Below are 241,851 nucleotides of genomic sequence, written 5' to 3' on the forward strand. Positions count from 1 at the left end.
AATATCTCTTCTGATACAAGAAGAAAGGTAAAATGCCACATATAATTTGAACATTTTGTTTGTTTTATTGTCTTATGTATGCCTTCAAAATTTAAGCAGGAATAATTAAAAATGATAAAGTATAAGTACAAATAATAAGTATTATGGGGCGGTTACCTGGACAGGGTTTAAGACTAGTCCTAGATTAAAATAAAAGAGCGCTAGCACTTTCATACCTTTTTTATGTAATGCATGTTAAAAAAGTCCTAATTTACTAAGGCCTAGTCCTTGCTTAATCTAACCCCTTTCCGGGAAACCACCCCTTAATGTTTAATAAAAAATATAAGCAAAAAATTAACAAATCTGCAAAATGAGGTAACCAAACAATTCTGCGGCACTATCGACCTCTAACGTAGGGAAAAAACTTCTATGCTAGTAAATGGTGACCCAGAACTGTTCAGTTTCCCACATTCTTCAAAATATCTTCTTTTGTGTTCAACAGAACAAAGAATTTTATACAGTACAGTTTTGGAACAATTTGAGGGTAAATGATGAGATGATTTTCATTTTTGGGTGAACTTCCCCTTTAAAATAATTAAATGTTGATCATCAACTTCAGGAGGTTAAAGTAAATATCAAGGTGAGTTGTTTTTGTATTCTTTTATTAAATAAAAATGAAAACTGTCCTGGCTTCATTTCCATTCCTACTTAACAACATGTGTACGTTGTATACTGTTTTTGTTGGCTTATTACTGATAATGCTCCTTCATTTGTAACTAACTTTGAATGAAAGCATCTACTAAACAAATAAATGAAAATGTTACTTCTTACTAATAAATGCTACTGTTCTTGAAATCAGGACCATTTATTTGTTAAAATAAAAACAACTAAAATAGCAATGGGAACCACAGTGTAAACTGATAGTTGAAAGTGTAATGTTTTAATGGGCTTTTATCTCACGGTACTCTGTTGTCTTCTTTATCTTTGCCACAACATTCCTCGAAGAGAACAGAAGAACACGTGCTGAATGCAGATGGTTATTTCTCTCTTAGGAGACAGAGGCTTGATAGGTAAATTACCTGGTGCATTATTACTGCAAACCTATTTGCATTGGATGCTCAAATTGGATTATGCATGAAATACAATAGAAGCAAAGCTAATGTTAAGAAATTACTCAACACAAAAACACCCAGAAATGATCTTTGAATTAGATTCACACCTGTTATTGAAACTATATATCTATGGAAAAGAAAATACGAAACCAATACGAAATATTATTGTTAAACATCAGCAACGTGTGAACATTTGTTTACCACAGTAACAGGATTTGAACAAGTGCATCAGTCTTTTTAATGTGTCAGTTGTCTCCCATGCTTCCTCTCTTCCTGTGTTTACACGTCTCGCAGGACCACACACACAAGAACGCTGAAATCCTTTTATCCATGAGCACATTTTGCACAGTAATGTTATCTCTTTGGATGTCTCAAACACCCACCGCTGTACTAGCGCGTCAGAGTTTCTTTTCTTTTGTGTAGCCGAAATCATGGCAGACTCAATAACAAACGCTCTCTCGCATAGGATTTCAAACATAAAGCTCTTTGGCTTACAAAGCGAAAGAGGGGAAATTGTTTCTCTATTATAATCCAAAGAAAATCGTCACACAAAGGGAAAATAGCAACAGCACAAAGGACGCCTAATATAGCATTGACAAAACTAATAATGTTCAGTAAAAGTACTAGAATGGACAGGAGCAAACAGGACAGACAGATGCTATCACTGTATTGTCGGTCTACAGCAAGAAATGCTATAGGAACAATATGAGAAATGTTATGGTAGGTTTAGTGAGTAGGTGCGGCAAGAAAATAAGAGTGAGTGTGCTTGTGCATGTGGTTGGGAATTGGGCATTACATAATGCACGTACTGTAGGATTCAGAAGGTCAGATCATTGTCTTGAATCTGAAAGCTATGATAAAACAAAGAACAAACACAGGCGAGACATTTTTTTTAGGGGGATTGAAAACAAGCATGCTAGCAAGCACCTTCTCAAGAAGCTGCGAGACAGATCCAGTTAGACCAGCAAGCAAAACTGACGGCTAAAGTCTGATCCAGGAGCTTCTTTGTGTTGAAATTGTAGGGTGAGGAAACTTAGGTCAGTTTGTATTGCAAGACATTTTCTAGGCTTTTATAAACTGAAAGGCAGAGGCGACTAAGTGAAGAATGATACAGGGACTATTGTGTCACGGTTAAACCTGAAGTGATTTGAGACGTAAGATGACAGATTTGGAGGAACAGAAGATCTGCATGAATGCTTGTTGAATAACAAATATTAAAAGTTTTATGTTACCACCAATCAACTATCTTCTTAGGAATATACATCTGGTAACAACTTAAAGATTTGTTCTTTCTTATACTGGCGTGCTTGTTTACGAACGTCCTTCATCACATAACAGCCCATATCACCCTGACTGCCTGTTTCGCTGTCTGTTACTATTGGAAACAGAGGAGAAAAATCCAGACTGAAGCTTGTTATAAAAGAAGAGCACTGGAGTTTAAGGAAGGCACATCAACACTCTGCTGAAGTGACTCAGTCCCATTATCTCTGAAGGGAATGCTTGACATGAGGAGATTGGGAGTCTAATATCCCCCTGCTTTGAGACGGTGATGCTGAATCAAGTTTGGAGAATAACATGAATTCACTAGGACTAGAATTTCTTTGATGTCTTGAGAGGTTGCCTGAGAAGTGTTGTTTTCCTTTGGTCTCTCGTGCGATTTTCTTTTTCTGTTGGATGATTCACTGAGAAAGCAACAGGGATGAAAAATGAAAAGAATACACACTGTAAATAGAGCCGCGGGTGGGCTCAGTTGTAGAACGTTTGATATCTAAACTTAAAAAATTCTGAAATGTGTATTATTCTTATAGCGGACATGGGACGTAATCATTTCGTGCTTTAAAAACAAATGTTCTGTTCCCCTTTTCTCCTCATTTCATCATTTTATGTGAAGGCTGGTGCTGCTTATTCCCTAGTGGAAGTGAGAAATTATGTAACATAGTATCTTCAATAGGCATACTAAATAGTATCTTTATACTAAACACTTTAAATATCTTATGAATATTTAAATGAATATATTCTTCTCACATTCATTCAAAAATATACCGGAGTCAGGCACTTTAATAAAACAATCCACAGGCAGTTTGAGATGACTCTTTGTGACATCATAATTTGACATAAAATATATAGATTTGTTTTCTGTGTGATCACTGTGCTCATTGAAGATGATTAATGATAGACACCTTCAGTGTTTTCTCTGATTATTTGCCTTTAAAACATCTAAACCAGCCATTATTAAATAGATTATGTGTGTGTCCAAACTGCTCACTAATTAAGCTCAAAATGCAGACTAAGCTTATAAAAAGAACCATAAATAACCTTAACTTATTCCTCAAAACAATATGTTTGGCCTCCCACCCTTCATTTGAGAAAATCTATCCTCCTAACCCCCTCCCTCAGCCGTCCTTACCCACCCCATCATTTTCTCTGCGTGCTGAAAGACAATGTCCTTTTGAGATGTCCTTCAACTCTGAAGAAACAGAAAAGCAACATATAACTTCATTGGTCAAGAAAGTTAGCAAAATGCAACACGAATAAAACAAATGTCTATCTATGTGTAATACATATCAATTTAATTAAATATCAACAGGCACAATGTTAATTGGTCCTGAGAAGGAATTATTTGTATTTTCTCATGAAAATGCATCAGAGTAAAGAATAACCCGTTTTTACCCACTGCTGCACTTTCATTTATGATTTAGCAATGACATTTATCACGTGACACATTCGGATTAAAAACTACATAAGTAGCTAGGGGGATTTGGTCGGTGGATGCTTAAAAATGCTACGCATATCGCCTCAAAACATTGTAGTATAAATCATGTTAACAAAAGCTTTCCATAATAAATCATAACATTTACGCTTGAGCAGTGTAGGATAACAGAAAATACCGTTTTAACACATTCAAACCGCATCCTTTCAACGCACACTCTGTCTTTATTACTCTGAGATTTGACTATGCAAAGGGCAAAGCGGGCGGCTCGCACTCCCACAATAACACGTCGTGACGTCAGCCGGGCACCGCTCCCGTTGGATGCAGCGGCGGAGCTGCGAGAGAGACTGAACGGTGATCTGAAGTGCAGAGCGGCGGCGGCAGCCATTTTAGAGCTACCGCACTAATACCAGATATACATCTTCTGGATATTTTTATAACACTTAGCGATATCTGATTTTATCGGACGAGAGGAGACAGAGTTACATTGTTTCAAGCTTTAAGTGTCTCTGTTACAAAGACGGGATGCGGATCGGTGGCGTAAAACCTTTCGCGTCTGCAGTCGGTCTGCTCTTGGGACTATTATGCGCGGTGGAGGCGGCTAAAGGTAAGCGGCGAGACCCAAGCATGAAAAATTGTGAATCTCCACAAAAAGGCAAATAAGAACGTATGTTTATATTTTAAGTTGTCATTCGGTATTCTCTCTCGCTTGGCCTGATAATACCTGGCGTGAGAAAGATCTGGAAATATAGCTGGAAATAATCATTTTAAATGTATTAAAGGTTTGTTAATGTCTCTGTTAATATGTTCGGTTTAGGCTTTTTGACAGTCATCCGAATAAATTGTTCAATCGCAGCCCGTGGATGTTGCGTCCAGCAGTTTCATCACGCGCAATCGTACGCATCGCGCACCTTATTAAAATCAATCTCTGCTGTAATTTTCCGCCTCATACTGAAAATATGTCATTAAATAACAGCAGTGGTTGTCAGCTTTGAAATGTCCGCTTTCCTATACGGTTCCGCTTCACTTGACATCTATTTTAAGTGTCAATCTTACACGACAACAATTTTCTGTGCCCACACCCGTGACCAACAATTCAGTTTACATTCAGCTATAGTATACAAAACATCATCAAGAGATACATGAGATGTTTTAATGTCTGATTTATGTTTGACTTCTCCGTTTCCCGGCATGCTTATTCAGTTTTATCTGATAGGTCCTTGTTTGTGACTGTCGTGATTTGCTGTTATAGGCTTTGTACCTATAAGATTATTAAGGGTAGAGATAAAGGGCCGTGCGCATTGCAGATCCCGCGTGGATTACTGTATGTTGGGTGATTTTGAAGATTCGACTATCATGACACGCACACACACACACACACACACACATGCAGTTAAATATGACTGAAGGACATCGCTGCAGGTGCACGCGCTGCAATGACACACACACACACACACACACACACACACACACACACACACAGAGAGAGAGAGAGAGAGAGAGAGAGAGAGATCCATACCTGTTAGCTACCTTATGCATTACTCAGTCTTGTTACAGTGTGTCTTAAAATATGTGGAATAATGAAGGCATTTTGCAATACTATGTTTCGTTTGTTTGTAAATACAAATCCCAAGATTCCAGCATTAATTAATAGAGTTGATAATAATTGTTATTGTCATAATGTAGTTGCTATGTGCCCTGAGGCTATAAGTAAATACATTTTAAAAAATAAAGAAGAATGTGTTTAATGTTTTTTTCTGTGGTTCTTTATATCCATTTTCAAGGCTTATGTAGTTTTTTTCATCTCAAGTAGAGCATTGACTGACTATTGATGGATATTGTTTTAGCCTGAAATGTTCATATGTGTGTGTTGAATGCTTAGGAACCAAAATTATTCATGTGCATATGAAGGACTTATGACATGCGTTCAAAATGTCCTCTATACACATCTCGGTTTTCACAAGTTTGAAACACAATTGTAAATGTCAACCTCCACAGATGAATATGTGTCACAGATTTTATTACTCTTGGTTAAGTTTATTATTCTTGATGGATTGGACAGAGTTTCTTTGAGTTTGACCTGCTTTGTTTAAACACACCTGCTCACTTCCCTGCTGTTATCAGTCGAGTTGAGTAAAAACTCCACCTTTACACTGGATTGTAGCCCTGCAAACAGTCATGAGAAGTCATAATGTTTCTGTTTATTTTCACAGTTTAATAATTAAATACTTCTAGAGATGGCTGCTGGATTTTATGTTTCCTAAGAATTGTGAGAGGTTTACCAAATTTTGTGTAACAATGAAGGTTCAGTTTGATGAAATCTTTGCAAAGATGAAACAAACAAAAAAACTTCTACAATATGGCTACTGCCATTGACAGATGGTTGTTAGATTGTAAGTTTTAATAGACAAACTTTCCAAGATCCAACCAGATTTTTATTACTGAGAACATACGCATCACTAAAGTGCAGAGCTTGAACTGTCTTGAGCTAGACTCGATCGTGGTTTATGTGTTAAGGGGAAAATCTTTAATTCTGAGAAGAAGATCTTAACTACTTGTAGAGCCCTTAAGCACTGCAACACATTTCAAATTGGATGAGATTTCACACAAACAGCTGCTCATTCGGCTCCCGTGCCTCCCGGTCAAATGTTTTGCTTGTTTCAGCAGTCTGAATCCTGTAGCTGTATGTCTTAACTTACAGATGGCTTGATGGAAAATCTTTCTTCCCAAAGAAACTAGAACACTAAAATCGTTGGTTTTGCAGATAGCTAGACATCCATTAGCGCTTCACCTCTGCGATGTTGGCTTTTGAAGGGCCCATTAATTCTCTGAGGAGAAGGCGGATAAAAAAGCTGAGTAGACTTTGTCTCACGATGAGGTTCTCTTATTGTTCCTTGTTGAGAAACAACACAGTTACTGTTGTTGATGCAAGCTGTCAGAGTACTTTTAAAGTTTTAAGCTTTGTTAAGAATTGTCTGTTCGTTATTTAGGCGCCAATGGTGCAAATGTGGAATACATATTTATTGAAATAAACATACGTTTTTTGTCTTTATAAAGTTTCAGTTGATCTTTTGTGTCCACCATAATGTGTCATATATGTTGTTGTTTGTTCATGGAACTTGAAGAATAGGTCTCTTGGCCAGAACTCAAAGCTATGTGCGCTGCAATAAGCACGTCACAATGCACCCACTGTTGTGCACAACTCAGATATTCGACATATGTATCGAATCTTGAATTTCAAGGACTTTGTAAGCATAACAGATATTAAAGCACTGCATCTATTTTTATTTTTTAATTGCTTTATTTTGCAGTTTTGGTGCAGGCAGTGTGGCAGAAATTCCTCCAGACAATCGGTCTTAGTCATAGCGGCGGCCGGGCAGTCAGTTGTAATTTCATTGGCCCCTTTGCGAGTTGAATTGAGTCAGTCATCTGTCAAGAATGGGTCACTACGTACTGAATTTAGGTCTGTTTAGGTCTATTGTTGATCTTACAGCATCAGTAAACTGCATTTGAGGTAGAAGAGAATTGTATGTTGGGAGCTTTGTTTACTGGGATCTGCTGGGAAACTGACTCAAGACATTTACAGGAATTCATTTGGCTGATGATTTTTCAAGGTGACATGGTGCATTTAGCTATACGGACATCATCAGTGTGTGTGTTTCCTGCGGCTCATTGACTACCATTATAACTAGATGAAAGGTGTATTCATAGAAAAAATCCCTTTCTTGGGCACAGAGGAAGAACAGAACAAAGGTATATGGTTCATTATTCAGTGAGACCTTAATGCAGACCCTTCGATACCTATTTAGGACAGTAGTGTAACCCCAACCCTGACCTCATTACCCGATTACATTTCAGCTCAAGTTAGTACACACGCTGTGGATAGAGCCCATCCATTCTGTATCTGTTTTTGGTCCTTTGTTGGCCGGATAAATACGTCCCTCTGCGATTCCGCACCTCTTGGCGTCATCACGGTGAGCTCCATGGGAACAGGTAACCAGAGAGGAGGTGTTACCTGTGCGTAGAGCTCTGTGCTGCACAGCCTCTGGAGGTTTAAAAAGCAGCTCTGTGTTCCGTGTCTCACTTTCACTCTCACTGGGCCATTGTGTGCCTCATACTAAACTTGGATTGAGCACCATTCACACCGCCCTGCCCCCACCCTCCCTCAAAAAGGCTTTCCCATGTTGATCTGTTGCATTTGCCCTGGTCGACAAACTGACACTTTCTTGAGTACACATTGAAGCTCTGCTTTGGTGTGGCTGAGGGTTCTCTGTGTAACTGGTGGATATTTTAGGCACCTACGTTTGCGTGGAGGGTCTCAAACCTCAATAAACTATCAACTCTCTGTGACTGATTAGGGCCACTTTACCAGGCAGGTTTTAATTCCTGTGCAAACGTTTAAGTGTGGTTGTCAACACAGGACGTTGACAAATTAAAAACTGCTTTTTAAGTCAGCATGCCGCTACGTTTAAATTGCCCGTGTGTGCCTCTGTAAAAATATATATTCTTTTAAAGACATTCAGGCGGTCAGATGCCTGTTCTCCTTTCAGACAACATTCACTTTAAGCTTTAAGGCCTTGACACACCGAGCCGACGATCGGGCGTCTGGCAATCTCAGGTGGTTTTTAAAGGTGGGGTGCCACAGTGTTTTATTCGTTCGGACTTCTTTACAATGTTAAATGTGCCGGCTTCTCATGCTTGACATGGTCAACTTGTCAAAAAACGAGTTGGACGTATGACGTAGTATTTCTGTGATCGATACACTCCTCCAGCATTCGTATAGGTTTTGGAAAGTTTTTTTTCGAACATGAAAATCCGTTTCTTAACAACTTTACTTAGACCCTTATTGGACCATTCTCCCGGAAAAGCATGCCCAAGTGTCAACCCGCCAGAGCAAGAAGAAAGAGCACGCCCACGCATCAACCAGGGAGAGCGGGAGAAGGAGCATGCCCACACGTCAACCAGCTGGAGCAAGAGAGAGAGAGAGCACTGCGTTCACGAAGTTCAGCTGTATTTCGGTGGGGAATGTTATATAAACGGTGGATATAACGCTGGATTTGGAGATCGTTAGACACTGATAGATGGAGCGGTCCCAGCGCTAAAAGATGCCTGACATGAACTGCACGTGGTAAGTGAAACTGAGTCATATGTCTGTGTTCTGTTGGCAATGGGTGCGCACGTGCTTTAGTTCCGCCCCAACACCACAGCCCCCAACCATGCAGGAGGTTGTTTGTTTTTGGAAATAATCGCACAGCTGTATCTGTCTTTTATAAATGTGATCAAACTAAAGACTCTCCAAAGCTACGAAGTATGCAATACTACTCTATAGGTGGGTACTCAAGATCAATATGTGATTGGCAGAAACTGCGTGTGTTACGTGCGCTTTAAGCGTCAGTTAGCTTCAGTTTTGTTGGTGTGTTCTGCACCGTTTCCTTTTCTTTTGACAAGAAAAAGACCAATGCCTGATAATGCCAGTGCCGATTGAAATTTTGTAGCCATGACTGAAAACAACAACACAAATCTCTCTGCAATGAGCGCGGCTTATGTAAACAATGGTGAACGCTGCTTGTTTGTACATTCACAGTTTTTACTTTTCCGTTTTTTCTTTCTGAATGCCGAGTGCAATCTGCTGGTATGGAAAAGTAATGTTCTCAGAGGGTAATCGCTAGTTGATTGTTGACTGTAGTCTGTACGGCGTGTTCAAGTGCTCGCAGGCGATGCGAGGAGACGCCACGGTCAGGTTACCTCAGCGCTAGTTCTTTGCTGTCTGTTGGTGTGTCCCGGCCTTTAAAGGAATAGTTCACCAAAAAAATTCTGTCATAATTTCCATACCCTCAAGCCATCCAGTGTATGTGCAACACAATCTCACAGCAATTCTTAACCATTTTACGAGGTGGCTAATTCGTATAAATTCGTACGATTTGCTTTCGCACCAGTGACATTAGGTTTAGGCATGGGGTTAGGGTAGGGGCTTCAGTATGGCATCTTTCTAATAATCATATGTTGTTTTACAATTCACATTGTACGAACTGATACAAATTAGCCACCTTGTAAAATAGTTACATATTTCTGTGAGATCAGGCTGGTATATGACTTCTTCAGCTGTAGCTCCAAAAAGTACATACGTATATCCATCATAAAAGCCATCATTGAATTAATCCAAACAACTTCATCGGATTAATAAATATTTTCTGAAGCAAAACCGTTGTGTTAGAAAACTATTAATATTCTATACTATATAACTTATTAAGCAAAACTGAAACCAAAACAAAGACATTAGTGGTAAAATCAAATATGGCTGCACATCTTCAAATCTCATTGGTTCTTGTATGTCTCATGACAGTTAGTCACAAAATACGCTTAAACCAATGAGATTTGAAATTAATCGTTAATCATATTTGAATTTAGTGCTTATATACTAAATAAATGTTATAATTTTTTTAAATAGAATGTTCTTTTTTAAATTAGCAAAGTCTGCCTGAAACGGAAGTTGTCATGGCGTTTTCCACTTTCAGGAATGAGGAAAAATTTTGCATGGGACATTAGTTTTTAAGGAATTAATTGGATCATTGGAGGCCTGGCCATTGGACGGTCAATATCTTGCAAATAAGAGATTACGTTTGGAGAGGGAGAGGAGGTTAAAGATGGTGAATTAATAAAAAAATCGATGACCTGTATGGGTAAATCATTTATAATAAACATTGCAATATGAAAAATCTGAGTTTTCAGTTAATTTCATATCGATCTTAATATTGTCATAATGCGTTGTGTTGTATTTATGAAAAATTGTTTTTTTGGTTTGTTCTGAAACATTAATAGCTCATTTGTATCCAGGCAGACCGTTGTAATGGTGGTTTAGATTTGCCATTGTCTTGAGTTAGGTCCACTCAATAAAGACACAGCAACAAAGGCTTCATAATATGCGGTTTCAAAGTCTCTGAGGCACGTTCAAGGCTTTCAAGGTGTAGATCAGTCATTAACTTTTACTCTCTCTGTTAGACATTAAAGTGAAGGAGCTGTAGGAGACGGTCTGTGAGAAATCACAGCTCGCTTACACTGGAGGTGAGAACGGAGGCGTCTGTTGTGTTAATTGACAAGGGCGGTGGTAGATCACACTCTGGGTGTGATCACTGTGACAAAAAAAGGTTTCCGGGCCATACTGACCGCAAATAGCCACCCCCACTAGATTGTAGGGAATAGGGATGTAACAATATTATCTATATCGTGTTATCGCAATAGCAAAATTGTCTCAATATTATCGTGGTCACATGACTGTATGAAACGATAGGTCTTCCGGGCCTAACATGGAGAATGTTAGAAAAAACAATAATATTACCTTTGGCAAGGTCCATCTGTGCAATTATTTTATTTTATAAAAGGGATTTTTAGGTCATTTCTTCTGTGGACTTTCTACCGAGGTATTATCGCACAGTGAGATTTTGATATTGTCACATCCCTACTAAATTGTTTAAACGTGAGCAAGTAAACAGAACATAGGAGGTTTGTCTGCTCAGCTTTACTTTGATTTTTATTCTTCTGGAGACTGCATGTGCATGAGATTTTTGACTGTCCAAATGGCTTTATGGATATTGCAAGTTTGCACAGATTTACATTTATTCAATCATCTGATGTTATTTCTGCCTGTTTGTGGATTTGTTGCTCATGGCAGCGCTACTCATGAAAGTCAGGCTGTCCTCTCTTTATGGTTCTTGAAGGATTCTGGCAGATGGATGGACTCACAGGGTTGACACAATAACCTTTGCTCTACCCTCATCAATCAAACATGATGCAGGGATCGCACACATTCATGCTCTGCTATTGTTTCAGAGGTCTGCTGGTTGAATTTAGACGTTTAAGAATGTCGCTTGGACCCGATCGCTGTTTTTAAAAAAAGGCTATTTACTAGCCCCTGCCATCCCCACCATGTACAATAATGGGCAAAATTAGACTGAACATAAGTGCTTGGCTTAATTGCTTCATGCTTGACTGGAATAGAAACAATTTCCATGGGTTAGTGAGCCAAGAGTAAATGAAATGCTTCCGCTAGGCTGTAATGATGATTGTAGTTCATCCTGTAGAGTAATTTATGACCAAATAATTGCAGGAGTCTCACCACCCCAATGTAATATTCGTGGGTCTGTTAAACAAATTAAAAAAAAACTATAATTTTGACCCTAATAATTATAATTAATATAAATTATTTATTTTTATTATTTGTTTGGATTATTATTATTATTTGCAACTTTATTTTACCCAGTTTTTTTGTTGATATAATGCTATGACATTTGATCATGTTTCAAAAGACATCTATGAAAAAGTCATAATTTTACAGTAATTTTATGCTTCCCTTTTTCAAGTTACCAACATATTCTGCCGTGACCTGAATGAAATGAGAATAACCCTGCAGTGTGTTCTGTTCTCACATCACTCTGTGGCTTTGACCTATGACTCCCTTCAAAGCATATGTGCCACATCACAGCACTTTGTAAAGTTCCACAAGTCCGTGACCTTGTAAGTAAATGAAACAAGAGCATCTCATTATGGGATTAGGTGTCAATGGGTTTACATGTTGGCTAAAAGGATTGCATGCCAGGCATAGCACAACAGTCCGTGACCCAGACCCCTCATCTGCGCTTGGCACATGCCTCCTGCCCAGACTCTACAATAATATTTTTCGAACAGTCAGATACACAGCGGTACAGTAGCTGCACATGGTCTGCATCTCATCCTCGATTTTGATGACGCTATCTGAATGAATTAGCACTGGATAGGCATGTAAAAGACTGACTATGTGATTCTTTGCTTGCCAGCTTCAATATGTGGGTTGGAATGCTGAAATTAGCATTTAGCGTTTGAATATAGGGCTCTTGGCTTGTTCCGGGTGCCTCCAAATGACTGTGGCAGACAGCGTTTGTTTGTCCCCTTTATATACTGTAAATGCACACAAAACACATCCAGGAAATCTTTAAAGTGGAAATGAACCATTCGATCAAATGTAACAGATATACATATATTCGATACATGTGCTCATCAGCTCGTTCTAGTTCGTCTCCATACATTTTAGAACAAGTGCGCATTCAAAAAGTAAGGAAATACTTGTTTTTCTTCACTGCTCAATGTAGGGTATTGCAATCGGATAATATTGCAATGTCGCCACCCAAACCGGTAGGGATGTAACGATTCACCGTGAGCCGGTTGAAAATCGGTTATAATGAGTGACGATTCAAATCGGTTGAGGTGTGAACTGAATCGCAATACATTTTTTGAACAGCAGGGGCCGCTATTTTCACTGCAAATCTAGACGTGGACATGCTGATATTTCTTAAATGCAAAAAAATCCAAGAAAAGCTCAGACAGTATTAGTTTGTTTATATTAAAGAGACTTTTTCTATTATTAATTTGTTATAAAATTGCAGTTTAGTTTTGTTATTTGAAATAAAACATTATTTTATTATACAAAGAAACGTGAAGCATTTAAGAAATAATGCAAGGGAAGTTGTTCATTTCTAATTTGTTTCAACTCATTTTGTAAAAATAAATCGTGAGTAAATCGTGAGTAAATCGTGAATAAATCGCATCGTGAGATCAGAATCGTGACTCGCATCGCATCGTGAGCTGAGTGAATTGTTACATCCCTACAAACCGGTGATGTCACATGCCGTGGCGCTGCAAGATGGCGGCGCCCTTGCTCCAAAAGCGATAACAAAACATAACGTTTTTTCGTAAATGGTTACATGTATCGAATCTGTTATATGTTTTTTTATTTAAGTGAAAATAAGTTTACTAAATAATTTACATTTGATCGAGTGGTTCATTTCCGCTTTAACATTGGACTAAATTTCCCAACCTTGAGTGCTAGGAAGTGGGAGCTCCAAGTCAACCGTGTCTCCAAACTCGACTGCATCATTAGCCACTAATTTCAGTCTGCATGCATTCAAAAGATTGAATTAGGCCTAAATGGCTTAATTGGTGGATATTAGCCAAATCACTGTAATCTGGAGCTTGGATGGCGGTTACGCTTGTCAAATTAAAATATTGTTTTCTGCAACTGTGTAAAGTAGGCAAATTTCCTCTTATGATCATGTTTAATGGCTTCTAACTAAACATAATACACTCACTTCCATGTCTCGATATTCTGTTAATTAGGTATATAAAGTGCACAAATTGAATACTGGGGTTTGTTTAAATCCAACACAGTCTCACAGGAATTTGTGGCAGTGACGAAATTTAATCATGTTCATGCCTCACGGACACGAATTTTCACTTTTTTTGTCACGACTTTCAATCGAATGTATTTTAATAGGAAGTATCTTATCTGATGGAAATTCGTGCATGTTTACGAGGTAGCTTATTCGAATGACTTCGTACGATCTCATTTGTATGAACCGATCAATAGATTCAACATTTTGAGACTATGTCCCGAACTGCCATGAGACTGTGTTGTTAAATCATATTTTTACTGCACGCTGTGTGCTCTTATGAATCAGTTGCGTAACATTGATTTGCATGGCTTTCCCGTATACAACCTTAAACCTCTTCAGACTTCGACAGAATTGAGTGCGTTTAAACATCTGTTTTTCTGACACTCGGCACTCTAGTTTCTTAATGGCTGTTAACATTAAGAAGTGATGTTTTGATGTGGAGTCATCACTCGTGGTCTGTTTATCAAACCGGTCTCACTGCGTCTGTATGAGCCCACTATATGACACTTGCGTTGGTGTTTTGTCGCTGCGCAAGGAGATGTAGTGCTTCTATGTGTAATGGTTGTAAATATCCAGCTGGCCACATGATGTACTAAACCGTCTCCATGTGCCAGAACTGCACAGTGCTAAAAAATATATGTAAACCACATCAGAGCTCTTTTGGTAGTGTGATTCATTTACTGCCAGCCTCATAACCAGGGCTTCCTCTTTGATACCCAGCCAGTCAGACGATAATGCCGGAAACCAGAAATTTGCACCGGGTTTTTCTAGCTTAAGCTGTTTTAATGGCTCATTAAGGGGTTTAAGAAAATTTTAAGAAGTCTGATTGCTGTTTGATTGGATGATGTGTTTCTGGTGAGAGAAGTGATACAGTATGTGTGTACCATATGGTATACAAGTGCTCGCCCGTGGTCGTATGCGTGTGTACCTGGGAGTTCTGCCAGTGTTTAGCAGGTGTTTGGCTGATGTGTTTAGTGGTTCTCTATAACCGGGATCGCTGCCACGGATAAATGCTTTTTAAGAGGTCTCAAGAACCTCCTTATTGAGGTGAACCACATCATCACCAAAGAAAGACACATTGTCACTTAATTGTCCAAATCGTCCATGGAGCATCTTTGGACATTTTAGAATTCACACTCTGTCACCAAGCTTGTGTCTGGTTGTAAACAGATTCTCAGTGATGATCATTTTTGTGTGTGTGTGTGAATATGTGATGATGCAGTGTTATCAGTATGTTTGTGTTATAGCAGGAGTTTGGCCGGAGTGATGAGAAACAGTTCTTAGTAGGTATAAGACCAGTTTAACCTCAAGTGTTTGACCACACAGCTGCAAGTGACCCACGTTCAGTGTTAGTTTACTTTAGAATACTTATCATTAGTGCGTGTTAGGGAAAGGTTCAGTATTGTTATTGATAATACCACAAACTATGTGGTGTTTGGTAGTAGATAATGTCATTCAAAACCTGACTGACCTTCTTTCTTCTGCAGAACACAAAAGAAGATATTTTAAAGAACGTTGGTAACCAAACCACATTAGACCCCATTGACTTCCATTGTATGAACACAAAACCACTGAGACATTTCCCAATGTTTTTCACGAGACATTTCCCAATGTTTTTCACAAGTCATTTAGAGATTTCAAACGACATGAGTTGAAACAAATAATAACAGAACTATTCCTTTCATTTAAAAGTGGCCTTTTAAGCACTTATCGTTTCTAAGTTTGTCTTTAACAGTAAGCCAAACAACATTATGTACTCAAGTTCTGTTGATTATGACTTATGAGTAACATTATGTCCCATCCTGCCTTTTGGCCATGTGCTTAACTGGAGAATTAAAAGCAGATTATCGGGGTAGTCCGGTCTGACAGTCTGTCCTGAGATAACCGGCAGCAGCTTTAGGTCACGTGAGTCTACTTGCTAAGACGATTTATGAGCCAGATCACAAACTTTACAAACAAGAGCCGGTCCTCCTGGCTCTTTCCCAGCATTCACCGTATGGAACACAATAGCTTGGCTTCATGTGTTTAACGGGTTGATAGACAGATATAATAGTTGTATATTAACCATTCACAGATTTAAATTCCAAATGTATTGCATCTGAAAATGAACAAAGTACAGAAACATGAAAATGAAGCGATGGCTTTGCCACGCATGTTATTTTCCTTAAGGTGTGAAATTGGATGTGATGTGTAATGTGAGCGGATGTGAATGTGATGGTATCATTATTGCTTTGGAGGTTATATCATTCAATTAGCGTCGCATCAGGCTTCTGCCTGCGGGGTGAACTGTGAGACTGAGCGCTGAGGTGGAGGGAAATCACAGAAACCAAGAAATCATGCAGAACTGCTCAAGCAGGTGCACAACGCAGGGATGTGTTCAGAATGCAATTTATGGGAAATTGGCGATGGTAGATATAAGCACTGTGAATGTTAAACAATTTACATGTCTTAGGTGTTAGGTGTTTGCCTGAAACAACACAAAAGGGTTGTTTTTAGTGATGCACCAAAATTTCGGCTTAAAGAAAACCGTAGGCCGAAATAAAAAGCCGTGACCGGATTTGTTTCTTTATTGTCGGAGATCACGCACATTGACTCGTGCTCTCGTGTTCTGCCTGTTGTTTTCATTAAAATGATTGTTCACCATATATACACTTTTTGTATTAGCAGGAGCTGCTGAGTTTGACTATAACTTGACTACTGTTATGCACAAATGATTTTATATTTCTTATTATATATTAATATTCCTAGTTTTGCTTCAATGAAAGCATGCAGTCATGCTGGCACAGGCTCCACAAATTTGTGCTGATCCATGTTTTCACTGCATGATTTGGGAATGTTCCAAACATTCCACAAGGTATTCCTAAAGCTTCCTGTTTGCTTCAGTGGAAGCAAGGAAATCTTGTAAGAAGTTTTTTACATTATAGTGACTTACAATTCTGCCCTATTTCGAAATATATATATTTTTAAGTTTTACATGATTTTAATGCTAAATAAAGAATGTTCTTTATCTTATGTTTCTGTTAATTCCAACATTAAATTATTGAATCCCACATTTACTATTTTGGTCCTACATTTATTTATTTAACCCATACTTTTATCTGTAATCATTTGAAGTAGGGCTGTTCAGCGATTCATGAAATATAAAAATGGAATAAATGTTTATATATCATTTAAATGATATATAAATATATACATGTAAATACTTTTAAATATATAGATGTATGTGTATGTGTGAGTTTATATATATACAAAATAAATATGTATAAATATATGTATAATAAATAAAGACTTTTATATTTGATTCTGGATACGATTAATCACGATTTTGGAGCCATAGCTTTAACTTTATTGTGCATATAGCTTGACCACAATGCTGTATTGACCAATCAGAAACCAGGACCAGAACAATCCATTTTTGTAAATGTTGAAGATGTTTAAGAATTAGGCACTCGCACAACACGTGTGTCATCAGTCACGTTTTAAAAGACACCCATGAACACTGTAACGTCTTTTAGGAGGTGCTTTATGTAAATTAAATGATTTAACACGCCTCGGGCTCTGATTCAGTGGACTCTGTGCTGTGATGGACTCTGCTGATGACACCATCAGTCTGATGAGCTCATTTTGTTTCTCACTTCCTGCCGCTGCCTTGCTGTCAGTTCCGCGCACAATGAGCTCACCACTGCAGGAGTATCGCCTTTTGCCCGGCAACTGCTGGTGTGCTCACATTTTGGGTGTAGGCACCGGTTAGTCGGTGAACAGATCTGCCCTTCACATCAACCTCTGCACTCAGACGGTGCTGCTGCAGTCATTCTGCAGTCTACAGCTAAACCACAGCGACTGCATCTGTCCTCTGTGCTTTCAGACACGGCACAGCTCAAAGCCTTCAGTCAACAGTAATGAGCCGCTGAGATTCCACACGCTGTCTGCCTGAACAAACACAGGCGTCAAATGCCACAACACGCTAGTGATGCGATGTGTCACATGCTGAAGGGCTCTTAGTAGATTATGAGCAAAATTGTGTTTTTATAACATGGCAACCGTATTTAGGAAAATATGGTTTATATATTAAATGACTCTGTGGTAATGCCTAATTGTAGATAAGGCAGGGAATTTAAGGAACAGTTCACCCAAAAATGAAAATTTTGTCTTCACTTACTCTGCCTCAAGTTGTTCCAAATCTGTATACATTTCTTTGTTCTGATGAACTCGGAGAAAGATATTTGCCTGTAACCAAACAGTTCATGGCCACCATTGACTACCACAGTAGGAAAATTTGCTTTATTGATATATTTGTTCTGATGAACACAAAATAAGATATTTTGAAGAATGTAGGAAAGCAAACAGTTCTGGGCCACTTTTGACTTCCATTGTAATTGTCAATGGTGGCCAAGATCTGTGTTCTCTTTGTTCTCTGTGTTCATCAGAACAATGAAATATACACATATTTGGAACTTGAGGGTGAGTAAATGATGACCAATTTTTTGGGGTGAACTGTAAATTTGTTACAAATTAAAATAGTTTATTTTGTCCTTTTTGGGGTATTTAATGGATGCTATATCTAAAAAAAAATGCATAGTGAATTTATAGTATTTATGATTATTCTTAAATAAGTCTAAACTTGAATTAAGAAAAAAGTTAAACCTATTATAAATTATAATTTAATATCATTAATAAATAGGGGTGTGCAATTAATCGATTTCAATTTTGCCTTCTAACTATTATGAAAACAAAATAATTGAGGGAAAACAATTATTGTGCCACATTCCGTTTGGCAAGGATTGTCTTATTTCTTTTTACTATTTTTATATTATTTTTTTTAATGTTTGCATTCATGTTTAATTTGAATAATCAATAATCTAAGTGTTAAATTGTGTTAAGTCTTTTATTTATTTGCTTTATGTAATAATTGATCTAATATTCACTTAATTTCCGAAGTCGATTGTGTTAAATAATCATAATCTCCACATTAATCATAATCAAGCAACATTAATTCTGATTGGATGAGCTGTGTTCAAGCTTGTGACATCAGTTAAATTTGATTAATTAAACAGCCTGGTTAAACTATGCTTAACGTTGTACCCCTGTCTTGCTGTATCTTGTTTACTGGAGGCATCCTAACATTTTTAACATTGTTCCACCCCATTTTTCTTTTCTTCACATTTAAACATTGGGTAAAACAGTCCTGCTTGCTAATAGTTACCGCAAGTTCCAGTGAAAACAAAAAAAGTGCCGGCAAAACAAAATCTTTAATGGTCATCTTGTCACATTTATATAATCATACCATCGTTCTGCCCAGCCTGAGCTGCTAGTTTGTGATTTTTCCCCCTCATGCTAGCGTACAGCGTTGAAGTCTGTACTGACACATTGTGAATCCTCTCAGAAAAAGCTAAATAATAGCCAGTTGCCTGCTGTTGTCATGCAGCATGAAATAAACTACTTCTCCTATTTCCACAGTAAATAAGCACAAGCCATGGATTGAGACCACGTATCATGGTATCGTGACAGAGAATGACGACAAGGTTCTCTTGGATCCTCCACTGATAGCCTTGGATAAAGACGCCCCACTGCGCTATGCAGGTAAGACCCTCCATCTTATGGTCTCAGAGTCAAATGTCAGCCATTTTACTTCCTCATGCTTTCGAAACCTTAACATTTGGTCATTCATTTTAATGTATTGATGACTATAGGGGCATATGCACCTGACCGTTATCCAGTTATTGATTATTGATACATAGATCATGCTGTTTTTGTAGTCATGGAAAACATCATGGAATTTCTCTGTGGTTTCGTACATTGCATTTTGTAAAAGGTGATGATGGTGTGACAAAACTTTTCTATAGAGCACACCCATTATTTGTCTTATATTTTTTAAACCTTAAAAATAGCTTTAATACTATCAGCATTCGATTATATTATCTGAATGTCAACTCTTGGTTGTAATTTAGTTTGTAGATGTTCTTGTTCTTGGTTTTATTTCTGTTTTCTGTTCTGTTTTTGTGAGCGGTCATGTGCTTAGATATTGAGCTATAGATTCAGGTATGAATTATTTAAAACAGGCATGAAGTTCTTGTGGAAATTGTGGTGAACCAGTCGGTTGAATATGTAAATGAGGATTTTTTAAAGCTGTAATATGCTCGTATTTAATAAGTAAAAATGAAGACAGGCTGTCCAGAATCCAGTCACTTTTTTAGGTTACTTGTCTCGTTCATTTGGCAGCCTGCCTCCAGACTTTTGGAGCCGTTCTGATATCAAGATCAGTGAAATTTGTTCTTAGTTGGGAGTGTGCAGCTTTAGCATCCGCTCTGTCCTTTTATAATCACATAGAGATTTAGTATGACCTCATTTTCAAGCTCTTCATGCATTGGTTCACGCTGCCTCTCCCAGTTTTAGTGTCGGTCTTAGGTGCTCTTCACCGCACCATAAATATATGGTACACCGCTGAGAATTGTGGGAACTAGCAGCTGACGTTCTGGAAGAATAATTTCTTCATGTGTGCTACTTTGGTTTACCTTGAGTTAATTGTATTGAACAAACCATTACCATTATCCACCAATATGTTAATTTAATTGCATTTAAATTCAGGCATGCTTTGTATGTGAAGTGAGCGTAAAACCCATAAGATACAATAAAAAAACCCATGAGAGATAAATCTAGAATACAATATTATGTATGTATCAAATACAGATAAGAGGTCAAGTTTTAGGCCTTAACATTTCAAACATCCCAAATCCTAATTCCTGACCTGTTTTTGCTTTACGTTTGGTTGTGAAATGTCCCATCGGGGCCACACGTACACCATCATGATGAATGTTCTGCTGGCGTTTTATAAACCAGCTCCAAGCATTGATTTCCGCTGCACACACTGCTCATACTATCGAAAGCTCTTACATCGCTATCAGCAGAGGACTGTGCAGTGCCAGCTCGATGGCAATTTCAATACTTCCTCTGACTCATCATGACCGAGTCCTTATGAACTTTTTCGGATCTGTTAACCTTCGGGACAGTCAAATCCTAAGACGGTCATAAAGCAAAAGATAATCAACTAAAGAATTAAGCCCCTCCACCCAGGGTCTTGTTTCGTACTGCTCGGGCAGCTTTCGTTACATCTTAATCGATCTCCCCTGTGCAGCATAGCAGTCTGAGGGAAGCAATCAATATTCATTGTGTTTTGGCTGATGGGAAATGAAGGACTGGTGGAGTTGGCACTTGGAACCAGTCTGGGGTTGGGGGGGCTTGCGGGTACAGGCAGAAAGATTCAGTCAGCTTGCAGAAAAGCAGATTCTAATGGAAAATCCATCTTTAAAGGTCCAATGTGTAATTTTTTGAGGATCTATTGACAGAAATGCAATATTATATACTGTGCATAACTATGTCTTTAGGATTATAAAGACCTTACATAGTGAAGCGTTATGTTTTTATTACCTTAGAATGAGATATTTCTATCTACATACACTTGCATGGAATTCGCCATGTTGTTTCTACAGTAACCCTAAACGGACAGAACACATTTCGTAAATATGTTATCTCCTTTGGGAAAGAAGCGAAAACGTGACTACATCTTAGTTCTGTGTCAGCCATCGTTGTGCTTCGAAAGGGAGTGAGCCGTTGGTTGCAGTTCGCAGCCTCACCGCTAGATGTCGCTAGATATCATACACAATTGTAGGTGTGAAATTGAGGTGGACAGACCCAGCAGTAGAGATGGGGTCAATCTTTTAGTCAGTTTCTTTGAGTCAGGTGATGATAAATGATAATACATAAGGACATTTTCGGTTTACACTTGTTGTTACATATGGCTGACAAATGTAATGTTTTAACCCCAACAGGGTCTATGAAACAGCTTTCCTCCTACACTCTTCATACTTTGTTTTGTTTTTTTGTAAATGTAAACTCGGTGTATGCTGTTTTGTGCTGTATATCATCATTTTACGGCTCAGAAATACCTCAGGATTAGTATGCTGCACATTGGTACAACAAAGGGATGCACTGGTGTTTCATTCAGACCCCAAATTCTCATATTATGACTATGAACACTATAACAAAGCTTTTTTCCACATAAAATGGCTGATCGTGCAATGAAAAACTACATTTAGTTTTTTTAATGTCGCACAGTAACAATAAATGTCCACAATTGTTTACATGCAGCTTAGTTTAAATTGACAGTTCGCCAAAAAAAAATGAAAGTTTTGTCATCATTTACTCACCCTCGAGTTGTTCCAAATCTGTATACATTTAGTTGTTCTGATGAACACCGAGAAAGATATTTGGAAGAATGCTTGTAACCAAACAGTTCTTGGCCACCATTGACTACCATAGTAGGAAAAATGACAATGGTAGTCAAAAGTGCCCCTGAACTGTTTGCTTTCCTACTTTCTTCAAAATATCTTTTTTTATGTTCAACAGAACAAAGGCATTTATAAAGCTATTTTTCCCTACTATGGTAGTCATTGGTGGTCAAGAACTGTTTGTTTCAAAGCATTATTCCAAATATCTTTCTCTGAGTTTATCAGAACAAAGACATTTATACAGATTTATAACGACTTGAGGGTGAGTAATGGAGACAGAATTTTTATTTTTTGGTGAAGTGTTTCTTTAAAGCTCTGGTGAAAAGGGTTCTTATGAAACCAAATAGGCATTCTTGGAGAGACTATTGAATATTTACGATTATACCATGGTCTTTTTGAATACTCGATTCTGATTGGCTGGAAGGTGTAAAGGTATGCATTTGAAATTTAACTGACAAAATCACTGTAATTTACACCTGTTTGATCTAAAAATTACACTGTAAACATCAATAAAAGATTTAACTTTGCAAATGACCATGGTATAAGCGGGATAATCCACAGCTAGCCGTGCGTTAAAGGATTTTAATGCCGCTTCGCGTTGGGTGGTTCTTGGCCTCCATGTCGTGCATTAAAACCTTTTAACGCACGGCTAGCTGTGGATTATCCCTTACTTATATTTACGAATATATCATGCATTCCTGTCACACTGCCCTTCTTCAGACGCAGTGCAGGTAGTGTCTCACATTTAAAGCGGATCAAACCAATCTGTACCGCTGCAGTCAAGTCATTTGAGGTATTCTGAGCTGCCGACTGCTTCTGTAACATCTGTCTTCATTCTTCTTTCTCTTCCTCTGTGTTTCTGTCAATCTCATTCTTTCTCTGACTGATCTGGGTTTATCTTTTCTCCCTTCTTGTAGAGAGTTTTGAGGTGACCTTCACCAAAGAAGGTGATGATGGGATTTTTCTACTGCCTTGTAACCTTGTTTTATTAACCCACTAACGCAATTATAAGAAACCGGCACTTCACACAGAAGCTCTTGTCATGCTGTTTAGTCTCTTTCCGGTTCTTCTTTTGTTTTGTTTTTTTGTTTTCTCTCACCTTGGAATTCTTTGGAAATGAAAATTTAGCAACTGGATGACAGCGAAACGTGTGATGCGGGGATAACGGAATCTAGAAATATCTATGCATGAGACATCCATTGAAGTTTGCAGATCCTAACAGTGCTTCAGCTACTGTTTAAAACCCAATCAATCTACGTGTTTTCTGAAATAGCAGATTTTTCTTGAACCTTTCTTTCTTCCTCCTGTAACTTTGGAGGTTGAAAGAAACTTGAACGTAACTTGAACCATTTAATATCTTTAATTTTCTGCTCTATTTGTGAAGCAAAGCGAGGTTGCTGAGATTGTTAAATGATGCAAACTCTCCCTGCTGTACGGTTTGTGATGTGGTCCGATTTTTTGTTTGAGCCGTATGATATACAGCATGGCCATTAGTGCTGTTTAATGTGGATGTCAAGCAATGGGATATTTCTAACCCCTGCTCTCATCCAGTCTTTAAGTTCCACTGCCTCCGTTCCTCTGTTTTTTATCGTTTCATTTTTCAGTTTGTTTTGAAGGGCTTGCGAGGGACAACATTGCACAGGAAGACTTCCTTCACTCCAAAATCTAGCTTTAAGGGGAATTTAATGCTCCGTATGAGGGCTTTGCTTGTTTGTTTGTTTGTTTGTTTGTTTGTTTCCTTTCTTTTTTTGTTTTTAAGTGGCATTTACTACTGAATTTCTGATAGGATTCTGGATCTCTGTCATAAATCCTTTTTCATCGCCCCATGATTAACTTCAACATTTTAACCTTTTTTTCTTTTTTAACGTTTTACGTTTAAGAAAAATCAAGTGCTTTGTAACTTTTGAAATATGTTCTAGTATTTTAAGTGGGCAGTTTTAAATGACATTTCACAGATTTTGGCTATATGTTTCTCAGTTTATTTTCTTTCCTGTCCTTGTGTATTAAGTATTCCTGTGAAATGCCTGTCTGCATTCTGGGTTTCTTACTGCATGACTGGATGCGATGTGATCAAATGGCTTGGACCAGGCACTTTATATTCCCTTATTTAACACTCGTCCCCTCACGTCCCTCCACTTCCCGTATACTCACCCATCCCACCAGTGCTTCTGGCTTCCTCCACAGACACCTCCGCCTCCCACCCACCCTCAGTGTTCCAATCCCCTTGGCTGCCAAACCAACTTTGACTGTTATTAGTTGAGTGTGGCGTGTTATTAGTTTTGTTGTGGGTTTTTGGTATCTCATGAACAGCAGTTGCTTTAGCTCAAGGGTGGATTGACTGATGGTGCCGTTTCTCACCATTTTCAGGGGAGATCTGTGGCTTTAGGATTCACGGGCAGAATGTTCCGTTCGAGGCGGTGGTGCTGGATAAGTCCACTGGAGAAGGAGTGATCCGGGCCAAGGACAAACTGGACTGTGAGCTGCAGAAGGAGCACACCTTCACCATTCAGGCGTATGACTGTGGAGAGGGACCAGATGGAGCCAACATGAAGAAGTCTCACAAGTATGTGCATTAGTTCAGGTGCATCTCATGAGTCTGTTCAAATGAATAGAAATAATCCAAGTTTTTGTCTTCAGTCATGGAATTTATTTAATCTTATTTGCAGATATGTACTGGCTGATGTTTCACCACAAATAAAGATCTATATAAAATGTATCTATTTAAAAAATAAAAAATATATATAAAATATATATATATGTATAAAATATAATAATTACTTTTTAGAATATTAGTAATGACTTATTTCACCACAAATAAAGATCTATATAAAATGTATCTATTTAAAAAATAAAATAATAATATAAAAATATATATATATATAAAATATAATAATTACTTTTTATAATATTAGTAGTCTTATTTCACCAAAAATGAAAAACATTGGTACATTTGTTTGAGTATATTTATAAAATGTATAATTTTATATAATATTGAGTCGTATTTCACCATATATAATCACATATTTTATCAGTAAACAAAAGAAATAGTTAAAAATTTTTGTTAAAACTTTTATACATTATTATTGGAAACAAAATAAGGTGTCAATGGACAATGAACACAAAAATCTTCAACACGTTCATTTTAACTTGAAAGTTTTGTTTGTAGAGTTCTAATATATGATTTAAGTGTTTCCTTATTTTTTTGAACAGTGTATATATATATATATATATATATATATATATATATATAAATATATATATATATATATATATATATGTAAGTATATTGTATATACTTTTATATAATTCTTTAATAATATATATTTAAATACTATCAGGCTATGTACAAACCTCAATTCTCATTCCCATTACAATGAGATTTTTATTTTTTTATAATGTAAAAACGTTTTTAAACATGAATTAATTCATTTAAACATGGGTTTCAATTCATGCACATTTAAATACGATTAAAAACGATAAGAATCTAATGAGAATCGGTAATGAGAAAAAGTCTTGTAGCCGTTAAATAATGAGAATTTAATAGAATTTAATTGAACACTTAATTGTCCTTTTAACATGCAAAAACCGTAATGATACTACACAGGCTTCATATATATAACAGAACATGTTTTAACATGCCCTGAGGTTGTCAGTGTACCTCACTTCATGTCCGGATCAATCCGCCAGCTGTTAATGAGCGAGAACTTGCGTCATGGGTCTGCTTTTCCCACTGTGCCGATTTTAGTTTATTAAACACGCTTTCATATCCCCCAGGGCCACCGTTCACATCCAAGTAAATGACGTGAACGAGTACTCTCCAGTGTTTAAAGAGAAGTCCTACAAAGCCACAGTAATCGAGGGCAAAAAGTATGACAGCATCTTGAAGGTGGAGGCCGTGGATGCCGACTGCTCGTTCCAGTTCAGTCAGATCTGCAGCTATGAGATCGTCACCCCCGATGTGCCATTTACTATCGACAAGGATGGTAAGTGAGGAGACGGCTTACAACACCGCCTCTGTCATGATCTATTGTGTCCACCTATCGAATTGAGAGAATAGGATGTTAAATCAGGCATTTCTCCTTGTTAATATGCTAGTTTACACTGTGAGCCTACATGTATTAAACAGGTGCCGTCCATGTGCGGACCAAACTGTTCCTGCCAAATCTACAGTTTATAGATTTTACAGTGATATTGACTTCTAGGTCATTGCGATTCATGCTGCTTATGGCGTGCCTATAAAAATGGATTTGTGCAAACAAGCGGTCGTTTTCGATCCCCCGGCACACCTGATGTTTGATTTCGGCCATATGTTACCTTGAGGTGTGGCTTGAATTGAATCGTGATCAATGATCGTTGCAGCTGTGATCATTTTATAAATACACTGTTTACTTTCACTTTGTCATTATGGCTTAGCCAGCTGCATGTTTGTTTACTGTTTCTTTTGTTGTATTAAAGAATGAAGCGTGAGGTCATTGCTTGTGATTTCTCATTGTAACACAGGCAACATCAAGAACACAGAGAAGTTAAACTACAGCAAAGAGCGCATGTACAAACTGACCGTGACTGCGTATGACTGCGGGAAAAACCGCGCTTCCGAGGACGTCCTTGTCAAAGTCAACATCAAGCCAACCTGCAAACCGAGCTGGCAAGGTATGAAAGACGTTTAAGGACAGCACCCCTGTGTTATGGCTGGATAGCTGGATAGCTCAGCTGTGCAGGGTTATGTTGTATAATATGTTGTATTGTGTTATTATATTATTTTTATTTCTATACTAACATTTTAGTATACAATCTTATTTCAAAGTGTGTCCGTGTACATTGAGTCAAACACACGTTTCTGTCTCTCATGTTGATAGGATTTAATAAAAGGATTGAATATGAGCCTGGCACAGGAAGTCTTGCCCTGTTTCCCAGTATGCACCTGGAGACCTGCGAGGAGCCAATAACCTCCATTCAGGCCACCATTATGTTGGAGACGAATCACATCGGCAAGGGCTGCGACAGAGACACATACTCCGAAAAGTCCCTGCACAAGCTCTGTGGTAAATCACAACAAACATATTAAAATACTGTACAAGACTTAACCATTAACATCAAGATCATTCAAATGTGATTATTTTGTTTTTATCACTGCAACCCAAATGTCATCAACAGAATTTGAAATCCGTTTAGAGTCATTTACATAATTGTATCTCATAGGCCTATAAAAACACATTGCAACAAATAATGTGTGATACTTAAAGCAACTGCAATTTCTGTGCCCATAAAGGTGCCAGCGCTGGCACCGTGGAGCTGCTGCCCGCTCCCAGCAACTCTGCCAACTGGACCATTGGCTTGCCCACTGACAACGGGCATGACAGCGACCAAGTGTTTGAGTTCAACGGCACCCAGGCCACAAAGGTCCCTGAGGGTGTGGTGAGCACCAGCCTGAAGGAGCCCTTCACCATCTCAGTGTGGATGAGACATGGACCTGGAGGCAGGGAGAAAGAAACCATCCTCTGCAATTCTGACAAAACCGGTAACGACATTCTGATAAAACGACAGAATCACAGGAGTGAAAGAGATTATGGTATAAATGTTTGTGAGTCCCTTTATAGGGAAAGTTTGGCCAAATATGATCATCATTTTTCATTTAATGAAAGTGAATGGGGACTGCAGAAAACTGCTTTGAAGGAAGAGCATGTTGAGCATACTGCAGGATAACAATTCACTTTGTTTTTCACAGAAGAAAAAAATGTGAGCGAGTGTACAGTATGTGAAGGATTTTCATTTTTGAGTTAACTATCCTTTTAAACGTGTAATAAGCTGAATTGTGTGCTGAATTAGCACCTCATAACAATATTGAAGTTCATGTATGTTTCCTTGTAATTTTGTGAATCAAGACTATCCCTCTATGATTTCATCGTCCAGTCATTTTTGCTAAATTCCCAGCCTTCGAAAAGACTCATGAACAAGCGCTTATGTAAAGGGGATTACATCACAGTTCTGACCCTGTTTATGGAAACTTGCTTCATTGTTTTCTGTGTGAGCAGGGCTCTAGCAATCCATGCAGACACGTGTACAGTGCAGCACATATTAAATCATCCAAAAAATGCCATGCATACCTTTCAAAGACTGAGATTTATTTCTGTTTGTCTGTACAGAGATGAACAGGCACCACTATTCTCTTTATGTACACAACTGTCGTCTGGTGGTGCTGTTGCGTCAGGAACCCATTGAATCTGAGAACTACAAACCTGCAGAATTCCACTGGAAACTTGACCAAGTAAGGGGCACTCAGCTTTGAAAGACACCTCTGTGTTGAACTTACAACATTAAATGTATTTATGCTAGCAATGAATAGGTCACCTGTGTTGGACCAGGGTGGTGAACATATTTGGGTATGTGAAGGGTGTTGTAGACTTCCATAACAGATCGCTCTTCATCCAAATGGAAAGCAACACAGAGTTTAAAACAAATCCATTTTAGAGGAGCAAACATGACTGTATTTGCATCAAATTGTAATATACTTTGTTATACATCTTTAATGTGTAATATACACATTATACATCTTTCAGTAAAAAGAAATCTGGCTATATCTATCTATAGACTGAACAGAATATTCACGTAAAAGGATAAGATAAAGCTAAGATAAAATATAGACTAACTAAATTATATATTAATTTAAAAAGTAGGTAACACTTTACAATATGGTTGTTTTGTTATCATTAGTAAATGCATTAACTAACAACGAGGAATATAGCTTTTCAGCATTTATTAATCTTTGATAATGTTAGTAATTGTCAATACAATTATTCATGTTAGTTCATGGTGCATGAACTAATCTAAATTGACAATGTTAAAAAAGTATTTTTAATTGTTATGCATGTTTATGTAGGCTAATGTTAACATCAAATACAACCTTATTGTTAAGTGTATACAAAAAGGGTCTATTAAAGAAGTAGTTTACCTTAAAAATGAAAATTCTGTCATCATTTCATCACCCTGTTGTCATTTTAAACCTGTATGACATTCTTTCTTATGCAAAACACAAAAGATATTTTGAAAAATGTTGGTAACCAAAAACTGTTGGTCCCCATTGACTTCTATAGCATGGACACAAAACCAATGCAAGTCAATGGGGACCAATGGTTTTCTGTTACCGACATTTTTCAAAATATCTTCTGTTGTGTTCTGCAGAGGAAAGAAAGTCATACAGGTTTGAAAAGACAAGACGGCATGTAAATAATGACAGAATTTTCATTTTGAACTATTCCTTTAACCAAAAAAACTGAATGTCAACCTAGTACCTGGCCCCTCAAAAAATAAGCCAAATAATAAAAGCATTCACATTGCCTTGCCATAGTAATCAAACATGTGTTCCACAGATAAATGTTTCTTTATTATTTACTCTTTCATTTCTATAAACATGAAATGAACTGTTCTCCCAAAAATACACGAAAAGCTTCGATCTAATGCAGTCTGATCCCTGTCTCTTTTCTTAGGTGTGTGATAAAGAATGGCATCACTACGTGTTGAACATCGAGTTCCCGGCAGTGACTTTGTTTGTGGATGGTGCCACCTTTGAGCCTTTCCTGGTCACGGAGGATTACCCTCTGCATGCTTCCACGATCGAAACCCAGCTCACCATCGGCGCCTGCTGGCAAGGTACACAATGATGCAAGCTCAGCTTTTAACTTGAAACCCTGTTGCTGCATGCTTTTGCTAGAATTGAAACAGGAAGTAGTTATAACCCCTGTCATTGATGCATATTTTTATGATCATAATAGCATACGCTAGATCTTATGAAATGAAAATTGGATTTCTCTCGTGTGTTCATGTGGGTTTCTAATGCATAACGTGTATCAAATGACTTCCTGAACTATATTGAGCTGTGCTGTTCTCCTGCTCTTCTGTCTTACCTCCACAGACCTCTCAGGACATGACAATGATACAGAGCCCTTGACAGGTTGCCCACATCTTTCCCATCACCCCGATATGTCAATTAGCACGTCAATTAACGGCCTGCATGCGTGTGGTTCTTATGCAGCCGAAAGCCACACGGTTGCATAACAGCCGTACGTGCACGCAGCTTAACATGTGTAGCATGATGCAATCCAGACGAGAGATGCCACATCCGCCTGCCACATACCTTATTCATTTCTGTTGTATTAACTCATCAAACCAGCGTTATGTATTTTGAGTTTGCCTGCTGATGTGCCGAGTGAATTGGACGTTACACAAAACCAAGTCTGACCGACCTTGGGGACTGCGTCTTATGACGAATCGTAGCATTTGGCTGCAAGCCTCGCTGCGGTTTGCAGGATTATTTATGCCGCCGGTATCTGCGCAGTTGTGTCTGCGGTTTGAGCCTCTCGTATCTCACCGAGTGACCTCGCTTCCCACGGGAGACGCTTTAGAGCATCGCTCTGTTATATTACAGCGTGAGGTCATTTTGAACCCGTTCTGCATCATTCTGTGTCCTTCAGATGCGGTCATGGCGTGTACAGTAGGACATCAGCTAGAATATCACTGGCTTTCATTTGTTCTAAATGGAAAGTCGTTAAAAAGGAAAACATAAAAAAAGTAACAATTAATAGTTTAGAAACACTATCGCTTTTAATGCGGAACCATATCTATATATACATTTATACATGTCAATTTTTCATTCATTTAAAGGGACAGTTCACGCGTAGATGAAAATTCTGTCATCATGTACTCACCCTCCCATCATTTCAAACCTGTATGACTTTCTTTCTTTCTTTCGCAGAACACAAAAGAATATATTTTGAAGAAAGTTGGTATCCGTACAGTGTCGGCACCCATTCACTTCTGTTGTATGATACAAAACCAACGCAAGTGAATGGGGTGCCAGTTACATTCTTCAAAATATCTTCTTTTGTGTTCTGCGAAAGAATGAAAGTCATACAGGTTTGAAATGACAAGAGGGTCAATAAATGATGACAGAATTTTCATTTTTGGGCGAACTATCACTTGAATTCATTTCTTTGTGCTTTATTCGTGTTCATCCCCATTCATTTGCCATGTCTACTTTCAACCAAGAGGTGCATGTGGCCACAGGCCTGAATCATATCATCCATCATCAAGCGGAGGCCCAAACACTTCGGGCCGGTCCAGCACGACAGAATTAACATGCATGAACATCGGTCACACACGGAGAAAGAGCATGCTTGAGCTAAATGCACAACAAAGCGTAGGTTTGGCGTAAGTCTCACAGTATTCTGTCCCTCTTTGGGTTCGTTCAGGTGGCAGCGCCCGCATGAGTCAGTTCTTCCGTGGCAACCTGGCCGGACTCATGATCCGTTCTGGAAAACTGGAGAACAAGAAGGTCATCGACTGCCTCTACACCTGTAAGGAAGGTCTGGATGTGCAGCTTCCAGAAGAAGTGGCCTCAGCCGTGAAGGTGGGTGAACTTGAAATGATGATGGTTGCAAAACACTCTCTCATTCTCTCTCTCACTCTGTGCTTTGTATTTAAAGCAAACTTGATTTGCAATTGACATGAGCTCCAGGTAATGAGTCTATTGCAGTGTTGCGGTGACTCACGGTGTCCTGCTGGGTGCGTTTGTTCCTGCAGGTGGAGTTTAACCCTAATCAGTCTTCTCTGAGCCTGGAGGGAGATGACATTGAGAGCTTTGAGAAGGTCATGCAGCACATCTCTTACCTAAACTCCCGGCAGTTCCCCACGCCAGGCATCCGCCATCTGCGCGTCGCCACCACAGTCAAGTTAGTATCAGAGTAATAGAGAATCGATTCTGCAGCCATTCAGTGTCGATTAACAGAATGATTGACAGCCACTCATAGCTCAGTCTTAGATTAGACACTGTGTTATAAATACAATTAATACAAAACAAAACTTTATTTCATCTCTAGGTTTCTATTTCTGTAGCGTCATGCTGGATAGCTCCGCCCAAATCTCATTGGTCCAAAATCCCACTTAACATGTATATTAAATAACCCACTTAATCGTATATTAAACATCGAATATCGAGTTCTAATTGACTTGATTGCTTCTGCATTTTTGCTTTCTGTCAAACAGGCAAATTACATGGCTGGTTAGGACATGGTGTTAGTTTAGTGTACACTAATCATCTTAAATGAGTTTTTGTCCAGTCGTAATTCCAAACAGCCCGATGATTCACATCATAAATGTTTCTCCAGGTGCTTCAATGAGGAGACGTGCATCTCCGTGCCCGACGCTGAAGGTTACGTGATGGTTCTCCAGCCAGAGGAGCCAAAGATCAGCCTCAGCGGAATTGACCATTTTGCCCGCGGGGCGGCCGAGTTTGAGAGCACAGAGGGTGTCGCGCTGTTCCCCGAGCTGAGAATCGTCAGCACCATCACCCGCGAGGTCGAGGTGGAAGCTGAGACGGAGGCTGAGGGAGAGGATGATCCTACGGGTAAACCAAATAAAAGAATTCCAAATAATAAATGACAAGAAATAGTAGTAAAAGAAAAACAAACGGAGAAAGAAAGAGTAGATGATTTTTAGTAGCTGGGCAATTGCAGCTTTATGGATGTGACATTTTCAATCAAAACTTGAAATATAAATTCTCATAGAATGTATTTATTACCAGTATATTGAATCTTCTGTTTATATTTGACTAAACCCCAGTCCAGACAGCAGACAAAATATAGTATATGCACAGGTTTTCTATTTTAAAAGAGAGTAAAACTGATGCGTTTTGGATGTGACAAAAAATGGAACGTATTTCTTGTGCCCATTTATGAGGAATATAGACAGTTATGGATATGACATTTCACTTACCATGCTATTGAAAACTATGCTTTAAAAACACAACAAATGCTTGAAAAACTTTGAGAGATTTCACATGGTTATTTAATGTGCATCATATGCGCAAGGAAATTGAAGTCTTTGAGGTTTCAGATTGGCTCTGCAGCCAAGAAGCATTGCAAGTTAACTTTTCTCTTCAAATCAGTTTGGAACTTGAAATTCTATGACTTTTGTTTTTTGCCAGTGCAAGAGACTGTAGTGTCTGAGGAAATCATGCATAACCTGGATACCTGTGAGGTGACTGTGGTTGGAGATGATCTGAACGGAGATCACGAGAGCTTGGAGGTGGATCTGGCCCAGATCCAGCAGAGAGGTCTGGAGATGAGCTCTTCCAACGTGGGCATGATCATCACCGGTACAACATTAACAAAATCACCTGCTATTGGATAGATATGCTTACACAATTACATGTAGTTGAATAATATTGTCACCAACAGTTTAGATTCAGCAAATAATGTCAGCATCAGAGTATTGTAAATAGAAGCCTAACAAAAGATGCTTGGGTCTGTCCGCAGGTGTTAACACTATGGCAAACTATGAACAGGTGCTGCACCTGATTCGCTACAGGAACTGGCACACTGAGGCTCTGTTTGACAGGAAGTTCAAACTGGTCTGCTCGGAGCTCAACGGCCGTTACATCAGCAATGAATTTAAAGTGGAGGTATGGCCGACTACGCGCTACTGAACTGTGTGATGGGATGGAAGTGCGTCAGCTGGTATAGGACATGTTATAATGTTTATTCACCAGTATATACACACAGCATGATCTCAGAAAATTTGACGCCTGTTCATTATAATGGGAGTTTTAATGGGCTTTATATTCAGTGTGGTCCAGGTTAGCACACAATGGATTCAAACCCGGCTCATCAATCAGATTTGTTTTCGTTTCGAGTCTTTTTTGGCTTGAAGGAATAGTTCACCCAAAAATTAAAAATAATTTCCTCACCTTCAAGTTGTTCCGAACCTGTATAAATGTCATTGTTCTGTTGAGCAAAGAAGATGATATTTTGAAGAATGTGGGACACAGAACAGTTCTGGGGGCACCATTGGCTATCACAGTAGTTTATTTTTCTACTATGTTAGTCAATGGTGCCCCCAGAACTTTTGGTTACAAATATTTTTCCAAATGTGTTCAAAAAAGTCAATTTAAGAAGAACAACTTGAGAGTGAGTAAATGATGACAGAATTTTCATATTTGGGTGAACTGTCCCTTGAAGTGTTATATAATGCAAAGCATCTGTTGCCAGATTTTTCATCATTTATTTCTTTTCCATCTAGTTTATATATAATACATATATGCAATATGTACTATACTCTAAATATGCCAGAAGAATGATTGTCTTTTTTTATATAATCAGGTCAACGTGATCCACACAGCAAATCCCATGGATCATGCTAACAACGCTATGGTACAACCTCAGTTCATCAACCAGGTCCAGCATGCTTCAGCGGACCTGTCAGGACACAACCTGGTCAACACCCATCAGGCCTCAGGTATTTGTTCTTTATTCCACCGCTTCCTTTTCCTCTCCACTGACCCATCTGTTCCACTTCTCTTTGAGATAAAGATGTTTTATTGGCCGCTTCGTTCCCGACAGTATCTCCCTCAGATTACTACACTAATCTCTCATTAAACCTAATCCAGATTTTGTAATCAAATGTAATCTGTGTAATGTCAATGTGCACCAAAATGGAACCCAGTTTCTGTTCCATCTGTTGAAAGCTGCCGTTTTAGGGATTAAGTACAAGCGCCGTCATTTGGACTGCTTTTTAGAAACATTGTTTTTATCTCCAAATGCGTGCGTGTGAATGTCTCTCCTCGCTTCGCAGTCGTCCCCAGCGCCGCAACCATTGTTATCGTGGTGTGCGTGAGCTTCCTGGTGTTCATGATAATTCTGGGTGTGTTCCGCATCCGCGCTGCACATCAGAGCACCATGAGGGACCAGGAGAACGGAAAAGAAAATGAGATGGACTGGGATGACTCGGCACTCACCATCACCGTCAACCCCATGGAGGTGTGTCACCCGATCAGATATCCAAATGCTTCTTTGAGACAACGTATTTATGAACCACACTGAGCAGTTTGTCCGTTTAGGGCTACTGTAGAAACAACATGCAAGGGTGTATGTAGGTAGAAATAGCTCATTCTAATGTAATGAAAAAAACATAACGCTTCACTATGCAAGGTCTTTATACACCTCTGAAGACATAGTTATGTATATTATATTGCATTTCTGTCAATAGATCCTTCAAAAAAATGACACTCTGGACCTTTAATAGCAATAGCATCATGTAGTAACCTCATGCATCATCATACAGTCTAAAAATTAACTGTATTGTTCTTTCATCTCTTAGACTTATGAGGACCAGCACAGCAGTGAGGAAGATGCAGATGAGGATGAGGACGAGGACGAGAGCGAGGATGGCGAGGAAGAAGATGACATCACCAGCGCAGAGTCAGGCAGTAGTGAGGATGAGGCCGGAGAGCCTGAAGACCAGCAGAGCTCCAGCAGACAGCAGCAGCTGGAATGGGACGACTCCACCCTCCCCTACTGAAACACGCACACAACACCCGAAACGCACACGAATACACACACAAACACTCTCGCACAGTCACACCCCTCTGTCAATAGGGACGCCCATGTTCCCCTTTCAGCCCCTACCTACAGAGCCATGCGGAACTAAATGAAATACTTATACAATGTATGTACAATATAGATGCGAATATATCTGGTGTCTGTCGTGACAGGTGTTGCAGCTTCTTTTCCACAGGCCGAGGCTTCCCTACTGTCATCTTATCGTGGTGGTATTCTGTGTAGCATAGTTCTCACAAGATATCTCAAGTTTGTAATTTATTTAACCTTCTGTCCTGTCCATGGGAAACCTGGCCTAGATTTGCATTTCTTCAGAGCCGTGTAAGGACACACATCCCCGCACTTTTGTTTTGACGTTCTGCTATATGGAATCGAGAATGATTTGATGTATTATCCTCGCACATGATTTTAATGATCTGCCGGATCTAGAGGAAATCGCATTCTTCTGTCACTTTCGTTCTCCTCTCTTTATATTGCATGGCAAGATTTGCTATCATGGGTATGAAAGAATACAATTGCTTTTTGATATTTTGTAAATACGACCATGTAATTAGTCAATGTGTTAGTGAAAGCCTATCCAGCGGTTTCCGGTATATAAAACCACACTGTAACGTTACCTGCTGTAGAATATTTATGTCCGAGATGCTTTTCGCATGTTTCGAAACATTCAGTGAAACTCTTCCGTCTTGCTCGTATGGGACGTTCGCTTCACAGAGAGAGAAACCCATGACAGGCTGAGGTTTCTGTGACAGATTTTATTCGTCTTTCCTCTCGGAGGTGGATGTGCGTGTTATTTTTGGTTTTTATTTAGCAGCGTGGGATGGGCGTGGAATTGGTTCAGTGCTTGGGCTACATGTACGCTAATTTTAGCTGAGCTTTCAATGGCACAAATGCTGTGCGAGTGATGGCCCACTGGGCACAGACGTTTATGTTTTGGGGACTAATAATCACATTCAGGTGATAAATATACCGTTGTCTATTGCGTGGTACTGTATGTTGTACATTTTAGGCACACTGCGATTATTTAAGCCATTCTGAAGTGATAGTGCTTGTATTTTCTGTAATACATAAAGACCAATTGGAATCACGGAATGCACTCGTACTTTTCGACTGAATTGACATGGGATGTGCTAGCGATGATCAAAAGCATTGTTAGATGTGTGATGTATTTAACAGACCTCTGTTAATACACATTTTAGCTTGGGATGGTCAGATATATGAACTGAAATGGGGGGATTTTTTATTTTTATTTAGGATTTTATTTTTCTATTTTTTGATTTGTAAATTTAGGATTAACCCTGTGTTGTGTTGATGTTTAGCTAGTTGTTATTTCAAAGCCCCTAAAAGTCTTTTAAGCATTTTAAAGGGCTAACCCTTATTCTATCACAGCGAATTGAAGAATTGCATTTCAGCTTACTGGTTGAGCATTACTGTTAAAAAAATAGATCGATTTTATTGTACATGGAACTGTACTGTAGAGTTATGTAAGATATTTGTTTACATTGGTGAACTTTTATTCTATTTTGGTGATGGTATGTTCTCCAGATTTGCATTTCTCTATGTAGTTGTTTCATTCTCTTACTGCGATTGGATTTTTTTGGATGCGCAAACCCCCAGAAAATGGCCATTTTCCCCCCGAAATAGCCAGAAATTTATTGTAAAACCAGAGAGACACTTTTGAATATATGTAGTTCCCAGTGGGCTTAAAAAGAATGTTAAGAATTTAGGAGAATGTTTAGTAAAGAAAGAAGTGAAGCTTTAGGGTTTTTTATTCAGACTGTTTTTTGTTCACATGCATGAATTTTCTCCTAAACTGAAAGGCTTTGTTGTGATTGGTACAAATATAATTTTTATGCTGTCAGAAAAGGTACAATGTGGGGAGTCGTCGAGAAGGTCTGTTTTTGTGACCGATGAAATGGCAGTGGGAGATTTATTCAGAAACGTTGGCCCTTTCTTTTTTTAATCCTATATGAATTCATTTTTGTTACACGTTTAGGTCAACAGGTTCCCCTTCATAAATCCAGGTGGAGTTAGGAGTGCCTTTTGCTACAGAACATGAATAACAGAACTAACATTCATCCATGCCAGTTGTTGCAATTCTCTCATTTTATAATGATTTAATATTAGATTTCTTACATGTACAGGGATGCGATTTTTTTTTCTTTTAATCTAATTTCATGTTATAGGGGTCAACAGCTAGTTTTATCAAAAGTGGACGTTTTAATTGTCCAACATAGATGTCTTGTGTTCATGTTGATGTGTAGCTTGAATAGGTCCATACTGTATCATCGATGAATATTGTACTAAATCATGTTTGACAAAATCCACTTCTAAAAAGATGTACTTTATTGAAATTGTTAGGCAGCATACGTGGGTACGAGTTGAACAGTTTGTGTATAGTGACAGGTGACGTGTATATCCTGATAAAGATGATGAGGGCAGCATGAGATTCTTAAAACATTTCTCACAATTATACTAGTCACACACAATGTTTGTTTTCATACTTTATTCAATCATTTTGTTTAAAAACTATACGATCAATGCAGATCATTCCATGAGACCAAAATTTGGTATAATCAATGTTTGTACTGAAAATCGCACAATTCTTTGTCTACCCCCTTTTCCCCTCCTAATACAAATATTCCATCTGCAGGGGAAACCGTGTTTAATGGATTTCAAACTATGTGATTTTGTCATGGTCATGACAATTTTAAGATGCTGACGCAGAAATGTTCCCAAATAAAATGATCTGCTCAGTCTGAACAGATGTGGTGGGGATTTAAAGGGGCATCGCCTTTGCATGTGTATCAGATATAAATATTTTCTGTAAACGACACATGGAGCTGTGGGTTTGGGTCAGGACCGATTATACTACTGAAGCAAAGATGAGCTGTCACATATTTGCAGCTTTCAATGGTCACATTTTGAATTCTTTCTTTTGCTCTAGAAATGAGAATGACGTAGAATTGTTGGATGCTGCCCTCAAGCTCATTCACTTTTCTGATATTCTGAGGAAAATTATAGTGAAGTCGATGCTTGTTAATGAACAAAATAAAGGATATTGAGATGGGAAAATGTTTTGGAATACAGACTGTTTTTTACACAGTTTACCAGTGCCGTGTTACCGTTATTCTGTTATATGGCATAATATTATAATAAAATAATGAACATGTATACAATATTCATTAGTTTAATGTATGTGCATAATTGTACAATACTGAGTAAATAACAGTTACTTTAATGTTTAGGATTTACCAAGGAATGGTAAATGTTTTCTTACTAGTGAAAGGTTTTTAATCATTAATTCACCTTGATCTTTCCTCAGGAATCTTTTATGATGGCTCAATGATGCATAGTGATAAAGACCACAGCAAAGGTTTCTGGGATTAGAGAGCCACCCAGTGCTTAAGAAGTGAACAACATCTAAATCTGCTATTTACAATATTCTCAATGCTGTCTAATGGTTCAGGTAGAAATACCAGCTAATGTTATAGTAAATGTACTCTGTTATCAGGCTGTTTATTGTATACTTGATACAATCTTTTATGAAATTTTACAATACAAAGCGTTAACAGTAGTTAATGCATTAACTTAAATGCAACAAACATTAACTGATGAATTTAGCCTTATTGTAAAGCGCATTGACACAGTGGTATGTACATTTTAACATTCAAGTGATTCCTGATGATGTCAATTTGGCAGAGATTTCTGACCACTTTTTCAACCAAACACAACCTATACTATTGTTCAGAAATATACATTAAAACTCACGGAATAAACACTCTACGCTGTTCATATGCAGCCATTGAATATATTCAAATACAAAATATTTACAAACAACACACTGGTTAAAAAAATCACAAACACAATTAAAATCATAGTAGTTACAATCAAATACTTGTACCAAAGGGGTTATTGGCTGCAGACAGTATGCTAATTCTAGCTGTCCTAAATGTAAAAGTGTTTAGAACAATGTAAACATTTTTTCATTGTACCCACATAAGTACAATCAGCCATAAAATGTGCAGGAAATTGCAACCATTGTTAAAAACGCTGTACAGACAGTAAAACTCACAGACATCATTTAGGCCACAACTCACAACAACCCAAGTAAACCTTTATGTCTGGGCGTTTCCAACACCAGAACTGGCCAGCGCCATAATTTTATCTTCAGATCCTGGTGAGGCAAAACAAATGATTTGTTAACCATCATTTCTTTCAATTGTAGTAGTAAAAGTAGAGTATTAGCATTGTTGGTTAATTCTAATCTTACCTAAACTAGCTGTGACCTTCTCAAACTGACTCAGTTTAGCACTGGCATTCACAGAAAGGAAAGCTTCGTCTTCTGGTGTAAGCTGTGCATTCAAAGTAATAGACATAGTATCACATAACTCATATCAGTTGAGAAACAGATATCACATCTAACCGATGATACAGACATTTACAGGTTGTCAAAGTACACAAAACAACAGGATACAGTATAATGTAAAGTAACAGGTGTGGCTGTTGCACAGGGTTGCTGTGTCAATAATAAGTTTCTCACCTTCTCGCCAAGTTTTCTCAGAGCTGTGAGGATCTCCACTTTCTGCTGAGTGTACACATCTCGAGGAAGCTTTCCAACCATCACGTCACGGTCCATCTGATGAGTTCACACATTATGATATGATCATTTTATTTGAATATTAGCACAAGTCTACAGTGAGTGCCCAAACATATCGGAAATATAAAAAAACAATTTCACCTTTTAAAAGTTAAATAAACACTTACTTTGGGTATTTTAACTTAAAAAAATATATTATAATGGACAATCTTATAACAAATATTTAAGATTCTGCACTATATTTCTAGGGCTAGGATTTCTATGTCATAAAAAAAAACAAATCTGAGAATTGAATAATCATCAGGTTTGTAAAGTCTACCAGCGTGTTGCACTAGTAGTTTTAGACTTTTGGATCCGTCTGTATAATATCATTGTAAGTACGAAAGATAATGAAAAAGGGTAAAATATATATTTTTTTAATTAATTAAATATAATAACAAATAGTCACCTCAGCCATTCTTGTCCTCAGCTGGCCTGGCTGCTTTTTAGCAAACAGCCGAATAACTTCAGGTGTCTTAAATGCCTGGCTGATGGCAGCTTGGATCGCCTAATGGATAAATATTTACACAGTTAAGAATCTCATCAGAAAGCATTTTTCTACTAGTGGACATTAGTTTAGACATCTCTTAATAGCTCTATAAAACTTTACAACACTGGGACTTTTTAATATAGCTGAATTACAGGAATGTTTACGCAATACATGTTATTTCTCACCAATTGCATTCCCCCGAGTTCATCAACCAAAGTCATGTTTCCAGACATTAACTTCTTCAGTGATTCATTGAACTCGCTCAACTGCTCTAATGTCTCTTTTTTTGTTTCTTCATACTCCTCCTCATCCAGTTCTTCTCTAAAATGAAAACAAAAACGGTTTAAATGAACTGACATTATTGTGTTTATCAGTGGATAAAAGAACTGGTTTGAGAACTGTGAGGGTCTCATCGGCCATGTGAAGGATGTCATTACCTGCACTCCTCTAAGTCCTGCAGTTGTTGCATCAACCGGTCCAGCTGTTCTTCCATGTTTTGTCGCAGTTTACTCGTTTCTGATTTACCCCGAGACGCCATTCTCTATATCCTAAAAGAAAATCACATTTTGTATTTTACTCTTCATCTGTTCGTACAGAACATAACGTTATATAGATCATCTGAGCTTTGATCTGATATCCACCCAGTTACTTCTGTAAACAGTTACAATAAGTACATAGTGTTTGTTTACTACCCTAGCCTGTTCCTACGATGTTTAATAGCATTCGGGCAATATCACATTCGTAAAATGAATCACATTCTCTCGTCAGTCTGTTGTATTCTTTCACTGCGCGGGTTAGCGTAACTTAGCTAGCGCTCAACCAGCAAAGAATAAATAATACAAACTGAGAAGCGCATTGATTTACGCATTGTAACGAAATAATTCCCACCCGTTTTTTTTCCAATAAAAGTCCTCTTTCGAAAATAAAACCTGGAGAAAGTTCCCACGTTCAGTTGCTAAGGTGTGGTTTGCTAGCTAATGTACTTCTGCGTAAATGTTGCGCAGAGTTGAAATTCCTGAAGCAAAGAGACAAACATTTGATTTGCGCAGCTCGGCCGACTGGACTGTGCGCGTTTGTTCCAGAATACTGTTACAGCTGTAAGATCAAAGATCTGATTTTGATTGAAAATAACTTTGTATTTGTCGCACGTTTTGTCATAGAACCACATTTCACTGCGTCTATTGATTACTGTGAGGTCCAATAAGAGGCGGTTTTACTGATAGGCAACTAAAATAGGAAGCACGAGACAAGTGTGTTGGTAAGATGTACGTTAACGTTAAATAGTTCGTATGCGGTTTAACGTAAATCAGTGACATGGTATTTTATGTTATGTCTTTAAATATTTTAGGTTCTTGTATTTTTTTAACTAACATAATAATCTTTAGTACTTAAATAGGGAAAATACCCTGTCTGGTGGAATGTCTCTTTTTCCTGGTTCCTAAATCTATGACAAATTTTCTTGAAAGTTTTAAGTTTTATGTTTATATTTTATTCAAATATTTGGCATTTTCAAGTTATATTTCAGTCTGACTTTCTTTTTTCTGCAGACAACATATTTTATGTGATCAATGGCGTCACAAGAGAAAACCAAAGTTGTGCTACTTGCATGCGGGTCATTCAACCCCATCACAAACATGCACCTGCGCATGTTTGAACTGGCTCGTGACCACCTTGAAGACACTGGTAAATACATGAAATATAAAAATATAATCTCATTAATATGACATCTCATTAATATGAATTATTAGGAATCTCATTTATTGTGCCATATACCTCTTAATATATATACTTTGTTATCTCTTAATATTTTAACTGCATATTGTTATGCATATATTTGTACATTGATGTGTCAGGTAGATACACGGTGGTGAAAGGTATAGTATCTCCAGTTGGGGATCCCTATGGGAAGAAAGGTCTGGTTACAGCCTGTGGTCGAGTGACCATGGCTAGACTAGCCACAGAGAATTCTGATTGGATCACAGTGGATGACTGGGAGTGTCAGCAGATAGAGTGGGTACCTACAGCCAAAGTTTTATGGTGAGAACCTTTTCACATCACATGCTTGTGAAGAAGAGTGAACAATTTAATTTTGGTTGAAGTAAAAGATCAAACGTAAAAAGTTAAACGTCATAAAGAAATAGTAGAAATTAAAGCGAACATTTTTTTTTTATTCAGTTATTGATTCTGCACATATCTAATATTGTCATATTTTTTGGGTAATGACATTTACAACAAAGTGTTTATGCTAACATCCTGTATCATTGCCATCATTTCCATTGGATTCTGGTCTTATAAGGCATTATCATGAAGAACTTATTTCCAATGAAAACATCAATGATGACGTAGACAAAGGGAAAAGAAGGAAAAGACGGAAGCTGGAGCAAAATGAAAACGCCGGTCAAAGCTCTTGTATTAACACAAATGCAGGTACTGCAAATAATCCAGAAAGGCTATCTTAAAATGTCACTCTGTCACACCAAGTAAGAAAATCTAGGAGCCGATGTTCCCTTAGGGGACAATAAAAAAAGCATTGTACAAGCAAGTGTTTATGAGCGTTTACACTGTTCAACACAATTTGCGTGTCTGCGCATAGTCTGACTGCATTCTTCTGTAAATAAACATTCAGAACACTTAGAACAAATGTGAAGCATTTTAATTGTGATTTTATGTAAGTAATGAAGAAAAGCATGTCAGGTGTTTTTAACGCAGTTTCTGATGGTGCATACTGTGTTTAATTTTTATAAATATGCTTTTAGACACTCCCCAGCTGAAACTACTATGTGGCGCTGATGTGCTGGAGTCCTTTGACGTTCCCAGCCTTTGGAAGACTGATGATATTGAGGAGATAGTTAGCCACTATGGTATAGTGTGCATCACCAGATTCGGCTGCGACCCTGAGAAGTTCATAAACCAGTCTGACCTACTGTACAAACACCGTAAGAACATCCACGTGGTTCGAGAATGGGTTATCAACGAGATCTCAGCCACTCATGTGCGCCGGTCCCTGCGCAGGGGACAGAGTGTGCGCTACCTGCTGCCTGACCCTGTAGTGAACTATATTCAGGAGAACAATCTGTACACTGCAGAGAGCGAGCGGAATAATGCAGATCAAGTACTTGCCCCTTTTCAGAGATAAATGAGCCCTAACTAGTCTGGTCTTTTTTGACCTTGCCTCCAGTTCTGCTTTTGGTGGATGGCTGGTGTGTTATCCAAAATATCTAGATTTACAGTCTGTTGTGCACTCTTAACCCATCTTGGTTAAGGATCGATTGCTTTGCCTTATCATGCGTCACTCAAAAGGTGATGAGATTTTATTTGGAAGTATTCTAATTGAAGTCTAAATAAAGACATGAATTGTTTTAAAGATGATCACTTGATGATTTTTGGATTTGAGTAGCTCATGGATTTGCAAAATGTATCAATATCTAGAACGGTACGTGTTTTGCATTTTATAACCCAATAAACCTGCAGCTGGATACTATTGGTTTATTGTAACCATATGTAAAAAAAAGCTTGCGTAACGTAAAGTGTTACCGTTCATTGCATATAAGGTTGCTATAGAATGCAAACTAAGATGCAGTGGAGGAGGGCAAACCTCAGAAGTGCATTTTAAAGGCGTTAATATGAGTAGAAAATACTGCTTTAATGTATCGCAACATTGTTGCCCAATATGAAAATGTAAGAAATCCCCAAAATTGGGAATTTCCAAAACGTTGTTTAATAAGACATAGTAAAGTAGTTAATTTTCTGGGAAGGTCACGCTTAAAACAAACTTATGTCAATCTCTACATCATTCCCCAAGCACTGCCTGAGGAACTGTGACCTGGTAAGATTTTTCTTACTCTTAGATGTATAAAGTCAAAAATATACCTCCCCTGTACATACTAGAGTTCCCCTTTTTACAAATAGCTGATTCACTGAACCTAAAATTTTCAGATGTTTTCATTCATGCATTAAATAATGAACAGGCCTTCGGTTGTTTCTGTCACTTTGATTGTTTTGCATATAATGAGAACAGCTTAGCAGGTGTAATAATCACCTAAAAGTCACATTTGACACTTTCATGTAGTTTTGTTGATTGCTGGTCAGATTTGGCTCATCACCAAGTGATTTGTATAAAAGACCTTAAGATTAAAGATGTTACATTATAATGAAACATTTACAGTAGTTTTATTTACCAGACAATGACATGTGTTGCAATAACATTGTGACCTATTCGACCTGTTTGACTATTACAATTAAGTCTATATTCATCATCCACCTTTGTGGAAATTCATAGTGATTTAATGTGCATAACTGTTTTGACGTGTGGTGTCATGTGATGATGTAATGGGATCTCTTGGCTTGCAGTGGAAAAAATCTTTTCAAAATAAAAACTGATGTCACCCAAGGCAAGAAAACAACAAGTTGATTGAGACATCTGATAAAAGTTAAAAACGTGGGATTAAACATGGATAAATCATTTATTTAGTTGTATTTACTCTACAATATAATTATGAGCATTTATATATTCATGTCTCTATCATCCTCTTTATAAATTACATTTTTATGATATGATTTTAATATATGTATATATACTGCATCTTTCAACCATGAGTGGATGCGGTATACGTGTTTTCCTCATGGGTGTGTTCAGGCAAACTATTTACAACCAAAGACTTGCCAGACACGTTTTTCCCTTACGTAAAACCACACAAAAGGCACAACTTTAAAGCGCTGAGGACAGATGAAAGTTAAAAGGACAGCCCACTGCGCCGGCAGCACATATAAGAATTGGGAATCTTTCTCTCAGTCATAGCCTGCACGTTGTTTTACTTCAGATCACTTTAGAGATTGATACCAGTCTGTTGGAAATATGCCTGTCAGTCTCTGTGGTACATGGGACATGCTCAGCAATGTCAACTTTGAGGGATACATGATTGCTTTAGGTAAAAAAATATTTTTGTTTTCATTTTTTCTGTTAGAATAGACTATTGCTTTGAATGATGAGTTACTTGTATTTTCAAACATCTGATGCATTTTCTTACGAGTTATTTACTAATTATTTACTCCATTGCAAACTTTATGTATTTATATACTGTAGATCCTTGATGTGTGATCATGTTTTTCATGTATCCTAAACTGTGTTATCTTTTAGGAATCAGCTTGTACACCCGTAAGATCGCCCTGAGGCTAAAACATCGTAAAGTGATCGAGCAGGTGGGAGATCAGTGTGTCATCAAGACCCTCAGCACATTCAGAAACTACACGTTTTCATTTAAAGTAAATGAGGAGTTTCAAGAGTTTACCAAGGGACTGGATGACAGACACTGCAAGGTAATAAAACATTTTATATAATTAGAAATTACATATTTGCATTATGGTGGCTGCACCTGAAGGGAGATCATTTAAATCATTCATTTCTGTGACTTTTTTCCAAAAACATGACTTTTTCACTAATGCTATCTTGTTACAATGAAAGTAGATAGGGTCTAGAGATAGAGCCATAGTCTCCATTCATTTTCACTGTATGAAAGAAAAACAGCTTGGATGTTCTTTAGTCAAAAACAAAGTCATATGGGTTTGTAATGACATGAGGATATGTAAATAATAACATTTTTATTTTTGGGTTGAACTATTTCTTTAATGCACACTTTAACTGGTGAAGGACAAGGTTAACACTAAATTCCATCTGTCAACAGTCACTGGTGCAATGGGAGGGGAACAAGATTGAGTGCGTACAAAAGGGCGAGAAAAAAAACAGGATGGGCACACTGGATTGAGGATGATAAACTCTATTTGGTATGAGTGAATTCATACCATTAACCTTTGTATGTAACATTTATGTTTTTTTTTTCTAATTACTCATATAAGGATCAAACTTTTACAGGAGTTGTACTGTGAGGATCAGGTCTGCAAGCAAGTTTTCAAACGGGTTGTCTGAAGCTCTGTGAGGTGGAGCTGACTTGAAAAGACACACTGATGTAAACAAAGTTGTTTACACTTCTCAGTCAGGTGAATATGGGGAAGGACTTGGAGCTCCAGCCTGTGTCTCAAAACGTAATCAATTCCAACCATTGAGGCATGCAAACTGAACCTGGAGTGGTACACTATTGAATGCATTGAGCATGAATTATATTGCCACTAGAGGGTGACATAAGACCATTTGCACACATTGTGTTAATGTATGGTCAACAGACTGAAAACATTGGATACCACTTGGTAGTTCGTATGGAGCAATGTGCTAGGATTATTGGCCTGAATCATCATTTGACTAGAATAAGACATTTAAGGGCCTTGACTTTTTTTTAAATAGATGTTTTACTATTGTATAAGATTGTTATTTTTAGTTGTATCGTTTAATGCAAATTTTGTATTAGTTTCATCACATCTTAGCTGGGCTGTCAATCAATTGTGCAATAAAAGCTTGAAAAGTATTAAGTGTGCTTTTTGTTGCTACTATAATGTTGGAGTTTAATCATAAACTAACCATATAATAATCTTATAAAAACAGATAATTATTATTTTCCCAATAAATTCTACAGCCTGCAGTACGCAGTGTAATTGTATTTATTAGATATATGCATTTATTAGTGAACCTAGTTATAGAGGCCTATAGTGAAAACAATTCTCGCTAAATAATTGTGAATAGAGTTATAAAATGATTAATAACTGATTATTTTATACGATAGCTATATTCGCGTTGCCATTCTTTTAATTTGTGTTGAAGTAAACAAGTCTCTTGAGGTCGCTCCAGCAGTGAAATCAGTTTCCTGAACTGCCGCAGCCTGGAATGTGTCGATCTCATGTCACGTGATTCCAGATCCAAAATGGCCGCGTCGGTGTTTTGACGAATAGTACTTTTGTGTTTGTTTCATTCTCCTCAGAAATCGAAGAAAACGTTTCCCGAACTGGAAAAAAACAACCACGCGTGTTTGATGTTTTAATATAAAGATTTAATTTAGACAATCACATCTTATTAATATTTGTTTTATGGTTCAGACTATGCACTTTTGGTGTTTATAAGGTAGCTAGCTGACTGGCTAGCAACACATTTAAGCTGAAAATTAAAAGAAAATCGATGGAGCAGCTCAGTCCTGAGGAGGTAAGACTATTTATACGTAACTTAGCTTTGTGAGATTCTAGTCGAAACAGCTCAGATCCTTGCATGACTGTTGTGTTAACTGTGTTTTATTATAGGTTTAATGGCTTGTCATTGTCACCTTTTTCAATCGCAGCAATGATTGGATAAGCTAACAGGACACAAGCTAATCAACAGCTCAATGTATTCACATTAAATTCATTTATTTAGCTTGAAAATAAAAGGCAGGGGTTTGGATAATCATTTTGAGCCACTTTAATGCCGATACGGAAGCGATAAAATGTATAAAACGAGCTTTTTATCAGGCAGCTGGTTGGCAAGTTACAAATTGTCAGCCATGTCTCTGCCACAAGCCTCGACCATCTGCTTTTATCCTCGTTTTTTATTTATTCCACAGTTTAAATAACATCTTAATATATAATCGAGTGGGGAATTTGTAACCATTTTTATAGGTTATTATTTCGTTTGGTGGAGGTTTACTTTATTGACCATTCAAAATGGCTGAAGATGATCGCCTAAAGAAATGTAATCGTTCTGAATTTATGATAAATTAAAATAACAGTCACAGTAAAATATCAAGTCATTGACACTAAGGCTAGTAAAAGGTTTATTTTGGTCAATGGGTTGCCATATGGAAAGCGAAATAATGCGCAACAAGCTTTGTCAGTAGTCAGATCAATGTTTGTTAGTGTCTCTGTTATTTTTGCTTTGGACGACAGATTTTAGAACCATGTAGTCATATTATAATACATCAAGTATTTTTTAATCCTTATCTTTGGATTTTTAGAACATTTGGTTGTTTGACACTAGTCTCTACTGTACCTTTGTCTACAGTGGGGCTTTGTGTTTTGTACTGTTGAAAATTAATATCGTTCTTTAAAATGATTTACTAAATTATAAATAAACATACATTATTAAAGGATTACTTAATGGTTTTGAGCATTGTGTAAAAAGAGTCATAAAACCATTGAAAGTATTGTAAAGCAGGGCTGGATGTTTTTAAAATATGTGGTCTTATTGATCATATTTGGGCGATATGAATGTATTTGGTGTATGTACATTTTTCAGCTACCCACCAGTGTTGGGTGTAACTAGTTACTAAGTAATTAGTTACTGTAATTTAATTACTTTTCCCTTGAAAATGTAAAGTAAGGGATTACTCTTATTTTTTCTGTAATTTAATTACAGTTACTTCTGATGGAATTAAACTAAATACTTTGTGTAATATGTGTGTGTGCAGAAGAGGAATTTACATCAAAATTCAAAGTCTAACTTTAAAATCCGTGCTTTAATGTATAATTCTCACATTTGTAATTAATAATAATACTTTATGTAGTTTTATATTATTTATTTGAATGAATTAAAAGAGCCGTTTCATGCTTTCCTTGAATCACTTAACTCATCAAGGTTGATGTAGGATATAGAAAGTAATTAGTAATAAGTAATTAAATACTTTTTGAAGAGAGTAACTTGTACAGTAATCTAATTACATTATCGAATGTGTAATTAGTAACTAGTAATTAATTACTTTTTCAGAGTAACTTATCCAACACTGCTACCCACACATAGGATTAATATTTTGATGTGATGTACAAAACCAGTACGTCGGTGGAGTTGAAGCATCATTTGCAAATTGAAACTTGGTCTTGCCTTTTTGTAATGGTTTATTTTAATAGCATAGTAGACAAGATTGCTCATGAATTTATGTCCTTGGCATTTTACTGACAGCATTTGCCTTTGACGCTAAAGCAATCAGTCTATCTTCTCCAAATAAATGAGTTACTTGACTGTAGCTGTTATCCTTTATTGTGGAAAATAATAATGTTCTTCTATGACTCTAACATATCACCATGTGCATATAAGAATCTCTAATTTAAATAAAAATGTGTTGGAGAAAGTGACAGAATCTCTTACATCTTTATATTACAGATGTCCTTGCTAAAGCATTTGAGGACGGTAAACAATTGCTTATTATTGATGTGTAATTAGATTAATCTGTAGTAATTAATCCGTCTCGTTCAGATTCGAAGGCGGCGACTGGCCCGGTTAGCCGGAGGGCAGACGTCTCAACCAAGCACCCCCCTTAGCACACCTTTGACCTCTCCACAGAGAGAGACCCCCCCAGGACCCTTACCCGGACCCTCTGGGGCCTCGTTGCAGTCTGTCCCACCAGCTCCATCTCACACTCTGGGCCTTAATGCCCAAAATGTCACCCCTGCCACCTCTCCAATGGGGGCATCAGGTAAGAGCTTGGCAGACTGGATTCAATCATTCATTTAAAAATCCATCCTTTTTACTCCATAACAGCGGTGTGAGAAGATTATTTTTTATTTGTGGTTGAGAGAATCTTGTTAAAAGCAATTCAGAAAGTGCTCAGGTTATACATGCCCTCAAAATGAAAAAAAAAAAGTTTTTAATACGGCAAGGCTGTTTACTTTCAAAGCTTTTCAGTGCTGGGTATTTAAAGATGTAAAACATGATTTTATGACCAGATCAATTGATGCAATTTTTTGCTTGCAATGAAATGAGGTGCAGTTGTGCCCGGCACCATCTAAACAATTTTCTTTGCCATCTTGTTTTAAATATTTGTTTGCAATGTGTGATATTGCTAATGTTGTACATTTTCAGACACTATGCTTTTGATCATACACGTGTGAGCTGTACAAGTGTAATAAAATTTTAGTAGGTCATTAATTCTGTTTCGGTGTACAATTTTGTGCTTAAAAGACCCATGCATCTTCATCCGGTGTGAACTGAGATGAATTGTTTAGTTTATAAGGCATTAGCTGCCTGCAGGCTTGTGATTTTAGTTTTAATCAATAGAGTTTAAATGTTTTCATCAGTGTTGACATCAAGGTAGGCGCTTTCTGCCTGCTGTGTGTTGCTGTGAAGAAAAGTGCAGAGTCATACTGAAGGTGGCTCAGTCCTGGCCAAGGTTTAATCCAGGACACACAAGGCTGTTTTCACTCTCAGATTTGCGGAGTTCTCTAATCTCATGTCTTGATAGCACACTCTTTTATTTGGTATTTATTAGGTCAGTGTGCCATGTTAGCTGTGCTTTAGGTTCTCCATGCTTAAATAAGCTTTAGACCTTAATGTTATGGGATTGTATTTAGACAGAGAATATTAGAAACACATTTTTCTCTTGAAACGAACTTTGTGTTTGTATCACTACTTTTCTGCACTTTTCTGTCTTATTGTTCAGTGAAAGTGTTTATTTCATGCGTAATTAACACGGAGCCAGTTTTGCTGAACTAAATTACGGAAAATGTATTTGTGGAGCTCATCTGCGTTGTCATTAGAGACAAGTTGTGTTGCGTGTCCATGTACCACACCTGGCTATTCAGATTTAATTTGGTGTGACATGAAAGAGCAGTTCTAGCAAAAGAACTAGTCTGGGTTTGTTCTTTTACTGAATCACTCAACAAACATACTTCATTGTCTTCTTAGCTATCCATTTTTGTTCTTCTGTAAACGTTGTACTTTAAAATACAAATATTACTGTGTGCTATTAACTTTTAAAGGGATAGTCCACCCAAAAATGAAAATTCTGTCATGAATTACCATGTTCCAAACCTGTATACATTTCTTTGTTCGGTTTAACACAAAGAAGGATATTTGGAAAAATGTTAGCAACCGACATTTCTAGAACATCATTGACTACCATAGTAGGAAAAATTACAAAGGTAGTCAGAGGTGTCCCGGAACTTTTTGCTTTCCTAAATTCTTCAAAATATCTCATTTTGTGTTCAACAGAACAATTTTGTTTTACTTTGGTAGTCAATGATGTCCCAGACATGTCACTTGCTAACATTCTTCCAAATATCTTCTCTGTGTTCAACCAAACAGAGAAATTTTATACAGGGTTGGAACAACTTGAGGGTGATTAAATGATGACAGAGTTTTTATTTTTGGGTGAACTGTTCCTTTAAATCGTTAGCATTCCAAATGTCATCGACATCAATGACATCATTGTAATGTTTGCATTTTAAGTTACGATTGAGATTTTGATAGCAACTCGACCCTTTCTAGTATACGATCAAGATTCTTCCTTCAAATTTCTGTATTTGTTTCTTTACCTTGCGCGGACATTTCAGAAAGCTTTTTTTGAACTCCGTTACTGCTTACCCAATGTTTTCCATGACACAATTTGATCAAAGGGTTTTCACCGACTTATTTTTCCTTTTTTGCTTTCCATTACTGTAGGGGTCGCTTACCGCAGCCAGAGCAGCGAGGGGGTCAGCTCTCTCTCCAGCTCTCCGTCTAACAGCCTGGAGACGCAGTCCCAATCTTTGTCCCGCTCTCAGAGCATGGACATCGACACGGCCTCCTGTGAGAAGAGGTGAGACATCTGTGAACCATTGTCCTCTCGGAACTCCTAATCACAGATAAAAGAGCTTTACAATGAGAGCCTGGGACACATGAGATGCTATTGGAGATGAAGTATTTGTGTTCTTTACTGAATGCCAGATGTCTCTTTGTAAAACGTCTCATTAGCTGAATTTTGTTCTATGTACCCATTTTATTATATGCATTGTTGAAGCTCACGGACAGGTGAAGATTTAAGCTTCTGTTTGAAGTTTTTTTTTTTTTTGGTGATCTTCAGCATGTCCCAGGTTGATGTGGACTCAGGAATAGAGAACATGGAAGTGGACGACAGTGACCGCAGAGAGAAAAGGAACTTGGCTGAAAGGGTAACCAGCGGTCTTGTTTTGCTGGATAAATTAATAAATGACGTTATGCCTGAAAGGACGTTATATAGGAAAAATTGTACTGTTAACTCAATATTATAATGTACATTATTCTGAGTTTGTGCCGTGTATGTAATCATTTTCTGAAACGCAATCCCTTCAGGGTAACACAAAAACCGCTGCTTGTTTAGAGGTGTTTTAGAGGTTTATTGTACGATAATGATATTTCCTGCTTATAATGTAACTACTTAACAAATGCATAAAAATATGAATGTGTAGTGCTGATTTGAGCTTTCATTTCATTATCAAAATTGTAGATTAGCTCCAAGCTTCAATGTGGAACGCAGTCATCCTTGCAACACACTATTTGACTGCTCAATGTTGTGACCGACCAATCAGAATTCAGCATTCCAAAAAACTGTTTATTAAACCGATCTTTCAATTTGCAGGACTCCACGTCTAATCCTGACATCTCTGAAGAGCATGCTCTGCAGCTCATATGTAAGATCTTGCGTGTTTCCTGGAAGGAACAGGACCGTGATGTCATCTTCCTGCCTTCACTTGCTGCTGAGTTTCAGAAGAACCCTAAGGATGGTATGAATCGTTGCGGGGGTGGGTGGGGGGGCTAAGTGTTAATTTGCTGTAACTGAACTGGAATTCTCTTGTAGTTTACTCTGACTTCAAAGACCTGATAGGTCAGATTTTAATGGAGGCTCTCATGATGTCCACCCGTACGCGTGACTGTAACCCATTCGCCAGCTTGACCGCCACATCTCAGCCAATTACTGCTGCCAGATCCCCGGACCATCACCTGACTCTCATCCCGCCCTCCAGCCAGAGCGGCAGTCCCATGATGCCCTCCGCAGGCTCATTTGGTGCCAGCTCTCTGTCTAGGCAAGTGTGATAAATGGTGAAATTTACACTCGAATGTACTTTATTATTGATTATGTACAGCGTTATTTCAGGGCAGCCCTGACATATTCACCTGCACCCTATCACATCACTTTCATTTCGCTTTATTCCTACTGGTGTTTCCTGAAAATGTTTTCTTTGTTTCCATCTTCATTCTCAATGGATGAGTTCTGAATGGAATATTGGCTTACAACTTAGTGCTTCAGTGCTGCAAACATACTATACTGCCTGTTTATTTGTCAAGCAATAGGGGTTAAATGCAGGAAATTAGCATAGTATACATATAGTACATACTACACCAATATTAAGTAGTGTGCTGTTCTGAATATATATATATTTATTCTATCATTATGTCATAATATGTTCAATTCCTGTTGTTTTCAGTCTTTATGGGTGTAGCCCAAACCCTCTAGCACTGAGCTCTGCCAGAATGAGCGCTCCATCTGCCCCACTGGCTTCTCCTGCCCCTTTGGCTTCTCCTGCATCTTTGGTTCCCCCCAGTCCTCCAGTCCCTCGCCCTCCCACCAGCCTCCCATCTCTGTCTCCATCCACCCCTCTGCCCATCTCCCAGAGGTACAGGCCCTACTCCCTTAGCTCCTCTGTTCCCATAAGCCCGAGCCCCAGATCTGTCCCATCTGGTATGCTTACGCCCCCTACGACCTCAGGTGTACCCTCTAGCCCCTCCGCTAGACACCGTACCACCCAAACCTCCTCCATGCCATTCCCCTTCCTACCCAGCTCCCCCAGCACTGTGGCCAGAAGGACTGCGCTTGCTGCTCGGATGCCCTCTAGGTACCTTTTCAGTCTGATAGATGTGAAGTTGTGCCAACCTAAACAAAGTTGAAGTCAATCTAGAAATTAGATTGAATTTGCATGCATCATGACACAATTTCAAAGGCACTGGGTGTATATAGAATGTATCAGAAAATATATTAAAACATTTCTTTCCATTTCGGACAGATAAGCGCTTTCCACCCAATTTTTAAACTGTAATTTGTGGAAAAGATGCTTAATGTCACAAATCTAAAAAAACCTTTTTTATTTTGGAGTGAAATATAATGTGAGAATCACTTATTTGCGAAATTTTCAAGTGAAGCAGTAACTAAAAATCCCTTTAAAGGTCCAGTGTGTAATTGACAGAAATGCAATATAATATACATAACTATGTCTTCAGAGGTGTATAAAGAGCTGACACAATGAAGCGTTATGTTTTTATTACCTTAGAATGAGCTATTCCTACATACACCGCAGGAGGGGTGGAGTGAGCGGTTGGTTGCAATTCGCAACCTTGCCGCTAGATTTCACTGACTGGACCTTTAATATTTTACACTAACCCGTAGTTAAAAATTTCAAGTTTTAACGCAAGTTTTCCAGTTTCTTTTTTCTGTTTCCTTATTCCGTTTTAGTCTTTGTGTTTATACAGTCTGTTTGTATTCTTCCATTCTCAAACACTTCTCTTCTTTCATCACACCCCGGCCACACCAGTCCTTTCTCCCTCCTCTTCTTCGGCCTGTCCGACATGTCTCAGGACAGCAGTGACGAAGAACCGGAGGAAGAGGAGGAGGATTTTTCTGAGGTTCAGTTTGGGTCCAGGTACCTGTGCCAACGTGTGTTGCATGCTTCAGCGTGCCTCCTGGCCACTAACAGTAGCCCGCCGCAGCGCAGGCACAGCAACGCCCAATAGAATGAGCTTAATATATTCTGGATGGGCGGAGTTTGATTTGTTTATCTCTGATGTTGACAAATCAGGAGACAAAATCAGCATTTCTTTTCTTTCCATGGAATCTTGTCAATGCCATAAAGACTTTAAGACCTATTCAGCTTCCAGCAGAAATATATGATCCACTCGACCTCTAAACTCTCTTGCAGGATGTGTGTGCTACTGGATAACTGTTGTTTGAGTGTCAAGCATTCAGATTATGATGGTATTGCTAGCCGACTTTGTAACTGAACTCATGAGAGTTTTAGAAGCCTGCTGTGGTCTGTTTGCTCACACTAATGCATGCCGTCTCATAACCAGAGTCCTGCAGGAGGGATGCTGATAATAGAGGTCTGCTTTTGTTCTTTGCCTCTGACAGATTTGGTTGTGACTCAACGTGAAGGTTTACTTGGTTCCAATTCTTATGGAAAGCTTTTGTGTGTGATAACATGGTAAAAATGGTTTGCGTTTGATTGGTAAACACTGGTTGTGTTGTTGGTGGAGTGTGTTCTAACCGTTACACCGTGTCTACACCGGACATGGCGCATCCAGTGTGGACAACATTTTAAATTATAATGGGTTCTAATGCGTTCTGTTGTCTTTTGTCCGGTGTAGACACGGTGTTACTTGAAATGATGGGTTTTAGAAATATGACCCAGCCCTAACATCCAAATTCGAATAATTTTCAGCCTTTTGATACTATCTAGTTAGATATCTAGTTATTTGTTCTTAAATCGAGTCTTGGGTATTTGTTTTGGTAACCAGACAATATTGCAGCCCCTTGACTCTCAATGTATGGACAAAAAACACTGAGGCATTTCTCAAAATATCTTCATTTGTGTTCCACAGAATAACATCGTTAGAGGTTTTTATACCGAGTACATGACGTTCACATTAAGAAGGGAAACATAATTGAGAAACGCAATATGATATGAGATAATTTAGTTGTGGTTATTTTCATACATTTACATTTATGCATTTGGAAGACGCTTTTATCCAGAGCGAATTACATTGCATGATACATTTGTATTTGAGTATGTGCAATCCCTGGGATCGTCGAACCCATGATCTTGGCGTTGCTAGCGCCACGCTCGAACCACTGAGCTACAGGAAAGCATTTGAAACCCTCAGATTGTAGAAATCGTCTTAACTAACTCTTTCTTTCTCTCTTTCTCTATAGCCTGGGTGCATCTGGAGGGGGAATGGTTGGTGACTCAGGTAGTGACCGCTTTACCATAGAGTCCAGTAAAGAGACCGAGATGTTGAACTACCTCATCGAGCGTTTTGACAGTGTGGGTATGGAGGAGAGGAAAGCACCAAAGGTGATTGCTGATAAGACATTCAAGCTCTCTCTTACGTAGTTCTTCAGCATTCCTTCACTTTAGTGTTGAAGTATCATTTGTAATGTCACTGTATGTAATAGCATGGATTACAAGGAAGTGTTGCATTATTTCAGTTTTTTATCAAGACGATTGCCTGTAGGTCAGAGGAACAGTGCAGATGATCTCGTGACATGTAGGGAAATTCCCCGGTTGTATTGTCATTTTGAGTGTCTCATTGTAAGTGTTATGTTCTGTTTCAGATGTGCAGCCAACCAGTTGTCAGTCAGCTGCTAAGCAACATACGTTCCCAGTGTATTTGCCATGCTGCACTAGTGCTTCAAGGTGCCCTCACCCAGCCCAGGTCAATATCTGTCACCATTATTCAATGCGCTCGGTCATTTAACGGTTTTATCTATAGGATGTTTTCACATTGGTGCAAAAAAATGTGAGTCTGGTTTAGCTTGTTGAATGCACTTGATGAAGTTTGGGTCCTAATTTACGATGCACATCTCATCGCTATTTCCTTTCCTGTCAATCAGAGCCCCTCTACAACCCTCCCTGCTGGTTCCCTACATGCTGTGCCGGAACCTTCCGTACGGCTTTATCCAGGAGCTGGTGCGCATGACTCACCAGGAGGAGGATTTGTTTAAACAGGTGGGAGTTGCAGCGGATTATGGAGACATTCTGCATGCTGTGTCATTTGACTTTAAAAGCTCTTTTTGAATCGATGTCCCACTCCCTGTGATATTAAAAGTGTTTTCAAATGCTTGGTGGGTTTGTAGGTGGTAAAGACAGCTTTGTATGTAAAGAAATCTAACGTTTGAAAGTTTTTGCATTAGATGCATTTAGTTGGATATACGCACATTTTGGGGCAAGTGGTTATTAACACCTACCCTGTTTCATAACATAAGTATACCGGTGATGACGGGTATCTTATGTTAAGAGATTGCCTGCCAGTTACAGGTGTATCCCAAAACCAATTTTCTGTTAAGATCAATGCTGTTGTTCTTTCAGATCTTTGTTCCCATTCTGCAAGGGCTTGCGCAAGCTGTGAAAGAATGTTCCTTTGACTCTGACAACTTCAAGTATCCTCTGATGGTAAGAGATTCCATGCTGTGCTATTAAAAACATACTGAGATGGTTTTAGCAGACATTAGGACCAAATGATGTCTGGATGCTGTTAGATGGGCCATTCCTGTTTATTAGCTTTTGAGCTCTGTAACAAACACTTTCAGAAATGTGCTGTGGTGGCCAAGTTCAGGCACTTTTATATTATGTTGATAATTCACACAATCAGTATAAAATGAACCATCTTTAAAAGTTTAATATTTTATTTAACATTGAAGAGTCATGTGATGAGGGTATTAAAATTTACTCGATAACATTATCTTGACCCAGATATCTGCTCGGCTCTTATTCATGTCTGTGACCGATATTTCATTGTCTTTCAGGCTTTAGCTGAGCTTTGTGAGGTCAAGTATGGGAAGACTCACCCCATATGCAGTTTGGTAGGTTTTTGGTAGATCTTACCAAAAATTCAAGTCATTCAGGTTCATGCTGTTAATAATCTTAAATCGCACCTGTAATCTTTCTTTAGATCACCTCTCTGCCATTGTGGTGTCCTGACCCACTCAGTCCTGGGACAGGAAGAGAAATTCAAAGACTCTCCTTCCTGGGGTCTTTCTTTAGTCTGTCTGTGTTTGCAGAGGATGATGTGAGTAATTGAACTATTATAACAAATGACACTAATGTACAGCGGCGATGAGAACAAAGTAATTTATTTTTGCTCTGCTGTTTTGTAGACTAAAGTGGGAGACAAGTACTTTTCAGGTCCTGCCATAACTATGGAGAACACTCGTGTGGTCAGCCAGTCGCTTCAGCACTATTTGGAGTCTGCCAGGGTGAGCGATCATTACATCACCTGCTTATAGGTTTATAATGTGCAGCACCAATGTAAGGAATATTCTTTTTATAGAGTAAGAGTATTAGTTAAGGATCTTTTTTAGCATTTTTGAAAGCGACGCTTACTAATTCCTGGCACCCAGAACACACCATAGTATAATGCTAAAATACACTTATGGCACCTTAAAAACTGCATTTCAGTGCCCTGGCATGAACCCACACCACCCTAGCAGTATTTTTTTTATCCTGGACAAGCATCACTCACATTTTTAAGACAATGTACCGATTTAGTTTCCCTTTTATAATTTCAGCTAGGTTTCTGAATATCAAGAAATCATGTTCATTGCTGTGTTCAAATGTAAGTTTTTAACACTTGCTGTATGTATTGGTGTTGGTTTGTCAGGGAGATCTATTTAAAATCTTGCACAACATCTTGCTGAATGGAGAAACAAGAGAAGCAGCTCTGAGCTATATGGCAGCTCTGGTGAACCGTAATGTGAAGAAGGCTCAGATGCAGGTATGTTACTCAAGTCTTATCAGTCTGGGTGAATAATAACAGATCTATTTCGTAATGAAAAAACATGGTTATACAAGGTCTAGAGACTCCTGGATTTACAAGGTTTACAGTATCTTTGCTGTCGTCACTATATGTTTGTCTGACATACAGAGTATTTTTAGCAATGTTGCAATACCTTTGCATAATAAATGTACATTTTATCCTCTCTTTAGACCGATGACAAGCTAGTATCCACAGATGGCTTCATGATGAACTTCCTGTGGGTTCTGCAGCAGCTGAGTATGAAGATCAAGCTGGATACAGTGGATCCCCTTTACATCTTCCACCCCAAGTGTCGACTAAACGTCACCCCTGAAGAGACCAGGCTCAAAGCCACGATGGAGGAGCTGAAGAGTTGGACCACAGAGCTGCGTAAGTGTGGGCTGGAACAGATGAATCACGGTGGAGGGTCAGGGGTGGTGTAGTCTAGCAGTTAAAGCTTCTGAAAAAAGGTTACAGGTTCCATGAACAGATCAGCAAGACACTTAACCTAAGACTGCTCGATAGAGGGCTTGGATTTATTGTTTTGCTAAATCTTCCAACAGTGCTTTCATAAACTAATTTCTTCCTGTTCCCCTGCAGATGGTGACTCATCCAAGTTTTCAGAGCCCAAGTTTCCCACCGAGTGCTTCTTCCTCACTCTACATGCACATCACCTGTCCATCCTGCCGTGCTGTCGACGCTACATACGTAGACTGAGGGCCATACGAGATCTGAACAGGCATGAATCTTACGAACATGCTTCACTTTTGTTTTCAAAGCACTATCCCAGTTCCACACTCGCCTCATACCTTATGAACATGCGTAAGCACAAGTGCACTATTTTGAAACGGGCAAGTGTATAAAAAAATTGAAAAGAAATTACTTTAAATTGCATCACTGTGTCATTTCAGTGTAACAGAAGTAATCAGGTTGTATAAACGTTTGATGCAGCTAAGCTAGTGTTTTTATTTTATCCGGCTGGTAATTGTTATTCTCTTGAACATGGATACATCTATCATTCCTCGTGACTGATGTCAGATAGTTTTTTGTAGATAAGATAAAAGATTTTAATCTCTCTTCGATGAGATGGGCTAATCCAGATCTGTCCTGTGCTTTGTGCTGAAGGTGTTTTCTAGGTTATGGCTCCAGAAGAGCAGCTTTAAAGTCGTATCTTTGTTTGGCTCAATGTCAAAATAACAGGTTGTGTGTTTCTGTTAGTGTTGCTTGACTGGCAGTGATTCAGGTCCATCACATTAAAACGGACAGTTTACCTTAATGCACTCAAAATGCCCAGCTAAACATTAGTGACACCTGCTGGTGGTAGGGTTCATAACAATCAAATGAGTCAGAAATGTTCCCATGATGTATTTTAAGGGGACACCCTTCATTTATTTTACATATAAATAAGCATCGGCCTGTTGACAAAGATTTTGGGCACGTTTCACTGTTTTACTCCATCTATCTACCCTGACAGGTGTTGTTTGGGAACAACTGCCATATCTACCAGCAACACAAACTATAGCAAACAAATAAATAAATAGTGAGTGCACCTTTAAAGTTGATCAACGACTACAAAATACTAGATTCAATGAATGTGTTGTATGTGTTACAGAACGGTTGAGGAGTTGAAGAACAGTGAGAACCAGTGGAAGGATTCCCCGTTGGCTAGTCGTCATCGGGAAATGCTGAAGAGATGTAAAACCCAGCTGAAGGTGTGTGCTGTCGTCCCTTTTAAATCAAAACTAAAAATATTCTCTTGAAAGAAAACACTTGAACTGGCCTTAGAAAACAATTGTATCTTTGGTGATGAAGAAATACTAATAAAATATGTATTCAAATAATTGCTTTTGTATTGACAGAAACTGGTGCGCTCTAAAGCCTGTGCAGACGCAGGGCTCCTGGATGAGAACCTGCTGCGCAGATGTCTGCAGTTCTTCAGTATGGTCATCCAGCTTATCCTGCGCATGGTGGAGCCTGCCTATCCACAGTCAGTTAACTTACTGACATCATCTAAGATACGTCAATGTTTTGTTAAGTTGACATTCTCTCCTCATTTTCTGTTTTTTTTCCAATCACCTCACAGTGTTAGCCTGCCTCTGAACCCAGAGATCCCAAAAAGCTTTGCAGCACTCCCTGAGTTTTACATTGAAGATGTGGCCGAGTTCCTGCTTTTTATTGTGCAGTAAGTCTGAGATCATAATACAGCAAATTTTTTATGTCACTATTTAAATTTGTTTATTACATTTTACTTTGCTCCGTCATGTCGGATATAGACAGTAAGAGAATATTTCTTTTCTGATTTGTTTCTCAGGTACTTTCCCCAGGTCCTGTATGAGCCATGCACTGAGGACATCGTGACCTTCCTGGTGGTCTTCATTTGCAGTGAGAACTACATAAAGAACCCGTACTTGATCGCCAAGCTGGTGGAGGTGCTCTTTGTCACCAACCCTGCTGTGCAGCCGCGCACCCAGCGGTTCTTCGAGATGATGGAGAACCACCCGCTGTCTGTCAATCAGCTCGTCCCTGCCCTCATGAAGTTCTACACAGGTAATTCTATTCAATTTATTTATATAACGCTTTTCACAATGTGCATTGTTCCAAAGCAGCTTTACAGGAGCAAATAAGAAAAACAGAAAAACACAGAAAGGTAAAACACAGCTCAGTGCATGGTGTTTATAGACCAAGCAAGATCATTCTAATAAATAATATCTAATAAATAAATGAATGCAGTCTTCTGGTGAGCAAGCCAACACTGCCCTGCTGTGGCGAGGAACCCAAACTCCAATGATGAATAAATGGAGAAAAAAAAACCTCGGGAGAAACCAGGCTCAGCCGAGAGGGCCAGAATCCCCTCTGACGTGTCATAGCTGCACTCAGTGACCCCGACCAAAAGCCACCGAGCAAACGTCCACGAAGAACAGGAAGAGCCTACCAGCCGCAACCCAGGAAGCCCCACCTGCCGAAACCGTGCAGGTCCAACCCAGTCCCATTCTGCGCTCGACACCAGACAACAGAGTGACTTTAACTTTAGTCCGCCGTTGTCCAACATTGTCCACAAAACAAGACCAAACCAGACCCACACAGCCCCAACAAATAAAACCCTCCAAACCACAACCAACAAGCCCCCCCCACAAGGGGGTAAAAGGGGGCGGTTCCGGTTGATGCTTAGAGGGAGGGGCTATAACATGCCCTGCTTTATTTTATGCATTTCAAATTTATACTAATTGATCAAATGTATTTTCTAGATGTGGAGCACACTGGAGCAACTAGTGAGTTTTATGACAAGTTCACCATCCGCTACCACATCAGCACCATATTTAAAAGCCTGTGGCAAAACATTGGCCATCAAGGGACCTTCCTGGAGGAGTTCAAGTGAGTGGAGATCTAGTGTGAATAGACTGAAACTTCAGCATCTGATATATCTTAGCATCTCCAGCATTCATAGACAATACATATATATTTTTTAAGTTTGCTGAATCTAATCTAAGAACATCATTGGTTGCACTTTATTTTACAGTACGTGTACCTGTAGTGTACTTACCTAAGAAAGAACTGGGAAGTACTAGGTAACTACATGGTATAAGTTTAGGTTTAGGGGCAGGTTCAGGGTTAGTACCTAGTTATTACCCATTTATTATATTTACTGTAATAAGTACATGGGAAACATGACTGTAAAATATAGTGCTACCACATCATTTGTGCATGCATTTCATTGATTTGATCAGTATATTTACTTTTAAACCTCTTTTTCTTTCTAAAGCTCTGGAAAGCAGTTTGTGCGCTACATCAACATGCTAATCAACGATACAACTTTTCTGCTGGATGAGAGTCTGGAGTCTCTGAAACGCATTCACGAGATCCAGGAGGAGATGAAGAACAATGAGCAGTGGGACCAGCTGCCCAGGGTCAGCACATATTACAACCGGACCTATTATTTAATTGCCATGTCTTTTAAATGCACAATGTGTAATAGATGAAACATCACTATGTCACCTGACAGCTCACCATGGTGTGAGCATGACCATCAGTGTTGCAAGCAAAAACATGTTTGTTATGAAGAAGGGAGGAGAGAGTATGTATGCCTTGTGTATTGTCATTTTGATTGATTTGATATTAAACATTTTAATCCGTAGGACCAGCAGCAAAGCCGTCAATCCCAGCTGACTCAGGATGAGCGGGTGTCACGTTCCTACCTGGCTTTAGCCACAGAGACAGTAGACATGTTCCACATCCTCACCAAACAGGTCCAGAAGCCCTTCCTGAGGCCTGTAAGTACAGATAACAAACCCCATCTCTCAGAATATTGTAATATTCCAGTTATTCCAATATTCCATTAAAAGCAGGTACAGTATAGTCAAATGTGATTCATGTAGGTTTGAGTGATGGGTAAAAACATGCACTGCTGCATGCATGTAAAAGAATCTCCTGCGCTCTGCTCTCCGCAGGTATTTATAGTCTTCAGGGAAAATTGAGCTGCTGCCAGGGTCAGAACTTTGAGTTTATTCAGAGGTGTGAGAAAGGACTGTTCTGCTGACACCAATAAGCCAATGCTGTGTCTGTGGATATATGTGAGCATAAATGAAGTGAATTCCTGGAATGATTTGCGCTGTTGCATTGAACAGGAATTGGGTCCTCGTCTGGCTGCCATGTTGAACTATAACCTTCAGCAGCTGTGTGGGCCTAAATGTCGAGACTTGAAGGTTGAAAACCCAGAAAAATACGGTTTTGAGCCAAAGAAGCTCCTGGATCAGCTCACTGATATCTACCTGCAGCTGGACTGCGCTCGATTTGCTAAAGCCATCGCAGATGACCAGGTCTGTAGCCACTTACCAAGAATAACTTCTCCAGGGTCTTGGGAAAAAAATGTCCCTGAAATTTAAAATGTAGGGGTTCAAATTTTGATTTGGTTCGACAAAGAAACCCTCATAATGGTTAAAGAAGTTAACTGACACTTCTACTTACTACCTTATACCTTTCCTCCTCCACCTTTCTTGATCCTACTTTTTGTTTTTCCTCATATTCAGCGGTCATACAGCAGGGAGCTCTTTGAGGAGGTCATTTCCAAAATGAGAAAGGCCGGCATAAAATCCACCATTGCTATTGAGAAATTCAAACTCTTGTCTGATAAGGTAGAGGAGATAGTGGCCCGCAATTCACAGTCTGAGATGGATTACAGCGACGCCCCAGATGAGTTTAAAGGTAGGTTAAACATTAGTTTGATTATAAACCAGCCACAAATACGCTAACATGAACCAACATGTCAAATTACTGTAGATTATATAGCTAGCAAAAGTAAATAATGCTGACATATACTTAAATAATAGATCCCCTGATGGACACTCTCATGTCGGACCCCGTGCAACTGCCCTCTGGTAACATCATGGATCGGGCCATCATCCTGAGACACCTTCTGAACTCTCCCACAGATCCATTCAACAGACAGCCTCTCAATGAGAGCATGCTGGAGCCAGGTATCAAACACACACTCTGTACATATGAGATTGAACAGGACAGTGTGACTGGCCATATGTGTGACCTACTTTTTAGTTGGTAGACTATGTACTGTTATTTATATTCTCATCCTTTCTGTAGTCCCAGAGCTGAAAGAGCGAATCCAGGCCTGGATGAGAGAGAAACAGAGTGGCCGTTTTTCTCAGTGAACCAAGCTTACCTTCAGATGAAATGTTTTCACCACGCTGGATGTGAACTGAATCGAACAGGATGTAATACGACAGTACCTAAATTGTTTTGCCTCCCTTTGTCCTCTTATTGAGCCCATGCCTGAAAGGCTTATGGTTCTAAATTGAAACATAATAAAGTTTAGACTTTTGAAAGATTTTGATTTGGAATTTGATTTGATTTTTGAGTTCGTATATCTCTGCATACATACCAAGGTGAAAAAGCACACTTTCACACCACACATTAATCAAAATTGGATATATTCAAAATGCTCCGCTTGTTTTGTTTTATTTGGATTTGTGGATGGTATACGAGAACATTGAGTTAAGGGATCCATTTCATGTTTGTGTGATATTTGGAAGGATATTGTTAATCGATACCAGTATTTCCATTTGAACACTCCGTACTACCACAACACGTTAGCTGTAGACATACTGTAGTTTTCAATCCCTCCTTTTAACACAACACTTGGAAAAGGAAAGAGTATTTAAAAAAAGCTCTATATGTGACCCTGGATCACAAAATCAGTCTTAAGTAGCACGGGAACATTTTTAGTAAAAGACAATAATACATTGTGTGGGTCAAAATTATCGATTTTTCTTTCATGCCAAAAATCATTAGGATATTAAGTAAAGATCATGTTCCATTAAGATATTTTGTAAATTTCCTACCTTAAATATATAAAAACTTTATTTTTGTGAGTGGATGGCCTGCTACAGTGCCCCTGATTAACAACTTCAAAGGCAATTTTCTCAATATTTTGATTTTTCTGCGCTCTCAGATTCCAGAGTTTTAAACGGTTGTATCTCAGCCAGATATTGTCCTATTCGAACAACTCACATATCTATAGAAAGTTTATTTATTCAGCTTTCAGATCATGTAAAAATCTCAATTTCGAAAAATTTACCCATAAGACTTGTTTTGTTGTCCAGGGTCACATATTGTCTTGAATGTAGAACAAATAAAACAGGTGTAAGTTTGAATTGATGCGTGATGGTGGAGCATCAGATGGATTCTGAATATGTGTTGGGAATGTTTTTTCTCTGCTTAGAAGTATCATGTGTGTATGTATGGCCTTTGACACAATATGGCAAACATTTTTCTAATTGGACCCTAAAACAGAAGATCAAACGAGAGAATATTAAGCTGTGTTGTAGCATGATTGTCCTACAAATGCCAGTAAACCGTGTTTTTTTTCTCTGTTCACCAACATTTCATTTGGATTAAAAAGGTTCATCAACTCTTGTTATCAATATTAACCCCAGCTGTTGGAAATTAAATGTTTTCCAGTGACATTTGAAAAGGTTACAATGTACAGGAGTTTGCTTCCTTTGCTACAAGCTTTTTTGGACCCAGGTCTTTGAACTGTAATAAATGGTAATGCACACACAATAGCTGTTGCACTTCTTTTCACACCTACTAGCTTTCTTTCAGTACTAGTCACACAAATATATTATATTTACAATTACACGTGATTCCTAAATTACATGAAATTAAATACCTCGCGTTGCAATATGATTATTCAAGAATTTTTGTAAATATAACTCTAAATAAATTGTCAGTTCTATAAATCTGTCGTTTTAAGATTTAGTCCCATGAGTATCTTCGAATATAAAGAGTATAATTATGTTTTGAGAGAACATTAACGCCAGCGCTTTAATTATGTGTGAGCAATTTAGCATTTCAATTATTTCGTTTAATTTTTAGACATTTAATTATATGTCCACTTACTTGAACATGTTCCTGCTAGGCGGCGCCCTTTAGTTTCGTGTTGGACGGTGCCACGCCACAACGTAATGGGACGGAACGTCAGCGACCCTGCAATGTTACGTCACAGTTAGCCCGCCTACTTTAGTTGTTGCTGTATTCTCATTGGCTACATGACGCATTGCTCATACATTTTTGGAATATTATTGGTCAACCCCGCTGTCATTCACGATGTTGACAGGCCAGTTGACGTAATCATTTCAGTAAATCAAGGCATTCATCCATACCCTAAGCCAGCTAGAGGAACGTTCTAACGATACAACAGCTAGTCTGATAAAATAGGTAACAACCGCGAGCTTTCTAAGCGGTGCGAGACCTCTGGCAGAGAATGAAACGCAGCTATAATGGGTGTATTTAACAAAAACGGAACTATTACGAACTTAGCCGTCAGCCTATTCTGATTTCTTCTGCTGCTGGTGGTAGACGTCATTGGAGAATTCACATCGTGCAGGATTTCTATGGTGTTCTGGTTCTCTCTGCGCGTGCACATATAGAGGTAAGTGCAGTCTTTTTATTATCTTGTGTAAAATAATCCTACGACTTCTACGTTTCTGTTCGAGCTTCCGCGAGTCGCCTTTAAGAATAGATGTTTACAGGAATGTTTTGCAGCTCATCCCTAGCATCATTAACGCAGTTTCCTCGGTTATTAAACTGTAATACTTAATAATAAATTATTATTTATTTACACGTAACATGAATATTAGCAAAACACTATGCGGGTTATGCAAAGCATGTCAGCGAGTTCATAGGAGGAGACGTCCGATCGAGGAGTCGACATCATAAGGTCACAATGTAACGTTTACAGCTGACTGAAACTATTTGCAAGAAATAAACGTTTTTCTTGATTGTTTTATTATTTAATTTAAATGCTTTGTAAAGCATATTCATTATGAGACGCCGGGTTTATTGTTGGTAGTGCACTGATGTCATAACCCATGTTAATAAACATTGAAACAGAAAGCGAAGTCTCGTCTTATCCTTAAACGATAAATGTTCTGGTGTTTTATTGTTTTAGTGCCGTGGGCTTCTAAAGATAGTGGACTGATTAAAAGGAAAAACAAATATCTTCATATGAAGTAGACATACTTGTGTTTTCTTCGGCGATAGTCAGGCAGATTGTATTTCTTGGGCGTATGCTTAATGCTATGAATGACTACAAGGGCAAGGATGTGAACATTACTTTTGGCTATTTTGTGTTTGATCTGTTTTTATTTCTACTTCACTGATAAGATCTGAAGTTTAAAATATCAGGGAATTCGAATTGTGGTTATTTTAATCCCCAATCTGTCGATTAAATCAAGTTAAATACCCAACCGCACGCTCAGAAGTGATACATGCATAGGTAAAGAAAACAGTATGACGTTGTTATGTGTCAGTCCATGTATTTTGATATGTCATCACTGTTAGGTGTCAGTTAGTCAGAGAAATGTGTTTAACGTGGAACAGGCCCACCCCTTCTGCTGCTGCAGGCGAGCGAGCGGCAGCCATGTTTATGAGCCTGTGAAGGATCCATCTAACGGCAGCCAGCCACATATCCCAGATAATCCATATCTGTGCTGTTTAGCTACCTGCTTAGCACTGTTGCTTTTGAAAACTAGCCCTTGTGTTAAATAAGTATATTTCTTACTTGCCATTGGTTTTAGATTAGGTTTTGCGGGTGTGATGACTGCACGTTTATCTTGGGTGCTTCTAAACCAGCTGTCATTTCGTTTTTCATAGTTTTTAATCATTTTAGATGTAAATGAAAGTGCACATATTGCGTGTAGTATCTCAGTTAGGATCAAATAATGTGTAAATACTAGGGCTGTCAAAAGATTAATCGCGATTAATCGCGTCCAGAATAAAAGTTTGTGTTTACATAACATATGTCTATGTACTGTGCATATTAATTTTCTATTAATAAATACAAACACATACACAAGTATACATATTTAGGAAATATTTACATTGAAATTATATATAAATGTTTATTAATATTTAGATTTTTCTTTAATATATGCATGGATGTGTATGTGTTAATAAATACAAAATTATTATGCACAGTAAACAGATAAATATTATGTAAACACAAACTTTTATTCTGAATGCGATTAATCACGATTTATCTTTTGACAGCCCTAGTAAATACATATTGTAATTGTAGAATTAATTATATTGAATACATTTAGTTGATTTTTTTTAGCAGAATAAAACAAAACAATTGTATCTAAGCAATTTCTCTAAAACAGTCATAAAGTGTCATTTCTAAATAATGTTATTGTACGTTCTGATCTTTTGGGGGATTTTTATTTCTCAATGGCGTTTGATGAGCTGTCTCTTGATAATATTTAAATCATGCCTGCAAACCGTTTTGTAATATCTTTAATATTTTTGGCACTAAAAGGAAAAATTTTGTCTCCTTTTTTTTAGGATAACTTTCTGTGGGATTGAAACACAACCGCTTCAACCATGTCTGGCGCCTCGGTGAAAGTGGCTGTCAGAGTTCGGCCCTTCAACTCAAGGGAGATCGGCAAAGAATCAAAATGCATTATACAAATGCAAGGAAACTCCACCAGTAAGTACTTTTTAAGTACACCCTTGGCTTCCATACTTCCTTTGGCATACTGAATTTTAGGCTGCTCATAAACCGTCACATATCTCCATACAAGGTATTCCAGGTATAAATTGACTTTTGGCTTCAGGGTTAAGGAAAACTCAGACATTCTAGTAGATTATATTGCAACCTGAGTGACCGTAAATAAAGAATAGATGTGCAGATGATATTCTGTTTGGAACTGATAAAAAACCTTCTCTGTCTGAAATCCCCCTCTTTTGGAAAAATGAGACGACTTAAAGAATTCCTGCCTGAGGGAATGTAGTGAGTTGACGTGGTGAACTGGTTTTTTGTAAAGATAGTATATGACTTTGGGGCTCAGGCCTCATGATCTTCACTACTGCAGTGGTAGAGAAGAAGAAAGCCAGTGGACTGTTTAGCAGATGTTTTGATGGAGGAGATTCGATTGAGACCCCACACATAAAAAAATGTGGAATCTCTAATAGAAATTGTTGAACTGGCAAAGTTCATACTGGAAATGGCACACGTTTGGTGAAGATAATGTTTCCAAAACAGCCATATTATTCTACACAGACTGCTGAATATGTGATGTGTATATTCAGTGTATATTGGGTGTATCAAATGTTTTTTAGGCAACATTTTTAACATGGACGGTGGTTATTAGTAAGCAGTGAGTCATTGTACCCACTGAGACGTGATTCATCGAGCTGGTCAACATAAGCTGAGTTGATTTACTTTCTATATGGGTCGTAAGGACTGATGTAGGATGGATGTAAATGTAGCATATTAAAGAGATACTTCAGCCAAGAAACAAAATTTCCCCATGTTTTACTCACCCTCAAGGCATCCTAACTGAATATGACTTTCTTCTTGAAGAATAATGCAGTCGGAGTTATAATACCACGTATCCTTTTTCATATAAGCCGTAGAATGGGAGTAAATGGGGGGAAAGTTTTGGAAGCTCCAAAAAATGCATCCATTGAACAAAGAACAGCACAACACTGCTCCGGGGTCTTAACAAAGGTCTTCTAAAGTGAATCGATGCATTTGTTTAAGAGAAATATCCATATTGACAATGCTATTAACGATAATGTATACCTTCCATTATCTCTCGGCTGCGCGTGAACCAGAGGCTTGTTTTTCCTGCAAATGACGGTGACAAAAGCTCCCGCACAGAGGAGACGGTATGCTATTGGAACGAAACACAAAATGCCGGATATTTCTCTTAAACAAACGCATCGATTCGCTTCAGAAGACCTTTGTTAAGACCACGGAGCCGTGTCGAGCAGTTCTTTGAGCAATGGATGCTCTTTTGGGAGCTTCAAAAACTTGCCCCCATTCACTCCCTTTCTTCCGCTTGGAAGAAAAAAGATACGTGGTATTATAACTCCAACTGCATTATTCTTCAAGAAGAAAGTCATATTCAGTCAGGATGCCTTGAGGGTTAGTAAAACATGGGTAAATTTTGTTTCTTGGCTGAAGTATCCCTTTAAGCTTGTGGTTTAAAGTAGGGATGCACGATAAATTATCGGCCATATCGGTATTGGCCAATAAATGGTCATTTCAATGTTATCGGCCGATAATAAAATTTAGGCCGATATATTATAGCCGATAAATTATGAATCATTTCCTCTGGTTGAACCACTTCATCTGCATGCTGCTCACAGTTAAAATCCAGGACCGTATACTAGCGTTCTGTCATGATCATTCACTTACTGCTATTAGAAAAACATTGTTAATGTAGTATGTAGATATTTATGAATGTGTAAATTATAGGAACAAAAGCATGTTGTTAGAAACCTACTGCTGTCTGAATGCTTTCTGTCTTGAGACCTGTTAGACTTGTGGCTATTGAGAGCACCTTTCTGGGTTGTTCTGGAAGAACATCTTTAATTTGTTTATTAAAGGTCCAGTTTGGGATGATCTATTGCTAGAAATACAATATAATATACATAGCTATGCCTTCAGAGGTGTATAAAGGTGTAGCTGACACAGTGATTCGTTATTTTTTATTACCTTAGAATGAGCTATTTCTATCTACATACCCCCTTGCATGTAATACGCCATGTTCTGTCAGCCGTTGTAGTGTTTCGAACGGGAAGGGGAGGGGTGAAGTGAGCGGTTGGTTGCAATTCGCAACCCTGCCGCTAGATTTCACTGACTGGACCTTTAAATAAACATTATACCAGAAAAGTTTAAAAGAAGAATTGAAGAATTAAAGAATCTTTAATTAGTGTTAAGTAGGCTTGGTACATGATTTTCAGGAGAAAAAAAGAATTTTCAGTCTCAGAAAATGTTATATTATTTAGATACGGTATATCGGTTATCGGATTCCAATGTTCAAGAATTATTGGTTATCGTTATCGGCCAAAATTTACATATCGGCGCATAGCTTTTTTGTAAAAATACTCACGTGTAGACTCTTCTGTGTGTCATACGTAGTTTGATTTTTAGGATATTGTAAACACGGTGGCTCTTCTGTGATATTAAAGGAACAGTTCAACCAAAAATTAAAATTCTGTCGTCATTTACTCACCCTCGAGTTGTTCAAAATCTGTATAAATTTCTTTGTTTTGATGAACACAGAGAAAGATATTTACAAGAGCGCTTGTAACCAGACACTTCTTGGCCACCATTGACTACCATAGTTTTTTTTTGTTCTGTTGAACACAAAAGAAGATATTTTGCAGAATGTAGGAAAGCAAACAGTTCTGCAGCACGTTTGACAATAGGTTCTGGTGCTTTGGTATGGTTTATTTAATACGAATGATTTATTTTGGTTTGAACACAGCCAGTCTTGCTGTTCTTGTTGACTGACAAATCACTGCCTTCCTTCCCTGTGTGCTTAAAATACCTATTGTTGATTATTATTTTCATGTTTATAAACTCTTAAGGATCTTTGCTGTATGTCAATATTTATTTATATGTGTATATTATGGATAAATGTTATTGTTATCCTGCCTGACGCTTGAAGCTTTTCCATGCATTTTCATCCTGAAGTAAACACATTTTTCGCAGTTTCATACTCTCTATTTACTCATAACAGTCTGTGAAAAACACAAGTCTATAGGGAGCATGCACAAGGTCACCTGAGAGATAGCCATAGTAGTGATGCTTTACAGTAAATTTCACAGGAAGTAGAGCTCAGAGACTGCAGTCACACAGAAGTGTATAGCACACATGCGCAGACTGTGTACTGAAACCCGAGCGTGAGGTTGGCATTTGGCCCACTGATTAGGACACTAATGCAGAATGTTATACAGTGCCGATGACCCATCAGGGATTCTCGTGAGTCATGACAAATACACACATGGTACATTGTTAAAGGAAAAGGAGAATGACCTTAATGTTTCGTCCTAGAAGAGTTTTGCTTGCTCTGGGATGTGGTAGTCAGGGTGACATTCACTGATCAGACTGCTTAGGCTGCATGTTTAGAATGATGTTTGTCTAGACTGTTTGTTTTTCATTTACAATGATTTGTTCACAGATCAAATGTGTTTGTCAGTTTATAATAAGACTCTCTTTCCATTTTGATGAATCCTGATAGATATAAAAGAAATGCACTTATTTCTTTAACACTACTGTTTTTGAATTAATAGATATTTCAATAAAAAGAAGATAAGAGAAAATCCTTTTTATGTAACTAATACACGAAGGGAATGTTTGGCTTGTAATGACAAAAATGCAAGTTTTGTAACAAGCCTCTGTAACAAACCGTTTCCCACCATAATCCCAAAGTCTTACACTGAAAAAGCAACATATCTAGGGACCAGAATATCATAAGGCGCTTTTCCACTGCATAGTTCTGCACGGTACAGCTCACTTTTGGGGGGGTTTCCACATGGGTACAGTACCTAGTACCTGATACTTTTTTTTAGTACAACCTCGGTTGAGGTTCCAAGCGTACTGTACTGTACCGATACCAAAATGTGATGCGTTTACACGCAGACTACTGATTGGGCAGAGAGAATCATTACCAGCGTCATTGGATTTGCAACACATTGATACGTATTTTTATACGTAATATTAGCATTTCGTTATATACTTCGTGACAGTAAAATAGAGATTGAGACCTTTAACGCAGTGCTAAATGCTACATTAGCTTACCCCCATGCGCCGTCGAGCAAACCAAATGATCGTTGTCTGCTCTTTGCTGTAAGATTTCCCAAACTCTGGTATTTTAGCAGTAACATTATATTGTTTTTGCTGCCGTCCGCCATCGAAATGCTCCATTACGACTGTGTTGTGCGTGTGTTCGTCGCGTTCACAAAGATGCTACGGCAGTAGAGGCAGCGCAACCATGACGATAAGTTTATAATCCCCTCCCACTTTGAAGGGTACTAAACTGCTGTGGAAAAGCAAACTGAGCCGAAGTGAAATGAGCTGTACCGAGCCGAGTTGTACTAAACCTGACGGTACCATGAGTGGAAAAGCGCCGCAATAGACCTATGGGTGGGTTCTTTTATCTTGGGTTCTTTTAACACCCTTAACGCCCTAGCAACCGTTTGAATTGAAAGCATTAATTTGTGCTCTGTGTAATAGTAAAGCGATAGTTCACCCAAAAATGAAAATACTGTCATCATTTACTCTCTTTTGTCATTTCAAACCTGTATGAGTTTCTTTCTTCCACAGAACACAAAAGAAGATATTTTGAAGAATGTTGGTACCCGAACAGCGCCGGCACCCATTCACTTCTATTGTGTGGACACAAAACCAATGCAAGTGAATGGGTGCCAGTTAACAACATTCTTTGAACTATCTTCTTTGTGTTCTGCAGAAGAAAGAAAGTCAAACAGGTTTGAAATGACAAGCGGGTGAGTAAATGATGACAGAATTTTCATTTTTGGGTGAACTATCCTTTTAAGTCTTGTGTTGTATGAAGATTTAAGTTAACTTGTAAAAACTCTCTCTTGAGAGATCTGCGCTTCTTGCCTCATTCGCAGCCCTGTGAATCCATCGTTATTGTGACCTTTTCATTTATGAAGGAATAGTGTTGAGGGAATGGAAATTCATTTCTCCCTTGCTCTCTCTCTCTCTCCGTCTGAAGCAGTAGTGTGGTGAATAAATATTAGCAAGAACTATTGAGTGGGGATGTTTGAAAGCTCTGTTGGTTACAATGACAGGATGGCACATCGTGGATCTTTGTGATCATAAAGAGCAGATTCTGTGGGCAATGTATGAAATCTTTTTTGCGTCTTTTTTACATAACACATCCCAAACTATTTGTGTTATGTACATGAAGGCCACTTTAAAATGGGTGACCTAGAGAACAATAAAACAAACAAAATTCCTGTCGATGTGTACTGAAACATGGCTATATATCGAGGTGGGGTTATTTGACTTGGGCCAACTACACCAGCAATCGCGTAGCTGCATGCGAAACACCTCAGCAACAGCATAGCAATGCCTTGACAACCCCTTAAAACACCCTTGGATTGCATTTCCTTCTGAAAATGTTAGAATATTCCTATTTTTTATATTATTTATACACCTGACTGCACATAGTTGCAGTAAATTTATAAAACAGTCTCTTCTGTCTCTCAGTTAATGCTAGTCTGACCTTATTTTAGACTGTTCTAGCACCGCTGTGCCCAGTACATGGAGTGATCCTGACAGCGGACCCTTGGGGATGGCCGGTACAGGCAGAGGAGGGGAGGAGTTGTCTGTTAAAGCTTTCCACTCTGAAACCGTGAGACAGAAGTGCATTATCGATTGCTAGCAAGCGAGAGAGGGAGGCGATAAGAATTCATATAGGATTTTCACACTAGGAAGGTCATCTCGCCATTGAGCTTTAAGTGCACACAGAAAAATTGACCTGATTAGGAATGTAATCCTGTGAGCTCGCTGAGGTCGGCATGCTACAGCCGTAATCTCGGTGACCCTTGCAGGTGCGCAGTCGTCAACTCAAACTGTCAGTTCTCACCATGCAGATCTACACCTGTCGCTGTACTCTGCAGATGGATAGTCCCACCCCCAAACACATGCCATTGGTTGAGCTAGCTGGTCAAACGAACAAAGCATCAGTCATTTAATTTTTGAGCAATCTCGGCATGAACTACTAATAGTGGAGTAGTTACGTCGAGGAATGGGGCTTTAGGTTTCTCTGGTAGTTCTTCACAGTTCTGTCTCTTCTGTAACGCTTAATTTCTTTCCCTGTCAGCTGCTTGAATGTTCCTGGTTAGCTTTCTTTTTTGGTACCTCTTGGTGTGTGATGCTTGCAACCGAAAATGTTAGATGTAGAACAGCTGTTGCGAACCATCACCCGTGCACCTCAGACTTTTACCACCTGCCATGGCTGTTGTCCTAGAGCCCCGTGTTTGCTTTATCAATCACCATCTCTAAGTCTTCAACGTCAGCTGTGTCTTAAAATCTAAACAGACATGCTGTCTACTTCCTTCGCTGTCTACACAGCATCTTAATTCACAAGGACCTTTACATGCACTATTACTACATGCTATTGCCAAATGCGTCACACTAGAAACTCTGTAAAAGGATAAACCCTAAATAAGTGTCCATTTAGGCTCTAAACAAATATGTTAACACATACTACAAATGCATACTTATTCAACACAGTTTCTTTGCTTTTTATGTCCTGCCAGCAGTTGGTTTATGTAGCATAAACACACAGCCACGGAAAAAGTTAAGAGACTATTTAAAACATATTTTCAGTTTTTTATTAAATTTACTGTTTATAGGTATGTGTTTAGGTAAAATGATCATTTTTGTTTCATTCTGTAAACTACTAAAATATTTCTCCCAAATTTCAAATAAAAATGTCTATTTATTTCCCAAAACTGAAAACTGGAGAAACAGGCCAAAATAACAGAAAAGATGCTCTGTATTTTTTCAGACCTCAAATACTGCAAAGAAAACAAGTTCATATTCACTTTTAAGCAATACAACAGTAATATTTGTACATGTTTTAGGAAAAGTTTAAAATTATTTTTTATGTGATAACCTTGACTTTATCACTCCTGAGGTTTGATTTTGTTTAAATTCAATAGACACTGGACTGCCACAATACGTCTACAAATGCTTCATGAATCAAAATTAGCAATGGTCTCTTATTTTTTTTCTGAGACTATATTTGACTTCACAAAAACTTGTTAAAACGTGTCAAAACATTATTTGACTATTTATCCATGCTGTCCAGCTGTGCGTTCTGGGAAAATTCATTTGCTTTCTCCTTAGGAACCAGGTATTTGACAATCAACATTATTATATCCAGTGTTGTGCCATAACAGTAGCTCTTGTTATTTGCATACCTTTTTTGCAACATACTTCTTTCGAAGATATATTTAACTTCATCTTAGACAATGTGAAACCTATTTTGCCTCTTCCCTTGAAGTTTCTTTCCCAACTATTACAATATTCCATATTTACAGCATCTAATTCAGATTTATTTAGTAAGATGCTTGTCAGAGGTGAACCACCCTCATGTCACAGATAAGAGTGTGACCTGATTCGCAGAGATATTGCTCCCAGCTTGTCTTCGTTAGAAACTCTCTGAAGCACAGAAAGTTTATGATTTACTGCAGGCCAAAAATAAAACCTCACTTATAGCATGTGAAAGGAAAGTTACCGGGGGAAAGTCTCATGTGCGATACTGAGGTTTGGGCTCACTGAGCAGCTGCAGAAACTAGCAGCTAGCAGCATCTGGATACCTAAAAGAATGGCAAGGATACACTCTGAAGTGATAGTTCAGGTTTTATCAAGGCAGAGGAAATGGGAACTGACATGAGTTTTGTTTATTTCTAATGTATTTCATGCAAACTTGTGTTTCTGAAGTACGTTGGTGTGCTTTTAATCTGTTAAAAAACAAAAATTACCTTCATACAGAGTTTCCATCAAAATATCATAGTAATTTTGTATTAGCCACTGCTGTAATAAAAATGATTCAGTGATATAATGATTGTGAATTTTATAGACATCCAAATTTATTGATTTTACCATGTAAACTGTAATCAGAATCAGAAGAGCTTTATTGCCAAGTGTGCAAGGAATTTTCTTTGGTGTTGGAAGCTTCTAGTACAGACATTCAACACAATGACAATACAATATAATATGATTTACAGTCTAAAAGATTCTAAAATATGCATATATAAAATAAGACTTTTGTACAGAAAATGGGGGATAAATAACCTATAAGAGACATTGTACAGGGTAGTATATAGTAGAATATACATATTAACAGATTGTATGTACACTTGTGCAATTGGATAATGTTGTAAGTAGAGGTTAGGGATGCTCATTTCGGTCAATTTCCCTAACCGAGAACCGACACTCGTTATCCGAACATTAACCGTTAACCGATAAGATTTTAACAACAAATACATGCTGCGTTTCATTTTGAAGACTTCGAAAATGACTTCGAAATGAAACACAGGGTCTGTGACACGTTAAAAATACAAACATTTTTTTCACAGATTTATTTTAACTGGCAAACAGCAGCATAACAAATAGATCAACAACAGGACCTGAATTCACATATTATCACATTTTCACGAACCTGCGGCGTTTTGGACAATGGAGAAAATAATATTAATCCAAAGCATAAAATAAACAGGCAAGAAAATAACTGAAATAATTAACAAATTATGACAAAACGAACACACAGAAGATCCGGCAAAGTTTATTTCCGTCAGAAAGTTTTTTCAACAAATAAAAATAGCAGGCCTACCTCAATCCAAAGGCTGGAGTTTTTCAGTGTCCCGGGAATGTAGAGATAACGCCTCGGGACGCGCGTTTCATTTGCTTTCCACCAGCCAGGATTAATATCCAAAGTGGGAATTAATGTGTTTTAACTAAACATATATAAATCCGATCTGCTATACCACCCAAAATACAAACATAATTTTTTACTTATTCATATTTCACATTCATGTTTTTACGTCACGTCTAAAAGAAGGCAGGGAAACCACTGGTCGCGCCGTTTTCTTATCCATTCAAAAGCGCACGGGCAGCCGATGCTAAGCATCCATGAGATAAGTTTATGTAAAGGATAAATTGATTGCTAGCACCGAAATTCCCTTGCAGTAGCTCCGCTATTAGCTTTGCTGAGCCGTAGACACGCCGGGAAGACGAGAATGTCACAGAGCATTGTGAGCCCGATTGTCGCGATTCTACTTTTAAAACAACGAACTTGAGCTTGAGCAAGGCTGCCAGTTGCACTCCATTTGGAGGAGAAAAGCCCTGACAAATGTGGACCCAACAATCAGATGAATTACACTTCAAGTGACTTGCGTGATTGGATTTTAATCTGTCTCGAAAACGTTTCGGAGGGCATTTACACGTGTCTGCACGCTCCGTGAGTTAACGCATGTTTAGCATAGTTTTCTTTCACCATACAGAAAACTAAAAACATGTATGATTTAATAGTTATTTAAAAACGTATTATTAAATTATTTTTATTATTAAAAAATATTATTAATATTATTTAACTTAAAATAAACATACCTTTTAAATCGTTTAACTGATAGTATTAACCGGTCAAATTTTTTACTATCGGTTAAACGGTCAATTTGAGCATCCCTAGTAGAGGTAGTGTTATATACATGTAGAAATAAAATGTATATATAATAAGGCACTATAGTGCACACTATAGGAGTAGTGAAAGTGGAATATTACTCTTAAGGAGCAGTTATCTGTTTAGGAGGGAGATTGCCTGGGGGAAGAAGCTGCTTCTGTGTCTCATGCAATGGTAGCTATTGTATTTTTACTAAAATTGTAGTTATTGCTGATCCATGGAAAGCAGATTCTTGAACGTTCTTTAACACAAGTGCTGATATCTTGTCATTCAAAGATACTGTATATTTACACTGAGGACATTTCCTTGTGTACTGGGAGACTGGTGTTACATTCTTGTCTGGAGACTGTGTTTGCCACACTTGTCTGCTCTGTAATTAAGCAGTGGTTGTGTGGTGATCTCAGAGCGGCTGGGAGATCTTTTGCATGAGTGGAGGAGAGATGAGATGAGCCGGAGTGGGAGGGGGCGTGTGGTGCGAGATGCAGCAGTGATGCTGAGAACATCCTCCGTCACATGTGTGAGAGCGTGAGGAGGCATTATAGGACTTAATTCCTTTCCTCTTTCTGTTAAAGGCACAAAATAGAGCTCCATTCATGACACATGACTGATGAGTCATGTTGTTTTAACTCCTCCCTTTGGTGGCAATGGATGTCCTCTTGCTCAGGAATAGTTTAGCAATTGAGATGAGGTGAGATCCTGTACAATTCCTGCATTACATTTATGCACTGAGGTTGAATGTGATGAATACATTTTTTACAGTTCTGCAGTATTGGTTCTTAATGTTCTTACAGTTGAAAGTGTATGTTGCTTGAAAAATAAACAGCAATACTTACTAAATAATTAATCCAGAGTTATCATTTTATGAGGCTTCTCAGAATTTTTGGGTGATGCTTGTAATTTCTTTCAATGCTAAATGTTAAATAATATATTAAATAACAATTTATTGATGATTAGAGACGTCTGTATGTCATTAAAGCAGCCTCACATAACAAAATGAGCTCAGCCAAAAGCATTAGATTGGGACAGGGTTGATATTTTTGGGAAACCTGTATTGAAGCTCCTTTTGGTGCTGCCAGTTGGGCAGAAATTGCACACCGTACATTTCATTAAGAATGCACAATTAAAGCTGATAAGGAACAGCTAGATGGCAATGATGTTTATCACATTTACCTTTTGTAATTGTGTGTCGTCTTATTTATATATGATTAATTCATGCTTATTTGTCACCTTAGGGTCTTTGGAACCCAGTGCTTGTTTTTCTTCTGATTGATCTTTTTTATTTGTCTTTTCTTAAGTTAAAGTCTCAGTGAAATTAAAAATTACAATGGCTATTTTTTCATGAAATATTGCAGTGTTTATTGTAAATAGTTTATCAATGTGGGTCATTTTCTTTTTAAAATTTGTGTGCCCTCATAATCTTTAGTTAAAATCTGAAAATGAACTTACATCCTGTAATGACTATCCATCTTAAAGATGCCATGAATTAAAACCACAATATTAACCCGAGCTTTTGTTATATAAGAGGGAATCGTATTCACGCGAACATCATGTAAGTGTCAGAACTGAAAACGCCCTTGTTACTGAGATTACATCTGTTATTAACACAAGGCTCAGCGAACGGCAGGTTCTGGAATGCACCTCATTGATAGGTTGAACACCTGCGGAGCCCGTCTGGTCACCCCTCGGAGAAAAAAAAACAAGACCCGCAAATCCGTGGCCACAGTTTTGTAATTCGTTCCCACAGTTTACAAAACCGTGCTCTCGGATTAATAAACTGTACCCACGAGTTTACAATCCGTGCTCTCGGTTTTGTAAACCGTCCCCTCAGTTTTTGAAATCTGTACCCACAAATTCATAATCTGTGCCCACGCTTTCACAATCCGTTCGCACAGTTTTGCAAACTGTAGCCTACTCGCTGAATTGAAGCCTCTGTCTGTCCACAGAACAAGCTCCTTCCTACAGGAACATTAACCAATGTTGTATACTGTTTTATATATAAATTGTCCTAATGTGTTTACACACGAGCGGGTGGCGCATATAAAGCATGCGTTCATTGACGCGTTTCACTGGCATAAAGTTGGTTTGACATTAAACGTTCGTGAATTTAGGGACCATCTCTAAAGTACACATTAAATACCTTTTTCCAACTTCAAAAGCATTTAAAGGGAATGATTTATAGCCACAAAACTAACTGTACAGTGTTCATTTGTGTGTCAGCTATTATGCACAACTTTTAGATTATTGAGTATTACAATAAACCATCAAATCATATGCACATATTCCTATACGTATTGCTATTGAGCTTTAAATAATGGTATATTTGTGTATGAGACCATTATACACATAGGAATGTTTGCATTTGATTTGACGGTTTATTTGAATACATATCAATAATCTAAAAGGTGTGCATTCTGTCTGACACACACATGAACACTTTACAGTTAGTCAGGGATGTCATTCCCTTTAAATGCTATTTAGTTTTAAAATTTGTATATTTATGTATGAGCCCATACAGCAGTGAAACACATAGGAATATTTGCATTTGATTTAACGGTTTATCAGAATCAGAAAGAGCTTTATTGCCAAGTATGTTTGCACATACAAGGAATTTGTTTTGGTGACAGGAGCATCCAGAACACAGAAACAGCAACAACAGTACACAGAGATCATAACACAATAGAATACAGTACACAATGATTTAAATAAGGGCCTATGGGTATACAAAATTAAGAAATACAATACAATAAACATAAGATAAAGATATAGAGAGTTAAGCTATGAATGTATGTAAATATGTACAAGTAAAAAATAAGAATAGACTATTGTAGTACAAGGTATGTGCTATATACAGTAGAATGAATGAAATATAATTTACAGAAAATGTTGTATAAAAATTTTTTTTTTATCTGGAGGATATAATTAATATTGCACTTAATTATTATTGCACAGAGTTATTAATTGCACTGTGTGTAAAAACATTTAACTGTTCAAGAGGTAGATGGCCTGAGGCAAGAAGCTGTTCTTGTGTCTGGTTGTTTTGGTGCTCAGTGCTCTGTATCGCCGACCAGACGGCAGCATTGTGAAGAGATGATGGCTTGGATGTGAGAGGTCCAGGGTGATTTTCTGAGCCCTTTTCCTCTCTCTGGATGTATAGATTTCTTGGAGGGTGGGCAGGGGAGCACCAATGATCTTCTCAGCAGTCCGAACCGTCCTCTGTAGTCTTCTGATGTCTGACTTTGTGGCTGAGCCAAACCAGACAGTGATGGTTGTGCAGAGGACAGACTCTATGACAGCTGAGTAAAACTGTTTTAATAGAGTTTGTGTTAGGTTGAACTTCTTCAGCCGATGTAAGAAGTACAACCTTTGCTGGGCTTTTTTAGCAATGGAGCCAATGTGATTGTCCCACTTCAGGTTCTGAGAGATGGTGGTGCCCAGGAACCTGAATGACTCCACTGCTGCCACAGTGCTGTATTATAATAAATAGAAATAATCTAAAAGGTGTGCATTATATCTGACACACACATGAACACTTAGTGTTCAGTACAGTTAGTCTTGTGGGTATAAGTCATTCCCTTTAAATGCCATTGAAGTTGGAAACGTGTATTATAATGTGTATGTAACTTTAGAGATGGTCCCTAAATTCACGAATATCGAATGTTTAATGTCAAACCAACTTTATGCCAGTGAAACGCGTCAATGAACGCATGCTTTATATGTGCCATGCGCTCGTGTGTAAACACATTAGGACAATTTATATATAAAACAGTATACAACATTGGTTAATGTTCCTGTAGGTAGGAGCTTGTTCTGTGGACAGACAGAGGCTTCAATTCTGCGAGTAGGCTACAGTTTGCAAAACTGTGCGAACGGATTGTGAAAGCGTGGGCACAGATTATGAATTTGTGGGTACAGATTTCAAAAACTGAGGGGACGGTTTACAAAACCGAGAGCACGGATTGTAAACTCGTGGGTACAGTTTATTAATCCGAGAGCACGGTTTTGTAAACTGTGGGAACGAATTACAAAACTGTGGCCACGGATTTGCGGGTCTTGTTTTTTTTTTCTCCGAGGGGTGACCAGACGGTAACACCGCCTCCACAGAAAGAATATCAACGACTACTTCTCTAGCCCCGCCCACTGGTTCGCGCATGACAGAACTGAAGTAACACAAGTGGCGCGGAACCAGATATAGCTAGCAAGCAATAAACAAATATGCAGTTAAAGATAGCTAAATATTGTGCCATCCCTGGTTGTGGAAGAACACAGTCACTGCATAACCTTCCTTCGGATTCCGATATTAGGAATGTGTGGTTAAAGTTGATTTTTAAAGACGTTCCAGCTCACGTGGGAAAAACATGGAGCGTTTGATCGTTTCATTTGTACGAGGATTCCTTCGTGAACAAGGCACAGATCGATGCTGGATTTGTGGAGAGTCTAAAATTAAAAAGCAGTGCTGTGCCGTCAATATTGAATCCAATAGGAATGGTGCAGCAATCTATGCGAGTAAAAAAAGTGTCTGCCAAATGCATAAAAATGTTTAAAAAAATGACGTATGTTAGACGGCTTGGGCGGAGCATCCGTTTACTCATCCCCTTCAACTGTCAGTCTGCTGCCAGTTCCATTTCAAAATGCAACGGCTGTTTTTATACATCCAATCAAATCGCAGAGAAAGATGAAAGCCACGCCCACTATTTTTCTCATTAGAAATTCCATTTAACTCGGAAATGCATCAAAATACCGATGTAAAAACGATCGCAACTTCCGGTTCACGGGGACTTTAAGAATGTTCCAGAGCCTTCCCACCTAGATGACATTGCTGCACAATGTTGCGGCCAAAGGAGTGATCTAGATCATTCACTTATGAGGTTTCGTCAATGTAGACAGTAAACAACAGCCTATGTAGTTGGATCACAGGGCTTCGGAACAGAGCACTAGTCTCTGTGTCTTTTGTGCTTTATTCTTTTCTCTTATTTTCTTCTTAACCCTCAATCTCTCCCTCTCTGCAGCACTGGTTTCTGTATTGAAACCAAAGTGATCTGAATGTGAGAGTGGCATCAGATAAAGCTTGGCAGTCCAGGCACGGCTGGTCATGGCCACTACTCTTATTCATTCTGTATTATTCATGGTAATGAAAGGCAGATTTTAGAAGGGAAAACATTCAGTCTGTTCTGTCCAGCAGTGCTTGGTCTGGTGTACCTGTGGTTTGGAGATCACAGCTAACCTGACTACTGTAGCACTGTATAGGAAGAATGTGGTGCTAACAACAGCAAGGGTTTGATGTTCAGGGAGGATGGGTCTATGTCTTTCCTTAGTGGTAGCAGTAACTCTTGGTTAGACAGATTGGTAGCCAGTTGCCGTCTGGAAGATTTTCGCTCCAGTGAAGCTCTCAAATCAGAAATGGCAACATCTAATGGTGTTGTATATAGTGTGTGGGATGGTGAACATCCCTTTTAAAGTTCTCTATGTCTTGAGTCTTTAGTGGGTGGAGTCTAATGGTCTCTCATCTCATACTAGGCCAATGGCATGATAGTGTGGGTGGAGACACAAAGAAATGAACCGATTCCAGAACTAATGAACAAATATCTTGTGGTCTTATTTTTCATCCATCCCCTTAGTATTCCTGTAAGTTTTTTGCCATGTCAGGTTTTGTTCTTTAGTATGTGTTGTGCTAAAGTCTGAAGTATAGTTATCTTTTTATGCGTACGCGAGGGACAGCGTACAGTGTGCGTGATGCAAATTTCGTCATCAGAATAGTACGCGTGTACAGTTTGTCACTGCCGGAATTTTGTTACCTTGAGTACAAGGTACGCGCATGTCGCGCATTCCATTTCTTGCAGTAATTAGTTTAACCACCAGGTTGCAACCGTGTCCTGGGAGCATCGATTCAAGGTAGTAGATGAAAACCTGACCCCTGTTAACCAGGAGAGTTATTGCAACATGTCATAATACGCATGCGTTCGGCTGTACGCGTACGCTCGCGTACAACAGGCACTAGGGTGTTGATTCAATTCTGAAATAAAGTATTTTACCAGTGTAAATAATGTTTTACAAGTGTAATTTAGTGGGCTAGTATTTTAAATAATATACACCGACCTTTTATACGTTTTATGGAATATTTAAATGCTGCAAAAACCTTTGTCTTTAGTCTTGATCCGTGTAGAAAAACTGTCTGGGTTCGACCCCAGAAACACATATATCGATCAGATGTTTAGGATAAGAGCGTCTGCTAAATGTGTAAATGTAAATGAAAATAGTTTAATGGCCTTCTGGAAATTACCCTTTCCATTGGCACAGATTGTGATTTATAAGGAGTGGAAGAAGTTGGCTTGTCACGGCTGAAATTGAAGAGGTGACAGAGCTTTCTGTCGTTCTACGTATCTGTTTCTATACACACACTCACTTGCACTCACTTGCACTCAAACACACTGGCAGAAAGTATGTTGAAGATTGATGCTGTTTCTCTTTGATGCCGTGTGTATGTTTGCTAATGTTTGGTATTGTCATGCACACGTTGCCCGCCACTCAAGTCCGTCCTAGAGATGCTCGGTCTTTTTACAGCTGACTTCTGTATGCTGTTGACATTCATATTTGGTCTGCTTTGATGATTTAAAATAAAAACTCTTAAAAATTGCACAAATAGTTAATAATCAAACATTTACAGAAGCAACTTTTCAGCATTCTTGAACACGCTAATTGCATGTGCATGTGTGTATCTAGCACGTGTCCCATGACGGTTCTCTGAGTGTAGTGTGTCAAAAAGGTCTGAGTTCAGAAATCAGCCCATTCCTTCCTTTCGTTGAGAAGCTGTCAGTATGTGAGGTAGTGTTGGCCATCTGGTGCTACAGAAATAGATGGGGAACTCTGGATCTCTACTTGGCAGCTGGGCAGGGCTTTGATTTTCTAGTGATTTCTTCCGCTCTCATCTCTCATATATCCAGTGTTGGATGTTCATAGTCTCGGAACACTCACATCTGGTCTTTATTTGTCCACTACGTTTTCTTCTTTGATCAAATGTGATGAAATGTAATAAATCAGATCAGACACAGTGAGATCAGATGGGAGAAGTCATGCTTGGTTTTATAAGGGCCAATAACCATAATTTTAACCCTGTGAACTTTTATTTCTTTATGTCTTGTTGATATACTACCAGACAATTTACCAGACAAACGTAATCATTATTTATTCTAAAATGGATAAGACATAAATAATAAATATGGAGTCATCAATTGAAAAGCATTGGAAGTCTAAACTCTTAAAGGGATAGTTCACCCAAAAATGAAAATTCTGTTATTATTTACTCACCCTCTTGTCATTTCAAACCTGTATGACTGTCTTCTGCAGAACACAATAGAATATATAGAATATGACCCATTGACTTCTATATGGACACAAAACCAATGCAAGTCAATGGGTACTGCCGTAACGAAAGAAAGTCATACAGGTTTGAAATGACAAGATGATAAGAAAAACGATGACAGAATTCAATTTTTTTGGAGGAACTATCCCTTTAAACTTTTGCCTAGATTGCAGTTCTGCACATTCCCAATCCCAACACCCTCATTGAGAATTGCTTATGTTTTTTAATTCTTTTTATTGTATGTGCTGGTCATTTGTTGGCTGCTATTCCTCTAATCAACTGATTTTTGAAAAATAATGTTGAAAAATAAAGCTGTAAAATAAAGTGTAAAACAAATGCAAACATGACACAACATGTTTTTGTTTTACTGATGCCTTTTATTGCTGTCCAAACTTGTGTATGTAACAACAGTTTTTTGTGGTGCTTTTCTAGTACCTAAACAATAGGAAATGTATGAGAGGCTTTTTTAGAGGCATTTTGCTCGAAATAAGGCTGCAGACCTCCATACAGACTTATCAAAACAGATGATGTAATGTGTTGTACAGTGTCCGCCATTCTCTGGCTGCGGTGCTCCAACCTGCAGCATTGTTCTTCAGCCTTCCTGTTTTCGTTCTCCTCTACCAGGCCACTCATAAACTGCATGCTGAGGCTAAACTAAGATTTCTCAGTGTGATGGGGATCATTCAAACACAATATCTGAGTCTTTTTCACAATGCCCTTCAGAAACCGTCCCCTAGTTTCTCTTCATGAGAAGATGAACTGAATGCATATGCCGTATCCTCAGTTGTCCCCTGCTCCATGCCCTTCTCGGATGGTACGGGGTAATGGATGGCAAATGTTATTGTTATGATATCACTCACTGTATTCGCTTTATGAGGAAGCTCGTAATCAAATAATCACGAGAGGTATTGTGGTCGTCATTACTCTGTGCGATCTCGAGCGGATATGCTAATATGCTAATGTGGACTGTTTTGCAGAGTCCTTGGCTGTGTTTCAATTTGAGCTGGCAATGGAAAGTGCATACTTCTAGTATGTATGTAAAAAGTCTAAATTGCAGGAAACTGTGTCATAAAATTGTCACATGCTTATATTATTTCTTAATAAAAGTGTAAATAGGGCTGCCTGTGACTATATATATCGCAATTTGCACTAATTATACCTGTCTAAGTCGATTCTGAAATCGCAAAGTCTTCGATTCTGTGTTTTATGCACAGATCTTCTGTGAACTACGGCTCTTTGATCAGTAGGAAGTACTGCTCGATCTAAAATCACTACAAGATTGAGTCGTTTGTAAGGTGCATTTGAAAAAGCAACACTCGTCCAACATCATCATTATAAATGTACTTTATTATCATGAAAATACCTGAAAAGGTTTGAAGAAAAGCGATATAATATGACCATTGGTGTTTCCTACAACTACGTGTGTAAATTGTTCTTCTTCTGTGTCCCATATTCAGAGTTTCTGCGCAAGAGTGCCCTCTGGCTTTCGGATGTGGGGGCATTTAACCGTAATTCATTGAGAAACCGAGCATAAAGTTTCTCAAGTTCAGGTGTTTGTTTGTTCACTGCATTTGGGTGATGAATGTTATACAGTATAAATGGTGGATATAACTCTGGATTTGGAGATCGTTTGAAACTGATATATGGAGCCGTCCCATGCGGTGAGTGAAACTGATGTCTGTGTTTTGTTGGCAGTGGATGCGCACATGCTACCCCTCCCCCCCGCACGCGCCTGTATGCTTTCGGAAATAATCGTACAGCTGTATCTATCTTTTATAAATGTGATCAAACGAAATACTCTTCGAAGATACGAAGTATGCAATTCTACTCTATAGGTACTCAAGATTAATATGAGATTGGCAGACACCGTGTGTGTTAGGGCCGCTTTAAAAGTTGCATTCCAAATATATAAGCTTGCATACTGTGGCATGCGAATTTGGATGCTATCTTTGTTTTGAATTAGTTTGACATGCTTCTGAATGTCCTTAGCATTTGCTAACTTCAGACTGAGTGATTTGTGGTTACTTGTGATCTTTAGCACCTGTGATGGGAATGTGCAGCCTCTGCTCTATGCTGCCTCTTCAGGCTGATGGATGTAATTGCATGGTGTAGATCATTCCAGATGGGAACACGGCACGCTTTACCCTCTTTAGGCTTTCCTCTTTAAGATCTGACAGGACAGATCTATCTTCACAAATGCCACTGCAGGCATAAATCTTAGCAGGTGGAATTGGTTTTGTGAAGCGTGGCAATGTGCTGGCCCTGCGATGCCTTAAGGAAAATGTGGTATCGGATATTTTAAAATGTTAGAAAATGAACTGATACAGTATATTCCACAGTTGCATGACTGCAACAGGTTTTGTTTGTTTGTTTGTCTTAAGCAAAAACTATTCTTTTTTCTCCTGATTGTGACTGTGAACAGTTGATATTGATTTGCCTGTGGACTAAAGTCTCATGAGATCCTCTGTAAAGACACGCATATTCCACTGCATTAGACTAGGCATGACTGTTATTCTCAAGTCATCCGACGCTATGTGAAATAAGCTCAGGTTTATCATTCATCACCACCTGTAACTTGATTCGCTTTGAACAGGCGGTGGGGTTTTTCTTACTTTCCCCTATGCTGTGTATGTACAGATACTGGTCAGCTGGTAAAATCAGTTTACTCATTTAAAATCCCCCTGACTGAATTTTCTGCAGTTATGAAACTCATTAGTTTTGCATCTGAACATATTACCCATGTTTGTGTCTATACTATGCCAACTTCATTCAGCCCTGTTGTGGGTATGTCAGTTGACTCCAATACTAAAAGGAATATCTTGGGATCCAACCATGTCCAATAAGAATAGCTGTTCATTAATCAGATGATCTAAGTTTGAGAGGTTTTAGGATTGGGGCCATAGCGTTGTCTGGGAGAGCTGAATAGCATGTTTAGTTTTACATTTAAATAATGGCAGCCTCTTCATTTGCTGATGGGTTAAGGGCTGCTTTATCTTGCCTGAACATAATTGGTAATAAAGAGGTTGTTTGAGAGGTCATTGAAAATTTTTGCCCACTTTATGGCACATCATAGCCACATGTCAATATCGACTTGCTATGTTGGTCTGGTAATGTTCTGTATTTATCGTAGATGCACCTAAAATGATTTATTTAGGCTAAAGGCCTGTTCACACCAAGAATGATAACTAAAAAGAAAGTAAAACGATAACTTCATAAGCATCCATACTATTCTAGGCTTGCGTGCCTTCAATAAACCTTTTAAATTTAAATAGATTTTGATTGTATTGCAGTATGTTTTTTCTTCTTCTAAGCTCAACAATTTACCTGCATTTTTTGTTTTCTCTTCACATGTATTCATCTTCACAGAACTTGCTGCCTTTTTAATAAATAACTTACAAATCTTATGACTTTTAATTTGCAGTCTAGTCCTTTTTAAGGGATTTTCATGCATGAATATGACCATGTAACCAGTTTAATGGCATTACACTTGTCACTTAAAGTGGATTTATGTTTCAAGTTCTACAATAAAAGTAAAGCACATGTTTTTGAGGGGAAAGCGCAAAATGAAATTGTCAAACACAAACGACAGCTCTTGCACTGTTCAATGTGGTGGTTGTCATGGTAGCATGTTTTACTTTTGCTATGGTCTGTGAGAGCGAGGTGTCACAAGATTTCTAAGATAAAAATGAAAAATCTGATTATATGAATTGAGTGAGTTTCCATGTTGCGTTTGACGTGTACGCGTTTTTCAACAGGAACAGGAAGTGAATACATGGGCTGAGTATGCTGCATGCATCACCTGCGTCCTTTTCTTGAACCACACTGTTTACTTAAATCAGATTGATCTCCATAGCAAAGTGTGAATGATGAATGAAATGCGTGGATACAGTTATTGCAAGCTTGAACAATCTCTTAAGGAGTAAAATATCTCTATTTACTGTTTACATTGTAAACATCAGAATGAACCTGCCGGCCTCTGATAAGAGAGACATGAGGCTCTATGATGCAGGGACAGGTGTGAGTAAGTGACACATGTTTGTGAGTATGTGTATGTGAGCAAGGCCAGACTTATGTTGCTCTTCCCTTCTCATCAGCGTTCTAATATGTCTGATGAACACAGTGCATGATAGGAGAGGCATTTATAGTCTCTCTGTGTATTTTGTTCCAGGAAAGAGGGGCCGAGGTACCGTGGTAATGTAAATCCCAATGTGTATTACCCACTGCTCCAGTTTCCAGTTGGTCTTAGGTCAGAGGTGTAATCACTCTTTATTTAGCTTCTCTTTCTCCTGAATGACCCAGGCCTGTCCTCCGTCACAAGGATCATGTGAGGACGTAGGGTACGAGAAGAGGACCTGCTCACCGAGCTGTGACTGTATAGCTTGCCTTATCTAATAGACAAAAAGCTTAACAGATCTCTGAGAAAGAAACTCTTTAGAAAATGCTTTTAAGATTCCATCTGTGGATGGATTTGTCTTATCTTTTGTTCTTCTCCTGTATGACTAGGTGATTGTCCTCATTAAATAAAAATCAGTATTTTTTGGTCTTGGCAATGTATTGTGTCATGATTTATCACACTACAAAAAAAACATGTTTTTTAGGATATCGGTTGAATCCTGTTGGTTAAGCTGCCCACATCTTTTAGGGTTTATTCATTTATTTTTTTTCGTTTAACTTGATATTAGAATTTGAGTTATTTTCATGATGCTAGGGTATTGTAAACCTCCAAAATCATGTATTGTGTTGAATCACATTTTAAGTTATTTTATGTAGATTTATGTTCTTTTGTATTCTTTTTAGCGCGAGACCTTGTGAATACTAGTGTACTCCTTGAAATTAATATGAACCTTTCACAGATATTATGTTCTTTCTCTTTTGGGAAAAAGTATCGACGATTCATTCTGCACACAGTTTCAAGCCAATTCGGTTAAATCGACTCGAATGGAACGAATTGATAATACCGACCTGAACGCCATTGTTTGCTAATGAGGTTCAATGCAAAATGCAGTTAAAACATTGAAAGCATCGCAAATTTATTGTAAATATTGCCTAGCCTTACTCTCAATAATTTACTTGTATCTTGCAGAGAGAAGGAAAGCAATACTGTGAGATTAGCCAGTGTCCCAAAGGTGCTACAGAGAGATTTACTCATCGCAGGGTGCTCAAGAGCCATCGACTGCAGAGAGTGCTTAATTAAACTGTTGACTTTCAATACATAATTCACACGCCCTTCTCTTTTCCATCTATAAGCTTTGAAGTTGAAAAGTGGGACCAGGCACGGCTAAAGCGTCTTGTTGCGGTTTTGTTTATATCGTTGCTAGGACATGAGCATGCACATCCTATTTGTCAGTCTCCCTTTCGCTTTTTTCCGCCCACCCGGCCAACTGACCTCGCCACCTCGCGATCTGCCGGTGGAATGTGTTTGTCTGGATCGGATCAGGGCCCGAACACGCTCTTGTGAGTCCGAATCCACATTAGCCCAGAGGACTGCTGCAGCAGCTGGGTTTCTGATCCCTATAAATATCCTACAGTAGATTCCTGCGGTCCCACAGCCTTCTGGGCAGCTCGCTCCCGAGCTTAACGTGTTATGCCAGAGATGAATGTTTGGGACACGCCAAATACCAGAGAAGCCTTTAAATTCTTGTTTATTGAGACTGCAGGGATATGTAGCAACCTGCAGAGAGAGGGATGGACTGTATGCTAGGTGTCTTTCAGAATGTTTGTGTAAATACATTATTATGATTGACAGACAGAGGAGGAAACATATTTCCGCGAACAGAAAGAGTGGTTTTGCAAAACAGAAAAAAATGAAGGTAGTCGCATGAAACAGATACAACCTTGCACATTTTGTGTGTCATCAGTGTCATGATGTCCACTGAGAAAAAATGTTTGCGTCTCAAATGTTGTAAACATTTTTAGTGGTAAAGTGGTAAACCAGCATTTCACATCAGGGATTGGTCAGTATGGTCGACTGGTCATCCCCAAACCAGTTTGAGTTGTGGGTTTATCTAGATTTATTTGTTGAATGTTTGTTCGTTGTCTTATTTAGAAGTCATGAGAATAGTGGTGAATGTTACAGATTATGATGCTTATTTATTACAGTATTTATTTATACAACACTTGAATTCAGACGCTAGGTTATAAAGGGCTTGGATATCTGATGAGTGATGAACTAAATAATTCTAAGTGACTTAATGCTGTTGTTATGTTTAAAATCACAACAGAGTAGGTGATTAATCACATTGAGAATAAAAGTTTGTGTTTACATAATATGTCTTTGCATTGAATATTAATTTTGTATTTATTAACACATACACATAGTGTACAAGTATATAATTAAGAAAAATATAAAAATCAGTTAATATTTATATATAATTTTGATTATATGTAAATATTAATATATACATGCAAATATTTCCTAAATGTATACCTACATGTATGTGTACGTGTAGCCTATGTGTTTAAAATACAAACTAACTATGCACAGTGCACAGACATATTATGTAAACACAAACTTTTATTCTGGATGCAGTTAATCGCGATTAATCGTTGAACAGCCCTAGAAATCTACAGTTTGTTTAATCTATTCTGATGTTCTTCCACACTTTCTTTTCCAGCTATTTTGAACCCCAAGAACCCAAAAGAAGCTCCTAAATCCTTCAGTTTTGACTATTCTTACTGGTCTCATACCTCGGTAAGTCCTCCAATTCTCTCCTTATATTTCTCTCTCCCCTGTGCACAATAAAATGCGCTTGTGCTCAGATTTTCGGCTGTAATTAATCATCCTCCCAAGATTAAGTCCGTATTAATGTTTTTTACCTCCTTTCTCTGGCAGACGGACGACCCCTGCTTTGCGTCACAGTGCCTGGTCTTCAATGACATTGGAAAGGAGATGTTACAGCATGCCTTTGAGGGCTACAACGTCTGCATTTTTGCCTACGGCCAGACCGGAGCTGGCAAGTCTTATACCATGATGGGAAAGCAGGAGGAGGGTCAGGAAGGCATCATTCCTCTGGTACGCCAGGCGGAGTAAAAGACGTGTTTAAGAGCCCAACAATGACTGAGATGTTTCTGATCTAAGACATTGCCAAAAGACATTAAAGCATTAGCGCTCCTCCAGCGCGTCCAGCAAGCTGATATTTGTGCTTTTTATCGATCGCTTTCTCTCTCCTGTCTAATGTGCTCTTTTCATCCCTCTCCCAGCTCTGTGAAGACCTCTTCGAGAAAATCAATGACAATAACAATGAGGAGATTTCGTACTCGGTGGAGGTGAGCAGCACACGCATCAGTCCATTTCATAGGATTCTGAGTCATGTTCCATTGAAATGCTGGTTTTTAATGGGTTACTATTTAGTTTATACATGTCAAATGCAAATGTGTTTGCAGACCTTAGAGTTGGCACCTTGTTTAATTTCAAACTAAACTAAACAAAGCAATGAACAAAAATCAGACTGTAATGGAGGTACAGTATTTTAGTGAACGCATTTTATTCCTAGATTTCCAGATTTTTTTTAAAGCTTCGTCTTTGTTTACATTAAATATGGCGTCTACTATGATAAGGGCTGTTTTAAAAAAGGCAACACAAGAACACAACAGCTCATCTTGTTTTACGAATATATTGGTATGTTTATGTGTAAGTTGATTTTTGTATTCGTATTGTAGGTGGCTTATATGGAAATTTACTGTGAGCGAGTAAGGGATCTTCTTAACCCTAAGAACAAAGGAAACCTACGTGTCAGAGAACATCCCCTGCTCGGGCCCTATGTAGAAGACCTCTCGAAACTGGCCGTCACCTCCTACACAGACATTGCTGACCTCATGGATGCTGGTAACAAAGCCAGGTGAGAGAGAAACGCCTACTGTTAAAAGTTCCTGTAAGGTTTTGTAATACTGTCAGCAATAATTTTTATTTAATAAAGCCATGTCATAATGTTAGAAACGCTTTTTTATATTTTCTCACAAATTTATATCTACAGTATATACTAAAAATTTCAGTGGTTTAAAGGGAGAGTTCACCAAAAAATGAAAATTCTGTCATTGTTTACTTTTCAAACCTCTATGACTTTTTTACATCTTCAGAACACAAAAGAAGATATTTTGAAGAATTTTGGTAACTGAACAACGGCGGTACCCATGCACTTCTATTGTGTGGACACAAAACCAATTCAAGTCAACGGGTCCCGCCGTTGTTCGGTTACCAACATTCTTTGAAATGTTTTTTTTTATTTTGTGTTCTGCAGAATAAAGGAAGTTATACGTGTTTGAAATGACAAGAAGGTTGAGTAAATGATAACAGAATTTTCATTTTTGGGCGAACTGTCCCTTTAAGAATGTAGGTGAATTCCTTTTTTATTGAGGTTTGTATATCTGAGGGTTATAGACCGAGAGATTGGGCTTTTTGTCATGTGGGAAATGGAATCATGTTGTTTTCTTTCTGTGATGCTTTGACTGACAGTCATGTGTAAATGTGACTCTTGGGAAGGAATAACGAGGTTTAATCCTCCCGTGCTGATTCTCAGGGTTTTATTTGTGGATCTGTGATGTGTAAAGCCTGTTTCTCTCGAGTATATTCCACACTGTGCCACATCCGGCACATGGGCTGTGTTGATGCTTATTTCTGCACTTACTAGTACTTTCCTGGATTAATGGTCATTCTCTCTCACTCTGCTGACAAACATTCCAGACCCGTCTATCAATTTCTAAAGTAGAACAGCTGTACGTAGCTGACACATGCAGGATTTTTAAGAAAAGATTGATACTCCATAGTAGAGTAGTTTAAATGAAAATAAAATGAAATGAAGTCAACCTTATTTTCAACACCTGAATATATTTAATTCCATTATTTGAATTAATTAATTTACATTTCATTTCCATTTGTTAAGTGTCTGAGACTATAAGTACAACTACCTCAAGTGTTTATTTGTTAAATGTGCTCTTGCACTCATCCAACACTCATTGCATCTCCTCAGGACTGTGGCCGCCACCAACATGAACGAAACCAGCAGCCGTTCCCACGCCGTCTTCACTATCGTTTTCACCCAGAGGAAATACGACAGCGGGACAGACCTGTCCACAGAGAAGGTTGGATCTTTTACACTCACCCGCGGCCATTATTACATTCTGCAGAGCTCAGAGGAATTCTGTAGCACAAACTCAGCAAAAACTGTACCACTCAGAAACCAAACTGAGAGAGAGAGACCCGGCCTGTGTTTGTGATGCTCATTGTCTAATCTGTGGACACAAAGCCAGCTCTGTGAGGTTCGTGGCCACAGTGGCTATTGTACAGCTCTACTACATTAGATTTCACTACACAGGTCTCGCCTCACGCCTCGGTCCTCTCTTTCTCTCCAATATTACTCATCCAATTTTGCAGCCATGGAATGAAAAAGAACCAGAATAGCATTTAGAGCAGTTGTGTAGGCATGAACCAGTGGTACACACATGCGGTGCCCCAACAAATTGTTGTTTAGTTCAGTGATGATCTGAATATCATAGCTGTCCAGGTCACGTTTCTGTGAGCTGGTTCGAAAAAACATTCACAGAGTCGTCAAAAGAGTGTTAAAAGGAGCATTTTCATTTTGTAAAATACAAATGAGGTGTTGCTGTTGACAAGAAGGTCATTTTAGTTCTAAAATTTCACCCACCTCAAGTTCGGCCTCGAGGATTTTTTTGGAATGTCTTCCTCAATTAGTTTGACTGAATCATTAAAAAAAATAACATTTTAAAAGAATGATTTGCGTGTTGATCCATCTGAATGTATCTGCTGTCTGGTTTCAGGTCAGCAAAATTAGCCTGGTGGATCTGGCAGGAAGTGAGCGTGCTGACTCAACAGGAGCCAAAGGAACCAGACTGAAGGTAAAGACTCATTTTACTGCTTTCCCACGGCTTCATTTGCCATTTGTGGGATGGGAGTTCTCCTTAACTCCACACGTTTTCTAGAAGTGGGACGCACTGAAAATAGGAAACTATTTTTTGGAAAAAGAATCGCCAAGTGATTCTGTGGGACCTTAAAGCTAAACAATAATGTGCAATGGATGAACAATAAATAAAATCATCACTGTTATTCAATTTGGTTGTTTTCTTGTTTGTGCTTCTTAGGAGGGAGCAAACATCAATAAATCTCTAACCACTCTCGGAAAGGTTATTTCAGCACTGGCTGAGGTGGTGAGTTAGTCACAATACCTGTTTTTCTTTTCTGCCTGTTTACCTGCCTGCCTTCAGTGCTAAAACTCGGTGTGCTGTCTGTCTTTTTCTCCTGGCAATGCTTCCCCTACTCAGGATAATTGTACCAGCAAGGTAATCTTTCCCTGTGTACGGTCACTAACCACTAAATCTCCTCCGAATCGAGTTTATTTGATCTCCATGTAATATTTATGTCTTAATTGTGTCTATTCATATTCCTGTACTGATGTCTCATGCATCAAGTGTCTTTCTCCACCACTTTATTTCTATAGCACTGGTACTCGATGCTACTAAAAGCAATGCTAAAAGCTGTTTTCTAAACATGTTTACTTGCTGTTTTGAAACAGAGCAAAAAGAAAAAGAAGACAGACTTCATTCCTTACCGAGACTCAGTGTTGACATGGCTGCTCCGAGAGAATCTAGGTATGATGGTTTTTCATAATAGTTATAAATGACCATATCTGAGTCCCTGTTACATATTACGTATGAGTACGTAATACATACTGTAATATAATCCGAGCCTTAAATATATATGTTTTGTTTTTGTACTGATTACAATTTTCTGTTAAATCAAATGTTCTGCTTACTAAAAGTTATTGCAGAAATATTAATCTTGAGAATTGGATCATCTTAAATTAATACTTATGATCATGTTGATGTTTCTAATCGTTTGTGTGCTTGTTTACCAGGAGGGAACTCCAGGACAGCTATGGTTGCCGCTTTGAGCCCTGCTGACATCAACTATGATGAAACACTCAGCACACTCCGGTAAGAATTTGCTTTCTATGCCCAGTTGCCACTCAACAAGGTCATGGGTTCAAAATGTACTGTATAGCTTGAATGACAGTTGCCTTGCCCTGTCAAATGCACAAATGTAAATGTAGCGTGAGATATTAAATATTTTATTCATGTGTTTGTTTGTTTACACAGATACGCTGACAGGGCCAAGCAGATCAAGTGCAATGCCGTCATCAACGAGGACCCCAACGCCAAGCTGGTGCGAGAGCTTAAAGACGAGGTGCTGCGGCTGAAGGAGCTGCTTCAAGCCCAGGGCCTTGGAGACATCCTGGACAGTAAGTCAAATCACAGCGCCCCCCGATGGCCACAGCTGCAGACCCCAAACAAATTGAAGGTCTCTTACTGTGCTCACAAGATGCAAATTCTTATTCTTATGTTGTCTTAATGTTATTCCCTTTTTGTTATTATGAAGTGTTTAACTGTTTTATATAGTTGCAGTTTCGTTAACGTTTGAATGAGACAAAGGATTTAGCTTGACATAGCATTATTCTTAACTTGCATCCAGTTTATCAACACATGCGCATGTCAGCTTTTGTGTAAAGTCATGTTTCCATCTCACGTTTGTTCTTGCTATATTTGTCTTGTCAAGTGTAATCTAACTCCCTCCCTCAGTCATTCCTCTACTAGTCCTCTCAACTCTCTCGTGTTCTTCCTCCTTCCCTTCAGTCGAGCCATTGGGGGATGATTGCGTTGGAAGTGGAATCAAATGTGTGTATACGTGCAACAGGGCCGCATCCTCTCATTTGCCCTGCTCGCTAACAGTGGCTTGTTTATTGCTTTTGGCCGCCTCTTGGAATACAAACGGCTTTGCATGCTTCATTTTTTTTTATGGCAGAGCTTGAGATGCAAGGAATCCCAGACAACGGATGGATGTGAATGGAATGGAGTGGGCGGGGTTTGGGTAGTTTGTTGTTCGCAGGCTTTGTGCTTGCTCTTCCCCTAATTTGATAGACCATCTGGGATGGCGCGGTTTTAATGGCAGGCTTTCTTCTATGTATACCCCACCCCCATAGCACGACGGACCCGATAGACTGCATCTGGAGGCATTTAAACGGATAGTTCACCTAAAAATGACTAAAATATCTCTCGCGGTGTTTCAAACCCCAAATATTATTTTTCCACAGGGAAACACTAGTATATTAAGAAGCTTTTACTTTTTTTTGCCAGCAATATAGAAAGTCCATATGATAGCTTGTGAGGTCTAGAACAGAATGTGGAAACTTTTTTTGGTAACTTGTTATACTTTTCTGTTTTGGAAAACATGTGAATTTGTTTATTTTTGGGTGAATATTCTCTTTAATATAAATAGCTTTTGCTCTAATCCCGTTCTCTCTTTATTTTCTCCCAGTGATAATTTTGTGTTGTTTAACTATTCATTACAGGTCAGGTTATTCACGATGTTAAAACACTGCTATGTTCACAAACTGAAGCGATGAACTATTGGAGAAAAGGTGCATGTTTTTATCATTTTGCGTTTGCAGAATAGAGGTTGCAGTGGTAGCTAGTTGCCATGTGGTGTAGGTAAACCTAGCGCTATATGTTCTCAGCGTTTCTGTATTGATTTAGTTTCTCTTTGCCCCTCCGAGTGCACTTGCGTCCTCGTCCCCTCCCTGAAATTCTCCATATCCTCTTACACACGCTCCGTGTTCCTCTTTAAAAAGCTGCAGAACCAAAAAAGCATCAGTCAGCTGTTTGTTTTTCGATCTGTCTGGGAGTTCTTGATGCGCACATAGAGATGAATACACAATGTGCTTTGGACCGCTATAACCATCTGGTGCTGAAAATATGAATTTTTTAACTCGTCTGAAATGCTTGACATGGTCTGTGTGCTCGTGTCCTCAGTCGCATCATCTGAACGCATGGAGTTAACAGTAATGTAATGCAGCCCTGCTGTGCCGCCATGCTGGCCTAGTTCCTTCAGAAGAGTTTTTTTTCTTCAGATAAATGAAATGGAAAGAATTCAATATGCCAAATAAAAAATCATGCCAAAGCACGCTGGGAGAGGTTTTCGTGACCTTCAGTCCCCAAATATGTACTGGAGGATATTTCAAGATTTTTTTTGACTGCACTGACAAACATTGAGAACATTTTTACATTATAAATTGTTATGGGTGGCGATGTTGATGCCTTTTAGCCTGGCTGTAACTACAGCATGTTTTTATGCAGCTTTTCCAAACCCCCCTCCAACATATTTTCTCTTTTTCATCTGAGAAGGGATGTCAGATTTCACCCAGGTTCAAAACAATTTGAGAACGAAGTGACACGTTCATTTTTACATTGTAAAATGAACATGAAACTGCATTCACACCCCATTTTATTTCCGTTGTCGGACACATTTAAGAATGAAAGAGGATATTAAGAGATAAAATAGGAATTGCGAGCTGACTGAACAGCTATTTGGTTAGCGAACAGTCCACGTGAGCTAGCTAGATTTAGCGGAAAGGGAAATTTGTTTGTTTGACAGAAAAGCAAATTATTAAAGTACATCTTATTTAAAAATCTGAAAGAGTTATGATTATTGAAGTTAAAGGTTTGTTTTCTTAAATTCTTCAAAATATCTTCTTTTGAACAAAAGTGAATATATACAATATTTTCTTCTACTATGGTAGGTAATGATGCCCCAGAAATCTCAGTTGCTAACTTTTTCCCAAAAATCTTTCTTTGTGTACAACCAAACAAATAAGTCAATACAGGTTTGGAACAACAAACAGAATTTTCATTTTTGCAGATTAATAATAAGAGTGTAGTCGTCTAGCACATGTAAACATGCTTCTTGAACCTGAGGTGAAAACTTTTGCCCTATCTATCTGTCGTACTAGTGTGTTTGTTATAATCCTTTGATGTGAACGGTATGTCTTAAATGGCTCTTTCCTCCTCTTTCTTTTTTCTATCTTTCTCTTTTTCACATTTCTGTCTCCACCATTTTTGCTTCACCTTCCTCGTGTCGTCTGTCTCTCCTCTGTGGCTCAAGACCTGAAAGATATACACAACAATAAGCATAGATACTTGCTTGCCTCAGAGAACCAACGGCCTGGCCATTTCTCCACAGCACCTATGGGCTGCCTGACAGCCTCTCCATCCTCCGGCTCTCTGTGCAGTCAGGCAGGTCTACAGTCCGTTTCCAGCATCCAGGAACGCATCATGTCCACGCCGGGTGGAGAAGAGGCCATCGAGAGGCTGAAGGTACATCCACAAGCATTTTTCAACCTCAGAGAGAAGTCAAGGGCTTCAATGAATAAATATTTCCTGGCGTTACAGACGTTTCCACTCGAATTAATGGAAATGGAGATAATAGAGGTGCTTCAGGCACCCGTTGACCTTTTATGTGCGCAATGTTCTACTGATAACGATTTGCATATTTTTCATACATATGCATGTGCTGTTCTGGATCACCAAGGTAACCTGAGAGGTATTTGGATGGCATCCTGAATAGACACGCTTTCGTTCTGACAACAGATGAAAGCAGATGTCCGTCAAGTAAACAAATTGACATCTGCAGTAAAAGTTGAAGGGATTTGGTAAAGTTCAAAACAAATGTTAGATTAAACATGAAATTAACAAATTTGCATTCAATGGCACACAAAAAACCCCAAAATTGAATCAAAATATGAAAATACATCAAATGAAATAAAATGTGTCTCTCTCTCTCAGTGTATAATCTCTGTCTGTCTGTCTGTCTGTCAATTAATTGTTGTAATTACACAAAGCACAAAAGTACAACACACACTTGATGTCATGGACACTCTCTCAATGCTGTGATAGCAGGAGAGACAGAGAGGGAAAGTATACGTGGCTAGAGCTTCCATCCATTCGTTTCTATGGTTACAGCGAGCGGATCTCAGCAGTGACGTCAACCTCCGACGCAGTTTGGGAGGAAATTGGACAAAAATAGACATGATCGTTGTCTTTAAGCCAGAAATATGACTGTATATTAAAACATGAGTGCATCCTTAACCCCATTCCATAATGAGATGAGGTTTCACACAATCACCTCACGATGCATCCGATTGCTTGATATACTGGCCCTTTCCTTCTCAGGGAACTGATATGTTCATCACTTCAGATTTTTAATGTCTTCCCAATGTTTTCATTGGCCATGTAGCAGAAAATTATACTGTATTTTATACTGTATACTGTATTTAAAAAATACGTTTTTGTGTTATTTTATTTATCTTAAAATCATATGGTTAATTAAAAAATCAGTACAAAAACCCAATGACCCCTTACAATCACTTTTGTAATTGTAAATAATGGCAAAGGTGTAAAACATTGATTCGGTTTGATAAGACCTGATCTATGTTAGCCAACGATACCGTGATCTGTGTGTTTCTCAGAAAAATCAATGCACGTGTTGAAAGAAGAGAGTGTTTCTAGAACAACAGATGGCAAGGGTGTTGACCCTTTTAGGAAGGATTAGGGGGAGCTTCCTGTTCCTCAGGCCAGATAGTTCAGGTTTTCCTCACATCCACGGACAATAAGAGCCAGACACAATAGGGAAACAATATTCCCGTTTTTAACTGTGTTTACTGCCCTTTACCCCACAGTCTGTTATTTTTTGCTCCGAATGCTTATGACCTGATCCCGACTCTTTGGGCCAAACATCAGCGTGTTTGCTATGTGAACTTGAAATTAAAAACCTTCACTATACTTAATATAAATATGATTGAACGTAGAATGATGGGCTTACTGAAAGCAAAATAAGCTTCTTAGCATTATACACATGGCAAGCGGATTACAACGATAAATTTGTGGAAAAGCAAATCTGGTGCGTGTCTGCTAAGGGACTTGCATTATTTGGATCACATTTGTAACTGTTTGGCTTGTTAAGGAGAGACGGAAAAAATCCTTATATTGGTCTTCATCTGTGGTCCTGCAGGAGTCCGAGAAGATCATAGCTGAACTGAACGAAACCTGGGAGGAGAAGCTGAGGAAAACAGAGGCCATCCGTATGGAGAGGTCAGTGAGGGCCTGGGTGCCATCTGGCTCCCTTCCTATTGTCCCTGTGGCCGTGCTCATCATGCCTGTGAGGAGTGTCTGCTATTTGTCCTAATGCCAGCCTGTACCAGTCATAATTCAACTGTGAAATCACACCCTACACGTTAACCTCTCCCCAACCAAACACACATTCATAATACATGAGATCATAACATTCACAGACCACACCGTCTCCTTAAAGGGATACTTCACCCAAAAATGAAAATTCTGTCATCATTTACTCACCCTCAGATTCTTCCAAACCTGTATAAATTCTTTTTTTTTTTGCTGAACATACGGGAAGAAATTTGGAAAAATGTCAGATCTCGCCCCCCATTGACTCCCATAGTAGGGAAAATAAATACTATGGGAGTCAATGGGGGGCGAGATCTAACATTCTTCTAAGTATCTTCCTGTGTATTCAGCAAAACAAAGAAATTTGTACAGGTTTGGAACAATCTGAGGGTGAGTAAATGATGACCGAGTTTTCATTTTTGGGTGAAGTATCCCTTTAAGCCTTGTCATATACGCAGTTTTTGTATTTGTATTCAAAGTATTTGAATACATTATTGTGTCTAAGTAGTCTTTCTAGATTTATCTCTCTCTCATTGCTCGTAAAAGAGTTAGTGAATGGGTTTTGATGAGCTGTGATTCTGCCTCCCTCAGAGAAGCGCTGTTGGCAGAAATGGGCGTGGCCATAAGAGAGGATGGAGGAACCCTGGGTGTCTTCTCTCCTAAAAAGGTACAACCCCTCAGCTCATCGACGGTAATCACTGTCTGTGTCTGTCGCTTCCTTCTCACGTCTCATCCTGAGCTTTTGTCTTTCTTCACATTTCATCATCCATCACTCTTTTTGTTTTTTCGTATTGCTGCCTTTTGCAATGGAACCCTATGTAGATTGGTTCTGATAGACCAGCATCGCTGTCTGTCGATGACTTTAGTGTTTATTTTTCGAATCAGGTTTGTGGACTTGCAACCACATGTTTATTTTAAAACGAATTTTCCTGTAACAAAATTACAGTTAGAAATAGTTCCTGTAGAAAGTCCCTGGGTATAGATTCATTAACACGTGTGTTTCTTTTTGTCACATGAATTCTAGTTTCACCTACTATCTTAGTATATAGGAATGAACATCACAGAAACTAATAGACTAATATTCCGACAGTAAAATAGAGACTGAAACTCTAACATGACAGCAGCTGGATTCTTCAGGAACTGATGCTTGTGTGCGTCATAAAACTGTTATTAGTGCAATTTGCCGGGACCGTTTACAATAATCACATTGTGTTTATAGTGTTCTTCCCTTAAACACATCAACACATTCAACCTGTTTCTGGAACAGCCCTATTCTGAGCTCTCCTCTTCTGTTTGTTTGCATTTGTTTGTCTCCATAATCATATTGTCATTTAATTTCATTTTTATTTCTCTACGGCATCTCTCTATTATTTTGCTGCCTGTCAGCTATTCGTTGAAAGGCCGTGTGAACTCTATACCGACTTTAATGGGGTGTTTTCCCCAAAAAAGGTTGGTGATTTAGTGGTAGATTGTGGCGTGCAGTTGTTTTAAAGTTATGTCCTGATGTTTAGTTAATATCTACTTATTCATAGCACCTTTGTAAATGAAAATGTTCTTGTTTACAATGTTTCTCATTGTTAATGAAAAACTGAACTGTAATACTGTGCGATTTTGGCATTCAACTTCATTATTAAATTGGTCTATTAGTAATAATGACTCTATAAGAATTTTCATCGACCTTGTTTCCCTGCAGACCCCTCACCTGGTGAATCTAAATGAAGATCCTTTGATGTCAGAATGTCTTCTCTATTATATCAAAGATGGAAAAACAAGGTGTGAAAGCGCCTCCGTCAATGTCAGAAGTTTCACATTCTGCATGTTACATCCAGTCCAGAGTTCACACAGTGATGTTTACTGCTTTGATCTTGGCATTTTTTGATCTTGGGAGTTTTTCCCGTAATGTCTTTCCTACTTTGGATGAAACGTTTGCCAAATGCATCATAAATGACACGAAGTGCATTTAAACTGTACATTTGATCTGTATATGCATCCCGTGGGCATTGAACCCATGACCTTTACGTTTCTAATGCCATGCTCGACCATGAGCTCCGTACATCATTTCTTAGGCTCACACACGTCATACAGCTCAGTTCATTGGCTTATGTATGAGTATCCTCTGTAATAATTGAGATGAATGTCTTTTGTTGTGACAGGGTGGGTCAAGCAGATGCAGAGAGGAGACAGGACATTGTTCTAAGTGGAGCGCACATCAAAGAAGAGCACTGTATCTTCCGCAGTGAGAGGAATGCCAACGGAGACGGTTAGAACACTACATTATCCAGACTAGTTTAATTTACATGCAAACTGTTGAATGTTGAATCAATGTTTTCCACTGAATGAATTACAAGTAACATACAAAGCACAGCCTGCTCAGATATTGATTTGATCAGCCTTGCCGCTGAGGCTAACGGCTCCTCTGCTGTTTCTATAGTGATCGTCACGTTGGAGCCATGTGAGGGTTCTGAAACATACGTGAACGGAAAACGCGTGAATTCTTCAGTCCAGCTGCGCTCAGGTGAGTCACCGACAGCTGTAGCGTGGCGAATTATAGTCATTTTAAGATGTATATGTTTGCCATGTGACTCTACACTGTATTTTACAGGATAAATGTGTGTGCTGTTTCCTCAGGTAACCGCATTATCATGGGAAAGAACCACGTGTTCCGCTTTAACCACCCTGAGCAGGCTCGCGCGGAGCGTGAGAAAACCCCGACGGCGGAGACCCCTGTAGAGCCGGTGGACTGGACCTTTGCCCAAAGAGAACTGCTGGAGAAACAGGGTATCGACATGAAGCAAGAGATGGAGAAGAGGTACTAAAGTCATCATAGTCGTAGGATAGTTTAAGGTTCATGGACAGAATTGGTTGGATTGTGTTGATTTATGATCGAATTTGTTTCCGATTTGTTCCTTGACCCTCTGTTTTAGCTAAAAGCTAAAACTCAGGTACATTGGTGGTACATAGGGCTCGTTACTTTAGCTTTACTTGTATCAAACGCAAAATATTTGAAGGGTAGCACAAATCCTAGCTAATGCATAGTTTAGGGACGAACAGCCAACCAAAGCTCAATGCGTCAAAAGTCGCCCACCAGATACAGAGTTTAAGATCTTGCAGGCATGGTAAGTGAGCACATCTGAATTGTGGAATTGTAAGAAGGATTATCTAGTAGAAATACACTGAGCGTAAGAGCGAGCAGCTTTCTGATGCACTGTTATATTCAGGCTAACAGAGATGGAGATCCTGTATAAGAAAGAGAAGGAGGAGGCCGACCAACTGCTCGAACAACAGCGACTGGTAAGGCTGATTCACTTTGCTCTAAATTTAGTTTGATACTTCCTGTTCCTTTGTTTATAGACGTTCTGTTCAATTGGGCCTTAACCGTCCTATCAAAATCTGTCAGCTACGTTCATTAGATTGAGGGGAAAGATGTGCCATTTTCTTTTGATGAGTGAAACGGCCCCTAGTTTTCTCTTTGCTCTGCTGAAGTCCAAGCAGCACTAATTCTGCACTCTTAGCTCTGACACCTTGAGACTTTTGTGTGTGTGTGTGTGTGTGTGTGTGTGTGCGTGTGTGCGTGTGTGTGCGTGCGTGCGTGCGTGCGTGCGTGTGAGAGAGAGAGAGAGAGAGTGAGAAAAACTTCTCCCAGTGCATGGCTGAATCTCTTTGCATGGAAACTGAATCCACTCTTGTCTGGATTGATATACCAGATGGTTGCTGATATGGACTGATATTCAGTTTGATACAGCAAGAGATGTTCACTTTTTTGGTAGATTTGAGAAATTAACTTGCAAAACAGCATCAGCAGAAGAATACCAGTTTTTTTTTTGCGTTAATCTTGTACTAGTGATGGGCAGTACGAGTATGGATTATGAACACACAATCATTGCCTTTAGGGGTGTAACAGTATGATTTATTGCAATATTGCAAATCTTGTTTTACCATATGACATTCGTTTAATCCAATTGGTTGAGCTGACAACATGTGATCTGTGTCAACATACTGTATATAGTTTTAATGTTTTGCATTTTTTGCTTTTACTACTTTAAGAAGTTCTCTCTTCGCATTTAGCTTTGCTTTCTTTAATTTCCTTCTTACATTTAATTTTGTTAAAATTTCAAATTTTATTTTAAACTTTTCTGTGACAGATCTATTCAATTTTTAATGAATCTTTAAATGTTGTCAATTCTTTACCAAAAATAAGACATTATAATGACAATTGTTAAAGGGATACCTAACCCAAAAATGAAAATTCTGTCATCATTTACTCACCTTCGAGTTGTTCCAAATCTGTATAAATTTCTTTGTTCTGATCTTTGGAAAGATATTTGGAAGAATGCTTATAACCAAACAGATCTCGAACCCCATTGACTCCCATAGTAGGAAAAATTACTTTATCATTTTTTTGTTCTGTTGAACACAAATGAAGACATTTTGAAGAATGTAGGAAAGCAAACAGTTCTGGGGCACTTTTATACTGCCATTGTATTTTTTCCTACTATGGTAGCCAATGGGGGCAAAATCTGTCTGGTTATAAGCATTCTTCCAAATATCTTTCTCTGTGTTCATCAGAACAAAGACATTTATACAGAACTCGAAGGTGAGTAAATGATGACAGAATTTTCATTTTTGGGTGAAGTATCCCTTTAATGTTTTAGAAATAAAACCTACTGTATTTAGTTTTTTACATATCGTTTTAAAAATTGTGATGTAGTTGTTAATGTGAACCCAGTATTGCGTATCGTTGCACCCCTAATCGCCTTGAAATAATTTTTATTTATTTCACAATTTTACACACTGATGATCATATTACTGTGTAGACCCCCCAAAAAGTTGACCGCTTGTATATTAGTCAGTAAAGTACTGAAAAAAGTGAACAACATGCCCATCACTATATTAAATCAGTTATTGGTTTGCCATGTAAACTGGCGTCAAACGGGCTCTTTTTTGGTTAATTCTGTTTGCTGCTTCTGCATGGTTTGTTTTTGTAGCATGTTTAACAGATTAATTTACAGGGTACTTAGTACCCCATTAAGCATTTGTTGCTGAGTGGTGTTGATAATCTGATCTAGCGTTTTATTTACCCAAGTAGATTTTGTTCCGTCTGAGTTTGTCCGTTTTCTCAATGCAATTGCTGATATTTCCAATGCATTGTTGCCATAACCCAGATTTCTGCTGTAGTTGATGAAGGCTAGTGACAATGTGGTTTCTCATTGATGTCTGTAGCTTCCTCTTTGAGTTGCAAACGTCTGTGTCCGGCCGGATACAGAGGGCATGCTATAACACAGCTATTCATGCTGGGGGTCTAAAATCAGTGACGACAAGCTCTCCAATGCTCAGATGGTCTCATCCATATAATCTCACGTACAGATCGACAGATATCCCACAATACACCGATTTCACACAAAATCACGATTACATGGTCACCAGCTGTCTCCTGTGTTATTTGACTGTGATTTTTGTACTGTCTTTTGTTTTCTTGACCTGGAAAATGAGAAACTGCATTTTCTCTCTTCTAACCCCTTAACTTTAGTGAATGAAATTGATGCTTTTAACCACTTTCAAGCCTGTCCTCTTTTTCTTTACTGACCTGTATTAAACACGCAAGAGTCTAACCCACTGCTAGAGCTAAACAACTCTAAAACCAAATCTTCTCTGTCAAGGACTTCTGATGAGGGAATGAAGCTAAACTCTTCGGGCTTTGCTGCATGCCACTGAAGCATGCTTGGGGTGCAACTTTCAAGAACTCTAATTGAAGAGGATATGATGAATTTAATAAGTACAAAAAGAAAACATCGCAACAACAAAACATCAGATCAGAGCAACATCTGTCCCCTTTTTGTTGCCGTTATTCTCATAATCATGACAGTCATGCCTTGCATTTACTCTTTATATATTGATATGCAATTTGGGAATTGTCTTAACTTGAATTTGTATCTGCACATTTTCTTCCGTGTACTTGTAAATGGCATTAATAGATGTGCAGTGTTGATCCGAAAGTAACAAAAATCCAACATAAATGCAAGCACACATGATGTTTAAAATAGTTTGAAATATAAAGTTTATCTGATGTACATATTATAGTACAAGGTCATCAGACGGGTACATTTAAAAACTGATTTATAAGAGATTTTTCATTGTAAACAAACTTTGTAACATGTTTTGGTAGTGGTGCTTCTGCTTTCATCATAACTCATTACCACAAAGCTTCATCTCATATTTAGAGGTTCCCATTTTGCATATCACAACACTGTTCATTCTTTAAAGAAAACAGTCCTTTTGATTTGGATTTCCTATTTTAATTTTCCCATTTTGTTTTTCGCACTCTTTTGGTTTGTTTCTTGTTTTGTTCTCTTAAGGACGGCGATTCTGATAGTGGTGACGACTCTGATAAGAGGTCGTGCGAAGAGAGCTGGAGACTCATCACGTCTTTGCGGGAGAAACTCCCTCCCAGCAAGCTTCAAACCATAGTCAAAAAGTGTGGCTTACCCAGCAGCGGTAAAAGACGAGAGCTGGTCAAAATGTACCAAATCCCTCAGCGACGTCGTCTCACGAAAGACTCCAAATGGGTGACCGTCTCTGATCTAAAGATCCAGGCGGTCAAAGAAATTTGCTACGAAGTGGCCCTTAACGATTTCCGTCACACCCGTCAAGAGATTGAAGCTCTGGCTATAGTGAAAATGAAGGAACTGTGCGCTGCATACAACAAGAAAGACCCGAACGAGCGAGACTCCTGGAGAGCCGTCGCACGAGACGTTTGGGACACCGTAGGGGTTGGGGACGAACGAATCGAGGATGTCATAACCAACGGGCGTGGTGTGACAGACATGGACGACCTGAAGGTGCACATAGACAAGTTGGAAGACATCCTGCATGAGGTCAAAAAGCAGAACAACACGAAGGATGAGGAAATCCGAGCTCTCAGGAATAAAATGCTGAAGATGGAACAAGTAATCCCGTTGATCTCCAACGAGGCTCAGGAGAAACCCAGAAATGGTGGACTGATGAGGGCTCGCAGTTCCAGCGAAGGTAAAGTTCCTGAGGAGAAGCCTGATGGTGAACAATCTGATGAGCAGGTGTCCAATATGATGGAGAATGATTCTTCATTTCGACGTGGACGTGTGCAGTGGATGCGCCAAGAACAGATACGCCTGAAGAGCCTCCAGCAACAAGAGATTTCCAAGCAGCTCCGAAGGCAAAACGGCCCCCATCGCTTCATCCCTCCTGAAGATCGTAAGCTCCGCTTCCCCTTCAAGAGTAACCCCAAACATCGCAACTCATGGACCCCCGGCACTCATATCATTATTACAGACGAACAGGTCTTTGAGTTGAAAGTTCCCAAAGAAGCAGTTGAAGAAGAGGAGAACACGGACGAAGTGGTCGAACCGATAGAACGGGTGGTGCCCACCATCCAGACATACCCTACCCTTCCAAGCACCATGGGTCCACGTCGAAGCAAAGACCTAGAGCAGGGCCTTAATAATAGGCAAAACCAAGGCCAAAAACTCCATGAACGAGGCCGAAGTAACTCCTTCAACAACAGCCAGAGATCCTCAGACTCAGAGTCGTTGCATTCTGGGAACCGGAAGCCGCCCCATCCCCAACAAGCTTTTTACCAGCCACGCTACAACCAAAACCAACCTCACCATTATCCACAACATCAGTATCCGCAATCCTTTCATTACAATACTGATGCCAGCAACCACTACCAGCACTACCCACCCAATCAGCACCACAACAACTTTCACACACCACCCCGCATGCGTAGGCAAATGTCCGCCCCCAATTTGAAGGGCGGTCGAGAAACCGCCGTGTGAGGGCGTAGATTCGTGTACAGAACTACATGACACTACAATTCACACTTCATAGACTCACAGAGAATCATCACAGCATTGGACAGCTTGTCCCCATTGAACGTGTTCTTGTTGTTTGCTGATCCAAATTGCATTGATTTGTCATTTCACGGGCACCTTGCATTAACAGTATGATCCCCATCTATGTTAGCTATGCAAATGGGATGTAGCAATAAGTGGGCTGGTTAAGGTGTCCAAGCCACAACAAAGTCTCAGAACAGTTTTCTGGAGACTTGATGAATAAAATAATCATTTAGTTGAAGTATTGTAAATGACAAGTATTGGGAGACACGCATCATTTCTTGGCTGTAGTATTAACTTTAGTTAAACCTTAAATTGTGTATTGTTTTGTTTTTAGAATATTTTGGAGACGCCATCACAGATTTTAAAAGTACCCTACTTTAACACTGTTTTCTCTTAGTTTACCTTGTTTGCTGCTGGTCCGGACAGTCTGAGTTGATCTAAGCAAGGAAACATGCAATAACCACTGTACTGCAACATTTCATAAAGACTGTCCAAGAATGTTAAGATTAAATCATTACTTGAATTATAAGTTGAAGTAGCACTATATTTACAATCCTGTTTGTGCATTTAAAGGTATAGTTCACTCAAGAATAAGAATTCTGTAATTATTTACTCATCCTCATGTTTTCAAAACCTGTATGACTTTCTTCTGCAGAGACACAAAATATTTTGAAGAATGTTGGTAATCAAACAACATTGGCTCCTATTGACTTCCATTTAATGGATACAAAACCACAGAGACATTTCTCAAAATGTCTTCTTTTGTGTTCCACTGATGAAAGAAAGTCATATAGGTTTAGAACGTCATGATGGTGAATAAATTATGATAGAATTTTCTTTTTTGGGTGAATTGTCCCTTTAAAGTGATAGTTCACCCTAAAATGAAAATTCTGTCATCATTTACTCACCCTCAGATTGTTCCAAAACGGTATGAATTTCTTTGTTCTGCCAAACACAAAGGAAGATATTTGGAAGAATGTCAGCAACCGAGCAGATCTCGTCCCCCATTTACTGCCATAGTAGGGAAAGTAATTACTAAGGGAGTCTATGGGGGACGAGATCTGCTCGGTTACTGACATTCTAACAAATATCTTCCTTTGAGTTTAGCAGAACAAAGAACTTTGTACAGGTTTGGAACAATATGAGGGCTAGTAAAGGATGACAGAATTTTTCGGTGAACTATCCCTTTAAGGTGCATAGATAACATATTCAGTAAATGCTGGAATCACAAGGTTAACAGCCAACATTTTATCTTCTTGAATGTTTCTCAATGTATAGATGCAAATGACATTTTTACTGTTGCATTTTATACAAATCGTTTTAATTGGGGTCCTTGGGTTGGTGCTTCCTGTTTAACGGTCGAATATGAAAGTTGACAGCAAAGGCCTTTTTTTGAATGCCTTATGTAGATGAGTAAAGTATTATGAAGATGTGCTTTAGAAAAGTGCCTTTTTGACTCACTAATGTGTCATTAATGAAATCTCTCAAAGTAAAATGCGATGATCTCTGCTTTGCAATCTTCCTAATGTAAATAATAGCAATATATAAACAAAACACTAACATTGAACTGTTCTAAATGTAAATCACTCTTTTAATGCAAAATATTCTTCCCCGCCTGTTTGTTTTTAAACCGAATGAACTGCCACCCTTTTGAAAAGATTAGATCTGCCTTACTTTAAGCACAGACCAATCGACACAAAACATCCATGTCCATAAAGGCATGTTATTGAGCAGGACTATGAAAGATCTGCTTCAGAGCGTGCTTTGCATCTTTTGTTTCTCTGAACTGTCTGCTGGACTCTGATCCTCTGTGTGGGGGGGGCAGTCTGTTCCCACGGGATGGAGTCAGTGTTCTAGAACACTCTGCTGTTCTTCTCGATCACAACATGAGTAGAGTCGCGTTTATTTTCTGATGTGTGCTTTAGCGGGTTCACAGTGAGCTGAAGAGACGTCCAATGGAAAGAGCTTTAACAGGGCTGTTTCCATGGTTTCCAAGTCTCATTTTAAAAACTTGTAGAAGAGTCTGTGCACGGGTTTAGGGACAGAAAAGCCTTGAAGGACAAATCAGATTTGCTAGACGGGTGTATAATGATGCATTTTTTTTGCATTTTCTTGTTTAACTTGAATTCACATCTTACTTATGTAATACCACCTAACGTTTTACTTTTTACTTAAACTTACGAGTGGTTTGATTTTCAGCACCCACAATCACTAGAATTAAATTACATTCTTATACTTAAGGCTTTGTACTATTTTTCTGGTTAAGCCTTCATATTATTATGCAACGGCGTGCCTCAGTGCCCAACTGTGACCCTTTACCAGCTATGTATTACCAAAGCACATGAAGTTGGCCAAATTGGTCAGAAGTCCATTCGTAAACAATTTCATATGAACTCAGAACTTGAATGTTTTTTGTTGCCAGAAATGCTGCCTTGTTTTCTATTTAAAACCCTGGGTTTTGGTTAAGTGAAGCATATTTGTATAAAACACGACTGCTGAAGAAGACCCTCCTGAAGGAAAAAATATACATTTAGATCAAATCTTAAAACTGGATTTGTAAGGAAAGCAGGACTTTGCTTCATGGTAAAATGTTGCAATTCATTGATGTTACAGCATTTTTTTGTTAGACCAGTCATAGCAACATTGGCTCAATAAACGGTGTGGGTGGGACAATTTGTTAAAGTGATAGTTCATCATTTACTCATCCTCATGTCTTTTCAAACCGGTTTGACTTTCTCTTTTCTGCAGAACACAAAAGAAGATATTTTGAAGAATGTTGGTAACTGGCACCGATTGACTTGCATTGGTTTTGTGTCCATACAATAGAATTGAATGGGTGCCGGCGCTGTTCGGTTACCAACTTTCTTCAAAATACCTTTTTTTGTGTACAGTGGAAGAAAGAAAGTCATACAGGTTTGAAATTAAAAGAGGATGTGTAATTGTTGACAGAATTTTCATTTTTCATTCGCTTTAAAGGAGGTTTTTGGAAGCTAATTTGAAAGACAGTCATTTTTTACATTACGTTACACAAGTGACATAGCAATCTTGTCTCCATAGCACAGTTGTAAGTCTGAACTCAGATCTGCCGTAGAAAACTGCTTGATAATCTAGGCATGCTATTTCCCTGCTCCAATAAACAATGTTACCATAACAGCGATGTACGGTAATATATGGTGCTGCCAAGATGATGTATAAAGTCAACTGAACATTGTATTTGTCTCTTTTTAAAGGTATATGTCACAGTGTTTGTTCAGTGTTCGTCTATATGCAGTGGTTATATCACGTGCCCCGTGTTTTGGGGGCAATTTTGTGCAACATATGATCTTTTGTGCTCAAAGATCTGTTGATGGTTTACTAATAACATCGGGTTTCAATGGCTGAAATAAAGTGGAAATATAATGACTGTGTGCGCTCTGAGCCAAATGTTTTAAACTTACAGTGCTTTGTCACTGATTTTAAAATGTTTTTTAGTATATTTGTCATGTTTGTCTCATTATCTGTCTTGATCTCATAATGATATTCATTTTGAGTAAAGTTTTATTCTGCAAACTTTATTTCATTTCAAATTAGAGTAGCTCTAAAAAGACAATATTATTTCATCTGCATGAAGTACATTTACTGTTGTTTACTTTTTGAAACTGTATATTCTAATGTGTTAGACAACTATATGCTGTTAAATGTAATGAAAAATGTTACGCGTAATCCCAAATTGCAAAATGAAGTAAAATGCAAGCTGCATTTAGATAAAAGTATAAACATTTTGATGCTTTGTTACAGGCAGTAGGGAGCCATCCTTGATTTACGAATGTGAAAGCTGATGAAGTTAAATTAAATGAATAATTCATATAAAAAAACAGTAAGTGTGTTGCCTGGCAGTACAGATGTGAGAGAATCAGTCGTATCTAGTAGACAGGGTGTGTGGTTCAGTAAGCGTCTGTTCATCAGTACTAAGGTCTTGCATGTGACATGTGGTTCTCTGGAACCGGTGTCTGATTGGCTGATGTCGGCTGTGCTCTCTCTTCATCACACCTTCTCAAAGGTCTATGAGAGTAAACTGCAAGAGCTGCAGAAACAGGTGGAGACTCGCTCGCTGGCAGCAGAGACACCCGATGAAGAGGAAGAAGAGGAGGAAGAGGATGAAGGTAGAGCATTAGAACAGTGTGCTTCATTACACAACATGAACCCAATTGTCGAAAGATGTGCGTTTGATTTCAATTCAGGTTTATTTATATGGTGTTTTTTCATTCATCTACATACAGCTTCATCAGTCATTTTTTCGGAGCATTTCCTATCAGCCAATCAGATTTTAGCGTGAGGAAAAAGAGGTTGTACATCAACCTATTATGTATTTCTCTTTTAGTGGTAGTTAAAGGTCCAGTGTGTATTTGTTTGGAGGATGTGTTGACAGAAATGCAATATAATATACATAACTATGTCTTCAGAGGTGTATAAAGACCTTTCATAATGAAGCGTTATGTTTTTATTACCTTAGAATGAGCGGTTTCTATCTACATACACATTCTATCTACATGTTGTTTCTACAGTAGCCCTAAACGGACAAACGTGAACATGTTTCGTAAATACGTTATCTCATTCGGCAGACGCGAAAACGCAATGACATCTTAGTTCTGTGTGCTTCGAAAGGGATGGGTGAGCGGTGGAGTGAGCCATTGGTTGCGATTCGCAACCTCACCGCTAGATGCCGCTAAATTTCATACACTGGACTTTTAAGGGTTAGTTTTTAGGATTGGAGTTAAATAGCATAGATGGTCACTTTTATTACTCAAGTCTGATTGGTTGATAGTAATAATATTGTTCTAGGACTAACAAGGATGTCAATCCAAGAACACATCCTAGAGCACTAAATCTAGTCACTTACTGTATATCACTGGCCTGGTGTTTATTTATATTCATACTCATCATTTATCCTGTGCCATGCTGCAGTGCCCTGGACCCAGCACGAGTATGAACTGGCCCAGTGGGCTTTCAGAAAGTGGAGATACCATCAGTTCACCTCGCTCAGAGACCAGCTATGGGGCAATGCTGTGTATCTCAAAGAAGCCAATGCCATCAGCGTGGAGCTCAAGAAGAAGGTAAAGCACTGTAGTGGCATCGAAAAACATGGGTATAAAAATAAGTGATACGTAACAGTATGTGGGTGTGTTTAAAGTCATTCTGCTATATTTGTCCTGGTACCAGACAGACTGCAATTGCTGTTTCACAGGTGTCAAAAAAGAATACACAATTTTATAAATTTCATTTTCTGACTTGCTTAAGTGTTGTTTGTATACGTCTCTTATTCAGTTCCTCTGTGTATAACCTCATAAGACCCCTGCTGCGTATCCCTGAGACACTGCTGTTATGGATTTATCATGCGCTCTCGCTCGTTGGCTAGTATTTATAGCCGCAGCGAGGGCCGGGGGGATTTTTCATGTGTTTTTCATTGGGGGATAAATGAACATGCTCTTTTAGTTCTGTATTTAATTTCATTGTTTTTGCCTAGTCGATGCTCACTTTATCAAGAGCATCTTAAAAGAATGAACTTAACCTAAAAGAGTGTCTTGCTCAAAGCCATCATTTGCTCAAAGCCCCGTCTTCATGTCTCTTATCTTCACAATCTGTTCACAGGTCCAGTTCCAGTTTGTCTTGCTCACTGACACACTGTATTCTCCGCTGCCCCCGGAGCTGCTGCCCCCAGAGTCGGAGAAAGAGCGTGACGCAAGGCCTTTCCCTCGAACCGTGGTGGCTGTAGAGGTCCAAGACCTGAAGAATGGAGCCACTCACTATTGGTCCCTGGAGAAGCTGAAGTCAGCCTAACTTCTTTTAAACACTTTTGGGCCACTTCCTCAATATAAGTTAATGCTTGACTGGACTTTTCTGTCTTGCTTTTGCAGGCAGAGGCTGGATCAGATGAGAGAAATGTACGATCGAGCTGGGGAGATGGCCTCGTCCAATCAGGAAGAGGATGGAGAATGCGCCCTGACTGGCAGTGACCCGTTCTACGACCGTTTCCATTGGTTTAAACTGGTTGGGAGGTACGGTCATGACATCTTTTCCTGTGTCTTGTGTTTTTTATATCATGTCTTTTAAATGCACTGAAGTTTCTTTATTCGCCTTGATTATGAGTTAAGGTGTATGTGTTTATATCTGTATGTTAAATGTTTTGTTTAGTGAAAGGGAAGGCCCATAAATCATTCCTGTGTTTGTTTAGTCATTGTCATGCACTTTTTTGTTTTCTATTCATATTGAAATCCATTTCAATTATTTGGGGTTGTGTGTATTTATTTATTTTCTTAATCATTTAACACTTGTTTGATTTTTCCTCTGTTGAGTAGTGTTTTTTTTCAATAATGCACGTTTTTATCCTTTTTCTTTTTTAATTATTCACATTCATTTCATATGGAATTTTATGTACGAAGTGTTTTTAGTTATTTGTCACTCATACATTTTAAATGTGTTGTTTTTTGTTGACCTTTTTTGTTAAAGGTATTTATTTAATTATTTAGTTATTTATTAATCACATCCAGAATAAAAGTTTGTGTTTACGTAGTTTATGTCTGTGTACTGTGCATAATAATTGTATTATTATATATATATTATATGTACGCACCGCACTGTCAAATTATATATATTATTTATAAACACATACACATACATGCATATATTTAATATATTTATATATATATAAAATAATAAACATATATAAATCATTTAAATTATTGGTAAATATAAATAAATACATGTGAATATTTCTGTTATGGAAACACAAAACTTTTATTTTGGATGCCCTAATTTATTTGTTTACTTATTTTCATATTTTGTTTTTGTGGCTTTCCATAAATTAGATAAGGTTTATAACCTCTTTTTTATATGCATCAAACAAACCAAATATTGAGTTTTCAGGGTTCTCACAGTCATGCAAAACTTGGAGATTTGTAAACAATAACTCTAAAAGATTGCTCTTAAATATTTTGTACGCTAGAAATTGTTCTATGAGTTTACTTTCTTTTAAAAGCATAAATGGTCGAAATCAGAATATGTGGGAACTCTGAAGTACTGTTTCATGTACCTGTTATGTGATATTGTTTTGTATTGTTGCGTCATGTCTATAAACTATCGCTTGTGCTGCATCCTACCCAAACAACTTTTTCAGCTCACCTATTTTTCACGGCTGCGTGAACGAGCATCTGGCGGACCGCACGCCCTCCCCCACCTTCTCCACCAGCGACTCTGAGATCACAGAGCTGGCTGATGAACGGCAGAGCGAGATGGAGGACTTGATAGACGACGAGGCCTTCGTAGATGACACCAGCTCTGATGCTGGAACAGAAGAGGGCTCCGACATCTTCAGTGATGGGCAGGACCCCTTTTATGACCGCTCCCCCTGGTTCATCCTGGTGGGCAGGTTGGTGGCGGCCACTGCTCGGAAAAACCTAAGATGAGAATGAGTGAGAGGTGGTTGAGCTCAGTGTGAAGCTGTTGGTTGTGATCCAGCATCTTTTTGGAAGCATCATAAAAATGTAATTGTAGGTTTGTGATTTCTATCCAATAAAAAAGTAACTTGAAACCAGAATAGAAAAGAAATCACTTATTTACGCAGTTCAATGTGTACTGTTGATCCTTGTGAGAGGTCATAAATGGTCTTTTATTGTTTTAAAGGTCTTTTATAGTTTAAAACCAAATGAATTGCTGACAAGAGAAACAGCTCACAAAGCTACACCAACTACCTCCAACTCTCCAAATCAGAGCTCAACCTACAATAACCTTCATCTGTTTGGTTTTACATTACCCCTCATGCATTGTGTTCGTTTTTTTTATGTTTACTAATTGTGTTTTTTAATTTCATTTTAATTCCATTGTATTCTTTTTCTTTGCTATTCATTGAATATAGTGCACTGTACGAGCTGTTATTTTTCAATCTGTTATACAAGAGAGATGATAAAGGAGGAGAGAGGGGACATGGTCTGAATCGATGCAGAGGCGTAAATGGACCTGCGTCATTGTGACATCACTGATGCGATACACTGATAGCTCTCATCCATCTTGGCCTTGAGGCTGCCTACAGGGGGGAGGAGGAGCTTACAGACTGCAAACCGCTCCTGATATTCATTCCATTAAAAGGCTGTGGGCCCCCTAGCTGCAGAAAACATAAAATCTCAGTCTCTTACTACATACCCATACACACTTTATTTCATATCATGTTTTTTGTTTATCCATGCAACCGTGGTTGGCAAATCATAGATTTAGTATTGGGCACACTTTAGAATTGAATCAATTAGCTTGTTTTCAATTCATATGTTGCGTTTTGAATAGAGTTGGCTACGTCCCACAGGATGTCACATTGGCATTACAGAAGTGTTGAGGACATACTGCACTGTCAAACTACAGATGCATTTTATTCAACAGTTTTTTGATGACAAAAATTAATTTGTTCATTCATTTGAACTAATTATGCCTATTTATATCTTATTTATATTTCATCAGACGCACGCACCTGGCCTGAAGTTAACTTATATATTATTATTAATATTATATATTATATAATGTATTTTAGATTGAATTTATATCAATATTTGATTGCATATTAATTGTATTAAATGACATTAAAACTACTCAAAAGTTAGTGATACTTTGCGAAGGTCTACCGGAAGTTTATATACATAACGTTTGTTTGTTACCGCTTAAACCCGGATAGGTACAGGAATAATAATTTAACTCATAAGACCTTTTTTTTCTTAGTGTTTTGTGCCAACCACAAAAAAATTGAATGCATTGAGTCCAATACGTTTTTTTATATTTATACATTATATATACACTTCAGTGACTCATTATTTTATGCTGTACATGTTAATGCTGAAGGCGATAACTATAAGAAAGTTTTTCTTCACCATTATTTTGTTGGTTAAGTATGTTATATGCAAAATAAATAGTGTAAACGAAAATGCTGCCTACATCTATAGGTGATGAATAAAGTGTTCATTTATAATACAATCAAATGTTTTTACATTAGTGTTTTTATTGTTTGCCTTTTGTTACTTAGTGTTGTTGTTTTATTGCTTAACGTGAGCTCTTGGTAAAAGTGTATGGCACGTCATTTTCATTCATCTCTAGTGGTGTCAATCAGTGCCACTCACGGCCATGTTGTGAGAGGGTTTTAAATCACCTCGTGTTCCCTCCATACTAATACATTCAGTGCTTTGACATGTTCTCCTCTCGTGTGTGCGCGACAGACTCGAGCGGTAAAAAACACTTTTATAACAGCCGTTCCTCTTTCTCCAGAGCCTTCGTGTACCTTAGTAACCTGCTGTACCCTGTGCCCCTGGTGCACCGTGTCGCTATAGTAACAGAGAAGGGAGATGTGCGAGGATTCCTGCGAGTGGGGGTTCAAGCCATCGCCGGTGAGCGCTGCACTGTATTAATGAATTAATTAAGTCTTGACTGAGATTTAATTAAACAGAGTCTCTGATATAAATCGCGTGTTTTTTGCAGTTGTGCATGTGTCTTTATTCTGTGTTTGTTTTGCTGTAGCGGATGAAGAAGCTCCTGATTATGGATCTGGTGTGCGTCAGTCAGGCACTGCTAAGATTTCATTCGATGATGAATATTTTAAAAAGGTATTCAAGCATTTTGATATTTTTTTTTATTGGACTGTAAATTCTCATATAAGCGATACAACCCATTTATGCTCAAATAAAGTATATTGAGAAATAAAAATGTGAAAGTGCAACATTCAATATGGCAGCTGCAAAAAAGGTCCTGGCTTTAAATTTAAAGAGCCAGTCATCTTGTTGGCATTTAATTTCTTCTCTTTCTTTCTCTTTCACTCTTACTCCATCCAGAGTGATTTCTCCTCCGTGGTCATGACCCACTCTGGGCTCTCTTTGGAGGAACTGAGAATTGTAGAAGGCCAAGGTCAGAGTTCAGAGGTCATCACCCCCTCGGAAGAGATGAACAGAATAAATGACATGGGTGAGTGTGAAAGCACAGGCCAGCTGGCAAACCCAGGGCTCTGCTGAATGCTGTTCAGGCCGAGTGAAAAGAATTGCTTATGCATGCGGACGGATGCTGTTGTGTTTTGGTATGTCGCGTTTGATTTACACTCCGAGATTCAGTGACCTGAAAGCTTTTCTAGATTTATTTGAGTGGTTTTTACCCGGCCAATAGAAAGTTATATAAAGGCTGTGGAATCAGATGTACAAAGTGAGGCTGTTTAATATATAGAAGGTATTCTGTATGTTTCCAGTGCTTGCATAAAGGAAAGTGTAATTAAAATAACTTCCGGTACACATCCACAAACAATAGAGTGCCTGTAGATTATTTCTGATAACAATCAAATAAACCCAGAAGAACCGTTACTTGGCTAAACTTGTCTCTCCAATATTTTGAATTTAAACTGCGATACCAAGCTCAACCCATTCAACAAATCGCTTATTTAATACAATTATTATACAGTAAAATAATAATACTAATCCATATTAACATAAATATAATAAAATATAAAAATAAATAGTTATATTATTAGACACTAGGCAAACACAAACTGTAAGTTAACTGGGGGTCAGGCGCGCTTGCGTCCGAAGAAACGGTCTATACATACGCATGTTTATAAATGTGCTTGTTTTTGTCGAAAAGATCTAAAGCTCAACAACATAGACACAAATCTGGGCGACAGTTTGGCAGATCATCTGGAGGTGGGCAGTATCTTCACCTTCCGCGTCACCGTCCTGCAGGCCAGCGGAGTCCCGCACGAGTACGCAGACATCTTCTGCCAGTTCAAGTGAGTAAGCTTGTCTCCATGGCAACCCTTCCCGTCTCATGGGCTTTTATTGAGACGGAGCACACACATCAACGCACGACACACAAATCACGCATACGCACAGTCACGCTTCCATCAGTAATCCCGTCTCGTGCTGCCAACAGTTTCCTCCATCGTCACGATGAGGCGTTCAGCACCGAGCCGCTGAAGAACACAGGAAAAGGCTCCCCGCTGGGTTTCTACCACGTACAGAATGTAAGTGCTTAAAGGAGCGAGAGAGACATTTAAGGAAAAAAGAGAAGGTGAACGTTAAAGTGACTTGACAGACTGTTCTCATTAAAGCATTTTATCAGGTTTGATGATTATTTTAATTCAAAACACATCATTAGTCATATAAATGTGCTCTCAATGTGTCCTGTTGTTGTGTCCTGTGTAGATCTCAGTGGAGGTGACAGAATCCTTTATTGAATACATAAAGACCAAGCCAATCGTGTTTGAGGTGTTCGGCCATTACCAACAGCATCCACTGCACTTTCATGGACAGGAAGTGGTCAGGTAACATACTGTTTTCTGGAAAATCCAGGAATGTGTATTTGGAAATCAAACAAGGTCCATTTTGATTTCATGCTGACTTCAAATCTTCAATAAGAACATGCATGTTGGGTATTGCATTTCTTTATAAGTCGAATTCAATTCTCTGCTTCTCTTCTAGCCCGTCTCAGCCTTCCAGGAAGTACTACCCCCCACCCATGCCTCTGTCTAAACCAGGTACACCAACTGCGCTCCTCAAAAACAGACTCCTCATTTGTCGTCATAAGAACACATGTTCATGAATGTTCAGCTCGAGAGCTTAAATTTGTAGCAGTTGAATAATCCTTGCCCGGAGCATTCATACGTCTCTATCTCCAACTAATTATTATTGTAGTTCATTACATGAGTCATTTAACAAGGAGTTACAGTACCTCACACTTCTAAATGATGCTGTAATCTCAGGCTTACGGTTATCTTCTCTCAAAAGAGCTTCAGATCCCATATATCAACATTTGAAAGATGTTGCTGTCGGGGGGTCTGTTCAGACTGTCTGGTTTTTGATAGGGAGCAAATCTCAACTTGAATCGAAAATAAAACAAAAGGAGCAGCCTTGAATTGTCATCGGTTCTGACGGCGTACATCAAGCTGTCCGTCCTTTATAGAGTCACATGTATCATTGTATGAATTTGGAGGTGCTGCAGTTAGGCTGGAGATAATTGAAAAAGCTGTAGAGCTCTTGTGATTTATAGATCGTAGATGCAGGGGGTATGAAAGCGTCTTTCATCACCTGTCTTATGAAATCTCCTTTAAGGAACAGCATGTTTTCTCATCTTCTATATAAAATGTCTTTCTTATATATTGGCTCTAAAAAGGATTTGGAGGATTTGGAGATTTAAGAAACCTTCAAAAATGTGTGAATTGTTTTTGTATCAAATGTGTCTAAATCACTGATCTATATGGATTGCTCATGACGTCATTACACTGAAGCTACCGCGCCGCCATGTTGGTATGCCCAAACGTTCTGTTAAATTAATATGGAGTTTTCACATATTAATAATAAAACAGTAACTTACCAGTCCGCGTTTTTATATGTAACGTCTCGCAGTACATCGCTATTCAGCCCAAAACAAACATAAACATAGGTAAAAACATCAGAAGTAACAATTTATTTAAACTCACATGTGAACTAAAAACGTAGCGCAAGCCTATTATGCTAAAAACCGGATTATTTTAGATCGTCATTTTGACTGAAAGTCAATGGCGCTCTCCGTCAGTTGGGCATACCAAGATGGCCGCGTGATCGCTTCCTGTGGCTTCACCTCCTGCCGCTGGTTTAGCGTTCAAGGCGCAATCCAGTCGTTTATATACGTAGATCTGTGGTCTAAATAGATTTTGAACCATAGACCACTTTGCAAGATATAAACACTGGTCCAGAGGCACTTCCGGTTTCAGGTGTTATTTATTTATTATTAGTATTTTTTATCTTACATATATACTGTACGTACATCTTAAAGATATTTGTTTTAAATTGGTTATAAATATTCTGTTGGTTGTAATTTTATTCAAATGTTTGTGTAACTGAAACATGAAATTCTTCTCGACCAGCGTTGAACCGCGTTGTTTACGTCATCTGAAGAGGTCTATAAATATTGTTTTATCATTTTAAACATATTTATGTGCATTTTTTTTAAACTATAAATGTTTCAAAGTAGCATTTATTTTTAAGTGTGGCTTAACTGTCTAGTTACTTTTTAGGGCCACTATATTGTCGCTGTCAGGTGGAAACCTCGTATATCCCGTTTTTATGATTCTTATTTATTTTTTATAAATCTTTACTATTGGTCACCCTTTATGTTTGTGGCTTTTGCACATATTTAACCAAAAAATATGGTTGACAGTGACAATATGCTTCACGCTTTCATTTCTCACATACATTTGATTTAATCTCTGTTTTCTTTCATTTCAATCCACACTTGCTGGACTATCTTTCCTGGCGTCAGACCATGCACGTAAGATTGAGTTGATCAAGTACCTGATGAGCGGCTACGTGCATGGCCAGGTGTTGGACACGCTCTCAGAGCACGCCAACGCGCTGGCCTCCACGGCCGCCGCCACTCTGGAGGACGGGGCAGACCAGCTCGCCCACTTCCCCTTTCTCCCTGTACCCAACAGCCCGGTTCTCAAAATGGCCAAACACCACGGTTGGTACAGAGCCTCAAAGGCTTCATGTAGGAGCAGAGTAGATTGTGCTGTATCGGAGCCTCGGAAGCATGTCCACGGGCCGCCCGCAGTCCATCTAGTTAGTTTTAATCTGATTGACTGGGATTGGTTGCTTTATATGTCAATCACCTGGTGTCTTCCTGTTCAAGTGGGCGGGTCTTGGCTAGGATATGCTGCCATGAGGTCGTGACTGTATGCCTTTCCGTGAGACTCTTTTGACCCTTGAGACGCATTTAAATCCCACCCACTGTCTTCACCCTTTCTTCATCCACATCCCTTGAGAATCCCATGGAAGTTAGTTTGTGACTTTAAACGTAGGCATTCCCAGTCCCTCCAGGATTAGAGCTTGTCTTTGAGCTGTTGTTTTTTAGTGTTCCTCCATGGTTGATAGATCTAGATCGTGACGGCAGCTGTTTTGTGTTCCCTCTCCTGTCAGAGTGATGCTTTGAGCGGTAGTGCTAATTGAATACGTTTAAGTGTTTTCCGCTTTGCTACTTCTCAAAGATCGTCGTTCAGGCAGATTTTTCTCTCAGCTCATGCGAGGCGAGGGGTTTTCTTCCATCTGTGATTCTAAGACGTCTCGCAGCTTTTTCCCAATGACATTGTCTGCCACCTCAGGGGGCGTGACTGCAACGGGATGTCCTGCACCACAGCTGCGCTTTTTTAAACATCAGGCTCTATTGATCATCTGATGGAATGAAGTTGCTTGTGGCTGATTTTCCAAGTCTACACAATAGCCCTCCATTAAACCAGTGCTTTGTGTTTCTCCCCATTACATGACTCATGCTTTCAGTGTTTATGTGTCAAGCTCAAAGGTTTTTTACGGATTTGAATAGAAACGGGCTTTTAAGCGCTAAGAAGAGTTGAATGCAGCCTGAGTGCATTTCCTGTTTCTTCCAGCCTTGTTAATATTTCACTTTTCCTGCAGTGCCAGCTACTAAACTCAACACCATCACCAAGTCCAACCTGGGTCAATGTGTGAGCAAGTATGACCTGCTGGCCTGGTTTGAGATCAGCGAACTGGAGCCAACTGGAGAGTAAGTAAACCAATTGTATTGAGTCATTGAGTCAGAATCAGGTAAATGCTCTCATTCATTGGTTGATCGGCATGCTTATTAATTCTGTGTTATGTATTTTAGGTATATTCCTGCAGTGGTGGATCACACAGGGGGGCTTCCTTGTCACGGCACCTACCTACTGCACCAGGTATGTGTATTGAGGTTTATTTTGTGAAAATATCCAGTTGTACATTAAGTCCCCGATTACATGACTGCTTAGGAAATATGAAATATTATTATTTATAATGATATAATAAAGAATTTGCAAGTATTTATTTCTGTATGTGAAGAAAGAGAAATATCATTTTTATTTTAGTGTCATCTACGGCTACGCAACTTCCTTTACACATTAGTTTGTACTTTCATACTGTTTTGCTGTGCACTCAAATTCATATCCTTGCCCATAACAAAAACTGTAAATACTTGTAGGGCATAGTGTAGACCATTTTGCAAGATGGAAACAACACTGTTCCAGAAGCACTTCCTGTTTTTTTTTTAACACTACATGTTACAACACAATACAATCGTGCAAAATGGCCCACAAGTAGGCAAATGGAGACACAGTAAATGTGTGATGCAGTCGTTATATATTTGACCACAGAATACGGCAGCCGTATTCCAAAAAGCTGTTTAAAACATGAAATATTGAATTTCATTATTGTTGTTATGTTGAATGTTCATCCTGCATTGCTGTATTAGGGCATCTCTTTTCGAAAGACTCAATGTTCTTCTGTCTCTCTGCTCTGTTAATATTTAAATATTGCCTGCAGTCTGTATAAATCTGTAGTTTAGCCCGTGTTCACTGTCCTTGGCCAAGGGTGTATAAATCATTGAAATGATCGCTTCTTGTTATTTGTGGTAACCTGGTTTGTCTCTGTTCCCAGGGCATCCAGCGCAGAATTACAGTCACTCTAATTCACGAGAAAGGATGTGAAATGTACTGGAAAGATGTCCGAGAGCTGGTGGTCGGTGAGTTATTTCGCAACTTCAAACGGTTATGCCAGATGCTGACAAAAATGTCAGTTTGTAGGGTATTATAGATGCTGTAGGGTTACAACCGTCTGACAGTGATTTTTCTGTTGTAGGTCGAATCAGGAATAAACCAGAAGTGGACGATTCGGCCGCGGATGCCGTTCTGTCGCTCAACATCATCTCTGCGAAATACCTGAAATCTTCTCACAACTCCAGCAGGTACGTCACGCTTGCTTCCCACATTACAGTCTGTAAACCCGATGTTGCATTCTGTCCCAAACATGCAAGAATACGCACCTGCATTAGCCTGTTAAATGGGTTTATGTCTGCAGTCAATAGCAGGTTGTGTGTTTATACAGCATGCATGAAAGGTCCGCAAACCTCATGCTGTTTAGAATTCAGGAGAGGGTTTGAACGTGAGTCACTGCCGGCAGGTGTCAGTAGGAGGAATAAATCCATTAGTGCAGAACCCTGCAGAGAACAAGAGTGACATCTAGTGGACCAAATGAGAAACAGCAATTCCATAGGCTGCGTTAGTACACAGGGCTGGAGCTAGTGGGGTGAAATGTGGGAACAATTCTAATGGCCCAAGTCTGCTTCTAACACTGTTAGGAAGCCCAGAATTCTAGCTTGGGCTTGCCTGTATATCTAAATGTATTTAGTTATATTTGTTGTATGTATTTATTATTTGCAAATTCTCTTATAATAATGCCAGTTTGCTTGATTTTATTGTTTGCTTGTGTTTATTAACCAGTTTTTATTTTGTGACTGTTTCTGTTGCCTGACTGTTTCTGCTTGTTTTGTCTTTCTCTTTTTGGTCTTGCATATTTCCTGCTGCGGTTGGACTCTTGGTTTTGTTCAGCCTGTGCATTGATAGCGATATTGCTAGGTATCAAATTCAACATATCATAAAGCAATTTTACCATAAACTGCGTTGAGACTTTAGGATTATGAACTGTAGGTGTCACAGTAGTAGGCCTGTGTATCTGTGTTGTTTACCCGCAGCTTCTCTTATGATTCATTTTTCATTATAGAATCAATTGAAGACCTCATAAAATCAATTTGAGTTTTGTGGCTTTTAGCATATAGTCACGGTCCTTCCAAAACCTCGGATGTCCAAATTGGCTGTTTTTCTGGAAATGGAAAAAGTACTTTTTAAATGATCAAATACTGTGTTGTCAAAGTTGACAAGCACTTTTTAATGTTTATTAGCGAGATATTTGCAAAACCAAGTGACAAACATAAAGGGTGACTAATAATAATGATTTATGGCAAAAAAATAAAAATCACAAAATATGGAGATACGAGGTTGCAGAAGGACAGCAGCGATGTGCTAGTGTGTTCTTACAAAATTTCTTTTATCATATCATCTTTTCTCGGAAACTGTTATATGCAGATATATGCATTTAAAATAATATTTTTTATTCTTCTAGGAAGACAGACCAAAATGATTAATAATTGTCCCCTTGCAGTAAGCCTGGCTATTTTAAACAACAATTAGAAGCCTTTTTTCTTTTCAATAAAAAATACGTAAGTAAATGAAAGGAAAACTGCTTGACAAGAGATTTCATGAGGTCTTTAAGTGGAGCATTTTTAGCCACCATGTTTCTTTAAAAATGCTGCATTGTCAGTTTTGGTAAAGATGCAGACAAGCCTTTGTGTGCATCTGTCTGTGCCATTTAAATCATGAAAGAAGAGAGCGGAAGTGAAAAACAATACAAGGGTATATGAAGATGAGTCACATTCAAAGTCACTCCCCATTTCTGCCTTTCACTCTTTCTGTGTTCAGATATTGTGTGCTTTTGCTTGCTGTCTGCTTCAAGCTCACACCAGATCACTAATAATAAAACATAAATGTTTCCGTTAGCTTTATCTTCTTGAGATTCAGGGCTTGTAAGTTAACAGCTTTTCTTAGGTAATGTTACTGAATTCACTCGCTACATAGCACATGCTGTCTTGCGAAAGGCTAAGCAATGATGTACAGATGTTTTCACACTTTTTTAAAATAGAAGAAATAGTACAAGCGCTTCGTGATATCATGGGAATTTGTAACTATTTAAAAATATATATATGATTATTAGGGGAAAAGCAATAATGAAGCCCCACCCCTAAACCTAACATCACCGACACTAAAGCAGATTGTCCTAAAACATAAATGCGATCAAACATTCATATCTAGTCACAAATTGTCATGAGATTGTGTTTTACTGTAGATATCCATCATATACAGTCATACCAGCCCAAACCTGAAGGATCTCTTTCACTCTGTTTAGGACATTCTACCGCTTCGAGGCGGTCTGGGACAGTTCCCTGCACAACTCTCTCCTGCTGAACCGCGTCACTCCATACGGAGAGAAGATCTACATGACTCTGTCTGCTTATCTGGAGGTCAGCATTCACTCTGTTTCTGTGTGCTTGTTCACAGTCTTTTAGCATTTACACGCATGTGACGTGTACTGTGATCTTTGCCCTGCAGCTTGACCACTGCATCCAACCTGCCATCATTACCAAGGACATCTGCATGGTCTTCTACTCTAGAGATGCCAAGATCTCTCCTCCACGCTCCCTGAGGAACCTGTTCGGAAGCGGTTACTCCAAGACCCCTGACTGGTAACAAACAGCATTCTTTTAGTACTTTTACTTCCATAAAATCTTGTAAACGTTGATGTCATGCCGTTTTTGTAAATATGTCAGTATGCTCTATTTTGTCATATTAGCTGTATTTAATATCATTTAATATTTTGTCTGCAACTTAAATCATTTCATATAATTTGAAAAACGACATGTTTGTACCTAAACATTATATGTTATTCACAGTCATTTGAACTTGTAAAAGCAAAAGATTGATTAGAAATGAAAAGCTTTAAAGAACCAAGGCTCAGTCCCATACTTAAAATATACACCTGGCCTTACATTTATACACATTTTAAGCTCAAATCTGATGAAATGTCTTGAAGAATAAAATGTACACCTACAGGTATGTTGCTTTTTTAAAAAGGCTTTAGGTTCTAATAAATGTAGTATAAACTTCGCTAACGCTGTTTTCTGGTGTTTCTATTACAGTAATAAAGTAACTGGCATCTATGAGCTCAGCTTGTGCAAGATAGCCCACACAGGAAGCCCAGGTATGTTTTTTTTCAATAAATATTAATGTTTTCCACAGTTTTCATTCGTTTTAGCACTCACAAAAAAAGTAGTAGTGCTAATTTATTGAACACGACATGTAGCATGAAAACACCATGGTATCTGTAGTATTTTGATTATGTATGTAAATACCATAGAATATGAATATAGTGATCGTTCAGAAGTTACATGCGATATCTTAACTAATAGCATTTTACCGAGAGTACTTTTTATACGTTTAGAAAGATCACAGACCAAATTTCTTTAAGATCTCCGATCTCTTATTCTCCATGCAACCTTTTCAGGCATGCAGCGACGGAGACGGAAGATTCTGGATACGTCAGTGGCATACGTGCGTGGAGAAGAGAACCTGGCTGGCTGGAGGCCCAGAGGAGACAGTCTGATCCTCGAGCATCAGTGGGAACTGGAGAAGCTCGAGCAGTTGCATGAGGTCAGTATGAAGTTGGAGGTGTCTATCTGTATGAGAACATCATGTAGAGAACCGTGTCCCTGATGTCCATGTCTGAACCTGTCAGGTGGAGAAGACGCGTCATCTGCTGCTGCTTCGTGAGAAGCTGGGTGAGACCGCTCCCCCCAAATCCCTGAGCGACTCTCTGTCCCCCAGCCTGAGCAGCGGGACCCTCAGCACCTCCACCAGCATCTCCTCTCAGATCTCTTCTACAACCTACGAGAGCGCCATCACGCCCAGTGAGAGCAGCGGATACGACTCAACGGACGTCGAGAGCTTGGCAGACCGTGAGAAGGAGCTGGCAACTAAGGTACATGAGCTTATATGTTATTTTTATCATTCATGATTTATCCCTCATGTCTTTTAAAATGGACCTGTGTTTTCCGACTTCCCACTATTTGTATACTCTCTTTCAGTGCCTCCGGCTCCTGACACACACCTTCAACAATGAATATAACCAGATGTACAACAGCATCAGTGACTGCAAGGTAACATATAACAGCCAGTTGTAATCCAGCTTCGTGTTAAACATACAACGCGTTAATAAACTTGTCTTTCTCAGTTGTCAGATATCTCTCCTATGGGCCGGGACCCGTCAGTTACTAGTTTCAGCAGTGCCACTCTCACCCCGTCCTCCACCTGCCCGTCTCTGTCAGACTCTCGGTACAGTGTTGTGCATTGGATCTAAAAACACTTATTTATATAAAAAATATGCATACAAGGTTAAGCATGTAAAAACATCTTTTAACAGGACCCCTGAAGCTAACTCTCGCGCCACCAGCCCCTCGTGCTCCGACTACGAGAACTTCCCCATGGTGCCCATCCTGGAAACATCCTACCTGGCGCGCGCCGGCAAACACGAGTTCCTCAACCTTTTGCCTGATATTGAGGAGATGAGACCAGGGTATGTGTTTAGATGCATCTAAAAATTGTTCTCGCACATATGTAATGTGTTTACAAATGTACTGGACTGGTGATGTCGCATAGGTCTGTGGTGTCCAAGAAGGGATTCCTCAGCTTCATGGAGCCCCGTACTAACTCCTGGGTGAAGAACTTTGTGGTGGTCCGTCGACCGTACGTGTTCATCTACAACAACGATAAGGACCCGGTGGAAAGGGGCGTGCTGAATTTGTCCACTGCTCAGGTGGAATACAGTGAAGACCAGGAGGCCATGCTCAAGGTGAAACCTTGCGATTATTTGGTTTTATTGGTTTATTTATTGAGTGTAGTTGTTTAAATCAAAAAACCATAATGTTGGTGTTTAATGGCTTTCAGACACCGAATACGTTTGCCGTGTGCACCAAGCACAGAGGAATTCTGCTCCAGGCTAATAATGACAAAGATATGAATGACTGGCTGTATGCCTTCAACCCGCTGCTAGCAGGAACAATAAGGTAACAAGATATTTACCAGAAAAAAACACCAGGAACATTTATTTGTATGACTTCTTTATGATGTTTTATCCTCTCGTCATTTTCAGGTCAAAGTTGGCGAGGAGACGGTCCGGTCTGATGAAGAACTGAACAAGGGTCACGTCGTGCAAAGATAGTGCTCATTTTTTTCTCTGTCTGCCTTTACAACGTACCAAGTGTGTGAACACTTCTAAATCTTTGTGATTCTTGACGGTTTCTCTTGTATGTAGACCTGTGGCTCTCTTCTCCTCTCCAGCGAATTAACTTTGAGTTCACCAAATCTCTCTATTTCTCTCCTAATCCATTGTGTTATCGGATTTTTTCTGTCTTCAGTTCTTTGTCATAACTGAACCTCCTTCAAGTAGCATGTTGTAATTGTCCGTTTGCGTGTGCACGAATCTTCAGAGCAAGTTCTTCTTTTTCTTGAGTTACTCTCGTCTGTGAAGATCGTCCTTACCAGTGTTGTCTGCCGGGAACTTCTCGCTCACGTGGCGACAGCCACAAACCTTATGAGGAAGTTGATTTGCTAAAAGCCCATAAAAATGCTTTTAGGAAAAAATAAATATTAATATTAATAACTTAATGATCACACTTTCTCAATAGAAGGAAAAAAAACGAAATGGCTTTGCTTCAGGTACTGTTAAGTTTGTTCTTGTTCCGACAAGGGATCTGTTACAAAATAGATGTTTAGATGGACCAAAGCACTGCTTGAAGATTTTCTAATGAAGAAGGAAATTTCCTCTCAAACTGAATGTTATTGCAGTATTGGATTTGCTGAATCTGAGCAAGCTGTGATAGTTCTGTACATACACCAGTTTATTCATAAGCCCTGAACTGTACCATGTCGCAGTGTATTTGCTTGACACGAAAAACATAGCAAAGTATGTAACCATGAGAACTTTACTAGCAGGGAAATACACTGATATATCACGATTATCCGTAGCCTATAAGAGTGTTCTGCTCAGCATACATGATTCCCTACAGTAGATTAGGAACAACAATGGTGCAAAAAGTTACCTTAAACAGAACATCTGAATGAAAGTCCATCTGTGCAAACTTTCAGGGCGCTTCTCGTGAACACACAGTCTTTGCTTTCTGTTCTTATTGTATTACTAAAAGACAACGATAAAGGCCACATATGGTTTGCTCATACAGTAGGTTTCGCCTCTTTTGAAAGACGTATGCTTGAGTAAGATACTGATGCTTACGAAATAATAGATTGAATGTTTTAATGTGGTCTTCTTTGACTCAATATCTCAATTAGGCCACTCAAACCTCATAAAAATCATTAAACCAGCCTTTTTCCCCTTTGAGAATGAGAGGGGTTTAAGTATCAGTTATGGGATTTTAATATTATTGAACGTTCACCATGTATCTTTATACTGCCCTGATTATCTTAATTTATTTTTAATAACATTCCATCAGTTTTTGACATTATCTAAATGACAGATTCGTTCCGGAAGGCTGCGTGCGCTAGGGCACTTTTTATTCAGTTATCTATACAGACCAATTTTGATCACGAAAACATTACCGTTTCATCACTGACTAATGGGTTTTGGAGAAACTGACACTGGACGGTGTATGTCATGTACTGTATGTGCAGTGAAGGGAAAAGGCTGGTATGTGTTTTGTTCTTTGTTATGAAAATCTTTGCTCTGTGTATTTAAAATGATACTCCGTGAGTGCAGAGTTATTGTCTTATCCTGGTGAAATTATTTCGACAAGAGGGATTTGACTGGGCATTGTTGAGTCCTCTGGCCAGACAACCAGCAGGAATTACTGCCCGCCAGATTCTGAAGTGAAGTAGTTTCAATATTATGAAGTCAATATTCTTGCTGCTTATAAACGCACATTCACGTGGATGAAGAGGTTTAGCACTTTTTCACAGAAAAACAAATGAAAGTAGCTCTAGAGAATTGGGCCCTCTGGTTAGCCAGCCTGAGGAGTTCTACTGAGCTGTTGGATTTTTACGCATCTGTGAAAATGTCTACATTTAATATTCAGAGACGGCACATAAAATGAGTGCATAATGAAGAACTTTTATTACCATTATTGTTTCTCTTTGCACTGAAGGTTAGTGAACATTAGCATTTAAATTTATGACAAGTGTGTTATGGATTTTTCGCCAGGGCAAAGATTTTCTTTTTTACCAGCTTTGTTGAGTGGTTTGGTTGACTAATGTAAAGTTATAGATATTCATAATGAATTTCATTATTTCTGTATTTATTGTTTTGCATTGTATATATTAGTTTGCAGCTCTTTGCACATAATATGCGTTTATACGACTAACAGAACAAATAAAGCTTGAACTATGGTTTTGTTGTTTTCTCAAATGGAAAACCAAACGGTTTTTGATTTTTATGTTTTACTCATTGAAGTGGACTTTGAATGTACCTTGAATTTCTCTAAAAATGCATGACTTGTGAATTAAGGGAAACTAAGATTTTCATCTGGGACTGACATGTTGCAATTTATTTTCTTGGTTTATTTTGGTCATTTTAAGGGCATTTAAAATAAACATCATGCCTTCTCATTGTGGTAAAGCAACAGAAAACATTCAACCGTGGCATTAACACTGTACATTATTTGTCAGATTGGCTTCATTTTCATACTTATTTTGTAAATATTACATGTTGAATGGAACTTGGATTAAAATGTAAATATGTCTCCTGTATTTGTAATAATTATAATCCATTCGCTGTATAGCCTAGATGTGTAATGCATATATCTTAATTCTGTGTATGGTAATCTTGCACCATTGACCTGTTTAGTGAATGAGGTAAAAAATAAAATTACAACCAGTGCATTAGACCAAGAAAGAGCTTGTTTTGTTTTTCTTCATAAGCTGGGGAATAACAGAAACATTCATGGGTATTTAACACGAGATGTCCAGTCCTACTGCAGAGTTACGGTGTGAATCTAAAATATTTTAAACTTCATTGATACGTGTATATTTATTATGTATATGCCAGCGGAGAAGCACTGTATAGGCCTATTTGTTACACAACCAGATTATTAAAAAAACAGGAAACAGTGGTGAATAAACTAAAAGGGTAATCAAATTTGAGAAAGTGCAGATTTCACACACTTTCCTGAATGCATATATTTTTTTACTTTTATTAAAATGGTAATATAAAAAATAAATAATATAATTGTTAAGTACTCCGGTGAGAGAGTGCGTTATAGTGTTTTAAAATATTTGGTTTAATTTATTTTAGAGCAAGGTTTAAATAGTTTAAATATTTGCGCAAATTTCATGTGGTTTGTAATAATCTTTTTAATAATAACCTTAAGCCAACATTCAAATACATCACACATCACTCCGATGATGCAACCACAAACTGTGTCAAAAGATTTTTTTAAACTTTTTTTATTGCCACAGATACAATACAACAGTGCTACATCACATTGCCAGAGATAAAGAAAGAAAATTCAATTCAATTCAATTTTATTTTATTTGTATAGCGCTTTTCACGATGTGCATTGTTCCAAAGCAGCTTTACAGGCTGAAAAGAAAGAGAAACAATACAGAAAAGAAAAACGTAAAATAAGTTTAAACTGTTACATGTTTTTAGAGCTTTTTGTTATCCATTTGTTCCAATGTCATGACATATATTTTAAAATCATTTATCAAAAGAAATGAATCTAAACTATGTTTGATCCCCAGATGACTCCACAGCTTCACCTGACACTGTGGGTGGAACCGGGGAGGCGGGACAGAAAAAGTAACCAATGATCAGCCTCCAATCTCTGCTCAGCGAGTTTCCGCCAATCACAAATAGAGAAGAGGATGACGTCAATACGTTCCAAGCGTTTTGATTGGGTGGTTGTGTAGCGCTACTGGTGAGGACGTGAATAAGGAAGTTCACGGACGGTCTGTACAGTGAGAACACTGATCCAAAGTGTCACTTTAAGACGGAATCAACCTTCAAACATGGCTCAGTAAGTACTGATTTTGCTTTTAAAATGTGTGATAACGTTATATCGTATTTCTGGATCGCCTTTTATTGCATTTGTACAGTAATTAAAAAGCAGTCAAATGTGCTTAGTGGGAGCTACAGCACATTGTCAGTATGATTTTGTATAGACTGGTTAGTTTCTGTTAAGTCCTATGATTATAATTAACAAATACTATTAAACATATTTGTTGAAATTGTTTTTAATAAGATTGCACTGATAGATCATTTAAGTAGAGTGAACGATGTCATTCAAACGTTATGTTCTTATGTTAAATGTGTCTTTCTCATTATATCCATACTCTTGACTCCACAGAGCAGATATTGCTCTCATTGGTTTGGCTGTGATGGGCCAGAATCTGATTTTAAACATGAATGATCATGGATTTGTGGTAAGTTACCGTACCAAATTGCATTTCTTCATTTTCAAGGTCCATTTCCTTCTCATTCCATTTCGCTGTTCCTCTTCATGTTATATTCATTGTCATTTCTCAGGTCTGTGCGTACAACAGAACCGTGTCCAAGGTCCACGACTTCTTACAGAACGAAGCCAAAGGCACTAAGGTGATAGGAGCAGAATCTCTTCAGGACATGGTGTCCAAACTCAAGAAACCTCGCCGCATCGTCCTCCTCGTGAAAGCAGGACAGGCTGTCGATGACTTCATTGATAAACTGGTAAATGTCACCGGTCACTATATCAACAGTTTACCAGATCACTTTTCAACATGATCCCATAACCAGCTTTCTTTTTCTATATTGTAGGTTCCTCTTCTTGAACGCGGTGACATCATCATTGATGGTGGAAATTCAGAGTACAGAGATACAACAGTGAGTCGAACTCTCCAAATTGATCAATAAGAGCTTTTATGGAATTTGATATAGATTAGAAAGGCTCATGTCACGCTTGTCACATGCAGAGACGTTGTAAGAGCCTGAAGGAGAAGACTCTTTTGTTTGTGGGAAGTGGAGTGAGTGGAGGAGAAGAGGGGGCTCGATATGGACCCTCACTGATGCCAGGGGGGCATAAAGAGGCCTGGTGAGAACAAACATTTTTATTAATTCGGTAACACTTAAAGTACATATGTATAACGCATTATAAAAGTATTGTATTAATGTATTCATTATGCCTCGTAATGCACCTTATAATGCATTGTAACGATTTATCAATAATTGTAACTACAGTGAATACATTATAACACTAATCAATTCATTGTTAGACTTTGCATTTTTAATTTGGTTATAATTCTTTACAACAACATTTAATGTAGTAGAACACACATTATGAACAATTATAATGCATCATACCCTTTTATAATGCTTTATAATGCATTATAAATAAAGGCTTTGAGTAAAGTGTTACCATTAATTCTTTAGCATGTATAGTGCACACAAGTGAGATCGTAATGAATATAGGGATAAACCTGCATGGATAATAATTGTAAAAATACATCAAAATGCAGTCAAAAATAATATATCAGTCATCTGTTGTTACATTTTTCAATCATTTTATTTCCAAAGGCCACACATTAAGGAGATCTTTCAGAGTATTGCCGCCAAGGTGGGCACAGGAGAGCCTTGCTGTGACTGGGTGAGCATTTGATATCAGTATATATTCATGTACACCGTGAATGCTGTTTTCTGAATGTTCTGATGTTTCTGCAGGTTGGAGATGAAGGAGCTGGACATTTTGTTAAGATGGTCCACAACGGTATTGAATACGGTGACATGCAGCTGATCTGTGAGGCGTATCATCTAATGAAGGATGTGCTGTGTATGGACCATGATGAAATGGCCCAGGTTAGACATCAACTTCCTCCTTCAAGTTACTGATCGAACCCGAAAAATAAAGTACACTAACCCTTGTAAACTGTCCCTTATGATGTAATTCTTTCATTCCCCTCTGTATTGTCTTCATATTCTTTCTTCCTTCCTTCTTCTGTTTCTTTTATATTTTGAAATACGCCTCACCCTGTTCCTTCTAAAGCACTTTTATGATCTACTTCCTCCTGAGACTAAATTTCACTCTGGTTTCCCGTCAGGTCTTTGATCAATGGAATAAAACCGAGCTGGACTCCTTCCTCATTGAGATCACTGCAAACATTCTGAAGTTTAAGGATGCAGATGGCACTCACCTGCTGCCCAAGATCAGAGACAGCGCTGGGCAGAAAGGCACAGGGAAATGGACGGCCATCTCAGCTTTGGAGTACGGCACACCTGTTACATTAATCGGTGAGGCGCAGGGTTGCATATTTATCAAGATATGGGTGTGTTCTGAGAGAGGGTGACTTGGCTTTAGAGGAAGGTGTTGAATGAAAGTCTTCATAAGCAGCTTTTAAGAGGGCTGTTTACCTCTTCAGGTGATGTGACATAAGTGGGATTTTCTGTGCCGTACTGTCCTGTGACTTTTGGTGGATTGTAGTTGTTTTTTCTCTAAATTTTAGTTGACCACAACAGAACAGTAATGGCATTAAAAAAAACACGGAGTGGAGCTAGAGTGAATAAAAAACGGGGGAGAGAATGTGCACAACGTATTTCAGGATCTAAATATTTGAGTTCCTGAAATAATGTTGGGAATTTAGTAGGGCTGCAGCTATCGATTATTTTAGTAATCGAGTATTCTACTGATTTTCCATCGATTAATCGGGTATTCGGATAATAAATACTTTTTCTTTATTATAGAGCAATACTAAATAATCAAGAGAAAATAAGACAGGTCTCTTAACATAAACAACTAATTTGTTTCCTTTTTAGAAAAAAATATTTTTTTTATTGCTGAAATTGCATACATTAATATCTGTGAAAAGTTAACCCATTTAATACATTACATTGCCATATTACATTGAAAATGCAATATAATACAAATGTATAAATAAGAAACATTAATAAAAATAGAAAGAATAATTTCAAAGGTAAACAACTAACTTCAGCTTATGCATGATGCATTTAGTTTATCTAAATTTGTTTTATTTTCTTTTTTGTACTATTAAACAGTAATTTATTTTTCCACATAAAATACAGAGTTAACCGGACTTTTATTTTGCCAGGTTGTCGAGAGACGCTTATTTTTTAGCATGTCTGTTTCTTCACTCAAACAATAAAATGTTCATGAAATAAACTCTCAGAGCAACTCTGGAGATGAAGTTCATATGTTCATGTCCTCATAAAGCGCAGACAAATTCATGAGCATCACGCGTGTAGCACGTTAAACTGTGCAGTTCATTCACTCAGACACGCAGAACAGTCAGATGACATGTGTAAATAACATGATTCGGCATCCACTAGTACGCATCTAGTTTTATGGACTCAATGCAGCCGGAAAACAAGTTTCACTCGCAAAATAGACTAAAACTAAGTAAACTAGCAGTTTACCATTTCAATAAGCTATCACTTATTAGCATGAGAAATACTAAAATGCGTGTGTCTCTCGGTGAATGCTTGAGACTTGAGAGCCCTGTAACATGAATAGAGTTTAGCGGGCTGTGCGTCAGTAATAACGGTCCGTGGGGAAACGCAGTGCTCCGTGTGTACTCTAGTTAAATGGATTAAACAAAGCTTCGAGGCAACACAAATTGCCTCGATGATTTTTTTTGTATTCGAATTACTCGAGGAATCGTTTCAGTCTTGCATATTCAGTCTTAAGCTGAATTCTGTCCTTGATCTGAATGGGTGTTTTTGTGTAACAATAAGCTATTTGTGCTGTTTTGAACCGTGACCGAGAGAGAAAGAGAGAGCAAGCAGATAGGAGTTATACGGTTGGAGAGGGAGGACTCTGTCTCTCAATAGGCTGCATTCCAACATAAGCCCAGTGCTGAGTTCACCATGACTGGCTGTTTTTCACCCCCTCCTGCAGTCGCTCTTTTTTTCCTGCAGCTTTTGGCCTTGAGTTGAGTGATAGGACTATATATGAGAGTCATGCTGAAGTGAGCTTTTTGTTGTTTGTAGATGTGGTAAGCACAATACTCTGACCCATTACTCATTACACCATTGAGAATTGAGACATTACCAGTGTCAACAGTGCCAGACGCCTGATAATACATAAAGTGAATCACTGTGACCGGCTCGTGTGTTTAAAGGCAAAATACATATTGATTTGTTACCTACTGTATATGATCACTGTACTGGTATATATTTACGGAAGATGTTTTAGAGGTGCTGTAATATATCACATGAGATCGCCATGAATGCTCTGGGGGGTCTTGGGTAAATCTCAAAAAGAATTAATTTAAAGAAATTGTACAGTAGTCTACACTTGTTTTATAAGCTTGTTTTACGACCTCTTGTATTTTTATCATTGTAATGTTGTTTTAACAGTAGTGCTCTCCATAATTCTGTCCAGAAACCATTGTTTATTAAAACTAGAGGCTGCATGATATAGCCTACCAGTATTGGTAGACAATAACTGTCCTATTAATTACCAGGGTTATTGATAATGTATTAATAAGACACTCCAACATAGTAGGTCACAGTTTTGCACCGGTCCAGTTTGTGAAATTTAGCGGCCTCTAGTGGTGAGGTTGCGAATTGCATCCAATGACTCAGTCCACCGCTCACCCCTCTTTTCGAAGCACTACGATGGCTGACACAGAACTAAGATGTCGTCACGTTTTCGCTTTTGTTTGCCGAAGGAGATAACGTATTTACGAAACGCGCTCTGTAGAGCTACTGTAGAAACAACGTGGGGAATTCCAAGCAAGGGGAACAGCGGTGTATGTAGATAGAAATAGCTCATTCTAAGGTAATAAAAACATAACGCTTCAATAATATCATTTGGATGATTTTTTTGTGCCACGGTTTTTGTGTAGAATATCTGATATTCTGACAGCCCTACTTAAAACAACATTTATTATTAGTGAACAATATATTTTGTAGTTGTGAGAAAAATAGTCCTGAAAATATATATATAATAGGAATTTATTTCCCGTTTGTTTTGTTGGTGTGTGTCTTTTGGTGGGATTTAAGATCAATAAGATTCATATCCAACAAATACATGTACAATACATGTACGATTGCTTCTAGTTTGTGAATATTACTAGGCTGTTCTACTCTGTTGTTTGTCTGGTTGCTCTTGTTTTAATGCTAATTGTAATGTAATTATCAGAGCAGAGATGCAGACTGTAACTGGATATCATTGTTGTTTCGTGTCATTCACAGGGGAAGCTGTCTTTGCCAGATGTCTCTCTTCTCTAAAGGATGAGAGAGTCCAGGCCAGTAAGAGCCTCACTGGCCCTCAGGGGGTCAAGTTTACTGGAAACAAGACACAGTTTCTTGAAGACATCAGAAAGGTTGGTCAAGCATCTCACATGTTTGTCTGGAAATGTGTATGACACAAATGTTATACTATTACATATGAAAAAACGAATCTAAAATAAATTTCCCTTGATGTGTAATTTGCAATATAAAAATAAGCTGATTCCTATATTCATATTGTTGCCATATTTATACATCAGCCCGCAATTGTGTAATGAGTACTGGCTTAAACTCAGTCCGCTTTTTTTATGACTTCTCACTTTAAATCATTCTGTTTTCCAGGCTTTATATGCATCTAAGATCATCTCATACGCCCAAGGTTTTATGCTGCTTCTGCAGGCTGCGAAAGAGTTCGGCTGGTCTCTCAATTATGGTGCGATTGCTCTGATGTGGAGAGGAGGCTGCATCATCCGCAGGTGCTTTTCTTACATTCATTTCATCTGTTGCATGAGAACACATGCTGTGTTTGCTTTGTACAGCACTTATCAGGATATGCTGTGTTTGCTGTACTGTTCCATTATGAAATCATGAGAAATTATTTCTCCACCCAGTGAATGTTGCAACTCTGTAAAGACTAGGAAGTGGTGATAATGTTTCATATAAAAATCCCTGACGCACAGAAATGAGGAAACATTTTGGTTGTACAATAACAGATGTGTCTGTGAATGATGATTATGATTATGATTCTTGGCAGTGTTTTCTTGGGGAAGATCAAGGAAGCGTTTGACCGGGATTCAGAGCTGCAGAATTTACTGCTGGATAGCTTTTTCAGTAACGCTGTACAGGAGTGCCAGGTACATGCAAATTTAGTATTGTGTTGTTTAAACATGAATATGAACCAGTTTTCTCCTGTATCCCTTTTCTGCTAATGAAAATAGCATATGTATTTGGAATGTTCACAGAATGAAACAAAAATGTTAAAATGTCTTGATATTTCTCTCTAAATCCACTTGTGGGAAATATTTGTTCATCAATTTAACATGGTTTCTGGTCATGTACATAACTTTGTTTTGTAGGACTCATGGCGTAGGGTAGTAAGCACAGGTGTGCAGCAGGGAATTCCCATGCCATCTTTTACCACCGCGCTGTCCTTTTATGACGGCTACAGGCATGAGATGCTCCCGGCCAACATGCTGCAGGTAAATCTCAAAAGTAGTGACTGTTACCATTAGTTAATGCGCTAACATGAACATTGACTAACATTAGGAAAGATTAATTCATACTAAAATACTATATTTTTCACTCTAAAAAATATTGTGTAGACTCAACAACAAAAACTATCGCAATCCCAATTATCGGTTTGCATCAATATTTTGGAGTTGTGACAACTTCTAACAAAATTAAGTTCATCCAACAAACTACATTGGGTCAGACAGATTACTTTTTTCTCTTAGATGTAATGTATTTTTAAGTAACACCAACTTAAAAATTGTTGCTCATTATTGAAATTATTAAATTGTTCCAACTTTTTTTAACACTGATTTAATCAAAGACACTTTTTTTATTTTATATATCAATTTAGAAAATTCTCAATAACAATTAAAAGCAAGAGCTGATGCCTATATCATCTCCAATGAGATGCCTTTTGAGTAAAACAGCATTTGTGGTCATTTTCTTAGAGCCTAACCATATGCTAAGCAAATGCTCTAGCCTTCAGGACAATGGTAACCTCTTAAAACATAACCAAAACCCTTTAAATCCCAAGAGAACAAAATATTAAACATTATTAAGTCTCATGCTGTTCTCATCTTGATAAAAAATCCATAAAATAACTCTGTATTTCTACATTAACTCTCATTATCCAGTACCGTGCAAAGCATGATGGGAAATGGAGATCCTCAGCAATGCTATACTTTGATACAACAAGCGTCAGTCATGTACCCTTAACTGTAATAGATTAAGTTAAATGATTGAACATGAACAAAATTATTTTACACTTTTCAAACACTCGACACATAGAGTTTGAACTTGTTTACGTATGTTACATGGTTTGGGAGGAGTCTTGAAATCCGGAACTCAATTGGTGTTGAAAAATTAAGTTATCTAGCCAATTACTTTGAGTTACTGCAACTTAATTATTGTCGTAAACACATAAACACAGATTTTTAGGTTAAAATTACACTCAATATTAAGCTTAAGTAATTATCAAAATAGAGTTTAAAAGTTTTAATTATACCAAAAATTTCGATTTTTGACTTTCACCAATTCATTAAATTAAGTTGTGCTAACAGATGCCATGAATTATTTTTTAGAGTGTAGTTAATGTATTTACTAATGTTAACAAATACATCCTCATTGCAAATTGTTAGCAAAGAATTAAATGAATTGAATACATTTTAAATCCATCATTATCTTTGTGTCTTCAGGCACAGAGGGACTACTTTGGTGCCCACACGTATGAGCTGCTATCAAACCCTGGGACTTTCATCCACACCAACTGGACGGGCCACGGAGGAAACGTTTCATCCTCTTCCTATAACGCCTGATCGAGGGTCCTGTTTGACTGAACGGCAGAGAACATCATCTCATGGACCAGAGCAGCTGAACACATTCCTCCTGAAGATCTGAGGTTCAACTCACACTGTAGTTTTTACTGAAGAGTATTCAATGCAGATTTCTATTTATATAGTGTGTACACGGTTTGTAATTTGTTTCTTGTAGTTTTCCTGTAGGCCCTCTGTCACAAACACAACACATATTTGTGAGCAAGCCTGTTGACATTATTTCTGTTGTAGACTTGGCTCTCCACTCATGTTCATAGTGTTAACCCTGGATTATGGGTAACCATTGCACTGCATTAGGCTAAATAAAGATTTCAATCCCTTTTTAATGAGATTTTTGTTCTCTTCATTTACCTGCTGTCTGCAACAAACGGGATTTAGTCTTGCTATTTTTGCAAGACTGGAATTACAAACGGTAAACACTAGATATGTTGTTTATTTGTATGGGCATCTAATTTGTCACCAGTAGATGGCAGAGGTTTTCTGAGGTATGAGGTATTTGTTAGCAATGAGCATAAATAGGTTATAATCGTTGTTTTTAATGATTATATTTATACTATATTAACTGTATGTTAGTTTGTAAAAAATCTAAAATTAACATTTCATCATGAAAAGCAAAAATAAAAAATGACTTGCGTCATGTATAACCTTCATGACTTGTATCTGTAAAACAACATGTTCTGTAAATGCTCAAAATAAAACAATATGAATACAAAAAAAACACCATAAATGGTGTCATGTGACTTGTGTGCATGTTCTGAAGCCACGGCTTCACAGCATGTAAATGTTAATTATGTATATTTAACTTGAAATATCAGAATCAGAATCAGAATATGTTTTAAACACAACTGTACTTTTTAAATCCATTTATTAGAGTGCACAATATCCATGTTTAATTTTTAATGAACACAAAAGTTCAGTTCAGTATTCAAGATCTTTATTATAATGTAATTTGATATGAAATTTAGTGTTGACAAGAAGATGGGGTAGAAGAGCAACAAAGCAAAAATTACAAAGACAATGAAACATAAAATAATATGCAATAAAGAAAACAGGAAAATAAAGAATAAAAAACACATACTAATGATAAACAATTCACAATAGCAAAAGTTTACAGTATCAGTAGAGAATACAGTATACTGTAAATGGACAGTTAAATTATTCTGCACTTGTATGTATTTACAATAATTAATCCCCAAATATAATAGGTGAGCAGAGAAAAGGATTCGTATATATGCATAACAAATGAGTTCATCCCTTCATAAAGTTATTTTAACTGACCCAGCATGTGACAGACTTATTCATATTCTTCTAGTTTATATTTACATAGTTCTGCTTGCTTACAAAACTAATTAAACTTAAAAGATGAGTGTGTTACTCGTAAACATCTTTGTTGTTTCTTTAAAATAATTCAAGAATTGCATACTTGAGTGCCTTTCATTGTCTAATTGTTCTACTACTGTACGTATTGTATGTCATAGATGCAGTGTCTAAAGTACTACAACATCTGAGCGATCAATATTTTAAAAGGGGTATTTTATTTTTTTTAAATCTCAACATTTATAAACTCTAGTAAAATGCAAACATCTATGCTCATGGTCCCTGTAGCCGATTAGTCTTTGTCTCATCACAGCATCTATTGTTAATGGATGATGTTTTCAAAGCTGCTTCCTACAGAGTAACTGTTTGAGATAGTGGGTGTAAATACACCCAAGGCTCCATGACTCCTCAGGAAAAGCACATCTCAGTAATTAAAAGCCACTTCACTTCATGTTTTTAATGAGTTTTAATGCAGAATAGAAGATGATTATAATAGCATCCAAGTGGTGCTGAGTCATCATGGCGAACGGGGCGAGTGGACAGGAAGTAGACACCCTCTTTTGATCCGTCTGCTGTTTAATTATGCATAGGCTGTTTTCTGAGGGAGAGGGGAGGAGTCAGGATACTGACGTCCCGTACCGAGCTGCTGCAGTTTACTCTGACAAATACCAACACTGTAAGATCGGCACCTCCTTTAAAGCGGATGTGTGTATGTATATTCTCAAGCATGTTTCGTTTCTATGCATGTCTTATGTCTTATATTACTCAGATTTGAGAGAATTTCTATATGAGGTATATCGTGGGGTGGGGGTTACGGAAGCAATACACTTAATACTGCAATACTTTACTGTTATAATGAATAAGTGGATTGGATAATAAATGTGTATAAGTTTACAAGTGACCTTTTTCAAAACCTTGAAATAATGGTGTCATGCTGTCCTTAGAATTAACAAAATGTTCATTGACAATTAGTTTAGTTTTCCTAATGGCCTTCCTCCTCTCCTGCGTCAGTATCTTATTTTAGGACGCTTCTATAAAACCTGAGAATGGGAGCTGGATGGGATCTTAGTTCGGCTACAGACAGAAGCGTGTTCATCATGCGGGTTCTGCTGGCTCTGTTTCCTCTGCTTCTCATGGTCTGGAACAGCACTGAAGCATTACCTGTACAGGACAAGCTATCACACACCAATGAGGTAAATCTGGATTATGGCCCACTTTGTTATGCATCTATGTGATCATATTTGAAGATATGCTGCGGTGTTGTAATACTGAAAATGCTGTAAAGAATCAATGAGAGTGATCTAATACTCAAGCTTACCGGACTTACGAAGTGTCTCATCATCTAGGTTCTGACTGAAGACCAGAAGGACCTGCTGAAGAAGATGATGACTGATATGGAAGAGCTGAACCTCACTGATAAAGAACTAAAAGATCTTGATCCTGATCTTGTGAATGGTACACTGGAAGAGCGGTCTACTTTTGAAAAGACGGAGCCTAAAGATAAATCACCATGTAAGCTCTTCTTCTGGAAAACCTTTTCCTCATGTTAACATATAAAACAGATGATATAATGTGCCTGTTCAATCTACAATCCTGCCTTAACAGTTAACCGATATCTAATAACTACTCGTAATGAAATGAAGTGTATTCCCAGGCATGTGCAGTTTTTGTGTTGTAATGTGGCAAATCTGTATAACTGTTGAAAGAAATGATGTATCTTTAACCAGTTACTGCTTGAACAAATCCTCAAATATTGTGGCCTTTTTGCATGTACACTTTAATACTGTTTGACATCCAGACAAAGGTAATAAAAGTTCTCTAAATCTCCACATGCCAAATGTGAGTTGGCTAATTCTTTAGACAAAACTTTAACTTTTAATGTGCTTTACATTTTTTTTTAGCTTAATACTATACTGTACTATCATGCGTGAGATTTATCAGAAAAGGAACATTTACATTTACGCATTTGGTAGACGCTTTAATCCAAATAAAGCGATTTACATTGCAGTATACGACACATTTGTTTCGGAGTATGTGCAATCCCTGGGATCGAACCCATGACCTTTGACATTGCTAGCGGCAGTCTCTAACCACTGAGTTACAGGAAAGCTATTTTATGGAATATGCAATTTAGGAATTTCATGTTTGCACAGAGAAAAGTGTTGCAACGCAACTTGAAGGTAGGCTAAGTGCAGATGTCAAGGTTGGGGTTGCTGGAAACTTCTATGAACGGTATTTTTGTCGCAGTTTTTAAATTTACTGCGCATCCGAGCTCAGTAAACTACACCTGCTGGTACTGTTTCCTAACATAAATGCGAAGCATGACAGAGCTCCTGTTTTCTTTAGGATTTCGACCGATATAGTCATACTCCGTTATGATGTGGTGCCCACATCATTTGTTAGACACAAGAAGCAATGACGATTGATGATAATATTTGGTACTCTCCAGGAAGTCATTTGAGAGTCGTTAAGTACGACTGAGATGAAATAGAGTATAGGCCTAATCATTTTTCGCTTTGCGTGAGGTGGCAAGGATTTTGTGACAGAGGTTTTGGCACCACCTAAAGGTCAATAAAAGGATGGCAAAACCTCAGTAAGTACCCAGCCCGGAAAACGGCAGGTGGGAGGAGTTGACGCCACTAACTTCAAGTGGGAGGATCTTAGGCCGCAAGTAGGCTGGCAGGAGGTAGAGACAGTAATGAAAACACTATTAAAAATGACATTTTCATCGTAGTTTAAAGTTTTGTTTTATCACATTTTGTCAAAATGAATCAAATGGATATACAATAAAACGAAACGAAATGTTTTTTTTATGAGCAAAGCACGTTTTAGTCCACCGAAAGTTCAATGCAACGTAAAGTTACGGCCAGCATGGCATAATAAAGTTTCAACAAATAAACATCAGCAACGCAAATGTCTTTACAGTGATATAAAAATAATAATTATGCATATTCTTGTATTTTTCAGAAACAACAATTTCTCTAAACTACCGCGAGCACTGCCGTTTCTATTTATGTTACCAATTATTAAAATGATCATTCACTGCTGTTCTGACATTTTGTGCTATCATCCGATTGTGCTGCCTTTTCACGTGAGTTGGGTTTAGGGTTTGGGGAGGGGTCTTGTATTTTTTATACTTGTAAAACACAAAATAATCCGCCACCAACTGTTGTATGTGGATATTGATATTTGTCCAGCATGGGGCAGTAACGCATGTGTATGGGGCGTTGTAAAAAGTCTGAAGCTGATGGGTCCTAAATAAAGTAACTGTCGAGAATTATGGTCTTCTCTAGGTCTTTTTCTTAGTATCTCAAGATACTACACCAACTGTGGATCATGAACCAATACTACAACACACGACATTAAATAAACCAAAATCAAAATCCTCTGGAGGTTTGTACAGCCCACTTGCTGCTGAAGTCCCACACACTTGCGACAGACCATCAGTAGCCAGTAAGAATTTTGAACAATCCAGTAATGTCATAGAATAAACTTGAAAACATGTAGAGGTTTTGTTTATGACAGACCTTATTTCGTGCAATTTACCAAAAACCTAAAAAAAATCAGACTTTGGAGCGATGGAACCGGAAGTCCCTAAATGCCAACTCGCTTCCGGGTTTTGCATATAAAAATACGTCATCTCTGAGCCTCCCTATTCGTTATATTAAACAAGATATGTAGTTTTTGCTATAACATTTACACAACAAGGTTACAGTTCTTGTCATTACTTATCTACAGTTGTCAGCACTAAGTAGCAATAAACAATAATTTCTACATAATGTTAATCCTAGTTTCGACCTTTACTGATCAAATGACTAATCTGTTTACTTTAGTTATTGCATATGAATTGAAAATAAACAATTGTCTCGCCACAAAGAGTAATAAATGTTGTTGACATGTTTTGCTCATTGTTAGCTAATGCATGAACCAGTGTTAAAAAATAGAACATTAAGGTAAAGTGCTAGATATGTTTAATAACAAACCCTTTGAATTTGCCAGATGTGAAATTAAGATAGGGTTGTGTTGTATTTTCACATAACATGGCACAAATAACAGTGTTCGGAATTATACTAAAGACAGTACGTTTTTTCACATTTTAAAAGACTAGAAAGTTTTGAAAAGTGTTAAGTTTACAATTACAAAACCTCTCATATAAAAATAAAAACAGAGAGATGAAAGTCCTCTGTGTATGTTTATTAAGTATTTTGAAAAATGGAAATCCTGCCAGTGATTCAAGTCACAACAGTGTCGTGAAAAAATATGCATTTTAACTATCAATAAACTATATTTACAGTAAAACCCACAATGGGACACACTTAGAAGCAATAAAGTTGAAAAGCAAGATCACTGCACTTTCGTGCACAAAACAGTTTGGAAAACACAAACATGGAAATGGGACTGAAACAATGCTGATTCATGAACACATTATCTCTGCATTAGATCGCATTGTATACTGTCTGTAGTCATGCACTGCAGCCAATTGGAAATTGTCCATTTTAATTTTAAACAAGGATTCCAGGGAAATCTCTTTACGGTGAAGTGCCGAAGTCCCTTTTCAGGTTTAAGGCATACAGCAGCGTCTCCACAGATGTACCGTGGTGAGTCCACCAACACTACATCAACTTCAGTCTTCAGCTCTCCCATTATTGACTTCACTCAGGGTTCTGAGGTAAACCTGGGCCAGCCGAGTCCAACGTCCCTATACATGCGAATTAAATAAGCGTTTGCAATTCCATTAATATCTTAAAGCAAATAAGCCACTATCAAATAACTAGTCAAATCATTTGTTTTATTTCAGTTCCCTTTGATTCACAAAACATATAAAAAGCATTCGAAACACGTAACAAAAGCAACCTCTTCTGTAGGCATTCATCATCAATACACCACCCCAGTTAAGCCACTCAGAGCTCACGCTCGCCCTCATTCACCACCCACTCCCAGAGCCCCGCCCACAGACAGCATCACATCACCTTCACACGTACAAGTTGAATAACAGCAAGAAACAACACACACCATACACAGCATTCACATCAAATTATATAGCAAGAACACAAATACTTAGATCACTTAAACATTCCACTACGTAGATATTTTGGGGTTATTTTTTATGCACCTCTAAATATGAGAAAAGTTGGAAGAGAGACAGAACAGGAGGGACGGAAGAATGTAAATGAATGTCCTCGTGATGATCCTACAGAAAACACTCGTTGCCTCCGTTCACACTCGTACACACAGGTCCAAGTTCTCACAGTCTCGCAGTTCCAAGTTCTCTCTCTCTCTCTCTCAGCCTGTTCGCTCATTCAGTCTCTCATTCTGGGCCCACCAACAATCCATCACCATCTCACTCAGCTCTCAAAAAGCGGACAGATTTCATCCATGAAAAAGGGGAGGAAAAAAACGACACCCACCGTCAAACACAGTATATGCAGAGTGACGCTGTGCTCTTTGATGGCAAAGCATTTACACATGGGAGGAGGGGAACTGATACTGTGATTGCTCGAACATTGCGGCCAACGAGGGGCTTCTTCCCGGGAAATTGGAAAAGAGGTGATGAACTGTAGAAGAGATTTATGAAGGCTTGACCATCAAAAACTTTGAGGAAAAAAACGGCAGAGAACACAACTCAAATTTCTTTTCAACTGGAGCATCTTTACATGTATGTGAGAGGGCACTGAAATGGTACGAGATGCTCATGCGTGTTTCAGATATGTGGGCATTTTGAAATAATGCTTAACACAAAATAAATTATATCCATGAGGAAAAAAATATCATAGTGTTTTCATCACTTCTAACAATTTCAACCACTCTAAACAAATTTAAGACCAATCGTTACATATATACGAACATTCAGTTTTACAAAAAAAATCAAAGGCAAATATTTTCGGGACATAATATCCGACTAAACTTTCTGATCTCAAAATACTTACCATATTATCTAGATATTGGTGATACCCAACTCAAATCTCTCTCTACATTCCCCAGCTTGACTTTGTCTCCATACTAGATCCAAAACCGGAGTTGAACCCACCGCTCGAGCCCGAATTGGTGCCCGCCCCCCACCCGAGACCAGCTGAGCTGCTGGCGTTGTAGTTATTGCTGCTTGCGTTGTAACTCGGATTCTGATCTCTACTACCACTGTTCTGCGCACTAGGGTTTGTGCCAGGGGCGGCTGTCTGATTCTGTTGACCCGCCAGCATTCCCATCATTCCCCAGCTATTCTGGAGGGCCGCCTGAGCGGCTGCCATCATGGCCGGATTCAGGCTAAGGGTCCCAAAATTCACATTGCTGTTAGGACTGCGATTACTGCCAAAGCCCTGCCCCCCATACCCCGCAAACCGCCCACGATCCATCATTTGCCTACTATTATTGTGCTTTGGCTCAGCGTTGGAGATGTGCACGCTGGTTCCTTTAATGATCAGGTCCTCACCACACAAGGACTGGGCTACCTGGAGGAATATAACAAGCTATTAGTACGTTGAGGAGTGAAGGAAGACATTTAGGTTAAGAAGAAAACCTTGGAAACTAACCTGATCATCGGCAAAGGTAACGAAGGCAAAAGCTCGGAAAGGTTTGGGGATGAATACATCTGTGACTTCGCCGTACTGCATAAAGAACTGTCTGAGCTCATCGGCGCTCATGTCCTCAGTGCAGCGGCCCACAAACACTTTCCGGCTTCTCATAGGCTCATCTGGCCCAGCCTGTTCCAGGAAATACTAGATCATTTAATAGAAAACAGAGTCTACTCATGCAACGTTCACCAGGACAAGGTCATCACAACATATACAAGCTTTGAAATGGAACATGTATATATGTTTATGTTTATATGTAAATTGAAATCGATATGTAAAGTGTACATTAATATGTAAATTGAAATCAAAACCATCAGCTTATTTTTTCTTATTCCTTAGACAAAACACACTGCGATACAATTTACTGTGGCTGTGTTATATGTAACATACCTTTGAATTAGGGAGTTTGCAGTCACACCATCTTCCATCGATCATATGCCGCTGGGTCATGACTTTTACTTGCGTTTCATAGTCTGTAAATCTTACAAAGCCAAATCCTTTGGAATTTCCTGTTTTGGCATCTCTCTTCACCTGAAAGGACAGGTATATCTCAGCACCACAGCTATCAATATAAATGCAAAAGTACAAGTAAATTCAGTTTGTTGATACTAACCTGCACCATGATAACCTCGCCAAAGGTACTGAAGTAATCTTTAAGATCTTGCTCGGATGTTTTCCATGGCAAACCCAGAACGATCAGGTCTGATGTTTTCTGCACACCTCTCTTGATCTTCACAGCAGAAGCGGCATCCATTTCATCCATCTTCCTCTTGTTATCTAAAAATGCATGGATTAAATGATGTTAGTATATATATATATATATATATATATGTGTGTGTGTGTGTGTATGATACAAAGGTCTATTTTGTGTGGAATGTATCACACATTTACCTTTTGGATAGTTGACCACGTATACCAGGTTGCCCCAGTCTGCCTCTGGGGCGTGCAGAATCCCCTCCACTAGTCGGACTCCTCTCATACACTGAGACACCGGGCTTCGGTACCGAAGGCCACATGCACCGGGAAACTGTGCGGCGACCGTGGAAAGCAACACAGTGCCATCCTCCTCTGACGGGATCTCCATTGGTTCCTCATTTTCATCCTCCGCCACGCGAATGTAACACTCCGTCATGATTAAACTGTACACGCGCGAGCTAGGCTAACAGCTAATTCGGCTACAATACAATTAACAGTTACTTTTCGACTATCTGATTCAATCCAAAGTAAACACGAGCTTGGCTTGACCACAAATTGTTCGGTTACTAGTATGTTTTATCTGTTGTTTGCAAGTGACTATTGTCCGATAACGCGAGGTGCCATTAGCTAAACTAGGCTACTTGCTAACCGTGCGCACGCTCGCGTAATGAATGGCAGGTTACGTCGCACGCCGGTTCCCGCCAATTGTTCGTTTATTAAGCAGCCGTTCATCGGCTGTACCGGACGATTTACTGATCTCGATTAATGTGAATAATGTAAAGTAATAAAAACAAAGAAAACGCACACACGAGCTCATCCGATTGTTTTTCACCCCACAAACTTCTGATAAAATGGCCACCCAGATGCGTCACCGAGGGAATGACGTCACCGGGTTGGAAGGTTTCATGTGAGGATAGGCGTACTGTAAATGTAACGTGTTAATGAAAACAAAACAACATAAGATATTTTGGGGTTTGCTATGGAACGTGGTGATATTCTGTCGTGTCAGAATTTTTATAATGACAGGATGAGGGACGTGTATTTGAAATCTTGAGAGGATTAAATCATGTTAAATGTGTAAGGATCCACTGTAATGTTATGCTGAAACCCTGTTATTGTCACACCATACTTTACAGGTTCCTTACATCAGATCCACAAGACAAAAGCAATGTCAAAACAAAATAATTTAAAGACAAAGATCACAAATTTTATGAGTGTCAAAATGAGCTCTTATGGCGGAATGACAAAACTGCAAAATCACATGTAACTAAAGCAACCAAATATTTAGTTATTGTAATTATAATATCTGTAATAATTATATGGGTGTAAAAATGCACTTTTATCCAAAGCAACTTACAAAAATTGTTTTACAGAAAAACAATGAAGCATTTCATCTTAAGGAGACAATAATAGGCTATAAGAAGTGCTACAACAATTTAGAGACCACCATATATAGGAATAGTTCACCCAAAAATGTAAATTCTGTCATCATTTACTTACCGTCATACTTGTTTGACTTTCTTCTCCAGAACACAAAAGAAGATATTTTGAAGAAAGATATTGCATTGGTTTTGTGTCTTTACAATAGAAGTGAATAGTTACCCCCATTGTTCGGTTAACAACAATTTTTTAAATATCTTCTTTTGTGTTCTGCAGAAGAAAGAAAGTCACAAAGGTTTGAAATGACAAGACGGTGAGTAAATGATGACAGAATTTTCATTTTTAGGTGAACTATCACTAATTTTTATAATAGGCTGTCACACAAAGATGCATTTAGTAAGAAGCTCAAGACTGTCTTTGACCTGGCTCTTTAATTTAGTAATGTTATGTTATTACAATTAATAGAAACATACAGTAACAGGAGTTGACATAGTGCTTTGTTTGGTTTCTGTAATTCAGAATGAGTAAATAAACGTTATTGGTGTACAGGTGCAGGTACAGGTGTTGGTTTCCTCGCCTGTCAATGTGTTTTTCTATTACACCTGTCTGTGTCGTTTAATTTTATGGTATGAGGGTAAGCTTTGCTCTCACTCTCAGTTGTGATCCAAGTGACCAAACACAGCTGACTTTACCTGTATAAAAGCATGTGTATCACACTTCTGTCCTTAAACACCTTTGCTTTGAGTCATGGATCTAACAAGGATTTTACTTATTTCAATGTGAGCAGCTGTGTGCTAATAACACAATTTAAATGAAATGTGCATGCTTTGAATGTTATATTATCTAATATTATTAAAATATATCCATCCCTTTTGCTTCACTAGACACTTTATTTTACCTATATGGTGCAATGTTTTGCAACTTCAGAAGAGAGACTGGATTGGAAGTCCATCCGCAAGCATGGCAGGTAATACTTTGGAGAATGTTACTATGTAAGTACGAATAATAAATAGAGCTTATATGAACTAAAGTATTTTCTTTTTTCCTAGAAAGTGATGTGGAATGTTTCTCTGAGTATATGGAACTTTGGATCCATAGGATGAGAATTGAGGAGTTGAGGCTTTGGCTTTCTGGAATATTAAGGATTCAAGGTAAGATGTTTGGATATTATTGAGCTCGTATAAGAGGAGATAATCACTTTGTTTAGATCAGAGTGTCTTTTGGCAGTTAAAAATGCAATTCTATAGCATTAATGAACGGTTTAAACAATTTTATGAGGAACTATATACGTCGGAACCATGCGACAAGGCGGATATAGTAAGTTTTCTATCTGAATTAGGCATACCTACTATTAGTGAACAAGATAGAACGAATCTTGAAGAATCCATCTCAATAGTTGAGGTAGAACAAGCTATTAAATTAATGAAAAGTGGAAAAGCGCCAGGCCCTGACGGGTTTATAATTGAATTCTATAATAAATTTTCAAACCTTTCCTTTCATATTTTGAACAAAGATACACGATAAGTATTAGTGATATGCTCCCCATCTAGAACCCCGCCCTTACCCATATTATTATTATTATTATTTCTTTTCTTTTTTTGCTTGTAACATTTGTCCTTATGTACAAGATTATAATTTAAATTGATGTGATTGTTTTTCTTTTGTTGTTTTTTGGAAAATCAATAAAATAGAATTGTCTAAAAATGCAATTCTATGCGAGTCATATTTCTCCTGTTCTTTTCAGTGGCTCTGGTATCACTTGAAAATGTAAACCATCGGCTCTCTTCATGTGGGTTTAGTCTGCACAGAGATCTGGATAGGAACTATATCTTTAGGGTCATGTACAGCGGTTGTTTTGTCCTGTTAGAGGTTTGTTATTGAATTTGAAACATAATTACAACTTGCAATATTTTATCTTTTTACTGTGGGATGGTGTATACATTTGAATCATTTTGATTTTCAGCATGGTAACTATGTCATTGTACTAAACCTGCTGAAGAGAGTAAATCGTTTTGGAGGCAGGACTCAAACGTTTACGATGAAGTGTCCCGCTGTGCTATCACCTCCCAATAGAGTGTACATAAAGTGTGACACAGAATTCATTCAGGTAGGACGAACGCAGTAAATCCTCTCATTCAATTATTTTTGTAATATTGTTGGTTACCTTTTTTAATGTTTGTCCCTGTGTCCTTCTAGGTCACCAGAGAGATTCCAAAGGATAACTGGAATAATGAGGTAATCTCTAATAAATATGTTAATATGTGAAGTCATGAAGGAAATGAAGGCTAATATAGCTCATGTGATTCTTTTACGTAGCTGGACTGGTCTCTGGCTTTGAGAGGGAGTCTTGTGGTGGCTTTGGGGGACTCCAGTCTGATTCAAGTTAATGTTGAAATGCATAAACCAAATATAACAGTTCAAGGGAGGAGAGACACCATTTTAACTCCTGTGCAGGTATGATGATCGTCTCATGGCTATTGACCAATCAGCCTCCAGGAACAGTCTTGTCATATTTTTTGTGTATTATGTAATGGCAAATAATTCTAAGACATTAATTGTCTGCTGAAGTCTGCCGCCTGATGGTCTGTAAGCAAATAGCAAATTTTGGATGAAATAGAGATTTTTTATCTTGTCCTTTATTGAGCTAAATGGAAACGAGCTAGTTATAGATTTGCCTGAAAACCTTTTATTCAGTACATTATGTGTATCAAACAATGCAACAGCAAGTTTATCTGCTGTATGTAAGTCTATCATAAAAATGTTTTAGGTTTTCGATTCTGAGGTCCAATTCATCCCACTCACACTGGTCAGTGGTCAGTATGCCTACAGCATGGATGCAACCTGTCCAAATGGTTTGTATTAAAGTCTTTTGATAAGTCTTGATCTTTCCTATTCTGCTGTTGTTCAAATCCAACCCTCTTGTATGTGTCTTGCAGTAAATCAGTCCTCATCTAACAACACAGTGCTGCACATCTATAAACGGCACATGGGCCTGACCAAGAGAGGTGGATATGAGACTGAGAGCCTCTCCGTCAGCAGTGTGACTGTGAAACAGACAGACACATTCACCTGGTCAGAGACAACTGCTTTTGTGCAGCTTATCATTCCTACATCTCATATTCAACAGACAAAGGTTGGTACAGTATATAATATTATTGTATTCTATCTATTTAGATACATTTACCTCTGTGTTTTTTATATACACTTACCTTGTTATTTAGCAGTCTCATTTTGATGAGTTACAGCATCCTTTTTTTCTTTTTGTTCGTCTTTTCTTGACTTTCACATTAAAATAAGTAATTTTTTTCTTGTGGTTCTTCTCGGGTTCAGGAATGCATGTCTCAGGAGGGTGAAAAACTTCTGCAATTTTTCTACAAGATAGATGCTGTTCTTACCTTTAAAGAGACAAATCACAAAATGCACTGGACCTTGGAAAACACCTCACCATGCTCTGGTGAGTGTTTGGCTGAAATGGCAAATCAATGATTAAAGTCTTCTGTCTATCAGGTATTCATACAGCTAAAATATATGATTGTTTTTCACACATGTTAGCTACTGCCCTGGTGACAAAATCAAACCCACAAGGAGGTACTAACTTTCAAAGGGCCCAAAACAACACATTCTTCAGCGGACATCACAGACAAGCCGGACATTTCTTCCATTAAAGATTCTATTGCTTCCATACAAACACACACTACATCTATAACACCACAGACTATGTAACCTCTGTACCTATGAAACAAATTTGAATACCTCAGACTCACTGTACATCATATCTTATTTCACCATCAACATATATGAGAAAGAGAAATGTTTACAGTTACACCAAAAGCACAATAGACATGTCAGTTGTGATCTTTATCGGTTTTGCTTTATTAGAAAAGTGCTCTTTACATCTAAGACTGTCATGGTTCTGCCCCACCTTGTCTTGCTTTTCTTGACCTAGTGGCAGAACCATGATAGAACCTCTTGTTTTATGTGGAGAGAGTCATTTTGACCCTGTCGGCCTTCGATACTCTCTCCGGTCCTTGTCTGTGTCCCCGCCCTTTTGTATCCCTCGTTTTGACTGTTCATTAGTTCATGCCCCACACCTGTTCCGCTTTGATTTGTCCCTTTATTTAATGCCCCTGTGTTCTCTGTCTTGTGTCGGTTCATTGTACTCTGTCGTGTTTCATGTGGGTTAGTTCTTGTCCTGTTAAGTGTAGCCTAGTCTTTTGTTGTATGTAATAGATGTTATTTCTAGTTTAGTGTAGTAAGTCCTTGTTCTTGTTATATGTCATGTTTACAGTTTATTTTACCCCCACGTGGGTCTTTGTTTTGTATGTTTTGTTATTTATTAAAAGTCTAGTTTACCCCTTACCCTGTCTGCACTTGGGTCCTCTGTCTGTGATTCGTGACATAAGACTACATCAAAACTGAAATGAATGATTTACAGCATAAACAAACCGGTATGCAGTTTCACTATAGCTGACTCACTATTCATTTCATTACCCTGAAAGACAGAAAAATGCTTTAATTTAAGAGCTGCTTGACAAACAATTGCAGGTTAATACTTGGCTCAGTGTTTTTCTCAAGCATATTGTATAATAGCATCTGTAATCATTAATACTATATTATATCATTATTGTATAGTAAAAAGAAATGTAGAATAGCGGTATATAGATTTATGTAAAAATGATGGTATTTTATAAATATGAATGCCATGGGCTTATCCCTTCTAATAATAGCAATTGATAGATAATCTTACGGTTAAATTAAAATAGCCAGAAGAAATTGAGTTCTCAGTTTTGAAGTATCTAGTTTGTTTCAGATGATTTTCTTGTGAGAAATAAAAATAGACATAAACGACACTCATAATATTAATGAATTGTTTTCCTTTTGATTGATTAAACAATAGGCCTAATTTCATAATGGTGTTCATAGTCTGGTTGATCATAAAGAGGTTTAAATTGTTTAGACAATAAAAGAGGCGTTTATGGTTCGTGGATATAATAAGACTTCAAAATATTGCACACAAATGCATGTAATATAATTCCGTCGCTCTCTCTGTGGCAGTATGAGAAATGACCGAGAGAGGTCGCTGTTGTTCAACGTTTGGCTTTCACACTTCGCCTCAAGTGTCGGCGCCACAGAGCAATGAAGTCTTTAAAACTTGGCAAAATTTTGAGGTCAGTGTCAATTATTCTAAAGCACATATTTTTTCATATGCACATGCATGACTGACGTTTTATAGCCACAATTTATTGACTCATAAGACATAAATACCGGGCACCGATGCTAGTCGCGGAGATTCTGCGGGAAAACAAGCTCCGATGCGAGGTTAGCTAATTTGCCTTTACTACGCAATTTCCCACGCCTGAATGAATTCAATTAGACTTTTGAAAGGGCAGCCCGTTTTAATGCAACTCAGTCAAGATATTCTTCTAAATTCAGAGCATCTGGAAAAAACACCACTGACGCTCGTAAAATGTATTGTGATTACAGTCTCGATATTTAACCCAACCAAAGATCCTTTCTCATCTTAATTGTGTTTCTGTATTAAACGACAAAACAAGAGCACATTTGTATGCGTTGGATAAAGTGTCCTCCAGTGTAATTCTCACTAACAGGGTCAGAGGGGGTGCACGCGCCACCAGGGTTTGCTTTGGCATCTGCTGTATGAACTTGCGAACAGGAAGCGCAATAACTCCACAAAGTACACCGACATCTCGAGTCTTTCATGTGGCTCTTTTGAGCCATTATTCTATTAGCGTAGGCTTCAAAATCTTTTTCATGTCCCTCTGTTTTTTAATACAGATGCACATCTGCGAGATGGTTGAAACCACACACTGGTTACATTCTGCATTGCTTGCAGGGATGTTTTTCATTTTCACAGTTGATGACAATATGAGCCCTGATTCACTGCAAACTGTTGTGCCAGATTATTTATTTGTTTAAGATTTATGAAGGTCATTTTGGCTTATATCACAATGTGTAGTGTTCTTTCAATTAACTTTTAAAACGAAATTATATTTGTGTGTCATGTATATTTATAAGGTCAAAAGGTGTGATGCAACATGGAAAATCTTTCATTTAAATTCATTAAAAAAAGGAAAATATAAACCTATAAGATAAGATAAGAGGTTAACCCTATTAAATAAAGGGATAATTCACCCAAAAATGAAAGTTCTGTCTTCATTTACTCAAACCTGTATTACTTTCTTTCTCCCGCAGATCAAAAGAAGATATTTTGAAGAATGTTGGTAACCGAACGACGGCGGTACCCATTTACTTCTATTGTGTGAACACAAATCTAATGCACGTCAATGGGTACCGCTGTTGTTCAGTTCCCACCATTCTTCATAATTCCTTCTGTTGTTTAACCTCTTTAAATGTGTTTCTCAAATTTGTATGTCTGTAATATAATTTGTAATCAAAACAAACTGCAATAATGAGAAAAGAAATCATTTTCACAAGTGGACTTTGGGAAACCACTATAATTACTATTCAGTATAGCTCTCTCGAATAAAAATGGACCGCTTCAGTTTATAAAAGCAGGCTCAATATTGCGGCTTAGTTTGTTGAGTCATTTCAGCAATGAGCTTTGCACAACAGGCTGGGAGTTGGCGGGGTTCTTGGAGGAGAAGGGAAGGCTTTGGTGGTTACGCTCTGACTCTTCATCCTACTTGCTGGGCAATTACAGAATCACGGCTCAACCATGCATGTAACCGCAGCTTCGTTGCACAGTAGCAGATGTACTCATGGCATTAGCCGGTAGGACCGTGAAGGTAAACATAAACATGCAGCTGGTTGCTAGGGACACTCGCCAACTCGTGTGCCCTAATGGTTCCCATGTGTGGGTACAGAGCTGGTGAGCAGTGCCAAAGTTTCTCAATGGAATATTTGTGAATGAGATTAACTTCAGTGGTTTTTAGGAGGGTGTTCCCTGTTGGCATTGTGTCCTAGTGAGTAAAGGCTGATGAAGCAGTTTTAAAATATATTAACGGTACAGTTCACCTAAAAATGAAAATTATTCTGAATTTGGTAGTCAATGGTGGCCTGTGTATATACTCACTTAGGGGTCCGATTAAATAAACATGTTTTTCCTGAACTTTTGTTTTGAACTCTGTTCATTTCTGGGCATGCTACACGAAGTAACTGCAGAAGAAAATTCTCACTGTCATGTTTGCTCTGAACCCCCTGTAAAATCTCCTTTTTGTTTATAGGTTTTTCATTTTTACTGTCTGCGACAGCTGTGAAACAGTAATCCTGACAGGTAAATCTCGCACATGACTGATGATGCAAAGTCTGCTCACAGTATTACGAAACCGTTAAATAGGGATGTTCTGAACAGTATAAAAAAGACCTCAATATCATGTCTTTACCGGGAGTGTCAAAATATAATAGTATCCGTGATATTTTATAACCGTTACTTTACTCATCATAAATAGAGCCACAATGGTTGCAAACTCTCTTTCTTTCTCTCTCTCTGTCTTCCTATTTTTTTTTGTGATCAACTTTTTATTGTTTCATAGTGAAAATATAGAAATTCTGATACATGAAAAAAGTAACAATATAAAGATACCACTGAACACTCCCCCCCCCCAAAAAAAATGCCCTCCCACATTCCCAAGGCGACTGTCTTCCTATTTTGAGTGTGATTCACTGGCCAACAAAAGTAAAAACTCATAATGATCATTTTGACTGATCGCATTATTAATGTATTCTTTTTTAAATGTCAATACATATCACGATGTATCATCATCTCATTTTTTATAATTGTGTCGTGAAACACTGAAATCATGACAGCCCTACTCTCCATACGTTTCTTGTGTAACTCGGTGAAGCTAAATTGTTTAGTCAGATTGTGTGTCACTTGGTTTGGACACATATTACGCTATAACTTGAACTTTTTCCAGTGCTTCAAACTGTTACAGATCACCAAGACCGATGGTGCTGATGACAGTCACTTTGAACCCGGCTGTGTACGTGTGTGACATTCCGCTGTGTCTGGGAGGTCCCTTTCTGAGCCGTGTCCAGGTCTGTAGTCCAGATGACATATCTAGGGATCTCAGTTTCTGTGATATCCTGTGTGTGGTCACCATCTGATTACACACAAAGGGCCTAGTTCCTCTGTGTGTGTTTGTGTCTTAATGACATCCAGGTTAAGCACTCTTTGGAAATAAAACCAAAGGCTTTTTTGACTGATATTTTGATTAGAAAATTATTTCACATCCACTGCTTCTGTTGAACTGGAATGAGTCGCTCTAGATCTTGGTGTCAAAATCCCCCTCCCAGCATCCTCTCTGCTGTGAAGCCAGCAGCCAGTGCCTCTCTTCTCTCTCTCATTAACCACAACTGTCAGATCATCCAGATGATGAGCAATTAAACCAGATAATAAACGCTTGCCATCAATTCCTGTTTGTTTGTTGTTGTTGTTGTTGGCGGCAGGGGCTTGTCTCATGCCACCTTCGTGCTAACTAGTACTTCTGTAACGCGCCACCGGTAGCGGAATCGCTCTCCGAGAGCCGTTTGCCAACACTAACAAAGCTCTAACTGCTGGATGTAAGGCACCAGATTGATAATAAGGCTCGCTGAATGTTAACAATTAGATCATAATCAGAGCCAGCATGCAGAGGCTGTTCCTTTATCCCCTGCTTCAGAGAATGGCAAACAAAAGCTTCGCTAAAACTGCTAAGATAAAATATTACCTCAGAATAATCATGTCTCTCAGCTACCAAAAGCCACGTAAGCTGTACAGAGCCATGCATACGACACGTCGTAAAGACTCCTCTGTTTGCTCATGTATTAGCCTGATAAGACAGTCTTGCCACATTTTACTAGCCGTCTCCTTTCTAGGAAAAAAAGAGGTCAGGACCATAAAGGGCCAGTATGTCTTAAAAATAAAGTACTTTTTCTGCTAAATGTGAACATCAGTAAAATGGGTTCTTTACCTTAGGATGGCAAAATAAGAAATCTAAGTAATCTGTTCTAACCTAACCATTCTACAGAATTGGTGCAAACTGCTGTCCCACATAAAAAACACATTTAAAAGCATTAGGATGTCCATCAGTAGGAGCTTTCTATTTGGTTTGTAGTTGTTGAACATGTATTTCTTAGAAATGAATTACAATAATTTGGTTAACAGGGTTGAAGGAACAGTTGACCCAAAAATGAAAATTCTGTCATCATTTACTCACCCTGAAGTTTTTCCAGATCTGAATACATTTCTGTATACAAATTTATACAGATTTGGAACAACTCGAGGGTGATTAAATGATGACAGAATTTTTAGTTTTGGGTAAACAGTCCCTTTAATGCATGTAGTTAACTGTCAGGTTTATGAGCGAAAATGGGATGAAATTGTTTGCACATAATATAATATAATATATGATCTAATGTATCTAATCTAATATAATGTAATATGTAATGTTTATTTATTAAATATAATTATTATTTATTTGATTATACTAAATAAAAGTAAAAATTGTGTTTTTGACATGTTAAACAAAAATTTAAAAGCTCAATAAAGTGAATAGTTTTGTGTTAAAAACAGTTACTTTTCATGCAAATATTTGTTAGGTAATAATTTATAATATATATTTTTAATTTTATAATAATTCATTATAATAGTAAATTAATGGCAGTATTATTGCCTCTAATTTGCTAAACAAATATTGTAAGTCCAGATTCTGTACTTGGTTAGAGTTTTTTACCGTCTAAATGTAATGTCTGAAGTACGTCACAGTAATTCTCTGTTTGTTGTGCTGTAGATCACAATCAAAGGACCTTTTTGTTTTCAGATGCAGGCCGTGTGATATTTAAAGCCATTTCAAATGTTTGAAACTTCCCTGACACACATCCCTTAAAACAGGTATGTAAAACTGGAAGTTTCTTAACAGAATAACAAAACTGTGTATATATACCTGTCACAACACACTGTATGCCTGCCAGGAAAAATACAAATAAAGAAAGAAGCCGAGAAACTTCTAAAACATCTGATTTCCCGTTCTGCATGGAAAAATATCTGTGCCTCTTTGTTTTGAAATCGAATTTCCCTCGAAAACACTTTGCAAACAAAACAAAATTGACCATCATTAGATTTATTGTCTTTTCGCCCTTTGTTTCACCAGTCTGTTTATGACTTTGCTATGGAAACGACGGGATTATTTACTCTCGAGTCAGTGTACAATAACCTTCCCTTTCCTGCCCAAACAACAAAGGAAATATTGGCTCAGGCGTCTCCCCGCTAACTTTATCTGGCAGATTCTGTCTCACTTTCTGTGTGTATATACAAACTACGATAATGATGCATTCGAGGGGCTATTTTTGAGCTCGACTTGAAACTCTTGAACCCATCCAAACGGCCATCCTGTTTTGCCAACAATCTAGAGGTCGTGAATATAGATTTGACTAAAACACTTTTTTCCTAAAAGTACAGCGAGCATCCTGGATGTGAAACGTACCTGCGTCACAATGAGTCACAGATTGGGTCTTTTCCATAGAGGTTTGAGAAGAGATTTTTAATCTCTTCAGTATTAATCTGCCCTTAATACACAATAGTTTGGCCAACACAAACGACAACGTGGTCATGGGAGAAAATTATAATGACACGGGCGAGATAAAAAACAGAAAGAGCATTTCATGAATTTACTTAATGGGTGAAAGTCCCCTGATAGGTCACATACAATTTACATCAAGAGTTACTGTAATAAAGAGTTTTTAAAACCTACATTGAAATTCAATTAGAGCGTTGAAAGCATAACCAAAGCCGTGAAAAATGAACTCGTGGGGGGTCCTTCCTCCATTTTGCCCTGAGGCAAAAGAGCCCATTAATTTAATACATTCCATGTTTATTCGCATACTGCATATTTCTGTACTAATGTACTTAAAACAGGAACCTTGTCAGAGGCTGACAAAGATGTTTTTATACAAGCTGGGGGAAGAGAGAGAGAGAGAAGCAGGAAAAGAGATTTTCCTATGAATTCTACACGTTGAAGTCTATTAATAGAGGGGGTTCAATAAATGGCTTTGCTTTGCTTTGGTTGTAAACAGTTAAATGGCGCATCTTAATTAAGAGATTGGATTTTTTTCTGTCCTTGCATCAATGGATATACAGCTCTTATTTGACTTCAGAACAAAACAAAGCGTGAGGTCTTGGATCCTCGTCTTGTAAGAGAGGAGCTAATCAAAGCTTTAGTCATTAACAGCTGCAAAGTAAATACAAGTTTACTTGGAGGTCATTCCTCGACGTGTATTACATTATGTAGCAATTACAGTGGATGAAAAGTTGTTGTTTGCAGGTTACCGTGTGCCCGGTAATGACAAGAGCAGGCCAGGGGTGTCATTGAGGAAGACTTCCATTCCTCATTCATATTTGCAAAGCTAATCATTTGAAGTATGCTTGTTATGTCACTTTTGTTCCGACACTTTAATTTGCATGGGCAACTTATAACACACCAAAGACGCATAAAAACATATTCGCTCCATATGACCCCTTTAAAGGTCCAGTGTATGATAGTTAGTGGCTTCCAGCAGTGAAGGTGTGAATTGCAACCAACGGCTCACTCCACACCTCCCTTTCGAAGCACTACGGTGGCTGACACAGGACTAATATGTCGGCACGTTTTTGCTTCTCTGTTGAAGGAGATTACGTATTTACGAAACGTGCTCTGTAGAGCAGTTTGTCCGTTTAGGGCTACTGTAGAAACAACTTGGTGAATTCCAAGGGGACCCACGGTGTGTGTAGATAGAAATAGTTCATTCTAAGGTAATAAAAACATAACGCTTTATTATGTAAGGTCTTAATACACCTCTGAAGACATGGTTATGTATATTATATTGCATTTCTGTCAATGGATCCTCCAAAAAATGACACACCTTTAATATTACTATTTATAACTTTACATGGATACAGTCAGATGAACAAATATACAACCTATTTTGCCTTGTAAATGTAAAGTAAATGAGAGTAGAGTATTGTTTAAGTCATTTTACACAATAAGTATGCACTTCTATAATGTGCTTCTTTCTCTCTTTGAAAGCCAAATGCCCTTTTTAACAAGTTAAGGCGGCATTTTCTGTATTTTTAATTAAACCAACACTTGCATTTCGACAGATCTCTCAAAAATGTAAAACACAAGGTTGAAAGCATGCACGGCGAGGCAAGAAAACAGGACAGAAGTTGTCGGATGTGAAAGGCATGAATTATGGACAGGAAAACTTGTGTTTGTGGTGCTGCTTTTCCTTGTTTCAGCATGCATTTCTCCATTCGTCTCTTGTTGCTAAATTTTTAAGTTTTCTTCATGTCAGATTCAGGACTCGGTTAGAAATTACAGCTGAAGTCACCTGGGCATTGAAAAGTAACAAGTCATTTAAATATTAAATGCACTTTCTAGGAAAAGTGGCAAAATCATTCGAATTAACAGAAAAGACGGCAGGCCCTAATTGCAAACGTTTTGATTTATTCATTCACGTTTCGAAAGCTCCGTACATTTCCGGCAACTGGATGGGTGCTCTGCTTTTCCCTACTCCATAAAAAGACAGAGGAATCTCTAAGTGCCTGTTTTATTTATTTATCCTAAAACAGAAGGATTCTTCAAGCTTAATGCAGATTTTGCCATTCGGAGACGGAATAATGGATGGTAGCCTCATGTATTTTTAATGGCTGCATGTTGTGTGGCAGATAAACATGTTGTTTTAGATGTTTTCCCTCCACTGAGCTGTGTATTCCCAAGATGTGGCTGTAGTTTATGTGCAGGGAAACCACAGTCACAAAAAGACCATTTATACAACCTGGAATAAAGGACATAAACAACTGCTTGCCTTTTAGTGAATTTTAGTGAGTCTCACCTAGGATGTGCATTTTGCGTAATAACAGGAAAGCTTATATATATCAGTTTCTGTGGAAGACAGCAGACAGAATGTTAGTGAATGAACAGCTTCAGTCCCCATTTAAAGGGATAACTCACCCCAAAATGAAAATTCTGTCATCATTTACTTACCCTCTTGTCATTTCAAACCTGTTTGACTGTCTTTCTTGTGCTGAACCCAAAAGAAGATATTTTGAAAAATGTCTCGGTCCCCATTCACTTGCATTGGTTTTGTGTTCATACAATAGAAGTCAATGGGGACCAGTAGTTTTTGGTTACCAACATTCTTCAAAATATATTCTTTTATGTTTTGCAGAAGAACGGCACAGAGGTTTAGAAATGGATGACAGAAATGTTGTTTTTGGGTGAACTACCCCTTTATTTCATTGTACAAAAAGAGCATTAATAGCCTATAAAAAAATATACATGATAAAAAAGTTATATGGGTTTGGAACGCATGATGGTGAGAAAGTTGTTCTGGACCATATAGTCACATTGCCTTGTTTGTCATCCATTCAAAAAGTATATCAAGTTTGATATTTGATTTACCTGTGCTGTGGTTTGTTTCTCTGAGCTTTACCTGTTGTCATGGGCTTCCGATGAGCTCTTGTCGATTCAGTTTGACTTAAAAATAGAGTCTGTAATATTGAATGAAATAATTTTGACCACTGAGACTAACTATAATCTTACTAATAATGTGTTTAGGCTCATTTTTAATAAGTCATCATAATTACGTGGAGAATTTGATTGGGCATCTGTGCCTGGGAAGATGAAATATGTTGTGTGGGCATGATGGTAAAGGATATTGCTTGCTGTTCATACATAATTGAGAGATCTTGAATGTCAGACCTGCGGGAGCAAATGCCGGAAAAAGCATTGGAGTTCACCAACATCAGACGCACGGCAACCTTTGCGCACTAAATATCTTTGCTGGAGAGACGTACAGTATGTCAGAGATGAATAGAGTTTATAAAGCTAGATTTTGTGTTGTTGAGCCGTGTTATAAATGACGAAGCGCTTGAACTTTTTCCTCTTGACAACTTAAAAAGTCACCGATTTATTTACAGTTATGTCGTTCAAAACCTGTATATGACTTTCTCCTGATGAACACAAAATAAGATATTTTGAGAAATGTGTGTCCATACAATGGAAATCAATGGAGTCCATTGTTGTTTGGTTACCAACATTCTTCAAAATATCTTCTTTTTGTGTACTGCAAAAGAAACTGGTTTGGAATGACACGAGGGTGTTCTGTTGTGTTATGTTAGAAGCCATTGAGATATTAAAGAGATTCTTTTTGTGGTACTTCTCTCCTACTAAACAGGCACGTATACAAACAAAGCTTTGAAACAAATTCCTCTGGCATCACTACTTCAACCCAGCTGTCTTCTGTTTCAGACAGAGCGATTTATGCGCAGGATAGCAGTCAATCATGTTTTAGTTCCAGCCACTCCATTGCGGTCAGTAAGCTACATCTGTCTACCTTACCCACTTTCCTCTAATGCATTATATATGACCATGTGAAATCATAAAAAAGACAAAGACTGTCAGTTTTTTACTGGTATTGGTTTGCCTGATATCAGAGAGATCTCAGCAATCTTTCACCGCGAGCTCAAAACGCTTTGTTCCCCTCAGTTTCTCTCAAATGTCTCATGACGCTGTCTCTTCAGAGGCCTCTTCCACTTACGCGTCTTCCAGGAGGTCTCGGCTATGAGAGTCGTCCATAACACGCAAACCCGGCTGGGTAACTCAATGAAATACGGGGGGTGACAGGATGCTATTTATTTTCCAGTGAGCCACATTCTCCACTAAGATGAATGGAGGCTCCGTCAGGCGGGCGAAGAGCCGGTTTTATTTTTCTGACGTTTTCGCGTTTAATGCGTTATATATTTCACACGAGTCATCTCTCCCCTTTTTGCATTTTCTTTTAAAGCTCAGATGCCGTTATTGATGCGCCGGCTTGAGTGCATTATGCTTTATTTGTCGGTAAGCACCATTTTTACATATTGACAGTAACAAGCAAATGCATGTATGGAAATTCTAATATAAATTGACTGATGTTAGGGGCTTGGTTTCTGCTCAGCAAGCTCTCCAGAGAATTATATTCGGTGCTTTATTGCTAATCCTAGCAGGGCGTTTTAAAGAGTCCAACTTTTGACTTTTATCTTGTATTGCAGTAATGACATATCGCTCCTCTCTCTAACGCTTATGGAGCAAAAGGGGGCAACGTGATGAAAAGCGAGCCAGTTCTATCTTGATATCTTGGATGGGGCGGGTTATCTTTTTATAATAGTGTTTCGTCTAGTTTTATGATGTCAGTATTTCATCGGGTTGGTGCATCTTTTATGGAATTTTTGTTTTCATGAGAAAATAAATACGAAGGTAAACTAACTGGGCTGAATGGAGCCGTCGTGCTGTTGTCATATTTTTCAAACACAGCGGCAACATCATCTCAGTTTTATGTGAAAAGAAAGCGTATTAAAGAGCATATCTTACAAAGTGTATAAAACATGACAGACTGCAAAAATGCCACTTTTAGATAGTAAAGCTTTAGATCAGCGCCCATCTTTAATATGACTGCATGACCATTTCTAACTCTGTGTTTCATATGATCATTATTTCAGGTCAACTAAAGGCAACATGAGGTGAGTAGACAGAGGTGGACTTTGATTTTGTTGTGCTGTCTTTGTCACTTGGATCTGGGGTGTCTATGACCTGTTTTGGTCTTCATCCACTTCACCTTGTGAGTTAGTGTCTGAACTGACAGCGCTGCTCACATCACAGTTCTGACCTCAACATTACTGTACACAAGAGGACAGAAGCAGATCCAGGGAAAGATGGGATTCTTGACAGGCTGTCAGCAGAGGCGATCTGTAACCAAACTGAGGTAAATATGCAGTTCACTGTAGTTTTAACTGCTTTATACAGTTTTAAAGTTAAAAGAGATCATTTTAGCATGGTATTTCACTGCTTTAATACTGTTTATTTTTGGCTTTTGAGTATTCCGGCTTATTCATGTTAGTTTTGAGGCCATATATACAGTCGCACAAAAAACTTAACAAACCATTTCCAAATTATTTTCATTTTTCTGAATTTTCTATTTATAGGTATGTGTTTGGCTCAAATTATCATTTTCGTTTCATTCTGTGAAGTACTAACAATATTTCTCCCAAATTTCAAATAAAAATATAGTTTCTATTTGCATTTATTTGCAGAAAATGAAAACTGGAGAAACAGGTCAAAATTACAGAAAAGATGCTCTGTATTTTTCAGACCTCAAATACTGTAAAGAGAACAAGTTCATATTCACTTTTAAGCAATACAACAAGTAATATTTGTACATGTACTTAGGGAAAGTTAAAAATATATATATTTTTGTGATAACCTCGATTTTTCTCACAGTTTTCATGTGTCTTGGAATGTCTTTTACATTGCTGTTGGATGACTTTGTCACTTCTGAGGTTTGATTTTGTTGAAATTCAACAGACACTGGATGGATTCCAGGCCTATCTAGTAATGCTGCTTAAATGATAAAAACTGGTAATGGTCTCTTATTTTTTCCCCCGCGGCTGTATGTTAGTGTAGTGTGTAGTGCGTGTATTGACTAAGAAAAAGAAAAAAGACCAAAAATATCGATGACTCATCTTGCACTGTGCATATCCAAATTTTAATCTAATAAAATGCTGTTGGAAATAACGCCCCGCCCCCAATCTTTCTCTTTAACAAATAATAGTTTGTGGTTGTGATGTAAACTGTGCTATATATTGGAAATGCTTTCATGTGTCCCACCCAAACTTTCTATTTTAAAGGAAATATGTCAACACGGGAAAGAAAATTGTGCTTGTCAAGCTATTTTATGGGTTTTTAAACTCTCAAAGACCCCCGCATAAATCACTGCAGACTTTCAACAACTACTGCTTGTTTTTTTGTATCTCCACACGCACACAACAGTTCAGTCTGTTTTGAATCCTTTGATTGGGTTATTTTTCTCTTCCACTCCTTGTGTTTTCAATGCATAAAGATTTTTATAAGAGGTGCTTATAGACAGCCTCAGACAGAATCAAGCTCTTTGAATCTGTTTAGATGATTTTGAAAGGAGAGAGGAAGCTGTGACTCAGAGATTTATGGCATTGCTGTCTTTCTCTGGATTGATGCTGAGCTTTTTCTGGCCCTTTTTGTTTTTACAGCATCATGTTGTATCCAGAGACGTGGCTTCGGCCCAGTTAAGACCCGTTTAATGTTCAATATTCAACATCAAGGACCAAAATAAATAAACAAATAAAGGACAGTTGTTGCCATGCACGTGTCATTGCAAAAGTTGACGTGTTATTTGTTCTCCCAGAATATATGCAGGCAGAAGCACTTACAAACAAAGCCGAGAACACAAGCAGGTATGGGACGTAAAAGCAATTCTGCAGTTTGTGTTTGTGCCCGCGTCCGCCCCTCTCGCTCTCTCGGTTCATTTTAATTCATGGTATTGCTATGTAAATGAGAATGCTGGTTGAGAGCAAAGGAAGGTGAGTTATAAGGACAGCTGAAGCAATGGAGGGGCATCTGTTTTGATCAGTTGTTACACCGCATAGCATTAAAGCTCTAATACAAGCGGGCTTAACGCGAGCTTATCATTCGAACAAACAAGACAACTGTATCTTTCCCTCGGTTTCGCATCCGGCGTGATACGGGGCAGTAAAACGCGTGATGTTTGTAAAAAGGGACAGTTGTGCCCGGTAAGCACTTTGACGTGGATGCGCTGGAGTTTTTATGCGGCGCTTCGTGAGCCCGGCCGCCTAATGCACCCTGACACTCTGTTTTGATATCATTACTACATTATACCGGCAATTTTTGAGTGAAAAAATACGCTACTTAGAAAGTCGAAATTCATAAATAAATTCATGTCAAACTGCACTTAATATTGATTTTGTTAGTGTTCAGATTCAGTAATAAGGTAAAGGGTGCATGAATATTTAAATATGATCTTCATTTCTGCATCTCCTAATGGCCTGAGCTTCTCCACACTCAATTTAAACACAATTTAGAAACTATAATGTATTGAAAAATACAGAGATTTGGCAATAAATCACGAAGAGAATATCTCAGGCCTATTATAAGGTAGTTCAATATTGGCCCCCAGAGGGGAAAGCACAATTAGATTCCTGTTTTTAAGCTGTTCAATTATCCTGGTGCTCTCATTTCATGGGACTTCTATACCTTTTAAAGCATTTAGCTTATAGAAACAACACAATGGTATTCGGAAAAAAAACAAAACAAGGGAGTACAGGAGAGTCCAAAGGGCACTTGTGTGTGTACATTTCTGTCGAGACGATGCCATTTTATACAGGCGTTTGAATGATACGGACTGTATGATTAGCGTTGTACTGTATATGAATATTTGTATATTATATGTATCTTTTATGATATATTTGCGGTCCTCAGTGAGAAACAATGTCCTTTTTAATGAGAATTTCTCCCAAGTTGTCTTTAAAATAGTAAGTAATCTCGTCAGTTTTAATGTTTTGAGATATGTTGTGGTGTCTGGAGTGGATGTGGCTGAACTAATGAGTGGTTTGAATGCTTCATTAGAGCCTGTCATTGACACAAAGGACCAACTTGAACATAAACATGTACTTTCTTCAAGTTATGTAGAATCTGAGACGAAAATCTCCTTATTTGTTTCTAATGTCAGTGTGATGTATGTAACCTCTTTGCATCCCGTCAGCACACGTGGCCTTAAAATCGGCAGCTTGTCTGAAAACCAAAAGCTTTCAGTACACATAACATAGGGCTAAACAGTTGAGTGTGTTTGTGTGCCGGCTCCACTCGGACCTCAACTGCTCTATGTTTCACACCATCTCTGTTGAAGCAGCTGATTCTACTTTAGTTTTGGAAAAATGCCTGACCACATGTGGTTTCTATTTACAAAATCACACATTGTCATTCTCAATTGTTGTCCAATAAGAGAATAAAACATAGCACTGTTCAGAGACATAGTTACATTTTCGTTGCCTCTGTCAATATGAAATATTATGATTCCTTATTCTCAAAGGAATACTCAGAAAGTTGGAAATTCTGTCATAATTTATTCACCCTCAAGTTGTTCCAAACCTGTATACATTTCTTTGTTATGTATGACACAAAAGAAGATATTTTAAAGAATGTGGAAAACTAAACAGTTCTGGGGCACGATTGACTACCATAGTAGATTTTTTCCCACTATAGTAGTCAATAGTGCCCCAGAACGGTTTGGTTACAAAAATTCTTCCAACTATCTTTTTTTGGGTTCAACAGATTAACAAAATGTATACAGTTTTGGAACAACTTGAGGGCGAGTGAATGATAACACAATTTTCATTTATGGGTGAACTGTCCCTTTAATGTGAGGGACAGCAATGGCTGTTACATGCAATGTAAAGGTTTACATTTGTGTGACTTTTATTTGTCTTTGAAAACCCATTTGAATATTTTTCTTCCACAGAACAAGCTGTCCAGTCTGTTCTTTTCAGCACAACGAAAGTGAATGGTGACTGTAAGGAACATATATAGTATGCCATCCTAACATATTTATGATACGTCAATATGGACTTCTTTTGGAAAATTCTTTGACCCAGTCCCCTATCCAGGTTCATTATATGGAAAAGGGCACGCTCAAGTTCCCATTTTAAGTTTCGTAATTTTAAAGTTTTGATTTATTTTTAAATTAAGACCATAAACTATCCATTTAACATTTAGTTTTACTACAATTCTGCTACTGTATATGCTTTTACCAAAAATCAAAAGGTATAGGTATTCATGATGCTTCTATTTCAACATCATTCTTCTACACACTTTTTAGGGCCCAAAAAGTTATTGCTTCATATAAAGGCACAATGTACCATATTCATCCCAAAATATATGTTCTGGGCTCTGGATGATCTATTAGCTGTGACTAGGGTGCCCAGTGATTAGTATAGGGTGTATTATGTAAAGGTGGCCCGGCTAGGGTGGCTAATGGCCGAGCTGTCTTCATAAGTTATGGTTGTACCCTTTTGAGCAGAGGGGTCGCACATAAAGGACCACCTTTTTAATTCACAGTCACCCACGGTCATGCTAAATGGCTGATAGTGGAATTGAAATCCTAGTTTATACCCATACACACACTCTTTGTTCCAAATATAGCTATTAACTTTGATGGGAGAAGAGAGGAGCGTTTTCCTCCTGTTCGTTTTTACAAGGTTAAACATTTTCCATGTCAGCTCTCAGTCTGTATGCTTTATTTACCGCTTTTGTATATAGCGTACGTGGTAGGATACAATTTGACAGTGTCTAATGCCAAGCAGGGCTTTTTTTTCGGTTTGACAACCTATCTGCTATTTATCTGCTACTTGTTCAAAATCATTTTCAAACCTCATGTCACACATCTCCTTATATTAGCCAGTCACGCAGTTGCATTCTGGGCCACTTTGTATTTCAAAATGAATGTTTTCAAGCGCATTCTTGTCACCTCCAGTTACGTCCATATGAAAATCTAAAATTCAGTTTCTCTGCTTGTGCTTTTACGCAGTCGATAACACTTTTCATTCTTGCCGTGACACGCCAACACACTTAGCACAGGAGCCTTTCATGTTAATTGTGTCTGTACCAGCAAAGGCCCTTAAAACGCAGACACCTCGTCCCCACCTGCCACATAACACTGATTGCAAATGTAGCGAAATCCTGATTACTGAATATCTGAGCAGCTCCTTTGTGCACGCCACTTCATTTTTCCTCTCTTGAGTAGATTATTAAAAATTGATCATTCTTTGTAATGGCCTCATTTCTGTCAGTTTTCATATTTTAATCCGGTTTTAAGGAAAACAAGATACATTAATCAAATATGACAGAACACCCTCTTAATGTAATCACGCCGGGCGATATGAATTGCAAATGCACGAGCCGCCCCCCCCACCCGTCCGTGTTCTTCCATTAATGTTACAAAATAAAATAATCATGACCATTTTACATAGAGATCGACGACATGGGATGCAATGGAATATTTAAAATTTGCTCAAGTCGAGGCTTTGCATCAAAGGCCGGGTACAGATTGTGAACTCGTAACAAACACGAAACAACATCTGCGTTCTTGGCGGTGGAGAGAAAACGGGGATGTTTTCTGCATTGAAAGCAAAGATTTTCTCTTGCTTGAATTATGATACATCGATTTGAGTTATCAGAGGCTTTGTAGTTCACTTGATAGGTTACAAAACCCTTTACATCCGCAGCAGCTATATAATCGGTGTCAGTACTGAATGAGCTTAATACAATTTCGCATGTTAAACGTCTGTTGTTTAATTTATCGAAGCTCGACTGCAGGCATTTCTTTGCTCTTTGATTTAATTCCTATGCTTAACTCACCGGCAAAGCGAGGCTTTCGCGAAGTTTGACTTTCTCAAAGATCGCAGCCCTTTCAAATTCAAGTCATTTTCCCCCTCAAGACGAGCACCTTCAACCAGAAGTCAATATCTCACCCGGAGAATGGAAAGCCATAATTAGATTCATTTGCAACTCGGATCAATGTTTTCCTGCAGGATGACGGTTATAAAGTAGAAGAGAGCATTAAAAAATCATAACTAAATAATATGTGTTTAGGAAAAAAGCTCGTGCCCAATAGTGCTCATAAACAGAAATCAGCGGACGGAAAAAAACAGAATGAATATTTAAAGACGCTGGGAAGAAAATGGCACTAATGAAGAAAGGCAGTTTTAAAAGGCTGACCTGGGCCTCTGGAGTGAGGGAACTCTTCTGAGGGTACCTCGGCCATACTTAGAGAAAAGCAGATAATTCGTTAATGTCACGCACTTGTTGGAAATGGCAGATAAATGGATTCCAGCCATTATTTGCCGGCCTAAGTGAAGCGAAGGAGGAAGTGTGGCAATGAGGACAAGCCCAGTTATGAGTGATAAGTGTCTAAAAGCTAATGAAGGCTGGATAGGCCAAGGTCAATGGCTGCCGGTGAGGTGTCTGTACGGCTTTGCTGTCCCGGTACTTAAATATAGTGGAATATACGTTGAGCTTTTAACACCTTGAAACATAGGCGAGGCTGGAATATGAAATATGGCCTTGTAATGGCGTTTTAATGACCCTCTCCCCACCCCCTTTCTGGCCTAAGATTGGAAATCAGAGGTGAACCTTGATATCACTGCGCTAAGTGCTTGTAATGTGCCGTAACTTTTTCCTTAGTGTGGACTGGAGCCATTTCACATAGGTGACAAATGTTTGTTTTTTTCTCTGTTACATCACTTCGATGGGCAGCGTTGTGCCAAATGCTCTTTAGCTTTAACACAACAACGTTTTCCCATATTGTGCATTAAATGGTTTTGTTTGCAATAACAGCGTTTCGTTTCATTAATACCCAATAGTGAAAAGACGTGTTGGAGCTGTATTTTGAAATAATCTAATCAATGTCTCAGCGCATGTTCTCCTCCTAATGAAAAAAAAATGTCCGCTTGATAGGAAGTCTTCACTCATAAGGAGCCTTTTGGTTCCCTCGGCTTGAGTGCTTAATGTCCTCTAAAGACCTATATTACACCCCAATTAGATGCCACTCTTGTTTCCTTACATCAAGGGCTTGACTCTGCTGGCTTGTCACCTCCCAGTGCCCAATCAATTTCATTACTCCAGTTACAGCCCGGCTCAGGGAAAGCTGTGCCCTTAAACTTCAGCTTCTGTCCAGATCGATCAATAGTCCACGTTCCTGCCAAGGTTCCATTTAAAGTTCATTTATTTCAAGCCATCATATAAAACAAGACAGAGCATCAATGTGCTCCCACTTTGTTTTATTTGCCTGAGGATTTCCAGTATGGCACGCTACCCTAAGTGCTGGGAGAAGAGCGCTTTGACGGGTGCCTTCCCGAACACAGAGCCGTCTGACAGCTTATCCGGATAGCGGCGCTGTATTTAACACCACGCCGTCCCAAAAAACGCGAATGAGTCTTAATATTCTGTGTAAGACGGATGAGCGTCCAATGATTTGTATGCTTATTAATTTTAAGAGCTATCAATAAAGGATACATTAGGAATTTACAGAGTATGTGCTTATAGACATGGGGTAATGGGGAAGTTAATACTTACACCGTAAAATAATCCTCTAGGAATATTTTCCGTGGTTTGACTCCTGGTTCATGCAGAGCATCTCATTGTTGCCGTCCCATAAACTACACCTTGACATCTTAATGAGTTAGACATCGTCTGAGAAGTTTATATAGAACTAGGTCGTATCGATATAATTGGGGTTTAATTTCGTAATTATTATTATTGCGTTTATGTGTGAGCATTGCATTATGGGGCTGTATTGACAGAAGGTTGTCTGCAGTTCTTCACAATCAATATAGGATTTAAAAAAAGACATTCGGTCGTGCTTTAAGAGATCTGCCAGCACACAGCAAATCCATTCTTTCAGCAAATCTTTATAAATGATTGCACTCTCTGACATGAATTAGTATGTTACGTTACTTTAGAATTGAGAGTGTCAAATTTAGGATTTTGAAGATGTTAATTTATTGTACGGTGTATTCCCAGACTGTTTCATAGCTCAGAAGATTTCTCAGTGGTGTTTCATCGATAGTCTCAGATGTTTCTCCTAAAATTGCTTAGGTGAAATCAAAACAGAAACAAATGAGACACTTGTTGAAATACATGAAGAGTATGTCGGTTTAAAATGATTGTAGTTTCTATTAAGATCTTTAATAATATGGCTTTTGATTGCAGACTTGGCAAGTCTAAGCTCGGTTTGTGACATTGCTGAGATCTTTTCTGAATCTCTAAGGGAGACATTTGTGAGATTTGTGGCTATTTTTTCAGCAGGAGATACACCTCTCCATTTTATCTCATTGACGTGTAGCAGAAATAATTGAGATATTAAAGAGATCTCACCTTTTATTTTTTCTTTCAGATATAGTTCAGATATACATTGCTATTAACATAGAATTTCTAATCTGAGACATTAATTAATTTTAACATATGCAGTGAACAGGATGGATGGATTCCCCATTATGTTAATATTAATGTCCTCAGAGATGCTTTTGCGGTTTGTGGACCCATTTTACATGCACATGGTCTTTTTATCTTCATGTAAGCCTCTTATAAGATGTCTATGGAGTTTCAAAAGCAAAAAATATATATATTTTAAATAAAAGAAGTAAAAGGGATAGGTCATCCAAAAATGAAAATTCTGTCATCATTTACTTACCCTCAGGTTGTCCCAAACCTGTAAACATTTCCATGGAAGATATTTGGAAGAATGTCAGTAACCAAACAGATCTCATCCCCCATTTACTGCCATAATTGGGAAAATAAATACTATGAGAGTGAATGGGGGATGAGATCTGTTTGGTTACTGACATTCTTCCAAATATCTTCCTTTGTGTTTAGCAGAATAAAGAAATGTATACAGGTTTGGAACAACCTGAGGGTGAGTAAATTATGACAGAATTATCATTTTTGGTTGAACTATCCCTTAACGTTCTCCACAGACCTAGGAGGAGTTTTAATTTCTCGGTATAAAAGCACATATCAGACTTTATTTAGTCCCTGGCAGAAACATACTTTTCTAATATTTCACTCATTGTGGATTTTCACATTCAATTTTATAACAACATATTTTCTTTTTTAAAAGGATTATTAATAATAACTCCAGTATTATTTTTAACCAGAGTCAATATTTGTTCAAATTTGAAATGTCACCTCAACTTAAAGCAATACACTCATAAAACACCCACCTCCTTTAAACTGTATTTAACTAAACCAAAGCTGAGCTTTTATCTGGATATGGAATATCACAGTCGTGGAGCGGGGGCGTGCGTTTGCACGTGCATTGAGCTTAACGGGAAGCCAGAAGCCTGTAGTGCTTTAATGTGCTCTGCGCTCACTATACAGTGCCTCACGGTTCTCGCGGTAGTAGATTTGGCAGCGCGCGTCAGATCTGGGAGTGATTCTTTGCAAAGCTGGCCCAGATGAAACCATCTTGTTTTAATCAGGGATTCTGGCTGGAGTACTGGCCGCATGAGCTGTGAAGTCTTGGCAGACTGCACTTCTGTGGCACCCGTACAAAATACACAAATATTTCCTTCGTAATTACGTGTCAAGTTGAACAAGCAATAGAGACGGGGGCCATACGTGTTGGGGAGAGGAAGGGTGCAGTTGGACATCCAGGACTGCGCGAGACCCCCGGACTAAATGAGTCCTTCAGATTTCGAATCCGCTTCCAGCAACGCAATTGACCATATTGTAATTGAGACTTCTCAATGGATTTTGTTACATCATGTGGTCGTGACGCTGTCTAATGAAGTGGAGAGGGCAGAGGGGCCTCCACCAGTTCACGAGATACACTTCAAAGCTTGGCGGGATGGCCGGGTGACTAAGTAATTGTGAAATCATTGACTCTCTTTTTTGTGGTTCGTCAACTTTAATGACACTGTGGTGAACAAGAAATGGCATCAGAGCTGAAATATGATAAGCTCAATATCCCTTTTTGTGCTCTGAATGATGCGCTACCTTTCAAATCGTCGAGTTAGCCTTCGGCTTCAATTTTCAGACATGTAACGTTGTGATATTGCAGTAGTTTATAGGGTTACAAAGCAGTCAGAGGTAACCTGTCTTGGCATCTTTGAGGAAGAATACAGTCCATTTAATTACACTTTCTAAATGCTGAGTGGAAAATGTTCTATTTGAATAAAATATTTTTTAAGTTCTGTAGTCGTAAAGAGAACAGTGCTGAATGCTAGAATATCATTATAAGAAGTGAATGCTGTGTGAATGTGTGCCTCTTGACATTCTTATACTGTAGCTCATCTTACAAGATCAATGCCATGCTTTATTTGCCTTGGATGTTTGTGTGATTGTGAATACATGCGTGTACTTCTATGGTGGAAAAAAAAGTTTTGGTGTTATTTTATGTTAGCCTGAAGTATTGTTTATGACAGTCGGGTTTGTCCTGTCTAGGATCAGCACCCGAGTGCTCGTCACATATGCTGAAGAATTACATTCAAGAATTACAGCTGAAGTGTTTCATGTCTATTGGCCAGATTTTTTTTATTCATAAAATGAATAGATGTAATTTATTAACATGAAAAACACCATTTTTTTATTTTAAATTATTTGGCTAAATAAGATCGACCTATAGATGTGTCATTAAAAATATCAATAGTTCAGTAGCCTATAGTGTCACTGTGACTTTATTCTAAAATAATCAAACAAATTTACAATAAACAGCTTAAAAATAACAGATTTTAAATGATTACTGTCCTGTTGTATTGTAAAAGTTCAAATCCTTTGCCTGTGTATTTTAATCTAAAAAGGGTCTGATAAAATGTGTGGACTCGGAGCAGTTTAGACGTGCCTGACTAAATCGGACCCGCCAGTAGGTGGCGCTTTAGCTATACATAATTCATATCGGATTCAATAGAGGAATGTCCTCTAATTCCAGAAAGGAACTTGTACCAAACGGATCTTGTCCGAGTCATCACAATATTTTGGCTAGTCTACTTTGCGAAACTGGATAGTGGAAAACGCGTTTAATCTTTTCGTGACAAAACCCTTACGTGACAAAAATTAGAATTATTTTAATATGAATAATATTTCACAAAGGTATACATACATTTTCGCGTAATATATAGAGACTAGAGATCGTTTGTGACAGCATTGTGTGTTCAGCCTAATTTGATCAAATTGTTTTAGAAGTAGTAAAGGTTGTCCAAAACAGGATTGGTAAAAGTAATTTATTTCCTTTTTTATTTATTATTAGCCTATAAAACGATAGTCCTACAAATAATTTCAATAACAATAATGATTATATTGATATAATAGTACAACAACAATAATCACTGTTATTTACACTTACAAAAGCTATAACCAAAATAATATATTTTAATGATAATGTAGGCTAATATAAGTTTATTTTTTGACTAAGTGCAAAAACTTCACTGTGGTCCCCCTTTCCTGAAAATTGCGTTTTTGAACAATTTTCTTTCGGTAATCATCTATATTAGGCTACTCTATACCAAATATTACAATTGTTTAAACATAATGAAACATTCTGATGTTTTAATGCGTAAATGTTTTTTAAAATGTGTTTGCTCGACATTTTCTTATTTCATGGTAGTTCAGGTGCAGGTCAAGTTGTGACTCAGATTTCGTTTGATTTGCACCAGGACACAGCGACGCCCTCCCCTAATGATAGTCAATATCATTAATGACTTTTAGGACGCATGGCGTACTCAAACTCGACTGTCTCCGCTTAAACTTGCCAGATGGAGACAGGCTTTATTTTCAAGAACAGTCTCCCGGTTTGCAATTGAAGAGCACCATCAATATAAGCAAAAGGTGAGCTTTCAAGGACTCGGACCGTTTACCTGTGTCATCTAGCGGTGCGCAATTGCTTTTGCCAATGAGATGAAAATGCCTCTTAGTTTCTAATCTGTAGCCTATCATGTACCATGCAGAAAATAAGCCTCTACGAAATAGATGTGTAACTGCGGGAGGTGCATCTCCTCTGTATTAAGCCATTCACATTAAAACAATGTCGAGGTGATATATTTAAATCCGAGTCCTATTATTTTTATTGTTATTTTGCATTTTCTCATTCCCTGCCTCGCATCTTTGGCTGCCAGATGTGTCCCACGCTGAAGAATTATTCCTCATCCCTTGAGTCAAATAAATGCAATCAATATGAGCATTGCTCTCAGGCCTTGAAATATTACATTAATGTTCCATGTGGTGACATTTTAGCTGGAATTTTCAAATACATCACGAAGGCTCAAATTAATATTTATCAGTGTGAGCCTTTTTTATGATTTGCAAAACAGTATTAGCGGTGAACTCGAATTACCGTGTCCTCTGAACACGTGGTGAGATCACAGTTATTGTAGATTACGTTTAAATGAAAGATGTTTATTAAGGATATTTTTAACCTGTATCCCCAGCACCAAAAGTGGATGCACGGCAGGCTGGTGGAGGGAGAATACAAGGGATGTGTTTTAGAAAGTGCACACTTACTCACGCAAAATACAGTAGCCTATCTGTCAACTTTCATATATTAAATTACGCATGAAAGTGAGTTTATTGCATTCGCGGATTGTTCTTATTTGAATGCTTACCTATAACGAATAAATCAAATAAAACTAAATTGTGCTGTTTAATATTTTGCTGGTGTATTATATCCTTGGGGTTATTTAACTTTTTTTGCCGTCGTCGTATAAATACAGAGAAGGACATTTTATTGTTTCGTCTATTATACAAACTTGGTTTCTGTTCGAAGCTTTCTAAACAATAGCGTCAATTTAATAGTATGCATGCTGCACTTCTGGGAATTGCATCTTATCATTTATAGATCTGTTTTAAATTATTCTTGTCATTGAATCCAAATTTATGCCGCCATTGATCTCGAAGGGAAAATATTAAACGATTTGGGGTCGGTGTTTGGTGACCCCCAGGTCAAGGAGAATTTAACATTGGTGTTATTGAACGTCGCGCGCTCTCACCTGCTGCGGCTCTCGCGCTCCCTTTTGTTTCTGCTCATTTGCATTTTGTGTGCGTGCACGACGAACAGATTACCGGAATGCATCGCGGACCTACACGTCTTAAAAACTTTTTAAGTCGAGTTTTGTTCGGCAACTATGATATCATTTACAAACACGCCCTAATGTCCACTCCAATTTTTTTGCTCACTTCTATTTATGTACAAATTCTATGAGAAGAAACTGAACATTTTACAAATATATTGTGGAACAAGCTTCGAAACACAGTGCACATAATATGAATGTATCACTTTGATGTCAAATATCATTGTTCAATATCATGCCCGAACTCAAAATCTTTAAAACCGCCAGACCACAAAGAACGTGTCCTTTTATGGATACATAGAAAGTACTACTGCATTGCCCACACCTGAACTTACTATTTTAGGAAATTAAAGATTTATCTATCCAACAGCAATCCCTCGCCCCCCCCAAAATGCCATCCGCCTCCCCCATCACCACCTACTCAGAATGCAGTTCAGGAGTAAGTAGTGATGTCTGACACTTATCGTGTGATCATATAAACCAATAGATATGCTGGCATGACATTTAGCTGCAGGAACAGCTGTTCTGATGCAGTACACTGAGATTTTTCTGTCATTTGCAGCATTGCTCTGCTTGTATTTGGCCAGGTTGCAGCGGTTCTCGCAGAAGCAGGTGTTGTTGCTCAGTGCGGCTCTCCCACGTGGCCCTGTGATGGAGAACATCTGGAGAGCCTCTGTTCCGCCCCTTCTTTCCTGTTCCTGGTAAGACCAGGCAATGTAGTGAGCAGTATGGTGCATGTCGACACATGGCTCCCAAGTCCCCCCACAGGGTATAGAGCGCCTCCACATCCAAACTCACTTAAAAGCCCCGCTCACATCTTACATTGTCTGTATCAATGTATGAAGGCGCTGTGGGGGCAGCATTAAGTGCTCATTCTTGCTAAAACAACAGAGATAACATCTGTGGTTTAGACTTTTTAAACTTTCTCAAGTCTGTTTCGAAGTCTAAATAGACAGATGGTTCATGTTTTAAATTATGACCTGAACTGTAAATGATGTATTTCTTTATGTTTTGTTGATAACAAAAGCATATATAAATCCAGCTAATTAACTTGATGTATAAAATGACAGAATTGTGATGGTGGGTATTTCATCAGCTGTGCTTCTATCCACTAGGTTCACATTTTGATCTCCCAAAGTTGTAGTTTTAATATCAACAAATATTCTGAAGGTGAATAAAAGAGGCTGGTCGATGAATGAGTAATTAAGTTCCATGTAAAAATGATAGCACTCGTATCCAAGGTCAAATAGCCCTTGAGGCAAATGAGCTGTTTTCTACATGTGCAATATGGAGCAGCACACACCATCATCTAATGTCATCACAGCATCATCATTTCTATGATCCCTGCCATTGAGATTGCACACGGACTGAAATGAAACATTAGAATCTTCTGAGAAATAATTTTCAATCGCACCGCAATCGCTGGTCAGGCCACCGAGAATCAAAGAAAGTCATGACTGCTGAAGGTACGGCTGCATAAAGTGGCAACAGTTTTCCTCCCATAACCCATCAGAAAAAATACAAAACACAGAAATGCGCAGATTTAATTTTCCTACCACTCTCCATTCGAATAATATATGAAATGATCCCCCATATTAATTTGCGGGAAGGTTCTAAAGTAACAATGTAATCTCGGTGTAAGAGCACAGTTGCAAATGGATTTCAGTCTCTTGTAATTGTCTCTTGCATTCTGGGGGTCACCTTAAAAGGTGTCACCATTTTTTAAATATGAAACGATCCTGCCCGCTGTCAGTGGAGAAATCCCGGATATGCAATCTGTTTTGTGCCATAGCATCATGCCTGTCATGTGGCATATCTGTTATATTGAGAGAGTTATTGGCACAGGTGACTAATTTTATACCCTGATGTCCATAATAAAGCTGAGGTGTCTGCTTACTGGTGCTTATAAAATCCTGACTGGTGTGATATTTGGAACTTTCCTAATGTTAAATGAACAACTTTAAATAGTGTAGCAGAACAGATATCTCACACGCTCAGAAGATATAACACGTCCTGCTGCTAAATAACAGATATAGAGTTCATTTGCAAAAACAGATCACTCTTTTTTTATTGTTTTTATAAAATTTCCTTTTTAAGTAATAATAACTAAAAAAATCCATAAAGCTAACCAACACAATAAACAATAACATAATAAAAAACATGATTTTTGTATTTTTCTTAAAAACGAAGTTATCGATTTTGGAAATAAACTCTCATAAACTCTTCAATAAGACATAAGTCTCATTGAATTCTGGCACAAAAGTGTATTCATCATTCATGTTTTAGATTTACAAAAATGTTGCAAATTGAATGTGCTAACATATTGTAAGTCAATTAGACAGTAATCCACTAAAGTCAATCAAGCATGTTAAAAATGGGCTGCACAGGTGCAATCAGATCAGCTCCTACCCAGCTTCATTACACAGTTTCATGTATCAATGTCAGACATCTATGACTCTTTTTCACTCTTATATGGGAAGGAAAAAGAGAAAAAGTTCATGACGACATGTCTGGAAGTTTCCAGCTGTCTTTCTGTCTTTGCAGGTCAGAGCATAAGATCATGGCAGTGAAATCAAATTTAGCATTTTTACTCATTATCGGTTCTGGCGCATAACAAACATGTTACTTGAGTTTTTAAAAAGTCAGCAACTTTCACATTTCTAAATGAGAGGTTCATTTGACACTGTGTTGCCTCATGTAACACCTGTTAGGCTATCTGTCACATGTGAAGATCTTCACCACTACCATAATATTACCCCTTATACTGCAAATCCACTTAGCATTTGCAGAACTTTTCATACGTCAAATGATCCCACCCAAATGCCCCATAGGACATAACTCAGAGCCTAAATTTAGGTAATATATGAGGAGAACCTTCTACCGGCTTCAACTGGCTTTGCTTTTTTGTTTACTGGGATATTTAACACCGGCAAAGAAATTGCCAGATTAGTCACCCTAGAAAATATTCGAATTATGTTTTCAAGAATTGCAACACTTTGTCTCTAAAAGTTATGACATTGACTGCCTTCTGTTGACCGACAGTTATGAGGCATCCCTTGTATGGTCTTTTAAAAAGGTTCATAGTAATCCAATGTCTTAACCAAATTAAAATGAAGTGGGCCTTCTAGTATTTTCTCAGTAGTTCTGTTTTTGAAGACAGACCCAACAGGAAGACTGAAAAGCCCCGCTTCCCCCTCCTCCCGGCTCTTGGAGAAACCCGATCAGATTGCTTGTTAATTTCATCATTTCAAGTTTTATGGATTTTCCAGTTGCTGCACTTTTCATAAACAAGCTTTTCAGCTGACCCCCTCCGTCCCCTGCGTGTATGTCAGCGTTTTCTCTGAAGGAAGCGTATGGAGGGCTGAAAGTTTATAAATAAGCCTTCTATCAAGTTCCACAACAGGTGTGACCTCCCTGTGTCCTAAAACTGTACACTTTCAATGGCAGATATCTGAAAAGAGGGGGTTGGCAGCAGAAGAGGGGGATTTACTGCTATCTAAAATAGAGACCTTCATCAACCTCTGACTATTACCTTCCAAAGCAGTGCATGACTCCTGTTTGTTTTAGACAAAACACGCTTGTCCTTGCTTCTCCTTACTGGCATATGCGAGACATAGTCGGCCCATTAACGTTGGGCCTGGTATTAAGTGTGAATGTCAACTGTAGATTCATAAACAGAATTTGTAGATTCTGAAGACCCTCTATTGTAGCAGTGGAGAACTTTTCACACATACACCTTATTTTCCATGACGATATCCAAACCGCCCCCTACGCTCATACACCTATGGCCTAAAAGAAAATGATTTCTCTTGACAGACTTTTGCACTGTGCAATATAAGTTTAATGCCCATGGCAGATGGACAGTAAGTGCTACGACCAGCTTCTTTAAAGCTCACCACTGACCACACTAAGATCTTTGCATCATTTACAGAATAGCCCGTATGCTTTTATGTGGTAGTGCTTGATTTCTCTCCATTCTGATTTAGAGAGAACATTGTTCCATTTCATCCAGCAGGAAAATGTTCAATATTTCCAGGCGAATGTGTCTTTCAAGAAAGTTTGAAATGGAATTTTGGTTCACAGTGGTTGCTTTGCCACTGTTAAATTACTATTCAACACAGTCTAGTACCCCATCTATCATTGTATTAACAAAGTGGCACGAGTCGAATTAGGGCCCCTGCAGAGGTGTCAAAGTGCTGGTCCCAAGAACGGTGAGGAGCGATTTTTCCCTCCAGGGTAACCTGAAGGGCACCTCCTTTACGCCTCACACCAGATCTGTTGTCAGCTCTGTGCAAACAGGTCAGAGAGAAGACGTTTTGTTGGATTATTTTACATTATTTTAATTAATTATTCAGATGTTTTCTATGTTGTCTGTAATGTGTTGCGAGCGTGGTATGTTGCGTCGTGACCTGCTTAGATGTCATAACTTACCCGCAATGACTGGCGTGAGCACCTACACTCATGATGTTTATAGTGACACATTTACACAAATGTTCTGTAAGCAATTCCAGGATGCTTGTGAACATAACTTGTGAACCAATCAATGAGAACCTCGATGATTTGTTTGCATTTACATACGCTTTGATCCTAAACAACTAACAGTGCATTCAACGTATATTATATCACGACACATGGAGAAAAAACTCATGACCTTGATCACAAACATTTTTCTAATATAACTGTATAAGGGAAAGTTGCATTTAATTAGTTTAAGGGTGCATAATGTTATTTGATTGAAGTGTGTTATGAATTATTACATCGAAAGCTCGATGGGAGTTTGATTGGACAAAACTCTGAATGTGCCTAATTATTCGGCGGAGAGATAAACAGCTGAAATAGCTCCACGTCAAATGAGAGATTAGTATACAGGACCAAATGCGAGGGGCACAGTGCACCCTTTGTCTCACCCCCTATCGGAGAGTGTTAAAAGCATATAAATATTTCAGAAAGAGGTGTGCACACAGGCAAAACTCCCCCATCCGGCATCTGCTCTCCGAGGGAGACAGGTGCAGATGCATGAAAGAGGATTTCATTTCTAAAATAGCATTTAGCATTTTCCTTCTTCTGGAGATCCCTGTCTGTGAGAAATTCTCGTGTAATCATACACCACGCTCTCTGAAAACTTTCAAAGTTGATCCTCAGAGACATATGGTGGCTTATCCAAAAGAGATGATGTTAGGAAAGGGGTGAAGAGGGATTTAAACATTCAGTCGAAGAAACAAACACTCAAAATGTACAGTCTCATAACGTTCATTGTTTGTAAAGTGGGGTCTAAAATGTTATTTTCTATTTGACGATGTTTTAACTATAAATTATGTTATCAAAAATGTCATGATTGCATTTCTTTTTATGATCTCATACTTTGGGTTTTGAAGGGCGTATCTTGTTTTGTTGACTTCATATGCTTTTACCTTTTTTTTGTTTTCCAGTCAACATAAAGTTCTGCTCAGTGGTTTGTCTTCTGAACTTACAGCTTAGTGCGACTTGGTTCAAAGATTTAATTGTGTTTTGCAAAGGATGTGCTAGACAAAATGGCAAAGTTACAAGGTCTCTTACGCTGTTAAGCACCATGAATAAAACCTCTGTGATATTAAGACTAATATCTTTGACATTGTCTTCTGATGCTTGTGTTAAAAGGCCTGTTTATTTTCATCATTAGAGAAATGTGTTGTCTCCTGAACAAGCGGGTCGAGCTTGCACTCCCAGTGAGCCTCTACGTCTTGTTTTTTTGTTTCCTTTTTTTTTAGTTTTCCATTCCAGTCATCAAATGCAGCTTGCAACATAATGAGAGATGTGGCAATTAATTTTCTTTTAATCAAGGTCGAAATGAAGTAAATTGGTACAGCTCGGCAAGCCCTCATTTTCTATTTTTGCAGTGATGCAAAACAAATACGATAAAATTATGGCCCTCCTCACCTTCAGTAATTAGAAAGCGTGAATGATCAGAGAAGATGATATGTGATATACAGAGCCTGCAAGTCTCTCTCCCCCTGAGATCACATTCCATCTCTTTCGAAACAGATGACCATGTTTTCCTCTCCTCGCTCACCCATTCTCCTCTTCCTTGTTTTCCACACTTGAGTTACAGACAGAGAGAGTAGCTCGACGTGACATTGACTGCTGTGTTGTTGTAATGCCTCTCAAATCTTATTAAAGACCACGGCTGCAAAAGACCTCGCTGACTCCACACATTTCCATTAACTATGTTGTTTCAGTATCCCACAAGCTGATTAAGAATTTATTCAAATTAGATTTTAACTCTGTGCTTAGATATCTTATCAGCACCATATGGCTGAATAACCATGCAGCATTGTTGGTAGACAACATTAATATACACTGGCCTAGCTCTATCAGTGCCTACTTTGGTCATTTTTGCACCTGTATTAATACAGTAGCTATCAACTGTTTTTACTGTAGAACCCATGTTTTATTGTGGATTGTTTGACCCATGCAAGTAAATGTAAAAACTTGTATTTTAAAACATCTTCTAGTGGACCAGCCAAACATGATAAACAGGCACATATGACATTCACGTTCATTGCTGATGAATATGAAAACGTTTTAATTTCCTCATACACACTATATACAGTCGTCGCACATTTAAAAACGTAGAATTTACGGACCAAACAATGTAATTTTTCCTCTTAATTATCAGCACATCATTTCCCGTCTTTCTTATAATACGCGCAGCTGGAAACGAAAGCAACTGCCGTGCAGTCGCCGGTGTTCCTGCGGGAGTAGTGGCACACGTCTGCGTGACGTCACCGCCAGTGTTGCCAGATAGAGTTGAAGGTTTCCAGCCCAAAAACGGTCCAAAACCCGCCCAAACGCACACAAAACCGCCCAAAATAATTAATTAATATTTTGTTAAATTTGATCAATATTTAGCTATTTTAAATGCCACCATTAATGTACCATGCTATGGCTAGCGACATACACCAGCAGCAACGGAACCACAGTAACAAAATGACAACATAAGACGTTCACGTCTATGGCCCATGGCCCCGCCCTCACACCACACACAATGAACTTTTACTGTTTAGATTTAGTTTAAAGATCATTCACATACCCATTTCGGTAATAACGAGTTCAACAATGTGTATTGAAATTATATTTTATACTTCAAATATTATTATTTTAACTATTGTTATTACTACATTTTACTCATTATAAACAGGTGTGTAAGCAGTGTTGGGTGTAACTAGTTACTAAGTAATTTGTTACTGTAATTTAATTACTTTTCCCTTGAAAAAGTAAAGTAAGGGATTACTCTTATTTTTTCTGTAATTTAATTACAGTTACTTCTGATGTAATTAAACTAAATACTTTGTGGAATATGTGTGTGTGCAGAAGAGGAATTGACATCAAAATTCAAAGTCTAACTTTAAAATCCGTGCGTTAATGTATAATTCTCACATTTGTAATTAATAATAATACTTTATGTAGTTTTATATTATTTATTTGAATGAATTAAAAGAGCCTTTTCATGTCTATCCTTGAATCACTTAACTCATCAAGGTTGATGTAGGATATAGAAAGTAATTAGTAATTAAATACTTTTTGAAGAGAGTAACTTGTACAGTAATCTAATTACGTTATCGAATATGTAATTAGTAACTAGTAATTAATTACTTTTCAGAGTAACTTACCCAACACTGTGTGTAAGTAAGAGCGAGACAGAGAGAGAGAGGAAGATCTTAAGCCTACCTTTAAATGCAGAACAGTTGTAACTTGACAGGATGCTGAAGAACACAGCTGAACGCAACTTTTCAGAATCACTTCGGCATATTGACTGTTTATATTTCCCGCTGAGTGCTGGCTGCTGCTTCTTTTTTGGCGGTTGCAAAACTGTCTTTGGCGGTGGCAAACTATCACTCCATTGGCTAAAAGACGCGGGCTAGCCCGCGAGCTGCCTGCGACCTCGTCAGTGGGCGTGTTTAGGAACGTCACGATTACTAATTGGATGGAGTACACGCACTCTTGGGTTTTGTTAAATAATAAGCCTATGCAATGTACATGTTTCAAACCCGCCAAACTGATCCCAAATCCGCCCAAATTTTGTCCACCCTCCCAAGCCAATTATTACCCGCACAATCAAATTCAAACCGCCCAATTATGCGAAGTACATGAAGCCATGAAGTTGCACACCCCGGTACAGTAGGTGGCGATATGCACCTGAACAAGTTGGTTGCGACCCGCCAATAAAAAGAGAGAGAGAGAAACCGCACAATTGGGCGGGAGGCGGGAACCGGGAACCCGCCCAATCTGGCAACACTGGTCACCGCAAATCGGGCGTGATCACAGGTGAGTGGTTCCGGCGCGCCGTGTACGGCAGTGGTTCTCGCACTTTTTCGTTGTAAGGCCCCCTTTGTGTAGAGTGCATCGCTTTGCGGCCCCCCAAATAAAGACTTATAATCTTAAATTTAACATTTTTATTTAAACAAAAACATATTCAGTTATACAATGCTGAAACATCAATTCTTTTGCCTGGTGGTCTTATTTTTCTGATGTTTGATTGCATAAAATCTATGATCAATTTCTACAGTATATTTCATAAAATACCACAAAATCTGTGGCCCCCCTGGATCCATCTCGGGTCCCCAGTTTGAGAACTACTGGTGTATGGCATCTTCTCTTCGACACTGTCGCAGATAAGTTTGTTTACCTTGTGCAGTGTTTCTTGGTCTATGTTGGTATTTGTCAAATGTTTAAAATGTTGGGAATAAAGCATAAATTATCGCACATCTGGGCAAATGATCACATTCTGAATCTGAACTTTGTTGACAGCATTGACGTATCACACCAAAACCTCGCTCGTTCCCGTTAAATACAAATGCAGAGTGGAACAGCGACATCTTTCGACTAGTAAAATGCCATTTTAGTAGGTTTCTTCAGAATTGATCTTGTAGCGAACTTGAGGTTTTTGATTTTAGAACGAATTTGCAGTTAAAACAGAAGAACTAAAAAGCGTTCTGGAGAACAAGGAACCGATGGGAAAAGACATAACAACAAGAAACTTGGATTGCAGATTAAACAACGTGTTAATATTGTAATGTTGTAGCAACATTGCCGCTTGTTTACGTTGTTTTGGCCTATTTTCCTCGACGGAAGTTTGAGTAGTATCTACGTAGGCCGATTTGTTTATTGGAATGTATACGTGTAGTAATCGATATAATGTCAGTCAGGAAATACAGTGTAGTATAAAACGTACTATTTGTGTTGTGTGAAGTTAGGTGCATTTTATAATTTACATTCAGAAATTCAGCATTGTTATCCCCTACTGTGTTTTACCCAAGCAAATCACCGATTTATATTAATAGGTGAATGATTAAAAACGCTCATTTTGCTCGAGAATAAATGTGCTGACTTTCTGATACAGGTTGCAAACTCCTAAAATGCATATTTTGAAAGATATTTGCTTTTAAAATGGCTGGCAAACTTGTTTTGTTTTGATTTGGTGATGCTGTAATGTGCAGAGGAGGCTCCACACTTTCATTTCCTGTGTAAGTGATTAAGGAAGTGACCACCTACCTGTTATTGTGTGCATGTGGGAAAATAAATTAATAGTGAGAACACATTGTTACACAGATGGCTTCCCAAACATTACTGACAGATTGCATTTAATAATATTATTAGAGAATTCTTAATAACTACCATGTTTCTCATTCTTCAGGCACGTATGTAAGGTATACGGCAGACTAGTGATATTAATAAAACAACCCAAAGCTAGAAGAGAGCATTAACTCAAGTCAGCAGAGAGGGGATAGAATTATAACAGCTGCCCATTCGGTTACACTTCTCAGTCTCCACCCTGTTTACTCCCTCCCTCTCTATCAACTCACAAAGCTGCTTCTTATTTACTGAGCTTAGGCAGCTGCCAGCACTCCTCACTTCCGGTTGGAAGACAGGCGTCTGCTTCTAGAGGACATTGCTTGTTCATATCTTTATCTAATTAAGGTAAATGCCAGTTGCCTGCCCTTCCACTATATGCCAGTGAGTTTCACAGTCGACCTTAATCATTCTCTAAGAGGGATTTGTTTGAGCACAGGTGGAAAATGGAGGAAAATTAGACTTTCTCTTTGTCAAGGCTACTACATCAAATCATTTTTTTTAAACGGAGGTCGCGGTCACTGTTTATTGTAACTGCATGGAAAAGTGTGGCCTGTCCATAATTCATCTTCTGAAATAACATGAGAGTGAGAAAATATTGGCAGATATTCTATTTTTGTGTAAATTTGTTTCTTTAATTTCTAGTTAAAAAGAGTACCTTATACCCCAGCCATGCCTGTGTCCATCACATACGTCTCACTTATGTCACAACAAACACTTAATATTTCAAAGTAGTCGTTTTGTTTTGGTGTATTATTCATTAGAAGCGATTGAGACGAGGCAACATGTTAAAGCTCATTATGTTGGAGGTGATTATACTCCGTGAATCCAGTGTCAGGGTTTTCTGCTTGCGTAGGGCAAAGGTGTCCTCACATTAAAAATGCTTACATGTCAGCAGGGCCATATGGGCAGTGCTTTATCACTTTGTCAATGCAGACGTTGGGAGTGATATTCATCAGTTTGTCAATTTCTATTGTTCTCCACAGTTTGTGCAGTTGTTTGCGTAGTTGAGTTCACGTGGAATGCACAAAAAATATTTTCTTTGTTCAAATTGTCAGTACACCCATCCCATTCCGGTTAGGCAGCAACCTCCACCTGAGAGAAACGCATTTTACCTGCCCTTATTGATGACAGAATATTCTTGTTTATGTCACGCTGAATATTTCTGAAATTCTCGTTTGTGTACCGGGCCCTTGTTGCATTCTGAACTATATGTAACTTTCATGTTTGCCAGTTAAAGATTTTAACCAGATACGTGGTCAGAAGAAAACTAATAGCTTTAAGTGGTTCCACCTAGCAGTATGGCTCTTCTAACCTTGTCCTACATTGCGATTAGCGTTTAATGTTTCATAATTAGTGATGGCACTGGAGAAGAAGTCAGAAGGCTAAGGGTTTGTTGGGTCTGCCCTTGAGAGCCGCTCTAATGAATCAATGAATGGCAATAATTGTACTAGTCATTACGAAATCAAGCGATCTGCAGAATAATGTATTGATTTTTGGTCTTTCTTACTACATAATTATTCTGTATCACAGTATTGCACCATCAGTAGAATCGACTGAAGGGTGAGCAGAATCACTTTAACGTCTGTCTCGTTCGTTTACAATAAAAAGTATGATTTTTTTAAGGAATTTTGGGGACAAAGTTATAAAAGCTATGCAAAAACACAGTGTATACACAGTGTATACTTATATGAAATTTAATCAATCCAAAAAATATTCTTTTTGTTCCGTGTTTTCAGTGTGCCCTATTAGAGATCCCTCAGAGAAGTTCTTTTGTGAAACATGATGTTCAACCAACCATTTAAAAGTGATGAAGCCAACAGTCTGAACCGCAGAACATGAGCTTTACCTCTGAACATTGTGGGCTTGTGGGGCTTTATCATCATTAAATATGTACCGTTTGTAACCGTATCCCACTGGCAATAATAGGATGGGGATTTGAACTATGAACATGTCTTTCAATATTTATCAACCAGCAGATATGAAATATAATTTTATTCTACTTTAATAGCTACAAATGTGAAAGGTTATTCTTATGATGTCGTTTAAAAAGTGATTTAAAAGTAAGCCACCTCTGAAATATCACTGGGCAACATTAATGAATAGAAGGAACTTTACTGATATAAAAAATCACAATTACTTTAGTAATTTAATGTATTCTACAATTAAGATGTATATTGTACAATTAAATGCTCTGTATTTGCTAATTGGTTTTCAATTGACCAAAATGGGGAACTTTTTTGACTATGAAATGTTTTGCAAGATCAAACCTTGTTAGTTGACTATACTATTGATTAGCCTTTATTCTTGTATGTAGTGCATAGCACATCACAAAACTGCTAATTAGCAATAATCTGTTTGTCAATCATTTGAAAGAGTGCATAATAAGAGGCGTTCAGGTTTAAAATACATTTTTCCAGCCTTTTTGTCCCTTGAGTTTTTCCTTAAAACCATAATACTCTGTAGTAAGAAATCAGGAGCATCTTGTACCTTTTTTTTGAGAGGTCACCTGTTTCAGCCATGGTTTACTTGATGCCCTATATGTCAAAAAACCTACTTTTTTAAGTGTAAAACAGGATATTCTATTACAGTTCTGTTTAGAGTGATTGGCCCAGATTCATATTCTGACTTCATTGAGCTCAGATTAGATTATACAAAACAGATTTACAAACTAAAATATAACCATTTTTAGAAAGTTGCATTTAACGTGAATTTAGTAAGGCACTATTATAATGCAAAATAAGTTAATATAATACAATTCATTTTACCCACAGGAGAGTGTACAGAACAAGAAGCTATTCAGTTTTAAAATTACATTTAGTTTTACAAAAGTTACATTTTAGGAACTACATGCTCCTTTATATTGAGTTTGACCTTCAAGCTTGACATTCAGTGAAATATTTCACTTCTCTAATCCAGTTGCTCATTTAAAAGTAAAACAGCTATATTCTGTGCACCGAAACTGTCTTTCAAAATGACTTGTATTGGTAAAATGGGAAGTTTAAGAGAGCAGGAACCTAGATATTTTAATGAAAACGAATTTAGTCAAATGTGCAATAAATACAGAAAGTGACCACAAGGATAAAGTTCGTAAATAACCGGAATACAATATCTCCATATCATTCACTACTTCAGCTCAGATTATACCACAGTGCAGTTATCCTGACCGGGCGGATGTGTGAAATCTGTTCCATGTTTTCTATCTCACTCGCGGCGCTAACTGAGACATTCAATTAAGGATTCCTCTTCCCACTCTGAAACGAGTCTCCAGGGCAGATCTTCCGAGCGACCCGCCCTATGTTAGAAATAGGAAAATCCAATAATAACAAGACAAGGTTAAAAAATGAAAAAAATGAAGCAACTTTGATCACGCATGCTCTCTTGTCATCCACCTTTTGCACAACATTTCTTCCAAGTTAGAAAGTGACGGAAAAGCAAGGAAGTAGCGCTACAGGTAAGACTTTTGTTTTTGGATGAGCTACCGACGGCAGATCACTAACGTTAGTCATGTAACTATTACGACTATATTGAGTTAAACACGATCAGGTGTTTGTGATCATGTAACGCTTCTGTTTATAAGATGTCGCGTGTCACAGTAATGCAGAACAGCGAGAACACAAACTCCGCGCACCTACATCCATCTACATGCGGGACAGCTACAGCAGGACCGGTTTAAGTAAACCGTGCACCGCTTCCCCGAACCAGTCGCTTTCTGTCTCGCTTGTAGGTGATTTTAGAGTTATGAAAGTCAATGATTACCCAGTTCAACACTGTTTATATCATTTACCCTGTCCTCTAGGCACGGACTGTATGTCGGTTATAGTTTTATACTGTCAACATGAGCGCCGACAAATTACGCGTTGGTCTAAAAGTAATTCATAACTTTTGAAGTGCTTCTAATGACGTGTTACGGTTCGTAACTATCCCTAAAACGCTAGAAACGTACGTTGTTTGTATTTCATTATCATGCCATGATCTGATTCTGAATCCATACTGTAGGCTATGTGTACAGTAAAGACCGGGTATAGGTGATTTTATTTTAGCGTCATTGTAGGCAGTCCCAAATATACATCACATTCCTCATATATACTAGAAAGTTATATGCGAGTATTTATCGAAGCTTTGCTTATACCCACAACACGACCGGGCACGTAACAGGTGACGCCACGACAGTGCAAAGTGAAAGCGAGGATCAAAACTAAAGTAAAATAAGCCGATCTCTGTCGTTTATATTAAACTGTCCCATGCATGCCGTAACGACACGCATGATGGAAAAGAAAGCTTGTTGCAGTGATGCGGAAGTTGCCCGGCCGTTTTTAATATTCCTCTTATCAGTAACGTTACAGCTATAGAAAATATGTTAATTTAGGACTTTAATTACTATTTATATATATTTTCTTCAACGATAAGAAATGTAGACTAATGTTATACCGCACAGTGAAAGATATTGTATATGATTTGAATAGTGGCCAGCTTCATCTTAACGTTATGTTTAATTTTGTATTGAGCATTAGGTTCCGTAGTGTCTTATGAAGTGAAAGGGTCATTAGAGGACAGTAAAGTAGTGTATTGCTTTCTGTTTCAGCTCAAGTTCATTTAGTGTGTCTTTTGGCGAAGTGATCTTATACTGTAGCATGTTACTTTATTGAATTACTGCACAAGTATTAACAATATGTAAATAAAGCCTCTCTCTTCTTTACAGTAACGTAACATTGCAATGTAAAGTAAAACCATCAGGCAACATTATCAGTATACTGTTCCCCTGCCCTGTTTTGCTTTTCTTTGTGAATTTATTTACTGATATAAAATAATATTAAAGTACAAATAGTGTACAACGGACTGTGTTTATCTTCGTAGAATTAGTTGTACGGTGTTTCCTTCATTTGTTTGTTTGTGCTTAATTTATTGTGGTGTGTCTGAACGCAATGGCGTGTAAAAAGATCACTGGCACTTTAAACCCCAGAGTTTGCATATTCTCGCTGGATCTTTCTGCTTTGCTAATTATTGTGTTGTTTTCTGAGCAAATATGTCATATCCATGGCGACCGGGCAGGTTTATTGTCTTTCTCATGCAATGGTTCACATAAGTAATTAATTACTCTCTTTTCTTTCTCCCTCTCTGTCTCTAGTAAGCCAATCAGTTGAGAGGAAGCATCTCGTGTTTAGAATGCCTGTGATATCAACAGAAGGTAAACAGAAACCTTTATGTTTACAATTTAAGTGCTTTTGTGCTCCGAGTGTTTTGTGTGTCATGCACACCTACCATATAGGTTTATCTATTCTGTGCATATGATACCTTTTCTTTTTATGTTTTTACAAGTTATGGCATTGTTTACAAAACAGAACAGCCTGCTTGTGTCTGTTTTTCATGAGCGTCTACAGTATGTAAGATCATTAGAATGATGAACAAATTCAGTCTGTGATAAAATAGAAAAATATTAACGCTGCGTGGACAGTATTGAACATTTTGAGCACATTGATTGTATATTAAACAGAGCACGTTCTGTGCAACCACAGTTATTAAATGCATTTATGACTACGTAAAACACTTAAAGAAGTTTTCATAGGAATTAATGATGATGACACACTAGTAGAAGTAGAATGGGATGAATTGAAATCACGCATGTGCACAGATGAGCAATACACAAATACATTTTTCTGTGTTTTGATACAATATGTTACAATACGTATTTTATGTGCCACTGAAAGCCTGGTACCATCAGGATGTTAAGTATATACGTGTATCAAAAATTAAACGAAGATTGGTTTACCACAATTAGAAACGGATCTTGTTGCTTAAGAAATTAGGGTGGCAGTTGAAAGGGGATAGGCCAAAAAATAAAGAGATAACGTGAAATTACCTGATTGGTATCAGTAAGGAACACCTCTTGAAGTTTGGGTATAACTGTTGATGCAAAGCACTGTATTGTCAGATGATTTTTTCACAAGACTTTGTTGGCTTGAGCAAATAAAGTTGAATTCTTTGACACTTCGACCTTCTTAGTCTCTGAGATTTTTTTTCTGAAGTTAAAGATTGTTTTTCCACAATAATTTAGTAATGTGGAAATCTGTCAGGGACTGATTTTGCTTGGGGTCTAGTTTGCATTGGCAGTGTTGATCCACAGTGTGTCTGTGGAATGTGGCGGTGTGCGTCTCGTTTCCTGAAACACACCTCTTGAACAGCCGACCGGCTTGCACCGTCACAGTAGTTTACAGGTGTCTGTCAGTTTTGGTGTTAAGACACATCCATCTACCTGAAATATTTTATCACATCTTCTAAACCCCCCCCCTGTACTTTTTTGTACTTTAACTTTTATGTACTGTTACAAGTTGCATACAAGTAATTTGAAAGCTCTGAATATAATACTACAGTTACCTGTAACATAAAGATGAGAGTATTTTTGTTGAGGTGGTTTCAGCTCACTAATATTGTATTTTTGGCATAACATCGCAGATTTGTATATATGCACATAAGGTTCATTTTTTAAGGTTTTGTTTTAGCACTTAGTTCGCACAAAAATGAAATCTGTTATCATTTACCTACCCTTGTGTTATTCCAAACCTTTGCGACTTTTTTCAGTTAATGGAAGAAAACTTTAGATTGTTATATTACTGCTCTTTTTCTCTATACAATATACGTAAATGTTGGAGCTTAAAATCTCCTTTCATACTCAGCTAAAAAAGAAAGCCATACAGGTTTGGAACAACACGAAGGTAACTGAATGTTCATGTTTGGGTGAACTTTCCCTTTAAGGCATGTTTTTTTCTCTCTGACCTTGGCTTTGAACCTGTAACCCTTGCGTTAAAATGTACATTCATGGTCCTGCGCTATGTTTGACGGGCCACACGATTTAATGCAATTGCTTTTTTACACTAGCACTTTGTAAATTGCTCGCTGTAATGATTTGGTATCTATATTCGCACTATTGTGATCCTTGTAAAACCTTTCGTTCTAAACACGCAGGCATCCGCAGTCCACATGTTTATTTAATTGTCATTATTATTTTTATTTTAGTGCCGTGGAAATGTCCTCTTTGCATGCTTGATCAACCAGTGGGGAAATCTAATATAATTGAGGTTCAAGGTGAATTGCATCCTGTACATTTCCCCTTGACAGAATGAGCGTGCATACACTTGAGCAAAAAAATAAACAAATCACAGTGACAACATTAATATAGGCTTGATTTTTAAGGCATGGAATAAGTATCGATTTAAGCCTTCACTTCATAGATGAAAATGGCCTTTTTGGTAATTTGTCCTGGGCCCTTTCAATCCAAGAGGAGGGGAGAGCAAGGGGTGGGTGGGTGAGTGAGTGAGTGAGTGAGTGAGTGAGTGAGTGAGTGAGCTAGAGGTGAGAGTGGAGAGAGAGAGAGAGAGAGAGAGAGAGAGAGAGAGAGAGAGAGAGAGAGAGAGGGAGAGAGAGAGAGAGAGAGAGAGAGAGAGAGAGAGAGAGAGAGAGAGAGAGAGAGAGAATAGGACATACTGCCCCTTCGAGCTCATTATCATTCTTAATAAGTCTTAAGGAAAGAAGGAGCAGTGAGTGTAAATGCAAGGTAATCCTAACACTGGCCAAGGTTACTGGGGACAAAGGCACATGCACACCCCTCCCTGCTGGTTACACTGGGACGTACTGTATAATGAGCGGCAGCAGTTATAGCTTTGATAGATGCAGTGAGTTTATGAACTGTTTCTTTAAATATTAATCAGAAATTGTAGGAAAGGTTCTTTTTATGTTTAATCATGTTTAATAAAGCTGCAATCTAGGTTCCTAGTTGAAATCTATATATTTTTATTTCTTTTATTTTTTCACTTGTTACATTTGTATTTAAATCTCTCATTTGCATTTACTTCCACTCAAAACTATTAGTAATTATTTTGTGTATAACTTTTTTGCACAGATGTGTTAATATGGTTAATAGTGCACAAAACAAGTACTTCTGTTTGCAGTGCATACTCATCTGCTGCCAGGTATTTATTACAGTTCAGAGGATTAAATGATTGCATGGGCAAAGCTGTGTTTAGCTTACTAGTGAGTTCAGTGCATCTGCCTGTCTTATTTTAAATGCTTAGTGTTTAGAGCTCTCACTGATTTTTATAAGCCAATTTAAATTCTTATATTTTATAACCTAATATATATACCAAACTTACATATTAAAAGTTAAATACTTGGGGGAAAGTATCATTTATAGCTTTAAGGTAAAATGACAGCAGTCTTTATATTGAAACGTATTGCAGCATCCTGTCTGCAACAATTAAACGAACAAGCATTGTCAGGTGCGTTAACTTGAGCACCCGGCCTTTGTCTGCGTCTTGCTCGGCCCGCCTCTGTCACGTAAAAATGATTTACCCCCAAACACATGTTCCGAGTCCCACCATTTGTTCTCTTTTCTGCCCTTTCAAAGGTTACGAACGAAACGCAAATCCTCAACAGCGTTGGCCTCGCTTGTAATTGCGTGTTTGTGTCGCTGATTTCTGTCTCAGATGTGGAAAATGCAGAGAAAGCACAGAGTCGAACCTCTGGGATCGCTTTTTTGCTGGTTGATAGTATAGTGTGGGTCCGGTCCTGTAGGAGCTTCTTTCCTGTTCCGTAGTTCCCTGTGGTCTCGTCCCCTCCCTGATCCTGGTTGGGGTTTAGATGGCAACCTGCTCCCATCGCCCCCTGGGGCAGCCTGGGAGGCAGAAAGCCATCGCCATGGTGATCGGAGCACTGAACCTCTGCAGAGCGGTCCATTGTGACTGGTGCGCGTTGAGGTGAGAGGAACAAAATGTCACGGTAACAGGTTTTTTTCTTTTTGTTGTTTTTGCCTTTAACGCCCGTAGGGGTTTGTTTAGCCTTTGATTCATCTGTGCTGCCGTCTGCTAAACGAGTTGTTTGTGATATCTGTTAATTGCCTCTTTTAAGTCATCCGTTTTGGCGCTGTGAGCGAGAGAACAGGGGAAAGTGAAAACAAATGAAAACTGAGTTTACATTCAACAGTCTCATTTTCACGAGGTGTTCATAACCCTCTTAGTGTTGTAGGAATAATGTGTTTTTAGAAAACTTTACTTTTTATTTTGAACAAATAGCGAGTCAATTTAAGGATTGTGGGTTATTAGAAAAATACGATTCTGAGATCATAAGTGAATTCTCAGAGCTCACAAGACAAAGTACGAGTGAGATTCTAGCAGAACTACAGGTTGGTTAATTTTACAGGTTGAATAACTTCTACTTTTATATTCTTCTGAATGAATTTTGCAAGCCTTTTTGCCCTGTCTGTAAGCGCAACTGTCGTCCACTAGGGGCAGTAAGAACAAATTAAAACCTGCTTCTGGAGCCCCCTCGCAGCACGAGACCCCAGCCAAGTCTTTCAATTACAGATGGGAACAAAGTAAAGAAACATTTTCCTAACAGCCAACGTACCGCAGAGATCAGGACTGATCTGTCTAAATTGACGTACTGTATGCACATTACTATAAAAATCTATTAAATCTGTTGCAAAAATCTGGCAAAAAGTGCAAGATGACCATTGCAAAATGCAACTACCTAAAAAACAGATGCCTTAGCAAATATATAAAAACAAGAAGTGTCTACTGCAGTGTATGCAAGGATCCACACCTGACGCTTCTGCGATCTTGTTTCAGCTGATATTTCTTCATCCAATCTTTGTGCTGTTGTTTATCATGTGCTGTGCCGCAGGAGCGTTTAGTTTATGTTAATTGATGCACGTGCAGCAGAAGACATACGGTGCGGCGTGACAGGCGGGGCGGGGAGGCCGCGGCCCGGGGACAGGTCAGGGAAACGGGGCCGCGATCAGCGCGTCTGACCGGGAGGATGGCGCCTGTTTCTCCTCTTGTAACCTCTAGGAGAATGTGGGTTGCAGTCTGTGACAGGTTCAGCGTTGAGTTCGGCCTCTGGGGCGGGAAGGGACGCCGGCTCTCTCGTGAGGTGCAGAGGAGGCTGTTGGTGCTTGTTGTCGTTTATCGTCTGTAGCTTCACACTGTTTCTTTGTCCTCCATTTCTTTTTCTATTTTTTCTGTATTTAAGAGTATAGTTCACCTAAAAGTGAAAAGTATGTTTTTGTTCATGTATATCATGTCATTCCAACATTTATTTCAGTATTAACTGTCCCATTTGACTACTAAAGTATTTTATTTATTTTTATATTAATATATATCTGTATACTTTTTACTTGGCTATAGATTTTTTGTAAGCTTCATGTGTCAGAAAGAAGAAAGTGAATCGCACTGACGGCTCTGTTTTTACTCTCACCTTCAGCGATAGGACACTTGCGCTCTTATGTTACGGAACAACCGTATTGACCGCTTATGCGTCTTCTACCCACACACCTCAGTAACTGGTGTCTCCGTAAACCTGCCGCAATAGTTCACTTCTGAATTTCACTTGGCTGTCTCAGTAAATACATTTTTCAACGTTTATTAGTACACAACGTTGCCATTAGGAATTCCTCCCTTCTCCTATAGACGCTCAGTAATTAGCGAATTGAACTTCAGAACACCTCATCGCTTCTTATCTCTCCTCGTCCTAGAACGGTGTTGCCGTGCCGTGGGACGATGTAAATATTTTAGGGGAAAACCCTCAGCAAATCTCATTAATGGCTGTGGGGCTCCGCAGCTGTCTCCTGTCGAAGGTCCTAGCCAATTTTCTAAACTGTGATTAAAGAAAAGTTTTGTATTATTTAAACATGCCAAGTCCTGTGGGTTTGCGGTACCACCAAAGTTCGCCTTGAGCTTTTGTGTGCGTCTGTGTGTGTGTTTTCTCTCAATGTTCTCCCCTCTTCTCCCTTTAGATCGATTAGTTTTGATTCACAGGAGCGCAGGAGCTTTGAACATAGTGGTCATTCCGGGATGCGTTTTACGAAATGTGACAAAGACCTCTCTTTTATGTACAAATCCTAATTAAATTTTTACCCCATCCCTATGCTGCGGAGGCAAAGTCTTGGTAGCAATTTGGCAGCTAATCACATTGAATTTTAAATGGGCCGGGTTGAAGATGGCTTTAGACTGCTCTCAGGATGGCACACGAGCGCAAATTAAGTCAGAATAGCGCTTCGTTTGGAGAGAGGAACAATAAAACAAAATCCACATCACAATTGTCTTATGCACTTACGTCAACAGACATCTTACAGTATTTGCTTTTCTGTTTTAATTAGTTGAAAGGAACGCAGGTAAACAATCAGCCGCTTTTTTTGCTAAATGGAGACGGGAAAACCACTTTTCTTTTAATTATGCCGCCCGTGTTACGTTATTTCATCTTGTCCTTATGATTTATGTAATTGAGGGAAAATGCGCACATCTAACAAACAGTGGGCTGCTTGATTGGTAAAAGGATTTGGCACCCTAGAAGCGATTCATCACTTCTAATTTGAGAGTAAGCCGCCCCGAAATGGCAAACTCTTCTGGAAAAGCTTGTCAACAAATGTGTTTGTTCGTACAGAATAATCTGCGAAGAAGTCCTCACACGTTTAGTACACATCATTAAGTTCCCTGTAGCCAATCATATTGCCCATTCACCCAACATTCCAGAGCATATTAGTGACAACTCGTTAGCAGAAAACGGATAACTGCGGGAAAAATTACCAGGCAGGGTTGAACTGTTTTCTCTGGTCGGAATGACTAGAAAAAGCAATTCTCGTGAAATGGGATTTCCGTGCCAGACTTATGAGGAGAAGCGCTTTTTTCTTTGTGAAATGCTTGTCATTTTTTCTCTTTTTTAACTTGTTTTGACGTAATCGTGAATGGAATGTGTAGAACAAACAATGACGTTTTGAGAGTGTTTTGCAGTTCTCGTCTGTAGTAAGATTGATAGATTTCCTAGAAACCAACAATTAGAGATCTCTTTAAAGGAATAGTTCACCCCAAAATGGAAATTCTGTCATCATTTACTCACCCTCTTGTCATTTCAAACCTGCATGACTTTCTTTCTTCCGCAGAACACAAAAGAAGATATTTTGAAGAATGTTGGTAACCGAAAAAATGCGGTACCCATTGACTTGCATTGGTTTTGTGTCCATACAACAGAAGTGAATGGGCACCGTCAACATTCTTTAAAATATCTTTTTTTGCATTAAATGACAAGAGGGTGAGCAAACGATGACATCATTTTCATTTTTGGGTGAACTATTATCTTCATCTTCGGAACACAAATTAAGACGTTTCAAAGCACAGAATGTCAGTTGCTGTCTATGGGGGAGTCAGAAAGCTCCCGGACCTCTTCAAAACTATCTTAATTTGTATTCCGAAAATGAAAGGATGTCCTAGGGTTGTCGAACGACTTGAGAGTAATTCATGGCAGAATTTTCATTTTTAGGCTGAGTTTCCAGCTCACTTGTTTCTCCTAGGTAGTAATGAGATGGTATAGCAAATTGAGAAATTTTGCTTGTTTTTTTTTGCTTGTCTGAGTTGTGCTCTCCATGACATTAATTTTATAGCTGTGTACCCTTACTGGATTTGTGTCCTTTTTTATTTCTCCCAAGGAATGTTGAGGTTGATACTTCAATGAAACATACCTGAGAACTCCTTTAAATCTGAGCTGTGAAAGTGCAACCTCTGAGCCATAAAATTTTTCCTTTGTGTGTGATAGTTTTGTTTCCTAACAGTCAAATTGCTTTGCTTTCCTTGTAACCTTTAATTTCATAAGCCTTATTTTTTGACGTTACGGCCTCTTGCAGTTAAAGCATTGTCGTTTGCATTAACTTGCATAATGGCACGCTATTTTATCTTTGAAACTGACCCATTTGAGTGCCATAACTTGGAATTGTGGTTCGGCTTCATGCTACGCTATGATACGCCTATGTAAAACAGACCATAAACCGAGCGGTTAAACACCTCTCATGGTATCGGTACGATGTCATCTTAACAATGCCTGCTACTGTTTGACTCTGCTGTGTGATCATTATGGGAAAATAAAAAAAGAATGTACAAACACATTTTTGGTGTTTATTTTCACAACCACGCCTTATTCTACTCTGTTTAACTTGGGTGGAGGAGTCAATTTTGTCAACATAAAAACCTCTTTGACTAATATAGCTAAGGAAAGATACAAGGAAAAATAAGTGTAATTAATTATTACAGTCAGTGGAACTGGCTTTCCGCAAATCTCTTCGAGGCATGCGCCGTGTTGGTTGGGCTTTGGTTTTAGAATGCGCAGTTGGGTTGAAGTTGCAGAAGATAAGTGCTACGTTTGATTGGGGTTTAGAAGTCAGAAACAGCCTCTGCTGTCAGTCTCCTCTAAATCCACATTCCAAACACTCCACGGGTCATCTTGCTCTTTAGCCGATCTATTTTGGGTCCTGTGATAGCGCTATACTGTATGTATGGACGCAGGAAAGACACGTGTTTGGCTGCGCCCGAATATGCGTAGTTCGTTTTCAGCCGGCTGCTCCTCCCACGGTCCTTGAGAATCCATTGGCTGCTTTTTAGACCGCACTCACCTTTATTTGCAGTCTGATTTCTTACCCCACACTTTAAAATGATCACAGTTTTGTTGTAGGACGGTATGAAAAGACGGTAGCCGTTCATGTCCTGGGCTGCATTGCCAACAACTTAAACCATGTGACATCGGTTTGCAAATATTGTTTCAAGGATAATAGTGCAAAGTAAATGAATAAATTGATGAAGTAGATGAGTGGTAGCTGGCTGATAACAGAGAGACACGCCTCATATTAAACATCCTGTCAACCGGAGTGCTATAGACATGTTTAGATTCACATGCCATATACTGTAGTTCTTTCATGTGTTAACTGTCACTCGACTTTAGATGGTTGCTGCATATACTGCCGTGCTGTCATTGTTATTTGTGTAGACATCTCTGAAAGGGATGCATAGAAAGACCAACTTAAAGGGACAGTTCACCCAAAAATAAAATTCTGTCAACATTTACTAATCCTCGAGTTGTTCCAAATCTGTGTACATTTCTTTGTTCTGATGAACACAGAGAAAGATATTTGGAAGAATGCTTATAACCAGACAGATTTTGCCCCCCATTGGCTACCATAGTAGGAAAAAATACAATGGTAGTCAAAAGTGCCCCAGAACTGTTTGCTGTCCTACATTCTTCAAAGTGTCTTCTTTTGTGTTAGAACAAAGAAATTATTAAGTAATTTTTTCTACTATGGGAGTCAATGGTGGGCAAAATCTGTCTGGTTATCAGCATTCTTACAAATATCTTTCTCTGTGTTCATTAGAACAAAGAAATTGATACAGATTTGGACTAACTCGAAGGCGAGTAAATAATGACAGAATTTTCATTTTTGGGTGAAGTCTCCCTTTAAGGATATCTGTTAACGTGTGCTCCAAAATGAATAACATTTTTATGACATCATTGTGCACTTTAGCTTCTCATCAGGTTTTTCTGACCAATCAAAAGCTCTCTAGAACTTAAGGAGTCTTGCGTCCGCCCCTGCTTTTGGCTGGGCAGGAGTCACTCATTGTCCTGCTTTTTAATTTCCTGTTTTAGAGGAAGTTACATCAATGCGTCAAACTTTCAATGCACTTCAGTGGGTCTTTAAAGTGATAGTTCACCCAAAAATGAAGATTCATTTACTTACCTCATGTCTTTTAAATACATTGAATTTGATAGTGACCACAGTGTTTGTGTTTTGTGGTGTTCTTATATAATTTTTAGAGCCATCCATTGTCATTGTGTGATGAGAGAACTGAATTCTTAAAAAAAATTAAAACCCTTCTTGTGTCCGAAATGAGATAATGGTGAGTAAATCATTTTTATTTACGGTTAAACTATTTCTGTAGGTTTCTGATGCGGAAGACCTCATCTTATAAGTGTTTTACAACGTTTCAGTCTGATGATGACAAATGATGCCGTTTAAACTAAAACCTTTTTGGTTTTTCACTCTCTTAAACAATACAAAGGAATTGTTTAAGGGGCAGCAGACTTTATCGTTTTTAATAAAAACCCCTGACGTGGTGAAAGTTTAATTAATAAGGGGCTTAAATCTGTGGGAAGAGGAGGGAATGGGGTCTTTAAGGGGTACTTATTTTTCCATCTGGGCTATCCTCCAAAAAAACTAGTAAATTAGTCTCTTAAGCTGCAGAGACAAAAACGTTATTAGTTCTAGCAAAAAGAATAATGGGTTTAGAAGGTTTTGCTTGAGAGGCAGGCAAAATCCCAAGCTGATTCCTGGGTATTTTGAATTTTTCATTTTCACATATTCGTGAAATACCAAGCAGATTATTATGCATGCAAGTGTTTTTTATTCCTCTGATAAAAGGCAGTTGGAGGAAAGGTCTGTCATGGTTAACAGACAAAAAATAAAAGTTTTACAATAGGTGCTCAATTATTCATTCAGTCGAATATCTTTGCTTTGAAATTTATAGACTTCTGCATTTAGTAGCTTGCAACTGAAGTCCTTAACTGACACGGAGGGTTGACTAACACTCAAAAAAAAAAAATAGTGCTATATAGCACTAAAAGTGGTTCTTGGCTCATAGGGGAACAACTTTTAGTGCTATATAGAACCATATTTTGTTGCTTCAGTGGTTCTTCAGCGCTTCTTTTGATGACTGACGTGCTATATAGAACTGCTGAATCATACAGGGGCTTAACAGGTTCTTTATACGGAAACTGTGCTATATAGCACCTTGGTCACTCCAAAGAACCTCTGAAGAACCACTGAAGCACCAAGATATAGTGCTATATAGCACTAAAAGTGGTTCCCCTATGATTACGAGCCAAGAACCACTTTTAGTGCTATATAGCACCATTTTTTTTAGAGTATGGTACAACCAATTTCTGTCAATGTTTGTACAATATTTTGTTTACCTCACTGGTGAGCTGCCAGGTTTGGGAATCCTACTGAGATGGGACAATATTGAGATGTAATTCTAAAATAATTGTCTTCTTTGCACGATACGCGCATAAATCAACCACACCCTTAGTTGTACTTTCAGGATATTTGCCTTCTTGTCATCAACTGTCCCAATACCAGATGCCAGGTAATCCTGTTGGCTCGGTTCCTCGCCTGAAAAGCTGGAAACAGTAGAAAATGCTTCTTGACAATATTTCAGGTCTTGATTATGATGTATTTCAACAGATTTTTACACTAATAGTTCTTCGCTGCGTCTGCCCGGGGTCTCGCTGGGAATTGAATACGTTTAACCTTCAGGTTGGCGCTGGGAGCTTTAATGATAAAAAGGTAACTGGAGATCACTGTTTGGAGATGGTAACCCACTTGCTTTTGAGCTGCCTGAGTGATATTCCTATCGCCTGGGGTGACAGTATAGATTAGAGATAGATTGCGTAATGATGAATTGCACAAAGCGAGTCTTTGGTGCCCAAATGTGACCAGCTTATTCGGCATATGGCAGTGCGTAGGTTTGATTCTAAAGGAACACATGAAATAATAAATTTTTAGTTACTTTTTACGTTACGTTTACTCTTATGAATCTGGGTATCAAACCCATGACTTTGAAATTTCTAACAATAATTCTACATGAATCCTGTCTGGATTTAAAAGGAAAGTTCACCCTAAAATTACAATTCTGTCATCATTTACTCACGCTCTTGTCATTTCAAACATGTATAACTTTCTTTAGTTCTTTTCAAAGAATAAAAAGAAGATATTTTGAAGAATGTCGGGAACCGAAAAACGGAGGTACCCATTGACTTGCAATGGTTTTTTGACAATACGATATAAATGAATGGGTACCGTCGAAGTATCGAGTGAGTAAATGATGACAGAATTTTCATATTCGGGTAAACTATCCCTTTAAACCATATAAACAACAAATCTAAATTAACTAGTCAACCACTAACCAACTTATCAGTTAGTTGACCATGACATGTCCATAAATGGGATGCAGTTTTTCTCCAGAGCATACAAGGAGGTGATTGGCCACATTGGATCCTCAAAGAAATGAATTGTTTCCCCTCCATGGTAAGAAAGTAGTACTCTCCCAAATCGAGTGCCTGCACTTGGTTATTACACTTTAATAGCTTGCTCGCCAAACTAACCATATATTACTGCGCGTGCAGACTCAGATCAGAGAAGATGAATAGGCTATTAATTAGAGTTGCGCAGAGAGGACACAGGGGAGAGACTACTCATAGCCCTGCAATCAGTGTCAACGGGGCCCTTCTCTCTGCATGCCGGCCGGGCCAATGCCAGGTCAGAAGACTCGATAGCACACTCTCAGAATACAAGCCAACTAAGGCCAGGGATGGGCAGAGTGTCGTAGATGACCGGTTTGTGAAACCGAAATGGACAAATATACATAAGGCAGCCCGCTATGTTTCGGTTACTTGTGACTTCTTAAAGCAATAGTTCACCCAAAAATGATATACTCTTATACTCTCCCTCAATGTTTTCCAAACCTGTGTAAATTGTGTTGTTCTGCTCAACACAAAAAAGATATTTGGAAGAATGTATGTATCCAAATAGTTTTTGGGCACTATTGACTTCCATAGTAAGGAAAACTACTATGGTAGTCAATGGTGCCCCATAACTGTTTAGTTTCCCATATTGTCCAAAATATATTTTTGTGTTCAACAGATTAAAGAATTTTATGCGGTTTTGCAACAACTTGAAGGTGAATAAACGGTGACACAATTTTTGGGTGAACTGTCCCTTTAATTATCTGCCATTTTGTCTTTTCGGATGAGGTCTGTGCACCTCACTTTTTTAAAGCGCTGTGAGTTTTTGGCCATTTTATGGTTGGCAAAAAATAGTTGAAATGGGTCGTCATTGTTTAATATAACAGGGAAAGCTAGGCGAGTTAAAAGGCTTTTCTCACGTACACGTATTAGAAAATTATGGAGAAAGTATTTGGCGTCTGTGGAAGATTTGTGGTAAAAACGATTGTTTGGCTTACTCGTCAAGCCGTGGCGGGAATTAGCTTTTTATCGCGATTAATTAAAACACTCTATAGGAGATGTTCCATCTTGCAGTCATAGACACGGGATAAATAACTCGGAGGGAAGGATATATGTCCCTTTATTAGCTGACACGATCTCTGCAACATCTGCAGCGAGGCGCTGTCCGCTAGCGAGCGACTTTGCGGAGAAGTTGCGCGCCATCACTCACTCTGAGTGTTGTCTTTATGGCTTGTTTTGTTAAAAACCTGTTTTTTTCCGCTCAAGGTATCAGAGTTACAGCCCGTCTATGCAAATGAGGCAGATTTGACAGTTTGTTATTCATGTCATCGCCTTTTTAAACACTTAAGGGACATAAATTCGCAGTTGACGGGCTGCTCTGAAATTGCCACTAAATATTATTAAATATTTTAACAAGTTCCTTGTAAATATGTCTTAAATGTTTGAACGATGGGCTACAAGAAAAATGGCCTTGCATCAACTTATTAGAGGCAATAAACTAGACGTGATTTACGGCTACAGTGGAACAACTTAGGACACCCTTTTTTTCTCTTCGCTTATCCTCTTTCGCTTCTTCATCCCGATGCATTGTTTAAAACCCAGTGATTTTTATAAGTCATGGGACATTGGGGTGGTAGATGAGAGAGGCAGCCCGTCAGTAATACAATCATGCTGATGGCGTACTGTACATTACGGAACGCGCTTTTAACATCTTTTCAAGTGCCCTTTTATCTTTTACTGTGAAATGCTTTAAATTTTGTGGCGCTACCCGACGTGAATGATGAGAGTTGTTGAAGACGGCTTTGTGGGTTTTAACGTGTTTGTTATGACTGTGAGTGTTCTGTTATGATTACCAGTATGAAATCACTTTAATATAATGGAGCACTGTCTGAGATTAGAGGGAAGCGGTTGAGTTATACGTCCTCTGTAACAAAACTTTAAGTCTCGCCATGGAATTTTCATGGCTTTCTCATCAACATGTCTTTTGCCGGACTGTGTGATTTTGGGGTGAGCTTAGTTACAGTAGTTAATATTTACTGTGACTCTCTTCAGGTGTCTGTCACACATGATGGCAGTCAAATAAATAAATAAGAGGTAGTCCATTCACAGTATTTGCAAATACTGTATTAGAAACTCAACAAGAACAATAAAACTGAAATAGAAATCAAATGTAAACTAAAATGTAAACTAAAAATGATTTATTTATTTGAAGGGGAGATCACTAGTAGAGCCAACTGGAATATATTTTTTACATAATACAGTTATTGTTTAATGCATGCAGCTGTGAAGACAAGCAGAAGGTTGCGAGTCTCTTTTTTCTTTTAATTTTGAGATGTTTGGTCTCTTGCACATGTACCCGGGCTGGTCTGTGGCCTTTACTTAATCTTCACATCATGTTACTAGTTTGTTTTATTAAAAAGTTTAAAAAGCTTCCTGGTTCTAAAATAGTTGTGACGATGACATAATAATGGAAAAGGGTGGATGGTTTGTGGTCATTACCAAACGTTACAAGCTGGAAACTGGGATGAATTTACTGTAACACATGTCTGCTATAGTGCTTTAATGTATGTGTTGGCCGATTACATGTTGCGTAAATGCAGTCGCAGATTTGGTCTGTGGGGATGGTGTTTTTTGGAGAATATCAGTTTTCCTTCTCTATAAATTGAATCGGGCATGAAAGAGCTGCTTTAAAATGTAGTTTTATTAATGAAAACAAGTGCGATTTTAGATTTGGCTAATGGAACAATAATTTGTCATAACAATATGTCAATAATTTGATAGTATGATTTGATAGTCCATTTACAATCTTTATTTTTTCACTTAAGTTTACATTTAATACTAAAAAGTGTTTGACATACCATGTATAAAATAAATCAAAATAATTCAGTTTTCATGCATGCTCTCACACCTTTGAACCTCACTGTACCTCATCGCCATCCACTGCAAAATATTACCAACCCTGCACTGCAAAGATCATTTGTTTTGCCAATATTTGCCCTCGTGACATTGATCTAAAGCGGATTCCATGGCATTATCACATCGTGGTTGACTGACTGCTCGGCCCCATAGGGTGTTCGCTGTATGTTTTGATTTGGCCCTCTGGACGCGCGCGACTCTCCGTCGCTGTCCATGCGCATCAGTCTTCACAGCTGCAGCGAGGTGACTGCTGCAGTGTCAGCATATCGCATCTTCTCGTCTCTGAGCCCTCTTCAAGTTTTTCGCCGGCTTGGCGGAATACGAGTGCCTCTCGTCTTTCTGGCCGTAACCTTGCCACCAGCTTGTGTGTGTGTTTTCACCCAGGTCTAAAACACTGGTGATGACTCAAAGCACACCGGGCGCAGCTCAGGGTGGAAAGTAAGGAATCAGGGGGAGGGAGGGTGGATGGGGCTTCAGGACGCGCGACTAAAAGCACAGGCAGCTCTCGCCTTGACTCATTTGATTACACCGTCTCATGCACAGGAAGTGCTGAAAGGCACTGGCGATTGTATCGCTATGAGGAGGGCCGTCCGTAGATCTCAAGACGGTTACCAGTACTTCCCTCAAAACGCCAAAGTGGTCTTCAATTCAGTTAGCACGGAGCTGCCGTCTGTATCTCTCTCCGTCTCTCCGCAAACTCCCCCCGAGGTCCTGATTAGCAGGGTTAAGCATGAGGGGCCTTGTGTTGGTATTTCTGTGATCGCTCGTGTGTTCTGCACACACATTTTTTAAACCATTTATTTTCCTGACACTGCCATATGGTGCTGAAGCTTGTGTCTTCAGTTGCAAATACATTGGAAATATGGGGCCTTGATCTAGTTACAGTCTCACTGTAACTTTGCAAGCACTGTACAGTGAATTTAGAAAAAAATATGTTGTACCTAATGTCAGTGTTTCTGAATGGATGCATTTATTATAAAACCGATACCTGTAGTTTTGACTGAGTCAACAGACTTTAAAGTACTTGTGAAGTCTCCACAAATGCACAACTGGGACTGAACATTTTTTGTCTAAAAGGGATGGTTCCCCCAAAAATAAAAATTCTGTAATTATTTATTCACCCTCATGTTGCACGAAACCTGTATATGACTCTTTCTTCTGTGGAACACAAAAGAAGGTATTTTGAGAAATGTGTAAATACAATGGAAGTTAGTGGGGGTGAATGTTGTTCGGTTACCAACGTTATTCAGAATATCTTTTGTGTTGTGCAGAAAAAAGACGTTTGAAATGCCATGAGGGTGAATAAATAATGAAAGAAATTACATTATTGGGTGAACTGTTCCTTTAAGCTGTTACTTAGCAGCTGTATACAACTTATAGTTACTCGGTGCCAGAATAGTTTATTCTAGATTTTAACTCTAATAAATTGTATGTATTGAAAGTTTTAGCTGATCTTTATCAGTAATTTTAAATCTCAGCCTTCTGTGGCCTGGGACTTTAATATAACGCACAAAAGAGCGGCATAAAACATATACATTTACAAAGAGCGGCATAAATTTTGCACCAGTGGCCAAGCGGGTGCAGAAGATCTCGCCTGATGTGAATCCGATGGGAGGGGGCCGAAGCCGAATGACTCGGTAAGGCCCTGGAAAAATGGGGTCCTGATCTTCTCAGAAATGCCACAATAAATCGCAGCGCCTCCCTATGCACTGATGATTAAATGTGCTCCTAAACTGCCCTGATTTGTGGGGGCACCTTGCCGATTTTATTTGCCACTGTTAACATTTTCATTCTTGCATTATGCATGCCACTCCGGGACCAGGAAGTGCTACAAACAAATGACCTGAGGGGAGAGCATAAACATCAGCCTCCCGAGCAAAAAACTGTGAGAGAGATGGAGAATCAGAGAAAACAAAACATCAGTCTTTTTGTGCTCTCCAATCATACGCTACAGTACAGACCACTGGCCGAGTTCCTCTGCGCGGGGCTTTAGTGTGTAAAGAGGCGCTGCTGTGATATTTTAGCTTGACGTGTATTTGAATATCAATGGGCTGAAATGAAGCAGTTGAGTGTCTGTTTTCAAAAATGAGAGACACGGTTTTCTAATTATACTGAGTATGCAATTAAATTCGACTTAATTCCTTCAACATTTTTATTCTAATAATTGAGTTAATGCAGTGAAATTTCATAGGTTAAATACTATCACAAAACCTCTGACAGGGTTTTTCTGTTCTGTCTGAGACATTCACCTTTTGGAGTCATTTTAGATTTAATTGAACCTTGTGTTTGATATCATTACCTTGTTTAAAGATGGCTTTCTCTCAGACGTGATCATGTACTGTAGTCTCATACAGCACTATATTTACTGTAGGTTTGTACTGTAGATTTTGTAACAAACATTTAAAGGATGAACTCTTCAAACCATCGTCTGGTTTGATTTCGCTTTCACGTCCTAGTAATTCGACAACAGTTCCCACTGGGACATCCAAACACATGAATATTGTTTCGTTCTCCTAATTTATGCACTTGTTGTATTTTTGACATCTTTGGAAGGCACATATTTTTTATTCAGGCGATGTTATTTTATGATGCTTATAAACCTAAAAACATTTGTAATTCAGTACAATGAGAGAATTGGTTTGAGTTTTAAACATTTGAGTTTGTGTGCTTTTTAATTGACTTGGGCCACAAGGACGTTACGTCTCTTTTGTAATCATTTGTTTTTTTTATGATTTTATAGACACAGTGCCCTTATAAATGTAGCTGATAATTAACTAGCGTTTTCACAAGCGCTGCAAACTTCTTCACTCTTTCACAATCTGAGCAGACATCTGTTTACTTGCATAAAAATGTGTAATGCCACTTGTCTCGCTGCTTGAAGAGTCCTGCGTTCTCTCTGAGGCAGCGCTCGGTGTGTGTGTGCACGTGTGTGTGTTCGGGATGGGAATGGGATTGACGTTTAGGAGAGCATGTCAACTCTTTTAGCATCACCGAGCAGTCAGTGGCTTGTCAGCTGCCCCCCCACACTGCATTCTGACAATGCAAATCTATGCAAATGGCGTCTCGCTGTTGGACAGTTCTCCACATGCCCGCGCTACATGAATGGGTTACCCATTTGAAAGAGAGCTAGTCCTAAACGGTGCCCATGATTTGAAAGAAGAAAATGTGAAGTACAGTATTAGCTGATTGCTTCGGTAACCTGTCAGGGGATGTCAATGTTATAAATTTGCTGTTTTAAGTGAGAACTTGCGGTAACTTGTAACGGTCGAGCGGATGCACGCGGTTCAGTAGCGTGCGGATGCACACGCGCACCTTCCACAGTTAGTTTATCTGCTGCCGTTCAGAGAGAGCTCTCTTTTGGTTACTGTAATGTGACTCGTGCACAGAGCATCGAGACAGGGCTGATATTGTTTTTTATGACTTGACCTTTGAGTTATTAGTTTCCCCTTTGATGAATAATTGTTGTCTCAGTCACAACGAACGGGCTGGTTGCACGTTTTTGCATGCAGTTGCCATTTCCGATGCCGTCTCTGCAACCACGTTTAGTGTGCGACGGATCAAGAATATACTGTTTTATTGCGCGGGGCGATGCGTTGTGAAAAGTTGTGGCTTGATTAATTTTATAGGAAAGTTGTGAGAAGGTCAAAACTTTATTGGGAGTCGTTTTGTTTTGTGGAAAATGTTTTATGATTCTTAAACGAATAGTTCACCCCAAAAATGTGTCTGAACATTCTGTCAGCATTTACTGTACTTACCCTCAGGCCTTTCTATATCTGTATGACCTTTTTGTCTTTGGAATAACAAAGTTGATATTTTCAAGTTATTTTTACGTTATAAGTTATTTTTAAGCACAAAGAGCTGTTAATCTTCAAAAATGACCCTCAAAAATTCATAAATGATTAAATAAATCACCATAAAATTAGTTTGTATGACTTGTGTGATACGGTGTGTTTTTTGTCTTTTTCAATTTTTGGAGATTAATATTTCATTATGAAATTGTGTAGAAAGAACTTTTTCTTTTTTCTACCTAAAATAATACATGGCATATGGGTTAGGAATGACATAAAAGTGAATAAATAATAATAAATAATTCACACAATTGTCACTTTGGGTTGAAGTGCGCTTTTATGAGCATAATTCTTGAATGTTTTATACTTATTGGAAGCTGGTGATAATTAGCATCAACTGTGTATTGTCTCCATATGTCCATCCTTCTTGTCAAATTTGACCGTTCTGCTGATTTGTTGTCGATTGATTTGAGCAAATGCCCAGTACAACTTATGCGATGTGATGATTACAAGTTTAATTGTGTTTATTTTCTTATGAAAAAGAAATGGAAAGCACATGCGAGAGTGGCTGTGAATAGGCTTTTCTGTTAAATGTGAGATGCATCGCCGCGAGCTGGGAAGATGTATTGGGTGTGAGAGATATTGGCATTTATGCTGATTTTCGCGGGACAGCCGCGTTCTCAATGTAGGTGGAATATTTTGAAGTGTAGAAGTCATAACCTTTCACTTGATTCCCTTCTGTCATATATTAAGTCATTGACTGTGGCAATGGCTGAGCTGAAATGATGAAATATAGATTTGCTGCTGCGGTTGTTGTTTTTCTAATGGCGCGCTCTGCATAGAAATGCGCCATCCTTCTGCCTGCCGTGTTGAAAAAGCTTTTCTGGTAGAAGGCAGCAAATATTTAAGGTATCTGTGAGTATGATGCACATCTGTCTCGCAGCCCCGGGCCAGACCCTGCACACAACAAGGCAACAAATGCTGATCCCTGGCTTCTCTGCAGAGAAATAAAATATGGCTCAAGTTTTCATTAGGGTGCTATTGATTAGCTTTTCCTTGCAATGAGTTATGTGCGACATTAAATAAAAAGGAAAATATTTTTATGACTTTTCACAGGCCATTCCAGAAACAGTGCGCTTCTCACTCGCCGGCCCGACAGGCGTTTTGTTTTCTATCAAATTGTTGTGGCTATAGGAAAGCCAGGAGTGTGACAGTGAGTGTTGAGAGTTTGCATTTCCTCGGTTTTGTGAGCAATAATAAAAGAGGAATTATATAGTTATCATCAGAGTTTGTGGGCTTCACAGAGGTTATGGGACATGCTTGGTTGGTACGCTTGCTTGCAAAAAGACAGTGACTGTCATTGTCAAAGTGAAGGAAGAAGGAAAGCTTTAAAGTGACGGTTCATCCTGATTTGAAAATGTTGTCATCACTCAAAACCAGTTTCCTGTTTGACTCTTGCACTAAATTCTAAGGTTTCTAAAGTTTTAAGATACCTTTGGAATAAGAAACAAACCAAAATTATTTTTCAAGGTCCAGTGTAGGAAATTTAGCGGCATCTAGCGGTGATGTTGCGAATTGCAACCAATGGCTCACTCCACCCCTCCCTTTCGGAGCACTACGCAGGCTGACGCCCATTTCACACCGCACGGGAGCAGCGCGTAGGGAGAGCGTTGGCAGCGCGTGTCCATTGTCCTTTCACACCGGCAGCGTATGCACCGTGCATCGCGCTGCCTGGGTACCACAGTACAACAATGCAATTTCGCATTACTTTATTTTAGATGCATCAAATTGCAAAATATCTTCCAGATATTCATCAAAGTGCTTTTTAAGTAGATTGCATAACTATGATTTGTTATATCCACGTAGTACAAGTTATAAATAAAAAGCCACCGTGCTTTGAAGGATACAAAGTCACTAAAGGGTTAACTCACCATAGGAGATAGTGACTGACTTGTGATGCGATTGCTTTTCTCTCACACATACGCAATATAAGCATATAACACGATGTTTATGTAGTTTAATCAGTTTTTTTTTCAGAAGTTTATGATGACAGTGGGGTTCAGACAATACACTGAAAGTTTAATGCTATCGTTTTCCACTCATTTTTATGCAATATAAGCATACCATTTAAGATATACTTGTATTATAAATAAAGCACGAGCACGCGCTGCTTACGTGTGCGGTATGAATGCTCTCATCTGTTAACATGTGCGGTGAAAAAAATATGCGCTGCTTACGCACTGCTTGTGCGTGTGGTGTGAAACAGTTGTGACACAGAACAAGGATGTCGTTACGTTTTTGCTTCTTTGCCAAAGGAGATAACGTATTTACGAAACACGCTCTGTAGTTTGTCTGTTTAGGCTACTGTAGAAACAACATGGCGAACTCCAGGTAAGGGAACCCGCGGTGTATATACAGTAGATAGAAATAGCTCATTCTAAGGTAATAAAAACATAACACTTTATTATGTAAGGTCTTTATACACCTCTGAAGACATAGTTATGTATGTTATATTGCATTTCTGTCAATAGATCCTCCAAAAAATGGATAATCTTGCAGTGAGTTTTCAACCGCTTCGGCCAAAGCATTGAATCTGTGAGTCAGTAAAACGGTGAACGATTTATTGCAAAGATCTGATTTAAAAGGAGGACTCGTTCACAATATCACTCACGAACGTGCTAAATTCTTCAAAATATCTTCTTTTGTATTCTACAGAAGACAGTCTTTTTATATTTGTGTGGGTTTGGAAGGCCATGAGGGCAACTAAAAGCTGACAATAATTTTCATTAATGGCTGAACTTTTCCTTTAAAAGGAGATAAAAGAATCATAAAAAGACATGTTGAAGACTGTCAAGTGTGGTAGACTGTCTCGGTGTGGATTTATGCGTTCAGAACATATCCTACAGTCCTTTGTTTTTTTCTTCTGTCATCAAAGGAGCGTGATATTTCTTTCCTTTTAAACTTTAGCCTGGAGTTGACTTTTTTTCTGTAATATTTCTCTCAGTAGGTGTATCAGGTTCCGTGCGGTGCAGTTTGGACCTATAAAGAGATGTTTAAAGAATAAAAGCGTAGGTGCGGCAGCGCAGAGATTTTTGAGAAGATGAAAGCCGTGCGGTTATCGAGGATCTTCATCCTTCCTGCTGCTTGAAATGAGCCTGACAAACAACTGTATTCTAAAATTACATAGTGATAAATGACTGTAGATAGATGTCATATGGATTTCAGATGGCTTTTGCAGAACGAGCGTGAAGTAAAATATTTAAAGTGAATTCTCTGAAACTGCTCGTTGCGTGTCTGGTTTCGGTACCAAATTCAGCGGTCGATATTTCTTTATATATCTTCTGTGCATCTGAAAATGTCTATTGCTCATAAATTGCATGTAATATATTTAACCTCCTTTATAGAAAGTACCAGTTTTTGGAAAAAACTTTCCTGTTCAATCTTAATATGTAAAGACAAGTGTTTCGTTGGCTGATTCTGCCTGAAAGTATAAACACTGTGAGGATGTCCAAACCTTAGTGTGAGTTGACAGATAATGTGTTTGGAAACCATTATTCCTCATTATTTTTGCAATTACACCGAAATTACATTTAAAAGCACGAAACATCACAATTACATTTCTTCACGAATTCAAGTGTATAAACAAAAAGAAGGTGTGAACATGTCCTACTGAAGAAGTGTCTGGCAAGAGAGAGAACAGAGAAAAAACCTGGCACGCATTCTAACTTTGGTTTGTACCCAGGGAATATATCACTGTTTGTCTCAGGCACGGTTTTATTAGAATAATTACATCTTTCATGTCAGACATTCTGTTTAGTTTTGCAAGAAAAAACTCCACCCCTTTAGTGGATTACATGGCCCTTTCCTGGCGTGACCTGAACGGAGTTCATTTATTTAATTCTCTCATCTAGATTGATTGGCCTCAGCGCGTACAAACAAGTGATGAGAATTCAACTGGACATTTGTGAAATTCTGGGACAGAAAGCATTTCTTGCGTGTCCGCGTGCTCGGCAAGGGGAGATGGGCCCTGCAGGCTGTGAAACATGAGGCTTCAGAGATAACGTTTCACGTCCAATAGTGCGCCTAACCATGCAGGCCACATGAAAAAAGCCTTCGGTCTCCATTTTTACTTCAATTTTTGGCAGGCACAAAATTCTCACATTTTCAGAGATGTCTTTATTAATTTTAAAAACGTACTGATTTCTAAGACTGACTGTTTTCCTGCGGAACTTGTTTTTCTAGTTAAATTATCTAAGATCAAAGGCTGAAAAGGTGTGAATAAATGCAGTCAGAGTAGTTACCGTATGTCAAACTCTATTGACATCCGGGATTTCAAATCTTAATTTCAACATGGTAACAGAATGTGTCTTTGAGGAATGTAAGACAAACTCTTTCTATTTTAGACAATAAATATGATTTAGGATTGTGCATTATTTCTATGTTACAAATTCTGACATCAATGATAATGATTAAGGATTCAAAAATGCTGAAAATTGATGAAAAATATTGCATATTTCTTAGGCTATCAAACGATTAATCGCGATTAATTGCATCCAGAATAAAAGTTTGTGTTTACATAATATTTGTCTGTGTACTGTGCATATTAATTTTGTATTTATAAACACAAAAACATGCACATACATGTATATATTTAGGAAATATTTACATGTATTTATTTATATTTACCAATAATTGAAATTACCCATTCACGTTTATACATTTTTATATTTTTCTTAAATATATGTGTGTATGTGCATGTGTTTATAAATACAAAATTAATAGGCACTGTACACAGACATGTTTTATGTAAACACAAAGTTTTATTTTAGTTGCGATTAAAACGTGATTAGTCTGTTGACAGCCCTATTTGGTTCATGTTACAGTAGTTTGTCATTCAATTCTTGTTATTTACAGTTGATTTACAATCAAAGGTACAAAGTACCTTTTATATGTTAGTTTTGTATAAAAACACTTGCAGACTGGCGTCTAATTTTATTACAAATGTTTTATTACTGCAAGCCTTCGATATAACCAGGTGTTTAGTTCAGATTTGTTTTTCCACAGATCAAATGGAAAAAACGCAGTAAGAACCTATAAATACGTCTCACAGTTTTTTTCCCAGATCAAACCTTAAAACATGTTTTTATTGCAGAATCTTGTTATTGTGAGACAGAATCCAGTTTACGTTTCAGTTAATAACAGTTCTGCGCACACAGCTGTGACACAAATTAGCACTTTAGGCAAAAGATCAGTTGGCTCGGTTTCCGCCAGTGTATCGCCGGGACATGAGAGGCAGATTCGCACACACGTGTACAATTTTAAGGCTTGGGCGTGCATGTTTCTGATTGCGTACCAGGAGTTCTCTTGTTCTCACTGGTGTGGGTCACGGGTTAAATAATTGGCAGTAGGTGTTAGGGTGATCGCTGTGAACTCATTTTCTGCAGACGCCACCAGAAGTGGGGAGAGAGAAGAAAGATCCACATTCATCCGGGTCATTACTGTTTCGTTCTCGGGAGGGCCGCACATAAGATATCAATTATCCAATCAGGCACATGCCAGCAGCATTTTGCTCGCAGATTTGTTGGGAGAGTCAAATGGATGTTGACGCTCTGGCTTTGAGGACAACAATTCAATCCAGTTTCTTCTTATTAGAAGAGGAATTTCCACCAAACTGATTGAAGTTTTAGCATATTTCCACCACATTCTTTTAAAGGACAACGAATTTCACTTGATTGATTGATTATTTTCTTGTTAGGATTTATAAAAGGAAAAAGTCCTTAAAAATAAAATTTCCATTATTGAATAATTATTCATATAAATTGTCATCATTTAATCACCTTTGTTTTGTTCCAAACCAAAGTTGTCTTTTTTAGCGTAGCATAAAATGCAGAACGTTAGAAACTGAAAGCCTCAGTCGCCATACACTTTCATTGCATGTTTTTTCATGAAATGAAAGTGTTTCACATCCTTTTTTTGTGTGAAAGAGTCAAACAGATTTTGCAACAACCTGAAGGTGAGTAAATGATGTCAAATTTATCATTTTTCAAGGGAGAAGTTATCACTTTACTTTATAATGGAAAATAACTAAATAACAAAAAAAAAACATTTTAAATTAATTTTAGATTTTTTTGTGTGATGTCATATGTCTTGGTGGTAACTGTCTGAAGATTGTAAAAAAACAGGCTGGCTAAAATTAATTTAAGTACCTAAATTATTTATTTATTATTATGTATAATTTTTAGAGGGCCTTTTATGAATTCACATGCTCAAATAAATATGAAGATTTATTCATGTGCTATGCTAAGAACTCGGCACATTTAAAACTGTTTACAAAGTGAGAGAATACAGCCATACTTTACTGTAGTCGAGCTTTGACCAAAACTTCAGTCTCTTGATCTACTGGACGATCCCCAAGAAGAACCGTTTCTGTCATCATATAACCCCAGGATTGTTCAGAACGGTCTTCCAGAAATGTAATGATTTATATGGTGACCTCAATTACCAGCAGTTGGATGAATTGGCAGATGACTTTGCCGTTTTTGAAGTCAGATCCGAGCATCATGAATTAGTCTAAAAAATGTGATATCGATATTCTATTTTTAATCAAAAAGCGAAGCAGCACTAATCTAACACATGCTATTTAGCTTCTCTCTTCTAAGTTAATGGAATCTTCCTGATGTTTACTGGCCGGCATCAATCATGCAAAAATCTATTGTAGCATTAGCCTTGAAAGAACAGTAATAATAAAAACGTTATAATGGCCTCAGCTTCCTTACCATAAATCATGTTGCTGTGTTTGTGAGGGTGAGACTTTATATGTGTGTGAATCGAGGGGTTTAACTTCATAAAATATGCCATTTCAGTCTTTTCCTTCCGTCGTGGAATATTGATAGAATATTGACCAACGCTCGTTGTTTGCGGCTCGTGTTTCTTTTTAACCTTTTGTGTCAGATGAGCGTCGCGTATGACAGCGTGTATTTCTGTTTGACTGCGTCGGTTCCGGCACCTTTGGCCGTGACTCACGGCTGGTTTCTGCTCGATAGCCACTCAACATTGCGCTGTAAATCAAGCGCAAATGCATAAAAACGGTGTCAGGGGGAGATTTACAGTAACTCTGAAAATCCTTTTAAACAAATATTAAAATAAGGCAAAAGCCGTCTGAAAGTCGTTTAAGAGGTCATCGCACCTTGGTTCAGAAGCGAGCGGTGGGAGCTGACAATGCATGTGAATTTACATTGGTATTAGCGTTTGATTGATGACACAACGCGTGCATGCGGTTTTCATTAATGGGGGGGTGGGGGGGGGGTTCCAGGGAAAGTTATTCTTACCAGCCCAACCAGCTTTGAGTTTACATCAGGACCAATGATGGACAGCACATAGCGGTCAGTGCACTTGCGGCACGATAGGCCCTGGTGCTCATGATGTGATTGACGCTTTAGATCCCAGTGATAAACCTAATCCTCAAAGAAATGTTTTGCAATTTTGTTTGTTTATTAAGAGAATTTAACGCTACAAGGTAGGCAAAACCTTAACCCCATAATGTATATATCGTAAATAAAATATGCACACATACAATACTAAAGGAACAAATGTATTTGCCTAAAAAGCGTTGTTGACCCGTGAGAGGGCCGTCTGTTATCTGTAGGGACTTTCAAAGCGGCTTATATTCACATCACAACAACCGTAGCCCGAGGAAGCTTCTCCATTACACAGCTAAAGGCTAAATGCTAAGCGGCGCTCTCGCGCGGTGGGAGGAGAAGATAATTCTCTGAAAGTCAGGGGAGAAAAAACAAACTATGAAATTAATAAAGCTTTTTAGTCAGCATAATAAGTCATTTTGAACTCGACTGAAGAGAGCAACAAAACAAATAATTTTTTGGGGAAAGAATACATGTATTTTAATGCCTTCAAGCAAAACTAATTAAAGACGACACCTCATTTACATAAATAAGCATTATAATTTGCATGCGGGCACCAGGGAATATGCGCAGAAAAGAAAGCAATATTTTGCAGTCTGCTAATTTCATTTTATTTAGGATTTAAGCTTAATAAAGATTCATTTTGGAGGGGAAGGGAATAATCAGAGGGGGAAATGTGAACTATCTCCAAAGATGCAGCAGCCCCTGTTCAAAGGGCCTTTCAGAGTCAAGAGACGATTCCTAATCAGGAGTGGCACTTCCTGGCCCGTCTCCAGCACCAACTCCTTGAAAGGTAAAAATTTTTAGAGCCCAATTTATTAGTATGCAGTTCTGGCATGGCTGGCTGAATTAATGGCGCTGACTGATAATGACTGTAATCGTAGCACAAATGGGGTGTTGAAATAGCAAACAACGTCCACAAGGCATGTAATGGGTCTTTTATTAATTACTCGAGCCCGGGCCCCGGCTACTTCCAGGATTTTCAGTGGCCATGGCGATGGGTGGGCTAAGGTGGGCCAGGTGTAATCCTGCAATGTGTCGGTTTTGGAGTGTGGGGTTAGAAAGGGCTGTTTCATTCACCTGCTTTTATAATGCAGCGAACGTGCACGGAAAGTGTGTGTTTCGAGTGGTACAAACAACAGTCATGCTTATAGTTCTAGACTTGGTGATGTGTGTGACTTAATGTGTGGAGGTATGTTCCTTAATGTTTTAGAGTACAGTATCCAGACCATTATCTTTACATTTAAAATTTGTTAATTGGAAAATTGCCTGGAAATTTCAATTCATAAAATCTCAAAAAGTTCAAAATGAGCTGTATTTATTTTGTATTAGCATTTATAAGTGCTGCGGTCAGCATTTCCCCTTTTAGTCTTATAAAAATAAAAATCCTGTCATCATTTAGTCGACCTCATGTCACACAAAACAGTACATTGTGTTTCTTGGAACACAAAATATATTTTAAGAAATGTCTCTGTGGTTTTATTTCCATACAATTTAAGTCAATAGGTGTAGCGTCGTTTGGTTACCAACGTTCTTTAAAATATCTTTTTGTTTTGCATATGTAAGTCATACAGGTTTGGAATGACATGACAGTGAGTAGAAAATGAAAGAATTTTCATTTTTGGGTGAACTACCCTTTTAAAAATGCAGTTTCTCATGTCGTACCACAGACTAGTGTGACCTCATATGAACTGTCACACTTGTAGGGAAGTTCTGTCACTGATCGATCTTTGTGTATGTGTTTTATGTTTTTTCTCTTTGACTGAATTATATAATTCTATATTGGTCCTGGTGCACTGGGATGGGGTGTAACTTGCCTCCGAGGCAATTTTGTCTTTGTTTTCCAGTTTGATTTGAAATTGTGAGTCATTTCTCAATGATAAGGCTGAACAAAACGTACAATGTGACCTCAATAAAATTATACAGATTATTGACCTGTACAACTCAGCCATATGTTTAGAAAGTCATACAAACATTTGTAGAATTGCAGTCGCTTATGAGATCTCCTAATCTTTTTAAACCTCATTGTTCTCAGCAGTAAAAGCTTGCATTGTACAATGGGTGTGAGACTGTTCAAACGTCAAGCCATCAGCGAGAGAGGGTTGATTAAAAATGCTCTTTATTACCCACCGATTCCTTAATGGAGGAAAGACTTTAAAAACGGAAGAAACAATTAGAGTTTTACTGCTTTGTGGGCACTACTGATTTCTATAAATCATGGCAAGGGTGTAAATTTCCCAATAAAAGACAACGGCACTCCTCGCATGCGTAATCAACAAGTCTTGCGAGCCCATTCACACCCATTCACTGCACATCTGTCTTTTTTTCAGCTAGATGTGTCGCATTTGAAACATCTACGGCGCGCAACAATAAAACTTGTTTATGCTGTTTGTTTGTTAAGGGGATAGTTTAATTCCTGTTTACTCGCCCTCGTTTTGTTTTAAACCTGTGTGATCTACTTTTCAGTTCAAAAAATGAATTCCTCAGAATTATCGTATTGCTGCTGTCCTTCTGAAACCTCTTAGGTCCATATTTCATGATTTAAATTCTTGCCACAAGTCATTATTATTAGTTACCCTTTATGTTTGATACAATATTTAACAAATGAAAATGATTAAAAAGTGCTTGTGAACTTTGACAAAACAGTATTTAAACATTTAAAAAGTACAGTGCTTTTCTATTTCCTGAAAAACAGCGATGATATAATATTAATTAATGTAGATTAAATAATTTATACTTTCAGAATGATCTTTTTTATATTATTTATTGGATTTTTATTAATTTATTTATTACACATATGTGATATGATAGTATAAGGGCTCTCAAATGATTAATCGCGATAAAGCGCATCCAGAAAAATTGTAATAAATTTTGTATATAAACACATACACGTGTATTTATTTAAAAATATATACAAAATAGAAAAATTTATAAACATGTATATATAATTTCAATTTTTGGTAAATATAAACAAATCCATGTAAATATTTCCAAAATATGTATAAATGTGTTTATAAATGCAAAATGAATATGCACAGTACACAGACATATGTAAACACAAACTTTTATTCTTGATGTGATTAATCGCGATTAATCGTTTGACAGCCCTAGCAATTATAAAATTTTAATATTATATTATATAACATAAATATGTTGTGGAGTGAGTGTAAAGTATGAATTGAGATAATTTGATTAAAAAAACAGTCATGTTCATACCCCAACCCCCTTCATGTAGAAGCTCATACACCCACACAGGCTCACTACAAAGAGAGCAGCTGGGTTTTATTCCACAGAATAAAAGCAATAATTGTTGGAAGCCTTTGAAATCATTTATAGATAAAAAGAACGAATGATCATGTTACATCTGGAGCAAGAATAAAGCTTGATCCCTTCTTCTTCTGTCAGATCCGCCGTTCAGAAAAGATTTACTCGAAACCAACTTGTTTGTCATCAGTGTGCGATGGAGCTCAATGACTCAGTCGACTAAAGTAACATTTAAAACATTTACTGGTTAGTAGTCACAAGTCAGGGAGGCACCAAGAATACATAATGTGGTTTGGGGAAAAATCCAGCCCTTCTAGTTCAGTCTCTGAATGTGCGTGACCTAGCCCAAAATGTTTGAAGTATGGTTAGTGTGTATATTTTTACTCAGTTCTGAAAGATAGCTGTGGCTCAAACCCATGCCATTGGTTGTTCCAATGTTGTTATTTTAGGCCCAACTAGTTGCTCATTCAGATATTGTAGTTCTGTTTTGTGCCACTAGTGGTGCATAAATTACACACATCACCTTTGAGGTAACAACATAAAATTAAGGAAAATGTGCCATAGCTCAAATTTAACCAGCAGGATTTTAACTGTTGTACTTGAAGGTCATTGTTTTTCCTAAACCCCATGTCAGCCCTCCCATACCAAACTGTTTAAACCTGCGTGACTTTTTCCTTCAGTGTGTTGAAAATGGCACAGGTGGAGACAGGTGGTGTATTGTTGGTGAATTTATTCATTTGGATTTGTAAATGAAAAGTTGGCATGTTTCATATTCCCTGTATTGCTGTGATTAAGCCACATGCAGCTGCTGTAAGAGGTTGTTTTCGTGCACAGATCAGCTGATATCCCCAAAATCTTTCTATACAGAAATAAACGTTCTCTTTAATAACCTCAACTTTTCTTATTCCGCATGCATTATCTTATCTGTATTATCAAAAGGCGTGTTGTGTTTTTTTGACCTTTGCCTTATTGAACAAAAATTCGTATTTTGTGCCACCCACACTTTGTTTCACCGTCTGTTAAAATGAACATTTGTTTCATTGTTTTATTGATCATTCATCAAAACCCTAGATAAGGTTTTGTGATGTAACAGGTGAACACGGATCTAGACATGGTGGTTACCTGGCAATGCAAACATACACCCTTTTATTCTTTGATATGCAATGCCTTATTATGCCTCAGCCGTCTAATCACAATACACGCTTGATCCCCCCATCTCCAGATAAATATTTCGTTCAATACATTAATAGAATTTATTTTCAATGAATCTCTATGAATCATACTTAATAGACTTATTTGTAATCGTAAATGCCTCATCTATGATTATTTAATAGGAGGGCATCAGTCAGAATGATTTCTTTCTGTTGTACATTTTGGGTGTGTGCTTTTTTCTTTTCTTTTCTTTTTTTGTTTTGTTTGTGAGATCACGCTTAAAAAATGTAGTGAAAAACATTTCGTGTCATGACAGATCATTCCTTCCATGAACATAATGAAGTGAATATTTTGATGTCAAACATTGCACTAACAAAGCATGCAATACGCTTTCCATTCCTGATGCTGTGCGTGTGGCTTTCACTTATTTCTGTTTTACTTGAAGTGAATTTACGTGGAAAAATAAAACTAATCTTGAACAAAGAATGCAAGATGAAACCAGTTCATGAAACGTACCATTTTCATCCTACGTCTCACCCTTTGTAGGAAAAGCCTTTATTTGTTATTATTTTCTGATTTGATTATTCAACAAATGTTAAGGTTTATGTGTGAGATTTTTTTTCAGTTTTATGTTTGTTTAGAGATTTTTTTTACAGAACATAGGGATTGGGAGATTCTGATGGAGAGATAATAATAGACACTTCTTCTAAATCAAGACGTGTCCATTTTGCCTCATTTCCGGGATGGCTCTATAAAAATTTTATACGTTTTATATCAGCATGGTTGTGATAATCTATGTGATTCATTTTGTCTGCCAATCAATAACTTTGTTGTAGTATAATTTTACTAGTTACTGTGGTGGAGTGATACAAAAAAAGTGTTCTAATGCTGTTCTGGTCCTCTATCAGCATTCTTGGAATGGCTCTTGTCCAATCAAATTCGAAGACTGGAACTGTCATATTGTTATGACCTAAGTCTTGATAATGATGTTATTCAACACTGGATATATTTTGCCAATAAGTCATTTAAATTTTAATACCCGGTTAGTCATTTGATAATAATAATCGAGCATAATTTCATCGTAAGTGCTGTTATCATTGGGGAAAAAGTCGGTTTTGACTTTGTTTCTGTGTGATCTGAGGCGTACTGAAGGGCTGATCCACAATATACATCACAGTAAGCTAATTAGCAATATAATTAGCATTCTAATTACCAGCTGTAATAATTAGGTTTATTTATTGTGTTTTTAGTGTATTCATATGGTTAAAACAAAACCGTCTGGTTATTAGTATGTTCTTTCTTTTGTAAATTAAAGTCTTTCATTCTGTCATTTTTTGGCTATTATCTAACAAAAATGCTTATTAAAGCACATCAGTATTTTAGCAGAGAAAAAGCTAGTGTTCATTTTATATTTAGGATTTGTATTACATTAAGAAACTATTTAAACTGTACCTGGTTCAAATCTCTTTCAAATCATGCATTAATAAATCCCTTTCTTTTTATCACTCACACATTTTTTTCAACGGCAGATTGAGTGTTCCGTCCTTGTGTTTTACCCAGAAGCCCCTGTTTCTCCTGAAAGGGTAGCATGCATAAATACACAATCTAATAAGAGCACAAGATGGATGATAATGCCTTTTTATTAACTTACTGAGTGGTTTGTTTGGGCAAATTGAAAGTCGTATTTTTCTCTCTAAACATCTAATTGGAGTTTTGACGGGTTTTACAATGAAATGAAAGTAGTTATTGTTCTGCACAAACAGCGGCGTTTATAAAATTCTGCGTGCGATACAAGCTGCTGACGGCACGGGTATAAAAAGATGCATTAAAAACTGTCACGTGAGCTGAATGTTGATCCGTCTGAGCGGCAAACCAGGTGGCATACCTGTTACGATTTTTAAAAGTTCACTTGAAAATCTTTTCCTGCGTTTTGAGTTTATAGTGGGGTGGTAAAATATGTACCCATAATTCTTTGTGTCCCTGCAGGGATCAGCAGACAGCTATGTAAGAGTCCGGTGTGAACGATCGAGTGTTGGCCGAGGAGTGTGCGACCCACAGAATCAAGTTGGAGCTCTTAATATCCCCAGAAGGTCAGTGTCTCTGAGTTTCAAAGTACATCTAAAGTCTAATAATGACAAGTGTGAATGACACTGAAGACCAGACCCAGAACAGAAAGAACACCCTAAAGCAGGTTCTATACCATTTTTTTTTTTACATTTTTTGAGTGTTTAAAGGTACCCAGTACGAGAAATTCAGGTAAGTTTTCCTTTACAAAGTTTTATTGGGGTGGTGTGGTGGTCTGGTCAGTGGTGTCGATGTGATCTCCTGTCACAAAGTAAATATTTGGGAAAGAAACCACGACCTTGGCTTGGTTAGCATCATTCGCTACTATTTTAGCATAGGATTCTCACAATATGTAGTGAAGTGCCACCTTAATTGTACCTGGAAAATCTTTACAACGAATTTCTTAAAGGGATAGTTTATCTAGAAATGACAATTCTGTCATGAATTACTCACCCTCTAGTTGTGGCAAACCTGTATACATTTCTTTGTTCGGTTCAACACAAAAAAAAGAAAATTGGAAAAATGTTAGCAACCAACAGTTCTGAGGCACCATTGACTACCATAGTAGGAAAAAGTATTGTGTAATTTTTCTTGTTGTGTTGAGCACAAAAGATGTTGTTTTGAGAAATTTAGGTAAGGAAACAATTCTGAGGCACCTTTGGCTACCATTTTAATTATTTCTACCATGGTAGTCAATGGTGCCTCAGAACCGTAGGTTGCTAACGTTCTTCTAAATATCTTTCTTTGTGTTTAACCAAACAAAGAAATGTATACAATTTTGCAACAACTAGAGGGTGAGTAATTCATGACAGAATTTTCATTTTTGTGTGAACTATCCCTTTAAAACATTTTACGTAGAAAGAAAGCATGCTTTGCTATAAAATGTGAATTGGCATATCTAGCATTTGGTTGAACTACAGGCGGTTAGTGAATAAGACACTGCATGCTAAAGTATCGCAAGTGTTTTGTGAATACGTCCCACTTTGTTTTGTCAAAGGACCAGAATGAAGACATGACTATGTTTGGAATTGCCTTGGTTTGCCCAAGGCGCTAATGCTAACCACAGCTTGTACGATAGCACATGACTCTAAGCAATATATAAGTCACACCTCTGGTTCACGAACAACTTAATTGAGTCACACACAGTGAAGCCCAGCCATGTCACAATACCCACAGGCTTTGATTAATTAAGCCCTTTAAGCCCAGGAGCACACAACGTTCACCAGGTGCCTGTTTAACTGTCACTACTTCTGCTTCTCGTCCCATAAATACAATCCTGAGACATTAACTTTGTCATAGATCTATTGTGAAAAGTTTGATTTACTTTCAAACCGACCCACTTTATTTAGACTGAGGTTATGGTATCTTACGGTTACGGTATAATACTGCAGTATGCAAAATAGGATCTTAAGACCGGCACAGATTTTTTGGTCATCTGGGAGATCATTCATCTGTGGGCATCTCTTCATCTCATTGAGTCTGCAGGTGTTGTACTTGGTAACTAGCCGTTGAGGGGCCATCACCTAAACCAATGCTTACAGACTTCAAATTCCCTCTAATCCAAAACAAGCAGATTTAGCCAGCTCTCTACACCGCTCTCCACAAAAACAAACACACCGGCCCCCTGCAGGCTCCAGCGATGCCCTCCTCCTTCCCTCTGCACCCCTGCGGCTCAAAGTCCTGTTAGCCAGGTTAAGTGAATGGGGAGAGGCAGGTCTCCATGGGTAACGGCTGCCATGGAGGCACCTGGCAGGAGAGCGAGAAGGATGTTGCGAGAGCCAGCAGGCGTGTGCAGGCGCAGGGAGATTTGGAGGCCGCGGCCTGCCATCTTTATCCCGTTCCCCCGGCGTACAAGGGGTGGTCACCCCCGCCAGAGGGTGCATCTGCCAAGAACTCAAGAGCGTCGGCCCGGTGGCTCTGTGAGGGGGAGTGAGCGGAGAATTGAAGCTAACAAGCATGCCGTAATATGCTAAGTGGTGACGAGAGTCCCAAAGCTTTTGGTTAGGGCCCTGGTCCAGCTACTTTTCTGTTTGTAGAATCGCTGCCAGCATCCCGCCTCTGACTGCAGCTGGAGATGACCCGCATTGTACGCTAATTAAGACATCGCTATGGCATGATCAGTGTACTGCTGGGAAGGTTTGATTTTGACAGTAAATAAGTTTGGATAAACATTTTAGGTTATGTTTGTTAACAATTGTTAATTCATTAGCTAACATAAATGAACACTGAACATTTATTAATCTTATTTTATGTTAATTCCAGCATTTACTAATACATTTTTAAAATCAAAAGTTGTAACTGTTTACATTAGTTAATTTACAGTGAACCAACATGAACAATTGAATTGGCATTCAATTAGAGATTAAAGATCAATAAGGTCTAAGAATTGTAAATAAAGATTTATGATAAAAACTATATTGCTCATTTTTAGTTCATGTTAGCTAATGCATGTACTAATATTAAAAATACTTTATAACCTTATTGTAAAAAGTCCCATTTTCACATATTTTAGAATAATCATAAATAGTATGAAGTAACTCAAATTATGAATTTATGGAATGACCAAAAGTATAAAAAATAATAGTTTTGGCTGTATTTCCTTCTCTATCTGGTGCATTTCATACATTACATGTAAATAAATAAAATATATAATATAATAAAATAATATTAACAATAATTTTTTGCACTACTGTTATTTTTCTTTGTTAAAATTTTCTACGTTTGAAATGTTTATTTTCTAGAAAATTATTTTAATTCATTTAAGCATTTGCCTTTAAATCGACTTAAAGGGACAGTTCACCCCAAATTAAAAAGTTCTGTCATCAGTTGTCTGCCATCATGTTCATGTATAATTTTCTTTAATGATTTATGATGTTTTAATTTATGACAAACATAAATTAAGTGTTTAAACATTTTATTTGGAAGTGTATAAAAGTATCTATACATTTTATATGAATTTTGAATGTGCACCTATTACATAATTGCTGCAGTGCACAGCCCAGGGGAGCACTGTGCACTGTGTGTTATAATAAGGCTAGCTGATATAATGAAGGTCATTGTAATCAGAGCTAATGTGCCAGGGAGTCGAAACACTTCGGCTTTATTTAAGGGTTAGACTTGGCACCGCTGGCCTGGGGGGAGGAGTCTGATAGTGTTATCAGAACTAACCTGCACGCTAAGAACTGCACGCAGTTTGTGTCAGAATCAGACTTAACTTTGTGGTGTGGTAGGGGAGAAGCAGGTGGGAGCTACTAAACGCTTCATTGAAATCCCCTCCCCAGGAGTGTTTTCACCCCTTTATTTACAGGATAAGCATGCACACGCTGGATGTGTTTATCCAAAAAGGAAAATTCTGTGATCATTTACTCACACTCTTGTCATTTCAAGCCTTTATGATTTTCTTTCTTCCGCAGAACACGAAAGAGGATATTTTGAAGAAAGGTGGTAACCGAACAGCACTGGCCCCCATTCACTTCTATTATATGGACACAAAACCAATGCAAGTGAATGAAGGCCAGTTAACGACATTCTTTAAAATATCTTCTTTTTTGTTCTGCGGAAGAAAGAAAGTCATACAGGTTTGAAATGACAAGAGTGTGAGTAAATGATCACAGAATTTTCCTGAGTAAATGATTTTTTTGGGGTGAACTATCACTTTAAAGGGACAATTCCCCCCAAATTAAAAGTTCCCTTTCGGTCGGTCTCTCGACGTTGTGTCGAGACAGAATGGGGTTTGAACTTGAGAACCTATCATCTCTGACTTGACTTTTAAAAGGCCAATGAAATTGGCGAATGGCATGAGCATGGCAATCTCCGCCCCATACATACGGATATAAAAGGAAGATGGCGTGTCCCATTCATTCACCTTTTGTTCTTCGGAACCTGTGAGGCTAAATGCTAAGCATTTTCATCTTTGACAGTAGACTGCTGGATTTATGACGTGAGCAGCAGATCTTCCCCTCTTCCATGACTTTCCCCTGGGCGTTTCGGCAGAGGTGTCTAAAAGAGCAAATTTCGGCAGGCTCATCCTGGATGGGGACACACACAATACCTGCATCACATGTCTGGGTCGCCAGCATGCTGAGGTGGCGTTCGTGGATACTGTCTGCCCGCATCTGTTTGAATGCAATCACCACCTCGTTTGCTTCCCGATCGACGAGGCGCAGATGCCTGTCTCCGCGAGCAGCGAGGTTAATATGGGGATTCCTATGGACGCTTATCCATCAGCCACTGGCTCGCGGACCTTTCGTGCCTTGTCACGCTCGCCTAACCCGTCCTCACGAGATGGCACAGAGCATCAGACCCAGATGATTCATCGAAGCTCCAGCCTTCGGGTGGTCGAGCCCTGGATGAATCGGACGTGGAGGTGTCGGCCATGCTTGCCCGGTCCGCCGCGGGCATCAGGTTGCAGTGCACGGCACCACCTTCCCCTCAACGCTCAACGCTTGTGGCTGGATGCGTGGTATCTGGGTGCTGGACGCGACTCCAATCCGCGTTCAGCTCCGGTGCCATTCTTCCCAGAGGTGCATTAAGAGCTCACGAAGATGTGGAACGCCCCCTTCTCGGCGCGTTCCCTCGACGGCGGGGCAGCTAGGGGATGTGCTGACATTCCCCAGGCTGAGCATGCTGTCGTGGTGCACTTTTGCCTGCAGACGACCGCCACCTGGAGAGGTTGGCCTATGTAGACTTCCCTCCAAGGCGTGTAAGTTCTCGTCCGCATGTGTCGAGAGCTTACACTGCTGCGGGCCAAGCTACCACCGCCCTGCATGCCATGCCATGGCCATCCTGCAAGTACACCAGGCCAAGGCATTGAAGCAGTGGCACGAGGGAAAGTCCGACCCAGGGGTTATGCAGGAACTTCGCACCACCACTGACCTTGCTCTCTGGGTGACTAAGGTAACTAAGGGTCGCACGATGTCCACCTTGGTGGTCCAGGAGAGACACCTCTGGCTGAACCTTGCACAGATGCGCGACGCCGAGAAAGTCTGTTTTTTCGAAGTGCCCATCTCGCAAGGCGGGCTCTTCGGGGATACAGTCGAGAACTTCGCGCAGCAGTTCTCGGCTGTTAAAAAGCAGACGGAAGCGATTAAACACATTTTGCCCCACCGCGATCCGGCCGCCTTCAGGATGGGAGGAGCCTGGGGGGATCGAGAGCCACAGACCCTATGTCAGCTATTCCATTGCTGCCGGGTCTGAGCGGGACGGTCCCTGCCCCATCCCCTCCTCTGCCGGGCCCTTTTCAGGGCCTGGTGGCCACTCCTTCACAAAAAGAGTTTCCTCTCTCCCAGGGTTTTTCTCTCCACAGACAGTCGCAGCCTCTCCCCGACTTTGCTTCATGGACTGTGGTACCACAGCAGACCCACAGGCGTCAGCGCTCTCTATCAGATGGCGCGTCGACCTCCGTTCGCAGCAGGCAGGTAAGTCAGCAGTGCCGCTTGCCTCCCCGGGGACCATCCTACGGTGAGGCAGCCACCCTGCCAGCCACCGAACCACCCCACACGGGCATGATGTTACAGATCAGTCCACTAGTCCCACTGTCGCGATCCCTGGAAGCCTGGCTAGTGCTTCCCACACCGTCGCGCTGGCTAGAGAGGACGATCCATCTCGGCTATGCGATCCACCCTCCCGTGTTCAGGGACATTCTATTCACCTCTGTTCGAGGCGAGGTTCTTCGGGCAGAGGTCTCCACCCTTCTGGGAAAAGGAGCGATCGAGCCCGTCCCTCAGGCCAAGATGTCCACAGGCTTCTACAGCTGTACAGCTTCATCGTCCCCAAGAAAGGTTGGGGGGCTGCGCCCCATTTTTGATCTGCGCACCCTGAACAGGTACCTTCACCCGTTACCGTTCAGGATGTTAATGCAGAAGCGCATTCTGGCATCTGTCAGACACCAGGAGTGGATCATGGCAATCGACCTGAAGGACGTGTACTTTCATGTCTCGATTCTCCCTCGTCATCGACCGTTCCTATGGTTCGCTTCCGAGGGTTGGCATTTCAGTACAAGGTCCTGCCGTTCGGTCTGGCCCTTTCCCCGCGAGTCTTCACCAAGGTTGCGGAAGCCGCCCTTTCTCCCCTCAGGGAGAGAGGTGTGCAGATTCCCAACTATCTCGACGACTGGCTTATTTTGGCTCACTCGCGAGATTTGTTGTGTACTCACAGGGACCTGGTGCTCCGGCACCTAGACTGCTTGGGCCTTTGGGTCAACTTGGACAAGAGCAAGCTCTCCCCGGTGCAGAGCATCCCTTATCCCGGTATGGAACTAGACTAGACTATGGAACTGTGACAATGATGGTGCTTACTCTCGATAGGGCTGTGCAATTAATCGAAAATTAATCGTAATCATCAATTTTGGCCTTCAACAATTACAAAAACAAAATAATCGAGGTAAAACGATTATTGTGCCACATTCCATTTTGCAAGGATCCTCTCTTTTCTTGTGGTATAAATCCACAGCGCACCCCTTTCCTTACAGTGGTTCAGCTGTGCTATTTCTTTACATTTATTTTTCAGTTAAATTCACAGTTTAAAAGCGAAGTAATTTATTTTCTATGTTGTTTTAAAAGTTAATGATTAGTCGTGTTAAATAATTGGGATCTCAATATTGGCCAAAATAACCGTGATTATGTTTTTTGTCATAATCGAGCAGCCCTAACTCTCGAACACGCACAGTCGGTGCTGAACTGCCTGACACTGTTCAGGCAGCAGTCAGCTGTCCCCCTGAAACTATTTCAGAGGCTCCTGGGGCACATGGCATCCTCGGCAGGGGTTACCCCGCTCGGGTTGATGCTCATGCGACCGCTTCAGCACTGGCTACAGAGTCGGGTTCCCTGGAGAGCGTGGCACACCGGCACCAGGCGTATTCCCATCACGCCTCACTGCCGTCGCACCCTAACCCCTTGGTCGTCCATGACCTTTCTTCGGACAAGAGTTCCGCTTGGGCAAGTCTCGAGATGCGTCGTGGTTTTGACGGATGTCTCCCTGCATGGATAGGGTACTGTGTGCAATGGGCATGCAGTGTCGGGTCATTGAACGGGCCCCCGCCTGCATTGGCACATCAACTGCCTTGAGTTGTTGTCTGTTTTGCTTACTCTGAAGAGGTTCCAGCCCCTCATTCATGACAAGCATGTGCTGGTTCGTTCAGACAACCCCAGTGCCATAGCGTATATCAATCACCAAGATGGCATTCGCTCATGGCAGATGTCACAACTCGCCCGACGCCTCCTGTGGAGTCAGCAGGTGGTGAAGTCCCTGCGAGCCACACACATCCCGGGCGATCTGAACCAGACAGCCGACGTGCTCTCTCGTCAGGTCACGCTTCGCGGAGAGTGGCGACTCCACCCCTGCGCAGTCCAGCTAATTTGGGAACTGTTCGGGCAGGCACAGGTGGACCTGTTCACCTCCCTGGACATCACTCATTGCCCACTTTGGTATTCCCTGACCGAGGCAGTCCTCGACACGGATGCCTTAGCACACAGCTGGCCACAGGACAAGCGGATGTACGCCTTTTCCCCAGTGAGCCTCATTGCACAGGTCCTGTGCAAGGTCAGGGAAGAAGAGCATCAAGTGCTGTTAGTACGCCCTACCGGCCCAACCAGACTTGGTTCTCAGACCTAGTGGCTCTGACGACAAATCCCCCCTGGCCGATTGCCCTGATGAAGGACCTTCTTTCTCAGGTGAAGGGCACGGTCTGGCACCCGAGACCAGACCTCTGGAACCTCCACATCTGGCTCCTGGACGGGACGAGGAGATTCTGAGTGTCCTGCTACCTGCGGTCGCTGAGACTGTCTCCCAGGCTAGGGCTCCAGCCACTAGGCATCTATACTCCTTTAAGTGGCGCCTCTTCTTGTCCTGGTGTGCTTCTCGAGGAGAAGACCCGCAGAGATGTGCGATCGGAGTCGTTCTGTCCTTCCTCCAATAGAGACTTGAAGACAATCTCTCCCCTTCCACTCTGAAAGTGTATGTAACCGCCATTGCCGCTTATCCAGTGGTAAGTCACTCGGACAGCATGATCTGGTCATCAGGTTCCTTAGGGGCGCTAGGAGGTTGAATCCACCTCGACCGCGCTCCATACCCTCTTGGGACATTAACGTGGTCCTTGAAGGCCTCCGAAGGCCCCCGTTCGAGTCCCTCGGGGACGCCGGTCTTCCTCACCTTACGATGAAGACGGCTCTCCTGGTGGCGCTCACTTCGGGTAGGGTAGGGGACCTACAAACACTCTCTGTGTCCAACGAGTGCCTAGAGTTCGGACCGGCTTTTTCTCACGTGATCCTGAGACCCCGGCCCGGCTACGTGCCCAAGGTTCCTACCACTCATCAATTACTAAGCACTTCTCCGGCAGGGAGCCGGGCAGAGCGGCTTCCTGCCAGGCCTGGTTTTGGTAGAGTTTCCCTAGTCAGGTGAACTCCTTAATCTGCACTGGTACTCCATACGTAGTGACTACCCCACTTGGGTCATCCCATATGATGTTTCCTCACTTTACGGTTCCCCCATTGGTGAACCTGTGACCTCCCCTCGGTGGAACCTCCAACTGTGGTTGTGCACCCCTTAGAGTGGACCGCACGCCTTTTTCCCATGAGTTTTTCCCATTGGTGAGACCATGCTGGCATCTCCACAGTTTACCCCCGTGCGGTGGGATGTGGTCTCCATAGCGCGCCCCTTCTGCAAGAGGGGGGGTAGCACTTCCCAGTGTCCCTTACCGTATCAGGTGGCTATCTCGCTATAGAGAACAGAAAGCCTCCACCCGTACGGCCGATGGTAAGATCCCTCAGACTTCGTTAGCTCCTGATATCTTACCTTTCCCACTGGAAGGTCACGATTCGCGTTAGCGCTCACTGGTGACACGATCACGCCTGTCAGTGTCGCTCCGCTAGAGTCAGTGACATGGCGGAAGCGCTGTGGCGTTTCATATAGGGACCCCATTCTGTCTCGACACAACGTCGAGCGACCGACAGAAAGGGAACGTCTCGGTTACGTCTGTAACCTTTGTTCCCTGATGGAGTTATTTCCCTTATTATCAGTTATTTGCCTTAATGAAGTACATGATTTATGATTTTCTGTCTTGGGTCAAACAAGTGATGATGTTAGGCTTGAAGTTTACAGTGCGCTTCTATATGATGAAAGTGAATAGTGACTGGAAACTGTCAAGCCCCAAAAATTATACAATAAGTACAATAATGGTAAATCATATGGCTTCTGAAATCATATTATTGCTTTGTTTGAAGAGACTTTAATTTAGCATGTTATTTGCTGAAATTCTTCAAATCACATTCACGTTTTTGTCTTTTCCTTTCACAGAACTACTTTAATGATACTTTTATGCTTTTTTGTCTGTTTTTCATTTATGTAAATCTGCTTTGGTGCAAGGAATATGATGACAGAATTTTTATTTTTGTGTGAACTGTCCCTTTAAAATTTTCTGTGGAGAAATATTTGTTACAGTTTTTTAAAGCCCGGAGCTCAGAACAGGTCTTTAATACATAACTTCGATTGACCAAGGCCTTGCAGATGTCCATTAATTCTCACACCAGAAGGAAGCAACGCTAACTCTTGTTTGTTTTCATCTAGACAATGTTAACCAAACCATTAAATGAAATCTGTGCTCTCCAAAGTGAAGGTTCATTTGCTCTTTTTCATTTCCTATCCAGAGTCAATGTTCTAACTGAAGTTAAATGATGGTGTCCCACAGCTTGATATCATAGTCTGAATAGGCCCCAAGGTGAATGATATATGGCATTTCTTTTGTCATTGAAATCCAGTCTGCATGGATTTCAGAATGTTCATTGTGCACTTAACTCATATACTTTTGCAGTATAAGCCTTTGAACTTATGCAGATTTATTTCCTTATAGAACAACGTACAGTTTTACACCAAACACTTACTGGTGTCCCCAGTATTGGCGTAGTTGCATAAATGCACTATATTTTTCAAATGGATTGTTCACCCAAAAATGAAAATTCTGTCATCATTTACTCACTTTACTCATTACAAACCTGTATGACTTTCTTTCTTCTACTGAACACAAAAGATGTTTTGAAGAATGTTTGTAACGGAACATCAGCGGTAACCATTGACTTGCATTCGTTCTTTTGTCCATACAAAAGAAGTGATTGGGTAAAGCCGTTTGAAAGTCATACAGGTTTGAATTGACAAGAAGGTGAGTAAATGATGACAGAATTTTCTTTTTTGGGTGAACTATCCATTTAAGCTGATAAGGTTTGTTAGCAACTTCAAGAATGTGCTTCAATTGACTGAATTAAATTAACAACATTGGAACACAAGTATTGTAACTTTTACGAGTCATATCACGTAAAAATAGCATCATAAAGTAAAACATTTTCACTTTTTGCAATGCAGGGTACAAGAAGGATGACCCGAGGGCCTGGAGCCAATTTGAGAATGTTTAGATATGATGGATACTTTTTTGCTTTCAAATGATCTGATCACGTATGCAAGCTTGAAAAATGACTGATCCAAGTACTGGTCACAAAGGTAATGTTGTTCTAACTGGCTGGCATAGCTGAGGTTTTGTTGTAAAATAGACAAATTATGTACAACAATGTTTAATAGTCATCATAAGTTCTTATTCTTTTTTTTTTTGCTGTGGTCAGAAACAAGATAAAAGAAAAAGAATCCTTTTTGTTGGGTCCTGCAGTGTATCAAGTTTGAGGAGTTTATTGTAAAGCGTTTCAAAATTCAAAGATTTCAATGAGCTCATTTTACTCTCTCTGTGTCTTTTATTCTTCACCGCTCCTTCATGAATGTCTGACTGTACATTTACCACCAGCGCGTACGTCTTTAAAAAACTGGGGATTTCCTGCTGACAGGCCTCATAAAAAGGGATGAAAAAGAGGTTGGCAGAGGCCCTAGTATTACACTTTTCATATTTCCCTTTTAAAAAGTGGCGCACTGGTTCTGTAAGAGACATCAAAGGGGCTGAGGAAGGGCCGGGGAGCCTCTATTCACTTTTCCACCTCCATAAAAGCCTCCCATATCTAACCCCTAGTGACTGGCTGGCCCTATCATTCAAATGTCCCAGTGCTCTTTGTGGCTTCCCCAGAACCACAGTGAAATGATCTCTTTTGTTGCGCATCATTAATTCCATCTGCTGTGAGAGCCTGGCTGTCTGTTCCGGGGGCAGACCGGCGTGATGGTGGCCGGGGGCGACGCGAAAGGGCCTCGTCCCCGCGACTGGTGTCCCGACCTCCTCTTCCTTCTGCTCGAACCCTCTCCCTTCCCTCACGGATGACACCGTAAGTCTGTCACCACTTGCTTAATTATGCACGCGGAGGAGAGCGGAGCGTTTTGTGCGCGTTTTATTGAAACTCTGCATTTTGCTCCGTACTTGGCTGTATATTACTGGCGACGGTGCTACGATGATAAGAAAGAAAATAAAATGAAAAACTCTTATTCTTATGAAGCCGGCAGGCTGATGCGAAGGGAACTGTATTAAAATGACTTTGGGTTATGAATATTCATGAGGATAATGAAGTATCAACATAAAACCGGACAGCGAAATTGTGCTCGAGTCAAGAGGCAAATGTCTCAATTATTTGCAACATAACTAAAGGCTTATGCAAATGTGTAGTAAAAACAGAATTAAAACAGCTTTATTCATATTAATGCATTTAACATCTGTTTAATCTAATTTCGTGCCGCAGAGAAAAAAGGAAGCGCCCCAGTTGCGCGAACTTCATGTATCGTAGGTGGTCACCGAAGTTTTCCAGTTCTGAGTTTTCTTGCATCACGGTGTCTGTGATCCACCAAACAGATGTAACATTTTCTCTTGGCAAGGAAATATTTTATTCATGATTTACATGAAAGATAAATCTTGTGAAAGTCTTGGTGCTGATGGGCATACGCAATTTAACATCTGTCTTCCTCAGAATAATTAATAGAGCAGCAGAACACTGGGGACTCAGGACTCGACTCTTCCTCACTTTCTGTAATTATTGTCAAAAACAAAGCAGACGTGGATTTGCATCTTGCAGTTGACTCGCTGTTCTCTTGCCTAACAAAACAACAAGTTTAAAGAAGTGATTTCCAGATATACTTTTGTTTAGAATAAGTCAGCGTTCTTTCCGGTGTCTCAAAAGCGCCGAGGGGCGAAATAGCTATTCGGACCGGATTTGTTTTCCAAATGATGTTTGAGTTGTAATTATCACAGGACATATGCGATTTTGTACTCATTTGGATGATATTGGAATATCTGTATCAAAACATCAAAAATGTAGTTTTTAATGAAGGTATTTTGGCAAAAAAAGTTCAGAGGTTGTGTTTGATTTTAAAATGCTTAAAGTATTTATGCGCAACGCAAGATATTCTCAGAAGAAACCTAGTCCGGTCTGACTAGAGCTGCTACTTGGAAAAATCTATTTGTTTCTTCTTTCTCAATAACAATCAGTTGAGCAAATGGTTTTAACCGTTTTAAGCGATGAGGTTTGACGAGACTTCCACCACACCCGTCCTCTCCGAACACGGTCCCTGGTGTTTGAACAGGATTGGCTGAGGTCCATCTGGCTGCGAGTTAAGCTCTCTCAGCGCCGTTTGCGATGATGAGCCCGGGGCCGGTTTTTCTCTGATGTTAGCTGCTGCGCGTTGGATAGACCGGTCGTATTCCGGCTCGCCGGTTTCTGAGCTGAGCAGCAAGCCGCAGAGGTCATCTGATATAACCTGACCTCATATGTAACACTTTGGTCTAAAAGTGAGCTAATCCCTTCCTGTGGGATCAATGTAGCGTCTGGCTAATGCTCGCCGGACTGGAATAAGGGAAGAGCGAGTCAATCGAAATACACGGTCTCTCTGTGCTGGCTTCAGGACTCGACTCTATATTGGATAAGTGACTCTGTTGCTATCGCCCTGAGTGACACCCCGTTGCCCGAGAGCCAAAGTGCTGTATTTGTTGGAGCCATTATGAAATAAAAACCTACAGAAAAGGGCCACTATTTGGTTTGAATTGATTCCCTGAAAACTCCTGGAGTGAATATGCTTTCATTTTGATGGTATTACCACAGACAAAATGTGTTGTGGCAGTTCCAGCTCTCCATTACTTTGTCCATTAGGGTGAAACTGGCTGATTTTATTTCTCGCACTCTATTTTCTGTGATAAAATGGAAATTCAAAAGCTTATTAAGTTCTGAGTGACATCTATATCTAGGAGGCAACGGGAAAGTAAGTTGACTATATCTAGTTTCAGTTCATTTTTGCTCAATTTCCCTCTCGTGATCAAATATTTCACTTTTCAGGAGGGTCCTAATGGGAGTGTCAGGTTCTTGAGGGCTCTGCTTCCTCTTTCCCTCCCATTACCAGCCGTCTATGGCTGTTTCAAATTTCTACCTGTCAACAGCCAAAGAGCAGGTCTCAGTTTTAACTCATTTCTTGTCTGCCACAAGAAGTTTATCTACGAGTCAAAGCGTTTCCGGCGCAAAATTTGATGTTTAAATGTCATGTCAATTTAATCGGGATAGGTGGAATTTTATACTTAACTAATTTATGTCATTTATAATGTTTATACAAACGTTAAACAAATTAGCATTTGACGTATAGTTCACACACTGCAAAAATTCATTTAATGTAATCTGTATTTTATTCATACTTGTGCTTTAAAAAAGAAATGACTTTTTGCCAGTGTGTTACGAGAGAATCTATAAAAACGAGTCTTTTGCAAAATTGCATTAAGTATTGATTTTCCTTTGCATTATATTTGCTTACAATTTCCTTCAACACCCCCTGAAATAGCTTGTTGACTGCTGTTGTGTGGATGCTAAGATGTCCTCTCAATGATCTAACCTCAGATGTGAAATCTGCAGGAGATGTCATGCAGGACACAGGTTGTCCCCCAAAATGATTCCCCCTCTTACCACAAACCGGTTGCCCTGTTTGTCTGTATTATTCTTGGTTTCCGATTAATCTTTTTGGGTGGGTCTGGACTTTTTTTGGAGTTGAGGCCTATTGCAGGCAAAATTAAAGGGTGTATTTATTTCAAGTTTAAACATCTGCTTAATATAATGTGCTGTTTCAGCCCCTGTATGGGGTTGAACGACCTTAGATGTTTTGAGGTTGACTATTATGTGATAAAAGTCGCGTCGACTAGTCGATGACGTCATTAATAAATCAATCGAGTAGTTCGTGCAACCCCTAGTATACTGTACAGAGGCACGTTGAGACTTCAGTTATTGGTTCCTGAAACAAATCTTGTGCTTAACTCAAGCGATCGTTCTGACACTGAAATTGATATCTTGAGATGCTCAGTCAAGCGGGTGGAAACGCCAGGTGTACTTTGGTAAATCTTTGTAGATGACATGAATGGTGTGACTGGGGCAAGTTGTCACATGGGGATTTGAGTCAAAAGTCGAACTATACAAATGTGTGTTTTCTAGCAGCAGAATTGTACTATTCTTTAAAGTATGTGCCTATGCAGAAATTGACTTTCAGAAATACACCTGATATGAAAATCTATT

The 241,851-nt window shown here is 38.7% G+C and overlaps 10 protein-coding genes and 1 long non-coding RNA gene across 32 annotated transcripts; 9 read left to right on the forward strand and 2 right to left on the reverse strand.

The window, feature by feature from the left end:
- Positions 1-4,105: 4,105 nt before the first annotated feature.
- On the forward strand, positions 4,106-38,769 carry clstn1 (calsyntenin 1). Of its 2 annotated transcripts, XM_057319973.1 has the most exons (19): positions 4,106-4,408; positions 19,461-19,583; positions 23,206-23,235; positions 24,656-24,851; positions 26,063-26,271; positions 26,789-26,938; positions 27,145-27,330; positions 27,558-27,806; positions 28,432-28,553; positions 29,773-29,935; positions 30,198-30,236; positions 31,534-31,691; positions 31,865-32,013; positions 32,449-32,687; positions 33,267-33,437; positions 33,598-33,743; positions 34,441-34,576; positions 34,913-35,097; positions 35,438-38,769. In XM_057319973.1, exons 1-19 carry the CDS (start codon positions 4,327-4,329, stop codon positions 35,636-35,638), a joined length of 2,934 nt encoding a protein of 977 aa, XP_057175956.1. In that variant the 5' UTR covers positions 4,106-4,326; the 3' UTR covers positions 35,639-38,769. The 2 variants fall into 2 exon arrangements, with proteins under 2 accessions (XP_057175956.1, XP_057175957.1); XM_057319974.1 differs by lacking the exon at positions 23,206-23,235.
- A 152-nt stretch (positions 38,770-38,921) lies between these two features.
- Positions 38,922-41,796, reverse strand: lzic (leucine zipper and CTNNBIP1 domain containing). Of its 3 annotated transcripts, none has more exons than XM_057319981.1 (7): positions 41,694-41,796; positions 41,243-41,353; positions 40,991-41,126; positions 40,725-40,823; positions 40,220-40,315; positions 39,950-40,031; positions 38,922-39,853 (listed from the first exon to the last, which is right to left on the reverse strand). In XM_057319981.1, exons 2-7 carry the CDS (start codon positions 41,341-41,343, stop codon positions 39,795-39,797), a joined length of 573 nt encoding a protein of 190 aa, XP_057175964.1. In that variant the 5' UTR covers positions 41,344-41,353; positions 41,694-41,796; the 3' UTR covers positions 38,922-39,794. The 3 variants fall into 3 exon arrangements, with proteins under 3 accessions (XP_057175964.1, XP_057175965.1, XP_057175963.1); XM_057319982.1 differs by lacking the exon at positions 41,694-41,796 and adding an exon at positions 41,498-41,687; XM_057319980.1 differs by lacking the exon at positions 41,694-41,796 and having other exon boundaries at positions 41,243-41,687.
- An 18-nt stretch (positions 41,797-41,814) lies between these two features.
- nmnat1 (nicotinamide nucleotide adenylyltransferase 1) lies at positions 41,815-44,174 on the forward strand. Of its 3 annotated transcripts, none has more exons than XM_057319978.1 (5): positions 41,815-41,902; positions 42,353-42,488; positions 42,659-42,842; positions 43,102-43,232; positions 43,562-44,174. In XM_057319978.1, exons 2-5 carry the CDS (start codon positions 42,374-42,376, stop codon positions 43,939-43,941), a joined length of 810 nt encoding a protein of 269 aa, XP_057175961.1. In that variant the 5' UTR covers positions 41,815-41,902; positions 42,353-42,373; the 3' UTR covers positions 43,942-44,174. The 3 variants fall into 3 exon arrangements, with proteins under 3 accessions (XP_057175961.1, XP_057175962.1, XP_057175960.1); XM_057319979.1 differs by having other exon boundaries at positions 41,850-42,070; XM_057319977.1 differs by having other exon boundaries at positions 41,851-42,063.
- A 1,251-nt stretch (positions 44,175-45,425) lies between these two features.
- rbp7a (retinol binding protein 7a, cellular) lies at positions 45,426-47,221 on the forward strand. The gene is given in 5 exon segments (XM_057319983.1): positions 45,426-45,733; positions 45,943-46,121; positions 46,487-46,545; positions 46,547-46,586; positions 46,675-47,221. Coding segments are annotated over 5 exon segments (405 nt in total). The 5' UTR covers positions 45,426-45,660; the 3' UTR covers positions 46,729-47,221.
- A 394-nt stretch (positions 47,222-47,615) lies between these two features.
- On the forward strand, positions 47,616-64,786 carry ube4b (ubiquitination factor E4B, UFD2 homolog (S. cerevisiae)). Its single transcript, XM_057319972.1, has 27 exons — positions 47,616-47,889; positions 49,909-50,128; positions 52,093-52,228; positions 52,493-52,580; positions 53,027-53,171; positions 53,246-53,471; positions 56,369-56,510; positions 56,771-56,871; positions 57,050-57,164; positions 57,525-57,608; positions 57,962-58,018; positions 58,108-58,224; positions 58,313-58,411; positions 58,816-58,929; positions 59,142-59,340; positions 59,551-59,689; positions 60,563-60,662; positions 60,810-60,937; positions 61,034-61,132; positions 61,262-61,497; positions 62,196-62,322; positions 62,711-62,855; positions 63,084-63,218; positions 63,573-63,764; positions 63,975-64,149; positions 64,275-64,421; positions 64,543-64,786. The coding sequence occupies exons 1-27, from the start codon at positions 47,866-47,868 to the stop codon at positions 64,608-64,610; spliced, it is 3,558 nt and encodes a 1,185-aa protein (XP_057175955.1). The 5' UTR covers positions 47,616-47,865; the 3' UTR covers positions 64,611-64,786.
- A 1,814-nt stretch (positions 64,787-66,600) lies between these two features.
- Positions 66,601-130,857, forward strand: kif1b (kinesin family member 1B). Of its 11 annotated transcripts, none has more exons than XM_057320086.1 (50): positions 66,601-66,892; positions 68,806-68,950; positions 92,448-92,524; positions 92,666-92,845; positions 93,034-93,099; positions 93,493-93,671; positions 94,800-94,911; positions 95,608-95,685; positions 95,929-95,994; positions 96,109-96,126; positions 96,360-96,435; positions 96,702-96,780; positions 96,943-97,085; positions 97,477-97,518; positions 99,782-99,993; positions 101,687-101,766; positions 102,451-102,526; positions 103,553-103,632; positions 104,013-104,119; positions 104,291-104,374; positions 104,488-104,668; positions 105,078-105,150; positions 113,770-113,872; positions 114,675-114,823; positions 115,359-115,537; positions 115,625-115,765; positions 116,884-117,135; positions 119,010-119,128; positions 119,259-119,344; positions 119,570-119,699; positions 120,363-120,507; positions 120,651-120,741; positions 120,923-121,041; positions 121,199-121,254; positions 124,166-124,274; positions 124,377-124,443; positions 125,180-125,264; positions 125,381-125,486; positions 126,130-126,156; positions 127,541-127,655; positions 127,744-127,877; positions 128,331-128,392; positions 128,696-128,841; positions 128,927-129,169; positions 129,276-129,347; positions 129,422-129,522; positions 129,611-129,763; positions 129,847-130,039; positions 130,135-130,253; positions 130,340-130,857. In XM_057320086.1, exons 2-50 carry the CDS (start codon positions 68,845-68,847, stop codon positions 130,380-130,382), a joined length of 5,460 nt encoding a protein of 1,819 aa, XP_057176069.1. In that variant the 5' UTR covers positions 66,601-66,892; positions 68,806-68,844; the 3' UTR covers positions 130,383-130,857. The 11 variants fall into 11 exon arrangements, with proteins under 11 accessions (XP_057176069.1, XP_057176074.1, XP_057176072.1 ...); XM_057320091.1 differs by having other exon boundaries at positions 99,860-99,993; XM_057320089.1 differs by lacking the exon at positions 126,130-126,156.
- A 3,230-nt stretch (positions 130,858-134,087) lies between these two features.
- On the forward strand, positions 134,088-142,309 carry pgd (phosphogluconate dehydrogenase). The gene is made up of 13 exons (XM_057320078.1): positions 134,088-134,213; positions 134,544-134,619; positions 134,723-134,902; positions 134,990-135,055; positions 135,145-135,263; positions 135,746-135,815; positions 135,890-136,024; positions 136,267-136,456; positions 139,379-139,509; positions 139,757-139,890; positions 140,169-140,268; positions 140,491-140,613; positions 141,841-142,309. Exons 1-13 carry the CDS (start codon positions 134,206-134,208, stop codon positions 141,958-141,960), a joined length of 1,452 nt encoding a protein of 483 aa, XP_057176061.1. The 5' UTR covers positions 134,088-134,205; the 3' UTR covers positions 141,961-142,309.
- A 1,570-nt stretch (positions 142,310-143,879) lies between these two features.
- Positions 143,880-145,154, forward strand: sst6 (somatostatin 6). 2 transcript variants are annotated; one of them, XM_057319804.1, is made up of 3 exons: positions 143,880-144,004; positions 144,307-144,488; positions 144,642-145,154. In XM_057319804.1, exons 2-3 carry the CDS (start codon positions 144,342-144,344, stop codon positions 144,843-144,845), a joined length of 351 nt encoding a protein of 116 aa, XP_057175787.1. In that variant the 5' UTR covers positions 143,880-144,004; positions 144,307-144,341; the 3' UTR covers positions 144,846-145,154. The 2 variants fall into 2 exon arrangements, with proteins under 2 accessions (XP_057175787.1, XP_057175788.1); XM_057319805.1 differs by having other exon boundaries at positions 143,895-143,971.
- Positions 145,155-147,474: 2,320 nt separating this feature from the next.
- tardbpa (TAR DNA binding protein a) lies at positions 147,475-151,416 on the reverse strand. Of its 6 annotated transcripts, none has more exons than XR_008961643.1 (7): positions 150,756-151,416; positions 150,478-150,641; positions 150,255-150,395; positions 149,823-149,993; positions 149,657-149,741; positions 148,704-148,850; positions 147,475-147,994 (listed from the first exon to the last, which is right to left on the reverse strand). XR_008961643.1 is itself a non-coding variant. In XM_057319855.1 (5 exons), exons 1-5 carry the CDS (start codon positions 150,994-150,996, stop codon positions 149,265-149,267), a joined length of 1,194 nt encoding a protein of 397 aa, XP_057175838.1. In that variant the 5' UTR covers positions 150,997-151,416; the 3' UTR covers positions 148,001-149,264. The 6 variants fall into 6 exon arrangements, 3 of the variants coding, with proteins under 3 accessions (XP_057175838.1, XP_057175837.1, XP_057175836.1); XR_008961642.1 differs by having other exon boundaries at positions 149,657-149,737; positions 149,819-150,008; XR_008961641.1 differs by having other exon boundaries at positions 149,823-150,008; positions 150,756-151,415.
- A 1,399-nt stretch (positions 151,417-152,815) lies between these two features.
- On the forward strand, positions 152,816-156,532 carry lg21h1orf127 (linkage group 21 C1orf127 homolog). Its single transcript, XM_057319852.1, has 10 exons — positions 152,816-152,907; positions 152,990-153,091; positions 153,685-153,809; positions 153,904-154,047; positions 154,137-154,175; positions 154,257-154,394; positions 154,708-154,792; positions 154,877-155,073; positions 155,271-155,394; positions 155,493-156,532. Exons 1-10 carry the CDS (start codon positions 152,901-152,903, stop codon positions 155,603-155,605), a joined length of 1,074 nt encoding a protein of 357 aa, XP_057175835.1. The 5' UTR covers positions 152,816-152,900; the 3' UTR covers positions 155,606-156,532.
- Positions 156,533-161,714: 5,182 nt separating this feature from the next.
- On the forward strand, positions 161,715-167,670 carry LOC130571962 (uncharacterized). Its single transcript, XR_008965141.1, has 3 exons — positions 161,715-161,793; positions 167,416-167,436; positions 167,544-167,670. It is a non-coding gene; the product is annotated as an uncharacterized LOC130571962 (long non-coding RNA).
- The last annotated feature ends 74,181 nt before the right edge of the window (positions 167,671-241,851 follow it).

The sequence above is a fragment of the Triplophysa rosa genome, linkage group LG21 (assembly GCF_024868665.1).
Source record: "Triplophysa rosa linkage group LG21, Trosa_1v2, whole genome shotgun sequence".
NCBI lineage: Eukaryota > Metazoa > Chordata > Actinopteri > Cypriniformes > Nemacheilidae > Triplophysa > Triplophysa rosa.

Coding starts and splice junctions, on each gene's coding strand:
- clstn1 (XM_057319973.1), top strand. CDS start 4,327: ATGCGGATCGGTGGCGTAAAACCTTTCGCGTCTGCAGTCGGTCTGCTC. Junction 28,554..29,772: donor TCCACTGGAAACTTGACCAA/GTAAGGGGCACT, acceptor CTCTTTTCTTAG/GTGTGTGATAAAGAATGGCA. Junction 29,936..30,197: donor CATCGGCGCCTGCTGGCAAG/GTACACAATGAT, acceptor TTACCTCCACAG/ACCTCTCAGGACATGACAAT.
- lzic (XM_057319981.1), bottom strand. CDS start 41,343: ATGGCGTCTCGGGGTAAATCAGAAACGAGTAAACTGCGACAAAACATG. Junction 40,316..40,724: donor TGAGGACAAGAATGGCTGAG/GTGACTATTTGT, acceptor TGAACTCATCAG/ATGGACCGTGACGTGATGGT. Junction 40,032..40,219: donor TGAGAAAACTTGGCGAGAAG/GTGAGAAACTTA, acceptor TTGAATGCACAG/CTTACACCAGAAGACGAAGC.
- nmnat1 (XM_057319978.1), top strand. CDS start 42,374: ATGGCGTCACAAGAGAAAACCAAAGTTGTGCTACTTGCATGCGGGTCA. Junction 42,843..43,101: donor CCTACAGCCAAAGTTTTATG/GTGAGAACCTTT, acceptor TGGTCTTATAAG/GCATTATCATGAAGAACTTA. Junction 43,233..43,561: donor TTGTATTAACACAAATGCAG/GTACTGCAAATA, acceptor ATATGCTTTTAG/ACACTCCCCAGCTGAAACTA.
- ube4b (XM_057319972.1), top strand. CDS start 47,866: ATGGAGCAGCTCAGTCCTGAGGAG. Junction 60,938..61,033: donor GTGGAGCCTGCCTATCCACA/GTCAGTTAACTT, acceptor ATCACCTCACAG/TGTTAGCCTGCCTCTGAACC. Junction 61,133..61,261: donor TTCCTGCTTTTTATTGTGCA/GTAAGTCTGAGA, acceptor TTTGTTTCTCAG/GTACTTTCCCCAGGTCCTGT.
- kif1b (XM_057320086.1), top strand. CDS start 68,845: ATGTCTGGCGCCTCGGTGAAAGTGGCTGTCAGAGTTCGGCCCTTCAAC. Junction 92,525..92,665: donor CTTACTGGTCTCATACCTCG/GTAAGTCCTCCA, acceptor TTTCTCTGGCAG/ACGGACGACCCCTGCTTTGC. Junction 93,672..94,799: donor GATGCTGGTAACAAAGCCAG/GTGAGAGAGAAA, acceptor GCATCTCCTCAG/GACTGTGGCCGCCACCAACA.
- pgd (XM_057320078.1), top strand. Junction 136,025..136,266: donor ACCATGATGAAATGGCCCAG/GTTAGACATCAA, acceptor GTTTCCCGTCAG/GTCTTTGATCAATGGAATAA. Junction 140,614..141,840: donor TCCCGGCCAACATGCTGCAG/GTAAATCTCAAA, acceptor TTGTGTCTTCAG/GCACAGAGGGACTACTTTGG.
- sst6 (XM_057319804.1), top strand. CDS start 144,342: ATGGGAGCTGGATGGGATCTTAGTTCGGCTACAGACAGAAGCGTGTTC. Junction 144,489..144,641: donor AGCTATCACACACCAATGAG/GTAAATCTGGAT, acceptor CTCATCATCTAG/GTTCTGACTGAAGACCAGAA.
- tardbpa (XM_057319854.1), bottom strand. CDS start 150,996: ATGACGGAGTGTTACATTCGCGTGGCGGAGGATGAAAATGAGGAACCA. Junction 150,009..150,254: donor GCAAACTCCCTAATTCAAAG/GTATGTTACATA, acceptor TAAATGATCTAG/TATTTCCTGGAACAGGCTGG. Junction 149,738..149,818: donor CTTTGCCGATGATCAGGTTA/GTTTCCAAGGTT, acceptor TCCTCCAGGTAG/CCCAGTCCTTGTGTGGTGAG.
- lg21h1orf127 (XM_057319852.1), top strand. Junction 153,810..153,903: donor GTTGTTTTGTCCTGTTAGAG/GTTTGTTATTGA, acceptor TTTGATTTTCAG/CATGGTAACTATGTCATTGT. Junction 154,048..154,136: donor GTGACACAGAATTCATTCAG/GTAGGACGAACG, acceptor GTGTCCTTCTAG/GTCACCAGAGAGATTCCAAA.